This window comes from Lepidochelys kempii, chromosome 8, assembly GCF_965140265.1.
Source record: "Lepidochelys kempii isolate rLepKem1 chromosome 8, rLepKem1.hap2, whole genome shotgun sequence".
In the NCBI taxonomy this organism is placed as follows: Eukaryota; Metazoa; Chordata; order Testudines; family Cheloniidae; genus Lepidochelys; species Lepidochelys kempii.
Genome location: NC_133263.1, coordinates 21819411 through 22104239, shown reverse-complemented (window position 1 = coordinate 22104239; position 284829 = coordinate 21819411). Strand labels below are relative to the sequence as shown.

General features: G+C 51.1%; 5 protein-coding genes and 1 long non-coding RNA gene across 21 annotated transcripts; 1 reads left to right on the top strand and 5 right to left on the bottom strand.

Annotated features, from left to right (window-relative positions):
* Positions 1-7151: 7151 nt before the first annotated feature.
* On the bottom strand, positions 7152-34059 carry LOC140915707 (uncharacterized). Of its 2 annotated transcripts, none has more exons than XR_012160258.1 (3): positions 33884-34059; positions 12725-14085; positions 7152-12066 (listed from the first exon to the last, which is right to left on the bottom strand). It is a non-coding gene; the product is annotated as an uncharacterized lncRNA (long non-coding RNA). The 2 variants fall into 2 exon arrangements; XR_012160259.1 differs by having other exon boundaries at positions 7152-11919.
* An 18750-nt stretch (positions 34060-52809) lies between these two features.
* Positions 52810-56324, top strand: IL17B (interleukin 17B). Its single transcript, XM_073358164.1, has 3 exons — positions 52810-52830; positions 55236-55570; positions 56063-56324. Exons 1-3 carry the CDS (start codon positions 52810-52812, stop codon positions 56322-56324), a joined length of 618 nt encoding a protein of 205 aa, XP_073214265.1.
* A 2016-nt stretch (positions 56325-58340) lies between these two features.
* On the bottom strand, positions 58341-68436 carry PCYOX1L (prenylcysteine oxidase 1 like). The gene is made up of 6 exons (XM_073355834.1): positions 68122-68436; positions 66627-66833; positions 65693-65867; positions 65254-65465; positions 64886-65026; positions 58341-61062 (listed from the first exon to the last, which is right to left on the bottom strand). The coding sequence occupies exons 1-6, from the start codon at positions 68432-68434 to the stop codon at positions 60404-60406; spliced, it is 1707 nt and encodes a 568-aa protein (XP_073211935.1). The 5' UTR covers positions 68435-68436; the 3' UTR covers positions 58341-60403.
* Positions 68437-75487: 7051 nt separating this feature from the next.
* Positions 75488-99397, bottom strand: GRPEL2 (GrpE like 2, mitochondrial). The gene is made up of 4 exons (XM_073355833.1): positions 99260-99397; positions 86766-86922; positions 82806-82887; positions 75488-80511 (listed from the first exon to the last, which is right to left on the bottom strand). The coding sequence occupies exons 1-4, from the start codon at positions 99334-99336 to the stop codon at positions 80156-80158; spliced, it is 672 nt and encodes a 223-aa protein (XP_073211934.1). The 5' UTR covers positions 99337-99397; the 3' UTR covers positions 75488-80155.
* Positions 99398-102281: 2884 nt separating this feature from the next.
* AFAP1L1 (actin filament associated protein 1 like 1) lies at positions 102282-161996 on the bottom strand. Of its 5 annotated transcripts, none has more exons than XM_073355827.1 (19): positions 161807-161991; positions 127472-127600; positions 125644-125727; positions 124907-125004; positions 124372-124498; positions 123017-123115; positions 121927-122138; positions 120939-121118; positions 119319-119414; positions 118782-118866; positions 118107-118259; positions 114354-114565; positions 113127-113272; positions 112322-112400; positions 111961-112072; positions 111063-111227; positions 109435-109613; positions 108180-108308; positions 102282-106871 (listed from the first exon to the last, which is right to left on the bottom strand). In XM_073355827.1, exons 1-19 carry the CDS (start codon positions 161820-161822, stop codon positions 106848-106850), a joined length of 2325 nt encoding a protein of 774 aa, XP_073211928.1. In that variant the 5' UTR covers positions 161823-161991; the 3' UTR covers positions 102282-106847. The 5 variants fall into 5 exon arrangements, with proteins under 5 accessions (XP_073211928.1, XP_073211929.1, XP_073211932.1 ...); XM_073355828.1 differs by having other exon boundaries at positions 124387-124498; positions 161807-161989; XM_073355831.1 differs by lacking the exon at positions 111063-111227 and having other exon boundaries at positions 161807-161996.
* Positions 161997-169765: 7769 nt separating this feature from the next.
* Positions 169766-279931, bottom strand: ABLIM3 (actin binding LIM protein family member 3). 11 transcript variants are annotated; one of them, XM_073355826.1, is made up of 23 exons: positions 279284-279714; positions 223917-224057; positions 218381-218564; positions 213237-213349; positions 207662-207788; positions 202620-202713; positions 196640-196727; positions 193318-193376; positions 191669-191740; positions 191027-191182; positions 187990-188019; positions 186809-186938; positions 185705-185803; positions 183744-183794; positions 181060-181194; positions 180659-180723; positions 179751-179898; positions 176494-176523; positions 174902-174960; positions 174016-174076; positions 172338-172345; positions 170991-171071; positions 169766-170041 (listed from the first exon to the last, which is right to left on the bottom strand). In XM_073355826.1, exons 1-23 carry the CDS (start codon positions 279294-279296, stop codon positions 169928-169930), a joined length of 2058 nt encoding a protein of 685 aa, XP_073211927.1. In that variant the 5' UTR covers positions 279297-279714; the 3' UTR covers positions 169766-169927. The 11 variants fall into 11 exon arrangements, 3 of the variants coding, with proteins under 3 accessions (XP_073211927.1, XP_073211925.1, XP_073211926.1); XR_012160250.1 differs by lacking the exon at positions 169766-170041 and adding an exon at positions 279791-279931 and having other exon boundaries at positions 172004-172345; positions 279284-279388; XR_012160251.1 differs by lacking the exon at positions 169766-170041 and having other exon boundaries at positions 172004-172345; positions 223917-224054; positions 279284-279720.
* Between the last annotated feature and the right edge of the window lie 4898 nt (positions 279932-284829).

Sequence of the window (284829 nt, the reverse complement as noted above, 5' to 3'; positions counted from 1 at the left end):
CACGGAGGCACATGCTGCTCGCCCCCCTCTCAGGGAGGGGCGTGCTAGGGGCGGGCTGGGCTTCAGTCCTGGGGCTGACTCCAGCTCTTTCTGGATGCAATGGGGCAGCCCCACAATTCTCATCAAGGCAGCTTTTCTAGTCTGTACTCCCACTCCCAGCCCTACTTGAAACTTTTCTCCGGGACTGGGAGCCCGCTGGGGTCAGGAGAGCTATGGTAGCAGGGATGGGTCTGGCTGTGACCATGGGGGCTGTGACCATGTCTTTGTGTGTGTCTGGGGCAGCTCTGAGCACACTGATGGCACTTACAGTGACACAGCCAGCGTGTGAGAGGAGCTAACGCTCCGCTCTCCCCGTGGGTGGCTGGCTCCGGTGAGACACAGGCGTCAGTGAGGTGAGACAGAGAATGACACCAGGCTGTGTCTGGTACCTGCAACACAGAGAGGAGCGGGACGGAGAGAGCCAGCAAGGCGGTGGGGGAGGCAGGGCTGGCGACTTCTGCCAAGAAAAGGTGCAGGCTGCAGGAGTTTGTTCCCCTGCCCTGTCCTGTACCCTCCTGGGGTGTGTCCTGCCTGCGCTGGGCAAAGCTGAGTCAGCAGCCAAGAGACTTTGATCTCTGCTAACCTTGGGATGGCTGACGTGTGCGCCTGCCTACTGGAGGTTCAGGGTTGTTCTACTCTGTGTCTGTGTGTGTGTGTGAGACAGAGAGAGAGAGAGAGAGAGAGAAAGAGGAGGCATTAGTGTGAGCATGTGATGTGCGCAGATCCCTTGTGTGTGGTATTGGGAGGGTATCCGTGTGCGGGTTCACGGCTGTGTTGCTGTGAGTGTCTGTGAGGGGCAGCTGCTGTCAGTGGGAGCCTTTGGAAGCCGTGTGAAACGTGACTGGAGCCTTATACTGATGGGAGCTGGGGATTGGTGCCAGTTGGTTGGGGTTTGGGTGGACTCCTGGGAACTGGCCACAGAAGCTGGAGGAAATGCTTTGCCCACCAGCTGTAGCAGGCGGCTATGAGTCAGTGAGAAAGTCCTAGCAGCAAGAGATGGGCCCAGACACTCCCTCACTGCCCCTTGTGACAGGCAAAAACCTGGGAGAGCCAGGCAGTCAGGGCTTGAATGAGCAGGGCAGAAAACAAACCGCTGGGGGGTGGAGAAGGCCTGTCCCTTGGCATAGTGTGTCTGGGCTGAGGTGGGTGTGTGGGGAACAGAGTCTGGGGAAGCCCGAGAGACCACTAGATAACTCCTGCAGAACAAATCCCAGTGTCCTTCCTTCTGCTTTAGGCCTCGTTTAGGCAAAGGCCCCTCTTGACCCCAGCACGTAACCAATATTTGGGGCTTCGAGGGTTGTTTCTGTTAGGAGAAGAAACTGATCATGGAGTCAGGTATCTGTGATGCAGTCCTGTTTATTTTCAAAGAATGCACAATGTCCTGTTTCTGCGAACACAGGAGCAATCAAGCAGCAGGAGGACGTTTCTCTGCTCTCAGTTTCAAGCCTCTTTCAGCCAGCACTCTGCCCAAAAGCTCTCTCGCTCTCATATTTCCTCAGGGCCACACTTGAGTGCTTGTTCTGTCTCCTTGGCTTTCAGCTGCTTCTCTATCAGGTTCTCTGGGTTTCTGCTGCTTCTCCCACACCTCTCCCCTCCCACACACACAGTTGCAATCAAATCAGTCATCCACCCATGTGGGGACTATGTTTTTTATCAGACTCCTAGGAAGCCTCTTGGACTGCATGGTCCAACCACCGCCCAGGCTTGTATGTATTCTGGTCCTTGGCTGGTGGTGTTCCTTTGCTTCAGCTGTCACTCTGCAATGGAGCACTTAATCATTCCCTCTTTCAGTCTGAATGGAAGGCAGTTCTCACACTCACCCTTGACCCCAGAGCCCACACTCAGGCTCCAGTTCATCCCCGGGCCTGAAATGAGCCCAGCACAGGGACTGTGTTTTGCACCATCTTTGTGCCTCCCTTAAGCTGGGGCTGAAGGGAGCCATCTCAGGCCCTGGAGCTGGTTAGAGCAGCCTTTGGGGATGCCCCAACCCATGTCTGGCTGCCCACAGTCTCTGTGGGCCTCTGCAGTAGTTAAGCCCCGGTCTACACTTAAACTTGAGCTTGACCCAGCTATATTGCTCAGGGGTGCGAGCAGTTACATTGACCTAACGCTGGTATAGACATAGCTGGGTTGATGGAAGAGTCCTTCCGTCAACCTAGCTACTGCTCCTCTGGGAGGTGGATTAATTACAGCAACAGAAAAGCCCCTTTCTGTCAATGCTGGTGGTGTCTACACAACAGCTGTAGAGCCTGTCGTGCAGACATGCCCTGTGACAAGCAGGGACGATGTCCTGCTCAGAGCCCTTTATGCAAGGCTGTTCGCCATCATGCGCCCTAAGCAGCAGGCTCCTGAGCCACCGTCGGGGCCATTCCCCAAAGGTCCCTATACTTTATGCCACGGCCTGTGTCAAGTGACCGTGCTCTATTGCTCTCAAACTCCCCCCCCCGCCCCCCAGACACAGCCCCAACAGCCACCCATGCCTCCAGTCCTTGCCCACCCACCCCCAGCCCCTCGCTCTGCAGCTTCCCAGGCAAGCCAGTGGTGCACGGTGGCTGAGATTCAGGGCTATTCTTAGCCTCTCTGTCACTTGTATCCCCTGACAGACAGTAACAGGAACTGAGCTCCTCCCATTCTGCTTCCCTTCAGCTGCCTCCCAGGTCACAACAATGATCAGATCTGCTCTGGCTCCCTGAGCCAGGAAGGGCCATTGAATGGGGAATTTCGCGCTGTGGGGCAGGCAGGTGCTGGGAGCACTGAGAGGCATGGGCACTGGGTTGCGCTGGGCGGGCACACCACGGGGCCTGCACGCACCATGTATTCCTGGGGGTGGAAGTGTGGAGGGGCCCACTGCCACGAGGCAGGAAGCACCGAGGGCTGCTTCCTCAGTGACAGCCCGGCAGGGGTCACCCAGATAGCCCACACTCCTTCTCTGTGCTGTGAGCCCTGCAGAGCTAACTCTTTATGTGCCTCCTAGGACCGGGGCCCGCTGGTGAAGGAAACCTGCCAAGCAGTGCCCAGAGCAGCTGGCAGCGCTCACGGAGAGGGCAGGTTCCCCTCCCCTGAGTGGGGCCGGTGGCTGGCTGGGATCCGCTTGGCAGTGACAGCTGATACGGTTCTCACGGTGCACCCCATCCCAGCCAAACCCCGGCCGGCTCCGGAGCAGTGCAGACCCCCGCTGGTCGCCCTGCAGCAGCCTGGAAGGGGGAGAGGGGAGGCACTGACCACCATTAGGTGGAGCAAATGCGCCATGGGCAAGGCCCGGCAGCCTGGGCCCTGGGAATCAGCGCAGCAGGCAGCTGGCATGGGGCGATGCGATGCGTGGCCCAGAGGGCTGCGCTAAGGAAGCGTTTCCTGGCCATGAATCACCTGGAGATGATCCCTGGGAACGCCCCTCCCCAGTGAGTCAGGCATCAGCCCCCTGGGGCTTGAGGAGATGGGGGAGCCCAGTACAGTCTTGCCGCTGCCCTCTGGTGGGGAAAGGCAGGCAGCATGAGTCACGAGGCCTCCTGCAGCTCCCATGGCCAGCTGGGGTGGATGTGGGTGGCAGGGCTACTTGCTCCAGACAGCACTGGGACCCCCTTCCCACACACTAACCCAGAACCTCTCTGCTCCCCCAGCGTGGGGCCCAGCCAGAGAAACGCAAGGTGGGGGGCCTGGCTGGAGAACTCAGGCACTTGGGGTGCCCCAAAAGTCCTGCCCCCTTAACATCTTCCTGGGGTAATGTCGGTCTGAGCTTCAAGGGGTCATGGCCTGGAGCCAAGACCGTGGGCTAGGCAAGGGCCTGGGTACTGTGGGTAAGAGACATTGTGGGGCTGGTTTTTGACAGCAAACAGGGACATCAAGAGTTTTGTTTTAATAATAGTCAGCTAGTTCCTATCCAATCAGCGCAGCATCCGTTTAGCTATCTACCCACCCTTCGGCATTGCTAGGTTTAGTCCGGCCCAATGTTCTTCTTCCAGGCGGAAAGAGCCAGCTGGCAAGGCCTATGCCTGTGTGGGAGACCCCAGGGCTCAGCTGCCAGTGCTTGTTGCCTGATGCTGGCAGGGAGTCTGGCTCGGCTCGGCTCTGAGAAAGCTGGCAGCAGGGAGCCCTCTGTGACCATTTCCGGTACAACTTGGGGGAAGGGGGAGCTCTCTATGCCCTGCACCCTTCACATCTGGGACTGTCCCAAGGAAATTCCCTTTGTGGCCCCTGGCGCCTCAGTGCTGAGCCATGCAGGCGGAGCTGGGCTGGGCTCCCTGCCTGTTTCACCCATAGCTGGGCGGGAAGGGGTGGCGGCTAGTGACATAGACGTGTTGCTTGCAGCTGCTCTGCGTCAGTGCGATGCCTCACCCCAGCCTGCTCCCGCAAACAGCTCTGGGCTCCACAGCAGCTACTCCACCCCCCACCCTACAATGCGACACAGCCCAGGGCTGAGGGGGAAGAGATTTGCTGTGTGTTACTCCAGTACAGTGCAGAGTCTGCCTCTCCGGCTGCCAGGTAACAGCCGCGCCAGGCCGCAGGGGTCAAGGAGCCAAGGGGAGCTTGAGGCTGGGGGCTCAGGAAGAGCATAGCGAGCTGGATGGGGTGCCAGCCGAGGCTGGCATCACAGAGCTTCAAAAGTGTGGATGGGAAGCCAGGGACCGGGGGATTCAGCCAGCACAAAAGAAGGATCCTTGGGCAGCTATTTGGGGGGGCTCTGGAGTGTTGGGGTGGCAGGAAAGCGAGATCCCAATGGGCTTGGCAGACTGGAACATGGGTCTGCTCCGGTCACTCCTTCACCTGAACTGAAATGGCTCAGATTGACCTTTCCATGCACCCATTCCTGAGAGCTGCTGGTGCCTGAGCCCTTTCCCCTTGGCAGGAACAGGCCTGGGCTGTGTCCCCCTCCTTGTCCCACTCTCCAGCATGCCTCTCCCTCCCTTCCCTTCTCCAGAGCAAGTTCAGCTCAGACCAGTGGCTGCTTTTCACACAGGGTCCTGCCTTCCCCCAGGCTCCCAGATATGCCCGGTGAAGCCGGGTGAGTAGCCCAAAGGACGTGAGGGCCTGGGACCCCCTGGGATCTGACAGAGAGAGAGGGCCTGTGCAGGAGTGGTGGGGAGGGAGATGCTGATGATGATTGGCTCCTCCTCCCAGCGCTGCAAAGCCGGTTGTTGTGCTGACATTCAGGGGGTCATTCGAGCAGCACCTGGTGGCTTTTCCTCATTAGAGGGAGAACATGGGTGCTGGGGGACTGGCTGTTCAAGGGCAACTGGTTTTTTTCAGCTGGAGCTCCCAGTCAGAAAGCACCTTTGGTACGTGTTTCACATGCACCAGCATATTTGCACGCAATGAGGCCCCTCAAGCCGGACCTGCAGCCCACCCCCACCCCAAGGCTAGTCCCATCCTGAGCTCCCCACAAAACTATGCTAATCTCCTAGGCCTGATCCCACATCCCACACCCTGCTATTCCCATCCTGGGTCACCCCACTCTGCTACTGCCCCTCAATCCTGAACCATAGGAAGCCTTGCTTGGCTAATGCTGGGCTATGAGCCTGACTTGCAACGCCATCTGCTGGGCGTGTGTCTGCCTTTACACAGCTCTCCGGAGGTGCCAGGCTCCTGGTGCTCTGCAGAGCAGAGATGAGTGTGGATGCGGGCACCTCCCAATCCATGTCATTTTCTGAGAAGAGCGGGATTTGAACTCACGTCACCTGTCCCTCTCATTGACCTCACCCTCAGCAGCAGGAACCCAATTGCATAGCCTGTGTGGCGATTGCAATCCCACTCTAAAAATGACCGAATGTGGCTTTTGAGTGCAGTAGCCCAAACCCTTCAGGCCTAGACATGCATACAGAGTGTCCCGCTGGGAATCAAGCTAAAGCACCTGTGTCTAGCCCTGGAGGGTTAGTAGGCCTTGAGCCCAACACTGTGGCAGGGCTCTCTATTGCCCATCCTGGGCCTCAGGCCTGGGGAGAGTTTTGTAGGGAAAGCAGGAAACGGTTTCCTCTGGCAGGTGGCAGCTGTTTGAAGAGGCCTGGGCTGTTGGAGTAGCCCCAAGGCAGGCAGCTTAGTAAGCAGACTGCAGAAGAGGCGCATCATAAGTGTGACCGGGCACCCCACAGCCTCACTGTCCCTGCACCACTCCTGACCCCTGCACTGCAGTGAGGTTCACTGAGCATCCATCACTGGCCTAGGCAGAGTCCTGTTACTGCGGGGTGCCTTATGGCCTAGACAGTACCACCTCAAGCCAGAAGGTGGTGCTTGTGGCTCAGTCTTTGCACCACAACGCTGCAGTCGGCAGGTTTGTACTTGCTGTTGCCAGCCGGCTGCAGGTCCAAGGGGGGGGTGTGGGCATGATGGCTAAAGTAGGCCAGAGCACTGGGCCCAGACTGGCAGGGAAGGGAGGGCTTGCAGAGAAATGCCCAGTGCACTTACAGCCTTTGCACTGGAGCAGAAAGTGGGTGCACGCCGGGCTGGCGGTACTGCAGGGGCATGTGCTTGGGGCAGTCACAAGAGCTGGAGGTGGCGTGAGAGACTCACACTCCCAGTGAAGGCCCTAGGGGCGGGCGGGCAGAAGACGAGACCAGCCATCCTACTGCAGGGGTAGGATGGCTTATGGGGCATGTGCCATGGGTGGGCGGAGGAAGAAGTCATTAACAGGCTATCAGAGAGCTCCAGTCACATCAAAGCTGGTGATTCCCTGGCATGTGGAATTACCATCAGTGCCTCCCCCAGGTGTGAAGATGACCAAGGCGTGGTGTGGTGGTGACAGGCAAATGGAGAGGAGTCACGGGGAATGAGGCGAGGCCCCTGCACTGGGGATTCAGGTTCCGGGGCCTATCCCAGGCTCGCTGCACAGCCTTATGGAAGGCACCCTTGTGGGGGCTTCAGTTAGTGTGATTTAACAAGTCTGTTGGGGTAGTACCAGGAACGTAACTAGGCAAGGGCCTTGTGGCACTAGGTGGTGACCAGCCCTAGGTACGGAACCAAAGAGCTAGCTCGCTGAGCTGCTCCTTGCCTAGGAGGGGCAGAGGCTGCAATGGGTGGCGATCTGTGGAGTTGATTGCCCCATGCTGCCCTGTTTGTACTTGCTGATGGTAGGGCATGACTTCCCTTCGCCCCACAAAAAAACCAGCCACAGACAAGTTGCGTGATGAACCCAGATCTTTATTTACACAGCAGCGACCAAGTAACACACCCAGGACCCCGGGGAGGCGTTTACTCATGTGCGACTCACCCCACAGCCCTGATGGCAGCACACCAGGGAGTGGGGTGATTGGGAGATACAAAGGGAAGCGGTGACTCCCAGCTCTGAGCTAATAAAGGAAGAGGCTCCGTTCCTGCAGGATCCCAGCACATAGGGCAGCTTCCGGGCCTGCTGGTGGTCCCCTAGATTGCTTTGCACTGCACTGAGTTATGGTCTTGGGGGGTGCAATAGCTCCTATGCACTTGGCTGAGCTTGGGCCTTGTACCTTGGTCTGGAGGACCTGGGGTGAGTTAAACCAGGGCTCACCCCCCCCCCACACACACACACACACCCAGCATGGCCATGGCATGACAGCGCTGGAGGGCTCCGCCCTCCCATCCTCCCTTCCTCTCAGCCTGGAATTGCCAGAAGCGAATCCCCAGACGTGCTTCCAAACCTTGCTCTCCAGCTCCGCTGACTTCTGGAGGGCTCTGCATCGGAAGGGGGCAGGTCTTCTCCAGCTGCTGAGCCATGGCCTCAAGAACAGTATTTCCAGGAATCCCCGTCATAGTGCCTAAGGGATTCCTGGGAAAACTGGACCCTGAGGACACGGCGGGGAGAGAAAGTGTGGTTTCCGCCGTCCCCAGTACTTGAGCATCCTTTAGCCATCCACAGCGCCAGGTGCCACCCTGAGGGAGTGCTACACAGGTGTCTAAACCCAGCTTGTGACCTCCCTGCACTGACCCCTGTCAGCCCCCCCCCTTCATTCCTTTAGCCAATTTACTCCCACTGTGGAAGATGAATCCCCCTTAACATGCCTTGCATTCCCAGGGGACTTTGGAGGGGGGTGCAGCACAAGCCCACAGGCACTAACCATGAAGTTCCAGCCCACTATTTGGGGTGTGCCACTTCCTTATACCTCCTGCAACCCCATACATGTCTCTCTGCCTTACAGCTCGAGATAAGCACTCTGCGACATAGGATCCTCAAATGGCCAGCCCTGGGGGGCTCTACTGCCATGGAGTCCGTCTCCTGCCCAGGCCTAACAGATCTGAGCTCTTGTAATGGGCGAGGGTCATTCCCCAGAGCTCCTCTCTGCTCCGGGCTCCTTGCCGAGCGTTAGGGAACGTTCCCAAAGTGCAGCTGGGATAGGCAAGCCACACTCTGCCCATGGAAGGGGAGGGAATTAGCATGGCCGGCACATGCATACTCACTGTGCTGACAGATCCACATAGGTGCATTCACACGTGCACACCCAGAGCTCTTTGAAACCCAACCTTAGGGTTCAGCGGGGAGACTGGGACAGAGAGCCAGCAATGAAGGCAACTGCAGGGCAACTAGAGGCTGCCTTGATAACAGGCTTCCTGAAAATCCCTCCTAACCTTCCCACCCCCTGCCTGGAACCAGAAGACCACCCTGTGGCCTGGTTGGTGCGAGAGACCTTCCCCTGTACCTCTGCGCTGAGCCTCAGGTGGCCAGGGGGTTTGTCTCCCCAGTTCACACCCTATGCCACTCCTTCGGTCTGAACCCAAGTGGCGAGTCTTCCCTTCTTGCTGCCCATCAAGAGAAGCTGCTGCCTGGAGCCATAAGTCCTGCTGGCCTGGGCTCCCGTGCGGCCTGTTGAACGGATGCATGTCCCTCTGCTGCACAGTTCCTCCCTTCCCGAGCTACAGTGCTTCATCTCAGACTCACAACTGACCAGAGATGCAGCACTGCACCTTGGGCTGGGAGACATTGATGGAGCTCCATCTGTAGCCATCCAGCGTTGCCTCGCACAGACATGTGGCGGGGGGGAGAGGGAGAGAGAGAGAGAGCTGTGTCTCTGTGAGTGTGTGTGACTGGGTATAGCTGATTTAGGATGGGTGTATATATGTGTGTCTCAGGCACCGTGTGTCTGTCTCCAGCCCCCTCCTGCTGTCACGCGCCCTGATCACAGAGTGTGTCAGCAGTGACATGGCACGGTTCCTGCTGGGATTTCGGGCAGAGCGGGGCGAAGGTGCAGCAGCAGCCATGGGTCAGCGGAAGGAGCTGTACGGCCAAGGGCAGGGAAAGGGCTGTTTGGGGTAGGAGCAGCTAATGAAACATGGGATGAGGCCACCTGCAAAGAGCCAGTCTGGGTTTTATGCGGAGCCCAGAGCAGGCTGGGAGAGGAGCTGGGGAGTTGAGTCAGTGTGGCAGGCACCCATGCATGAGAGACGTGAGCGGTATGGAGTTGGACAGCCAGGGTTTTAAGGAGCTCACAAGAGCCTGGGGTGACCCACAACGATGTACAGATGCTGAGGGTGGGGGGAGAATACATTGCCATTACCCCAGCAAAGGGTGAGGCTGGCATACTCCTCAGGGGGGAGGGCTCCAGGGAAACCCAGGGTTCACAGAGGCCTTGTACCAGCACATTCCAAGCACTTCATGGGGGTTATCCGCTCACTGCTCCAGATGCTGCTCTTCCCAGTGCAAGCTGGCTGGAGGCCTTGACTTGGAATGGCCTTGGCTAGATCTGAGTTCACTTCCCCATGGAACGGCCACCGTGAACGACCTGACTGACCCCTTGTTGGCAGCTGCAGCAGAGAGGCTGAATGGGCCTGACTGCAGTGCCTTCTGCCAGGTCGGGGTGGGCAGCGGACACTTGCTGCGTAGCCGGGCACGTTCTGGGGCTAAGCAGGGACCTTTGGCTCCAGGGCTGTCAATCCGGCCAGTGGAGCTCCTGGGGAAAGGACACGAGCTTCTGTTTGAAAAGCAAAGAACAGACAAAGGCCACAGAGCCATGAGGCCCAGATACTGGGGTGCTGGGTGCAGGGTAAGCCCAGAGATAGCTACATAGACAGACAGTCCCCCATGAAATGGGAGCAGAAGGCGAGGAGAGGAAGTAAACAGGGCCTGACTGAGGTTCCCAGGCCTCTTCAGTCCCCTATATGGCAGTGGAAATCTATCAACTGCATGAAAAAACTTGTTGGCAGTTTCCACGGTATGCATCCGATGAAGTGAGCTGCAGCTCACAAAAGCTCATGCTCAAATAAATTGGTTAGTCTCTAAGGTGCCACAAGTACTCCTTTTCTTTTTGCGAATACAGACTAACACGGCTGTTACTCTGAAACCTGTCATTATGCAAGGCACTGCATTTAGCCGTATGGAGTGGAAATCTATCAACTGCATGAAAAAACTTGTGGCAGTTTCCACGGTATGCATCCGATGAAGTGAGCTGTAGCTCACGAAAGCTCATGCTCAAATAAATTGGTTAGTCTCTAAGGTGCCACAAGTACGCCTTTTCTTTATATGGCAGTGGAGGCTCCTGTCTCTCTGAAGCTGAGCTGGCATGTAATTTATGCCTCCTGCACTAAACACGGCTGCAGATGGCTGGCTGGCCCTGGGAGACCTGCTGAGGGGGAGGGAGGGGCAGGTCAGCAGGGCTATGGAAAGCAGGACTGCGGTTTCCTCCGGAAAGAAGCCCATTAATCAGCCCCTCTGCTGTGGACAAAGAGCAGGACAGGCCCTGAGCTGTGCCTGGGGGCTATTTAGGCAATTGGAAGCGTCTCAGTGTGTTTATGAGGAGAGCTGATCCCAGCATAAACTGTTTGCATTGCATTTCCCAAAGTGCTGCGTGCAGCAGGGGCTGCTTGGGTTAGCCGAGGGCCCGCCCAGCATGCCAGCCGGACTGTCCCTGCTGCTGGGGGACACTGGGAGGAGTCTGCGCCCCTTGGACCGAACAGGAGAGCAGACGGTGGTGGATTTCTGGGTCCCAGGATTTGCAGCAGATGCGGGGAGGGATGGAGGGGTGTTGCTGGAGCTGTTGCCTGGGCAGAGGGCAGAGTGGAGAGATGCCAAGAGCTCAGGGAAGGCGTTACTAGGGCAATACTGATGTCTGTATGGGAGCCCTGGGCTATTGGGCCCTTCCAGCCAGAACTCGCAGTGAGATGTCTGCAAAGTCAGCAGCAGGGAGAATGCCTCTGGCTAGTGGTAGGGCCAGGGCATTGGGTCTCCAATACAATGTTAGCAATTCAACCCCCTCCCTTGCATGTTCCCCATCCCTGGACACGTGCCAGCTGGGAACGGCTCAGGCATAAAGGAGTTAATGGAAGTCAAACCAGCCTCTCTGATCCTCACCCCTGAATGAAGCAACAGCGCATCTTGATTGTGACAGAGGCCACACAGCTGGCCAACACCTGCTTGAAGGCTTAGGAGCCAATGCTGATCCCAGCTGTCGCCCCTGGAGCTGAGACTCTCAACAAAATCTGCTCACTTGTGCGGCTTGACTAGCATGGAGGGGAGGCCTACACTGTGGGCAGAGGTGTTTCAGGAAGGAATCCCATGAGGCTTGCGTGCACAGATCAGAACCATAGATGGTAGCAACAGAGAGCACTGGAGGTGGGGAGAAAAGAGGGGGTGAGAAGGAGGTGGGTGGAGAGAGCAAAAGGACAGTGGGGGAGGGCGAGAGACCAGACCCAGAAATGTCTTTTGCAGACAAGCACTAACATCCTGTGCAATCCTGAGCAGGGATGAAAAGCGGTAAACAGACCATCTGTCATAACAACGTTCTCATGCTGGGATCCAGCAACCTCCGTCAGCAGGCAGCCAGGAACGGATGCGCACAGCAACCTGACAAGAAGCAGATGGCAGCTCTCGAGGCTGGAGTTCCTTCCATCCGGTGCGCTGGCAGCGCCTCTTCTCTCCTCTACGTCCTCTATCCAACCCGTGGATCCTGGCTTGGAGTCCACAGAAACGGAGCTGCCTCCACGGAGCTGAGCAAAGTGCAAGCCAGGTGTCAGTTCTACAGCTAACTCCAACGGGCGGAGCAGGAACCAGGACCGTCCAATGGTACCAAGAGTCCTGGTCCTTCTCCAGCGCCAACCCCCCTGCTCCCAACCAATCCCATGTTTCCAGGTTCACTGAGGGAAAGAAAAGAGCAAAATTAAAGCCAGGCTTGTGCAGAATCGGAAAAACAGCTGGGAAAGTAGCTCTCCCAGCCTTCCCCAGCTATTTGCAGGCAGCCCACCTATAACAGCCCATAGACCAGGTATCAGACGCACAGGCTCAGATCAGCTTTTCCACCTGCGCCACAGGAATCAACACCTTTCCAGACATCACAGAGATCATCACACAAATGGGAGAAACCCTCTTAACACAACACCCTCTCCTGGCCAGGGTACATTTCTCCTATTGCAAGCTGCAAGCTTTGCCCCTGGCTTCTCTGCAGTCACCAGGGCTAGACAGGAGCAGAGCAGACTGGCTTACCACATCAGCTCTTTCAGGTTTCAGCCTTGAAGTGGTTTGAACAAGCCACCTGAAAGCACAGCCCTGAAAGATCAGGGGGTTAGAAATATTTCCAGCTGTGGCGTTATCTCCAGGCCCAGAACTGGTTGGGCAAGCGAGCAGCAAGCTGCAGCCATGTTTGGAAATCAATCTGCTGGCGGTCAGAGAGACAGGAGGCACTCACTAAAGGACTAGCTGAGAGAGATGGCTCAGCACATGAAAGGAAAATGGCACACAGACTCCCAGGAGAACCGAGAGGATGATAACAAGGCAGCCAACTTTCAAAATGCTCACCCAGTATCTCTTTCCTCCTGGCTAGCATGGAGAGGATGCTGACGCAAAGAGATCCCAGGAGTCTCCTACCCACAGGCAATAAGCCAGCCCCAGATGGAGAGACCATCCTCTTCTGGGCTGAGCCACACAGCAAACCTTCGCTCTGTGCTGTGATACAAACCTGGCCTGGCCCGTTGTGAGGGATGCACCCTCCCGATCTGCAGAGAAAGGCATTTTTTACTCAGAACATGAGCAACAGCAGTGAGGGAATGTGTCAACTCACCAGAGCTGCAAACCCGCCAGTGACAATGCAGCCAAACAACATAAGGCAAATAGCAGATGGGGGCAGATCCCAGCTCAGAGTAGGCAGGTCTGAGGCTGGTTTGGGGAGGATGGAGTTTTAGGTGATGAGCTATCACAGCACCAAAGAAAACACACAAATAAGGACCTTAAGCTGAAGCTACCCTCTCCTGTATTCTGTATAGAGAGAGGCCAGCCTTCCCCTTATATAGTGAATAACTAACCGTGCAGACTTACCTGAGTGTGAGAGTACATACAGCCCCAATAACCGCCCCTTCTATACAACATTTACACTAGCTCCATGGGACTGTTAGTACCTAACAATCCTGCACCAAAAACTGGCTTAGGGGGACTATGCCATTCCAGCTAACTGTGTGTATTAGCTAGAATCATCCTACACCACATCCCCAGTTCTTACCTGTGTATAACACTACTACGCTGCAAAACTTGACGCCTCTCCACACGGGTATTTCACATCGCGTATAGACAAGAGCTGGACTGGAACAAAAGCCCAGGGCCCAGAACTGGATAAGCCTTTCCCAGCCTTTGGGCTGTTCTGGTTCAACTGTAAGCTCAGAACCAGGGGGTCAGAGGCGGGATTCTGATTCAGAGCCAGTTCTCGTACGTACCTGTTTAACTGCCTGTAAATACCCCTCTGCAACACAAAGGGACAGGTTATAAAAGTGCAAACAAAAGACCACAGAATCCAGTCTGAGGCAATTTCACAAGCTAAAGATTGTGTCCATTAACTGGTAAATATGTGTGTATTTGTGCATGTGCCTATCTGTGAGTGCTTGTGTGTGTGTGTGTGAAAGAGAGAGAGTGAGAGTACATACATGTCACAAGAAAGTTAGAGTGGTTGGAAGTGGTGGCGCGTGCATTGACAGATGCTGGTGCTTAGTGACCATCAGCTTATGCTAACAGGCCATGTTGACCTGCTGCCAGTTGCTTGGATTTCTGAGGCTGCTCCCCTTAATGGGTCACTCGACAGCCCCTTCAGGCAGCCTTCAGTCATGACTTCGCCAAAGCTGTCAGCTGTGCACTGCTTCCGCTACTCAGCAAGCGTCCTCTGCGTCACATGCCTGTAAGAGACAAAGAGAATGGGAGATCAGCAGGCAGCCAGGAAAGGCCCTGTCACCAGGGCTTGCTAGCCAGGACATCAATGCAAACCCAGCTGAAAGTCACAAGTGTCATGAGTTGAGCTGCTTCTCAGCTCTTTGGCTTTTTGGGACATAGCAGCCCTATGGCCTGGAGAGGCCACAGGCCAAGCTGGTGTGGATGCATGGTGAGAGTGGGGTGTTTCAAGGGACGGGAACTCTGCTGGGATCATGGGCTTTCATGGCCAGGCCCAGCGCCAGCCTTGTCCTGACCGGGAGCGGAGCACAGCCAGGCCAGATCCAGCCGTGTTCACGGACAATTGCCAAGCAAAGCTGAGCTGTGTAAAACAAGGCTAACTAATACTGGCCTAGCTCACCGGGATGAGAGGCTGGAAGAAGGGCAACATGCAGTGTGATTATTAGAGCCAGGCCTGAGCTGCAAAATTCAGAGCTAACTCTGGCTCTCAAAACCCCCCCCTCGACCCCAAAAGCCTGGCTTGGAGGAGTTGGGAGGGGGCTGGTTCTGGTAAATCTATGATCATTGTTATTGTTAGTATCTGTGGGCAGCAGGAGAAGGTCAGTGTAACACAGCAGGAGAAAGAGTGCGAGGCACAAGCTGACAACACTCCTGTGGGGCTCCTCAGCAATCCCACCCAGAATATGGCAGTCTCGCTTCTAAATTACCCCTTAGTACAGTTAGCTACAGTGCCCGATACACACGATCTACCCCACCCCGCAGCATCCTTCCCTCTGCTCTGCACCCCTGACACCTGTCAGGCCTGACTCCTCCAGTGCTGCAAAACACTCCCAGCCCATTGCAGCCACCCCGCTCCTCGCCCAGACAGTGGGAGGTCAGGCCTCCAAACTGAGGCCAGGTCCCCTGCAGTGCCCTGGGGGGCGCTAGCCTTTCTCCCACTGCCCTGTCCTGTAAACTAGTCAAGTGCCCCAGTCCACCTCTAAAGACCCAGCAAGCAGACACCAGAGGGAAGCCTGCAGTGCAAACAGGGACAGCGTCTGTAATGTGAGCTGAGCAACAGACACACTCCAGCCCCAGCTCCACCATTCCTGTGAACCCTTCAGTGACCCCTGCGCTCACACACTGTGCAGTCCCGCTCGCACAATTCTGGGTGCACATTTGTGTGTGTGCAAATGCCCACATGTGCTGGCACATGGGATATGTGTGAGAGTCCATGGCCAGGGAGGCCCCCGGCGACTGGGCCCAGTGCAGCCAGTATCAGCGCATGGCTCCTAGGTGTGCATAAGGCTATATGAGCACTGGGTGACTCAGCAGAAAGCTTCAGCGTATGTGCCAGGCATTCGCAGTGCTGCCCTTCCCCTTGGTGCTGTGGGCAGGTCCCGGCAGTGAGACTAGGCAGAGCTGGAAGGCACTAGAGCAGTGATGAGGTTCTCATCCCCAAGAAGTCACCCTGGGCATTGCACTGGAGATGCCTTGGCTGGTCCCAGCTCCCACCCCACGTCTTGGGGGGCCCTACAGACACTGACGGCCCACCATTGCGATGTGCTGGAAGCTGCTCCAGGTATAGCAATGAAAGGTTGATTTGCGGGCCAATGGATGCTTTCTGCACTACTCCCTGAACGGTTAGAAATGCAGCAGCTGCACAGATGGGAGCCAGCCATTCTGGTCAGAGAAGTCTCTGAACAAGGGACCACACACACTGTAAACACCAGCACGCATGTGCCCAATGTATGCACTCACACACACACACACACACACAGAGGTTCACCCCTCCAGTTTAAAAGAAAAGACAACAGACTCGGCCGGCACAGAGAGCCCAGGACAGAGGAGCAAACAGAAAAGATGAAGAGAGACAAAAAAGGGAGTGGCTGGCCGACCTGAGGGGTATTTGTATCCCTGGTGCTCCCTGGCTGCTCAGCTCAGCCCTTTTCCCACTCTTTCCCCTCCGTGCTTTGGTCTAAAGAGCACAAATCTCACACGCTCTCAGCTCCTGCAACCCCTGGGAATGGGGGATTTAAACTGCTGGCCCTGGCTTGCAGGCTGTGAGTGTGAGCTCTAGGGGTGAAGAGGGCCCAGCTGTCTCCCAAAGCTCCTTGGAGGATGATCCGCTTAATTTTCGCCCGTGCTTTCCCCCCAGAGCAGTTCAGGAGACACTGCTGTGCTTGGCAGACCTCACAGTCGGAGCCCTGCTTCACTCTCGGAGTTGAGTGCAAAGTGCCTGCCACTTCTCACAGGTGGGTGTTGGTCTTCCAGGGAAATGCTTTAATACTGGCTTACCCTTGCCCTTCAAACAGGACTAATAGCACAGTGCTCAGAAGCAACCCTACAATAACAAACCAGGATATGCTCTGTCCCAGTATTTATAACCAGTCCTACAATAACAAATCACCGTTTTTAAGAATCCTTACAATCACAAACCAGTGTCTGAAGCCCCAGCACTCAGAATCAACCACTGCATAACAAACCAAGATGTACATGACCCCAGCACTCATGCACAACCCTACAACAACAAACCAGGGTGCATGCGGCGGAGGGTACTGGCATCTGGGGAGGGAGCCTCCTTTTAGCTCCAGGCCTGCGTGGGTTTACTCCAGTCAAGTGAGTAATGAGCTGTATGTTCCTGCTGCTGCTTCCAAACCAAGAGGCCCAGGGCATGTTCTGCTCTCCAAGATCAGAGCCGTGCTGGCACGTCCCCCACTTCTGGATGGTAATCAAAGCTTCCCGCGGAGAGCGCACAAAGCCCAGCTCGTGGGACAGGCTCCAAGGAGCTGCCCAGCTCCTGGCCCGCTCCCGGCCCCAGCCATCGCCCTGCACCAAACGACTTGGTGGGAAACACCAAAGCACAGAGTTCTCGTCATCCCGAATGCAGGGCTCTGAGGGCTCAGCTGCTGTCCCTAGGGAGGAGACGGCAGCCGAAGAAATGCCATGAAGCACTCTTGGAATGCTCAGGGCTGCGCGTCCTACGGCGCTTGGAAGAGAAACATCTGCTGGGAACTATTCCTCCCTCCAGTGCCAGAGGGAAGATCCTCCCATGCTTAGACCTTTCCAGTCCCTGAAGAGGGGCACAGAGCAAACACTGGGCCTGCCCCTATCACATAAAAACAACGAGGAGTCCGGTGGCACTTTTAAGACAAACAGATTTATTTGGGCATAAGCTGTTGTGGGTAAAAAAACCCCACTTCTTCAGATGCATGGAGTGAAAATTACAGATACAGGTATAAATCAATTGGCACATGAAGAGAAGGGAGTTACCTTACAAGTGGAGAACCAGTGTTGACAAGGCCAATTCAGTCAGGGTGGAGATTTATTTTTCTCCCTAATTTCTTTCTGCAGGGAAGCAGGGCTTAGGCTCCATGTCTAGGGAGCAAGGAGGTTCCTGCTTCTCACCCAATTTCCTAGCTGGATCTGACTCAGGCACAGGAAAATGGAGTGACTTGTCCAAGGTCACCACAGAGTCCGCAGAACATCTAAACTAGTGTCCTCCTGGACCACTTGACCACACAGCCACCCTCTAGTGGAGGGGGTTGCCTTCCTATGGATTGCTATGGTGCCATAGCTATGCTGGCAAAATCCCACAGTGTAGACACAGTCTACATTGAGCGAAGGGTTTTTCCGTCGTTGCAGGAACACCACGTCCGGTGGTAGCAAGGGCGATGGAAGCAGTCTTCCATCGACCTAGCTGCATCTACACTGGGGTTAGGCTGGCATAGCTATGGTGCCCCAGGGTATGGATTTTTCACTCCCCTAAATGCCACAGCTATGTTGATCTAAGTTTGAAGTGTAGCCCTCGGCTCAGAATCCAGGTCTCAGCAGGTGATGCATGCTCTGCCCTGGAGCCATGAGTCCTGGTATCCCACCCTTACATCAATGGATATCAGGGAAGAATTTGGCCCACCGTTTTCTGACCTTCCTGACAAAATGAATGTGTTTCTTCCTGCATTAGTTATAGACATGGATCCAGGTTAGGGAGATCTCCACGCCCAGTGGATCACTGCATCTTTCTGGATTGTGTGCATCCTCCCAGGAACTGAGCCCTGCTACAGACAGATCACAAGGCCGGCTGGATTCCCAAGATAGCCCTCTGGGCCAGAGGGATTGACAGCTGATCACAGTAGATGCTAAAAGTTTCTGTTCAAAACCATTTTTCAATTTTAAAAAATTGATTTTTTTTTTAAAAAGGCCACTTCTACAGGCACTGTCTGTTGTCCCTAAAATTTGTTGTAATTGAACCTCCAAAACCCTATTTTTTTTCAGTTTTCAGCAACCAAAAGCCCCCCCCCCCATTTTGATTTCTTCTCTTTTTTTTTAAAGGAAGCCAAGAAAACGTTGAAACAAATGAAAACTTTCTCATTGTCACAGATGTTTTTCACAGGCCCCAAACTTTTCCCCTGGTGGCTCTGCCCAGCAAGTCTGTGGCAGAGCTATGATTAGACCTCAGGCCTTCCTGGCTCCCCATCCTGGGCCATAATGCAGGACTTTGCAAAGAGGCATTATTACTTTCTCTAGCACCTTTCCTTCCTCCATATGTTTTGCCAGCATTCATACACGGGGGGCTTGATCCAAAGCCCATTGAAAAGCTTCACTGGCCTTCAAACCTGCAGGTCTGTCTGGGGAACTCTAGGTGGATTGTGCTTTGTATTCAGTTTTCCTTGCATATTCCCAGCTGTGGCATCAGCACATTCCTGGATGAACCTGCCTGAGCCATCCTATTTGCCCCTGTGAGATCCCCCCTCAGGGTTTTTCCCCCCAGCATCAGTGGGGGCGTTTGCAGGTTGCAAAACACTAACTAATATTGCAGTCGCTTGCGCCTGGACCTGAGCTCCCCTCTCTGCCGCCCAGTGCCCCACGGCTGTGCAACGCTCATTGGACAATGTGCCAGGCGGCCATGGGGATCTAGGACTAGAATCTCGCCCTCTGCCAAGGCACTTTGGTTGCTCTAACTGCAAGGAGCAGCTTGAGACCCAATGTCATGCTGTGACAGATGGAACAGAGACAAGACAGCTGGAGGGGGAGACCTCCCTGATGTGATCTTAGCTCTTACTCGCACGTCTCAAAGCCAGGCTTAGCTCCGCTCAGGCAGACGTGCCTCTCTCTTTGCCAAGCATTGCACAGTGCACCTCCCTTGTAAACACTCCTCGGGTATATAGCCCAGTGCCTACAGCTCACATACTGCAGTGTTATTTCATACAAAGACTGTCAGCTCCATGGAGCCCCTACCGTGCCTCATGGCAACCCTTTGGGGCCCTGTAGGGTGGTTGGGAAGGGGCAGGGGAGGGGGGCATAGAAGAGTATTTCCCCAAAACCTGCCTCATCACCATGAGGTCAGGTTTTAAATCAAAGGTTTATGAGGAAAAAGGAGAGCGGGAGAGAGATCCCAATCTGGTCCTAGATTGGCAGGCTGATTAACCCCGAGTTCAGGCCCAGGCCCTGATGCTCGCTATAAATAGTACTGCCTTTCCTTTCCCATCCTCCCTCCAGGGGATGAGAAATGCCTGTCCTTTTATGGTCAACGAGGCAGATTCCTGGGGCTGAGCTGGGGGCAAGCCAAGGGGGCCAGGGGATGCAGTCCTGGGCCTTTCATGCTGCTGCTCTTGCTCTGTGGGCTTTACTGGGATCAGTTATAATGCCAGGAACAGAGAGCAGGTTTTAATGGCTTAGAGGAAGGGATGAGTGCAGCGGGGAGATGATGTGAAGACATCTGGAAGTTGTGGCTGGGAAATGCCTCTCATTCTATCCTCTGGGCTCATGGTACCCATGCCCACTGCTGGTCTGAGCAAGCCATGCCAGGGACAGACATCCTATTTTAGTGCCCATGCTTGGGAACTAGGCTCCCTGTGAGAATGATGGGCAAACACACGTGCTCTCTGAGGCTTCCAAACTGCAGGCCACAGCTCTGTCGAAGTGAGCAAGGCCACAGGAAGGTGCCGTGGATGTGCATGGATGCAAGCCTGTATAGTTATGTGCACGATATGTATACCGGCTGTGTGTATATCGTGTGTGTGCGATGTGTATACCGGCTGTGTGTATATCGTGTGTGTGTGTGTGATGTGCACGATGTGTATACCGGCTGTGTGTATATCGTGTGTGTGTGTGTGTGATGTGCACGATGTGTATACCGTCTGTGTGTATATCGTGTGTGTGTTGTGCACGATGTGTATACCAGGTGTGTGTATATCGTGTGTGTGTGTGTGATGTTCGTGATGTGTATACCGGGTGTGTGTGTATCGTGTGTGTGTGTGTGTGTGATGTGTATACCGGGTGTGTGTGTGTGTGTGTGTGTGTGTGTGATGTGTATACCGGGTGTGTGTGTGTGATGTGTATACCGGGTGTGTGTATATCGTGTGTGTGTGTGTGTGATGTGTATACCGGGTGTGTGTGTATCGTGTGTGTGTGTGTGTGATGTGCACAATGTGTATACTGGTTGTGTGTATATCGTGTGTGTGTTGTGCATGATGTGTATACCAGCTGTGTGTATATCGTGTGTGTGTGTGTGATGTGCACAATGTGTATACCGGCTGTGTGTATATTGTGTGTGTGTGTGTGTACTCTGAGTATGACAGGTGGTAAGCCCTGTGGGCAGGAATCCTCTCTTCCCTGGGTCTGTCTCACATTCAGCACAATGGGCCTTTGGGAGTCACTATCAGAGAGAAAATATTTACGCCTAATGATGTGTTTGCATGTGATGTGTTTGGGACTGTGTGTGTGTGCATTTGTTAGGGTGAAAAAAACAGCTGCAGTTTCTTCCCTGACCCACAACTGTGCCCCCACTTTGTAACAGGGCAGTTGGGTTTAGCATTGTGGTTGGGGTGTGTTGCAAAGGGAGTGGGGGGTTCTTGCTGCCCTTCCCTCTGACCCCCCCCAAAGATTCTTATCCTCTTGCTGGGAAGGTGCTGCTCTGTGCTCAGTCTTACGAGGCCTTAGTCTGAGCACTTGTAGACACACCTGCCAACTGAGTCTCCCTGAAATGGCAGGGGGCTTGTCATGGAGACAGGCTCCCCTCACCACACTGCAGCTGGTGAGCTAAGGCTAGGCTTCCATGGGGCCAGCTGGAGTCCAGGATGGGAAGCCAGCGCTGTGGTACATGGGATTCCTGCCCCTTTGAGAGCTCGTTTTGAAAGTTAGCAAAAAGTTCTGATAACAACCAAAGTCCAAGGCCAGTGCCACGCACAGGAAGACCCCAAATTGTGTGTGCCATTGCCCCACCCATGGGATGTTCCTCCCCACCATGGGCCCCATCTTCCCTACCTCGCCATGCTGCAAGTGGAGTCAGGGGACAGCGCACCCTGGTGGCGGGGTGGGGGGGAGGGAGCGGGAAAGAAAGGCACTGGGGGAGATGGTGCACACTATGGGAAGGAGGGAAGGGTACATAGAGGCACACACAGTTTGGGGGGATGGACATAGTGCAGTGTGGGGGGAGGAAGGTTTAATCCATTATTTCTGAGGTGCGAGTTTCTATCTATAGAGAACTTCAGTTACATTCCCTAGCTCTGCCTAGCACCCCTCCGTCCATCAGAACCCAGCATTGTATTTCTCTGCCCACCCACCTGGAGGCTCTTTAACTAGGGCCAGAGATGGGAACAGGCTAGGAGGGGATGGGGCCCAATTGCCACCAGCCCTGGACAGGACTAGGCAAGGGCATTCCTGGTCTAAGTTCAGCATTCAGGGTCTGCTGAGGAAGAGTGGGGATGGCAGCAAATGGGCCTCAGGTCCTCGGCCAACGCAAGGTGGAGCCTCCCCTTCCCCTGAACAGTGCAGGGGTGACTGAGATGCGATGGGACAGCAGCCACCACACCGCTTTCTCCCAGGCCTCTCGCCCAGCCCTTCTCATTTTCTCCCAGCTTCATCCAGTTTCCCCTTGCTCCCAGGCCCCTCCCCACCCAACCAGCCTGCCCACAATCACACCATTCCCCATCCTGCTGCCTTCACTCAGGCCTGCCTTCCTTCCTCCACTCTCCAGTAGCCAGACCTGCACAGCATCAGGGCCTGGCCCGCCTCTCCCCCCTTCCCCTCATGCTCAGGCCTGTCCCTTACCCTTCTCAGAAGCAGGCACGGGGGTGGCGGAGGGGAGGGGGAATGGGCGTGGGAAAGGAGATGCAGAGGAAATTGTGTCTGGAAACAAAAACTGTAGCCTTGATTTTGTGTCAAAAGTCTTGAGATGACCTCCTTCACCCCCCCCCCGCCCCCCAATCCTTACCACTTCGCCAGTGCTCCTGAGGCGTGTAAGCTAGGGGCTCTGGGAGCAACTCTTGCTCTGTTTGCACATCACATTCCTAGCAAAGAGGAAGTAATTTGCAGGGTGAATTCCCAGGGGAGACAGTCACGTCAATGGCCCTGCAGGAGCCAGTTTTCTTTTAGTAGCTAGATCCATGTGATGCGGAGGATGGGGAGGGCGGGGGAACGGAGGGGACGGCGGGAGGAGAGGTGAAGAGGGAAATCTCTGGAGTCCAATTCAAAAGGTTGAAGTAGCCCGGATAAAAATCCCTGGCTGTCAGAATCCTGGATGCACGTGAATGGCTGAGGCATAAGCCATCAGTGCCTCCACCTGGGTTGGAGGGAGACAAGCTGCAGAGGGAGCCGGCAAGAGGGCACAGAATTCAGAACAAAGTACCAAGCTCTACAGCAGAAGAAACCTGGCTAACATTTTAGCTCCTTCTCCTGGGCTTAGCTGGAAAGAGAAAATTCTGCTGTTCCCCCTGCTACAAACACTTCCTGGCCTCCTCTTCCTCCTGCCCAAGCCCATGCCATGAAGTCACAGCGCACCTCAGCCTTGGTGATGTCCCAGGCCATCAAGCCTCCCAGCTGGGATGTCATGGAATGAACCAGGCAGGAGGAGCTGACTGCCTGGACAGGTCTTTGGTAATGCAGAGCCCAGTCCTGATGCAGGCAAAATGCCCACTAATTTGGGAGCTATTCATAGATTCCAAGGCCATAAGGGGCTTTTGTGATCATCTAGTCTGACCTTCTTTGTCACACAGGCCAGAGAACGTGCTCAAAATAGCAAATCTTTTGGACAAACACCCAAGCTTGATTTAAAAATTGCCAGTGTCGGACAATCCACCATGACCCCTTGGTCAATTGTTCCAATGGTTAATTACCCTCACTGTTAAAAAATTGCACCTTATGTCCAGTCTGAAATTGTCTACTTTCAGCTTCCAGCCATTGGATCATTTAATACTTTCTTCTGCTAGCTTGAAATATTTGTTCCTTTCTGTAGATATTTAACCTCTTAATTTGCTCTTAGTTATGCTAAATAGATTGAGCTCCTTGAGTCTAGCACTGTAAGGCATAAAGAAAAGGAGTACTTGTGGCACCTTAGAGACTAACCAATTTATTTGAGCATGAGCTGGAAATGCTGGAAATGGCCCAACTTGATGATCACTTTAGATAAGCTATTACCAGCAGGACAGTGGGGTGGGAGGAAGTATTGTTTCATGGTCTCTGTGTGTATATAATGTCTACTGCAGTTTCCACGGTATGCATCCGATGAAGTGAGCTGTAGCTCACGAAAGCTCATGCTCAGATAAATTGGTTAGTCTCTAAGGTGCCACAAGTACTCCTTTTCTTTTTGCAAAGACAGACTAACACGGCTGTTACTCTGAAAACTGTAAGGCATGTTTTCTAATCCCTTAATTGTTCTTGGGGCTCTTCTCTGAAACCTCTCCAACTGATCAACCTCGTTCTTGTATTGTAGCCACCAGAACTGGGCACAGTATTCTAGCAGCGGCCACAGCACTGCAAATGCAGAAATGATATAACCTCTCTCCTCCTACTCAAGGTTGTTATGCATCCAAGAACATAAGAACGCCCTACTGACCAAAGGTCCATCTAGCCCAGTATCCTGTCTTCAGACAGTGGCCAGTGTCAGGTGCCCCAGAGAGAACAAACAGAACAGGTAATCATCAAGTGTTCCATCCCCTGTCGCTCATTCCCAGCTTCTGGCAAACAGAGGCCAGGGACACCATCCCTGCCCATCCTGGCTAATAGCTATTGACGGACCTATCCTACATGAATTTATCTAGTTCTTTTTTGAGCCCTGTTATGGTCTTGGCCTTCACAACATCCTCTGGCCAGGAGTTCCACAGATTGACTGTGTGTTGTATGAAGAAATACTTCCTTTTGTTTGTTTTAAACCTGCTGCCTATTAATTTCATTTAGTGATCCCTAGTTCTTGTGTTATGAGAAGTAGTAAACAACACTTCCTTATCTACTTTCTCTACACCAGTCATGATTTTACAGACCTCAATCAAATCTCCCCTTAGCTGTCTCTTTTCCAAGCTGAAAAGTCCCAGTCTTATTAATCTCTCCTCATACGGAAGCCGTTCCATACCCCTAATAATTTTTGTTGCCCTTTTCCAATTCCAATATATCTTTTTTGAGAAGGGGCGACCACATCTGCACACAGTATTCAAGATGTGGGTGTACCATGGATTTGCACCAAGGATCTCATTAGCCCCACTGAGAACATATGTTCAGCCTATTGTCCACCCTGAACCCCAAATCCTTTTTAGTCACCATTTACCAGGAGAGAGTCTCCCATCCTGTAAGTGTGGCCTACATTTTTGTTCCTAGATGTATACATTTACATTTAAGTGTATTAAAATGCATTGTATATGCCTGTGCCCAGCTTACCAAGCAATCCAGAGCGCTCTGTATTGGTGACCTGTTTTCTTTATTATTACCACTCCCTCAATTTTTGTGTCATCTGCAAACTTTATCAGTGCTGATTTGATCACTGATAAAAACATTAAATACCACAAGGCCAAGAACAAATCCCTGCAGCCCCCACTAGAAACACGCCCACATGATTTCCTGTTTACAGTTACATTTTGAGACCTATCCGTTCATCAGCTTTTACTCCACTGAAGGTGTGCCATGTTAATTTTATATCGTTCTAGTTTCTTAATCAAAATGGCGGCCGGTACAAAGTCAAAGCCTTACATAAATCTAAGTATAGTACATCAAAACTAGTATTTTCACAAATCAAATTGGTAATCTCATCCAAAAAGGTATCACATCAGCTTGACAGGATCTATTTTTCCATACACCCATGTTGATTGGCATTAATTATATTACTCTCCTTTAATTCTATATTAATAGAGTCCTGTATCCGTTGCTGCAATATCTTGCCGAGGATCAGTCAGACTGACAGAGCTATAATTACTTGGCTCAGCCTGTTTACCCTTCGTCTGAGCAAGGACTGCAGGACTGGGCAGTGAGCAGCAAAATATAATCCTTAAAGTTTCTTTTGTGTGGGGGAGGGATGGAAACCCATGAACTGCCCCTTTAAGAGTCCCAGTCATGGTGGGGCTGGTGCTCATTAAGCTGCCATGCTAGCTAGTGTTTATTAAGTGGCTGTTCCCTTTTTATTGCCTTTACTCAAGCTAGTTCTGGAAACTGTATGGGTCCCATTAGCAAACCACTTCCTTTAATGGGTAGCATCATGACCAACTGAGAGCTTTGCTGTTTGGTGGCTTTCCCAGCATTGCCGCCCTATGCTGATGAGTCTGCTAAGCAGAGAAGGGTAGGGCCCTAATCCCATCCCCCAGTGGAGGTGGGACACGCAGCTATCAGACTCTCGGGCCCTGAATGTCCCTGGTTTGAGTCCTGCCAATAGCTGGATTTGAACCCAAAACCTTCAACTCCCACAAGGGGAGCCTACACTTGAGGAGTAAATCCATTTCCGGGGACTAAATAATAACCTGCCTTTCCCCTGTTCCCTTCCCTCGCAAATAAAAATTTGACCCTAGAATCCACCAGTTCTCCCATCTCCCTGTGCTGAGCCTCTGAGCATACGAAGTCTCCAGCAGCGTGCTGTGGGGCCTAGGGAAGCTCATTAATTTATGTGGCAGGATAATGTGTTAGGAGGAATTCAGTCTGAGCAGGAGTCGGCTCCCCTCTGCATTGCTGTCCAGGGCAGCCAGCGAGTTATTGAGGCTGGAGCAGCTCTTTAATAAAAGCCACTTGGGAGTTGTTGAGCCACTCCAAGGAGCCAACTTCAAGGCCTTAGCTGTTGACCACTCTTCTTCCAATCTGGGAGGGCTTCCCCTCAAAGCTGATTCCCACAGCTGCTCCGTAGGGTAGGAGGCATCACATGAGAACGTGGGGCATGGGAAGGGACACAGTCAAATTCAAGTCTTTTTAACAAACTTGTGGTTAAATATGACTCTCTCTGACAGCGTCTCCTTTAAATAACATGGCCAGATTTTTTTTTGAAATCATTCTTTTTGCAAGAAGGCTTTGTTCTGCTCTGCTCTGCTCTTGCTATACCTCTATAAAAGGATCTTTTCAGCCAGGGAGAAGCTGACGGGTCCCCACTCCTGCCGTGAGCTCTGCGTGGGGCCCATTGCAGTGGATGGGATCTGCACAGGCGCTGCACTCCTTGCAGGACTAGGGTCTGACGGGCTCTCCAGAGCTTGGACAGTGCCAATAACAAAGGGCTGATGAATGCATACCATAAACGGCGACAAAGGGTCTCACTTCCTTCAGTTACTTGGGGGCTACTTGTAACTCTAGTGGGTGCAGCATTGTCAGACAGGTTAGGATTTTCAGATGGATGGGGGTCACCGGGATCTAAGTGCTATGTGTGCTCGCTGGAATTAATTTGAGCCTGTATAAGAAGTAAAAGGAGCCTGTTCTTAGCAGATCACGGCGCACAGCATGCCTCCTACACAGGGCCGTTTGTTAAACCTTCCCCCACAAGACGTGTCTGTATTGTGTGCAGGCACATGGGAGAAGGTGTTCTGATACCCAGGGGTGGCCAACCGTGCTTGGCTCAGAGGAGTTTGGAAAAGAAAGAGAAAGAGGCACAGAAAGGTTTAAGTGACAGAAAGAAATGAGGGTATGAAAGAAGGGAAGTCGAATTCACGAGTGAGTGCGTGAGGAGAAGCAAAGAGCTGCAGCCAGACTAACAAGGTAGCACGTAGCTACACAGGAAAATGTACAGTGAAAAGGTTCAGGCTGAGAACGAGGAAAACTCCTCCTGGCATCCGTGTCACAAAGGCTGAGAACTGGGAACTCAGTACGTTAGTGAGAGGTAGGCTTACCCCTCAATTAGACAGAAAGACATCTCTGCTCCTTCATAGGACAACTTGGGCAGCCAATTGTGTCCATTGGCTCCTGCCGGTTCCAATGACCACATATAAAGGGGGAGCTGCTCACTTCAGTACCTGAGCACCAGACCAGATTGTGGCTTGAGCTGAGATTTACAGTGTGTCTACACTTCCAGGTGGGGATGTGATTTCCAGCGCGAGGAGACATACCCGAGGTAGCTAGCACATTAAAAATAGAAGTGTAGCCAAGGCTACTCACACTGCTGTAGCTACCCTTCTGCTTTTAACGCACAAGCTCAATCAGAACTGCCTTAGCTAGTCTGCTTGAGCTGGAAACCACACCGCCAGCTTGAAGTGTAGACACACCCTTAGTAGCTAGCCTAGCCGGCGGAGAATACGCTCACTCATAGCTTTAAGTACACGTTCTAACTGCAATAAACATCCTTGCCCCTGAGCCTGCAAACCCCCTTATGTGCATGCTTAACTTTACTTGTCTGAGTGGTGCTACTGAACGCCAGTGAAGCTCATGTGTGTGGGCAGGGCTGGGGCCTAAACTTCTGATGCGCATGTCCCGCTGAGACTGCCTCTCGAGTAGTAACAGCAGAAAGCACAAAGAGCCCAAATAACTCTTCTGTAAAGGGGACACTGGCCATTTGCATTTTCTGAAGCTATGTTTTGAAAACGTCCATTTGCTTCAAAACACATGAGCTGACCTGTTTTAACAAAATCCCTTTTACAAGCTGTAAGGGTTTTCCTGCGCCCCTCCTGATGGAGCATTTAACAAGGGAGAAACTGATTACCTCTCTGTAAAGGGGAAGCAGAGATACTAACTCTCCCAAAGTGCTGTCAAATGCACAAAATAAACACACCTACATAACCCTTTGCTGTGGCTCTCCAAGTATTCTATGGGTTGGGTTGATGGTTGTGTGTTTTGTGCTGGCCTGATACTGAGAGTCAGCACTATTAACATATAATCCTTCATTTAATAAATATTGGTTACATTCAGTATCTTCAAAATGAACAGAGCTTATAAAAGGTTGTGTTGCTCACACACAAACATTTATAACTACACACTGTGTGTGCACCCAAACACCACCATACACACACGCCAGCTGACATACATACACCAACACACACGCAAACATACTCACCCATACATAGACACATGCACAAACATACATGTCCACATGTGTGCATGCACCCTACTCAGCTGCATGCATGCGTGCGAGCACACACAATCACAGGCATACATGTTCCTGCATATACACACAAAGTTGGTTGCTGCCTATACATTCACCTGCATAGCATGCACATAAGCACACGTGTCCCTGTGCCCTTACACATCCAAACATATGCATGGTTTCTGGCTGCACAACCCCAAGTGCACATCACCCCATCTTCGCTCTCCCCTCTGTCCTATAGAGAGGGCGTCCAGCATTGTCATTCTGGGAGAGCCCAGGCCCCAGCCCGGTGCTTTTGTAACACACTCCGAGCCAGCCTCTTGAAACAAGACAGCTCTCACCTTCCATTTACCTATAGCCAGAAACTCCCCTTCACCATCTTGTGGCCACAGCTCCTACCATGTGGAGGGGAGGGGAGACCCATCACAAGGTGTTCTGCCCTGCATTGAGGGGGTGGGATGGTTCATTTGGGATTAGACATTCCACCTTAATGGGCAGCCCCACTGACAGCTAGGTAACACCCCCCTGCTCTGATGGCATATTCCACCAGGTGGGAAAGGAACCCACTTGCCAGTCAATCAGGATCCCTGCACCCAGGGACAGGGTAAGAAGCAAATCCTGAGAGGTGCTGAGCACTTGCATTGCCCTCTGGCTTGGCCCAGGACTTCTAGGCAAGGTCAAGCAATGCAGGGTGCTGATTGGCTGGGGGCGAGCAATGGTTTATCCTAGACAGGCAGCGTGGGGGCGGGGAGGGAGAGGGAAGGGACTGGGGGCTGAAGGACCTGGCTGTGTGGAAAGTCACTGGGGTCCTCATGACTGAAACAGCAACTTCAGCCCATCTCTTTGCTGTTGCTTTGTGCAGAGCATTAGCCTGGAACCGCTCCGTTCAGCGCATCTACTGTTCTTTCAGTCTCTTTGTGTGTGTTTTTGGCCAGGGTTTCTAATGATGAAATGGCCCCAGAGCTCAGATTTCCAGCCTCTTGCCTCATCCTTTCCTATCTGGCTTCAAATCACTAGCAAAGGCAGCTTTCTCCCTCTCACGCACGCACACAGGTTAAAACCCTGGGCTGTGTTAGCTGAGGGCATATGCCTCAGCCCATAATGCACACTACTCCCGGCACACACACACACACTCAAACACACACACAAATGCATACACAACTACACAATTACCCTGTAACACACTCTCCACACACATTCTCACCAAAACATGCCCAAACATGCCCAGTCTAGCACACACACAAATGTACACACAACTGCACGCTCATTCTGTAAAACACATTTCACACCACACTAACATAACCACACACAAATATGCATGTTTTAAACAACACACTCTGACACACAGTCTTACACATTAAACACAAATGCACACGTCAACACGCACCCTGACTCACTCACACTAAAACACGCCACTATTAATTGTTGTGATTGGGACAAATCACACAATAGACAATACAACACAATACCCCCACTCCTTTAACCCTTGTAATATCTGGCCCTGCTGAGCAGGACAGAAGGGAGAGGAAGGAATGGAGATGGCAGGTTTTGTCTGGGGTGGGTGGGAAGGGGGGAAGCTTCCCAGCTTCTCAGCCTTGGAACCCAGAACCTATTTTGCAATCTGTGGTTAAAAAATACAAAGCTTAATCATCTCCAGACAACACTCCTGACAAGCAAAGAGGGAAATGCAGCGCTGTCCAGGAGCAGCTCAGAGCTGCAGCCTGTCTAGACACAGCCTTCCCCTGAATGCCTGCTGATAATGCCTTGGGAAAGCTTTGGCAGAGGTGCGTCACGCATGAGTGTGTGCTGGAAATGAACTCCTCACCTAGCAGCACGAAACTACAAAGGCATTAAAGCCTCCTCTCTCTAACTAGGCAGTTCTAGGGCTTATGACTGGGTAAATCATTCGTAACTCTACAGCTGGTCTCTGCGAGAGCAGAATCGGGCCCCTGAATGCTACTAGTATGGTGAGTTGGAAGGGTGGGAGTCCAGGGGGACTACGTCCCTGTAATACTGACATCTGGTCATATGCCTGCTGGTGACCTGGCCAGTTGCCGCTGGAAGTGTAGCAAAGGGATTGAATTCCTCCCTTTAGCCAGAAGATGTAACTTTCTTTTCCAAGCAACTCCAGCTTGTGCTGCAACATGCAGAGAAGGGATCATTAGTCCTTTAAAAGAGGCAGGGTTCATGTGAGGGTCCCCCACAAGAGCCATTACTGGGCAATCTGCTTTAAGGGGTTCTCTGAGTGTAAGCCATTGTATGTCAAGCCTGTCCACATGCCCCAAGCGTGACCCTTCCTGGGGTCAGATTAAGGTGCAAGAGGATGGTTTCCCCATCTCCTCCTCCGTCAGACCAAGGACAGGGAGCCACGACCTTCGGAGTCCAAGCCCAGCTCCAACATTAACATACTGTACAAGTCAGGGTTGCACTCTGTGCCTAGTTTCCCCATCTGGATACTGGGGATAACGAAACTGGTGGCGGGGGGGGAGGGGGTTTGAGAGGGGCTAGTGGGAAGTAGATAGAGCTGTGGTTACAATTTTTTTGACAGAACAGTTTTCCATAGGAAAAGAAAGGTTTCATCAAAACTGAAAAGGTTCACCGGAATGTCTCAATTTTGATTAATTTTTTCCTGGGCAACAGTCTAAACAAATAATTTCAGCTTTCTCATTTCATTTTGATAAGGTAAAAATATTTCCTTCTGACTTTATCATTTCAATTTATTTTGTTTTGCCTTTTATATTAAATACAACATATGAATATACTGTTACACTCTATAGTGTCATATAATATAAAAATAGAAATAAAATGAATTGAAATGATGAGGTCAAAAGGAAGCATTTTCCCAAACTGAAATGACACAAGTGCATTGAATCAAAACAATTTGACATTATTGAAGTGAAAATTCTGCAGAATTTTCATTGTCTGGGAAGTTTCAAAGTAACAGCTTTGTGTTCCAGTTTGGAACAATCTCCTCTCCCCTTCCCCCCAATGTTGGAATTTCCCAAGGAGTGAACAGCTGCAGTGGGAAGCACTGGGGTGGGGTGAGGGTGTGTGTGTCTTGCCAGTCCTTCCCTCCTGTTATTGATTTGGTTACATGGGCCAACCTTTGGCCTGAGATATTGCAATCCTCAATAGGTACCAGTGTTTTTACTTTGGTGCACAGATGTGGGGGCGTGGGGGGGGGGAAGCAGAGGGGTTCTGTTGCCACGGACAGCTCTGAACTGCCCCTGCTGCCTGAGCACGGTACTCGTCCTTCCCACAGCCCTGGGGCTGAACTGTCCATCAGTCTATCCCCTAAGTTGCACAGCTGGCAGCAGGGGAGAGTGACTGGGTATCTCTGGGAGAGAAGAATCCCTTAGATGCAAGCAACCCTCTTAGCAAAGAGCCCTGCTATGACCAGAGATCTGAGCAGCCCTGGGGTTACTCAAGTGCCTGGGGAAGGTCTGGGCTTGGGAGACACTCTGTTCTTTGTGTGCTGGGTGTCAGGGAGAGGGGATGGTAAGGCAGAGATTTAACAGGGGTGTGCCAGTCGTGACCTTATGGAAACGTCAGCCCTAGCAGGGCAATCAGCTGAGCTCTCCTGTTGCAGACCTTTCTGGAGCAGCCGGTGCAGACTTGCCTGCTGGATCTTTGACTAGATCAGAACAAGGAGACATTTTGGGAGCCAGGAGATGGCACCAGCCTAGCAAGCCCCCCAGCAGCCTCCTGAAAGTGCCTTGTGACCCTCCCACCCCGTCACTGAGCTCACCTGCCAACTCCTAAAGGCAGACAGACAGGCAGAGAGGCACAAAGCCCGGTGGCAAGACACGGATCTCACACCCGTGTCGATGCGCCGCAGCTCCACTGAAGTCAGTGGGATTACTCTGGATTTACACAGGAACCAGGCTGCTCCGGCAGCTGCGGATGGGGACAGGCTAAGAAGGCTGGACTCTGATCCCTCGAGGATCTAATAGTTTTCTGTCTAGCCCTCAGGCCCATACAGTGATTTGCTTTCAGGCAGCTGCCTCCCCATTGTGTTCTCTAGGAGTTCACTGCAGCCTAAGTAGGGGGTGCTAAGTGGCTCGGCCACAGGTCCCCTCTTCTCCCACACGCTCTAACCATGCTGAACAGCAGCTGGAGAGAGCAGCAACCTTTTGCCAGGGCCACCAAGCAGGGATCTGCGGAAACTCCTGATTGGGAGGAAGCCAGCGCTGCTCGCTGGAGGAAAAGCAAGCCAAGCCAGCAGCAGCGGGTCCCGTCAGCCTGTGAGCCAGGATCCTGTCAGTCACTGATCCACAAAGAGTTCCTGGGCAAGGAGAGGTGCCTCCCTAAACATCTTCAGAACAGCCCCTCCCCCTTCCTCCAGAGCACTTGCTTTGCCTGCTGCAGGTCTCCGGGGAAAATGGCAGCAACATCTCTGGCCAGATCAGTTGTAACCCAATGCAGCTAACATGGTCTATTGGCATCTTCCATTTGGGGAGCGCAGGGAGCCAGCTTTGGCTGGGATGTCAACTTACTTATTTTTCCCCCCGGAAATATATGTGGAGCAAAATGCAGCCCAGTGTGACTCGCTGTGCCTTGGGGCAAACTATTGGCCCTGGCCGCTGAGAGCTGCCCTGCAGGGCATTGGCCAGCAGCCCTGGGGGTCAGGAGCACCCTGCTCCCCACTCTCACAGGGAGCCAGCTGGGCTGGCCACTCAGCCTTTGGAACTGCAGCTCAGGGCAGTGGGTTCATTCACTGCAGGTTCAAACAGTCTTGGGGGCTGCTTGGAAACCCTCCCCCGATCCCAGGGCTGCAGATGCTCAGAGACACGACTCAAGCAATTTCCCCAACTCACCAGAATCTCTCTAGTGTAACCATCAGGCCTAACACCCCCCTGAGCATTGTTATCCCAGACCCCTACCTCCTCGCAGCACTCTGCATAGCTGCGCGTGGACACCGCTGACTCCAAAACTACAGCTCCCCCCTGCAGAATAGGGGAGAGCAGGATGCAGAGCTCTACCTCCCTACACTGGGGAGAGGGGCTGTCCTGCCCCACTTGGGCAGGCAGCCCCTGATAGTGTGTTCCACTGAAACAGACACCATCTGAAGGCTGGTCGCTACACAGCAATCCCCACCACCCCCAGCCCACATGCCTTGAGCCTTTGGGTGTGATCTGAGTGGGGAGAGACATAGGCTGAGGCCCCATTATTTGCTAGAAGGGGGACCCTGGTAAACCCATTCTTGTTTCCCCCCTGCCATTCCCCTTCCTCCTGTCCATCTGCTTTGCGCTCTCCTTCCTACCCAACCTGGGAGAAACTAAGCTGTTGCACAAACAGAGACTGAAATTTCAGCACAGAATAAAGCAAGCGTAGCAAAGCTGGGCGATCGGGTACATTTACAAGGGGAAGCCGGTGTCTGGTACAGATTGGTATTCCCATTAGCAGAGAATTTCAGCATGGGGACCATTACAGCTATGGATTTCCTATCGCTAGCTCTCTCTCTACCCAGAGCTACGTACATATGATAGATAGACATACAAAGAAATGCAGCTGTGCCAAAATGAATCTCATGCACACACTCAGCTCTGCTTCTCTCGGTCTCGGCGTGTACGTACCTATGTTGCACGGTGATCCGAAGGACTCACTCACACCTGCTGTGCACTAGGCCCCAGCCGGGGAAGAAGGGGGGGGCCTCACCTCCACTCTTCAAAATATAACGTGCTACTGGGATCCGGTGCTGCCAGCCTGGGTTTTTTAAGCAGCTGGCATGGGGGTCTTCGGCGAAAACTCCTTCCACGCTGCTCAGAATCTGGAAAACCTTTTTCTTTTACCTTATATGAGCTGAAAAAGGAGGCCAGGCTGCAGACGGCCACATCTGTCAGGGGCGTCGAGGGGAGCCATTGGCTGCGGCCTGATCACGTGGGCCTGCTGCCTTGACCTGCGACAGTTCAGCTGAGTGTTGGTTTTACCCCCTAAGGAAGGAGCATTTGACAATTTTCATATTTCTTCTAAATTTGGAGATTTCAGACAATGCTGGGAGGCTTGGCTCAGGATGCCAGAGGCCCATGTGGAAGTCATTAAGTCTGAGAGGGAGAGCGAGAGAAGGAGGGGAGGTGGGGAAAGAGGGGGAGGAGAGGGAGAGAGGCCTGTGGCAGTTGCCAGCTACATGCCTGGGAACATAAGTGAACTCACTCAGAGAAAGTTGTTTGTAATAACTGACTTCCTCTCCGGCCTCCTGCCCCATATGGGAAAGCAGAGGAGCCCTGAGAACTGTGCGCGGAAGGAATAACTCCTGCCTCAATGGCAACAGGACCCCCTGCTGCTCTAGGAGGGAGAGGAATGCACTGGGGAGCTAAGGGGAAATACTCAACTTCAGATGCAGCCCCTGCCCGTTCCTCCTGGCTGGCTGCATCCCCGATTGCAGGGCAGTGCGGGGAGTGGAGATTCTCCCCGGCCTGGCTTAGTGTGTCTTGTGATTCCCATTACTTTGAAAAGCTCCACCTGGTCAAGCTTGAAAAGGGCATTTAGGCATGTGAGCATCTGAGCATGTGAGTGAAAGAGCCTGACCTGTGCTGAGTGCGTGCTCGGGGGGACCTACCAGTCTGACAGAAGCTGAGTTGTTCTTCTCTGGAGCAATAGTGGCTTTCTGCCCAGCAGAGGCCCCCGTTGACCCTCCTCAGCCTGTCACCCCTCAGGGAGGTGTAGGACCTTGAGTGCAATGCCATCAGTAATGGGCTGGACACCTCACCCTGCTGCTTCAATACAGACTGCACCACCAACCACTAAGGCAAGTGTTCCTCACGAGGGCCCCATAGTTGCGGGTCAGACCCAAGAGGCTTGGCTCTGGGCTTGCAATCCTGGATGTTCAAGGTGAACTATTTTGAGGGTAACCAACGCCCCAGAGCTGGGGAGACAGGACTGCTGTCTTGAGGGTACAGGGTGGAAAGGGGGTTCTCTTTTGCTTTTGGTGGCCTTCCCTTCAATCTTATCTGCCTGGCCCCACAGATACAGTCCTATGTGTCTTTTTCAGGGGATCTTTGAGGAGCCCCCAACTCCCACATTTGCAAAGAGCACCCTAGAGTCTGAGCATGCCCAGATGTGGAATGCAAGCCCATGTATGGCATGTACCATTCCCAGAGAATGATTTAATTCGCAACTGCTTGGCAACTCCTGAAAACCACTCAGGTTAGACACCCCCCCCATTTCTCTGGTCCCTGCATTTCTCTCCCTCTGGTTCTCCATCACGAGAAACGTTTGCAGGAATCCAAAGTCATTGTCCCTTGTGGGGGGAAGGGGTTCATCTGCTTTTGATGCAAATCCCCCCAACCCAAATTCCTCAAGGCTATAACCCTGTCTGCAGTGTCACAGTCACCTCCACAGCAATTAGCTGTGATGGAGGGTCATAAGGGCCAACTGAGGAATAAGCAGGTAGAGCAGAAGGAGGACTCCAGATAGTAAACTAGCCTTTCGACAGAGCTCATGCCGTGCAAGGCCAGGTTCATTAGCCCATTTCATACACACGGACACTGAGACACAGGCAGTGGAAGTGCCTTGGCCTGGAGCCAGGAACAGAGCCCAAGTCACCTGAATCCCTCTCTAAACAGTAGACCATGCTGCCTTTCCTAAGGGTTCAGAGATCTCACTTTCAAGTATAGGTCCTTGGCAATAGACAATAACAACAAATGGGGAGCTGAGAACCAGAAGTTATCTAACAGCGGACCCGGCTGCTTCTGCCCCATGTTTTCCCAGGAGGTATCAGCACCTATTAAAAGCAAAGGTCTGATCTTCAGGGCTCCGAGCAGCCCCAGGTGCCTCTCAGGGTCAGCCCATGAGTGACCAGCAGAGTTACAAATGCTGCATAGATTCTACGTGCAGAGGAAGCTACTGACATGCCTGGGAACGTCTATGCACTGCACACAGCAGGAGATAACCCATCACGCTGTGTGCAATGGTCTTGATCAGCTAGGATCCATCCAGGGTTATAGTCCAACTAGGGAGACCCTCTCTGTTCCCCCTTGCGGCCCTCTCCTACTTTGCTATCACTACAAACTGCTGCTCCAGGGCTATTTCTCATAAGGGAATGTGAGGCATTAGGAAAGGGTCCTAGTTGGTGTTGCATTTTCCTTGGCAGTTTGGATACACTCCTCTAAGTAAGGCAACAGGCTATAAACAAGTGCCTGATGGCATGGGGAAGGAGAACATATAAAGAAAACAATGAAGGGGATTATTCACACCGTCTCCAGTTCCCTCAGGACCCAGGAGTCCTGTGCAATGCAAGGGACAGATGGAAAGGCAGACCCTGGAAACAAGGCTGGATTCTCCTCCCATCCTACTGTGAAATACAGAGCTTCCCACTACTAGCGTGCCAGTGTTCGAACTCCATCTCAGGGTACCAGACCTGATTTGCCACCTCACTCTCCGGAATCATTACCAGCTCCTGGAATTGATCCTAATGCTACACCCATCTCCTGGGACATTCAAGGAATGAGGTCCCTGTCCTGACATTGGTTACAGGGTTTGATTCAATCCATACACACTGCACACAGCATCGCAAACTGTACGGTTTCAGTGTAATGGGCAGTCATTCCCTTCTGATTCCTCCTTGCTCCTCAAACCAGAACCAGGATTTAAAAAGGTAAAAGCATGGCAATCCCTACAGAGCTTTGCCCATCACAATCCATCGCCACACAAATACAGAGACCATGGCCGCCAATCAACCTCATATGTACCATCACACACAAATAGAGACCAGGGCTTCCAGTGAGTCAACAACATATGTACAATATATGGAATATGTTTAGGGTCAGATTTTCAAGCAATTTTGGCATACAAACAATATGTGTCTAGTTATCACAACTGCATGTGCAAATCAGGCAACTGGGCATGCAAATAACCTGACTACATTAAGCAATCATGTACTTAGTTATTTCAAAGTCTGACCTGTGAGATCTATAAAACAAGCCAAATTCTCCCTTGGTGGTTCTCCCTTCAGCCACTGTTGAATCTTCTGTGTGCAAAATATGGATCAGAATACACAGGAAAGAATGGTCAATGAGTCTGGAAACATTCACCACTGGGCTGAGATAAGCCAGGGAAAAAAACAGTGGAAAAAAGATTATGAAAAAGGAGAGTGGGAGAACTGAGCCTTTTGCTACAGCATGTGCTACCAGCTGAGCTTGCTATACTTCACACTGCAGAGGTAGCACGGTTTGCAAACTCTGGACCTTCATCTCAATAAACACAGGCCTCTAGCTGGTAAGAGTAAGGGGCAACTCCACTATCTGAGTGGGGGAATGGGGGAGGAACAGCTAAGTGAGGAGGTGTCATTCACTAGCAGACAGCAATGGTGCACATAAACCAAGAAACATCAGAGGGCCAAACTGGTATCAGTAGAGTGACACCTGGGATGGACTTGGCCCACAATGCCCAAAATACTTTTGGAAGTTGCCCCAAGAGTCTGAGGTTTGGATTGCACTTGCCCCTGCCGACAGCACTTCACAAAGCAATGTGCATGATGCGAGGGTGGCGTGTCCAAACAGGGAAGTGGACCAACCACCTTGTGCTCCACACTAATTCCTGCCCACGGTGGCACACTAGCAGCTGAGCTGTTGCTGTGGAGGGAGGAAAGTTTGCCAGTGGCTTTAGACATGGGGAAAGTGTCATGAGATCTTCTACTCAACTGGCCAGTCACTAGAGATGTGCAGGCAAGAGGCTGATTGACTTGCTCACCTGAAGGTCAGTGGCTCTGGCTCTGCAGCATCCCAGCAATGAGCATGATTGAGTCTGGAGTATGAACAGAACCTTCCCCGTTCTGCCTTTAAGGAGAGACCACCACCCACTGAGGCATTTAGTTTGAATCCTGAAATATGAAGCCCATCTAGTGAGGCTGCTGCAGACAGGCAGAGCTAATGGGCACTCCCCTCCCTCCCCTGGGGAACCACAGCTGACTCTCTACCCATCCACGGGTGGCCTAAGTCCCTGTAGCAAGATAGCCATCACATCTGCCACTGCCATAGGAGCAATTAGCTCCTATCAGCTCTTGCTTTGTCATTCCCATCACCCGAGCCCCCCGTCTCCCACCACATAGACACATCTTTTCCCTCCTCAGTGTGAAGAGCTGAGCCCATATGAAATTGGAGGACTTGTGGCACCTTAGAGACTCACAAATTTATTAGAGCATAAGCTTTCGTGGGCTACAGCCCACTTCATCGGATGCATAGAATGGAATACATAGTAGGAATATATATATATACACATAGAGAGAAGGTGGAAGTTGACATTCAAACTGTAAGAGGCTAATTAATTAAGATGAGCTATTATCAGCAGGAGAAAAAAAACCTTTTGTCGTGATAATCAAGATGGCCCATTTAGACAGTTGACAAGAAGGTGTGAGGATACTTAGCTTAGGGAAATAGATTCAATATGTGTAATGACCCAGCCACTCCCAGTCTCTATTCAAACCCAAGTTAATGGTATCTAGTTTGCATATTAATTCATGCTCAGCAGTTTCTCGCTGGAGTCTGTTTTTATGAAATTGAAACTGGGTTGGAAAAGGATTTGCAGTCCTGCTTGCTTCTGCTGGCCTGGATCACAGGCCGTGCCCTGCCTCAGGTGCCCATTGCCTGCACTACCAGGCAGCAGGCACTGTGCTGGACCCATTAAAGTGCATTGACAGCCCATTTCCAGGCAAAGTCATACTGCATCAGACTCAAAGCAGAGAAGGCTGGCAGCAGGTAAAGCCAGCTCTGCCCATCAGCCTCAAATGAGCTCATTGCTTTAGCCATCTTTGTTCTAGAGCTTGGGTTCTCAGCCTGAGGTCACGACCTCCAAGGAGGTTGTGAACTAGTGGCAGGGGGTTGCATTAACGTTCCTCTCCTGCCCATATTGCTAAATGACAGGGGACCCGGGTAAGTCCTGGCTAGATGGGACGGGGTCACAGTATTGAAACAGATGGGAAAGACCATCCGAGAGAAATGGTCCCAAGTACCTCAGTAACACAGCTGAAAGCTGTTTGGGGCTCTTCCAAAGACACTTAGGTATGATGGTGATGATAATAGATAGAGAATATGGGGATAGTAGATAGATGCCTCTAGTACTAATTCTGTATGATTTTTTACGCTCTCTACCCCCATTTCCCTAGCCCTGGCTGTTGGTGAACTGCTTCGATCCATTCCTTCTTCCCATGGCTTTCTGAGTCTATCCACCACATAGAAAGCCCCTCCAGCTTGCGAGCAGTTCTCCTTCCCCTCCCTCCCCTCTGGCTCCTGTTCCCACCCACACACAGCCCCCCAGCCATCTCTTTCACTGACGAGCTGGCTCCGACTGAAACACAAATAAACTCTGCCATTAAACAAACCCTATAATTAGAAACCAGGTTTCCTAAATGAAGTGAAAAATGTAACGTTACCCTCTGTTTGTTCGCTGGATGCTCCAGTCTTGTTCCATGACCCAGAGGGGTCATGCCCCGTGGTTTCTAAGAAGCCTTAATAAGGTAATGTTTAGGAGGTTACTATCTTTACAACTCTTGTCTTGTTACAACTCGGTAAGAAAAACATTTGGGGCAAAGCATTCTTCCAAGAGGAGGGTTTGTTCTTTTACTGCTTCACTGAGATGCTGTGGAAGGACTCTTCTTTGCAGAGGGTTCAGTTTCAGTATCTCCACAAAGATGATCCCTGCCTGCCCTTTCTCCACTCCATAACCTCTGTCCCCCTGGCTGGCCATGAAGGCCTGGGTGGTCCCATTTGGCTCTGGACTTCAAGGCCAGCAGTGAGCTGATTCAAAGTAGATTCTTGTACAATTTCCTCCTCCCTCATCTCCAGGACAAAGAGTCCTCTCCGCTAGGAATAGGACTGATCCCCCTGTCCCTCCCCCGCCCCCACCTCTTTCCACAGAGGCGTCGCCATTTGAACTAGGAAATGGGGCATGGCTGACCATTAGAGTTGCCAACACTCCAGGACTGTCCTGGAGTCTCCAGGAATAAAAGATTAAGGGTCAATAAAAGATAATGTTATGTGATGAAACCTCCAGAATTCAGCCAAGCAAAGTTGGCAACCATACTGATTATAGATATATCCATGGAGGTCTATCTGGGGAGTGGATCCATGACAATCCCTCATTTCCCCTGTATTTTATACATCCATCAATTGAGAGCACAGTGTCCCAGCTCTCAGGCGTGTGCCTTGGAACATCTATGCTCTGGCCCTTGGCACATTATGGGGCTGTACAAGTGGGATATGTCCTGGCTCTCTGCAAAGCAGCATGCTACATCCAATAGCCCCCAACCACCTGGTGGAAACATCACTCTCCTCCACGTGGGGCTGCATTACAAGGGAGCTTACAGCACCCCCAGCACCACTATCCCAGTAGGAAGGCTGCCTGCACTAACCAACTGGGAACGATGCATATAGGCCAACATGCACAGCAATTCCACCTAACAGACAGGGATCCCCCGATTGGCTAAGTGGGATCTAGCAGAGGGGACTGTAGTGCTCAGGAGATTGGTCAGGCATTAGGGAGGGTTTCACTTCTAGGTCACCAGCCCATCTCCTTCCCAGCCTGGGAGTGATGGGAAGTCCTTACAATCCAGTGACCCTATGAGAAATGGGTTGGCGGGTCTTGATCCAGTCTCTAGTAGGAAAAGTGCTCATCTCACACAAACGGCCATACCAGTTAGCATTCTGGCTGCAGTCAGAACAGGGAGGCCTGAGGCTCAATGGGCCACTAAGGCCGAGCCATGTGCTCACCTCTAGAGTGTGACTGCTTTCTGGTTGAGGTGTGTTGCCATGGAAGGATGGGGAAAGCTGGCCTTGCCGCACCTCTTCTGTGGCTCAGCAGAGGACTCCAGTCCCCAGTGTTGTCAGCCTGGCACCCTGTCCCAGCCAGGACTACAGTCAATAACAATGTAAAAACAAAAGAAAAGGCCGCCCTGCTCCCAGCACACGGTGAGTTAGCAGACACAAGCCAGATGGCAGCCTTTGTTCAAGGCGCCCAGGCAAGCTTCTCTAGGAGAGGATAAGCAGGCGTAGGACAAGGTGCGTGTGTGCTCTGAACTTTGCTGTACTTCAGACAAAGAGCACAGACACTGATAACAAAACTCCCTCTCCAGTAACTCCAAGTTAATGTAAAAACACGTTACATTTACAGCCTTTTAATCTGCGACATGACATCAGACAGGGACTGTTCAGAGATAGGCTGGGGTTTCTCAGCCCATACATTATTATTAAATGCAACAGAAGGCAGAACCTGGCTTCCTTGTTCCTCAATTGCATGTGCTGTCTAGATTAAACTTGTGAAGGCTGGAATGATTCATGCGCATGCCAGGGTCAGCGCTGCTCTGAAGGGTCACGCTCAGAACATGGCTGGGGTAGGTTTTTAGCCCACTTCACTCTCTGCAGCTCTGATCATGGGTTTTGCAAATAAATGTTCCGGTTTCTCCATGGCCCAGGGGATAGGGAGTGGGGTGGGGGGCCTTTCACCTTGAGGTCTCTTCAAATCCAGTCCAAGCTGGTAAGTGACCAAAAGTTGTCACCAAAGGGTGGCTACTCAAGTTAACACCCTTGGTGATGGTCTCAGTGGAAGACTGGGATCTGCCAGGGTGCCAGTGAGGTAACCTCTGGGGTTTCCATGGCCTCATCCATCCTTGGCCCCTCAGCTGGGGGTGATATCAAAGCTGCTAACTGTGGTAGTGGTTTTCCTCATGTCACCTCCTTTCCACTAAGAATAGGACTGAGCCCCCCACCTCTTTCCACAGAGGCATCACCATTTGACCTAGCTTTGAACTAGTGACTCTAGCTGTGACAGCTTCTTTATGCTACTACCAATCCCTTAGGTCAGCAGCTCTCACCCTGCCATGCCTATCAGGAGGTAAAACATTTACTGCTGCACAGGAAAACACTGCCCAGCAGCCTGAGCAGGTGAGCCTCACACGCAGCTCTCTACAAGGAGGGAAGCTTGACCCTGGGACAACTAGCCACCAAAGAGAGTTGTAAACACTTGGGGGTAGGGGACTGCTTAGCCGCCCACACCCCTCAAATGGGCAATCAGAGCTGTAGCCTTGGTGTTTTCTGCACTAAGAAATTATTTACTTGGGCTTCTGCCCACAAGCAAAAATCCCCACAAGAAACCCCCTAATCACATCTTAAAATGATGCCTTTTATCACCAACCTGAAGGAACTGATGGCCTGGAAGAGACTCCAGCTTCTTCTGGCCCTGTCTCCACCAAGCGGGAGATCAGGCTGTACGGATCAGCTGGCAGCAGGTGCCGAAATGGCAGCGTGTAAATGAACACATACGGGACCCTTAGGACATGGCTGGCAGTCACGAGAGAACGTGCTGTGCCTGGAGGGGAGTGAGGGGGAAATATCCCCAGCACAAAATCAAACTGAGCCAATTCTAATGGCTGCTTTTTGAAGTGGCTAGTGTGCTCTGGCAGAGACTGTAGGTGTGGGCCCCAGAAGACCAGGAATGATCAAAACTGGCCCAGGCATGGTCTAAGAGGGCAGCTGTGAAACAGTGCCCTGTAATACTTTGATGTGGTTGGGCACAGATTAACTCAGGGCCATTAGCTGCAAAGTGCGTGCCAAGGGGCTGTGTGATTTGTTTGGCAGGAGAAGGCTTAAAGAAGAGTTTAACAATCCATCTCAAAAATCCCCATGGGACCACTTAATGGTTTGAAGTGAGAGCCAGGTACTGGCTCAGAAGTAAATGTTAGGATGTCTGCAGCCCATAAAACCCTCCAGCAGCTGGAGCCTTGGCTGGTGTTGCTCAGGGCGCTGCTCCATTCCTCTAGGCAGACACAGGACCAATTAGGGAATGGTTTGGAGTCTTAATTTAGAATGGCATCCTGGCTGGCTGCATGGACAGCGCTGCTGGCGGGTGGTGGAGACACTGGCAGCAGCCAAGCCTAGATGGGAGAGCAATAGAAGGGGGCTGTAGGGAGAAGCAGGTGGAAGTATCTGCCCACCCTATACCTGTCTGTCTGGGGACAGAACTGAAGCAGCAGCCAGTTGTGGGTGCAGCAAGGCAGAGTGACATTGAAGGGAACTGTAGAAGGGCCACGGGTGCTAGTGACCAAGAGTCATTACCATTTGGTAGCTGTCTGTGGCCACCATGTAATGAGCTGGGAGAGGGCGGGGGTCTCACTCCTGCCTTGATGACAGGTGCCAACAGCCAATAGCTGGTGCTAACTGACCTCCATTTGGCAATCTCAGCAAAGACCCAGGATACCAATGAGCCTTGGAAACTGAACGGGACGCTCCTCCTCGGTGCCAGTCTTTCTATAGCAAGAGGGTGGGACACTTGCACCCCTGCTGCCCAGGCTGAGCCTCTTCCAGAGCTACAGAGACGCGTTATCAGCAGGTGCATCTTGTCTGGTGATCTCGAGATGGGGAGGTTTGATGTGCACACGCTGGCCAGAGACATTGAAGACTGCAGAGCATAATCAAGCTTAGCTGCTGTGCCTTCCCAGACTGGGCATGTGTATGGGTGGCTGCCATGGACATGCAGGTGTGTGCGTGGTCGCAGCACAGGTGTATAGTCCAAAGGCATGCCGCACACAGCCAGAGCTGCCAAGCTGCAGTGCATACGGATGCATGGCTAGGAGTTCCTGGCTGCAGAGCTACCCTGCCAATGTGCCCTGTGCTGTTTGGCTTGTTTTAATTTAGCTGACTGTGCTTCGGTCTCTCTGTGAAGCAGGGGGAGGGGCTGCACCTCAGCCATTAGCCTGGCCCAGCTCACTTTCTTTCCCAAGAACAGACACGCGCTTTGCCTCCTTCCCGCCTGCCTTTGGACTCCTGTAAAGGGAAAGTGGCTGTGCAGCTTGGACTGCACCTACCTTGTTCAGCCCGCCGCACCCTAGGCCAGACATGGTTGCAGCGGCAGGGTAGCTGGAGCCTTTGCCTGGGTCTCTCGGGAAGATCAAAAGCAAGGCAGAGCACTCAGGGCCCTGCTGCCCTCCTGCATTTCCACAGCTGCAGCTGATTATTGCTGGGAATCCTGTAACCCGTTACTCCTGGAACACCAAACTTGGGCTTTGAAAGGAAACAAAAACAAGTGGTGGAAAGGCCTGCAGCCCTCCCTGCCCCTATCCAGAGAGAGCGCAGCAGGGAATCAGAGCTGAAAGCCCCAAGCAGCCTGGGTGAAGCTGATTCAAGGGGATCTAACAGAAACCCCAGTCACCTCAGATGAGCAGGTTCCCATGGGCCTGGCCTTTGGGAAGGGGCAGGAGCTTCCTTAGGGGAAATGTGCTGATGGTGCCAGAGCTTGAATAGTCTCTTCGGGTCTCTCCTCAATTCGTGCTCTCTGTGCAAACAGCCTGAGCTGGAAGGGCTGCCAGGCCAGGGATCACCCTTAAGGCAGCCCAGAATCACTTGTCCTGATACGTCTCCCTCGGGGAGGCTGGTTCTCAGATGGGCTCAGGTCAGAGGCCCTCTCTCTCTGGGCCCAATGTCTGTTTGTGCTGGGTTCAGGGGGTCATTTCCTCAGGCCCTTTCTTCCTCCTCCACTTAGCAGACATCCAGCTGTCTGGCCCCCTCCTGGGACGCTCTTGCAGGTCCAGGCCCTGAGCAGCAGCAGCATTCCCAGCTTCGCCTTTCTCTGTGGGTCTATCTACACTGCGGCTGGGAGCGACCCGCCCAGCCTGGGGAAGACAGACTTGCACCAGTGAGACTCCAGCTACTGTGCCAAAAATAGCAGTGTAGACATCAGTGCAGTGATGGGGGCTTGAGCTAGCCACCTGAACTCAGACCACCCGATCCCTGGGTCCCAGCTCGAGTGGCTAGTTGGAGCCTCAGTCACGTCCACACTGCTATGTTTAGCATGCTAGCTTGAGACCTGCTAGTGCAAGTCTGTCTACATGGGCTTGGACATTTGCTCCAAGCTGCAGTGCGGCCTGGGGGCTAGGCTTCTCTTCTGCAGCCACCTTGGCCACCTCCACGTTGGCTTTGAGCTTGAGGGCTTTCCTCTAGGACTGTCCTTCCGATGAGCTCTCCAGGCCTTGCCCCTAGTCCCATGAACTACAGGCTGGTCTTGGGCCAGTAGGACCCACGCATGGGTGTATCAGTCTGACGATGCCCGGGTGCCAAGGCAAAGGACACATTGGTCAGCGAGGGATCCCTACAGGTGACATGTGAGTCGTACGAATTACAGGCACCCAACCTGAGCAATGGGAAGGGTATGAAACCCATGATCCTAACCCCAGGTGAACAGCCTTTGCTTGGCAGCTGCTCACAGCCGGATGGAGGGAGGGCTGTGGGAAGGAGGAAGGAAGCTGCTAGGGTGATCTAGGAACAGGAGTCCAAGCAGGTTTTTTCCACCAGGTGCTCGGTATCAAACCACACCAAGAGGAGGAAACAAAGAGACAGAACAAAGCCAGTGCAGTGGGAAACCTGCGCATCTGGAACTCGTAACAGGCGACGCGCTGTCAACTCTGCCCTGGTGATAAATGCACTGGAGCAGCGGCGGCAGGATGTGCTGGAAGCCCTGGCGCCATTGGCCCTACTCTGCTGACATGCTGTTTATTGACGACGGAGATCATTTTTCTTCCTTGGGTTCTGAGAGCCTCCTCCCCTGGGCCTGTGTGACTGTGTTGCCGGGCGTGTGCTGGAATGGGTCGTGTCAGGGCTGAGCTCGGAGTTGGGCTGGAGGAAGCTTGAAGCAGAATGGAGATGGTGCATTTCAGCTCACCCCATAGGGTGGCTCTCAACTTGGCTGTCATCTAGTGTCTTTTGTCCAAGGATCTCAAGGCAATTTACAAACATTCATAGCATGGGTCAAACCTCACATCTCTCCTGTGAAATAAGCCAAAGTTCCAGCTAGGCAGAAGCAGTAACATCCCAATTGCACAGGGAGGTTTAGTAATTAGGCCAAGATCATACAGCAAGTTAGTGGCACAGCCGGAACTGGAATCCAGGAGTCCTGGCGTCTAAGGCCCCTGCACTAGTTGCTAAGCCACGCTATCTCCTTAAAAAGGCATCACACACCCAACGATAACAGTATGTTTAAAGCTCTGCTACTTAAAGTTTGTGCATTAACTAAACAGCAACAACATTAAAGCCAAAGATAAAGTGATACTAAAATCCAATGGAAATTGCATGGGAAAAGCCTTCCTGTTGTGGGCAGGAACCACTGGGAAATGCAACTGTAGGCAACGGGACTTGAACCCCTACCCCATTGCACTGACAAATGACATGGGGAGGGCACAGAAAGGGCACTGACCTCGACCGAGTGCCAGTAACAAATTCCTGGCTCCCTCTCCAGACAGGACATGTCTCTGTGTTTATGTAACTCAAGGAGTCGGCAGAATTAAGCGCTTTGCCTTTTTCCCTTTTTTGAGAACAGGGAGTTTAAATTCCCACCAAACAATGTTCTTGTCCAACAAGCTTAAAATAAGCTCTTTTGGCCAGGCCTTCTCGCGAGTGCTAGCACGTCAAGCAGCAGTTTGTGCAAATATGGACTTGAGCAAAGAGCCCCAAGGCTACGCGGACTAGACCAGCTAGTACCTGCTGGGGAAGGATAGTCAGGCAATGACTGGGACAGCTGAAAAGTCTCTGCAATGCCCCAGGTCCACCTCCTCCCCACCCAGCCAGCTGCTCCTTTCATGGAGTGGGATTCGCTCTGGTGGATGCTGCTGTTAGATGAAACATATGCGGGTCTGATGGATGGAAAATGTTATTCATGGAGCAGATGCGGGGGCCTCTCAACTACCACCATGCAGACCCCTTGGCTTCAACTGCCTTGCACTGGTACAGGTGAGAGCAGGGCTAGGCACCTTGTCTGTTAGCCCTCTCCCATTTCTCTTCTTGTGCACTGGGAGGTTTGCTCCTTCCCCCAATTTAGTCCTTTAACCTGCAGTTACAAGTTCAAAGCCCAGAGGGGACTGACTGAGCCTTCAGTTTGCTAAAACAGAGGAGACAATTGCAGTTTACTGTCAGAGGGTCTCAAAAAACACAAAGGTCCTGTCTCCTTGCTGTGGGCACGAACAATCCCAGCACAGGCCTCCCAAGGGTGGGGAGGGAGGGTGCGCCCCGATTGCCTGGCTAAAGCTGGTGCACTGGCTGATCACTTCATCCCCAAGAATGAGTAAGAACATAAGAACAGCCATACTGGGTCAGACCAAAGGTCCATCTAGCCCAGTATCCTTTCCAACAGTGGCCAATGCCAGCTGCCCCAGAGGGAATGAACAGAACAGGTCATCATCAAGTGATCCATCCCCTGTCGCCCATTCCCAGCTTCTGGCAAACAGAGGCTAGGGACACCATATGTGTTTCTGTGCACTGGGTGCATAGCACTTTGGGAGGCGGCTGGATTCAGATCCTCTCTGCCCCATGGCCCCCTTCCAAATGACTACCCCACAAGTCTCTCCACCCAATCTATGTCCAGCTGCTCTCTGAATTCTAGTTCTCCTGACACTTCACACCTACAGCTTCCATGCTTTCTCTGGAATACCCTGGCCAGTTCCGTCCCCATCAGCCATCACAATGGTACCTTGCCTTCCTACCGGCGGTGCTAGAACAATTTGTATGGTGGGGGTGCTGAAAGTCATCGAACCAAACTGTAAACCCCGTCTATGAGGAAAACCACTTCAAGCCAGGGGGTGCGGCAGCACCCCAAGCGCCCCTACTTCCAGCACCTATGCTTCTTACTCCCATTTACTGAGATCTCATGTTGGAGTCTTAGAACGGCATGTGTAACTATGATCTCTGCATGCATTAACTGCCCGTGGATTCACAGTTGGTATGTATGTACCACATAACCGCACACGCAAATTACACCCAAGTATTTTTGCCCATGCAGTTCTGAAAATCTGGGCCTTCCTCATTAATACTAATCATCCTGCTGCCTGGTGGTCACTGGCCGGTCTCACCAACTCCATCTGCCTCCTCCTGGGTTGGCCATGGCTCTACTCCTTCACCCCCCCCACTGCATTGGCTACAGCCCCATAAAGGTACCTCTAGTCTGCAGAGGTGTCATCACTTTCTCCTTTGGGTGAACCTGCCCCCCAGCTAGAACAGAGAGTACCCAAAAACCAAAGCCACTGTGACACCAGCTGTTGGTGGAGTCACCAGAGGCACGGTTTCCCTTTCCAAGCAGGGCCAAGGTTTCGGCTATCCTGTGTGGCTGAGCAGAGGAGGCTGGGCCCAGCTCAGGGGATAGGCCTGAGAGGAGATCTGGATCTGCATGTCCCCAGAGTTAGGGGATGTTCAGACCCGGGGGCCGGATTTTGGCCCCTCCGTCGCCTTGAGGGATGGTGACTTTTACCTTTCCATTGTCACATATCCTCTCAGGCTAGGCTGTCTCAGAACTCACTAGGTAGCAAGGGGCAGGGGAAAAGACCATTGTGTTTGGAGTAAGAGCTGGAGTGGAAACCCTAGTGCCCTGGGCAAAGTCCAGCTACCACATTAACGTTCCACCTCCCTAAAATCCTCACCTGCAGTTTCAAGTTATTCCTCACTTCCCCTCCTCAAAATGGCCATTCCTGATGGAAAATGGCTGCTGCATCCTGCATCCTACCCTAGGGACAGCTGCATTGTAGTGGGGGTGAGTGATGCCTATAGACACCATTTGTAAAGTGCTTTGGGCTCCTTCAGGAGAGGGATAGCTCAGTGGTTTGAGCATTGGCCTGCTAAACCCAGGGTTGTGAGCTCAATCCTTGAGGGGGCCATTTAGGGGTCTGGGGCAAAAATTGGGGCTTAGCCCTGCTTTGAGCAGGGGATTGGACTAGATGACCTCCAGAGGTCCCTCCCAACCCTGATATTCTAAGCACAGTGTGTGTGTGAAATTATTAGTTTGTTAATCACAGACCTGAAACATAGAACAAGAACCCAGATGTGGATCTCACCATGGACTGTCACTAAATGAAGCAACAAATGGCACAGGTAGTATGCAAATTGGGTTACAGCATGGGAGATGCACACTTGACTTTCTTTCTTCACCTCTCCTCTATCTTCATTAAAATTCTTGAGCTTGGTTCTTTGTTTTCAGAAGGGTCATTTTAGCTGATTTGCATGGGGACCCCCACTTTATCCGATTTCCCTGGAGACCTCAAAGGCAGCGACAGCTTTTCCGCAGGGTGGGGTGGGAGAGGAACTGCCAGGAGGCTGGTGGCACCTCCGGAATGCTGAGTGGGCAACAGGCAATGGCAGGTCTCAGCAGAACTTTGCAAAGCTGAATGCTCCTGGCCCATGTCCTCTTCGCTCTGGTCGTGGGGCAGTGGCACCGGATGGCAGAAGCGAGTTCCCTCCTAGAACGCAGTGGTGGAGTAGCCCTGTGAGTCCATCCAGTCCATCTCCTTGCTGGGGCTGGGCTCAGCTCTGCTGCACCCTCACCCATGCCTTGTCCCATCCAGTTTTAAACATCACCCTGGGGTTTCCAACACTTTTCCCTGCAGACTCTGGGCCAACTTTGGTCCTGGCATAAGCAGCGATGATTCCACCTCAGTTTCACCTGCTTGCAGCAGGCCTACGCTTGGCCCATTCCTCTACACTGCTGCTCTCGCTCGCTCGGGTGCAGAGAGCAGCAGCCAGCACAACCCAGCAGTGCCAAAGATGAAGCCCTGGCTGGAGAGTGGTCACCAGAGCTTGCCCCTCCCACAGAGCCAGGATTTGGCCACAACCAGGAGAAATGGCCCCTTTTCTTCTTTAAGGAGAGTGGGAGAAACCACCAGCCCAGCTTATCAAATTTGGCCATGTCTGAAAAGCCCTCATTTCCTTTTCACCAAAAAAGATCAAAACCGGGTAATTAGCTCCCAGCGCAGATGCCTCTGAGCCTCTCTCATGTGTAAACAGCATATCCAAGTGTTGATACAATCCAGACTGCTGCCGCTGCAAAAGCATCCCAAGTATTCCCAAGGCGCAGATGACCACAGAGTGGCTGCAGGCTCTGGCATTGCTGTAGGAACATGCCCTGGGCAGTGGGGTGTGGAGCCTATGCCCCGATGTGATCCCAAGGCACCAGCAGTGGGTCCCTCCTGGACTCTGGTGGGGCCCATTCAAACACCTCCTCCTTAAGCGGTCTGGGACAGGGATGGTGGCAGGAGGTCTGGGGTCATATGCTGGACCCTCTAGGGGCTAGTCCCACAAGCATCAGGGTGTTAGAGACAGGATGCACTTGGAGCCAAAACCCTGAGTGCGCTGCAGCCCTGAGGACCGTTTCCCCAGTGACCTTCCTGCAGCATCCCCGATTGGTAGATACCTAGTGCTAACACCTGGAAGTTGACATGTCACCCACTGATGACTAAGAACAGCTGCCAGCCTTTGGGCTAGATAAGGGTTTGAGCCCCAGATTTCGCAGCACTCTAGATTGGGGGTGTTTGGATTCAGGCACCTGGCTCAGCCCATTAGAGGCAGAAGGACCTGCTGCAAAGTCTGGCTCTGATTGGAGTTCAGACTCTAGCGTTTGGGGACATTTGATATGGGACCCAGCTCTGTATTAACAGTCCCCTCTGCTCTTGTGTGCCTTGCAGTAAGAGAGGACTACGCAGCAGGGCCCTGGCTGGCTCTAGCCCTCCGGGGTCTGGAGAAAAGCTTGAACACGTGACCCGACTGCAGCTCAGGAACTGGAAGGCAAAGAAAAAACATGTTGCTTTGATGAAACCTCCTACCTCCTTGAAAGCTTGGGGCTGGGAGAGTCCCTTGTAGCCCAAAGGCCGCAGCCTGTGTTTTGGGAACAGGCTATTTGGGTTCCAGCCCTGCCGTTGTTACAAGGTTCGAAGCAGTTAGGGTCTGCAGCAAAGTGATGGGGGGCCCAGTTCTGTCCCAGTCCACTTGGAGCTGGGAAAGTGCTGGGGTGAAAGGTGCTTGAGGCACCTCAGCTCTTTCTTATCATTAGGGGTGTGGATGAGAAGGGAAGGTAGGAGGAGGGAAACTCCCAGGGACAGAGAAGCAGCTCACCTCTGCTCTCCAGCACCCACACTAGTCTGAGGGAGAGGGCTGTGGATGATCGCCAGGGGGTGTCAAACCATTTGGCTTTAGGACAACACCATCTTGTGGCAAAATGCAGACATGACAACTGCACACAGCAGTAGCTCTGCTGGAAACCAGACCCAGGCTTGTAGAGGGAAAGAGAACCTGCCCCACCCAGGGTACAGATTCAGGCCCTAATTCCTGGCCTGGCGGGAGCCATGGTGGGAGGGACTCCTGGCCACACCACACTGCACAACAGAGCACAACACATAGACTGATACAATTGTCATGAACACACAGCCTGCCAAGCCAGTTCCTCCTGAAAAGGGCTGTGAAGACTTCTCACTGGGTCACGCAGCCAAGGGGGTGCTCCCTCTCCCTGTGGTTAGCATTAGACATTTATCTGTCATCCAGCTCTGGGAAGTTTTAAACTCACCAACGAAGATACAGGGCAGCTTTCCATACTCTCTGGCCTGAGGCCTCTGGGGACCCCACTTCTGTCTTGCTTGTCCCCCTGCAAACAGACTGGCACGACTCTGGAGGGCTCTAGCTCTTATGCACCATGAGCATGTGTGTTTGTGTGCTGTCACAGCCAGGACGGCCCAGAGCACAGCACGGGTGCTGCTTACCGCCAGCTCCAAAGTCAGCTCAGCCCAGCCCCTCTGCCCTGCTGCTGGGTGCACAGGCAAGCTTCTGCTGTGCCCTACAAACACCTGTATTTCCCGCAAAGCCCTGGGGGAAGTGTGGGGAGGCTTTCAGAGAAGCCACTGATATGCGTGGTGGAAATGAATAATAACGCCACCTAGCCACTTCTCTGCCTCAGCGGATCTGAGGTGGCAAGGCTGGAAGGCCTGGAGCCAGCTCTCTGCACCTCTCACCAGTCAGCCCCGTACCTCTCGGCAGGAACACTGGGGCTGCTGCTCTAGGACCTCCACTCGTCAGAGAAGGAAAGCAGCTGGCCAGCCAAGCTCCCGAGCCGTGCCATGCACCAGGAGCCATCTCTCCTTTAGGACATATACTGTGCCATTAGCAGTGCAGCTTCCCATGCAGCAGGGGCTGAGCTGTGACCCCCCCACAATATCTCACACAGGCCACCGAACAGTTTCCAGATGAGACCTTCCACTAGCTACTCATCAGCTGAATCCAAACCCTTGTCCAAGACAGAAGCCTCTACATCCCGGGAAGGGCCATGACCGCAGTGTCCAGAGCCAGGACTTGAACTCAGGGCACCTGCTCCCAGCCCTGTGTTCCTGCCACTGCCCTATGCAGCCTGCACCATGCACACCACAGCCAGTCTGCATGGCATGATCTACCCTTTCCAAAGTGCTCCCAGGGGACTTTGCCTTCAGCCTGCCCCATTGCTTGGGCTGCAGGTATTTAAGCAAACACAGCCCGTGAACTCACGCTGTCAGCAAAGGGCATATGGACCATGGGGAGCCCACATTCCGCCCGCAGCACCAGACAACACCAGCCATTGTCCCTTCTGTCAACACCCGTGCTGGCACCTGGGGGAAGCTCATTGTGCTGCCAGACCCACCCCCAGGCATTGCAGAGATTAGGGGCTGGTGCTTTCCTTTTTAAATCGCCTGGCTCATCCTGTTCCTGTCACACTGCGGCGAGGAGTCTCCGAGTCACCCTCTGCCATGGACTGGGCTCCATCCCTGGTAGGTGCCTGGGCTGCTTTCACTAAACTTGGTGCTTTTTATTTACGCTCTGTTTATTAAGGGCTGGTTGGGTTTGTTTGCTTTGGAAACAGGCGCTCTGCCTGTATGAGTTATTGCTCCCCACGCCTGGCATAGCTGGGACAAAACAGCCACAGAGCCTGTGGGCTGCAGAGATTCCAGTGCAAAGGGGCCAGGGCAAGAGCTCCTGCCTGGAGAACAGCCTGCATTTAGAGAGCTCCTTTCAGCCCCAAGGATCCCAAGCACTCTGCAAGCTAAGACACATGTAGGAATCATGGCACCCAGCAGTGAAATGCAGCCACCTCTGGGGTGGGGCATGGCAGCTGTTTATCTGGACACAATGTCACGCCCCACGAGTTTAGGGCAGGGAGTGAAGAAGACTCCTGTGTCCAGCTGCAACTGGGGACTATATGTAGAAACAGTGGCTTCGTTTGCTGTTGGGAAGCCTGCCCTGCCCTTTAAGGATGGAGCAGGCTCCTGCAGGGAGAAGCGTGAGAGACATTGCCACAGAGCCCTGCACTGTGACTGGGCCGGAGACAGGAAGGGAGGGAGCAGAGGCGAATGGCCAAAGGGCAAAGCACTGGCTCACAACAGGCAGAGGAGACACAACTCAGGTCATGGACTGTGCCTGGAGAATGGAATCTTTACAGGGCACAGGGCAGGTACCTCAGTAGCCCAGTCCCTGGGGGCTCAGGTACTCTGGCAGCCCCCTACCACCCCATGGCCATGTACCACCCCCTACAGCGATGCAGCCACCTCTGGGGTGGGGGGCAAATAGTCCACCCAACAAAGTACAGCAGTAAGCTAGGGAGGGGAAGGGCATTTTAGTCAAGGGGCAGGGGGGAACAGAAATACCTTCTCCTAGCGTGGCTATAACACCCCTACACAACAAGCAGGGACAGGGACTGAGGGGCTAGCACCGAAGACACAGGAAACTGCACACAGCTCACTTTATCTACCTCCGAGAGATGAGGGCTCAGTCAGCCTCCCCTGGGGGTGGGGGCGCTGGCCCTATCAGGGTTTGCACTAGTGGCTCCAGAGGGTCGGAGCATCCCAGGCTAAGCCTCCACTCAGAACGCTGCAGCGACATAGCGCTACAGCGTAGACACGTACTGCAGCGATGGGAGGGGTTCTCCCGGCGTGGCAGCAAATCCACCTCCCCCCCAGGTGGTGGCTAGGTCGACAGAAGACTCATCCGTCGATCTAGCGCTGGCTACACCGGGACTTACATTGGTTTCACGACGTGGCTCGGGGTGTGGATCCTTCACACACGCAAGTCATCTAGCTGAGTTGATCTAATGTTCTGCTGTAGATCCGCCCACCTGCAGATACAACACCCAGAATCCCCCTCCCCACTTTTCATGATGACAGGCGGCCCACTAGAGATGCCATCAGGGTGGGAACTGCAGATGTGCACCAACACACATCCCTGTGGCACGGCCAGCCTTTGGCACAGCAGTGCATTCAGGACTGACTTTCCATGGTGGGTTTATCTTTTTGCATTTCACCAGCGAAGCTAGACTGGCTGCTGTTGCTCTATAATCATTTCCTCCTCCAGGTCTCTGCCATGCCAGCCCTGCAAACAGTGGCTTAGGAAATAAACAGACCAAAGCTCTGTTTGCCTTGGCCTTAGGGGAAAAACACAGAGAAACCCTTTCTATCCCATTAATAAACCAACCTGACATGGGGGCTAGTCCCCTCCCCCGGCCTGTCCAGCTTACTAGGGAGTTTGTCCTGACTTTCTGCAAACGGCCTCCCCCCTACATCATTGCAACACTCAGGACACTTGCAACAAGCAGCTATTCAGCCAGCCTAGCTTTGGAACTGCCACCATGGGGCTCTCCCCACTAGCAAGCTGGGGACGCTGCCAGCTGCTGGTAACTAGAAGCAAGGCTGAGCCAGCCAGCCGCCCCATGTACCCAGCCAGCACAGTGGGCACCTGAGGCTGACACCTTACAGGATGTGCCTACAGGAAACGCCACCCCAGGAGCTTAGATTTCACAGGGCAATCTCCCCACAGACAGATCGTTGCTGGAATCCCCGCCTGCAAGCCTGTTACAAAGGAGAACCTGTCTTATTTGCCCCACTTTACTGAAGCAGAGAGGTTGAGAGCTCACCCAGAGTCACCCAATAAGGCTGTGGCACTCAGGAATGGAACACAGGAGTCCTGCTGCCCTAGTCTGTTTTTACCACTAGACCCCATACTGCCTCCTCGCACTGATGCCCCTCTGGGACTTTCCAGCCCTGGTAGGTTTGGCAATTCCTATGATAGAACATTGTTCCCTTTGAACATAACCTCCAAGGGCCCCAGCCCACCATGAGCTGGGTGGAAGTCCAGTGCTGGCCAGTGCCTGGAGAGTCATGCCCTGTCCTGACTTCCTTCTCAGCTTCTCTTCTGCGCGCTCTCTGTCTCCTTCGCGTGGGCTGCTGCCACCGAACCCAAGCACCAAAGCAAGGGAGCGAAAGGAAAGAGGAAAGGACCAGCTAGGGATGAGGTCCAGCTGCCGGAGGCACAGGTACCTGGCCCCAACCGCGTGCTGAAGGGGAACTCCATGGCCTCAGCGGCAGACAGCCCCTACACCCTGCTGGAGGATTACGAACAGAGCATCCGGGAGATGGTGAGCCAGCTGCAGAACAGCTCGGAGCCAGCTGACAGCAAGTGCCAGGTCAACCTGAGACTCTGGAGGTCCAACAAGAGGAGTCTGTCTCCGTGGGCCTACAGGTGAGACTGCCGGGCAAAGCGCTCCTGGGGACTGGCACTCCCAGGGCAGGGCTCTCGCCAGCACCACAAAGGAACAGGGCAGGGCTCTGCTGTGAAGGAAACCCCACCTAGACACTCACCTGTGAGCCCTAATGGGCACTAAGTGGGGAACCCCTATGGGTGCTGTTCCACTGGGTAGTGATTGCACTGGGTGAGTGATCTGCCTCCCTGAGCATGCATGTGCCCATTGCCCTATACGAACCCATTCCCCCAGGTGTGGGCATTGCAACATGGGTGCCCATTAATCCATGCACAGGCAGAGCCCGGTGCAGGCTCATTTCTCCATGTGTGCGTTAAAGTGGCACGTATTCCCCCTTTCCGCGTGCAGGCGCTGTCCCCTCACCAACACACACTCGTCCAAGGCGCCTCCGTGTGCAAGTGGCCTGCACTCCTGCCCGCATCCCTGCTCTCCCCTATAGGCTCCGTCAGCCTCACGCTCCCCCTCTTCTCTAGTATAAACCACGATCCAACGCGGATCCCAGCAGACATCCCAGAGGCGCAGTGCCTCTGCACCGGCTGCATCAACCCCTTCACCATGCAGGAGGACCGCACCATTGTCAGCATCCCCATCTACAGCAAGCTGCCTGTCCGCCGGCTCCTCTGCCACCCCCCTGAGGGCTCGGGAGCCAAGACCCGCAGGAAGAAGAAGAGGTGCCACAAGGAGTACAAGATGGTCATGGAGACCATTGCTGTGGGCTGCACCTGCATCTTCTGAGGACAAGAGGGACCTCTCACCCTCACTCCATGCTGGCAGCACCAAACCCCCGGCCTCTGTGTATGGACACCAGCTCCCGTCTAACCAGCCTCCTCCACTTGCTGGATCCATTTGGCAAAGGCCCCAGCCACTGCCCACCAAGCCTCTCCCGCAAGGAGAGGTGGTCAAGGCACAAGCACTGTGTGTGTGTGGTGGTGGGGGATCTGAAGCAAGGAGGCAGCTGCTTAGACTAGAGATGGTTTGCTCCTTTGCACCCACATATCCCTATCCGGCCTCCAGCATGAGCAACTGCCACAGGGCCCTGCTCTTTGGGGTGCCCAATGTGCCATGCCAGCTCTACAGCTTGCAGCGGGGCCCTGAAAGGAAGGCCATTCTGCAACCCTCGCCCCAAGCTAGCTCAAGCAGAAGAATGTGGGGGAGGGGGAGATGGAGGTGGCTGCTATCCAGGGCTCCAAGGCTGCCACTCCCCATGCCCCTCAAGACAGCCCCGTCGGCAGCCGCCTGTCACCTACTCCCCTTGCTCAGCAGCCACTCAGTTCTGAGGCTCGCGTCCACGCACTCGCATTGCTGCACAGCCTTTCAGGCTAACTGTCCCACCAAGCCCGAGGGGCCACCCCTTCTCGCGGCCAGGCAGCATGACCAGAAGGGAGGCAACATCTCATGGGCAGGTCCCGAACCACCTCAGGCAAAGAGGCCAGGAGAGGCAGCTGCTCCTGGCCTGATTTCCCCCTGCTGCTAGGATGGGGCGGCCTATTGCTCCCAGCAGCGCCAGCACAGGAGATCCAGTCTGTGGCCAGGCTAGCCCTACAGACGCCCCAGGTCTGCGGGGGGGGGGGGGGGGGGCGCTTGTATTTGATGGTGAGTACAATGCACCCTAACTCCAGCTCACTGCAGCCGATTCCACAACTCTCTGACCTGGTTAGGTATTAGTAAGAGCACAAGCCAGGGCTGCTGTGGGCCACTGCCAGCAGCTGATCATTGGGATGGGGGCACAGCTGCTGAACATAAGCCCCCGGCAGCAGATGCTGCCTTTGAAATTCCAGGCGCCCTGGTCCCTGCCACTCCTGTTGGGCTGCACCCAGCTGTGAGGAACGTGCCTTATCTCAGTGCCACCGGGACCGGTCCTGGCCTCTCTAGAAACACCTGATAGTAGGGTCCGGGTTGGAGCAGGAAGCCTGGCTGGCTGCCAAGGGCCTAAGGGCTTCTACTGCCTTCCAAGGGTAGTGTGTGCTAACAAGTGGGAAGCCCACCATAGAAATCACCCCTTGGGGAGGGGCAGTGCTTTCTAGAGAAGGCTGCCACGTCTACCCATGCATGAAGCATACCAGCTCCCCAGGAGCAGGGCAGGAGAGGTCTTGAGGATGGGGTCAGAAGACAGCTGGGAGTGGAATGGGGGCACAGCATTAGCTTCTCACCCCAGGCAAGCCTGGGTCAGGTACAGAGCCAGGCAGCATAAGGAAGAGGCTGGTTCCTGGCTGGTCTTTGGGCACTAGACCAGGACTGCCCCTCGGCACCCTGGGAGTGTCAATCCCTCCTCCCCTGGCTGATGAGAACCCATCTCCCCTTTGCTAGTCCCTCCAATGCCCTCTGCTGCATCCACCAACAGAACAATGGCACCAGGCCCTGCTACTGCCCCCTCACAGAGCGCAGGGAGGGGACACCGAAAAACAGACTAAATCTGGCTGGGCCTAGCTCGAGAGGCAGTGTCTTCAGGATGAGCCTGAGGGGAGCTGGGCTCACTTTCAGCAGCACCATGGCCCTTCACACACACTGACCAACTCAGCTTCACAGCTGCTATTGTGTTACCCATTGTACACATGGGGAAACTGAGGCAAAGAGAGGTGGGGAGGCTTGGCCAGTGCCCTGGGCCAGGCAGTCCTAGTGCAGACCACTAGCTCCCTCTGTTTCTACTGAGGAAAGTATTTCTCCCCCAAGGAAGGGGTGACGGCCACCACCCCATCCCAGCCTCCGTCACTGTTCCCCTAGAGCCGGCACAGCAAGCAAGTCACCAACCCGAACAGCTTGGGAGCTTTAATGGGGCAGGTCAGAAGGGAGGCAGTGCCCCATGTGCCTTGGCCCTGCTGGAGCTGTGGTTGGCAGGGGGTGGGTTACACGCTCTGCTCTGTAGTTCAGAGATGGCACTGGAGGCTGACAATAAAGGGTATCCCTCACCCCAACCTGCAGGCACTGCTCCTTGGCATTTACTTCTCCTCCAGCGCACTAGCCCCCGCTCATGGGCCCTCCTCCCGCAGTGGGGCCGGCCATTCCTCAAGGAGCCAGAAGGGAGTGCTCATGCTTTTCTTCTAGTCCTAAAAACTGAACTCCCCCCCGACAACTATTCCTCAGCCCCCCACTACTGGGGATGCTGCTGGCCAGTTTCCATCTGTTACCACAGGGCCTATCCAGCCAGCAGAACAGTCTCAACAGCTCAGGGACCACAGGGACGCTGTGGGCTGGAGGTTGAAGCCACATGGCTCTAGGCAAGGAGAGCTTTCACTAGCTCACAAGCGGCTCTCAGCCAGGGGGCGCCCCATGTCAAACTTTCTAAGCAGCATGGCCAGCCTTTCCCCTCATTCATGGGGTCACGACTGGCATTGAAATCTGGCCCAGCCATCCCTGTATGACAGGGGCATCTGGGCCAAATTTCAGTGCGTGTTGTGACGGGGCATACGGGGTCTTCAATGCTGAAGCTGAGAAATACTGCCCTGAACACCGGCTGGATATTAAGGTACGTGCTTTTAAAAGGTTTTCTAGCCTCTGCTCCCTTGGACAGCAGGATCAAAGGACTGATTTATTTCAAGTAGAATCCCCTTTATTGAAATCAATGTATTAATGGCCTCAGTTCCCTCTAGATTACATTGGACAGTCCCATTTTGTAAGGGGGTGGCTTCACGTGGTTTTTTTTAAGATTCAGGGGACATGACTCAAGAAAGGTTGAAAACCCGTCTTAGACTGAGCATCAATCCCTCTGCACCACGGAACCTGCCAAGGGCCGCCAGCTGCTACAGCGCTTTCTGAGTGTGCGTTCAATCTGTCCCCACGCATGGGCTTAGAAAGGCTAGCAAGGCCCAAAGGGGTCAGAGTTTCGCTGGGAAAGAGGTTCGGACATCATGCATGTACAGAGAGGGAGGTGAGTGGGCCTTGTGACTGCTGCAGCATTGGCCCTTCTAGCTGGCAGCTCCCTCTAGTCCTTGCCCTGCCTGCCTGTGTTTAGACGGGAGCTGATGGGCTTGGTTAACAAAGCAAGAGAGCAGCTCTGGGTGAGAAGCTGAGAGGGACCCACTGGCCAAATGGACTCACAGCACAGACATGGAGAACCACATACCTGCCGAGATCTGAGCGCTGGCTCCAGCAGAAGGACTTGCAAGGACTGATGACAACCCCAGCAGCTAGAGCAAGGAGTGTGACTGCACTGCCAGCCAGGGGAGTCCTGCACAGGAAATGCTGGGGCCAGGCAACTGCCTAGACTCAGCCCTAGTCTATAGGATAGCTAGGTCTTGCTAGGTGGGTCATACTAGAAGGTCCATATCCACCTCTGGATCTGTGCCCATGGTACATGGTCCCATAGCGGTCAGGGTCCAAGGCACATGGCCACATATTTTAGGCCCCATATCTGCTCTTGCCATCATCATATCTTACCCCTTGAAAGTCTCATAAGATCCCACACTCGAGCCCCAGAAGGTAAGTGATCAGAGAATGGATTTGCACATCCCACCTCCACCCCATCCACAGCACTGGCCACTGTTAAGGATTCACAGCCCCAGCCCAACTTAGGATCTGAAATGGGTCCTGGCTGGCAGTTCCCTGGTAATGAGCTTAGGTTCCCTTCTCACCCCTCCCTGGTGCTAGCTGGGTAGGGAGGAAGCCTGAGCATTGATGCCTGTAGCAGACACCTGGCATTAGCTCCACAGGGTGGTGCAGGGACGGCGTTACTGAAGGCAACAACATACAAGGACCTCATTGGTCAGACCCTCCCTTCCTCTCGGCCAGAAATCCAGTGGTCTCTCCCCCAACGATAAACCCTCAGCAGGCTAGTAAATGAAAAGGTTCCTGGCCAGCTCCCCAGCAGCCCCCTGGTGTCACAGTTCAGTCTTCATCTTGTGCATCAAGTCCTTCTGGTCAATCTTCTCCAGGTCCTGGTACCACCGGTTGTATGCCAGGAGTGCCACATTCTTGGCTGCCACAGCAGCCATTTCCATGGAGCTGGCCACCCACTCCACACCGTTGAGGTAGAAGAGGTTGTCGTGGAGGATGATGGGCGGGATGCTCTTGGTGGAGTCATAGTGGGGGTAGGCCTGCCATTCTGTCACCTGGACTGAATAGTAGGAGCGGAAGAGGGTCTTCAGCTGTTGCTTGTCCAGGGGCTGCTGGGAAAGGACCCGCCAGATGGCGGCCTCCTGGGGCTGCTTGCGTCGGAAGGTGCCTGAGATGTTGACAGGGCAGATGTTGTCCATGGCGTTGAAGAAGAGGTCAGGGGAGTCAGTGGTGAGGATGCTAGCGAAAGGGAAGAGCTTGGGTTCAGGGAAGCCGAAGTAGGAGGAGTTGAGGTAGCCGTGGATGACGGAGGTGATGGTGGGATGGAAGGAGCCTGGGAAGTCAGTGATGGGGGGGTCAAAGTTCTCAAAGGTGATGTTGCTCTTGCTGGAATGCAGCGGCGTGGCGATGACCACCATGTCGTAAAAGGCCGAGGCTTGGCCTTCGTCATCCTCATAGTGCACCTGGTACAGGGCTTTCCCGTCTGCAAAGGGACAGCACGGAGACTCAGAACAGCCATCAGCCCAGATCATCGTTTGCCAACAGCATCAGGTTCAGCGCTCAGGAAGGTGGGGGCACCGAAAGCACAAACCATAGCCAGGCAAAGCATTGGGCACACTCCCCACCGCCATCCTGACCTGCAGCCCACCTCAGCTCTGCCAACGCACCTCAGTGCTGACCTGCACCTCTCTGCTATTCCAGTCCGGCCCCCCCCGTACTCCCACTGTATCTCACTATTAGACTGCAACATCCCCCCCCCCCCATGTCCCCATTCCAGTCCTGGGGAGTCACCTGGCAGATGGCAGAGCAGTCAGGCAACACGGGATCATGGAGCAAAGGAGACAAACTGTGGCTGATCAATAAACTTTCCCATTCCCATGGCAGCAGACGGGGCTGGGGTAACAGTCTCCATCCCCAGCACAGACTGGAGAAACACCTGCTGCCACAGAGATGCCGGTATCTCAGCGCAGAGCTTTTGAGCCACACTCTAGCCTCATTTCACCCTCTGGTGTGAGAGGTCTGCACTGCAGCCTCCCATTTCGCAGCTCTCCCTCCTCATAGACCTGTCCAGCCACAGCCAGCTTGGTCTGGGTCAACAGAGACAGCCACAGCCAAAAGAAGGGCACCGGTGAAGTAGGAGCCAGTGCCAAAAAGACTAGACCAGCAATCACCAACTCATTCATTTGTAGTAATAGAAATCAAGGGCAGATGCTAAATGTGTTTGCCTGAGTACCTGTGTCCTATTAGAAGTTTGTAACCAATGTAACCAAATTAGTTTGTAGATGCTAATTCCCTTTCATGTCGTCATTGCCTTATATTATGTACAGCGTTCAGTAAACCTTAAGATCAAAGATTTGAGACGCTGCAGGGAACTAATAAGATTACGTATGTTGTCTTCAGCTTATCTGTTTCTGTTATAACGAATGATCGGCTGTTGTCTTATAGTGTAACTAGATTAACTATGTATGCATAGGAAAGAGAAAATTAACTTCAAAGCAGTGGTCCACAAAATACCTGCATTGCCTATTCTTCCTCGGAGGAAAGCCCAGCTGTGACAATTTCTGTGACGAGGCTTGTCAGCTTGCTAGAGAGCTAAAAAGAGAAACCTCTGGCTGATCCTTTCATCTCTAGTCTGCTGAACTTTGAACAGGGAAAGTTTAAGCCGTGGGACTTAGATCTTCCAAATAGTGATTTGGAATACCCTGGAAAATGCATGGAAAGACTATCAGACTTTCCATCTAACCTGCATTTGGATTCTAAACTTTTGGGATGATTCCAGAGAGACTTTTACAAGCCAGCAGATAACACCTCACTCCTATGATTCTGATCTAGGAACACTGAAAATCACTTGTATGTATACAATTTCTTAACCGTTCAATAACTCTCTTCTTTTCTTAATAAATCTTTTGTTAGTTTACTAAGGATTGTCTGACAGCATGATATTTGGGTAAGATCTGATTTATATTTTGACATGAGGGCAAGTGTCTGATCCTTTGGGATTGGTAGAACTTTGCATATGGTGAAATGGGTTTTCAGTAAGCCCTTACTACATTACACTTGGTTGTCTGGCAGGGAGCCAACGTCTGGAATGCCTAAGGGAGATGGTGTTTGGCTTTTGGTTAACCAGCGCGGTGCTACAGAAGCTCTAATCTATGAAGCTCTAATCTAATTATAGAATAAACTAGGGCTGTCGATTAATCGTGGTTAACTCAAAAAAATTAACTGCGATTAAAAAAAATGTATCACGATTAATCACACTGTTAAACAGGATACCAATTGAAATTTATTAAATATTTTAGGATCTTTTCCTATCTTTTCAAATATATTGATTTCTATTATGACACAGAATAGAAAGTGTACAGTGCTCACTTTATAGTATTTTTTTTTACAAATATTTGCACTGTAAAAATGATAAACAAAAGAAATAGCATTTTTCCATTCACCTCATACAAGTAATATAGTGCAACCTCTTTACCGTGAAAGTGCAACTTACAAATGTAGAATTTTTTTTTGTTACATAACTGCACTCAAAAACAAAACAATGTAAAACTTTAGAGCCTACAAGTCCACTCAGTCCTACTTCTTGTTCAGAAAACTGCTAAGACAAACAAGTTTGTTTACATTTACGGGAGAAACTGCTGACTGCTGCTTATTTACAATGTCACCTAAAGGGAGAACAGGCGTTCGCGTGGCACTTTTGTAGCTGGCGTAGCAAGGTATTTACTTGCCAGATGTGCTAAACATTCATATGCCCCTTCATGCTTCGGCCACCATTCCAGAGGACATGCTTCCATGCTGATGATGCTCGTTAAAAAAATGTGTTAATTAAACTTGTGACTGAACTCCTTGGGGGAGAATTTTATGTCTCCTGTTCTGTTTTACCAGCATTCTGCCATACATTTCATGTTATAGCAGTCTTGGATGATGACCAGCACATGTTCGTTTTAAGAACACTTTCACAGCAGATTTGACAAAGCCCAAAGAAGGTTGTGAGATTTCTAAGGATAGATACAGCACCCAACCCAAGGTTTAAGAATCTGAAGTGCTGTCCAAAATTTGAGAGGGAGGAGGTGTGGCGCATGCTTCAGAGGTCTTAAAAGAGCAACACTCTGATGCAGAAACTACAGAACCTGAACCACCAAAAATAAATAAATAAAAAAAAAATCAACCTTCTGCTGATGGCATCTGACTCAGATGATGAAAACGAGCATGTGTCTGTCTGCTCTGCTTTGGCTCATTATCGAGCAGAACCAGTCATCAGCATGGACGCATGTCTTCTGGAACGGTAGTTGAAGCATGAAGGGACATATGAATCTTTAGCGCATCTGGCACATAAATATTTTGCGATGCAGGCTACAACAGTGCCATGCGAATGCCTATTCTCACTTTCAAGTGACATTGTAAACAAAATGTGGGAAGCATTATTTCCTGCAAACTGTAACCAAACTTATTTGTCTGAGCGATTGGCTGAAGTAGGACTGAGTGGACTTGTAGGTTCTAAAGTTTTACATTGTTTTATTTCTGAGTGGAGTTATTTTTTGTACATAATTCTACATTTGTAAGTTCAACTTTCATTATAAAGAGATTGCACTAGAGTACTTATATTAGGTGAATTGAAATATACTATCTTTTGTTTTTTACAGTGCAAATATTTGTAATAAAAAATATAAAGTGAGAACTGTACACTTTGTAGTCTGTGTTATAATTGAAATCAATATATTTGAAAATGTAGAAAACAGCCGAAAATAAATAATAATGGAATATCATTTATTTAAGTAACAGTGTGATTAATCACAATTAATTTTTTTAATCTCTTGACAGCCCTAGAATAAACCACCAGTTTTGGGGAGTGTCTACCCTGTTTCTTGCAGTCTGTCCTGTGTGTGGCACTCTCAGTGTGACCCATCCCAAGCACCCTCACATCGATGCTTTACAGTACCATGACAGCACAGGGAGAAGGCATCCACCCAAACCTAACAGGAACAAATGGGCAGAGCAGGGGGAAATGGCAAAGGCAGAGGGCAGGCAGAGGAGAAGGGAATCTGAGGCCTCTCAGCCTGCCTCATCCTGCCATCAGATCTGCTATTTTCTGCCCTCTGCTTCCCCCATTGTTCTGTTCATGCCCCTCAATCCAGAGGCAGAAGGGAAATGCACTAATCCTAGAGATACCCCTGCCCCACAGGCCCCTAGCCCTACAGACTCAGACCCCACCCCACAGGCTGACAGTGCTCATGACAGACATACAACCCCCAATGTCAACCTCCCCCCCCAGCGAAGGCGGGAGCCAGGAGGCCCAGCTGGCTCACCTGAGCTATGCAGAGAGACACCTGTCACCTTGGCCTGGATCACGTTGGCTTTAGTTAGCTTCAGCAAACCTGAACACACCAGCTTGTTGCCACCTTCCACAGCCCACATATTGCCCTGAGCCCCTGCCAGCGACATGGCCCCTGGGAAAAGAAATAGGGGGGATTAGACTCCATTTGCAGAAGGGACGCATTTCCCCAGGATGCCTGCTCCCAGGGAAGATAAATGCTGGTCTTTGGCTTCATATGTCCCAATGCCAAAGCGTCCCCAGGTCCACGGAGCAGCACCAGCTGCCTGCTCCAAGGAGGCTCCTGGAGACTTCGCAGGGCAGAGCATGAAGACAGCACTGGCATGGCCAGCCAGGCCTCACCTGCAAAGGCGGGCACGAGCACCGACTGGCCGTAGCTGGAGCGCAAGACGGCTGCGATGACATCATCAACGAAGCGCTGCGTGACGCCCACCTCCAGCAGGGACTCGGCCACAGAGCGCTGCGTCATGTTGACAAAGGTCTCGCCGCCCAGCGAGTGCAGGAGCTCCTCCAGGTTGGAGAAGGCATAGCCATGTGCCTGGTACTTGTAGATCCTGCAGGAGGCGAGTAGAAAGGGAGTCAGGAGCGGCGCACACACCCATCCTGGCCCCTGTGCCAAGCCTGGAGGGCTAACGTGCCCTCTCTCAGCTTGGCCACCTGGTGACAGAGTCCCCTGGGGGATCGGGCATAGCACCAGGCCTGGGGCCGAGAGGCGGAAGGCCACACCCACACCCACTCCCTCCCCTCCCAGAAGCACTGGTGCTGCCGAGCCATCCCATACCTCATGAACTTCTCCATCACCTCCTCCACCCACATCTGCAGGCGCAGGAAGCTGATTCCATAGTGCCACCAGAGCCGGAAGAGGTTAAGCAGGTACCAGTCCGTCTCCTCCAGGACAAACTGCTCCCCACTGAAGATGGCGCTCTTCCCTGCCACCTCTCGTCGGTGCTTCAGGCCTGCAGAGGGTGACAGAGAGAGAAGCTATTTCACCCTCCTCTCTGAAGTCAGCCATCCAGAGCACGGGGGCCACAGGACAACAAGCCTTTGCTGTATAGACTGATACTGCTGATGGGCCCGAGTGCTGGCAACCCCACAGCAAAATGCCCCTGTGCGTGGGGCGGGGATGGGGTGAAGTGTCAGGATGTTGATCCTGCCCGCAGCCCGTACTCTTCCAAGCCCAAGTCCCACAGGGCCCCCGTCATGCCCCTCTGCTATCCCAGTCCTGAGACCTGTGATGTCCCTCAGGACGAGGGAGTGATAGGGCTCGAGTGTAACAAACATAGAAGGCAGGTTGTTGGCCACTCTCCGACCCTGCAACTCCCTGGCCCTCTAGCTCAGAATGAGGGGCACAGCTCATGCCAGGGTCTATCTACGCCCTGCCTTGGGTCGAGCGGTCAGGGAGCAGGAGTGCCGACTACACCAGCCCTTTTTGAAGGGGATTCAGCTCATCAAGTTGGGATGTCACATCAACCTGGTGGGTTTGGCGATGCTGAGCCCCCCCATCCTCACCACACTCATGACTGACCCCTAAGCTAGGTGGAGGCCTAGGTGTCTGGAGGGGAGGGGAATTTGTGCTGCAAATACCCCAGCCCTGCAGGCTGGAGCAGAAGGTTTTTCCTGAGGAGCAGAGTCAGCACCGAGAACCTTCTCTTCCCAAACTCCAGGGAAGGGGCAAGCACTCCCCGGGTGCACCAGATGGGAGGGGCAGCACTCACCCAGGAGCTTGACGAAGTCCTGCATGTGTAGGCTGAGCGAGTGGATAGAGGCGCCACCGCACTCGTACTGCTGCTTGTTGACGAAGATGGTGGCCAGTCGGCCCCCCTCGCTGCCCTTCTCGTATACATCCAGCTGCACCTGTGGCCCAAAGTGCTGCTGCAGGAAATAGGCCACTGCTGAGCCACCTATCCCGGCGCCCACCACGGCTGCCAGCAGGGAGGCAAGGGAAACAGGCCTGTTAGACACAAAGCACGTACCCGCAGCTTTCACCACGGCCACAACAGGAGGCTGCTTTCGCAGGGAGACGCAGCGTGTACAGAGGGGACCCCAAAGCGTGGGCCATCCCCACACACCGCACCAGATCAAGAAAGCCTCTGTCATGCGAGACCCTGGGATGGGCTTGAGCAGTGGCTAGGGCTCCCCAGGCAGCAACTCTAAGGTACTCCGCTCCTAGCGAGCCAGCAAGAAGGCTGGGATCAAAATAAAACCGGCCCCAGGCCTGGGAAGGGCCGAGGAACCTGAGTGATGGGGGAAACTCCATGTAAGGGGACAGCAAGGGTCAGAGGTGTCCGTTACCAAACGCCAGACACACTCAGTGCGACAGCAGAGTCAGCGCAAGCATCAGCAGCCCGAGGGTCTTTCCTATCTAGAGGCTAATTCAGCTAAACATCTGACTGGACACATGCCACAAACCAGCCCTGACCTGGGGACGGAGGGGAGCAGACAGACACAGGAGCAGACCACCACCTTCTGGGCATGTGTCGTAGGTCAGCTGTCTGGGGGACACTCAGATCAGTCCCAATCTCCTGGCAGCTCGAGGGCTAGTTTGGCCACAAACACGACCCTTGCGAAGGGCACTAAGCAAACCCGACTCGCCAGGTCCGGGGCACCCTAGCCCCCTGAGAACTGGAATGCTCCGAGTTATTTCTTCTTTTACCCCCCAGGTGAAACGAGTGGATTCAGGAGGAGAGAGAGAGACACGCTGCCAGGAACCTAGCACAGCACAGGCGAGAGCTGGGCAGGTAACACTGCTACCAAAGCTTCACCCACGCACCTCAGTCCCGATGAGCGGCACCCATGGGCGTAGTGCTCCCCAAGTGCAAGCCTCGGGCAGGCGCAGGATTCCCCCACCCCCGCACACATGCAGCCCCACTGGCCCGGCTGGAGGTGCCCCGTCCATACAGAAGTCAAACTACGCCAATGGCTGCACCCCCTCCCCTGACAGGCGAGCACTGAAGGCCCACAGCTCTGCAAAGCTTCACCACCCGGACCACAGCAGCCCTTGTTGGACCTGCTGGTGCCCCAGAATCCTGGCCCTCAGCACCCCGCTGTTCTTCCAAGGCTGGGTTCTCCCCCCACCCCCATTGCCAATGCCTCTTCGGCCCCTGCCACTCCTTGGCCTCTTCTGATCAGCGGCTCCCCCCATTCATCTTTTCTATTGTCCTGATCTCAGTCTCTCTCCTCCATTCTCCAGCGAGGAGGAGCCGCGCCTACCTATTTTGCCAGGCGGGGCATCCCCTGCTGCAGCTGAGGAGGGACCTGCCAGCAGCACCCCCAGAGCGACAGCTGAAAGGAGCCGCACTGCACAGGGCAGCGGCTGCAGCTCAGCCATCATGGACGATGCGGGGGGGAGCAGGAGGCTGCACCAAGCAAAAGAAAGAGAATGCACCAATCCAGCGCGTGCAATCAAATCATCGCCAGCCACGCCGCCCCCGGGCACAGCGGGAGCCGCCACACCCCAGCCGGCTGAGCACGGGGCCCTCGGGCCGTCTCGCGGAGCCCGCCGAAGGCCGCGGACGCCGCTCATTGGCAGCCCCGCCCCGCCCGCTCCGTGCGGCTGACCCCAGGGTGCACCAGCTCCGGAGCCTGCGGAGGGACCTTCTTAAAGGGCCCGCGCCCCGAGAGCGAACGCGCTGCCGTGCCTGCCTCAAGAGAGCGCCCGGGCCGGCTCCCGCGGCAGGTCAGCCACCAATCCCAGCTTGGGTGCCCTGTGTCTCTCTCCAGCTTGCTGCGAGCCCTGCAGAATTCACGGGGATGGAGCCGGCAGGGCCCTATCGCCATGGAACAGGCTGCTGCTAGCTAGACAAATTCACCCATGGCCCTGATCCTGCACTGTGGACACGGGGCCGTTGCAGGGGGGCTCACGGGCGGATAAAGGCCTCTCAGAGAGGGCTTTTTTCCCCTCTTAAAGCCAGATCCTGCAGCTGGGTCCCCGTGGGTGGACCCCTAAGCCCATGTAGAGCCCCGGAGAAGGCAGTGGTGCTCCCAGCTGCAGCTGGCACAGGGCTCTACCCACCCACCCACCCACCCACATCCAGTTGAAAGATCAGGGCCTTCTGTTCCACAGTGAGGTCCCTTTCCCTTGTGTGCATAGTCATCTTCACCCACTGCACCGTTTGGCTTGCAAACATGGCAGGGGAACCTGCAAAATAAATAAATACAAAGTTTCCGTCAAAATTACAAAAAAGAAGAAAGGAAAAGGAAATACAGCACATGTCCGGTTATCTGAATTCCCTTGATCCCAAAATTCTAATTATTCAAATCCACAGTGCGTCCCGCATGTAACCCTCTGTTAGTTAATAGCCCTTCCATTTATCTGACTGTGTGGTTACCCAACGGTTTGGGATGACCCGAGCCCATGCGGAAAAACAGCAGTGTACTGAATGTCTTGGGTTGGGGTCTGTACAGTCTGAACATAGGCCTGTTTCTTTAAAGTAAAAGTGATGCAAAGAAAATGACGTGTTAATAATGCGTTGTGGGGCACTCTGGGAAGTGGCAGCTGGGAGCCACCCCGCATCCTCCTCTGTGAACAGCTCATGACTCCACACGCACTCCCAGCTGCTTCCTGCCTACACTTTCATTTACGCTGTGGCAACCATCCCCTCTCTCTGCAGCTTCAGGTGATGGTCCTGGCAAGTCAAAAGGTAAAGCCAGCATCCACCTTTCCAAAGGGACACTAGGGACAGGCAGTCAGGAATTCAGCATGTGCAGCAGCCCCCTAGCACCAGTCAGGCACTCAGGCAGGAGAGTTGAGAGTAACATGCATCCCTATGGGGCGGGTGCCCTATACAGCCAAGTCAATTGCCTGTGCTCTGCTGCTGCCATTCTGGGCTGGTAGGCAATGCAGTAGGCTACTCCCCCACTTCTGCCTTTGGAGAGCAGCTTTCTAGGCCAGAAGTGAGATGAACTGGGCAGGGTTAGTGAACATTTTATCCTCCGCCTCCACACACAATTGGGGTTTTTTAGCCTGATTACCAAGCTCTGCCCCCCAGTGAGGCTCAGAATCATCGTGACAGGACGAGAGGAAGCATGGCAAGAGGGAATTATTTCTCTCTCTCTTAGAGGCTCCAGTCTCTGTAGCGTCGACACAAAAAATTTAAGGTGTGCTACAACAGACCAGTTCAGATCCTTTTGTCTCTGGGAGCAGGGAGAATGTCTCTGCAGCAAATCCCACCCTTTACTTCGAACGGGCTGAAAGGCTCCAGCTTACTTACAAGCCTCCATGAAGGAGAGATGGCCGTTCCCAGAGCTCTGCCCAGAACAGTTAGCACATGCCTGGCCAGCAGTGACCCCTGGGACTTGCTGTCAGAGCAGCAGCCAGGATCTGACATCACCAGGGGTTAGAACATTCATCTTTCTATCTACTATCATAATACTCCATCCAAAGCACAGAACATCTAGTACTCTGCTGTCCTCTACGACCCTTCTCTGAAAGGACAGCCTTGATTCACTCCATGTCATCAGAAGTCAGACTAGTGGATGACAAACTTGGACATCAACTTTTAATGTTTTTTCCAAGTTGCCACACAAAAGAGCCATGGGTGGAGAGCTCCAGCTTCCCCTATCTGGCTTTACAAGTGTGGCAGGTGGAAGAGAGATGTAATCCTAGCAACAGGACACACAACTCCATACCCTCCAGTCACCTTACCCATCTCTCCCATTCATGAGGCCCACTGCCAGGGCCAGAAGGAACTTAACCCAATACCACACACAGGAAATGGAAATTGAAGTATGTTAGCCTTCCATGTCCTTCCTTCTCTGCCAGGTATGCGACACTGGGGTGTGGCTGTTGGAAGAGGCGAGTCATTGATAGTTATAGGGGGACTTGAAATGTTGAGAGGGTGAGAAAAGAAAGCACTGGCCCAAACCCTCCTCTCCCACCCCCTTGCTACAGAGATCTGGTTCAGGAAAATTGAGGTGGTTCATGGGGTGGAACCCTGGGTATTGGTCCCCACAGTCTCCTAAGGGATGTACAATACTTTTTATCTTCAGAAAGACATGGTGTGAATTCAGCACTTTGTGAAGATGCCAAATGTTCTGTCTCCAGGGCTGCCAAAGTTCAGCTTGAACAGGGGCATCTTCCATCACACTGTCCCCTGCCTCCTTCCCAGCACAGGAATAGACTCCGGGGCTGAAAGGGGAGTCCTGTCTCCATGGCCCATTGACCCTTGGCTTCTTTGCTGAGACTGCCAACAAGAATATCAATCAGTGCCCGTTGCAGTGTGTGAACTAGACCCATGTCCTCTAGCTACTAGACAGACTCCCCTGCTTCACTCAGACATCACCCCAAACTCCTATTACACAGGCCATCAGCCAGCCATCAGATGGGAACAACTTGGTGGGCTGGGCTAGGCAGCCAACCCGACTTTGAATTAGTGACTGAAAGCGAGTGCACCCCCCTTGAATGCCTCTATGTCAGCTTCTCACACAAACATCTCCATGCCTTCATCGGCATGGCGCCTTGCACATGGAATGGCTCCTACCCTCTCCCCCTTTAAAATCCTCCGTGAGATTCACTTCTACTGCTATGCTTCTAAGAAGTCAACCAGGCAATACAGCTATCCTTAACTCTGTAACCCTCTGACTGTTTTCTCATTCATGTCCTCTCTCCCCACTTCTCTATGGTTCGATGCATTCACTAGAGTTATTTTTAATTAGACTGCAAGCTCACTGGGGCAGGGACTGTGAGTCTGTACTGTGTCTGTCATAGTGGGACCCTTCTCCCAATAAGGCCTTTGGCTGCTACCACAACACTAAGAGTGAAGGCCTGTTTTCATGCCTGCAGATCCCAAAGCCCTATGGGATAGAGTGCAAGCTGGATTCTAGAGTGACTCATGCAACAGTGGCATTGCTGACTAAACAACAAGGAGTCCATATGGCACCTTAGAGACTACCGAATGTATTTGGGCATAAGCTTTCGTGGGCTAAAACTCACTTCATCAGATGCATGGAGTGGAAAATACAGTAGAGCAATATAAATACACAGCATATGAAAAGATGGGAGTTGCCTTACCAAGTGTGTGTGTGTGGGGGTCAGTGCTAACGAGCCAATTCAATTAAGGTGGAAGTGGGCTATTCTTAACAGTTGACAAGAAGGGAGGAAAAATCACTTTTGTAGTGCTAATGAGCTCAATGTAATCAACGTGGCCCATTTCAAACAGTTGACAAATTGCTGACTAAGTTTCAGTTGCACACTCTACCCTAGGCAAGTCAATGATCCAGTTTCTATCCCATAGCCCAAGGGTGCGGGTGGGGTTGGCACTAGGAGTTGGAATTTCTAACTGGAGCACACTGGATAGGAGCCAGTGCAACAACCAACCATGACCCTACAGCACCATGTTTATATCATCATTACAGTGCCTAGACAGAGCAGTACACCACACCGGAGGCATGGCATGGCCACCTAGGGATAGCACTTTGCACTGAGAGGCAGGAGTCTCAAGCTCCACTCACAGTCTCTCTCTCAGCCACACAATCTATAGTCTGGGTGTTGCTTTACAGCGAGATGGTTGGTCTCTAGAAGGACAACAGCTACAGGCAAAAGGTTTTGGTTGGAGGAAACAGGCCTGAGAATTACCTCTGCTCAGCCATATCCAACACCAGAAAGGCAAACGTATCAAGCCAGGAACTGCTATCCTAAGAACCACTTAGTGCAAAGCAAAATAGAGAATCACCATTACCTAAAGAGCAGACACCTCTGCAGTCTGCTTTAGAGTTCTCTTAACCAGTGGCTCTCAACCTTTCCAGACTACTGTCCCCCTTTCAGGAGTCTGATTTGTCTTGCATACCCCCAAGTTTCACCTCACTTAAAAGATACTTGCTTACAAAATCAGACATAAAAATACAAAAATGCCATAGCACACAATTACTGAAAAATTAGTTACCTTCTCATTTTTACAATATAAATTGTAAAAAATCAATTTGAATATAAATATTGTACTTACATTTCAGTGTATAGTATATAGAGCAATATAAGTCATTGTATGAACATAAGAATGCCCCTACTGGGTCAGACCAAAGGTCCCTCTAGCCCAGTATCCTGTCCTCCGACAGCAGCCAGTGCCAGGTGCTCCAGAGGGAACGAACAGAACAGGTAATCATCAAGTGATCCATCCCCTGTTGTTCATTCCCAGCTTCCGGCAAACAGAGGCTAGGGACACCATTCCTGTCCATGATGGCTAATAGCCATTGATGGACCTCTCCTCCATGAACTTATCTAGTTCTTTTTTAAACCATTATAGTCTTGGCCTTCACAACATCCTCTGGCAAGGAGTTCCACAGGTTGACTGTGCATTGTGTGAAAAAATACTTTTTGTTTGTTTTAAACCTGCTGCCTATTAATTTCATTTGGTGACCTCTAGTTCTTGTGTTATAAGGAGTCAATAACACTTCCTTATTTACTTTCTCCACACCAGTCACGATTTTATAGACCTCTATCATGCCCCCCCTTAGTCATCTCTTTTCTAAGCTGAAAAGTTCCTCCCCTCAGATGGAAGCCGTTCCGTACCCCAATCATTTTTGTTGCCCTTTTCTGAAACTTTTCCAATTCCAATAGATCTTTTTTGAGATGGGGCAACCACATCTGCACAGTATTCAAGATGTGGGCGTACCATGGATTTATATAGAGGCAATATCATATTTTCTGTCTTATTATCTATCCCTTTCTTAAGGATTCCCAATATTCGGTTTGCTTTTTGACCTGCCACTGCACATCGACTGGATGTTTTCAGAGAACTGTCCACAGTGACTCCAAGGTCTCTTTCTTGTGTTGTAACGGATAATTTAGACCCCATCATTTTATATGTATAGTTGGGATTATGTTTTCCAGTGTGGATTACTTTGCATTTATCAACACAGAATTTCATCTGCCAGTTTGTTGCCCAGTCACCCAGTTTTGTAAGATCCTTTTGTAACTCTTCGCAGTCTGCCTAGGACTTAACTATCTTGAGTAGTTGTGTATCCTCTGCAAATTTTGTCACCTCATTGTTTACTGCTTTCCCAGATCATTTATGAATATGTTGAATAGGACTGGTCCTAATACAGACCCCTTGAATTTTAGTTTGTACTGACTTAGCTAATACTTTTTATGTAGCCTAGTTGAAAAACTAGGTAAATATCTAGATGAGTTGATGCACTTCCTTGAAGACCTCTGCATAACCCTGGTTGAGAACCACTGCTCTACACTGTTTAACTGCCTCATTTTCACCTGAGCTGTATGTGCAAGTGACAGGGAGGCAGCATAAATAAATAGGTGTGCTAATGATAAGGCTGGTAGGTGTTTGATTTGGAGAAACAGCAGCGTACTCTTACCTTCCTTCAGCTATGCCTGTAAAGACTGCCCCAGCCTTGTCTGCAGACATTCTACAACTGGGTATCATTAGTGTACATATGTTTCCTCATATTTACAAGATCTCCAACTGACCTGGTTATACAGGTATAACCATGGTGGGGTGATTCTCATTTAGGAGTTCTTGCTTCTGGCTGTTTGATAGACTAGAAGAGCCATTAGCATGCATTACACAGGGCAGCATACAGCAGTTGCTGGGCTGGTTTTGTCCTTACGCTGGGCCACTCTAAACTAAGCTGCCACACTCTGCCACTCCTAGCGCCACAGCATGGGACAACAGTAGCACATAGAAGTCCCTGCTGTGGCATCCCCAAGGCAGTGGCCTCTGCAAACAGGAGGGGCAAGTTTTATCACTGCTGTCTGGTAGCTAGGCCCCTTTGAGCAGCAGCTGCCTTTCACATAAGAACTGGGAGTTCACCCCATATTGGGCACTTGGAAATAAACTACAGAGGCCCCCCCAGGAATAGGTGCTGTACAGGGATAATCAAAGCTGCCGGCAAAATTAGGAGAGAGGGACCCACCAAAAAAGGGGTATAAGTTCCCTACATTCAGCCAAAACCAGAATGGAGGGCAGACCTTGTACAGTATGAAGGTCTGGGGCGGGGACAGGACAAGGCAATAATAAACAGGCATTTAGTCCTAGGGGAGCAGGAAGCCTGTCCTCCTCAGTAAATCCCAGAGACCATAACCTACCTTCGGATGACAATGAGTTCCAGTTGAAGAGGGTAACACTGTACAATAAAGCTATTTGAAATGAGTCGTCAATAAGGAGTAAACTTGCTCGAGTATATTGCATCCAAAAGGGCAAAATGCGACAGACCGTGAGTCACATAAGTGCAGTGATTTGCAAAGTGAAGTATTGGGAGATGCAGTAGCATCCGATCATTTTGCAGTAAGGCATTTCTCTGTGCAAATGGGCTTAGACTGAGGGCTGTATTTATGGACACGGCAAACAGTCCAGGAAGCATGGGAGAGCAATGATGCCATCACATCACCAGATGGTTTAGTCCAATACAGAGATCCCTGACAGCATACCCGTGGGAGTGTGAAAGAGCCTGTCAGAGACATGAACAATATTTCTGGGAGTCCAGATGAAGGATCACTAAAAAATCCAGATGAATGCATCTGACTCTAAACAGCAGGAACTAGAATAGCTACAAATCTTTAACCCTACAGTACTGCCCACATTTAAACAGCACTTGCAATGCGCAATACATTTCAACAGTCAAAAAATCCTGAAAAAAAAATGTTTATTAGCACACACAGTATCCAGACATCTAGAAGAAATCAGCAAATTCCAACATTAACTCAAATCTCTGTCATCAATCATCAGCACCACTCCCCACACTTCCATATGAATTTCCCTTTCATACAGCTAGAACCTTTGGGTAAATAAGAGCATAGAAACATATGAAAAAAAAACATACAGAAGGTTTCTTATCAACTACAAGGATGTAACTTTTTGGAGATCAGCAATTCTTTGTTCATTTGACTCAGCAAAAGTGATATCAAAATATGTTGTGCTTTAAAATAAAAAAAATACTAAAATATAAAAACTTAAATATTTTTAAAATCAGAGTGCTAATAGCAATTGATTTATCACAGCTGTTTCAACAGAATCTGTTAATGAAATATTGAGAATTTGAGGTCCACATAACATTCACATTTTGCGCTGCATACAGACAGGCTGCCAAACTTATATGATCGTGCCACCGGGAGCCTCATGGAAGAATTGAACCCCAATGTGCCCCACTGGCAAGATCTACAGAGGTCATGAAGTAAGGTGATTGCTAACATAAAGGAGGGTTGTCAGAGTCCAAGAGCAGAGAGCCATTTCTACTGACCAACACCACATAAGAACAGCCATACTGGGCCAGACCAGTGGTCTATCTAGCCCAGTACCCTGTCCTCTGACAGTAGCCAATGCCAGATACTTCAGAGGAAGTGAACAGAACAGGGCAATTTATCAAGTGATCCATCCTCCGTTGTCCAGTTCCAGCTTAGGGCAGTCAGAGGTTTAGGGACACCCAGAGTAGGGGGTTGCCTTCCTGAACATCTTGGCTAATAGCCATTGTTGGACCTATCCTCCAAGAACTTATCTAATTCTTTTGGTCATCACAACATCCCCTGGCAATGAGTTCCACAGATTGACCGTGCAATGTGTGAAGTACTTCCTTATATGTTTTAAACCAGCTGCCTATCAATTTCATTCCGTGTGTTATGTGAAGGGGAAAATAATACTCCCCTGTTCACTTTTGCCACGCCAGTCATGATTTCATAGACCTCTGTCCTCTCCCCCCCCTTAGTCTCTTCTCCAAGATGAACAGTCCCAGTTTTTTTAATCTCTCCTCTTATAGAAGCTGTTCCCTACTTATAAATCACGGTTGTTGCCGTTCTCTGTGCTTTTCCCAACTCTAATGTATCTTTTTTGAAATGGTGCAACCACAACTGCACAAAATATATAAGGTGTGGGTTTACCATGGAGGATATAGTGGCATTAGGATATTTTCTTATCATCTATCCCCTTTCTAGCAGTTCTTAACATTCTGTTAGCTTTTCACATTGAGCAGATGTTTTCAGAGAACTATTCATGATGAGTCCACAATCTCTTTCAAGAATGGTAATAGCTAATTTACACCCCATCATTTTGTATTTATAGTTGGGATTATGTTTTCCAATGTGCATTACTTTGCATTTATCAGCACTGAATTTAATCTGCCATTTTATTGCCCAGTCACCCAGTTTTGTGAGATCTCTTCGTAACTCTTCATAGTCAGCTTTGGACTTAAACTATCTTGAGTAAATTTGTGTTTGCAAACTCTGCCATCTCACTGTTTACCTTTTCCAAATCATTTATGAATATGTTATACAGCACTACTCCTAGTATAGATCCTTGGGGGACCCCATTATTTACCTCTCTCAACTGTGAAAACTGTTTATTTCTACCCTTTGCTTCCTATCTTATCCCATGACTCCAGCTGAACACACATTTGTTATCTAGTCATCTACATTAAGTGCTCAAGTTCCAAGGTTCATGGGTGTATTAAAGTGGAAATGATTAGTGTTTATGTGACATTTTCCCTCCTCCGCCAAACCTTCCCTTCTAATACACTTCTGTGTTCAGGTCAGGCCGTCATAAAGTGACTGGGAAGAAAAAGCCAAAGGGCCCAATTCCTCCATGGTGTAACTCCCTGAAGTGCAAAAGAGTTATGCCAAAGAAAAATCCGGCCCCCTGTGTTTAGCGTGCAAGCTTTACACAAACCATGGAAGACAGCAAGGGGACAGGAATCTCCACAGAAGAAATTCAACTTAGCCATAGACAACCTACACCACACGAGGGGTGTGTGTGTGTGTTTGAAAGGCAACAGGTCCAAAATTAGCCTAAGCTGTGTAACTCCTGCTAGGGAATTTGGGAGATTGGCCCAAAGGTTTGCCTAGTTGCACTTTCATTGTGGGATTCAAAGTGAAGTCGAAAACTAGGATCAACAGCGGCGATACCATACTTCTCTCTAGCACATTTAGTCAAAGGAACTCACAGCACTTTATACACCTTAAATTAATCCTCACAACAGCCCTGTAAGGTACGCCAGTATTGTAGAAGTTACACAGATAAAGAAACTTAAGTGGATGCTTGCTAGAACTTCCCATGAAGTATTGATTTCCAGGGCTGAGATCTCAAGTACCTGCCTCAACGTCCTAAATGGTCAGATGCACATACACACCTTAAGAAGTGTTTTGTAATGAAGAACTGGAACGCTGAATCACCCCCAAGGGAACTTTGGGTACCGCTGTCATTAAGAGGCAGTTTTGCACTAACCATAAGAGACAAGACATGTCTGTCTTTGAATGAAACTCATTCAGATGAATATGTTCTATGTTTATGGAATCTTCCCAGAAAGTCTTAATTTGTAGCTGCCTATTGAGGGAGGTTGTAATCTCGAGAGCCATCACAACAAGACCATGGGTACCTCTCCTGTCTTTTTCAGCATCTCACATCTGCAAAGGAATACCTCCGAGCTAGAGCTGGCGGCCGCACTAGACAAAAGTCTTTGGAAGCAGAGCCCAAACACCTGCCAGACCATAGGTTTGATAGCAAGTGAGAGGGCAAGAACTCCTGAAAGAACCACCTGAAAGTACAACTGTTCACCCTCCTTGCCTTTTATAATGCAGCTGATAGCTTGGGGTCTTCTCTTCCATTATTTCTTCTGCTGTTCATTAAATGAGGGTTAGATTCCCATTTAGCTCAGAGATAGACATTAGCATCTAGTAAGTCAGTAATGCTGGGGATGAGGAGTCTACCCATCCTTTCAGTTTAGCTGAAGGTATCACACAAACAAACTGTTCAGCAACAGAGATACACATGCCCTATGATCTTTCGCCAGGCTGCACCAGCCAGACTGCCTTGAGCTAGAACACTTTAGGCCAGCTCCCACTCTCGACTGGCACTTGGATCCCTGCCTCTCTTCACTTGCTCATAATTGCTGCTGCAACTGATTCAAGGACACTTGGAGCTTTTGCTAAGACTTCTCTCCTTCCATCTAAAAAAAATGAAATAAAGCCTAAATTTGATGTCTATCCACAGCCAGGCAGAAATAGGCTATGAATTAGGGTTGGGAAAGTCATCAGTGTTAATTGTGTATCTGTTAGCTGGTATTTTGTTGACAAAATAAGAGATCATATTTCCCCTTTCAGGGTTAGTAAAGAGTGAACCGTTTCTGGTGCTTGGAAGCTGTAGCACAAATGATCTAGAGATAGATTTCCCTTCTCTTAAAAATACTTCTTGTTTGGAGAACAGGCCTAGATCCTTGCTCAGTGGCTGAGACTTGAGAATAGTTCCTGCTCCCCCTGCCTGGTGTCACTCCCACTGTTTAACTTCAGTGAGAAGCAGACAGGTCTGCAGGGCTGTCCCTAGGGGGGTGTGGGGACCGGGGCGAAAGTGACATCACTTCCGGGACTGACTGCGCCGGAAGCGTCTAGGAGAGGCTGGTAGAGGCGGTGCCTTCCCAAACAGCCAAGTGTGGCTCTCCCTCCCCCAGCCAGCGGTTCACCCACCGCCCATGCGGCGCCAGCCCAAGTGTGGGGCTGGGAGCGGTCACCCTGATTCACTGTCCCCTAGGGACAGCTCTGAAGTCTTAGCTGGAGAGCAAACATTAATCTGATCAAGTTTCAGTTGATAATTTTTTTTTTTTTTTAAAAACCCTCATCCATACTCAAATACAAGATGATTAAGGCTTTGTTAATTCAGAATTGCTTTTTCTGAAGAGAGATGAGAAAAGTCTGGCTGAAAATGGCAGATGCTTTCACAGCTCCTTCTGCGTAAGGGAAATGGGAAAAAAAAAATAAAAGACCACAAAAGAGTCTCATAATAATACTTAGCACTTAGCTAGAGCTCTTCATCTCTACGGTGCATCTCAAATATTATTTAATCCTCACAACGGCCCTGTGAGGTGGTCAGTAAGTATTATTATATCCCTATTTTACATATAGGGAAACTGAGGAAGAGTGGCTAAGTGACTTGCCCAAAGCCAGGGAAAGAGTATGTCAGAGCTGGGATTGGAAGGCATAAATTCCTGGCTCTCAGATTCTCTCTCCCCAACTCCCTCTTCCCCCAGTGTAAGTTTTGAGAGAGACGTGAATCCAACAGAGAAGGGGAGCTAGCAGTGCCACATGCTTCTGATAAATAGCAGGACTTCCAGTATTACACACACTCAGAAAAAGTGACATTAAATAATTGAGCCTCTTGGAATTAAAGCCAAGATTATGCACATGTTGTGAAGAAGCCAATGTACAATACAAACCTAGCTTAATAAATAAAGAAAAGACATGCAGCTGCTATCGCCACTGTGTGGCAGAGTCCTCAGCTCATTAAGGTCCCAGATCCCGGTGGGTGCACCCACCACATTACTCCTGCGACTCTACTGCCACACCAACTTGTGCGTGTCTGATAGTGCGGCCATGGAGTTTATAGCCATCCTGAGTCACTAGGGCCACTGTGCCCGGCTGCATTCCCTCTGCTGGCACATGGCAGACTATTTCATGGTCGTATGGATCATATTTGCCACCGACGGGGTTCATCTTCTGAAGGCCATGCTTGGCAAATACTCTTTGCAACTTGGCCTCTATGAGGGAGAGGCCTTCATAGATCTTCTTGAGGGTTGGTTTTGGGTCACTAGGCTCTGCTTCTCTTGCAGCGCTCTCAGTAGTCTTCTCCAAGATATCAGCTACCTCCACCAGGTCCTTGCAGAAACTCTGGATCCCTGCAGCCACATACACAAATAGGCAGGATGTTAAGCAATGTCAATTCAGTGGCAGACAGTGCAAGGCTACAGCATCACCCTGGGCATATTGCCATGCCACACTAGAAGGGACTGATCCTAAGAGATGACTGCCTTCAATGGTAACTGAGGGCATTCAGCAACTCCTGCGACTGGGACCTCAGTATTGTACAGACAGCACTTAAGAGTGCACTACAGGCTCCCAGAGACCATAGTAAGGGGTGAAGTATATACCTAGGCAGATCAATAGCTATGCAATATATACAGGTTCCATAAAGCAGAGTTATTTCACAAAGAGTCTCAATATTTTGTTTGTCCTGTAACCTGGGACATTACAGTGAGACTTCAGGTGACCCCTGGTAACATAGGCGTGGTCCAGAATCCAAACCTTGTTGCCATTTAGGAAACCCAGCTCAGTTTGTATACATTTTGGGCAGCTGTATATTTCTGGTTGCAGAGAATCTGATATGAAGATTGACCAAAAAAACCCCTCTCTCAGGTGGTAGGCACATGTTCACTGAGGCCTGGTCTACATTGGGGGGTGGGGTGGGGGGAGATCGATCTAAGTTACGCAACTTCAGCTATGTGAATAGCGTAGCTGAAGTCAACGTACTTAGACCTACTCACCGCGGTGTCTTCACTGTGGTGAGTCGACTGCTGCTGCTCCCCCGTCGACTCCGCCTGCGCCTCTCATGGCGCTGGAGTACGGAAGTCAACAGGAGAGCGCTCGGGGGTCGATTTATCTTGTCTAGACTAGAGGTGATAAATTGACCCCCTGGATCGATCGCTGCCTGCTGGGTACTATAGACATACCCTTAGTAACATAACAAAAAGGGATCTGAGATAGATGGGAGAGGAAAGGGGAAGACATTAGCAACAATTAAACACTGCATACTCCTTCATATATAGGTTTGACAGCTATGTAGAGAACCAATATGGAGGAGGAGGAGAAGAAAGAAGAGAAGAGAAGCATCCATAGCAGATCAGATATTGGTCTATGTAGCCTTGCATTCGGGCTTATTCCAATGCCTTACTGAACCCCATGTCTTCCCAGCTGACCAATTCTAATGTAAAGCAAGAATCTTTATTATTTCCTTCAAACCTAAAACATACACTATAAAAACACCCCAGGAAATTCAAGAGCACCAACAATGTAGATGGACCCTGAATGCAATAGCTATTTCCAAGCAGACCAGGCAGGCACAAAGCAAAGGAAATATAGGCACTCTTACCCAGGATAAACTCCAAGAGCCTCCAGATAAGCGTTAACTAATGAGAAAAAAGGAAACTCCTAGGACTGATATGGGCTACAGAGCTTTCTATCCTTAGGTTTCTGGCTTGAATCAAAGTCATACCAGTAGTATCCTAGAGTGCTACCATCTGATGATTACTTGGCAACCTATGTGATATGAGGTGGACGACTCAGCCCAGTTCCAAGCTGACAGGTGCCCACATCACATAAAACCATAACTAGCATTTCTGATGACAGTCTAAGCAAAGGTGCCCAGGACTGGATTCTCCATGGGGACTGAACTATCCTCTCACCCCTAGAGGTAGTCCCTTCACAGAAGGGTTAAAGTACATTGACAGGACAGAGTTTGGAATGCTTGCTCTGCTGTTTCTCACATTGCACCTGCTCTGTGGATAATCAAGGATATCAGTCTCCAGAGCTATCAATCCAGCCCATTTCACCAACACTAAGTTTACTCAACACATTTTAAGAATACATGAATTGAGAAACATTAATTGGCTTCTACCCCAGCATGCACTACATCCATTAATTTCATAGTGGAGGTGAAGGGAAGAACAGGATCTCAGTACTAGAAAGGAGATTGCGGCTTAATGACATTGCACAGAGCCTGGAATAAACTCCAAGTGCCAATTCTCAGCTGGTGTAAATCATCTTCGATGAAGTCAAGGAAGCTACGCTGATTTACACCAGCTCAGCAGCATTTTACAAATACATTCCCCAAATCCAAAAGGATGTATGGTTGATTAGTATAGATCATTCTTACAAAACAGACCTTGGAAAAAAGAAACAAGCCCTAGGGCTATCACCGAGATAAGCCCACAGGATTTGGGTGAACATGCAGATACAACAGCTAGCGAGTCCAGCCACCAGTCACTTCAGGCCAAACACAACAGGCTTTAGAAAGAACAAGAGCAGAAGGACGGGGAGGGGAAGCTGCTTATTTGTACTTTCTGCTCTGTTTCTTAACTTCGCTTAGCCAAGCAAGTCACGCTGCCGCAAACAGTTCCAGCAGCTCTTTGCTTACCGAACAGCTTGGCATCTTCCACAAACTTCTGTGTTCTCCTCCGGACGTTTTCAGAATCTGCCAAGGCTTTCTGGTATCGCTCCTGCACACACACAGCAACGGGCACAGGCATCAGACAAGGGGAGTGATCCATCACAGGGCCACACCTATTGCTGTAGAACCTTGTATCCCCCTACACAGACAATCTATTTAAAGAGATACTCCCCCTGCAAGTTACCAGCTCATGCTGGCTCCCCGACCCCAGTTACAAAGCACACACATGCCCAAAGGCCTCTCCCATTGCTTGAGGCAGCAAAACTAGGAGCAGATTAACAGCACCCAAGTCACTGGTCAGGAGGATTTTGGGCACAGCTGAGCAGACCACTCTGCACGGTCAGGTCAGTCTGCTGTTTTTGGACCATTCAAGGTGCAGCTCTTGATGGATTCTTTCACTTAGCAGCGGACTGGGAGGTCTTAGCAATGAATGTGCAATCAGCTGATGCTTTGCTGGTGCAGAAGATAGCTGCTGTCAGGGAAAATTTCTAGAAAGGCCCTGCACCTTTCCCTCTTCTTTAGCCTTTCCTACTCAAGGGGGTAGCTACAAAAAAAATCTCACTAGTGCAGCTGAACCAGTGTTGGCAGAGGTGGCACCCCTAGGGAAGATCAGCTCTTTTTAGTACCATGGGAATTAACCCTGTTTGGAACAAGTCTAATCACGGTGCTCAAATCGTTGTGACAGTGGTGGCTCCTCAATAGAGGGCTGCCAACATTGCTCACACCACAGTAGCTGAACCAGTTGCTCTCCCCAACTGGACAGTGGTGGCACTGTGATAAAATAGTATTGGTCACCTCTCTCTCTCTCTCTCTCACCCCCCCCCCCCAACCCCGTTTGTTTGAGTGAGGAGTAACATTTCTCAGAAAGTGCCTCAGCTGAAGTGGAGTCTTTTACAATATTTCAAATTCTATGTTCACGTGCCACATTGGTACATTTGCATTGGGATAAGAAGAAAATGAGGGTGGCAAACCTACCAATGTGGCACGTGAAAATAGAATTTGAAATATTGCAAGATGTAGAGACAACAGAGAAGTCCAATAAAATGCATTTGTTTGTAGCACTCTTCATAACGTGATGATGCGCAGGAGGAATCTCAAGAGAGGGCTCTCAACTTTACTGTTTGCCTGCCCTGTTAGTTTGTCAGGCCAGAGTCTGTTGCCCTTAAGGCACAGTGTATCCATGAGGGAGCTTGGAGCCGTCTTGGGGAGGAAGTTCATATAGTTAATACATTAGTGGTGTGCTAATTTACTATTTACTCAGGAACTTATAGCTTGGTGGATAAACCCATTTTATAAATGTAAACAGTACAGAATCATAAAGGGATTCAGAGCATCAGCCAGTAATGATGGCTATGAATTTACCTTAATTGTGAGCTCAACTGTAAGGAGTGAGTGAAAGCTCACAAAATGGCACAATCTATAATAATACAAATTGATGGAAAAAGATGCAAAAGGGAGACAAAGGCTGAATTAATCCAAACAAAAAGTCCTACTGATGTAACTCAAGGACTGGGTTACAATCAAGCCTGATAAACAAGAGAAGCTCTCAACTGGAAATCAATTAACCAAAATCAGGGTGCTGGAAATTAAGCCTACTTGGTGAACATAAGGAGTTGGGATATTTTGCCCATCACTCCCTTTTGGGATCTTTAAAAGACCAGACTTTTGGGAGAAAAAAATATCAAGCAGCAGCAGCAGTTTGCCAGCAACTGCTGAAGCAAGCTTTACCACCATGGCTGCCACCCCCGCTGTCTCCTGGGATCCCACGGTCTATTGTAACACCACTGGGCCGTCCTGATCCTGAGAGATGCCCTGACCAGACTGGACCAGAGAGAGGGACACAGATGACATCACCACCTCCACCTGCTCTCTCTAAATCCCAACCACCACCTGGGATGTGACATTGTCACACACCTCCAGACCCATCCCATGTGTCCTTTTCCTTCCTCACCTTATTTCTTCTCTTTCCTACCCCTCTCCTTTTTCATTCTAATAAGAGTCTGACTTAGTTGGCCAAGACTGGGTATTTTGCAACACCATAGTAAACCAGAGAGGAAGATAAAAGCAATGCCCTAAACAGCCTGATGTGAGTACAAGTTTGCCAGATCTCAGAGTGGCTAATAAGACAGTGCACCATGCCTCTGTTTCTCCAATAGTGAGGTTGCAAGTGAAAGTCAATACCAGAAATGGAAGTTGCATTTTCTGTCTTTGTTGTTCTTTTTTCTCTTTTGTTAGGTTTCAGAGTAACAGCCGTGTTAGTTTGTATTCGCAAAAAGAAAAGGAGGACTTGTGGCACCTTAGAGACTAACCAATTTATTTGAGCATAAGCTTTCGTGAGCTACAGCTCACTTCATCTGACGCATACTGTGGAAAGTATTCTCTTTTGTGTGCATCTTATTTTGTGTTCTTGAAAATGGGACTGGACTTTAACAATAACAGCAGCTCCAGCCCATTTCAATTAACTTTCTCTCTTTTCCCTAAAAAAGGGACAGTTATTAGGATCTTTAATACCATCGAAGAGACTGTCAGCCAGAGAATTTTCCCCACTAAAGACTCTATGGCAAAAAGGAAAGGGAACAAGGCAAGCTGTTACAATGAAAGCCTTACATAATACTTTACCTGTTTTCCTTTCTTTTCTGTATCTTTAACAAAAGATTAAAAATTTTTAATCATGTGTTTGCCATGAAATGAAGCAGGCTGAGATCTGTTTAACGTTGGATTATGACAGGGTCACATTAACATCTTTGACCCCATTAATTCAATTGAAATGAGTACAATGGCGGAAGGGTTACAGAACGGAAGTAACTCATTGCTTTGAGGTAGAAGTATGAGGGTGTTCCAGTTAAGATGATGCAACACAAATGAAACAGCCATCTCTTTCAACTGTGGAGAGTCACAGGGAGAGGACAGGGAGGAGGCGAAGTCTAGAAATGCAGAAGGAGTGCATGAGCTAGGACGTGATTACAAGTTCACAGAGATGGGATGAGTGATTCCATTCTAAAAATGATGAGAGTGATTAACTGATAAGATGAAGGAACTGAGAGGGATAAAGGCAAGGGTAGAGGCCCCCACCCCACCTCTTCCCGCCCCCCCCCTTCTCCCTAGTGCCTCCTGCAAGTCCCTGAACAGCTGATTGCAGTGGGTGGGAGGGGTGCAGGGGAAGGAGCCAATCTACAGAGCACGCACTATTTTTTCCCCTGGAACATCCATGGAGTCGGCGCCTATGGTAGATGGAAGAAACACTGCTCTGCTACCTAAAGCAAGAGTAACTTGGCCACAACCCGACCTTGTACCTAGAGTTTAGAGAGCAGGATTTCAGAACGGATGCTGATTTCCAAATGCATAGGAAACCATCTCCTCAAGTAAGAAAAGTAGCTAAATACATTCCACACATCAGGCCTGCCTGAGCTGGATCATTTTGCACATTTATCTGAACTGTATAAACCCTTCTAAGACCTGGTGATCCTTGAATGCCATAAGGCCAGGCTAATCAGGATCATCATCCTTTGAATTCTCACAAGACACAGGCAAAATTACTGCAGGTCTAAATAGACAACACTCAAAGATTTGAAAAGGGAATCTCTAACACACACAGGATTTCCTAGCCAGGATCAGACTACTTGGTTCATCCAGTCTTGTCTCCTATTTCCAGGAGTAATCAACAGCTGATGTTTTGGAGGAGGACATAAAGCACTTTGCTAACTGGGCATTGCCTCCTAATGTTATGCAAGGGTAGCTGGTTGTCACCCTGCAGCCTGGAGATGGCTGCCTTTCTGTGGTGAAGAGCTTTGGGATGAAAGATGTCATCTATAATGTATTCAGGCAGGTGGCTGAACAGTGAAATGAATGAGCCCTCCCACTTTGAAGGGACTGAACCCTGAAGACATGGGGATACCTTTGCTAAGATGCTGCTAGTGGTAGACTCACAGTTAAATCACGGACTTGTTCTTCCAGTTTGCTGGCTTTGAGCTCTAGAGTTCGCTCAGAAAGGGGATGCCTTGGCTCATCGCGGGGATCCTCTGGTCCACATTCATCTCCCGTGCTCCTCTGCTGGGCCGCAGTGCTGAAGACACACAGGCAATCTCTGAAATACAAGCCCAGGGCAAAGAAGGAAGAGAAACATGATCCAGAGCTCAGAAGGGAAGATGTTGCTTTGTGCCCATCATCAAGGTTAAAAGCACATTCTGTTTGGAGACACCTAGGTAGGATCTTAACTCATGTAAAATAAGCAGATATGAAAGGCAGATATCACGCTTTGGTGCTTAGATAATACAGTGACTGGCGCTAGTCAGACACCAAGGCCTTGCCTACACTACAAAGTTTTGTCAGCAAAAGCTGCCTTTTGCCGACAAAACAGGGGAGGTGTCCACACTACAAAGCTACTTTTGGCAGCAAACCTCTGCTGTTCTGCCGACAAAATAAAACCACCTCAGCGACAAACAAAGTTTTTTGCAGCAAAGTTAAAGCGACAAAGTGTTAGTGTAGACACTGCTGTTTGTTTTGTCCACACAACTGGCTTCCACCAGTATCCCACAATGCCTGCCTGCTCACTGTTTTGATCTCTGCTGCCTCGCAGGCATGTGCCCCATCCCTTTCAAAGCTCTTGGAAGTATCTGACAACTGCGCCCTGCTCCAGTTCGGGGAACAAAGAGCAAATCATTAACATGGAATGCTCCTGTTCTGCCCTGCACTAGGAATACAGCAACAGGCTTGAACAGGGACTGGGAGTGGCTGGCTCATTACAAAAGCAGCTTTGCCTCTCCTGGAATTGACACCTCCTCATCTATATTGGGAGTGGACTACATCCACCCTGATCGAATTGGCCCTGTCAACACTGGTTCTCCACTTGTGAGGTAACTCCCGTCTCTTCATGTGTCAGTACATTTATGTCTGCATCTGTAATTTGCACTCCATGCATCTGAAGAAGTGGGGTTTTTACCCACAAAAGCTTGTGCTCAAATAAATCTGTTAGTCTTTAAGGTGCTACTGGACTCCTTGTTGTTTTGTGGACACAGACTAACACGGCTACACCCTGATACTTAGCAGCAGGCAGACTGCTGCTGCAGGAAGTGGCGTAAGTGTGTGTGGGGTGGGGGGACAGACTACTGTGCTGCTTTGACACTCCTCAGCACAGAGAGCTCACCAGGCTGCTCAGACTGTGGCTCCCAGCAGCTGAAGAGACTGTGGGAGAACTGGGAGGGAATCACAGGACCACAGGCAGGCAGGCAGAGCGGGCTGCCTGGGGAGAGGAGGTTAGTTCCATCATGGAGGATAGGTCCACCAATGGCTGTTAGCCAGGATGGGCAGGGATGGTGTCCCTAGCCTCTGTCTGCCAGAAGCTGGGAATGGGCAACGGGGGACGGATCACTTGATGTTTACTTGTTCTGTTCATTCCCTCTGGGGCACCTGGCATTGGCCACTGTTGGAAGACAGGACCCTGTGCTATACAGACCTTTGGTCTGACCCAGTATGGCCATTCTTATGAGAGACTGCTGTGCCATGCAGAGCCGAGGGCTGACGTGCGGGGTGTCCCCTTCCCCCGCCTCAGAATAGGTCGCTCAGCCTGCTGTTTCCCCCGCCCCAGATATACCACTCTCCTCTCCCTCCCCTCACACAGTTCAGTTGAAAAGCTGACAATCTACTACGAACTGGAAGCTCCAAGAAGGATGGGATTGAGAAACCTCCATCAGGGGATGCTATACCTGCCCCCCCCATGAAGCATTGCAAACCCTTCCCAAAGCACCCTGCAGCAACCTATCCTGAGGCAGGAGGAAGGGGACACCCCCCATGTCAGCCCTCGGCTCTGCTTGGCACATAAGTCTCTCATAAGAATGGCCACACAGGGATAGCTACCACAGTGTTGCACTGCTCTCTGTGTCGATGCAACAGCTGTTAGTGTGGATGCACTCTGCTGACAAAAGAAGCGAGTGTGGACATGCAACAGTGGTTTTAATTAGGGCCGTCGATTAATCGCAGTTAACTCACACGATTCACTCAAAAAATTAATTGTGCTTAATCGCAGTTTTAATCGCACTGTTAAACAATAGAATACAATGGAAATGTATTAAATATTTTTGGATGTTTGTCTACATTTTCATATATATTGATTTCAATTACAACACAGAATACAAAGTGTATAGTGCTCACTTTATATTATTTTTTATTACAAATATCTGCACTGTAAAAATGATAAACAAAAGAAATAGTATTTTTCAATTCACCTCATACAAATACTGTATTGCAGTTTTCAGAGTAGCAGCCGTGTTAATCTGTATCCGCAAAAAGCAAAGGAGTACTTGTGGCACCTTAGAGACTAGCAAATTTATTTGAGCATAAGCTTTAGTGAGCTACAGCTCACTGGGGCCCCCTGGGGGGTTGTGAACAGGTTTCAGGGGAGCCACCTAGTAGGGCCAGCATTAGACTCACTAGGGCCCAGAGTAGAAAGTTGAAGCCCCACCACATGGGGCTGAAGCCCAGGGCCCTGAGTCCTACTACCCAGGACTGAAGCCAAAGCCTGATCGATGTAGCTTCGTGGGGGTCCCTGTGGCATGGGGCCCCTGGCAATTGCCCTGCTTGCTACCCTCTGATGCCAGTCCCGACTTTTATATGCAGAAAAAAAGTTATTGTGGCACAGGTCGGCCATGGAGTTTTCATAGCATGTTGGGGGGGGCCTCAAAAAGAAAGTCTGAGAGCCCCTGAAATAGTATTTTTCAATTCACCTCATACAAGTACTGAAGTGCAATCTCTTCTTTGTGAAAGTGCAACTTAACAAATGTAGATTTTTTTTTGGGTTACATAACTGCACTCAAAAACAAAACATTGTAAAACTTTAGAGCCTACAAGTCCACTCAGTCCTACTTCTTGTTCAGCCAATTGCGAAGACAAACAAGTTTGTTTACATTTACGGGAGCTAATGTTACACACTTTTTATTTACAATGTCACAATAAAGTGAGAACAGGCATTCCCATGAGACTTTTGTAGCTGGCATTGCAAGGTATTTACACGCCAGACATGCTAAATATTTGTATGCCCCTTCATGCTTTGGCCACCATTCCAGAGGACATGCTTCCATGTTGATGACACTTCTTAAAAAAATAATGAGTTACAATATTTAAATTTGTGACTGAACTCACTTTTTCAATTCTGGCTCTCTTTTACCTGCATTCTCCCATATATTTCATGTTATGGTAGACGCAGATGACAACTCAGCACATGTTGTTTTAAGAACACTTTTGCTGCAGATCTGACAAAATGCAAAGAAGGTACCAATGTGAGATTTCTAAAGACAGCTACAGCACTTGACCCAAGATTTAAGAATCTGAAGTACCTTCCAAAATCTGAGAGGGATGAGGTGTGGAGCATGCTTTCAGAGGTCTTAAAAGAACAACACTCTGATGCAGAAACTACTGAACCAACAAAAAAGAAAATCAACCTTCTGCTGGTGGTATCCGATTCAGATGATGAAAATGAACATGTCACACTTCTTTGGATCGTTATCGAGCAGAACCCATCATCAGCATGGATGCATGTCTTCTGGAATGGTGGTTGAAGCATGAAAGGGACACATGAATCTTTAGCGCATCTGGCCCGTGAATATCTTGCGATGCCGGCTACAACAGTGCCATGTGAACCACCTGTTCTCGCTTTCAGGTGATATTGTGAACAAGAAGCAGGCAGCATTATCTCCTGCAAATGTAAACAAACTTGTTTGTGTGAGCAATTGGATGAACAAAAATAGGGCTGAGTGGACCTGCAGGCTATAAAGTTTTACATTGTTTATTTTTGTATGCAGTTATTTTTTTGTACATAATCCTATATCATGAAAGTTGATCCTGCAGATAAAGAGACTGCACTACAGTACTGGTATTAGGGGAATTGAAAAATACTATTTCTTTTGTTTTTTACATTGCAAATACTTGTAATAAAAATACAAAATGAGCATTGTACACTTTGCATTCTGTGTTGTAATTGAAATCAATAGATTTGAAAATGCAGAAACATCTCAAAATATTTAAACAAACGGCATTCTATTATTGTTTAACAGCGCGATTAATTGCGCGATTGATCAGGATTCATTTTTTTAATCGCTTGACAGCCCTCGCTTTAATTAAAGCGGCATACCTTTTGCCGACAAAACTTTGTAGTTTAGACAAGGCCTAAAGAAGTGAGCTGTAGCTCACGAAAGCTCGTGCTCAAATAAACTGGTTAGTCTCTAAGGTGCCACAAGTCCTCCTTTTCTTTTTGCGAATACAGACTAACACGGCTGTTACTCTGGAACTTGGAATGTGTAAACAGAGTTCAAATGCAGAGAGCTGCATCTGCTCTTTGGGGAAAGAAGCAGCAATAGCCCAGGTGGACAATAAAACTTATAACCCTACAACTTGGCACGTTCGTATCTAGTTCAGAACCCTTGCTTTCAGGTTGCTTCACCTGCTGAAAAGCGTGTGCGCCTAAAAGCCTGGAGACTAAGCTACCGTGGTTCATGGTGCGACAGCCAGGTCACTCACCCCGGAGAGGTTTCGGAGCAGCAGCCGTGTTCGTCTGTATTCGCGAAAAGAACAGGAGGACTTGTGGCACCTTAGAGACGAACCGATTTGAGCATAAGCTTTCGTGAGCTACAGCTCACTTCATCGGATTGATCCTAGAACAAGCCGGCTCCTACATTGGCAGCTGAAATTACAGAACCACGAGAGTCAGGAAATTGGACTAAGCTGTATAAACACTAAGTACTATCCAGGTTCATAGGAATTAGTCCCAACACAACTTGGTGACTCTCTCAGAAACTAGTTAACTCTAAATAGAAAAAACATCAATCAGCGTGTGAGACAGTTCAGGCAACTTGCAAAACAGGCAGCAGGTTGCACAGCCTGCAAAATAATTAGAACATTTAGCACTTACGTGGAACTTCAAAGCCTTTGGCGAACACTAACCATAATGCCACCCTGAGAGCAGAGTCACTATTTAACGCCCCTAATCTACAGATGGGACACTGAGGCAGAGAAGCAATATCTTTCAGAAAGTCACAGAAAGAGTTTATGTCAGAACCAGGACTGCCACTCAGGAATTCGCTGGCTCCAAGTCCTGTGCTCACCCCAAGCCTGCCTATCATCCTCTCAAACTTCACACCAGATTAGGATTACATTCATAGTTTGGGGAAGTGTTCCTCCAAGAAGGCTCCATTCAGAAAGCACATTGGCATCTGCTGAACAAGAGTTTCTAAATTCTTGGGAGTGCCTGTTGAGCTCTCCCCGAAACCAAGATTTTCAATATCTTCTCTAAAAAAGGCTTGTTGACATGGTAACCAAAAGCTTTACACCAACCTATGACCATCAAGCCTAACTATTAGTTAACAGCAAATAGTGTTACAATTCCTCACTCAGCAGGCCACCTTCTCCGCTCTTTTGTCTTTGAAAGGAGGTTGTCCCATGTCCCACAAGACCAACAACCGATATCCAGAAACTTCCTTATCCCTTCCAAACTACATCTGCATATAAATATCTGCTAATTAGGTGCTTAGTGCACCATCTGCATGGCAAACTGTCCCTTTTAGTGTGCGGCAAGCCAGGGTGCGAATCTACAGCACACTAGTTTGCTGCACACTAACTTGCCCTGTGAACCCTGCTACCATGAGGTGGCTGTCCTTGCACTAGGCAATCCTTACGTAATAACCCAAGAACTATTCTAGGGCCTGTCTACACTAAGCTGTTTTCCAAAAAAATTACTCATTATTCCAGCTCTATCTGTGAGAGTACCAGCATAGACAAGGAGCTGATGGCTGCTAGCATTTTAACCACCACAGCATGGAGATCTGTCTTGGACAGAGGGATGTGATTTGGAGCACTTTTAAGGTGCCTACTGCTGTGATGTCTAACTGCCAGCCAAATCTATCTTGGTGACGGTTTCCCCCTCAAATCTATTATAATGGCTGAAGACTGAGCAAGCTTTTGCACTACAGAATAGACTTCACAATGCAACATTAAAGAGATAGATTGAGGATATCTCAGTGTACAAACTAACAGTGGTGTCCCATTTACTTTATTAAACTTAACCACTATTGAACAGGGTATCAACGCTGGTTTAAAATTGAACCAAAAGCTGAGAACAAGCATGGTTTGCGTTCCTTATGTAAAGCCATAAACAACTTTTGACAAATTTGTGTCAAACTTTTGACAATTTTTATTTCTTTCCAACTTACTCCAGCTAAATGGATTCAAGAAGGATGCTGATAAATTGGAAATGGTTTAGAGAAGAGCCACAAGACAACATGCCATATTGTAACTGAGTTCCTTGAATCTATCTATTTTGTTTAACAAAAGGGAAAGTGAAGCAGTGATGTGATTACAGTCTATAAGTACCTACATGGGGAACACATATTTGATAACAGGCTTGTCAGTCTAGCAGAGAAAAGTAAAACATGATTCAATGCTGGAAGCTGAAGCAAAACAAACTCAAACTGAAAATACATTTTTAACAGTGAGGGTGGCAATTAACCATGGGAACAATTTACCAAGGATGGTGGTGGATTCTCCATCACTGGCAATGTTTTTTTCTCAAAGATATGTTCTAGGAATTATTTTGGGGGAAGTTCTATGACCTGTGTTATACAGGAGGTCAGACTAGATCAGTGGTTTTCAAACTGTTGGTCGCGGAATGTAAGGCACTGGGTCGCAGCGGCTCTGGTCAGCATCGCCAATTGGGCTGTTAAAAGTCCTGTCAGTGGTGCTGCCCGGCTAAGGCAGGCTAGTCCCTATCTGTTCTCACACCGCGCTGCGCCCCAGAAGTGGCCAGCAGCAGGTCTGGCTCCTAAGCCGGCGGATGGTGGGGGTGGGGCCACGGGGCTCCATGCGCTGCCCCCCTCCCTGAACACCACCTCCACACTCCCATTGGCTGGTTCCCAGCCAATGGGAGCTGGGGTGTGTGAGGGGTGCCTGCGGGTGAGAGCCTTGTGGAACTGCTTGCACGCCTAGGAGCCGGACCTGCTGCTGGCCGCTTCCGGGGCGCAGCGCGGTCCACGGTGCCAGAACAGGCAGGAAGCCTGCCTTAGCACCCACACTGCGCAGCTGACTGGGAGCCACCTGAGGTAAGCCCATGCCCCAATCCTCTGCCTCAGCCCTGAGCCCCTTCCTCCACCCCAAACCCCTCATCCCAGCCCCACCCTGGAGCCTGCACCCCCAGCCCAGAGCCCTGACCCCCTCCCACACCCTGAATCTCTCATTCCCAGCCCCACCCTGCAGCCCTCACCCTCGAACTCCAACCCTCTGCCCCAGCCCCCTCATCCCCAGCTCCATTGGTTCACAGGCATCAACAATTTTCTCCAACTGGGTCACCAGAAAAAAATTTGAAACCACTGGACTAGATGATCACAATGGTCCCTTCTGGCCTTGGAATCTGTGAATGAGATCCTGTGTCTCAGTGGAGAGAGACTATCCCACTAAAAGATAGATAAAAAGATAGGATGCAACTGTCTAGCCAGTCATGCCACAAAAATGCAGTTCACTATCACAAGACAGAGAGAGGCAGAGACTTAAAAATAACTAGGGTGTGTTATTTTAGAATTAAAAGCTGCAAATGGCAAGCAGTTAATTAAAAGTTGCTCTTTAAAAAGAAGGTAACAATATTAACAGGTCACTATTTCCCATAATTAAAAGGAGACACACGTAGGGGGAAAAATTAGCTTAGATTTCAAAACAGATCAGTGCAAGTTTGGAAAATTTTAAGATTTGTAGAGGGAAAAGTGTATATGGGTTGAGTATACGAATTGTAATTATGACTTCTGACCCATAAACTTTTTACATTTCATTTACATAAACTTCAGTCACTGAAGTTAACAAACATGCAGCAGATGAACCATTCAGCCAAAATAGCCTTGAAATGTAACTGGCAGCTCAATCACCTACAGTTTTATAATCCACAGATCCAGACAAATTTTGCTTTAAAACCCTATATAGATATTTCAAGGTGTTGCTGCTCATTCACTTCCCAGGAACAGAAGTTTAGTGAGCTGATTGCATGTGACTTGTGGTGGGTGGGTGTGTATGCACGCAAGAGCGAGAGAGGAATAAACGAGCTAGAGTTTCAGCCAGAGAAACCTGCCTACGTGAAGCAGAGAGCTGCCTGCATGGACTCCCTTTCCAAGCTACTGAAACCAAATCCAAGTCTCAAAACACACCCTCATCCTACAGAAAGTCCCAACTCCCACATGCTGTTTGGATTAGCCTGCCTCATGTGGCAGAGGAGGAACAAGAGCTCTCTCACAGAGCAATGTTTAAAAGGGGTTTGCTCAGAACTGCCATATGGAATGGAACACAGGAAAAAGCTGCACAGTTTGCTTCTTCCTAAGAGATATGAGGCGCATACTACACTAAGGAAACAAACAAGTGTTTATCTGCAGCTACTGTAATACTGTCCCGCCTTCCAGACACAGTGTTAACCCCAGTTTTCCTAGGAATAGAGAGACAAGGTGGGTGAGGTATCATCTTTTATTGGACCAACTTCTTTGAAGATGAGCTCTGTGTAGCTCAAAAGTTTGTCTCTTTCACTAACAGAAGTTGATCCAATAAGACATTACCTCACCCACCTTGCATCTCTAATATCCTGTGACCAACATAGCCACATCAACACTGAAAACAACTATGAATAGAGAGTAATTATACGAGAGGAAGTTAGGAAATTCTGACATGACAGTGACAGCACTGGGGAAATCTCTGAAGGAGTGAGCTGGGTGTGAAAGACTCTGAAACCAGTGCCAGAGATGGGCAGATCAGTGGGGGTAGAAGAGGATTTAGGGGACAACACCCAAATCTATCCATATAGTTTAATCCAGTTATCCTTAAACCTCAAACTTTAAATGATGAGACGGGTAGGTGTGTGATAAGATACATAGCACCATCTCTCCTTCCACCATACAGGATGTCATACAACAGTCTGAAGTTCCCTGATCCACTTTCAACACCCACCTGTCTCATTATCTCTTCTCCCAATTCAAGCTTCTCTCCATGTTCCCTTTTTGGATGTGAGGAAGCCTGCTTCTCTAATGATAATCAGTTACACATCCCAGGCACACATGTCAAAGACCCAGGACAGACAATCCAATCTGAATGTCACTTTCTGCAATGCAATCATCCACTTAACAGTCACTTTATTAGCATGACAGTGTGCAATTGGAGGATACATTTAACATTTTGCATCTATGGACTGGTTTCACACTACTGATGCGGCTTGACTGTCTGTCATGAACAATCCCAATGACACCATCTACAGATCAGAGGCCACACCTATTTCAAGCTGACAGCACATTTACAAGGATAATTACCCAGTACACAAGAGTGCATGAAGGGGAGGATTTCTGGACATAACATGCTTTTACTACAAACCCCAAGCCCAGCAGTTCCCAAAGCACATATGGGAACTCTCCATTTTATTTTGCTTAAATTTTCTTCTTATTTCCCTTTAGAGGAATAAACCTGTGAGCCCTTTGTCTTTCCCCTTCTCTGCTGTCTGCATTTCAACCAAGGAACCAACTAGTAGACATCAGTTGTGCTTTAACACAAGGTCTGAAGTGGGACTCACGTAGAATGGACACTCCAAGTTAAGCCTCCAGGTTAAATCACCCAAAACAGAAGTCAACTACCCCAATCAGATACACAGTACAACTGTATTCAAATCTTGCTAGAAACTAAGCCCAAGAAACACTTTAAGAATATAAAATATTAGGTTATATATGTAATGGACAAAGCAGCAACACTACACTAATTGACAAATTTAAAAGCCTTTTGCAAGGTGTTTATAGAGGCACAGAACTGTATTCATAAGGCCACTTGTCTGCTTTTCTAACACTGAGATAAAGTCAGTGGGAGGCGAGGGCAGAACTTGTCCCACTGCATTTACTATACAACCACTTCCTTTTAGAGGCAAGCTGAACTGTTCAAAGAATGTGCTTTTCAAAATACATCTTGCTTTCACGATTATTGTTTGCAGTGTTGCTATAGCCATGTTGATGCCAGGATATTAGCGATGTAAGGTGGGTGAGGTAATATCTTTTACTGGACCAGCTTCTTTTGGTGAAAGAGAAAGAAGAAAAGCACTAGGCATCTGCCTGAAGAGCTCTGTGGAAGCTTGAAAGCTTTCTGTTTCACCAGCAGAAGTTGGCCCAATAAAAGATATTACGTCTCCACTTTGTGTCTCTTATTTCTGATTAGTTATCTGAAAATCCATGTAATACACATTCAGATTCCATTAAGATAGCTATGTCTATACCCAGGATGTTTCACCAAATTTTTCCAAAGGTTCATTGCACCAGTGGGATCCCCTGCGTAAGCAAGTTTCCTGCAGCCGAGACCCACTTCTAAAACTATTTTAGTTAAACCTTCTGTAAGCTCATGTATTTAGAAGAGTTTTTACAACAGGTTCAGCCACAGGGAGCCTGTCCACACTATGCTCTCCATCAGTGCAGCAGAAGCAATGGGAACTTGTGTGCCATTTGCCCTTGTGTAGCCAAGACTGGTTTTTATGTTTTTTGTTTTTTTTTTAATTCTAGACAACAATTTGCTTTCTATATACACACTGCAACAATTCCATACCTAGAGCTTTGTCAGCATATACTAATTTCCCCACACATATGCCCCAATATGATTATTTATTTGTATTATTGCAGTCTCTAGATGACTTGGTCATGGACCAGCTGCAGCTACATTTGTTTCTGGCCTCAGAAAGAAACAGGGGCCACCCACGTTCTCATTAAAAGCCTTAAAAATGACTGCAGTGAACACACCTCCAGCAAGGTCTATGGTTGGAGCTTTCCTGAAATACATAGACTGAATTACTAGCCCTTGTGCCCCAGAAGTGATTAACACCTGTTCCTCCTTACTTTCAGTTACCTTCTCCTCCTCTCAGTACCAGCACCCAGCAATTTTTCTTCCTTTTATTGCTAGAGATTAAATTAAATATAGTACCTATTTACACCTGATTTAGGAACAGGAAGGACAAGCTGAAAACAGAAGTGCAAGTCAAGGGGGGGGGGTCGGCTCATTGCTGGGAGGGGCCCCCTCCCCTCTGCGGGCCAGGCCAGCACTCAGCAGCGGCCCTGGCCCGGGGAGCAGCTTGAGGCTGCTGGCCCTGCTCCCCCGCGGGTGGGAGGCGCACAGCCCCAGGTGAAAACCATGCCCGAGGACCTCAAGGTGGCCTCCCAAAACGGAGGAGCTCGGACCACGGGCCGCGTTTTAAGGTTTTAACCTGGCTGCACTCCGACGTCTTCCCCCTCCTCCACAGTAGCGCACACTGGCGCCCCCCCCCAGTCCAGCCCCGTCTGCCTGGGCAGGGCACCGGACCCCAACCGCGCCGCGCCCCCCCTCCAGCCCCGTCTGCCTGGGCAGGGCACCGGACCCCAACCACGCCGCGCCCCCCCCCCCAGCCCCGTCTGCCTGGGCAGGGCACCGGACCCCAACCGCGCCGCGCCCCCCCTCCAGCCCCGTCTGCCTGGGCAGGGCACCGGACCCCAACCGCGCCGCCCCCCCCCAGCCCCGTCTGCCTGGGCAGGGCACCGGACCCCAACCGCGCCGCGCCCCCCCCCTCCAGCCCCGTCTGCCTGGGCAGGGCACCGGACCCCAACCGCGCCGCCCCCCCCCTCCAGCCCCGTCTGCCTGGGCAGGGCACCGGACCCCAACCGCGCCGCGCCCCCCCCCCCCAGCCCCGTCTGCCTGGGCAGGGCACCGGACCCCAACCGCGCCGCGCCCCCCCCCCCCCAGCCCCGTCTGCCTGGGCAGGGCACCGGACCCCAACCGCGCCGCGCCCCCCCCCCCCCAGCCCCGTCTGCCTGGGCAGGGCACCGGACCCCAACCGCGCCGCGCCCCCCCCCCCCCCAGCCCCGTCTGCCTGGGCAGGGCACCGGACCCCAACCGCGCCGCGCCCCCCCCCCCAGCCCCGTCTGCCTGGGCAGGGCACCGGACCCCGGCCGCGCCGCGCCCCCTCCCCCTCCAGCCCCGTCTGCCTGGGCAGGGCACCGGACCCCAACCGCGCCGCGCCCCCCCCCCAGCCCCGTCTGCCTGGGCAGGGCACCGGACCCCAACCGCGCCGCGCCCCCCCCCTCCAGCCCCGTCTGCCTGGGCAGGGCACCGGACCCCGGCCGCGCCGCGCCCCCTCCAGCCCCGTCTGCCTGGGCAGGGCACCGGAGCAGCAGCCAGGCAGTACTCAGCAGTGGCACACAGCTCACCCGAGAGTGCAGCCGCCCGGGCTCCCTTGCTAGCCCGCAGTGGATCAGCGGCCAAGCCCCCCACGCCCGCCTCGCTGCACAGCGCGGACAGCCCAAGCACCACGGTGAGGGGCACACAGAGAGCACGGGGGGCAGGGGAGCGATCGGGGCCAGGAAACGCTGTGGACGGGGCCCCTGTGTGATAGGATGAGTAGCCGGCTCCCCCCGCCTTACCTGCTGGGCCGCCGAGCGCCCAACGAGAGCAGCGAGACGAGGTAGTGCCGGGCCGTCCGCAGGGACCTGCCAGCCATGCTCCCGCCTCCTCCCTTGGTCCGCTGGCGTGTGACTGAGCGCCTCCCGCCGGGCAATGCGCCCGCCCCCGGCAGAACTACAGGCCCCGTCGGCCCCCGCGCCGTGGCGTCATGGACTCCAACTCCCATTAGCCCCCGCGACAGCGGGCACAGGCCTATGTACATGCTGCCGGCAGCACAGGGCGGTGGGGACTATAACTCCCATTAGCCACTGCACACGCGGCGGCGCTCCCCATCCCGGCAGGCACCGCGCGGAGCTGCCCTTTAAGCCAGGGCTTGGGCGCCTGTCGCTGGAGCTTGGCGTTGGCAGGAGGATCATCCTTGCTCTCACCCCCCGGGTCCTAGTGCCGCCCGTAGCGGTGCCTGGCGTCTAGACCAGGGGTTGGCAACTGTTCAGAAGTGGTGTACCGAGTCTTCCTTTATTCACTCCAGTTTAAGGTCTCGCGTGCCAGTAATACATACAGAGGGTCTCTTTCTATAAGTCTATAATAGATAACTAAACTGTTGTTAGATGTAAAGTAAATAAGGTTTTTAAAATGTTTAAGAAGCTTCATTTAAAATTAAATGAAAATGCAGATGGCCAGGATCCAGGCAGGATGAGTGCCACTGAAAATCGGCTTCTGTGCTGCCTTTGGCATGTGTGCCATAGGTTGCCTATCCCCGGTCTCGACTCTAGAGGTCCCTTGGGCTGCCCTGCCCAGGCTCTGGTGCAGGTTGGGGGAGGTAGCCTGTCCCAAGCTGCCCCCTCTGTGAGATATGGGTTGCCTGTCTTGCATAGTCTGATGGCTCTGCCCTCCCCCATCTTCTGGAGGCAGGTAGGGTTGCTAATTTTCTAATCGCACAGAAATGAATACCCTAGCCCCACCCCTGAACCCAGCCCCACTGACTACATTCCCATTTCCCTTTCCCTTAGTGGCTTGCTCTCCCGCACCCTCACTCGCTTTCACTGGGCTGGAGCAGGGGTTGGGATGTGGGAGGGTGTGATGGCTCCAGAGTGGGGCCAGAAATGAGGGGTTAAGGGTGTGGGAGGGGGCTTTGGGCTGGGGCAGGGGGGTGAGGGCTCTGGCAGGGGGTGCAGGCTCTGGGGTGAGGTCAGGGATGAGGGATTTGGACTGCAGGAGGGGGCTTAAGTTTGGGGGGGCTCAGGGCTGGGACAGGGGGTTGGGGTGCAGGCTTACCTCCGACCACTCTCAGTCAGCAGCGCAGCGGGACAAAAGCAGGCTCCCTGCCTGTCCTGGCTCTGCACTGCGCCCTGGAAGCAGGAATCAGCAGGTCCAGCCCCAGTTCCCATTTTCCAGAAACCACGGCCAATGAGAGTGCGGAGCCAGTGTTCAGGGCAGGGACAGCGCCCGGAGCCCTGTGGCCCCTCCACCTAGGAGCAGGACCTGCTGGCCGCTTCCAGGGCACAGCATGGTGCCAGGACAGGTAAGGACTAGCCTGCCTTAGCCGTGCAGCACCACCGACCAGAGTTTTAACGGCCTGATTGGTGGTACTGATCAGAGTTGCCAGCGTCAAAAACTGGACACCTGGCAACCCTATGGGTGGCATGTGCCCATCACACTGAACTAGATGATCTATCGAGGTCCCTTCCAGTCCTACACCTCTGATATTTAGAGTGCTCCATTACTTCACTCCTCTTTGGACTTGAAAAATCACCTGGACTGTACCACATTTTAAAAATGTTCAAGACAGGTCAAAGGTCTGATGATTAATAGCTGTTAGGGAAGGACTCCTGCAATCTGTGCTTGTCCTGACTGACATTCTCAAAAACAAGACCACTTTATTTCTGAATTTAAGTATTCGCGCAGGGGTTTAAGGTGCTGTAATTTATGTGCATCAACTCCACAGCTGTGTCACACCATCTGCAGGCCCTTATAAGGGAAAAGGATAAAGGAAATTGAAGGGGGAAATGCTGCTGTTAATTCCTTTAATTTAAAATGCTTTAATTGGTTTTCCATGACACCCACACAATGGCAGGCTGCAGACACAAACACCTCTGGTGGTGAAGGAGCAGTGTTAGCCACAATCCATCTGAGACTTGTCAGGCTCTGAATAATAATTTAACACCTGAGTCAACATTATAGGCACTTAACACTGAGAACAGAAATGTGTGCTTTTATCATGGGGTAACTTATGCATTAGCTATCCCCCTGTAAAAACATAGTGGATACAAGGTACATTGGTTTCTCCAAAAGGCAGCCAATGCAAAGGAGTAACAGGCTAATTCATCTTAAAAAATTGATTTTGGCAGTGAAAATCATAAAGAATATCACTGAAATGGATCATAACAAATCTGTAGCATACATAAAAGGCATTAATAGAAAAATCAACATTTATGTATGCAACAAATGAAGTAATAGAAGGGGCAAGTGTGCAAGTCAGTGTTTGCAGGACAGGGAATTACATACAGAAACAAAAAGAAAAGGAGTACAAGTGGCACCTTAGAGACTAACCAATTTATCGGAGTATAAGCTTTTGTGAGCTACAGTTCACTTCATCGGATGCATCCCATACAAAAACTTTTTGTGCGGGATGCATCCGATGAAGTGAGCTGTAGCTCACAAAAGCTCATGCTCAAATAAATTGGTTAGTCTCTAAGGTGCCACTAGTACTCCTTTTCTTTTTGCGAATACAGACTAACATGGCTGCTACTCTGAAACCATACAGAAACAAGGATTTTTAATAATTTTTCAATAAAAAAGGGGGGGGGGGAATCACATATTACTGGAAATCCAAAGGTTTCAGAGTAACAGCCATGTTAGTCTGTATTCGCAAAAAGAAAAGGAGTACTTGTGGCACCTTAGAGATTAACCAATTTAGAATGTTATACGAGTGTACAACGATTTTAGGTATATGGATTCTTTGGGAAAGGTAACAGCAAAGTATGAAGCTAATGTGCCCTAAAGGCTCAGAAACAAAAAGACAAATTAAGAGGACTCTAAATGTATTTATTTATTTTAATTTAATGACTTTTTGGTGTAGAACATGGTTTTTGAATACTTATGGTTGTCAGTTTCTCTCAAGGTTGTAAATGTATATTTACTAAACATCACAGTAGAAGTTTGCCTTTGAAAAGGATTACATACAAGGTAGTACAGTATAATGCCCTTAGGGTCAGATTTTTAAAAGAATTTAGGCAACTAATGGGATTTTCAGAAGCATCTAGGTGCTTTCACCCTTTAAAAGTCTGGCCTGTGGTGAATATTTGGGAACCAAGTTCCAGACACAAGTGATGACATGAAAAAGCACTAGGGTGTTAGATAAAGATGCAAAATAACTGTTGACAAAAGCAATCCCCATTGGCGGCTCAAAGGCATCTGAAAAGCTCTGATGTCAAACCAGGAAATGTCAGCCTTGATGTCATATAATCCCAAAAAATAAACTTGTGCATAAAAAATGAAAACAAACAACACAAAACTTTAGAAATAAAAACTAACGTTGCAATACCAACCAGAAGTGGTCTACTAGAAACTCTGTGAGACGTTGTTGCTGAAGCTACGAGTAATTATTACTATTTTCAATGATTATTTGCTATTAAAATATCACTTAATAGCACAATGACATCCATCTGCACAATGCTGATGAAGCTAAATGACGAAGTGCTACGAGTAATTAAAATAGCATTTTAAAAAGGAAATAATTTAAAGGAGTGACACTCCATTTACAATGGAGTACAAGAAACAGGCAGTCCAATTCAGGCAGTGCGAACAGCAGAAGAGACAAATTTGTCTATGAGCTATGAGGCTTTATACAGTCTCTAAAAACTGTCTGACAATTACCATTTCTGGAAGGGGATGTATGTGAAATATTTCACTGACTCAAGCCTCCTTCGGCAGCTCAAGACATTATTTCAGACGGAAGAGCTGCCTTGCCTAGGCATTGGGACACATGGTGCTTTTAAGAACACAGCTCTGGGAAGCAAGTGCTGAGCTGTACTGTCCTCTGGCCCCCTCTCCCTGCCCCCAACACCCTATTTTTGCAGCCACTGCAGGTGGCTCACTCCATCTGGGGTAACTTTTATCTTCTCTGCCCCTGCTGATGTTGGGTTTGTCCCCCTCTGTCACTGTCTGGCAGCATCTCAAGCTAGTTCTTAACTCCAGCTCCTATCTTCTACCCCTGATTTTCCCCCCTCTTTCCCCTGCCTCCAGCTGTTTGACGTTCCTGTGCATTCAGTCCCTCCCCCCACCTCCGACTCAGCCCATCCCTCCCCTCCAATTTGCCCCCTCTTATCCTATTGAGCAGCAGGGAGTGGATTGTCATCACAAGGGAGGGCAGCGGCTTCAGCAGATGTTACGGAGCAGCCCCACTTCACGCCATGTGTCAGCAAAGCCACAGATTCTGAGGGGCAGCAGTTTGTAATCTTACACCTGCCCAGCCAGGGATCAGGCTGTGGGGCCTGCCCCTGCCAAGGTCCCAGTGTGCACACCACCAGCTCTGCTCTGGCAACCCCAGGGCATGAGCAGCAAGCCCGGCCTGTGCAGCATCATGGTGTTGGGTTGCTGCACCAGGCCCCCAGTGGGAGTGAGCAGCTAACCCCTCCCCTTGCCTAAATCCAGCCCAGGCCCACCCCTGGCTGAGCTCAGTAAATGCGCACCGCCTGGGTTCTGAACAGCAGTCTCTTTATTAGGGGAAAGGACACAGCTCCATGAAGTGCAGATGGTTCTTACAGAGGAAGCATGGGGCACAATGTGCTGAGCCAGGCGCCTTCCACCCCCACATCCAAAAGCAGGTGGCACAAGGCTACCCGGGCAGCAGGGAGGCCCACCAGGTGTGGCCATTCCCACGTTTCTGTCTCCCCGTTCCTGCTTGTTTCCCTCCCCCTCCCAGCTTCTGTTTAGGCGGCAGGGCTGAGAGACGCAGAAACCGAGCCCCCATCCTGTAATCATAGGGCACTGGGCAGGCACTGTCCGGTGAAAGCCTTAGTTTCTTTGTGGGAGGTAGCAGCATATGTCTGGCTCATTAGTGAGCGAGCACACCTGTGCCCCTGCTGGGCTGAGTTATAGGAGAAAAGGATGGCTGCCTATCCTGAAGTGACACCTGCCTTCAGCCAGGAAGACCAAACAGAACTGCAGGAGACAGAGGGAGCAGTATGCCACGGCAGGGACATGCTGAGAGATGCTCTAGCATATGGCAGGAGCAGCTGTGGTTGCTCGCAGGGGGACAGTGTTTCAAGGAACAGAAGCATCCAGTTCCCCTTCTTCCCACATCTTTGGAGACAAGGCCCAGCCTTCAACCAAACTATCAATTAGCACCAATCACAGCGTAGCCTTGGGCATGGCCAGGGCAGTGAGACCAGCAATGTTCTTTAGCAGCCTCAGCCATAGCATCCCACCACGGCTTGGAGACTATCTAGGGGGCCAGGCCAAGGTTACTGGTGGGGGTAGGGAATGGGGAATCTCCCCAAAACTGCACTTTTAGGAAGGAGCATAGGGTTATCTAAGTGCGCCATTCACTTCTGTTCACTCATGCTGACTGCATCCAAGGCAGGGAAAAATCCCACTCAGGCACCTACTGGTGCAATACTCTGGTTTGACACTAAGACAACTGAGGCTAGCAAGAGGGAGAGTGAATCAATATTAACACTGCTGCAGCATAATCTACTCTGAACCGTACTTTGACTGACTGTAAACCAGCTTGAGCTCTTGTGTATGTGGATGCAGGGTGCATTCAAATTGGATGAAGAACAAGTGATGCTGCTTCCCCTCCTCCCCCTATGTATTTCTTTAGTGAGGACACTAGCTGGGGGTGGGGGATTTACAACTACCAAACAGCTCACGGGCTGCAGCTACAGGAAGGAACACACAGATGGTTTTGAGCCCAGCAGCTTACCAGCAGTTGCTATTTTTATTAATGGTTGCTTAGCTAGTTATCATACGAACACCCTGCGGCAGTGAGTTCCACAGGTTCTGCTGTACTGAAAGCTTACTGGCACAGTGTTCCTGTACTGCACCAAAGGGTAAAGAGGAGTGCATTGGGCTTTCCCTCTAGTCCCCAGGCTTCCTGGTTCTGCTTACTCTTCTCCATACTACGCTGGCTGAAATGGTTTCCCTTCTCTATTCTTGCCCCCTTCTCTGGCCCTTCTCATCTTCCGCAGGCTGTCGCTGAAATGAAGGTGCCCTGCCCTGCATGCAGTGTTGAGAATGTGCCATTATTTCAGGCAATACCCTCATCTTCTCCCCCCCCACGCCCCTCGCCCATCCCCTTCTCCACACAGCTCACCGTCTGACAGTGCTGTGAGGAAGCAGCTCCATATGGCCCCGCCAAGATGCTGAGCAAGGCCCAATGGGGGTGCTTTCAAGTGTTGGCAGCAGAGCTTCCCCAGAGTTTGTTCTCCAAAGGCAGTCAGCCCTTGCCCTGCAAGGGGCAGCATTGCCCTGCACCACAGCCGTTTCCAGCAGGAAGGAGACAAGAAATAGATAAAACAGTTGAGCAAGAAGTTACGAACTTGAGACAAGCTGACCCCGCACTGCTTAGAGGTGCTGAGCGCACAAGCTCCATGTGCAGTCAGGAGAAACTGGGGGGGAGCAGAGAATTAAGCCCAGGGTGGCTCATGAACCCCAACACAAACATCCAAAATCAGTGGCCACTAAAGTTTTAGCCTCATTGCTGTAGTAGCTTCATAGCCTTCCTCTTCCCCCGTTGTGCTGAATTTACCTGACGTATAAAAAATATGAAAGGACACCTGCAATGAGACAGAAGAGACTGCAAAAGGGCAGAAGCACACCAACTAAGTCAGAAGCTCTAAGTGTCGGAGATCTAACAAACAATGCACAAGAAAGCCCCATGGTGACATGGTCACCTTCTTCTAGGGCCTCTGGGCTTGGCCGCTGCAGAGGGAGGAGACTAGGCTAGCTCCACACAATCTCTGCTCTGGTTTGGGAGAGAGGACTAACTGCGCCAGTAGCCCAATCCAGTAAAAATCACACGTAAATAGCACCACTTCCATGTAATGCTTATAACGAAAGCTCACCCCACCCCTTGCTGGAGGATAGATCATACTGACCCACATTTGAGAGAGGGGGGAAACTGAGCACCAGAAGGTAAAGCACAATCTAAAGTCACAGACCACCTGTGGCACAATCGAGACTAGAACCCAGGCGCTTGGATTCTGAGTTACCTGCACTCTCCCCTAGCTCACGCTCCCCCATGTTTCTGTTAGTTTGTTACCAAGAGCAAAACACATCAATGGGGACGGCTGACGTTCCAGTCCCAGTGGGGTGCTCCTCCCCAGAGCTGGGCATTCCAGCTGCATGGGAGCCTTACTCTTGAAAGATTCCCCCCGCCCCATTCCCAAATATCCCTCCCCTCTCCCTCACACCCAATCTTGTCTGCTTGCCAAAATGTCCCCACCCTTGGAAAGTGGGTGCTTTCCCCATGCCCCCATCCCCCTGCTGGAGATCCAGGCTCGCTAGAATCCTCTTCCACTCTCCCTGGGGAAAAGGGGCTCGTGGCTCTTCAGTGTGTCCCAGGGCCCGAGTCTGTTTGCTGCAGGCAAGGCCTGGCTGTCCCAGTTAGGTTTGCTTCATCTCCCACTCCTGCAATGTAAGGAAAAGAAAAAAGTTTCCAGGCGTGTCGGCATGAAGAAAGAATCAGGCCCAACAGCTACAGCTACTGAGCCCCATGCTGTAGACCCTCAGGAGCCAGCAGGGGTATGTCTACTCTGCAATTGAACTCCCGCAGCCAGCCCACAGCAGCTGACTCAGGCTCGCGGGACTGGGGCTGTACAATTGCTGTGTAGACGTTCGGACTCAGGCTGGAGCCTGGGCTCTGGGACCCTGGGAGGGCAGAAAGGTCCCAGTGCCTAGGCTCCAGCCTGAGCCCAAAATGTCTACATGGCAGTTTTATAGCCCCGCAGCCTGAGCCCCACGAGCCCAATTCAGCTGATACGGGCCAGCCGCGGGCGTTCAATTGCAGCACAGACGTACCCTGGTGGGCCAGGGTACAGCTCTGAGTAGCTTCTTTAGCTTGTGAGAGACCGTGTGGAAATTAGAGATGGGGAAAGCCTGAGGAGGCCCGATCTAGCTCCGCCATTCAGGGACCAAGCCAGGCCAGCTCCCTGCGCTACTGCCTGCTACAGGGCTTTGGCCACTCTAGATTCCACAGTCTTCAGTGACTGAGCCACCACCATTGCCCTGGAAGTCGGGTCATAAGTTGGCACTTCCATGAGCTCCCCCAGCCAGCCTGGTTCCTCCCAAGTCCCAAGGCTTCCCACCCCCTCAGCAGCCATAGGGCAGGCGGCTCTGCAGAACCTGGCAGAGCGACTGATGCATTAGAGCAGGGGTGGCCAGAATTTAACCAATGTACGTTGCCAAAGAGCCACAGTAATACGTCAGCATCTCTCCCCCCCCCACCCCGCCCCATCAGCTCCAGCGCCTCCCACCCACCGGCAGCCCCGCCAATCAGCGCCTTTCCCTGCCCACCCCCGATCAGCTGTTTTGTGGCATGCAGGAGGCTCGGGGGCAGGGGGGAGCGAGGGCACGGCAGGCTCAGGGGAGGGGGCGGGAAGGGGTGGAGTGGGGGCAGGGCCTGTGGCAGAGCCAGGGGTGGAGCAGTGAGCACCCCGCGGCACACTGGAAAGTTGGCACCTGTAGCTCCAGCCCCGGAGTTGGTGCCTAGACAAAGAGCCGCATAGTAACTTTGGAAGAGCTGCATGTGACTGCAGGGGTAGCCACAGGTTGGCCACCCCTGCAGTAGAGAGTGTGGTGTTGGGGGAAGCCAGGAATGGAAGGGGGAGAGGTGACCAGCTGATTCCCCGGCCTCAGGGTCTAGGGATGGTGCAGTGCCCAAACACCGGCTGGTGAGGCAGAGGAGGATGCTGCTGGGCTGGGAGAGCACAGCTGTACCTTGGCCTTCTGCAGCACTTTCCCCTTGTTGGCAGGGAGGATGGAGGGGCTCCTCTTCCTCATTTCTGCTGCACAGTTCACTGGGACCAAGTGCTCTGTGGGGTTCCCATTCGGCTTATTGCCAGTCTCCTGGGGGTGAGAATAACCCTTTAGAGACCCAGAAAGCAGTGACAGCAGGAGACAGGGAGACAGCTAGGGAACCCAGATTAAAGCACACTCCACAGCTTCCGAATGTGGCAAGGAACATTTACCATCCACTAATGGACTGCTGGGATAGGCTGAACATTGAAGGGCACTGGCAGAGCTGGTGGAAGCCCAGGCCTGGAATAGTAGAGGGGTTGAGGCGTCACCACACAGCTGGAGAAGATCCTAGGACTGGAATGGCCAAATAGCAAGACAGCCACAGGCTGCAGGGCAGGGCTGCCTTGAGTGGGATGGGGTGAGCATAGCAGAGGGAAGGTTGCGGGTCTCAAGACTGAGGTGCATTGGCCCTCCGCTTGTATCCCTATGTCTCCCACCTGAAGCAGGCACAAGCCAATAGAAAGAAAAAAAAAAAAAAAAAAAAAAAAGAGTCCCACCCTTCTGCATTAGTAGGAGCATTGCCAGCAATTTGAGGGAAGTGATTATTCCCTTCTATTCAGCACTGGTGAGGCCACATCTGGAGTATCACATCCAGTTTTGGGCCCCCCCACTACAGAAAGGATGTGGACAAAAATCGGAGAGAGAGTCCAGCGGAGGGCAACGAAAATTATTAGGGGGCTGGGACACATGACTTACGAGGAAAGGTGGAGGGAACTGGGCTTATTTATTCTGCAGAAGAGAAGAGTGAGGGGGGATTTGATAGCTGCTTTCAACTACTTGAAGGGGGGTTCCAAAGAGGATGGAGCTAGGCTGTTCTCAGTGGTGGCAGATGACAGAACAAGGAACAATGGTCTCAAGTTGCAGTGGGGGACATCTAGGTTGGATATTAGGAAAAACTATTTCACTAGGAGGGTGGTGAAGCACTGGAATTGGTTACCTAGGGAGGTGGTGGAATCCCCATCCTTAAGAGGTTTTTAAGGCCTGGCTTGACAAAGCCCTGGCTGGGATGATTTAGTTGGGGATTGGTCCTGCTTTGAGCAGGGGGTTGGACTAGATGACCTCCTGAGGTCCCTTCCAACCCGGATATTCTATGAACCCTAGTCTTTTATGATTCTGCAGGGGAGCAGGAACCCTCTGGGAGACCAGGGTTGTGGAAAGGAAGGCGACTCCGTACCCCATTTTCAGCTTTGCTGGTCATGATGAGCCCCAGAGCCGGCCCTCCTGCTAGCGACTGTTTCAGCCGGTCCTTCACCTCCGTCAGCTTGAGCTCCAGGTCCACGCGCTGCTCCTCCTTCCCTTTGCACTGCTCCTCCAGGGCCGCCACCCGCTCCTCCAGCTCCTTCAGCTTCCTCCCTGATTGAATGAGACAAGGAACAAGACCAATCAGGTCCCATCGGCTCAGCACAGAGCCAGGGAGAGAGAGAGTTTGTAGAGTGAAGGAGACTCCAGAGCCCAAATTTACCACCCTCTCCAGTGAGTGTGGTTTGCTGGGGGCAGCAGTGATGTGCCAGCAGCTAGGAGATCGCAGATCAGCTGTTCTGGTGAGGGCCTGTTTCTAGTGTCAGATACCTGTTAACTATGCCCTGCTGCAGCCTCACTCCTTTGCTAGGATTTATTAGTACGGTAGAACCTCAGAGTTACAAGCACCAGACTTACAAACTGACCCGTCAATCACACCATCAGGCAGCAGCAGAGACGAAAACTCCCAGTACAGTACAGTACAGTGTTAAATGTAAACTAACAACAAGTAAAGGGAAAGCAGCATATTTCTTCTGCATAGTAAAGTTTCAAAGCTGTACGAAGTCAACGTTCAGTTGTAAACTTTTGAAAGAACCAGAATGTTTTGTTCAGAGTTATGAACAACCTCCATTCCCGAGGTGTTTGTAACTCTTGAGGTTCTCCTGTGTAGTACTAGTACGTTTCCTGCTCTGGCTTTTCAACCTCAGAAGCTGAAAAGGAAACAATACAATGACCTGCCTCTTTTACTGGAGGGGGACACACCTGTTCGGCCACTAGGTGATGCTGTTAGGCACAGTTTGAAGTGGCCACAGCAGCAGGTGGTCAGATCCCCGCTGACTCAGCACGACAGCTGGGCCCCAGTGTTCTGCCCAGCGGAGTGGAAAGCACTAGCCAGCCTGGCAGAGGGCTGAAGGCACCGCCCCTGCTCTGAAAGGGGTGCCAGGAACAAGGAGTACGAGGAACAAAGGAACACAGCAGCTCCAGCAGAGAGCTTTCTACTGCATCTATGCTGGTGCTGGGCCAGCAGGGAGCCAGCAGCACCAGGGCTGGGAAAGAAGATGGTACAGTCATGTGCAACCCCTATGGGGGAGCAGGGGTAGGAGTGGGAGTTTGCTGCTGACTAATAGTTGGCAACTACACTACTGGCTAGCAAAGAAGGGAGGTGGGCCTGTCTGTTCAGTTGGGAGGGGAGAGAGGAAGGGGCTTTCTCGGGTTCAGGGTGTGGCCAAGGAGATGACAGGACTGTCATGCTCATGAGAAGCCTGGAGGACCAGCAGGGAGCCTTACCGGTGGGTGGCCAGAGCTGGGACCAGAACAGGTCAGCAGCAGTAGGTCAGGCTAGGGGGCATTGGCAGAGCTGGATGGAGGAAACTTGCACCATTTTGCTGGGTTCTATTCACCCTGACTCATCCCTGCTTTGTTGGGCATTAAAAATCCACCAGCCTCATTGCTGAGATGTTCTCTGGTCTAGTGACTGTTGCCATGATCCCCTATTGCGGGGCTCGGGTCAGATCAGCCAGGGGGGTATTTCCTCTCCTTCCCAGGCCGCAGCAGGCTCCATACCTGTGCTGCTTTTTATGGCCTCCCGGAGCTCCCTCTTTTCCTTCCGCAGGGTCACCAGCTCATTCCGGATAGAAGCTCTCTCCTTCTCCAGCTTCTCTTTCTCCGTCAGGAACATCCTGGCATCCTCCTCAGCCCGGTTCTTCCCATACTTGTATTGGTTGGCATCTACCGAACAAGGACACAGCTGGTCAAGCAGGGAGTTTGCACACTGGCCTCTGCCTCGATCGAGGAGAGCGCAAATGCAGGCTCAGCGAGACGAGTTCAGGACTTGCAGCCTTGATGCCTCAGTTTCCATGATGGGAGTGTCACAGATGAGCCGGTCACTCCCAAGGCTCCACTAGGCCATGGTGGGGAGAAGGGGCTGCTTTTGGGAACAGGGGCATCACATCAGTCTTCCCAGGAGGCACAGGAGAACGCACTGAAGCCCATGCAGGATCAGCCTGAAACTGGCACCTCCTTCCCCACTGCCTGTGGAGGGGTCGCTTTTCGTTAGTGAATTCAGGGCAGGTGAAAGGTGCCAGAGGAGCAACTGAGTCCCCACTCTGTCCTTAGCAGGGGCAGTTCACACTTCCCACTCACCACAGCAGGCCAACATACCAGAGCCCCAGCTGGTAAGGAGAAGCTGCAGGCCCCTCAGATCATGCAACCAGTTACTCCAGTTCCTAAAGGACACATGGCCACCTGTGACCATCACTAGCCCACGTGGGACTAAGACCCCACCAGCTCATCTCATGGAACAGCCAGGGCTGGGAAGGGCTCCTGCCATTAGTGACCTAGGGCTCGATAGGAAATGGTGGCCAGAAATGGGAAGTCCCAATTCCTGAGCCAACTAGCCCCCTCCTGTGTGGCTGAGGTTTGGTCCCAAAGCACATTGGCCAGCAGGCGAATCTCAACCTACTTGATGCATGTCTCTTGACTTTGACTTGCGGGTCCACACGGCGTGATGACTCACTGCAGGACGAGGCATGGCGCTTCACCTGGGCCCCGGACGGCCGTGGTGGCTCCTCTACCTGCATGGATGAATGCGATGAAAAACAGATCCCAGCAGAGACGCTGCATGGCATCACTACGAGGCAGGAGCAGAAATCCGCACTAAGGGCAGGGTGGCTGCTGAGAAACCATGGCCCCAAGTGCCACTGAGAGGAAGGGGGCGCCTGTCTCCCCAGCATTCAGTTACTTGGGGGTTGCAAGAGGTTGGGTGGGAGAAGGACCATGGCCTTTCCGGGGGGAGCGTGATAGGAAGCAAGCCACATTCGTACCTGCACCTTCTCGTAGGGGACGTCATCATACACCACCCGGGAGGAGTCAGCCTGGCTCTCGTGGGAGGCGCTGGCCCACCTGGGGAGGAAGGGACGGGGAGATAAGAGTATGTCAGCCCTGACCCACACAGCGGCAACATGCCATCCTTCTCTAGCTCCTTCCACCCAAAGATCTCAAAGCAAACTTTGCAAACTTTCACGAGTTAGCCCTGCCTCCCCTCCCCCATGCAGTCCCCAAACCACTGTGAGCCAAGTCCTGCTTCAGGGAAATGAAGCCAGTCAGGCACTGCCTCCCCACCTCTCAGAGGCAGGTGCCCCACACTTTTGGAAATGTGGTAGTAGATATCCCATTCCAGGGGCAAACGAGGCACAGAGATGCGGTGACTTGACCAAATCCACTCAGCACAGCCAGAGCTGCCAGGTCCCAGTCCTGAGCACCAGTCCCTAGACAGCTTTTATAAGGCACGCATGGCTCAGGGCCCCAAAAATCATAACCCACCGCTGCTTTCCCCGCTGCATGTCCCTACCCCACAATGCTACTCATGCGGCAGGTGGTTTATTCTGGCTCTGAGGCTGCATTCAATGACTTGGGGCTTTGTTGCCACCAGGGTTTGAAGACACAAGATGCATCCATGGTGGAAGTGCTGGCTGGGTTGGCCTCACAGGGAGTTTTGCTCTCCCAGGTCCAGGCAGAGAGGGAGTGGGCACCAGGTGAGCCTCATGCCGGAGCTGGATCACACCCCCCCATCCACCCCCCCCATTGCCTTAACAAAAGCTCTCAAGCAATGGGAGGAGAGCCCCTTACAGATAGGAGTGTCGCACAGCAGTGACTATGTTGGCTATTGTCTCTACATCCACGTAATCATAGTGCAAGGCCTCCGGGGTTTTCTGGGAGCCAGTCTCAACCAGCAGGATGCCAAGCCAGCGGCCCAGATCTTCAGAGCAGTTTGCCTAGTGGGTGAGAAAGCCATCATCGTGAGCATCTGGCCCCTGGATACGCATCTCCCCTTCACATCTCTCCAGGTAGATGACCCATATCCTGCAGAGCATGGGCACGGAGTTACAGCAATATTTCCCCTCACCCCCCAAAGCCTCCTTGCTTTGGGTCTCCCCACACCAGCCCAACCCACCCATGCCACACAAGAAAGCACAGGCCTCTGCTCATATGCAACACACGTGCTGAGATGCAGTACGTCTTCAACCCTGTGTAGCGAAGGGGTTCCCAGGGGAAATGGGAAGACGTTACCCTCCCTAGAGAATGAGGTTGCTCTCTCCACACGGTACCGAGCTGGATTCCATCAGCCCAAGCACCTGCTAAGCTCCGCTCCTGTGTGGAGGAGCTGTTGGGTTGAAGCTAAGAGTCAAATGAGTTCATTCACCTGCCGTGATTTGCCTGGTTCAACCAATCCAGCAGCTTCTCTGTGCAGATACTATCAGCATCTGGGCTGCCCTTATACAGTCATTCAGACCCAAGTGAAATTACTTTGTATATTACATTCACTTGTCTGAAACACATTAACAGGGTGCCCCACGCATGTCTGCTTTAATCAATTATGGAATAAAAACTTCACATAGCCTAAGGGATCTTGCCAAGATAAAGATTAGATTTAAAAGACCCCAAATCCCTTGCTTGTGTAACGAGGTGCACCACAGATGATTAATGAAAGAATTTCAGAGGCTGCTCAGCATGGTTTATGTGATCGCATGCATTCGGCTGGGCTCAGCAGTGAAACAGGACTTTGCTTTTTGGTTCTAGTCAATTTCACTTGCCCAGGCCATGCACCAGCCCACCTGGCTGAGTTTGGGGTCTCAAAGCACAGCCAGGGAAGGGGTAAGTTAAATTGTCCCTGGAGGTTTCCCATTAGACTCTATTCTGTGTCTCTGTTCAGTTCTGGGTTTCGTTAAACCCTTAAGGAAACAAACAGCCCAGGATTTGGACCCAAACTGCCCGTCCATACCTTCCAGAGGGAGACAGGAAAAGCCTCCACAGCCTGCGTGCCTCACTTGGAGCCGCTGAGAATGAAACACTCACCTCCAAGGCAGAGACCTCCTGCCCACTGCGAAGGATGCGGAAAGCAAGCGGGTGTTTAGGGCCTAGGCCTGGCACCACCTCGCAGCCACGCAGGACGATGGCATTCACGTGCGTCCGCAGGTCGGAGCGGTCCTTGTGGAAATAGAGCGTGTTGCCTTTCAAGCAACACCAACGCTCCTTCCAGCACTGGTTAACCAGGACATTCAGGTAACCTGCAGGGAGAGCCAGTTCCCCAAGGGAAGAGAGTCTCAGTGCATTTCAGCTGGACCTAATGAACCAACAAGCATGATGCTAAGGGGAAGGTGAAAAGCGAGAGCCAATAGGGGCAGTGCGGGAGGCTCCAAAATGTTGTCTTGTCTCGCTGTACTTCTGTCAGAGGGTCTGTCTACACTGTAATTAGACACCCACGGCTGGCCTGTGCCAACAGACTCAGATTCATAGGGCTCGGGCTAAGGGGCTGTTTAATTTCAGTGTAGACGTTCAGGCTCAGGCTGCAGCTGGGACCTTCCCACCTCACAGGGTCCTAGAGCTGGGGCTCCAGCCCAAGCCCAAACATGTAGACCACAGTTAAACAGCCCTGCAACCCAAGCCCCAGAAGCGCAAGTCAGCTGGCACAGGCCAGCCATGGGTGTCTAACTGCAGTGTAGACAAACACAGAGTCTGAAATGCTGCTCTGCAATATCCTACCAAGATACGTCCAGGCCTGTCAGTGAATCACTGCCCATCTCCCTACCTTTGGGTAGGCCTTGTTCCCCCACATTGTTCCGGCAGTGGAAGCACTCCACAAAGCACTGCACTGGGGCAGGACCCTCTCTCTGGGCACCCAGAGATCTGCCCCTTAAAACTGCAGAACTCAAACATCAAAGGCCCAAGTGCAGCTTGGTCTTTAGTAAGTTCATACTCTGCAAAATCTCTGCCGAAGTCAACGGGATGTTTACCCAAGTAAGGACAGTAGGATTTGTCCACAGAAACTATAGATGCAGAAGCCCTATGCGGTCACCATGCTCATCCCCTCCCTTCTGGGGGCAGAATTTGTGAGGTAAATGGTCCAGTGGTTAGGGCACTAGCCTGGGACTCAGGAGACCGTTTCCAGCTCCACAGCAGATAGTCTGTGTGATTGATCACTTGGTCTCTGTGCCTCAGTTCCCCATGGAATAACAGCACATCCCTATCTCCCAGGGGTGTAGTAAGGATAGCTACATCCCAGATTGTGATGCACTTGGGTGTTATGGGAATGGGGGCCAGTATGAGTATCTCAGATAGACAGACAGACAGACATGGAGCTTCATTTATTTTCTTTAGCAGCATCTTATCTCAGAGGATGCTTATCTTCTGAGCAACTTACTAACTCAAAAAAAACAGGGTGGATGTGGCCCATTTCCAACAGTTGATAAGAAGGGGTGAATATCAATAGAGGGGGAAATTACTTTTTGTAGTGAAATGGGCCACATCCACCCTGATTGAATTGGGCTCATTAGCACTGACCCCCCACTTGGTAAGGCAACTCTCATCTTTTCATGTTCTGTATATTTATACCTGCCTACGGTATTTTCCACTCCATGCATCTGATGAAGTGGGTTTTAGCCCACAAAAGCTTATGCCCAAATAAATTTGTTAGTCTCTAAGGGGCCACAAGGACCCTAGTTTTTTTTTGCTGATATAGACTACCACGGCTACCACTATGAAACCTGTTACTAACTCATAGAATCATAGGGCTCGAAAGCACCTTGGGAAGTCATGAAGTCCAGCCCCCCGCACAGAGGCAGGGTCACGTAAACCTCGATCATCCCTGACAGGTGTGTCCAACCTGTTCTTAAAAGCCTCCAATGATGGGGATTCCACAACCTCCCCTGGAAGGCTATTCCAGGGCTTAACAGTTAGAAAGTTTTTCCTAATATGTAACCTAAATATTCCTTGCTGCAAATAAAACAATTACTTCTTGTCCTACCTTCAGTGGATATGAGGAGCAACCGATTCCCACCCTGTTTATAACAGCCATTAACATATTTGGAGACTGTTATCAGGTCCTTCCTTAGTTCTCTTTTCTCAAGACTAAACATGCTAGTATTTTTAATCTTTCCTCGTAAAAGATTTAGAAAACCTGACCTATCATTTTTGTTATTCTCCTCTGAACTTTCTCCACTGTTAATAAACCCCAGAATAATTATAGCCTTTTTCGCAACTGCATTACATTGTCAACTCATTCAATTTGTGGTCCACTATGTGGTCCCAGATCTGCAGTACTACCATCTAGCCAGTTATTCCCCCTTTTGTAGCTGTGCATTTGATTTTTCCTTCCTAAGTGAAGTAGGTTGCACTTGTCTTTATTCAATTTCATCTTGTTGATTTCAGACTAATTCTTCAATTTGTCAAGGTTGCCTTGAATTCTAATCCTGTCCTCCAAAATGCTTGCAACCTCACCCAGCTTGGTGTTATCTACACATTTTATAAGCATACTCCCCACTCCATTATCCAGGTCATTAATGAAAATATTGACTAGTACTAAACGCAGGACTGAGCCCTGTGGAACCCCACTAGATACACCCTCCCAGTTGGACAGCAAGCCACTGACAACTACTCTAAGTGACTATTGTCTTTCAACCAGTTGTGCTCCCACCTTATAGAAATTTCAGTTAGACCACATTTCCCTAGTTTGCTTATTAGAATGTCGTGTGGACTGTGCCAAAAGCTTTACTCAATCAAGACATATCACATCTACTGCTTCTCCCCACACACTAAGCCAGTAACCCTGTCAAAGAAGGAAATTAAGTTAGTCTGGCATGATTTGTTCTTGACAAATCCATGCTGGCTATTCCTTATAACTCTCCTTTTCTCTGGGTATTTACAAACTGATTGTTTAATACAGGGATCGGCAACCTTTGGCACACGGCCTGCCAAGGTAAGCCCCCGGTGGGCCGGGCCGGTTTGTTTACCTGCCACATCCGCAGGTTCGGCCGATCGCAGCTCCCAGTGGCTGCGGTTCACCACTCCAGGCCAATGGGGGCTGCGGGAAGCGGCGGCCAGCATAACCCTTGGCCCACGCGGCTTCCCACAGCCCCATTGGCTTGGAGCGGCAAACCACGACCAGTGGGAGCTGCGATCTGCCGAACCTGTGGATGTGGCAGTTAAACAAACCAGCCTGGTCCGCCAGGGGGCTTACCCTAGCAGGCCACGTGCCAAAGGTTGGCGAACCCTGTTTAATAACTTGCTCCAATTGTTTATGTAACTTGCAGGCTTTAGCTCTAGTGCTCTAGCTTGGAAGAGAGAAAACCAAATCACCCTGTTCAAATGGCACTTAACATAGAGAGCACCTAACAGCTGTGTAGTCCCCAGCACCTCCACAGATGTGTACCCGGAGTGCTCTGCCCTGGGTGAAACAGTCTGGTCCTGCGATCATGGACTAGGGACACTGAGCTAGAAAAGGTGTGTGTGTCTGGGTGTATATACATAAGGGATGGAGGAGGTCAATCCCAGGCTACATGCTTGTAGCAAGAAATCCCCTTCCATGTCATGGCAGAGTCCCCGATGCTGTCACAGGGCTCGTGAGCGATGGGTGGAATTCAGAGGAAATAGTGAAATTCCCTGTGTCTTGGATAGCATCCCCATCCCTCTTCTGGGTGGTCTGGCCCGTGGGCAAGAGAAAGGCATTGTGGCACAACTTACACCTGGCACCAAGTCCCCTAGGAACAACATCCACCTAGACCCAGAATACCCCTTTCTTGCTCCCATCTCCCCAGAGCCCTAGGTACGAACCACAGCAGGGGAGGTCTTCCTCGGTGGAGGACGTCTGCGTGTCCTCAGGGGACGGCTTCTTTTTGGAGAAGCTGATGATCCTGGTGATTTTCCTCCCTGCTGCCCGGCTCACTGAGCCCTTCAGTTCAGCCAAGCCGCTCTTCTTGCCTTTCCCTGGGAACAGGGAGGAGAGCTCAGCTCAGGAGTAAACAGCAAGTCCCCCCACCAAGGCTGGCCAAAGCGGAGAGGTCACTATGGTGCTGTCCTTCAGGCTGGGATTTGCAATGAGAGCAGGAAGGGGTTTTGGGTGTCAGACAGTGGCAGGGAGGGGAGGGCAGAGTGGGAAGAGATACACTGACTGGGAAAGAGCAGGACATCCCCACCCCCAGCAACTGTTGCACTTCAGAGGACTGGCGCATGGAGCCAGGGGCAGATTAGGCAGAGGATGTAAATATTCCTCCGTGGTAGGGGCTTTAGCAACTCCACCACATGCAGCAGGGCCGCATGGCAGTGCAGGGAAGCTGTGCCAGCAGGCGTGCCCCCTTCCTACCTCCCTGCAGCAGGCGGCTTTTTGAGACAACTGCAGAGAGGTGATGAGGTGGGAGGATGCTTTCTACAGTGGGGTGGACCCTCCCCTCCCCACAGCAGGGCCAGCTCATGGGCCCACAATGGTCAGAGCAGGGCTGGGGCTCTCACCGTGCTCCCTTCGGCTCATGGGGGTGCAGTTCTCTCCTGCTGCCACGCTGTCAGAGTCAGATGCCTGTTTGTCTTGTGATAACCTCTGTGAGGAGGAGGGCAGGCATCCATTTCAGTGCAGTTCCTCTCCCAATCCCTTCCTCCCGCACGAGTCCCCATGGCTTTTAACCACTTCAATGCCGCACTGAGTGACCATCCCTGACCAGAGTTCTGCGAGTCTGGCAAAGGTCGGTGTCCAGCCTAGCTCCTGATAGTCCCACCCTAGGCAGGGGGACAGGAAAGGGCATATGCCCCACCCCCATCTCCATTCCAGGGCGGGCTGGGGAGGTGGTCTTGGCTCTTTGTCACCAATTGGAGGGGGTCCCCTTCTGCTACCATAGGGGGTTCCACAGAAGGGCCATGCAAACATTGGGAGCAAGGCTGATCTTGTAGAACCCAGAAACCCAGCCTTCAGCTGCCTGATTCCTGTGAGTTTAGTCACTGTTCCCTTCTGCTGTGTATCACTAACCCCCAGGGGAGAGACAGAGAACAGGACACCTTGTCAAGGTCCATCTTGCAATGTAGCACAGGGGATGTAGGGGCTTCAGTCCCACCTGTTCCTTCTCCACTGGCACGGCTCCCTTCCTTTATCACCTGTGGAGACAGACCACTCAGCACCGGCCTCTCAGGACCCATTGGGAGCGCCTGAGCCCCGAGTCGTTACCCCAGTAACCGGGGAGCTCTGACCACACAGCTTGACCCAACCACAACAAACTGCATTTTGCTGTAGCTGTTTATGAATTATCCCTTCCTGGAATGATTGATCCCGTTCCCTGCTGCCTTCCAGAGGGGACAAAGCAGCAAGTGGCACCCTGCAAAGCTCCCTTTGGAGCAGGGTCTTCTTAAAACTCCCTCCACAAAGTCCTGTTTGAGATAATAAACGGTTTGGCCGTTAAAAAGGTTTAGGGGCATTTAACGAGGACTCAGATGACAGTCACAAAGGCCCCTTGGGTTCCAGCTAGCTGATCTGGGAGGCTTTGTCCATCTCCTACAGGGGTTCTGCCCAAGGTACCTATACAACCCCATCACCATAGATGGCGTCTGAGCACCTCACAATCTTATGTACTGATCCCCAGGAAGGCTGTAGCAGAGCAGGGAATTGAGCCTGCATCTCGTAAGTCCCAGACTAGGGCCTTGACCATCCTTCCTGTGAGGTTGTGGTGAACCTAGGCTCTCTGGGTAGATGGACACGGCATGAGGACAGCTCACCCTACTTCAGCCTTCCCACGTCCCATCCCTGCCAGCCAGGGAAAGGAGAGGGGTGACGAAAAGCTGCTACAGTCATAATGTGGGCAATAAGGGTGACCAGAACTTCTTGCTAATCTCCACACAGGTTCAGCCTGGGAGAAGTTCTCCCATCCCTCTCCCTCCCCTACATGGCCCTTCACCAAAGCACACGCAGTAGCCAGGCTGGGTAGGGCAGATCTGACAGCACCAGGAGCCCTGGAGTGCAGTGTAATGGGGCAGGGGGGGCAGAAATGGGGCAGGCTGGCGTCCCAATCTCTCAGCGGTGAAATGCCCCACATCGGCAGATTTGGGATGGGCAGGGGCTCATACTCCCCAAGGGCAAGATGGTGCTATTTAAACACACTCCTGTTTCAGGCCTTTACACACTGCCAGCTCAGAGGCAGATCTGGTGACTTCACCAAACAGCTTCCAAGCTACACAGCCTCCCACTGGCAGAACAAAGGCAGGAAAAAGGAGGGGGAGGGTAAACAAACAGCTCCCCCCTCCCTTTGCCCATGGGACTCCAGCCTATCACACAGGGAGCGGAAAGGGGCCAAGGCTCCCTGGGCCTGGTAGCTCACCCCACAGCTGGTGTCCCAGTCTGGCAGGAATGATAAAAGAAGGGTGGAAAATCCCCTTCCCTTCAGAGATAAGGCAGCCCTGGAAGCCAGGCCTTTCCCAGGAAGGCAGCTATCCTGCCTACCCACTTATGTCAGACAGGGATCACAGGAGCTAGGCCATGTACTGAGACAGCACCATACCACGGAGGAGGTTCCACCAGAAGGACAAAGGCTGGTCAAATGGGGAAAGGCTGGATTTTGTGGGGGGAGGAAGCCTGTGTGGCCAGTGGCGTGGGCTAGGGAGAAAGGCATAAGCTGCAGTAAGAGGTACCTTCAGCCACTCCTCAGCCTGCTCTTTGCTCTGCACTGCCAGCACCAGGGCCTCGGCCCCTGGCAGAGAGAAACGCAGCTCATGCTTCTTGCGGCGCCCATCCTTGGGCACATAGATGACGCTGCAGGCGCTCAGGGGCACCTCCAGGTGTGGCTGCCGGTCCTTGGAGCTTTTGTAGCACTAAAAGAAGTGGAGACAATTGTTTCCCACAGAGTCGAGGCCTGACTGCATCTCCTGCCAGGCAGTGGAGCGTGAGCATGCTAGCACAAAGGGGGAATATCCCTGCTGAAGCTCTGTCTGCCCTTACACAGGGCTTCATCTAGCGACCTCGTAGTAATTCACAGAGGTGGCACAGTATCATTAGCCTCATTTTACAGAGGAGGAAGCTACAGGGGAGTGAATCAGCCAAAGTCACAGAAGGGGCCAGGACCAGAACCCAGGAGTCCCTGCTCGCACCACCAGACAACACTCCCTTCCCAGAACCAGGAACAGAACCTGGATAGTCCTGTACCTACCCTCTGGGCCACACGGTCTCCCAGCTAACTGACCTGCATGATGACTTTACTCATGACATTTTGCATTAATTTTTCCAGTGACAAATATACAGGGTGAACCCAGATGGCTTCTGGGTAGAGATCTGGACTGTGGGCCTCGCGGTATAAATGCTTCCAGGGGTGCTGTTATCCTGCACGGCAGGTATGGATTAGATATGCAACATTGCCATGAAAGGCAGTCTTGGCCCCACTCACATCCCCATGGAAGACACACCCTTTCATTTACTCAAGCAATTCACTGAACATACATGGTTAGGCCACTTGAAAGCAGCAGCTTTGCCAATCCCTGTCTGTCCTTTGGTGCACTTGGCTCACTTGCACCCTATACACAGGAGGCTCCCCGTTTCTCCAGCCCAGGATCTCTCAGACTCTGGATCGCTCCAAAGATTTCCTGTATCCTGGGTCCCCCTGCACTCCAGAAGCTGAAGTCTCACCAGAAGTTTGTTGTCCTTGATGACCGTCAGCTGCTTGGCCCACTGCCCAAAGCGCTTCTTACGCAACAGGAAGGCACAAATCCTGCAGTCCTTCACCAAGTTCATAGAAGCTTCCTCTGATGGCCATTGGTGTGTCAGCCGCTGGCCCTTCCCATCCTCCTCCTCTTCATCGTATGACTCATAGGAGCTGCTCATCGCATCAGAGTCATTGTCTGGAAGGAAGCAGAGACCCTCCCAGTCACCCCAGGATGCTATCGACAACGGAGCTCCAATGCCCTGCACACGGAGTGGGACTTCAGCCTGGAGGATCACCTTCTCCTAGCAGTGTCTTGGGAGAGAAAGCCTTTGTGCGCGGGGAGGGGGCAAGGGGGAATGGAGGATCAAACTCTGGATCAGCAGCAGTTCAACGCTAACGATTTCCATTTTCCTCCAGCTCCTATCCAACTTGCACTAGCATTTCTCTTTATGAAATATGCAAAACATGGAGGGTTCTAAGTGACCTCTTACATGTGACAAACCTCTTTAGATGGAGAGATTCTCTTGGATCAAATCAATGGCTAGGACATGCAAGAGGCCTGACTGTTTGTTGAGCAGCCTGTGTAAGAGCAGCGTACATGTCTGAATTGCTCAGGGACTACTGACCTCCAGGAGATACTCCAGGATGCAGCTCTTTGCCCAGGCAGCTGAAGAGACTGGACAAGGAAAGTCCCACCTCTTGAGTTGTGCTGGAGCTTTTCTCAGGTTGCTTGCTACTGTCTTTGTTTTCATTGCACTGGTACTTTAACTCAAGTCAAGGGCTCCCAGAGCAGCAGGTGGGTGCCTCTTATACATGGTTATAAACTGCCAGAAATAAATAAACCCTGGCTCTCTTCCTCGCTCTCTTTGCGACACCTAGAGCGATTCCTGCCTTGAAGGCCACAGAACTACCACTGATGGTTACCACAGGGCTGTGGTCCAAGCAGACGCTTAGGTACTCTTTGGCTCTGTGTAGGATTCCCCACCCCCATCCATCAGGCTGATGGCTCATCCCCTTTGGCTCTTTCCCCCTGGTTAGGCACCTGTCTTGAAGAGTCTTTGCCCTGGTACCTACAGGAGTTTTTCTGCTCCCCATTCATCCTGGTAACAGGGTAGTTGCTGTCGGCATCCTCATAGTAGCCATCCTCGATTGAGTTGGGGGGACTGGAGCTATCTGCAATGAGAGCAAAGGGGGTGAAATTTGTGATGGAGACCCCTGCATAGGGGCTAGGATATTAATGCGGCACATGCATGGCACAGACACTGGTGACAGGACCCATCAGAAGGCTGCGCTGAAGCAAGTCATGCCACTGCTTGGAGCTCTCACGGTTGCCAACATGAGCTGCGCAGCAAGGCCAAGTGTAATGGATTAGACATGGGTGCAGTTATAGCTGGATAGAAGCACGAAGTGGTGGCATAAGGGGAGGGACTTTGTCCACAGGCTAAGCTGAAAAAGCCTCAGCAGCAGAAAGCCTCCCTCCCTTCCTCTGCCAGCTCTCCAGGAGCCACCGGAAAGCTCCACCCACAGGAGGAAGGAGACCAGCTGCCAAGTGACATGGTTTGGGAAAAGCACCCCACTCCTTTCCTGACATTCCTCCAAGGTCGCAGCCACTCCCGGGGAGGCTCAGCACTCACTCCCCCTTCACATACAGGGTCTGGGAGCGCTCTGTCCCCTTCCCCTCAGGCTGCCCTTCACACAGGCATGGAGCTCAGCAGCCAGGAGATGAGGGAGCGTTTGAGGGGCTATATCCTACAGCTGAGAAGACCAAGCAAAACCTCCCACTTTGGGGAAACCTCTTGGTTTCTTCCTTCCCTTGGGGAGTGTTGCGCTCCGGCCCAAGGGAGCTCAGGGCAGCTGCCCCATATCAGGCCCTGGACAGTACCTCCTTGCGAGCCCAGTAACATCACCCCCGAAGGGCCTGGCAGGTGTTGCTACTGGGTGGAAGATCCCCTTCACTCTCTCTGCACACAGCAGGAGCCAGGACTGGGGCTTTGTTAATTCCAAAAGCCTCAGAGAGATCAGGACTTGACGCAGATCAAAGCCAGCTCCCACTGAACCCTCTGCGCCTTAGCCACCCCCTCTCCCTGCCCTAAGCCAGCTGTGGGAGAGACTGTCTTGCCTCAGGATCTCAACGTTCCTGGTCACTCAGCCCTGACTGAGGCGTTTCCAGAGGGGTGGGTGCAAACAGCCCCTGGTACCACCACCACATGAGGATTGGAAGGCAGCAGGGACAGGAGTGCCATTGCCCCCACCCCAGGTCATTGCCTTCCCCAAGACAAGCCAGTGAGGGCTGCCCCCTGTGGGACTCTGGCGAGGGCCCCTTGTTTTGATAGGCTGGCATGGGAGCTGCAGAGCCACTGTACAGACATGCCAGGGGCCAGCCCGCTGGGTGTTCTCCAGTCCCCTCCCCACAGGTGCTTCCTGTTTACCAGGGTTGGACTCACTGCGGGAGGTGATGTACTCGGGGGCCTTGCCTGGACCCAGAGGTAGGGCCTCCTCGTAGTAATCTTCAGGTGGGGGGGTTGTGGGAAGCGGTGGAGGAGGGTCCCTAGGAGCCTACAAAGGAGACAGAGAGAGACCAGTGTCAATTAGAGTGAAGGAGCGGGACGGGGCTGAGTTACAGGATGTCCAAGGGGCCATCAATAAGAGCTGTTCCCAAAATGGCAAGAGAAGGGTAACAAATCTCCTCCCCATCCTCCTGGATCTGTGGGTGCCTCTCCCTGTCCAAGAGGTTATCAAACCCAGAGCCCAGCCCCTCCCCCTTTTGCTGTCTGCTTCCACCCACTCAGAGCAGAGAGGGACTGTGGCTTGAGAAGCCCCAGCCCAGCCACCCAGGAGCCCAGATCCACTGCCATAGTCACGTTCCAATCCAATTGCTTCCAATTCTTGTCCTTTCACTACCACATGACTGTGACAGGGCCCAATGACCTGTGGGGATGGAGATTTTGGGGCTGCTGGACTCACATTTTTAGATGGATGGCTCCTTGTGAGCTCCAAGCCAATGCCCTCGCTGGTGTCCCCATCGTCCTCCTGCATATCCTGGAGATCCCGCAGGTCACAGTCTGGAGGGGGGTTAGAGAAGGGATGCTAAGCCAAGCTATGATGCCAGGGACAGGGCTCCCCAGACAGACCTTCAAGGAAGGCCTTTCTCTTCCTCAGTGCTACATACACTGACCACCTCTAGCCCACACCAGAATTAGCTTGTTGTCACAAGAATGTCATTTATAGTCCACTTCACACCACATCATCATCTTACCAAGCGGAACAAGCTTTGGGGTTTCTATAGGCGAGTTCGTATTTGGGTGCCCCAAAGTGAGCTAGATATTGGGGAGAGGGGTGAAGGAACTGCCTAGACCAGTGTGACAGCAATGGGGTCACACCCCGCTTTGGGCAGCGGATCTGATTTTATTGGTGCTGTGAATGTTCCCACTACACCAAGGTTACATCCTGCTCTTTCCATCCCTGCCCTGGGAGTGATCACCTGGGCAGCCAACAAAGAGGGGCTAGAGCCCTTGAGTAAAGGATGGGGCTTCACTCCCAGTGCTGAGGGAGTCAGCCCTCTGCCTGGGGTTGTGGGAGTTGAGCTCTCAGCCTTGTAGGCTGGAGCGATAGCTAGAAAGTCACAGCAGTTCAGCTACATGGCCAGCGAGGTGTGGAAGGGGGTCTCCAGACCAGTGATGAGCTGGCTGAGCTGTACGTACCAAACTCTTCAAAGAGGGATTCCACGAAGCTGGTGCTGTTCTGCAGGGCTGCTGTGTTGGCGTACATGTAGTCCAGAGCCTTCCCTGGGAAGGAGAAAAGACATTACCGCTGTTGGGGAGGAGCAAAGTCAACTTCTGACTGCAGGGGCAGGGCAGGATGGCATGGCCAGCACAGAGATCTCTTTGTTGGACCCCACTCATCAAATGGGCACATGCCCAGCTCCCCAGGAGTTGTAACCCAAGAGACCACCGCAGCCATAGGGGCACCCAGCCAGGCTAATCAGACTGTGCATGCTCATGTGAGGCACCCCTCACGAGGGCACCTGGTTCCCAAGGACAGCAGCCCGAGGGAGGGGAGAGCAGCAGGGAGGTGGCTGGCAGAGGATTGGGAGTGCACAGAACGACACAGAGCAAGGATAAGGAAGCAGAGGGGGAAAAATCTAGAACTCCCCATCCCACTGAAGATCATTTCAGAGGGTCCCACAGGGATAATTTTCACTCTGCCATGGGGAGGAGGCGGCCCTCCAGGTGTGAGGCCTGTTGGGATTTCCATGGAAATCCCCCCTCAGCAGAAACTGCCGGCAGGAAGGCTGGTGGGAATGAGCGTTTCCACAGGAAATGCAGAGCAATTCCAGCCCAGTCACAACAATTCCCTTCCCTGGGCTGGGCCTGTTTGCACAGGAGCTGCCGGTGTCAGCGTGCAGCGGCGTGCCAGGCGGCCTGACGTACACCTGCTGTGTAACTCGGGTGCCCGACAGCTGGGGAAAGGGGAAAAGAGGTCTCATGGGGGCCCTGCTGCGGCAGGGATCTGCCAGGGTTTGCGAAGGCCAAAGGCGCCAAAGGCCGACATGAGCAAGCGCTTCAGCCGAGGATACGGAGACCCGTCGCACCGAAACCAGAGAACTTTCCGTCCCAGAGCACCTACAGCTCCCATCGCACGGCAGGTGAAGTCATAATAAATACAGAGAGCTCGTCGGTACCCAGAAGGCATGAATAAGTCAAAAGGGTAGAGCAGCAGGATCTTGCCAGCTATTGTTTAAGGCCGGTATCTCTGCTACTCAAGGTCAACTGGAGGACTCTTTCTTTGCACAAAAAAACCACCAGAGGGAGTCATGCGCCTCATCAATAAAGGGGCCTGATATGCAGCCAAGCAATAAATGACTCTCTAGGGAGAGATCCAAGGGCTGGGCGCTCCACCTTCCTGGCTGGATGCTCTGCCTGATGAGCTAGAGGAGAGCCAATGCTAGTTCATTCATGCCTCACCTCAGTCTTCTGCATCCCCATTTTGTATTCACTGCACTGGGTGAAGGAAAAGGCAGTTTCTACGGCTGCTCCAAATTACCTCGCTGCTGCAGAGGAGTCTAGTCCTGAACTACAACCTCCCTCTGTCCCCAGCCAGGAGATCGCAATGTCTGTTTGCCATGGACAGTCCTTGGCTGAGACAAGCTTTTCTCCTCCCCAGCTCCACGGACAGATCTGTGAATCCCCCAGGACGGAGATAGGCTGCAGGAGCGAGGGCCTGGGAGCTGCCTACAGGCAGGCTTTACCCCAAAGCACCAAGAGGGGTTCTGACATCTAGTCTAATTTAGAACCAGGCTTTTCCATCCAGGGCATCCTCCAAAACGTAATGCTGTAACAGCAAGTGCACTGCATAGAGCAGGCCTGCGCTGAGGCTGTGCAGGCTGGAGGTATGACACTGCCCCCCGGCTCTGAGTCAGGGGCAGAGCCTCCTTTGTAAAGCCAGTTAAACCTCAGGGCAGTCCTGGAGAGAAGTGGGGGGAGAAGAAGCTGAGGGTGGGTAGAGTAGGGGCAAGGAGCGCTTACTGACCTGCAGGGGGCTGCAGCTTCTGCAGGATAGTAGAGACGGCCAGTTTCTTCTCCATGGTGGTAGCGCTCAGGTATTCATGATCCAGCAACTTGAGCAGCAAGCTGAGCTCCGGGAGGAGCTGGTCCAGCACTGGGAAAGCAGCAGAGAGAACAGGAGTCAGGGAGCCAGTTGGGGGAGGAGAGAACAAGATGATCCAGGCTGAGGGGTTTGGGCTACTACAGAGGCTGGAGGGGAAAAAGCAGCTTGGGGCAGGGACTCTGTGTTTTGAGTTTGTACAGTGCCTAGCACCATGGGGCCCTGGTCCGTGATTGGGGCTCCTAGGTGCTACGGTGATACAAATAACAAAACACACACCACCACCTACTGAGTGTTTGGACAGAGCTACAGCAGAGCCTACGAGGGAGCTGGAGACTCAATAACTCCATTTCCGGCTGGTCCCACAGGAGGGCACCCACACTGTCAGGTCATCTGATCCTCGCCTGCAGGCAGGGGACCCTGCTCCCTGCTTTTGGATGCCCTCTATAAAAAAAAACCCCTCTCGGGGGTCATTTACATATTGATTTGAAGCCAGGGTCCATTTTTCAGACTCCCTGAGGTTTGGGGCCAAAGGGGACGTCAGATAAATAGTCTCTGGTAAACTAAATGCACTTAACCCAGAACTAAAAACATATTGCGCATGTACAAGCAGAGGCAACTGCAGGTGAAGAGCAAAGGGGAAGATGGGCGAGCAGAGACTCTAAGAGTACGTCTACACTACGAAATTAGGTCAAATTTATAGAAGTTGATTTTTTAGAAAGCGATTTTATACAGTCAGTCAATTGTGTGCCCCCCCCACACTAATGCACTAAGTGCGTTAAGTCGGCGGTGTGCGTCCACAGTACTGAGGCTAGCTTCGACTTTTGGAACGTTGCACTGTGGGTAGCTATCCCACAGTTCCCGCAGTCTCTGCTGCCAATTGGAATTCTGGGTTAAGCTCCCGATGCCTGATGGGGCAAAAACATTGTCACGGGTGGTTTTGGGTACATGGTCATCAATCGCCTCTCCCTCCACAAAAGCAATGGCAGACAATCGTTTCGCGCCTTTTTACTGTGCGGCCGCCATACTGCTTTCAGCAGATGGTGCAGTAGGACTGCTAAGCGTAGTCATCGAACCACTGCTTCCATTGCCACTCTGCTCTCCTGGTGGTCTTGCAGGGCCACTTCTGCTGCAACTCTGCTTGGCTGCTCTTGTCTCGTCATAACACAGCAAGCGTGCAGTCCGCTCAGCTGTTGTGTCCTGGCAGCAGATGATGCAGTAGGTCTGCAAACCATCGTCACTGAACAACTGCTTCCGCTGCCACTCTGCTCTCCTGCAGATGCCATACCACGGCAAGCATGGAGCCCGCTCAGGTCACTGCAGCAATTATGAGCCTTGTAAACACCTCGCGCATTATCATGCGGTATATGCGGAACCAGAACCTGCAAAAGCAGGTGAGGAGGTGATGGCAGCATGGTGACGAAAGCGATGAGGACATGGACACAGACTTCTCTCAAAGCACAGGCCCCGACAATTTGGTCATCCTGGTGGCAATGGGGCAGGCTCATCCCATGGAACGCTGATACTTGGCCCGTGAAACAAGCACAGACTGGTGAGACCGGATAGTGTTGCGGGTCTGGGATGATTCCCAGTGGTTGCAAAACTTTTGCATGCGTAAGGGCACTTTTATGGAACTTTGTGACTTGCTTTCCCCTGCCCTGAAGCGCAAGAATACCAAGATGAGAGCAGCCCTCACAGTTCACAAGTGAGTGGCGATAGCCCTCTGGAAGCTTGCAACGCCAGACAGCTACCGGTCAGTCGGGAATCAATGTAGAGTGGGCAAATCTACTGTGGGGGCTGCTGTGATCCAAGTAGCCAACGCAATCACTGAGCTGCTGCTATCAAGGTTAGTGACTCTGGGAAATGTGCGGGTCATAGTGGATGGCTTTGCTGCAATGGGATTCCCTAACTGTGGTGGGGCAACAGACGGAACGCATATCTCTATCTTGGGACCAGACTACTAAGGCAGCCAGTACATAAACCGAAAGGGGTACTTTTTAATGGTGCTGCAAGCACTGGTGGATCACGAGGGACGTTTCACCAACATCAACGTGGGATGGCTGGGAAAGGTACATGATGCTCTCATCTTCAGGAACTCTGGTCTGTATGAACAGCTGCAGCAAGGGACTTACTTTCCAGACCAGAAAATAACCTTTGGGGATGTTGAAATGCCTGTAGTTATCCTTGGAGACACAGCCTACCCCTTAATGCCATGGCTCATGAAGCCATACACAGACACCCTGGACAGTAGTCAGGAGCTGTTCAACTATAGGCTGAGCAAGTGCAGAATGGTGGTAGAATGTGCATTTGGACGTTTAAAAGTGCGCTGGTGCAGTTTACTGACTCGGTTAGACCTCCGTGAAACCAATATTCCCATTGTTATTACTGCTTGCTGTGTGCTCCACAATATCTGTGAGAGTAAGGGGGAGATGTTTATGGCGGGGTGGGAAGTTGAGGCAAATCACCTGGCCGCTGATTACACGCAGCCAGACACCAGGGTGGTTAGAAGAGCACAGCAGGGCACGCTGCGCATCAGAGAAGCTTTGAAAACCAGTTTCATGGCTGACCAGGCTACGGTGTGACAGTTCTGTTGGTTTCTTCTTGATGAAAACCTGCCCCCTTGGTTCACTCTACTTTCCTGTAAGCCAACTGCCCTCCCCTCCCCGCTTCGATCACCACTTGCAGAGGCAATAGAGTCATTGTTATTGCAAATTTATGCATTCTTTATTAATTCGTCATACAAATGGGGGATAATTGCCAAAGTAGCATGGGAGGGGTGGGAGAGGAGGGAAGGACAAGGCCACACTGCACTTCAAAACTTGTTGAATGCCAGCCTCCTGTTGCTTGGGCAGTCCTCTGGGGTGGAGTGGTTGGGTGCCTGGAGGGCCCCCCTAATGTTCTTGGGTGTCTGGGTGAGGAGGCTATGGAACTTGGGGAGGAGGGCGGTTGGTTACACAGGCGCTTCAGTAGCCATCCATGCCTTTCCTGAATCTCAACCATACGCCAGAGCATATCAGTTTGATCCCCCAGTAGCCTCAGCATTGCATCTCGCCACCTTTCCTCTTGATCCTGCCACCCTCCTGTAGCTCCCACCACCTGTCCTCGTGTTCACTTTGTGCTTTCCTGGACTCTGCCATTGTCTGCCTCCACGCATTCTGCTGGGCTTTCAGTTTGGGTGGACTGCATGAGCTCAGAGAACATTTCATCGCGAGTGCATATTTTTCGCCTTCTTATCTGTGCTAGCCTCTGGGACGGAGATGCTAGTGGCAGCGTTGAAACATTTGCAGCTGCGTGAGGAAAAAAAGGGGATGGTAAAATTGAAAAAGACACATTGGCCATTTAAAAAGGAGGGGCTGATGTTTTCGGGTTAACATGCAGCACAAACCCAACGAACCTCCACACACACCCAATTCTCTGGGATGATCGCTTCACCCCTCCCACCACCACATGGCTAACAGCAGGGATGATTTCTTTTCAGCCGCAGGCAAACAGCCCAGCAGGAACGGCCACCTCTGAATGTCCCCTTAATAAAATTCCCCTATTTCAACCAGGTGACCATGAATGATATCACTCTCCTGAGGATAACACAGAGAGATAAAGAATGGATGTTGCTTGAATGCCAGCAAACACCGGGACCACATGCTGCCATGCTTTCTTATGCAATGATTCCAGACTATGTGCTACTGGCCTACCATGGTAAAGTGTCCTACCATGGAGGATGCAATAAGGCTGCCCTCCCCAGAAATCTTTTGCAAAGACTTTGGGAGTAGATCCAGGACAGCTTCATTGAGATGTCCCTGGAGGATTTCCGCTCCATCCCCAGACATGTTAACAGACTTTTCCAGTAGCTGTACTGGCTGCAAATGCATTCCAAGTCTTCAGGGCAAATCATTAAACATGCTTGCTTTTAAACCGTGTATTATATTTACAAAGGTACACTCACAGAGGTGCCTTCTTTGCCTTGAAGGTCCAGGAGCCCAGGTTGGAAGGGTACTGGCTCCAGGGTGATAAACAGTTCCTGGCTGTCCGGGAGAACGGTTTCTCCGCTTCTCTGGTGTGCGCTATCATATTTCTTGTCCCCAAAATCCTCATCCCTGTTGCCCGAGACTCCCTTGCAGGAGTCCACGTACAGGTGTGGGGTAGTTGTAGGGGCACCCCCTAGAATTGCATGCAGCTCATCATAGAAGCGGCGTGTCTAGGGCTCTGACCCCGAGTGGGCGTTTGCCTCTTGGGTTTTTTGGTAGGCTTGCCTGAGCTCCTTAAGTTTCACACGGCACTGCTGCGGGTCCCTGTGATAGCCTCTGTCCTTCATGCCCTTGGAGATTTTTTAAAAATATTTTGGACTTCCGTCTTTTGGAATGGAGTTCTGATAGCACGGATTCGTCTCCCCATACAGCGATCAGATCCAGTACCTTCCATTCGGTCCACGCTAGAGCTCTTTTGCGATTCTGGGTCTCCATGGTCACCTCTGCTGATGAGATCTGCACGGTCACCTGTGCTGATGAGCTCACCTGGCCAAACAGGAAATGAGATTCAAAAGTTCCTGGGGCTTTTCCTGTCTACCTGGCCAGTGCCTCTGAATTGAGAGCACTGTCCAGAGCGGTCACAATAGAGCACTGTGGGATTGTTCCCGGAAGCCAACACCGTCTAATTGCGTCCACACTAAGCCAAATTCGACCCGGCAATGTCGATTTCAGTGCTAATCCCCTCGTTGGGGAGGAGTACAGAAACAGATTTTAAGAGCTCATTAAGTCGACAAAAATGGCTTTGTTGTGTGGACGGGTACAGGGTTAAATCGATCTAATGCTGCTAAAGTTGACCTAAACTTGTAGTGTAGGCCAGGGCTAAGGGAGTGTCTACACTGCCCATATCATGTGTGCAGTGTAGTCACGCTTTATCGCCGGGGGAGAGCTCTCCTGGGTATAAAAAGATAGCCACCCCGAGGGAGGGGTGGTAGCTTTCTCGCCGGCAGCGCAGCTCCTGGCAATAAAACGTTGTCTATAATGGTGCTTCTCAGCGCTAAAACTTTTGCTGCTCAGGGGGGTGTTTTATCACACCCCTGAATGACTAAAGTTTTCGCGCTGAAAGTGGCAGTGTAGACACCGCCCAAGCCTTGAGACTGAGCAGGTCTTAACCTGACACCCAGCTGCCAATAAGGATGGTGTCAAAAACGTTATTTCCCCCTATTCCTTGACCTGAACTTCAATTCCTATCAGGGTTTTTTAAATAATCCCCCTCCCTGAAAATTTGGGAATTACGTTCCTTATATTTTTTTTTTCCCCCCCGTGAGGCATGGACACATCACTGGTATTTTAGGGTAGCTCTTGGGTGCTGGAAGCCAGTTTCAGAGGAAGAGCATGGGAACATGGGATGTTTTGAAATCAGAGCTTCCTGAGGACCTTGCAGGCCTAGCATTCTGAGCCTTCTGACTTCAATGCAGAGAGGGGCTGCTTCAAAGAGTTACACATGATTGATGTCGTTTTAAACTGGTTTAGGAGCCCCTTTTGCTTTGTGGCTTCTGCTTCAACAAGGCCAGCTGGCCAGAGACCCCTCAAGCCGCCTCTGGGCTCCTGCAGCTTTTCACACCCCTGCGTGGAATGCAGCAAAAGCCAGCTGGTATCGTCAGAGGTGCTAAAAATCAAGCTGCTGCTACAGAGCAGGGAGGGAGAGAGATAAGAGGGGCTGAAGGGTGGGGTTGACGTTGTGCAGAGCACCCTTTGTCATCCAGAGAGCGGCTGCTCTCCTGTCCAGACACCTCTTGGACAGTGTTTACTGTGCAAACACACACACATACAGACTCTTCAGACCTTGTGTCACAGGCAGGAGACAGCTGGCCACCTGCAGAGCTCACTCGGGAACACTGGCCTATCAGATCACTATTCAAATGGCTCAGCAGGGCATTCCTCAACTTCTGATTGGCATATAATACAGTGCCCTTGTCTATTATTTATCACCCATATTACCATAGAGCAGAGGTGGGCAAACTATGGCCCCCGGGCCTGGCCTGCAGGACCATCCTGCCCGGCCCCTGAGCTCCTGGCCTGGGATGCTGTCCCCTGCTGTCCCCCCCTCCCCTGCAGCTACGCAGTCACGCAGGCAGCGCTCTGGGCGGCGGGGCTGTGCACTCATGCAGGGCATGCTGCTCTGAGTGTCATGGTAAGGAGGCTGGGGGGGCAGTCAGGGGACAGTTGGATAGGGGCGGGGCAGTCAGGGGACAGGGAGCAGAGGGGGTCTGGATAGGTGGTGGGGTCCCGGGGGGCGGTTGGATGGGTCAGGGGTTCTGAGGGGGGTAGTCAGGGGGCAGGAAGTGGGAGGGGTGGATAGGGGGCTGGGGCACAGCCTTCCCTACCTGGCCCTCCATACAGTTTTGCACCCCAATGTGGCCCTTGGGCCAAAAAGTTTGCCCACCCCTGCCATAGAGCCTAATGGTCCCAGCCAGTGTGGAGCCCCATTGCGTCACCTACCGTACAGGCAGACAACCCCTGCCCCAAAGGGCTCACAGTATTCTTGAATACCTACAGGAGGCCTCCAGGAGAGCTGACAATGCAGCATAGACTCAAGTGCCATCAGCACACAGAAGACTCTCAGCTCTATAGTCTGTGTGTCAAATGGGAACTACACCATGGCCTAGTTTTCTCCATGCCTGGCCCAAGTCAGCAGCTGGGTGAAGAACAGCTGGCTAAAGTGGATCCTAGGCAATATTGGAGGGCGTGGGGAGGATACTAGCTAGATCAAAACACAAACTGAAACTGCTCCACAGAACTTGCCTCCACTCTAGGTTTGTCTTGGCTAGGTTTTAAAGGCGACGCTGTTAGTAACATGGTCTAGTGGAGACAGAGGACGACTCTGCCCTGTCTCCATCAGGCGTTTGGGTCTGTCAGCCCAGCAAACGAAGGCGCGACTAGCGCTGACAGGCATAGCCCTCAATCTAGCTAACACCGATAGCAATAGCGGGGAAAATGCAGCAGCACAGGACAGCAAGTAGGAGTACAGGCTCGCCGGGGACCTGAGGTAAATACTCAGGTTGTGAGCCCATGCTGAAGCCTGTACCACCACATCTACACTACTCCTGTCGGTTGTACTAGCTAGATGCCCATGCTGGTGTCAATGCCTACCTGTGCTACAATCACACTTTCACTGGTGGTGTAGAAGTACCCGTCGAATGTGTGAAAAAGTGCCAGCTAACCCTGCACCTTTAAATCTTACTGATAGCAAGCCTACAACATCCCCTTCTTTTGAGGGCATCTGCCCTCAGCCTGGCAAATCACTACATTGCCCAGTGCTACTGGATACCCAAATAACCATGTGGTGAAACGGGCCCACTTCTGTCTGTACCTGATGAGAAGATTGCAACCCCTCCTAGAAGACACAGGCCTGGCTACCTTGATCTATGCACTCATGACTTCTGCTTGATTATTGAAATTCATAGCTAGGAACAAAGCACTGGGTCCCAAAAGAGATTCCAGCTGGAACAAAACATGGCAGCCTGTCTGCTTCGCAATACAGACTGGCATGAACTTGCTCCCGGCACTGGCTCCCCATCGAATACAGAGCCCAATTCCAGGTCTCTGTTCTGTTATCCAAAGCTCTCCATGGAATTGGCCCAACTACCCAAGAGATTGCCTCTCTGCCCATGGCCTCGGCCTCCAATGGCAGTAATGGTCCGCTGGAACCGTGAACCTGTTGACCCTCAGATTAGTCCAGGAGGCAGACTGCACTTGGACTATGGCCACAAACTATAAGAATGACCACAGAACTAACCACTTCCACAACTGAATGCAAGAGTCATTTCTTCAACTTAGCTTTCCCGCTCTTTCCTACATTGTTATTTCTGGTTGGAGAGACTTGGAGGGGCTCAGACAATGTGCTGAGTTATGTGGGGGTGGAGGTGGGGAAAGTGGATCTAGGAATCTATATAGCGAGCTACATTCCAATAAGCAGGTGTCCACCACATACCTGTTAACCCAATTCCTTATGCAAGTTCCCATCTCCGTGCACCCCACGGCAGACAATACCCTAACCAACCATATATACTACAAAAACACACTCTGCAGCTTTCATAGCGCTTCTCCGAGTATCCCTGAGGCTGAGCGGACTGGCTTCTCCTCCCCAGCACAGAGCTACCATCCAGGGGTTTGGCCTGCATAGGGAGTGCAGGTTTAGGCTTGTCGGATTAGGGACGTGAGAGCTGGGGCGGATAAGATCCAGACAGGCCACAAACATCACACAGCCTGAACGAAGCTGCTGAGAGTTAACGTTTGCCCCTTTACTTTGTTTCGTTATTTTTCATTTTCACGCTGTCCCAGGTCCTAGCGGGACCAAGTCCAAAAGTGCTGCGTGACTGGGCCGTCCTTGTGGTACTGCTGGTCCAAATGGAAGCAGCATCTCGCTGGATCTCTCATGTGCAAGCCTCACACAAGATCTCCAGCCCAATTTTGCAGACTCAGGGGATTCTGAGGAGGTCTGGAAATGCACCTGAACTTCTGGGGGCTAGCTTCGATCTAAAACTAACCTTTAAGGTTTGCCCATCGCTAGTTATGGCACAGCAGAGACTTCAACACTTTAAAAACAAAAAAAACAAAAAAAGGCAGCTCTTTGAGAGCAGAAGGCAAGTCAGATGCAGAGAACACCAGGGACAGGAAGAACCTGCCATTATAGAACAGCAAAGGGAAGAAACATCAGAAGCCAGAGATAGAGTCTTTCTTTAGGCATGTCTGAGCAATCACCTGTTGCCAGCAAATCTGGGAGGACAGGAAAGTGTGGGCTAGGGAGGGAAAGGCTGAGGACCCAGTGGGAGAATTGCAGTTGAGCCAGCCACTCATCTCTGTGTTGATGTTAGTGTAAGTCATAGGACCTCCTTGCACCACAGTTACCCAGATGGTAAAGAATAGGCCGTGAAAAGAAACCAATGAACCAGGCCCAGCATGAGCCAAGATCCCCTGGGGGAAAGCACGGAGGAGGAGGAGGAGGAGGAGGAGGAGGGGGAGGGGAGAAAGGACTTGCATGCCCCAGTCACTGCAGCTTGCTCAGAGGTAGAAAGCAGCATTCCCAAGTCAACAAGAGCTCTCTGCTGATTTCATACAGCTCAGCAAGCCCTCCACCTGGGACCCTGCCCCGTTGTGGGAACCTTCTCTCTCTCCAAACTACCTTCAGCCCAGCCCTTCCCCCACTGCCTCCAGGGAATCAGTGTGTGTCATCAGCACAGCAACAAGATACCCCTGAACTAATCTGCCACTGGTGGGATGAGTTTGTCAGCTGCTGTTATCCTCCCCGGCACACCCAGTTCTTGTCTTGCTTGTGGGAGGTCGGAAGAGGGAATAGGACAAGAACAAAACTATACCCAAGCCCAAGTTCTCCTTTGATTTCATCATGGGTCCTGGAGACCCAATAATAATCCCTGCCAGCTGGTCACCATATGAGGCAAGAGTGTATTGAGTGCACCAGTGGTGGGTGCCAACCTGAAGTCAGGCTCTGAAGGGATCCAGGACGTCCCTCCCCTCATTCCAGGGCTACCAGTAAATTTGGAAGGCAGAGATTAGTGAATCCCAGTTCAGGGGGCCAGAGGAATGCGCAGTGAACCCCATTGCTGCAGGGGTTGCCAAGACGATCCTGTACCAGTACAAACATCAGCCAGACCCTGTTCTGAGATGTGCACGAACTGCGGGTCAGCAAAATCAGAGCCCATTGCGGTTCACAGCAGGCTCCAGGTCTCCGCAGCCAGAGTGGTGGGAGGCAAGTTCCTGGGGCTGACCACAGGAGGATTCTAATGTGCTGACGAATGGAGCGGGGCGGACGGTCGAGATATGCAGCATGTGCATGCAACAGCCCCCCAGAACAAAGAGCTTCAGTTCCACGGCGTGTGGGAGGTGAGCAATCTGGCACTCGAGGGGAGGGTGCCACCCCCTAGATTGGGATGCCTGCACAGCAATCCCCAAACCACACAGGCCTCTCGTTGCCATTCGAAATGGAAGCCTGGTGAGCCACCTGGCCTGGGGGGATTTGGTGTTGTTTTTAAACAGGACTGGCAGTGAGACCTGCCGCAACATCTTGCCATCTGTGTTAAGGAGGTCCTGAAAGGAGCAAGCAGCTCCAAGAGGAGCTCAGTGGGGGTGCTCCGCCTCCTACGGGGTGAGTATCAAGGCAATGCTCCCGCATGGTGCTAGGGGGTGCTGTGCTGCATAAGGCATTGGAAAAGACGGGTCCCCGATTGCTAATGTTCATTAAAGACCGTGTGGGCATCTTGCAATAGTTGGGGGAAAAGCCCACGTCCTGTCCAAATGCCAATTCAGACAGCGGTCTATGGTCCCTAAATTCTCCCTGCAGCTTCTATGGGAAAACGGCTTTGCTATGCAGCTTCAAGACAAGATTCTCCTTCACTTGGTGTGGTGTTGCTTTATGGCTGATGGCACCTGCCACCTTCCATCCCAGAGGCAGCTGCATTTCAACGGAGCTCAAAGGGATGCCAGTGTCTAAGCGCTTGTGGACAGAGTCCAGGCTGGTTTCTCAGGAGTTCAGCTGAGGCAAGGTAGGGCGAAGCTGGCTTTAAGCCACCCCGAGCAGCTCAGGCTCCAGGCTGAACTGGGGGCCACAGCACAGCTCTCCCTTATGGCCGCCGTACACGGTGGGCTCTAGGTGCTCTGGCCACTCGCACGCCTGCCCCCAGCACACCCCTCTGCCATTTCCAGCGCTGGAGGGAGATGGCGCAGGATCAGATGGAGCAGCTCTGCATGGGTGGGGGGGAATTCCACCAGGGGTTGTTCCAACCCCTTTGTGCCCCAGGAGATGTAGATGGGGCCTTGTGAGCTCGTCATTGTTCAGCTGCTGGGCGGGGGTGTCTCCAGCTCAGCTCAGGCAGGTTATGTCTCCCTCCGGGCGAGGCTCTGCTACGGAGGAAGGATGGAGAACTGAGCAGTAAGCAGGGGGCAGTGCTGGCCCAGCTCAAGAGGGAGGGACCCTGTAGAAGTACCCATCCGGCTGCTACTCCCAGACCTGGCGAGAGACACTGGCTTCTTCCAGATTTATTTCCAAAGATGCTCTGGTCTCAGATGGAGTCTCTGTCCGTGACTGATGGGTTCACCAGCCTTGAAACACGGCTGCTTTGATAAATGGACTGAGAGCCAGAAGCTGTCTAGTTCCATGATCATGCTTGTGGCTTCTGCAGAAGCGGGAGCTTGTAGTTGCATGCGGCAGCCCCCTGGGAGCTGGCACTAAGCTAGGCTGGTCCATGGCTGTGGGGAGCAGCAATGCTAAGCAGGCAGTCCTGGCCAAGCTGGAGAGAATACAGCTGAGGTCCAGCTTTGCCAACTCTTCCGATTGTCTCTCAATGTTTGGGGGGTTTCTCAGAGCCCCAGCTCATGGTGCCAGAGGACTGTGAGAATCTTGGCTTTCTTTTTAAAAGTGAGCCCATGTCTAGCCCTCAAGATTGCAGAGAGCAGCCGGAAAACAGGAACTCTAAAGGCTACGAACCAAAGACAAGAACCCAACATTTTCAACGTCTGTTTTTGGGGGGCCGGACTTGAGTTTTGTTCACTTTGGGGTGGTGATTCTGCAGGCCTAGAGCTGATGTGGACTCTGAATCTGGTAGAGATGGGCCCAGCCACACTCAGGTTCCCCCTACTCTCTCCCCACCTCTCCTCTGGCTGAAGGTGACCAGACAGCAAAATGTGAAAAATCAGGACGGGGGTGGGGGTGGGGTAATAGAAGCCTATATAAGAAAAAGACCCAAAAATCGGGACTGTCCCTATAAAATTGGGACATCTGGTCACCCTACTCTGGCTGGACCTGAAGCCCTGACAGCTCTGGTTTCTGCGGGCAGGTTTCTAATCCAGGTCACTGCCTGTCCAGGATGCAGGCAGGATACGGCCCTCACAAGCCTCTTCCTGCCTCCTCAGCTGATGCACTTCTATCTCCACAAACCTTCTGTTTCCTTCTCCCTCACCAGAGCCAAGCTAGACATTAACCCCTTAGCACCTTGGTGGAGATGGATTTGTCAGTGCCTCTCTCTCCACCAATCTCCATGCAGGGGGTTTGCAGACGCCCTGCTCTATCGCTGGGCTCCAGACCATGAGGGGCTAGGAATCAGATCTCCACCCCTCTCCGGAAAGCTTAAGCAAGGCTTGGGAGCAGGCCCCACCCAGGTGGTCTGTGGTGGGAGAAGGTGGTGTGTAACACTTGGTTGAGAGAGACCAGGGCTCCTGTGGACTATAAACACAGCTGAACTCTTGAGTGGGAAAGAACAGAGACACGGGACCAGCCTGCTTAAAGAGTGTCAAGCTACTGCAGGAAACCCCCTCCCCTGCTAACGGCTCCAGAGCCACATGGCCCAGTGTGCTTGAGGTTAGGGTTGCCCATTTTGGTTGGACGTATTCCTGGAGGTTTCATCATATGACATTAATCTTTAATGAAAGGTCAATCTTTAATCCTGGAGGGTTGGCAACCCAGGCTCCAGACACCACCAACAAAATAAATGGATTTCTTCAAGCGCAGAAGCTGGGGGAGGGGTGAATGAGGTCAGATAGTTTAACGGGCTGGGACAGTGCTCAGCTGCCACCTAATCAACCTTTCATTGTCCTCATTCTCCAGGAACCTGTGGTGCGGGGTGGGGGTGGGGTGCCTCCCAGTGGGACAATCTCTCTTCACAACCCCTTGAGGTCTACACTGGAATATCCCCTCAGGACACTGGACCAACAAACCGCAGCAAAAACCACCACCACCACCACCACCCAGAAACACAAGGATGCTCCACGGGCCAAGAAAGCAAATCACCCCTTTGGGGTGTGGGGGGGTGTCATTCCTCCATAGCTCAGGAGGGGTGACAAGCTGGTGGGGCACAAGGGTTGAATGAAGTCTCTGGGATCCTCCGTCTATTGTGCCTACTTGTCTTTTGGCACATAGCTGACCCAGGAGCCTTGTTGATAGGCTCTGGCAGCAGACAGGGAAATTCAGTCCAGCCAGCATAGGGAGCGTGTCATCCACACACACCCTCCCACTCCCCCACATGGATGGGAAGTTTGCTGTCAAGACCCCACCTACCTGGCAGCCTCCACTATAGTTCTCTCCCCTTCCACTTCTCAATCCCTCCTCCCAGTCACTGACCCAGTCATTCGCTCTGTACGTTAACAGGGTTTCTGAAATAAAAGGGACACTCAGTTGCCCAATACCTCTACCCTCAGCCACCTTTAGTTATTAGCGGTTCACTCAGCTAAAGTGACATTGACGAGCGAAGTTAAAAATCACCCAAACGAGCCCACGTCATCTCCACATTCCACCACCGGCTGGGGCAAAACCAGGCTTAGGGAAAGGGAACAATGCAGTCCAGGAGCATCAACTCCTCTGGGCTGCCCTACTGCAGAACAACCCGTATGTCCCCTATAGCCATACTTCTAAAGCCGACCTTGGCCTTGGCGGTTAAGAAAAAAGCAATGCCCGAGGGCACTAAGAAACGCCCTCCTCCCATGCAAACAGGGCTATTCTAACAAGTGGGACCTTTGTCCTAAACCTTGCACACCCCTCCCTGCCGTGCCCAGACTAGCCACCCATACCGGGCACTAGACCTCAGTCTGTGGTGCAGGCTAGGCCCTGGCCTCTTGCCAGCCTGAGTCACAGCCACCAGCTCCTGCCCGAGGGGGTCAGACTGGCAGAGGGTGAATGGGACTATTAATAGACCAGCCGCTTGCCCAAAGCAGGCGCAATGTGGTATGAGGGGGTGACGGGGAAGGGTCAGGAGACCCCAGTGTGCACACAAACTCCAAGCAGCGTCTGCAGAAGAGGCGAGAGCCCTGATAAGGGAGGCTTGTAACGCAGCATTGCAAGCTGGTGAGCTCATCCAGTACTGCCTTGACGGATGGCTCTGGAGTTGGGGTGCATGAAGCTAGGATCCGGACCGGCACTGAGGGCTCCTTTGTTTTCCCCTTGGCTGTCCCCGCCTGTCTCCCTTGTTAAACGCACACCAAAATACAAATTGAAGGGGGGAAAAGCCAATCAAAGAGGCCTGTGATCCCAGCTGGGGGCATGCGAGTCGCTGAGCTGAGTCTGCCCTGGGGGAGGGGAGGAGGGGAAGGAATTAATTTCCGAGCTCGTTAGGCTCCCAGCCCAGATAAGGTTAATGTGGTGGCTGCAGGAAATGAGAGAGGAGACTGTCTGAGGCTTGGTTCTCAAGGGGCTCTCCCCCACCCCCATTTTGCCAGCAGCTTTTGCTAGAGTTTGGGGTGCTAGGCAGGTAACCAACCTCCACTGACAGTGGGGAGTCCCATCTTCACCCTCACCTTCTCATTTACAATGGGGTGGTGCATGGTAGCAGGGAAATGTCAGGACCTTCCTACTCTTCAAGAGGGTACAGCCACGATACAGGGGGCTGGGGGCAATGGGGTAGTATATGGCACCCTGCTAAAGGGAAGATGCATCAAGGAAAGTCCCAGTTAAGGCAGGGAAATCTGAGACATTAGGTGTGCCTTGCATCTCCCCTCCCAACAATGCAGGATTGCTCCCTGTACTGTGTTCTCCCATCTAAAATAGCTCAAGAAATGAGGCTTCTATCATTTTGTGAATTTTGTGTCTGCTGGCCAGGCCCCGTGGAAAGCACTCAAACCCTTTCCCTCCCCCGTTTCTGGAAGACACCAGCACTGACCCACACAGCTCTATTAATGCTGAGGAAACCCAGGCAGCCATTCACTTCACCCCACACACACCTCCAAACCCTGTTCCCTTTAATGGGTTCCCTTCTGCTCTCATAGTTGCTCATCAGTTTGTATCTGAGCATAGTATAAACCCTAGGTAGGCTCCCACAATATTGCTCTGCTTCACTCAGCACTGTACAAGTGCTCTGTTCAGCCATGGACAAGTCCTCTCCAGCCGGTAAGACTTGGAGCACTGGAAGGAGTAGAGGGAAGAAGAAACTATGCCGGGTCAGGAGAAATGGACTTTCCATTAGCATAGTTCAGAGTCCCACCTCCCAGCACTGAAGCCCAAGTGACTAGATTGTCACCCGGAGGCAAATGACTCAATGGCAGGATGGAAACAACTTCCAAGACAAATACAACCAGTTAGCAGAGATCTACCTTCGTAAAATAGATTGTAATAGTTTGCCCTTCTTTAGCACCATCCATCATAGGAGCCAAAGCTCTGTACAGACATTAATTAATCCTTCTACAACCCTGTCAAAGCAGGCAAGTATTTTTACACTGATTTTGCAGATGGGGCAACCGAGGCATAGATCAATCACATGAGTTTCTCACGGTCACACAGCAGACCAGTGATAGACCAGGAAAAGGAATCCAGGAATCTTTCTGATTAGTAGATCACAGTCAGAAGTGGTCTTAGCTGTTTTGCCAGCAGGGCAGAAGAGATTTTCACCCCCCTTCCTCCCCCCCCCCCAAAAAAAAACCCCCCAAAAAACCAGCAGAGCAAGCAAAAGAGCTGGACAATCGAGAGCAGAGCAATATATATATATATAGCCAAGTGGCAAGCAGTTCAGTGCCCCCTGGAGGTCGGTACCCCAGTCCTGATTGCACTCCCTCATGGATATTAAAGAAGTGACATAAGCAAATCTACTTCTCTGAGATTTCTCTTTGCCCAAGAAATTGAAGACTCAGAGCAGAGGCCCCCCCAGGAACCAGAGCACCGAGGCAGGGGCTGTGCAAGGCCTTCCAAATGGCCTGGTGTTTTGGGGGGTTTAATGTTCCGAGTGGCTGGGCGTCTCGTGTTCTCCCTCGAAAGCATTTGTGTCAAACAAACAATTCTGGCCTCAGGGGCTCGATCAGCCGCAACCGTGAAACCACAGAGCCCTGGAACAGAAACAGCAACTGAGACATCAAAAGGGCCTTCCTGCTCCCCAGAGGGGAAACTGAACTCCACATCAAAGCTGGCCAGAGGGTCTGAGCAGGTGAATGCAACCAACAGGAGACCCCACGCCCTCACCACAGAGAAGTAGCCTAGCTGATGAGGCATCTCTAGGGGGCTTCCTGCCCTTATCTGGCTTTAATGAATGGCTCTCACCTGTTTGTTTCTTCAGGGACTTCACTAACTCGCAACTGCTTGTTTTTAACCCCAGACTTAGTTACCTGGAGCCCTGCGGGGCTGAGAGGCCCCTGGAAGTAGGTGAGTCTAGGATGGAATAGTGACAGAGGCCTTTCTAGGGCAGGGGCAGCCTGGTCCCTCCCTTGGTATCCTGGACCTTCCCCAAGAGGGAGCTGGTTTCCAGCCACTGCTTTTGGGATTTGGAAAAGGGAGGGAGGGATTTTTAGTTTGTTGGAGATAGGGAGTTGTGGAAGCAGCTGGTTTGGTGCTGGCACTGACTGCCATAGTGGGGAAGCGGAAGTGACTCAGCTGAGCTGTTGTGGGAAGCCCAAGCCTGGAGTAGCAGAGGTCAGGACTGAGATGCATTGGCAGAGCCAGTGAGGTGGGACAGCACTGGTCTGCCCACACCATGCCTGGCTCTGGCCAGTGCTATCAGCCCTTCGCTTTCTTGAATGCCAAAAATACCCCACCAGAAAGCAGATGCGCTGGCTTCCCTGCTGGCTGTGCAGTCAGCCCAACCCCTTCGGGGGGCGGGGGGGAGGGTTGTTTCTATCCTCCTGTGCAGAAGGGAGAGACTTGACCAGTCCTGCCATCGTGGGTGTACCTCCTCTTCTGTTTTGTTTCTTCAGTGCAGAGAGCTCTATCTTTGGAGCACCGCTATTTCCTCAGGGGGACGGGGGACATTCCCACATTGCTGTGCCATAAAGGCATTGTTTGGTAGCAGTTAGCAGCTGCTGGCCCTCCTCCGCGGTGCTGCTGCTAGGCGCACTCCCATCCAACCTGCAAAGAGCAGGGCACAGAAGAGCTTTTGCAGCAGTTTCCCAACCAGCGGAGCCTCAGGGAGGTTTGTTTCACTTGGAAAGGGCAGTGGCTGGACTCGTGGCATTGATCCATACACACGGGCTGGTGAAACTACTATGCGATAAGGCCCAGCCACTTACAAGGACAGGTCCAAGCCGGTGGCTAGGAGTCTCACTGGGTTAATGCACTGGCCTTTCACCTTGGTTCTAATCCTGCCCGGAGGTCACAAGCAGGATATAGAGGCCCTCGCCTGCCCCCATGTAGGACAGGTGGGCATGGTGCCCCCTCCCAAGCCTGATTGGCCAGGGAAGAGCTGTAATGAAAGTTGATGAGAAAGCATCTCTGGAACCCCCTGTATCTTCTCTGTGCTTGGACTCCCATCCCCAGGTCTGCAGCACTAGAATCACTGAGCTGCTGAAGCCCTGACGTCCTGTCCCTTCCTTCCTCTGGCTGGACATTTACAAGCATTTCCTTCCGATCACAGGTGAAGGCCAGGAGTGGGAGAGTGAATGGGGGAAAATGATGACCATTGTTTGTAGCTAAAATAAAATACACACTTCCCGTTGCTGTAGGCAGGGCCCCAAGACAATGCAGCTGCCAGTGGAGGGCTGTTTAGAGCAGCAAACAAACCAGCAATAAACAGAAACATTTATAGTGCTACTGACCCTTGGAAAGCCATAAATAGCCAGGGAGCCCAGGGACAGCCATGGAAGGGAGTGAAAATTGGGGAAGACCAGGGGAAAGGGAATTAGCCTGCTACATTTCACTTTTACAAAGGTGAAAACTCACCCCTGCTGGAATTGCTCAGCTGCCTGGATAGAGTAATGCACAGAGAGCAGCTCTGATAATGCAAGATTCATTTGCTTATCATTTATTCAGTGAAATGTGGCCAGCTTCATCAGATAAATTATTCCCATCCACTTTGCATCAAGGCTAGTCCTAAACAGACAGCCTGCGGGCCCATAGGGGATTCTTCACACTAGAAGCCGGTTCTCCTAACTCCCAGACCCCCGCCTGTCACACCATGCCTGGGTTTGGCTGTTCTGGCCACTTCAACTGTAGCTCACATCAAACTCGTGAGCCTGGTTTATTACAGCCAGGAAGGTAGGTCAGGACACCATGGTTCTTCCCTACTGGTTTGGGAAGTGCCCTTAGATCTTTAGTGTGCACCTGGACAGCTCCCCAGAGAAGAGTCATGTGAAGTGAGCTGTAGCTCACGAAAGCTTACGCTCAAATAAATTTGTTAGTCTCTAAGGTGCCACAAGTCCTCCTTTTCTTTATGTTTGTGACCATGCAGGCCCCTGCAACATGCTCTCAGAGGCACTCCCCCAGTTCTGCTGCCTGCCTCCCTCCCAACCCATCCACAAGCCAGCATTCAAGGTCTTGTTTATTCACTGTAAAAAGCTGCGATTGCTGGAGCAATTTGCTCAGGGTCCCTGCTCGTTCCCCACACCTCTTCCATTCACAAGCTGCATTCTTTTCAGTGGGGAAGGAGGTGGAAGGGGTGGAAAGCACAGGCCCCAACAGGCAAGGAAGTTCCCTGGTGTTGGAAAGCTCGGCTCTCCCACCATTGTTCCTTTGTGTTGGCTGTATTATTCTGAACTTCCAGAAAAATCGTTATGAAGCTGGGAACCTGCAAAGTTTGCTCTCCATTGGGCCTCTCCCAACGCCTCAAGAGAGGTCCACTGGCACATGCTGTAGTGGGGATGGGTGTCCTAGGAGGACTAGGTGTACGCAGCTGGGGCAGCAAGAAACATGGCAGCAAAGAGGCTGAGAAACACAATGGGGAGTAGGAAGGACTTTCAGAATCCCCCACCACACCAAAGTCCCCCGCAGAGCGTGGGAATGGCAGGGCTCCCTGTGGTGCCTGCTCCCCACGAGATAGCGCTCATGCTGTTGGCCCCCCTCCCGACGTGGCTGCGTTTCAGTGGTGATGCGTGCATGCAGATGAAGCACCTTGGGGACTCACTCTTCGCTAGAGTGCTTCGGTCATTAAGAAGCCCACTTAGGTCTTACAAGACGTTTCCAGAACTGAAGGCCTTGGGGATTCATGCAAGCCTAGTACCCATACTCAGGCTCATCTGGATTGTCTGGCTAGAGAACACCCAACCCTCATCCCCTTCTATTATTCAAGTGCTGAATACTCTGAGGACTGGGTTACTAGAGGCAGTTTGCCCTGGAAGAGCCTCTGCTAGGCTGAGGTGCTCCTTGCGTAGCCCCTGACCCCGACACTGTTGTTGCATTCTAGCGCCCCATTGCTGAGCAGGAGCCAATGCTAAGCTCTCCTTAAAAACCATCTCCACTCATCCCCCCCCCCCATGTGTGGGTTTGCAAGCCTTCTGACCTCATTGGACCGCCCCGGAAGGGAATTTACCCACCCCACACATACAGCAATCCTCCCTGCAGCCTCCCCAAACAGGGGACTCTAGGATCAGAGACTGGCCGGCTTTGCCTTTCAGAACAGGTTAAAAATCTCCACCATAAGCCAACATTGTGTGAGTCAAGAGAGGGATGTGTGTCTCCCTGTCCCCGTGTGGTGATTAATAGCCTTACCTGATAACGCTAGAAAAATCAGCCTTGAAGGATTAACATGAGAGCCACTCAAAGGCAGGGGGAAAAAGGGGGCGGTGTGGTCTCAGTTCACAATGTAATTGCTAGCTGGCTTCGCTTTTTACACAGGATGAAGGAGCCTGCAGGTTTCAGAAGAGGCCCACCGGCTCCCTTGTCCTGTCCCAGTGCTGGGGGAGAAGACATGGGAGAGCCAGAGATTAGATAGTAAGAAGGCTGCAATAGCACTGACCTTCTTCACCCTTGGCTCCACCGGGGACCATGACTCACTGCTGAGAACAGCTGGCAGCAATGGGCTCCCCTCTGGGCCAGGCTGAAATGCTAATGTAGATAGGCCCAGACCATTTTCAGTAGCGTTACAGCTGCCAACGTTGCTAGCTGCACTGCATTCAAGTTCAATTTGGCTCCTGACCTGAGGAGACCAGGAGTCCCCCTGTTGATAAACAATTGCCTGGAATGGACCATTTTCCTGGCATAAATAGGGCTTTTGCTAGGGAGCGCTTATCACTTATTAAGTGTCAAGTCTCTCAATTACACAGGAAGACGCAGAGATCCTGGTCCTAATTCTCAGTTATGAACTTGTGGCAGGAGCAAGGAGTGCAGGGGGGCGGGGGGGGGGGAGGACAGTGCAAGTCCAAAGTGAAGATGGGCCCTGGGAAGCCCACGATAGCTGTTGTTCAACGCGTCCTACATGGCCTACACCCTTCCTCCTCCTGCCCCATTTTCTACGCCAGGGAACAGTGCTGGTTTAGAGCTCTTCCATCAGCTCAGCCCCTTCACCAGCCAGAGAGGCCCACAGAACAAACGGTATTCTCAGGGAGTTCATTCTACCCCCTTTAAGAAGCCAGAGCAGCAAAAAGGGGCCTTAGTGTAACAGGACGGGGCCTGCTACCTTCAGTTCATAAAACCGAGTGCACGTACCAACAGTCCAAGACCCAAGGAAGGGGCTGGAGGGAGAAGGAACCCACAGTTCTCCATTACAGTAAGGGATTCCAGCTCTGTTCAAGCTTATGCGGCATTTTGCTTTTAAGGTTGCCAACTGGCCCTTAGGAAGCAACATACATATATCTCTACCATGTTCTCTAGTTTGGTAGGGGTCAAACCCCAAATGGAGAGAGCTGGAGTTACAAACGATAAACTGATTTAGCACAAAAAGCCCTCCTCCTTTTGGACTCTCCAAGAGCCAGAACACACTGGATTTAGGGTAAAATCAGGCAATGTGATTGCAGCATGTGTAGACATACCTGAGCTAGCTTTGATCTAGATAGCTCTAACAACAGCAGTAAAGCCACGGCAGCACAGGCTAGCCACTTGAGTATATAAACCAGGGTCCCAGGTGGGCTTGTACTCAGGCAGAAAGCCTGAGTTGACACCCACATTGCTGCGGCATCCCTGCTATTTGAGTTAGTGAAGGTACGTCTACACATGCTGCAGTCACACCTCTGACTGCAGTGTAGACGTACCCTAGAGACGGGGGTAGCTCCACTGATTCCAGTGGAGTCCCTCCTGACTTGCCCTTTCATGCATGAAAGGGCACCTGTTGGGGCCTGATTGTCTGCTGAACCAGGGGTTTTACCAGCTGGCTCTTTAGCTCACACACACAGTGGGGTTCACTACCTGGCATTTAAATACTGTTTGCGTATACAGATAGTGAGGGAACAACAATTAAAAAAAAACCCCATTATGCTTCTTTCCTGTTCCCCATGGGTGCCATTGGGAAAGTCCTGTAGGATGCGGGAGCATCAGGACACTGCTGTTGGGCAGTTTGGAAGCATTTGCACCCCTCTGCTCCCCACTTTGGTGCCACTCAAAGCTAAGGATCTGCAGATTATTGCAAGAAGCATAAAGGGGCTTGTGTGATCCTTTAGCTAATCACTTATGTATCTTCATCATTAAATGGATGGAAGTAGCCTGTGCATGAACCTCAAATCCACATCTAGTGACAGTAGGCAAAAACTCCAATTGACTTCAGAGCAACTCTACTCACTTAGACCAGGGCTGGATGAGGGCCAGCCCATTCTCCTCCAGACTGACTTCTGTCAACTCTTTGCACCTCCAGAGGTAAATCTTCAGCTCTGCGGAGTTTCGGTTTACCATCCCTTGCCCCACACATGAGCCCCTTCAGTTCAGTAGTCAGACTGATTTCTCATTTGTGGCACGGTAGCTCCAATTAAGTCTGGAGTCATGCCAGGGATGCACTTGGCTGAAGGAGTGGGGTGTTGACTAGCTTTCAATAATCCAGCTACTGGGATCATTTTCAAACAAATGAAAACTCCAGGCCTAGGGCACCTGGGGGGAGAAAAGTGTTGCTCTTCACAACAGCATAACCAAACAATGGCTCAGACCCAAGAGATTCAGAACTATACCCTGGCATTTCTAGTGCCTTTCTCTGAACTTGCTGAAAGAGGAAGGTCTTCCACTAGGTCACGTCCTTGTGGTTGTCTGCTTCTTATAGCATCAATAGAAACAGGGGTGAGGGAGTGGGTTATGGTCACTGTATACTGAACAAACACAGGTCAGCAGTTTGTACATGCAGCTAGTTTGCAGTTCCACATTCTGTCTGGGGAGTTGCAGAGTTTGTGCATGTAATTACGTGGCTTAAAGAAATACAAAGAGCTGGTATTTATTGTCACCTGTAGGGTTCAGAATTAACATTATATTAAGGCGAAATGGGACACTTTGTGCTGCTCCAGACAGACATTCTGAGAAACCCCAGGCACTCACACTGGGAAACTTCTTCACAAGCACAAGGCCTATATATATATTTTTTTTAAAAGTAAAATTTTGCAGAATCAGAATCTGCCAAGGAGGCCGGATAATACCTAGATGGGAGTGGCCAGGAGTAGGACACCCCAACCTAGTCCAAAAAGCACTTGTGCCTTTTACCCACACAAAGCTTCAGCCCTAGAAAAGCCAGACTGAAGGCTCCAGCATCGGATTTGGATGGGCAACATACCTTTCCTCATATGAGTAGCCATGCTGAAGTCAATGGAACAGCCCACATGCCTAGAGACTAACTGCATAAGCAAGGGTCTGCTCTTGCAGACCCCAATTGCAGTTTGGTTGCAGAGTCAGTTGCTGTCATATTTAGACGTGAACTTGGAGACACTTTTAAGACATTTTAGTGACTCAAGTCATTTTTCAACTAGTGAAACTCCAAACTAGCAATTAGAGCAGGGGACTGGGAGTCAGACTTCCTAGATTCTACACTGACTTCTGCCATTGGCTCAGTGAGAGATCTTGGGTAAGTCACCTCCCCCTGACCCTGCTCAGTGCCTCAGTTTCCCCATTGCTAAAAAAAAGGATTTGTTGTGAAGCTTAATACTTTTAAAATGCTTGGGGGGTGTGTAGATGAAAGATCCAAGAGAAGGGCTAATTATGTATTTTCTAGAGTTCCCAAATTAGGTTGTTTTTACTGGCATGAGCATCACACATGTGGACATTAGGGATGCGCATTAACACATACTTTAAAGAAAGTGCGTGTGTAAGATTTAATGGATGTTAACAAGAATAGCTAATAGAAATGTATGCAGTGGTGTAGTCCTATCGGTCCAAGGATATTGAAGGGACAAGGTGGATGAGGTAATATCTTTTACTGGACCAACTTGTGCTGGTGAGAGAGACAAGCTTTCCAGTTTACACAGAGCTCTTCTCTTCCGGTCTGGGAAAGGTACTCCGAGTGTCACAGCTAAATACAAGGGGGAACAGATTGTTGAGCTTAAGCAGTTAACACATGTCAAGGGACCACTTAAGGTCAAGTGGCCTGTTGACACCCCTCCAGTCAAAGAGGGAAAAAGATGGGGGGGAGGCAGCTGGGGGTCATTGTTAGTGGGTTACAGGTTGTTGTAACAAGCCATAATTCCAGTGTGTCTATTCAGTCCCTGATTTTTAGAGTCTAGCTAAATTATGAATTCAAGCTCCTGAACTCATCTGTTGAAGGTGTTGTGGAGGTGTCTTCTGAGGATGAGGGGAGAGGGAGAATGATAGTTTTGTAAAAAGTGTTCACCCACAAGTGACAGGGTGTTTTTCTCTTATCATTATCCCCATGTTAATCACTGCACTCTGGAATGAACTGTCTGAGGTAAACATCTTTAACGGTCCCTTGAAAGAGATGTTAACTACTCATGCTAAACTCTTTTCAGCCCTGTATTTAGTCCACCCTGTATCTGTTTACACTATGGACCTTACAGCAGCACTGCTGCACTGGTGTAACTGCATGATCTCCCGTGTAGCCGCATGATCTCAACGTAGAGAGAGAGCTCTCCCACGGACATAATTAAACCACCCCCAACAAGCAGCGGTAGCTATGGCAGCGGGAAAGCATCTCCCACCCACATAGCGCTGTCCACACCGGCACTTTTGTTGGTGTAACTTATGTCACTCAGGAGGGGTGTTTTCCACACGTAAATTACACTGACAAAAATGCTAGTGTAGACACAGCCTCACCTACCTTGTCTCTCTAATAGAGATAGAAGAATACAGCTGCCTTCACACTGATTCATAGAAATGGAAAAGCCCCATTAGGTTACCTAATCCATCTCCTGCCATTGGAGAATTGTTCTCTTCGGTATATTCTCCAGTGTGTAATAGAGAATAGCTGCACAAATTCAAAACGTGAGCTATCCAGATAATTATTAACAGATCATTTAAACTCACACAAAACATCCCCAGTAATTGAATTGGATATAAAAAATAAATTAAATTCACACAGCTAGATACACAAGGGTTTGATGGTTTCTTTAGAGACCTTGAAGTCTGAGGATGGGGAGGTGCCTGAGAAAGAGATTATTAGCAGACTCTCTGAAAGGTTTTTGTGGTTTGTTACAGCTAACCAAGGAGAAAAAGCAAACTGAACTCTCCTGAAATGGACAAGTTGCAGCTGTCGGTCCACTGGTCAGAAGGGGGCTATTGTTTTGGATTTTCTTTGGCTGAGTAAAACAAAACAAAGAAAATACACTACTGTATATATTCACAAACAGCGATGCCATGCCTGACTGCCCCTTGTGCAATGTAGAACAGGTCTGCTCACCTGCTATGGAGACCCCTGCAGCTCAAAGCCATAGTGTGGCAAGTGGCTCCATCAGTGATGAATTGCCCAACTTTGATCAGTTCCTATACCAGCCTTTGCCCCCCCCCTTACCTCATCTGCTCTACAGCTATATACAAACACACACAAACCCGCATTGTTTCCCAACCTGGTTACAAACATGGTTCCAATCTGTAGTATTGACTGGATTGTAACCATAGCCCATAGCTTTATAGGTACTTGAGACAGATTTTGCCCAGGTAAGGATTACAGGTTTGGGTCATTTGATTAAAGGCCAAATTATAATCTCATGTACAGTGTAAATCTGGAGTAGCCCCATTGAAGTCAATGGAGTCACACCAGTGTAAATCTGTTGCAATAGAGATCAGAATGTGGGTGTATATTTACAACCACTCGCTTGAGAGCACTTCATGATGTCTTAAACAATGAATGAAGAGAGAGGGCTGAAATGCCCTTTTAAAGGAATAGCCAGCCAGGGTGCAGACCTGCTGAGTAATGTATAAAAACAAACAAGACCAAAGGAGCGAGTGTTCAGATTACTCAGAACCCAGAGTAAACTCTCTTTTTCAAGCCAAATGCTGGCATCGGTCTCTTCAAAACAAACCCTGTGGAGTGCAGAAAGCAGCAGGTTTGCCTGGCCTCCGTGCATGGCCCTCCCCTTAGATAGGGGACAAGGGCCCAGGAGACCACAGAGACTGGAGCAGGGAGCTGCTCAGTGGCACAGTTCTGGAGGGCAAGCCAACACAGAGAGCCAGACCCCCTGTCAGGAGGGAAATGTCTCCCCCCACCCGGTAGTCTCTTTAAGCCCCCAATTAAAGCTGCCCCAAGGGACATGCATTTCCGGTACTGGGGTTTTCTTTCCTGGATTGGTGTTGATTTTGGGAAACGAAAGGATGCAAATAGCTCATGAATAAAACCCACAGACAAGGGGGCTTCAAAGAGCCTCCGGGAAGCTGCAGCCAAACAGACAAGGACAGAGGTTTCCATCACCTCCTCTGGGAGGCAGAGAACAAACACGCAAACAGGAAGGGCCCCGTAGTATGGTAACACAGCTATTTATGCCTTCAAAGCACTCAGTGACCAGCTCTCTAGTGAGCTGTCCCAACCCCCAGCGAAGGAAAGGTCCATATCCTTAGCCCTATTTTGAAGATGGGGAAATTGAGGCAGACAGCCACGTGTGATACTTATACAAAGGGGGGACTGCCATCTAACTAGCGATGCCCTCACAGAGGTGACCTTAACAGAAACGTTCTGGGCTCATCAGAAGATTTCTCAGTGGAGTTAAAACGAAGGGATACCCACTGGGCAGTTGGATCTCAGGAGCTACCGATAGCTTTTTGTCCTCAGCAGCCTATCTCTACAGGCATTACGAGAACCTGGAGGCAACATCAGGAAACCCTCCCAGGCCGAAGCTTCCTCACTGCCAGAGCCATTAGCTCATGGTGCTGGGAGAGGATCCAAAATATTGGGTTTGTCTTTGCTTACCCACCTCTCTCTCAGAAACCCTTCGGCTCCACCGTGCCTCCCCCATCAACCTCAAGCTCCAGGACAGCTAAGATCACCGCTAATTGTGTTCACTGCGGTGGAAATTCTGCACACTCAGCACTCCAGGGCTCAGTTACTCCAGCCATCATTACAGCTGGCCCCCTGGCATCACTTACTGCTGAACGCTGCAGAGACAAGGGCATGGCCTCGATGGTTAGCAAGGCACAAAGGTGGATCTCTAGAGATCCTGTAGGGATATAAAGCCTGCTGCAGTTTCCACGATATGCATCTGAAGAAGTGAGCTGTAGCTCACGAAAGCTTATGCTCTAATAAATTGGTTAGTCTCTAAGGTGCCACAAGTCCTCCTTTTCTTTTTGCGAATACAGACTAACACGGCTGTTACTCTGAAACCTGTAGGGCTTGAGTATCCTCTGGAAGGGGGTGGGGACCCTCCACTCCTATTAAAGTCAATGGGAGCTGAAACCACTCACAACCCTGCAGTATTAGGCTCATATAGATGTCACACAATATCCCAATATGCTTAGGGTTAAATAATCCATCTTCAGGAGAGAACAGCTGAGGAAGGGGGAAAATAAGACACAGAAAAAATATGTTTAGATTTGGCAGAATCAGTGAGGGGACATGGGGAGACTGGTCCAGACTTCCATGAGCTGCAGAGCAGAAGGCTCTTTCGCCAGCTGTGGCCAGAATGGATGAACAGAAAACATGAAGCTGTCGCTAGAGCAGCAGAGGATGGAGCAGAGTGAGATCCAGCCCATGAGGTCAGCAAACCCACGGAGAGTTTAAAACCCCCTCACCCTGGGCAGTTTTGACCTAGAACCTGAGAATGAGCAGGGAGCCAAAGGGGCCGTGTATACAAGACACACAGTGTAAATGACTGAGCACCACAGGAGAGCAGCACAGAGTCTGTCGATGGCTCAGCCACCCTCAATAGCCCAGAGTGGGAGCTCCTTTTCGGAATTCTTTGCCAACCTTAGATTTTTTTCCTGAAGCGAGGAGTTCCCGCTATACAGAGTCTCAGTTTAAAATAATAAATTTTTAAAAAAAGCACAAGAAGAATTTGGAGGCACAGAGTTACATGAAAAAGTTCCCCAAAGCACCACTTTCTATGCCTGGCAAAGGCTGGCATGTGCAGCAGGCATGACTGCCACTGCACCCAACTAAACAGTGTTAGCAAGTGACCAGGAGCCCAAGGGCTACTCTTAGTTTACACAACCTGGATCTAATTGCAGCACAGCCACCACAGCACCCTACACCTTGAGCTAAGCAGCTACTGAAGAGCAGGATGCCATGGCGAATGTGTGCAGGTAGCACTTTGCTCACTATCAATACACAGCATTGGTGTTTCGCAGGGAAAGTTGCCACAGAGAAAGCAAAGCTGCATGCTTGGGACAGCAGTGTGGTAGAAGGAGATTCTCCCATGAATGACTGTGCACACTGAAGGGATATTGTGCTCTGTGATTTGTGTTCCCCAATAGGTTCCTTCGAGCCCAGCTGAGAGCAGGATAAGGGTATTTTCTCAGCCGAGACCAGCCCTTCCCTTTCCGCTCATTGCGGAATGCCATCAGAAGAATCAGGTGCAGCATCAAGGTCGTGGATTTCCTATCAGCTTAACCCTTCCTGTGCTGGAGAGGACAAGCCAGCTTATAAACTTAACCAGGAAAAAACCCCCAAACAAAACCAAGACACCACATAGTCTTGGACGCATGCGGAGATTTCCGATTGGCGGTCATTGATGTCACGCAGGTTTATAGACAACAGATCTGGGCATTTCCAAGTCTGCATTCAATTTCAGGACAGTGCCTGCTCAGGGGACAGGAATTGGGGTTGGTGGGGTGTGTGGTAGCTTCTATTCCTGACTCGAGCAAGTCCTAAGCAGGTTTCTATCCCATGCTGTGCCTCAGTTTCCCCGCTCTGTAAAATGATACTAGGTTGCTACAAAGTACCAGTAATGAAAGTCAAGCCCCTTGAAATGAGATGTCACATTTTGGTTTATTTCATTGAAATTTTACCAAAAACTTGCAAAGTTCCAGGATTTTAAAAGTTCAAAAATCCAGAAGCACCCCCCACCACACACACACACTAGTCGAACCTTCCTTCCTAATGAATTACCAGGATGTCTCCCTGCTGTTCTGACTCTTGATTAGCAAAAGACATTTGGTGTCACCCAGCAGTTGGGTTTACTGCGGTTCTGCTTTCAGGACCGAGTGTGTGAAAACAATGCTGTTGGAGGAAGAAAACCCATGGCATTTGTAAAATTTCTAATTGCAAAATTCATTACAGCAAAGATTAATTTTCACATCAGACTATATGAAACATCAATAGTCTCACTTATTTCCAGCAGAAGCCTGCCTTTTTTTTTTTTTTTTTGCAACAAATGTTATGAAAAGCAAAATGTTGGGGCAACAGAGTTACTCAGAACTAAACTGCAAATACAGGGGAGTGAGAGGGTTGGGTTGGTGAACCTTCTTAAATAATACACTTATTTATTTTCACACAGTGCTGGGCAAGCCTTTCCTAGTGCCTAGAGGGAAGGATAAGGTTTAAATGAAAAGTGCTTTGAGCTCCTTGGCTGGAAGATGCTACAGAAGGGCAAAAAGATTTTAGTACTGTAAGTGGATGAAAGCCAATGCAGTCTCTTTGGCCTCATGTGGGTATCCACCAGTCCCAGGTGGCCTGGATGAGCTCTGCTCATCAGACTTTTTGCAAGCTTGATGGGGTAGTGCATGGAGCGGTTTATTCATGCCATGTTCCAGCGCGGCTGGGCTTGCGTCATCTACTGCAGCTGAACAACAGAGTCAGAGGGCCTTGACGCGAACAGAGTGATCATTCTGGAGAGCAGCATTTCCAGGTTACAGTGAGCTCTGGAAACTGGGCACCGTTTCCACACCACACTTTATGCAGGACAGCCCTCTGAGTGATAAGTGGCCTGCCCTGCAATAGCCTGAGGAGTGTGGAACAAAACAGATATCCATTGCCAGCAAATAGTAAAGTGCACAGGCCTGCTCATGGCTTTTCTCCAACCCAAGTAGTCACCCTCTACTGATATGAGGAGGCTGGCAACGTGCAGGATGGTATCACTCCAGATATCCAGACTGAGGTGCTGGGGAGGGAACCCAGTCACTGGAGTCACAGCTGTTCCTCTTTTCCCAGGATGGTCCTTTCTGAAATTTATTTGAAACTCGTGCTCTAGCAAAAGGCACTCAGGACAGAAAACTTTGCCCTAATTAGAGATAAGCCTGAACCAGAACCCGAGATCTAAATACCGCCACACTTGGGGCTCCAATCACATCTCTAGTTACAACCTCCTCTGATCCAGTAGATGCAAAGTAAGGAGCAGATTAGGACTTAGGGATCTGGAGCCAGAGGAGCTTGAACTCAGCACTGAGCAGAAGCTGAGCAGCAGGGCATGGCTAGTTGCTGCTGGCCACTCCTAGGGGTGGTATGTGCTGCCTTGTATGAGAGGATGATCAAGGATTCAGGAGTGTGAGGAAACCTGGTGGGGCACTGGAAGGTGGAGTCCCTCCACGGAGGTGCAAGCCTAGCAGGAAGCAGGGCCAGCCTCATGGGTGGGCAATGCCGGCAACAGCTCAGAGCACTGTGACCAGGGGCACTATAGTCAAGAGCTGTGTTTCTCAAACTGGTGGGGTCCCAACCCAAAAGGGGGTCACAAGGCTATCGTAGGGGGTCAGTCGGGAGAGTGGCAGCTGGGCACCCAGCTCTGAAGGCAGCACTGCTGCCAGCAGCAGCGCAGAAATAAGGGTGGCATGATATTGTAAAGATGGCACCAAAATATAAGCTTGCCCAGGGTGCCGTTTCCCCTAAAGCTAGGCCTGGAAGGAAGTCTTGTTTACAGAATGAGCTGCTGAAGTTATTGGAGATCCTGATGTCTGAGTGACGGTGGGCTCCTTGTTGCCTGCAGTTCCATTCACAGTGCCTGCCCAATTACCTTCATCTTCCCCTGGAATTGCTGCACTCCAGGCTGATGTTCTGTGGGTAGAGTAGTGGGGGGAAGGAGCATATGCAGCAATGGAAACCCATCCAAAAGGACGGGCTTCCATTGCTCTTCTCTGGTTTGCACTGAACTATAAAAAGCGGCTGCCTTTTAGTCCGGTTAGAATTGCAGTGGCTTAGTTTCCAGAGGAAGGAATGGCTGCAATGTGGGGGAGAGCTCTCCACTTGCCTTGGAAACCAACAGCTGGGCTGATACAATATTTCTCACCCCTTCACCCTCTCCACACGCCCTTCTGCAGGGCTGCATTTTAGTAGAGGCTGGGATTCCTGCAGTAGAATTTTAGGCAGCAGATCAAGTATGATCCAGGGTCCCTCCCACCAAGCCAGTGCCTCCTTGTTCCTGTGGTGAGATGAAGTCAACTTTAGCCCTGGTGCATCTCTATTGGCATCAATGGATTTACACCAGGAGGAATTTGGCCCGAGAGCTGGAATTTTAGAGAAGTCAGGAAAGAGCAAGTAATGGCAAGAAGCAATGGGTCCACGAGGGCTGTATCCATAGCTGTCTAACACAATGCTCAGATTAGTTGCTTGTGCTGGCCTGTCTCTTGTTAAACTAAATGGCCCCCTCCCTACACCACTCATGGCTTGTTGCTAAAGGCTCAAAAACAGGAACTCGTCAACAAGGGAGATCAGTGCAAACACATGCGTGCACACTCAGAGCATTATTACACAAATCACAAGAGTTTTCAAGTTCCACTGCTCAGGAGCTTACAGGAGGGAGCAGGAAAGCTGGACCTTTCCCTGGGGACAAGAGTTTTCCCACACACCCTCACTTGCAAAGCATTTGGTTCACCTGGAGCATGAAATCCAGTAAGGCTAAGGGCCAGAGAAGCACTAAGCAGGGACAAGGGGCAGAGCATGTGTGACATGGAAGCAGCACTGGATGTGGCTAGAGGGCAGAACATAGGCAATGCAGGGGGGACATGTCTTTTCTATCCAGGGTGAAGGACCCAGCAGTTAGGAAAGGGGAGCCCCAGGACACATCTGAAGTTTCTCTCCAGTCACTGATGCTCCTTCCAGAAACCACACAAAGCATGGAGGGCTCCCAGAGCCTGCAGCTGATAAACAGAAGGGCAGCAGGACGTTTAGATTAGCACAGAGCAGCCCGGGTGCCAATGGCAATTTATTGTAAACATGAAAGGAGAGTGCAATTGCTGCTGAAGTTACCATAGAAGGCACCTAGGAGAGAGAAGCAGCAAAGCAGAGCTCAGCACAGGCAGACCTCAGCCCCTACTTGGAGAGTCACAGCTGGTATACACTGAAGAGTTACATCGGCATAGCTATGTCTCGCAGTTAAACAGCCCTTAGCACAAGCCCCATGATAAGTCTGAGTCGGCTGGCCTGTGCCAGCCATGGCTGTCTAATTGCAGTGTAGACAGACCCTCAGAGTGCCCAACTGGAAACTCATCTTACTAGGGAACCCCCTTAGTAGGGAAATGCTGGCATTTCACAGACATATTCAGCCACATTTTTAAGGGGCCACTGATTTCGAATGTCTGTTTGGAGATGCCTGAGAATCAGGCCTTGGGTGTCTCAAGTTGCACACTCAGGATCAGTGGCCTCTTTTGGAGGCTGTGTGTATCAGCCCTTTAATTCCTTCAGTCCATTAGTTTGTTAATCTGCTGGTCACAGGAGTGCAAATGTTAACACCCAGCAAAGGGGATACAGTGGACTCCACTGAAATCCTCTGAAGTGAGGATGGGGAAAATTAACTCCTTTTTTTTAAATTCAAGCTGTGGCTTCACAAGCCCAAATAAAATGGCCACATACAAGGGGTTACAAGCACAGTACTGTGTCAGCTGCATACACCTCAACCCCTTCCTTTCCCGTGAGGTTAGGATTAGCCCCATTGCACAGGTGGGGAAACTGAGGCACGGAGAGGCAACATGACTCTTCCCCCAATTCCCAGAGGAAGTCAGTGGCAGAGCTTTCTGTAGTCTGATTCCCAATTCCCTGATCTGACTCCCTAGACAGACACATGGTCCAAGTGGCCAAGGAATGACCCTTGAGCACCATTCTCAGTACTGTCCTGAGCACCACACACCCAGCAAGGCTACCTCACCTGAGAGAGCACCCTGCCCCAGCTGTGAGAAGTAGTCCCAGCTCCTTTGCTGACTAGGACAGGTCCCTATGCCAGATGGCTGTGCAGCAGATAGGGTGACCTGAGTTAGTTAATGAAGGAGAGGGCTGTCAGCCTTCCCCCCAAGCCCCATCCTTCACGGTGGATAGGCAGTCAGCTCTGAACACTGAGCAACCTTGCAATGAAAAATAATAATAAATCCCAACACAAGTTTCCTCTAGGAGACACCACCCATCCTTTTACATAAAGGGAAGGGAAACACTTGACTCTCAGAAGATTTGTCTGCTGCTAATGCAGGGCTCAATCGAGCTCAGAGCATTCCCACTTTTCACAGCAGAAGTGACCCCTTTGGGAGGCTCATTCTCCTAGTCTCTCCTTCATCCCACTGGCCCTGTACCAATGCTCTACAAAATGCTAACAGTGCTTACATTGGAGTCATCTTGCCTTTCTGGTCCAGGGATGCTCCTCCCAGATCTGAAAGTTGGGATCTTCATCACAAGTTGCTGGGTCAAGCAGGTTTATTTATAACTACAAATCAAAGCCATGTAGCTAAATGAGATTGGCTCCAGAGACAGATGCAGGAATGCATATACATAGAGGAGGTATGTATAGCACTTCCAGAAAGGAGCAACAACACTCCCATCTGAGAGCTACCCCTGCGGGTATCCTGGGTTAGGAAGCACCTTCCACAGATGGTCTCAGATGGCACTTCCCTCCTGGGCTGATTCACTCAATGCAGAAACACAATCCTATATTACACTTGAATGCAATTATTTTTCTTACTGTTCTTATTCATCCCTTAAATTCTTAAAACATTTAAAAACAAAACAAAAAAAGCTAGGCTACTTTCCATCATTAATTTCTCCCAGTTTGGACAGTGAAACATGGACTCTATAGTCACTAACTTTTGTTTCTAGTCAAGGTTGCTCTCAGCTTCTCCAGCACTAGAAGGATACTGTGATATTTGTGTTGCTGACACTAAAGGGGAAGGGTTATTAGTTAGAGCTGCTGGCTCTGTAATTTCCAAAAAGTTTCAAGGAAACATCTCTATTGATCTTAGGTTTTTGTTAAAAATACATACAGAGCTTGGGCCAAATCTTGAAGTCCTGCTCAGGCAAGAAATCCCTATTGACTGCAATGAAGATATTGTCTGAGTAACGCCTGATTTAAATCAGTTTAAAGAGCCTGAGGATTTGGCCCCGTTAGTCTGGGGATACATTGGGCCCCAACAGCCTCCCTGCAAATGGCTAAGCCGAGAAGGGGAGCTGGTTTACAACCCACCGCGCAGTGAGAATGTAGGGCCCAATCCTCCAACACGGTCACGCAGCTCTTGATCCGCGAGCAGCCCCCCCGACCCCAGCGGGGCCACCCCCGACCCCAGCGAACGCCAACGCCCCGAGCCCAACGCGCGTCGGCGCGGCGCCCCAGCCAGCCCTGGGCCCAACAGCCCATCGCGGAAGGATCCGCCGCTGGGATGAGCGGGGCAGCACAAAGCACGTGTCTAGGAGCGCAAGGCCATTGGGTGCCCAGGTGCCAGGCAGCGCCACCTGGCCGCAAGGACACTGCTCGGGTTTCCCAGCCGTGCCTGGGTCCCTCGGAAGCGCCTTAGCGACGGGAGACAAAGACACCGGGGCGGCTGCCGTGCCGAGCGCTCCAGCCCCCCTGCGGGAACAGCCTCCCCCACAGCGCTCTGGCTGCAGCCCCTGCGGCCAGCCCGGGCGGGCGCTTGCTGCTGCCCCAAACACGCACGAGGTCCCCTGGGACGGGACCCAGCCTCTCGGCAGACCCTGGCGAGTCCCGCAAGCCGGGTGCTCCCGCACACAATGGGCGGCCGCCCCCCGCGGAGAGCAGCGGTGGGTGTGGCAAGGCCCTTTCGGGCCAGGGGGTGGCAGGGGATCGGACCCTGTGCTGGGTGGTTATGTCCTGGGCCTGCCCCTAAGTCCCGGGGGTTCTGCCCGGGCTGGGCAGCCCCGGGGCCGCAGGAGCGGTGCCGGGCGCACGCCGCGCTCAAAGCGAGGAGCGGGCAGCAGTCCCCAGCGCCGCGATCCCGCCGGCGGCTGGGCGCTAGGGACCGGAGCTGTTCCCGGGAGAACCCACCGCAGCGCCCAGACGGGGCACCTGCTCCCCGGCCCGGCCTGACAGAGCCAGTGCCCGCAGCCCCCCGGCCCGGGCTAACGCACCCAGCCCGTGCGGGGCAGCACGGCCCCAGCCCCGAGCGAGCCGCGCTTACCACTCAGCCTGTCCATGCTGCCGGCGGGTGCACGGGCGCGAGGCGGCAGCGAGGGGTGCAGGGTCCCGACCTGGAGCGCCCGGTGTCCGGCCAGAGGATGCGCCTGTCTCGCCTGGCACAGAGACGTCAACCTTTAAACCAGCTGCCCCGCCCGCCCTGCGCTTCCCCGGCTGGGTGCGGGGTCTTAGCGCCCGCCCAGCCCGGCCGCCGCACCAGCGGCACGGCCCTGCGCTAGGCGCAGCGGGGAGGACACCTCTGCCGCCTCCTGCCCCTCCTCCCCGCCACATCTCCCCAGCCAGCCCCCGCCCAGCCACCTCTCCGGCCCCCATATTCCCCCAGCCAGACCCCACCCCACCCACTGCTCCTGCCCCCCCAGCCAACTCCCCCACCCCAGCCACCTCTCTGGCCCCCACATTCCCCCACCCCACCAACTGCTCCTGCCCCCCAGCCACCTCTCCAGCCCCCACATTCTCCCCATCCAGCCCCCACTCCAGCCACCTCTCCTGCCCTCCCCATCCAGCCCTCACCTCTCCACTGCTCCTGCCCACCTCTCTTGCCCCCCACAGCCAGCCCCACACCCTCCCATACTTCTGCCTCCCAAGGTCCACCCCACAGCCACACCTTCCACCCACACACCTCTCCTGCTCCCCCACAGCCAGCGCCTCACTCCACCCACACACTCCCCAAGCGCTTCCACCCCCCTGCAGTAACAGCCTCCCCACAGCACTCTGGCTGCAACCCCTGCTGCCAGCCCAGGCGGGCACTTGCTGCTGCCCCAAACACCGAGCCCCTCACCCCAGCCACCCAGCTCTCCTGTTCCCCTCTCTGAGCCAGCAGCACCTCACCCACCCCAATCCCTCAGCCTCTCACCGAGATCCCTAGGCACCGTGCTGCAACAGCCTGTTCCACCATACACACACCAGCTTTTCTCTCCCTCCCCAATACCTGTCCACCGGCAAAGCTCAAATATGGTGGGGCACTGAGCAAGCCAAGAGGAACACAAGCAAGCCGCAGATCACGCAGAGCTGAACAACGGGGGATACTTTTAACAAAAATACAACTCTTGTTTCCTGAGTCAGCACTTTTACTGTACATAGCCTGCCTTATTGGAAATCCTGGGGTGAGTGCAAGTCTGTGTGGGGTGGAGGAAAGCTGAGTCTAAAATGAGGGGCAGTGATCAGGATGTTCTCCCCCTGCCCTTACACTAACCCCTCCCCATACTCCCCCTTACCCATTTCCATAATGATAGGAGCAAGGCTCTCCTAGCCTGAGAAATAGGCCAGCTTTCAGTTTCCTCCCAGGTGAAACCCTAATCACTCTCCTTTCCCGCTGCTGTGCTTCTGTAACTCCCAAGCTGCTCTTCCTTTCAGGGTTCTGGGGTGTTTCCCTTGTACTCTGGATCTTGCATCACAGCTGGGGTGACAAGCGACACCTCACATGGCAGGCAGCATCTGGAGTAGCAGAATTCCCATAAGTACACAGTCTGTGTGGGAGTGAAGCCCGAGAAGTTCATCCTGATCTGGGCTGGGAATTCGTCACCTGCTTATCTTCTGCTGGCTTTACAGGATGGATCAGCGTAGGGCATGTTGTTGATAATCACTGGGACTGAACAGACACACCTGGCAGTGCTCCTAGAATGCTTTTGTGAGGTTCAAGGGTGCAAGGGGTAGAGGTCAGCCACCAGCCAGTAACATTGACGCTTCTGGGCTCCAACCTGCGCAGACAAAGGGACTGGCATGTTGTGAGTCCACCACACTCAGGTGTGTGTTTGGGAAAGATGGATTTGCACTGTTGTCTACCCAGAATAGATGAACATGGACAGTGTCAGTGGAAACTCCCCCCACAACACTGCCTTCCCTATGTTTCAAAGTCGTTCTGGAAATACCAGCTCTATCCAGAGAAGTTCAGACTCTCAGGTCTGCTGGTATCTCAGCCCCTCTGCTGAGATTGTAAACATGGGGGCCAGTTAGTGTTTCTCCTGGCAGTCATTTCCATGATGTGCACATTTGTCTGCAGAGAACTCCCAGACTCGTGTCACGGGACCTTTCAGATCCTTGTGACTTTTAGGCACTACCACTCCCAGACCAGAGCTGAATGAGTGATACAGAGGCAAATAGCTCCATAGCCCATTAGCACCCCCAAGAGCCAACTATTCCCCAGAGGAGCCAGCTGCCTTCCCAGACACGCTCCCTCCTCAACCCCATCCGGGAACCCAGATTACTTTCTTTTCTCAGAGCACATTGGGTTTGCTGCAGCTAAACTGCAAATAGATCTTTTCCTCCAATTCAAATTCTGGTTAGTGGTGGAGGGCACACTCAGGCCACAGCTTTCAAAGCAACTATAGAAATGGCCAGCTGGGCCCAGACAAGCTTGTGGTTGTGGCCTGCAAAGCACTAAAATTAGCAGATTAGAACCAGCCAGAACAATGGTCTTCATGGAAAGGTTTTAATGCCCCCACCTCACCCTTCTCCTTGTGGTGAGCTCCTGGGGGAGCAGAGCATAAGGCAAACACTGCTCGCTGCAGGGATTGGCTCCTTCTTAGAATTCAGTAGGCTGCCTCGCTGGAGAATAGATCTGGTGGGATGGGAATACAGCCTGTACTACAGACATGGTGGACACCAAACACAAAGGTGACAAGGAGACAGCCCTGTCTGCTGCCCCCTTAAGGCATATACAGGAACAGCACATGTCTGCTAGTAGCATATTCCGCCAGCCAAGGAAATTGCTCCCAGTGCTGTTTGGTAAATCATCTTGCAGCCCTGCCAGGCCTTTTGCACCTTCCTTGCTTTTTGAGAGCAGCTGCCTCCATTTGTCCTTTGTACTTTCATTATGTTTTGACCTTTCCTGTCAACCTCTCATGGGCCCAACAGGAATTTTGCCTTTGATTTCAGTGGGAGCTGGTTTGGCTCACCAGTATTCACACATAGTTTGCTGCTGGGGTTAGGTAAGTGAAGGAAGGTGTTTTGCCTCCATCATTGTGGGCCCTTTGGCATGCTGGCTAAAATCTGTGTCTCCCCCGCTGAGGCTTCTGTTCCCAACTTACCCTAAAGACAAAGGCCTGTGTGGGAGAATAGGGCCCTTTGTCTCCCCTGCCACAGAGTGAGGAGCAGGAATACCAAGGCCAGAGGGCTCATGCTGTATGCACTACAATGACAATGCAGTGGGACAAACTACACGAACAGGGTGGCAGGGTGCTGGGCTTCAGCTTTTCCCTTTTGCCCCTCCTCCTGAAGGGCCACGCAGGGGCACCCCACAGGGCAGCTGCCCCAGGGCACACTACATAGGTACAATATTAATAAATGGAAACATCCAACCCCAGCACCTAACAGATGGCAGTCCTGCATCTTTCCTAAAAGATCCTGCACTTCAACTGAGTCTGAAACGAAACTCAGCAATCACAGCTGCAAACATCTTCCTTTTTGACAGGTTCATGGGGAGGATGTTTCCTGGTAGGTTCCCCCTGGAAGATCACAAACTTGGAGGGAAAGCCCTGCCTCCCCACATAAAACAGTTTACTACTGTGCCCCCAAAATATATATCAAAACTACCTGCCAGGAGCAGGGATCAGCAATTATATTCTGCCAGCGTGAACTAGTGGACTGATCACAGGGCTGGGAGCCAGGGATTTCTAAAACTGGCTCTGTCTGATACACTGCAATAAGTCACTTAACCACTCTGTGCCTCAGTTTCTCCACCTGCACCACAGAGATAAACACACCTCTCCCACCAGGGGGATGTGAAGAATATTTAGTTAATACTTACAAAGTGTTTTGAAAATGAAAAGTGCTTTGTGAGTGCTAAGCATCGTTATGATTTGAAGCTCTGAATCCTCTAGGGATTATCACGGGAGTTGCTGCTGGAGACTGAGGTTTCTCATAGCCCCAAATAGCTGAGCTTGATTTAGGGAGATGCAGTTTTATGTGGGTGAAATCATTATAAATACAATTGGCTGCACTTACTGCTGTGCTAAAGTAGACAGAAGCAATTACCAGCACAATATTACACTCTTCACTTCATTCCACAGCCCATTCCATGCTGAGGTAAAGCTTAAAGACCCATTGCTGCTTGCTGAAGACATATTTTCTTCCTGCTACTCCAGTCTCATGGTGCCAGCCAGGGGGATATGCAATGGTGCCATGTACCAGCACAGCAGGGCAATGGGCCAGAGTGGGTAGTTCCCCTATCGCACATTGGGAATCTGATGCCAGTTCTTTGTGTATTGAGTTTGGTGGCCTCAACCTAGAAAGTAACATGAGGCAAATGCAGCACAATCAGCAGCAAGAGGCTGGTTCTCTCTGGGGAGAATTCAGCATTCACCTGAGGATGGCCTCAGTGATGGTGCTCATCTGATGAAGGGGATGAAACCCAGCAGATGACAGAAACCAGCATGGAAAATTCCCAATACAGGTTTTAAAGATAATCACTGATAATCAAAGAGCTGGAACAGGCCCATTAGGCCATGGAGTCCTTTCCCTTTGCAAGAGCAGAACATTAGCCTCCACTCCCATAACAGAGAACATAACAACTGATACGACACTGGAGTGTGAGCTTGCTTTGCTGGGCATGGACTGGAGAGCATGGGGTGGGCACTCCTGGGACCTGCCTGAACATTCACTCAAGAGACCAAACAGGAAATCAGAGAAACATACAAGACAACAGGCAAATGGATTTCTGTTGAAATAGCATATTAGTAAAAACACCAAACAAGCAACAAAACTCTACAATTTCCCCCAGAGTTATAGAGAGTCCTTGCAAATGTCTTTATTACCTCCCTCCAAGAGGCTGCTCTAGCAATTTGATCTGGGACAGGGGACGTTACTAATGGCTGAGAATCAGGAAAACTCCAGCAGATAAAATAAAAAGGGGAGATGCAGCTGATTCAGTTTCTAACAACAGTCTAACATGCCTCCTTCCCCCTTTTCCTACAGCTCTCAACCAGCTACTTACACACCCGCTTAAAATCTCATGAGTAGACAGACTCCAAACAGACCCCAAACCAGCTGCTGCTACTTCAGGACAATTCCTAACCAGAGAGATGGGGCCTAAGCTACAGAGTTCAAAGAGTAGCATCCCAACTCCCCCAAAGTCCAGGCCTGGATGGATCTGGGATCTTGATTCAGGCCCACTTCAAATCCTTACAGCCACAAAACCCCTCAGCAGAGGTGCTGTTAGGGACATATCCACCCCCGATCTTGGGCTTTATGCATTACACTTTGTAAACGGCTTGGATCTGTTACTCTGATGTAAAATTACTAACAGTGGCTTTGGATGTGGGGGGTGGGGGGCTCTGATGAGGACAAACCACCGTTCTGTTACTTGCAGGAGAAGAAATTTGCAGGTATGGGTGGAAGGAGCCTGGAGCAGCTGGAAAGGAGTAGACTAACACGGCTGCTACTCTGGAGCAGCTGGGACACTGTGGTTTGGAAATATGAAGGTTGGGAAACCTATTTCATAGCACAGTACTGACAGAATGACTCCTGTGATCAATGTCAAATCACTCTGCCATGGCCTATTATTAAAGAACCACCACCAGTACCAGGGAAACTAGTGACAAATACTCCACCCAGAACAGTTCTGCTTCTACTGCCTATATTTCCTTTCCCCTGTGCTTTAATTCCCAGGGACTGTTTTCAGGCCGTGGGGGAACATGTCTCTTGGAAGCCTCTGTTGCTGCTTATTTACTATTCCTCCCTCTGAAGTCATAATCATCTGCTTGTGACATCCCAGCTGGCTCTGTGGAGAGACATGTGATCTCACAAGCAGATAAGTACTTTTGTGGAGGGGAAAGGAATAAGCCACAGAGGAATGTAAGACCCTGATGGGATGAGATCCTGTTTGCAAATGTCCCCAGTAATTAAACAAAGAACAGGGGAAGGGAGATGCTGGGAAGACAGGGTCTCTCAAGAGGATTGTCCCCCTGAAGAAGGCTTTGCAGAGTTTACCATGTCAGGCTGGTGGCCCTTTAGATAGGACAGGGGGATGGTAGGCTCATCAGTGAGCCCTCTGGAGCGAGAGGTAGCACATGTTCCAGTCTCTCAGCTCTGGGCCCTGGAAGTGTTGCAGATGACACAGATCTGACACATCTTGTAATGTTAGGTTTCAGAGTAGCAGCCATGTTAGTCTGTATCCGTAAAAAGAAAAGGAGTACTTGTGGCACCTTAGGGACTAACAAATTTATTTGAACATAAGCTTTCGTGAGGTACAGCTCACTTCATCGGATGCATTCAGTGGAAAATACAGTGGGGAGATTTTATATACACAGAGAACATGAAACAATGGGTGTTACCATAAAGACTGTAACCAGAGTGATCAGGTAAGGTGAGCTATTACCAGCAGGAGAGCGGGGGGGATCTTTTGTAGACAGCCCCCCAACCTGAAGCAAATATTCACCAGCAACCACACACCACACAACAAAAACACTAACCCAGGAACCTATCCTTGCAACAAAGCCTGTTGCCAACTGTGTCCACATATCTATTCAGGGGACACCATCATAGGGCCTAATCACATCAGCCACACTATCAGAGGCTCGTTCACCTGCACATCTACCAATGTGATATATGCCATCATGTGCCAGCAATGCCCCTCTGCCATGTACATTGGCCAAACTGGACAGTCTCTACATAAAAGAATAAATGGACACAAATCAGTCGTCAAGAATTATAACATTCAAAAACCAGTTGGAGAACACTTCCATCTCTTTGGTCACTCAATTACAGACCTAACCCTTCAAAAACAGACTCCAACGAGAGACTGCTGAATTGGAATTAATTTGCAAACTGGATACAATTAACTTAGGCTTGAATAAAACTATTTCCCCATGTTTATTTCCACACACACCCCCACTCTTCCTCAGACGTTCTTGTCAACTGCTGGAAATGGCCCACCTTGATTATCACTACAAAAAGTTCCCTCCACCCCGCTCTCCTGCTGGTAATAGCTCACCTTACCTGATCACTGTCCTTACAGTCTTCAGAGTAACAGCCATGTTAGTCTGTATTCGCAAAAAGAAAAGGAGTACTTGTGGCACCTTAGAGACTAACCAATTTATTTGAGCATAAGCTTTCGTGAGCTACAGCTCACTTCACCCATTGTTTCATGTTCTCTGTGAATATAAAATCTCCCCACTGTGTTTTCCACTGCATGCATCCGATGAAGTGAGCTGTAGCTCAAGAAAGCTTATGCTCAGATAAATTTGTTAGTCTCTAAGGTGCCACAAGTCCTCCTGTTCTTTTTACATCTTGTAATGATTCCCTATGATTTGCATCAGCAATGCCCTGCAGGGTTTGGCTGCCCCTGAGCTCCAGTGCAGGGGTATTCTCCCCTGGCAGCTGGGGATGGGAGAGCAGGAGAGGGAGAGAACAAAATTGAGGCGCTGCCAAATTGGGGTGAGGGGCCATGTCACTTCTACCAGGTGCCAACACAGATGGCATCTAGGGAGGGAGTCTATGTTAGCAAGCGGTGGGGTGGGCCAGGCCAACTCCATTCACTTTCCTCTTTCAGTTCAAGCCCAGCGGGTAGGACTGATGAAGGGGGAGGGAGACTGCAGCCCCCTCCCCCAAGCACTGAGAAGAGGGGCAGTTTAAGTATACCAGGAACCATCCTACTATCAATGGCTGAATCAGATGGCAGGGCCCCGCCTGCTGGGAACCCTGGTGTGAGGGAGGGAACCGCTTCCTCTGGCTCCTGAAGGCGCCTGGCCAGGCTGTGCAGCGTGAGTGATACCAGGCCAGGAGCCCAGGGTGTGAAGGGGCAAGGGAGGGAAAAGGGCCAGTCTTTTACTGAACATGTGTTGCAGATACCCCCTCCTCCACTGGCCTGGGATTTCCAGCCACTGCAGGTGAAGGTGGGTGTCTGAGATGGCCTGAAACTCCAGAAGGTTCAATACACAAACATTCTCACACCCCGCCCCCAATCGTATTAGAATAAAAAAAGAACATAAAGGAAACAAAGAGCATAAAAATATCTGAGAGACTTCAATTTGCTCTACGGTGTTCCAAAGAGAGTGGCCGTTCCTCCTATTGTACAATAGAGAGAGTTATACAGAGCTTCAATATAGAGATCTTTCTATACATATATATATATATTTATAGGTATGTATATATTTATAGTGCATTGCGTTTAAAACAGCCGTGCCTGCTTCTTCAGCTCGTTCCTCTTCCACAGGGCCAGGCGGTCGAACTCCGCAATGGTCATGCTGAAGATCTGATAGAACTCGTCCTGTGACAGGTGGCGCTGTGGGGACAGCAGAGAGGGGCATGAGGCTGGGTGTATGGGCCTGTGACAACACGAGGGAGTGCGGCTGCCATGGCTCATAACTGAGAGAGCCTGTGCAGATGCCATTGTGACTCTGCGGGAGCATACGCAAGCGACTGCCTCTGTATATGTGTGCCTATCTGTGTGTGCACGCATGTCATTGTGACTATCCAAGTGTTATTGTGTGCAGCTGTGTGTGTATCTGTGTATGTGCAATTGTAAGTGTGACCAGATGCAATTGTGGCATGAGCACACACAAATGCCTGTGAGTGTGCGATTGTGGCTGTGCAGAGCTGAGTGTGTGCGATTGCGGCTGTGTGTGTGCCTGATGTGTGTGAGCATGTGTCTGAGTGTGATTGTGTGTGAGTATCTGTGACTGTGGCTGGGTGTGAGCATGACCGCATGCCAGCGTGTGCATAAGTGACCCCCTTCCTCAGCCTGCGGCTGGGACACAGATTTGCACTGCCAGTGCTGAACCCCGAACACCGCGCTGGTGACCTCTGACCCTCACCCAGCACTGGGGCTTTTGTTGGCTTCCGGCAGCCAGCCCTCCACAATGGGTCAGTGACCTTCTAACCTGAGCTTTTCAAAGGAGGGAAGCTTGGGAAAGAGCCGGCAGGGGGAATCCCCTCTGAATTGTCCCAGAACTCGATGGGGTGGGGAGGAGTGATAGCATTGGTCTGATGCTGCGCTCAACAGGTGATGTCCATGCAGACAGCATTAACCCCTGCTCTATCTGCAGGGACCTTAGTTCTGAAACACCTCAGGTCTCCATGCTGGGAGATGACATCTAACAGGCAGGAGGGCAGCTACCCTTGCTCCATTCGGACCTCCTGCCCCAGCCCTAGCTGCACTGGGGGAGGAGGGAGACAGTGTCAGAAGGGAGTGTCCCAGTGATATTCTCCCCAGCAGGGAAGGCTTTGCTTACCTCTAACCGAGTCCTGTCCACATCCTTGGGCAGCTGGTTCCTCCCCCTGGTGGTCACCATGAGCAGCTCATAGGGGTATATCTGCAGAGATAGATGAAGAAACGTGGGTAGGCTCTCTGAGCTGAGGGAACCCACAGCAACAACCCAGCGTCTAGTCCTTGGGTCTGTTCTGTTTGGCTCAGGGGTGGTGATTCTCAGGGGCCCAACTCTCATGGCAGAATGGAGCTCAAGCTGACACTGCAAGGCAGGGGAGCTGCTCTGATGGAGAGGCTGCCCTGAGGGGCGACACTAACCCAGCTCCCTGTCTGCCCATCTCCAGGCTGACGGCGAAGACCGCTTGGCTTGTCACAGAATGGTTCCAAAACTTTTTACTCAGGCAACTCACCAACTGCATTTTGTCTTTTTTTGCAACCCACCATTACGTACGTGCATCCTCTGCCCTGGCACCTCAACCCTAACCCTGGCCAAGTGTAGAGGAATGGCCAGGGAATGAGCCTGCCCCGCATTCCCCCTGCAGCAGTGGCTCCTGTCCCATGAGGCTAGAACCGGCTCCCTGCTCTGGGTGTTGTGACCTGGCATGCAGGGTTGTAGCACTCGGGTTTGGTCCAGTTGGTGGTGCTACAATCCCATGGGCCAGGTTGCAACACCTGGAGCGGGGAACCAGGCCCAGCCCTGCGGGACTGGAGCCAACAATGTGGGGCGACTGCGGAACAGGCTCACAATTCATCTCCCCAACCCATCCAGGGTCTCCCCTCTGAACCAGGCTGGGAGAAATGTATGTTTGCCTAGGCCAGCGCCCAGTGATGCATTAACCTGGTTCTGGACATAGTGACCCAGCTAGAACCTTCTTGGGACTCACTGGTGGGTCAGGACCCACCGTTTGGGAAACACTGGTGTAGGCGATGACCTAACATCCTACCTAGCATCCCCTCTCCCCATCTAATAGGTTCAGCATCCACAGCTGGGTGGGAGCTGCTGCTGCTGAGCCCAGCACGACAGCTGTGGTCACCCACCTCATCAGTTCTTCCCCCAGCATGCAACTTTGCTGGGCAAAGCATTTGGAGACACCCGCAACGTAAACCATGCTCAATTGCAGCCCATTCTGTTGGAGCTGATAATAGCAGGAGGGACAGGGTGGCTGGAATTGAGGGAAAGTGAAGCCAGGGCATGTCTGAGGGAAGGGAAGGTATCTGGAAAGGCCTCAGTTCAAACATGGGCTCCGGAGACCAGCCCAGGACACAGGAGATGGAGGGACAATCCCCAAGGACCCTGCCCTGGTGGCATTCGGACATTAGATGGCATCACTGACTGGATGGCAGCTGTTCCCCTCTCCACGGAGAGTTTTACCTTGTATTCTGTAGGGAGAGAAAGAGAAGGAAAGAGACAAGAAACGAGTCAGTCAGCAGCCTCTGAGCCTTCCCTTTGCCATCAGGCGAGAGCCCCGACTCCCCACAGGAGACATGGCCCCAGGTGTGTTCTCCCCTTGTCTGTCTTGCCTCTGGCAGCTGCTCCCAGGGGGCTGGCCTGAGGGTGGGGTTACAGTGTGCAGGCTGCTCTCTCTCACTCCCACAGCTCCTGCCTTCCCCACTGCCACTCTACACCTGGCATCTCACTCATGGTTTCTAACGCAGCTCAGGAGGAACGGAGGCACCAGCAACACTGCGGACAGTTCAGCCCAGCTCCATTGAGAGTGCTGGTGAAGTCAGGGCCTGATCCTGCAGGGTGCTCAGGGCCCTTCTGCAGCATTGACTTCATGGGAGTAGAAGGTGCACAGCTGCCTGCAGCATGGTGGGGCCTATGAGAGATGCTACCAAGTGTTTTAGGCCCTAAAGGTACTTGTTGCTTTTCAGAGGTTTTTAAAAGGCTTTTCATAATATGAGCCCGAGTCATCCCTGCTCTGGGGCTGCACTCAGCACTAGGCAGAGGAAAGGGGGGGCAGTGGTGGGTCTCCAACAACTAACCTGACCCTGCTGCTAATGGCCCCTAAGGAATAACCAGGGGGCAGTATTGTTCAATGAAGGGGATATGAAATGCCCCTCATATGCTCTATGTGCTGGGGGTGGCTCTCTGCCAGCCAGAGGGAAACTCGCTGTCATGAGAATTCCCTGGATGATAGGTCAACCACCATTGCAGCCCCTTGATGCAGAGATGAACTGGGCCCAATATTCATAGGAATAGTTTCATTACAGTACTTTTACATTGCAAAGGAAACAGTGCTATGGTTTAACTTTAACCGTTCCCCTGCTGGGTTTGTAACCCCAACACTGCAGGAATTTGCTAGGGAACGAGAACTGGAAAGAAAAACTAACTGGACAGTGACAAAGCAAGAAACTGATTAGCCTATTTTCATTCCCCAAGCTGGCAGAAATGCAAAAAGCAATAGCAGGAACAGTGACAAATCCACGGATTGTTCTTTCAGTTTTACAGTGTCAGGGACCATCGGTAACACAGCTTTGAAATGCATCATTAGCAATGTTTCAGAGTAACAGCCGTGTTAGTCTGTATTCGCAAAAAGAAAAGGAGTACTTGTGGCACCTTAGAGACTAACCAATTTATTTGAGCATAAGCTTTCGTGAGCTACAGCTCACTTCATCAGATGCATATTGTGGAAACTGCAGCAGACTTTATATATACACAGAGAATATGAAACAATACCTCCTCCCACCCCACTGTCCTGCTGGTAATAGCTTATCTAAAGTGATCATCAGGTGGGCCATTTCCAGCACAAATCCAGGTTTGTGAGGGTGTCCCTGATCTGCTGCCACAGGGCCAGCTGGGGGCTCTAGGCAAGAGCACAAAACAGTGTCTCTTGTGCAGGACCTGCAGGCTGTCGTGTTCAGAGCTCACAGCTGACTCTGCTGCGCAGGATCTGGAGGAGACTATCTAGCAAGCGCTCACTCCCATAAGAGGGGCCATTCTAGGGCCTCAGCAGGATGGTGGTGTCCCTTTTAAGCACATTGCCACAGGCTCTAGCAGCACATACTGTAGGACTGCTCAGGCTTCCCAAGCACTGTGCCCTGCTTACCTCGCATCCCCCAGTTGACAGCGTTTGTGCTGTCATAGTGGAAGAGTTCAGCGCTGGGGGGCTGCAGGAGAAATGAGCACACAGAGGGGTCAGCACAAGGGGAGTCTAGATAAATACTCAGCCCTTCTATCGCACCTTCCATCTGGGGATCCCAAACCATTTTACAAATGTTCTAATTAATCCATCCCGAAGTAAGTGTCATTCCCCTCATTTTACAGATGGGGAAACGGAGGCACAGTGAGGTGAAATGAATTGCCCAAGATCACATAGTGAGTTAGTGGCAGAGTCAGGAATACCACCCAGCACTCCTGACTCCCAGACTGGGCATACAATCATAGGACCATTTCTAAAGTCCTTGTTGCCCAAAGTTACACAGCAAAGACATCACTCTGGAAAACAAACACCTCCCGACACTCTGAAGCAGAGGTTCTGTTCCCCTGCATCTGAACTCTAGGAATCTGGAAGAGATTTTACTTTCAGGGTAGGGCACTTGCCACTCCTAGATTCCCAGAACTGGGTGAGGCTTTTCTGATCTCTAGTTTCTACTTGGATTCCACACAAAATACACCTGGGAATCTCTGGATGTGTCTTAGCAGAGGTTGCAGCGCCTGGAGGCAGGTGCTATGGCCAGGGTGCCTCTGTTCCAGGAATGCATGTACCTCCAGAAAGAACTCCCCCAGTTCTGAGGATCCTGAACCCCAGACTGAGGATTCTGAACCCAGGCACAAAGAGGTTTCAATAGCCATGAGGATACTGCCCTAGAACTGCTCCCCCTCCCCATTTCACAGGAGGAATAGGTACCCCACCTGTGCAGCCACTCGCCCATGAGAAACACTCTGAAACACCGCCACCTAGTGGCAGGTCAGGGGTAGCCAGAGACACTCACCCTGTGCAGCCCGTTCCTTCTGTAGGCAGGGAGGGATGCAGATTTCGAAATGAGGGGATCTGAAAAGAGAAACAACAAACTGCATAATCCCAAGAGCAGGGACTTGTGCCTTAGAAACCCTCAGCTACTGAGCCAAGGCCAAGGCATCTGGTCCCCAAACACAGCTCAGGTTTAACTATGAAGAGGAAGGAGGACACCTGCAGGGTCTAGCCCAGGTGACGACACTCCCTCATAGCCACAGCATTGGCAGGTGCATCAGAGAAAGGAGAGATGCAGTGCTGCAGCTGGTCCCTTCTGCAGGCGAATGCAGGAGCCCATTGGATACCTTGCCTGGGGGGTGGGTTCCTCTGCACTTTATATTCCTGGGTCTACCCTGGCAGGCCCCTGTCCCAGTCACTTCCCTCCCAGCTGAGGGCTGGATACCCCTTGGGGTCCTTGGATTCTGCTCCCAGTGGCTGAGTGGGCTGTTTCCCTGGGGAGTGAGACACCAGGACAGAAACTCAGAGCGCTGAGTCACCTTGGGCCCAAGTGGCAGGCTGGGAGGGGCCTCTCAGGACCTAGAAGACTTTGCTATATGCACTCTGCCCCTCCACCTGAGGTGACAGACACTAATGCAAGAGGCCTCCCATCCCCACTAGGAGCTGGGTACACAGGAATATCACCATGTTCCATGGGGGAAACAGACTCAGGACGCCTACAATTTTAAGTCGACCTATTTTAGGCCAACGTAGGGCAATGCCCACCAACTCTCCTTCTGTTGGTGGTGCACGTCCTCACCAGGAGCACTTCCACTGACTGAAGAGGGGAAGTGTAGTGGGCAGACAGCCAGACTCTCAGCTCTGCACAGCTCCCCGCCAGGAGCCTAGTTGCCCCCTGGGGCTTCTCACCTTCCTACTCCCAGCTGGGAGCAGTGGGGAAGCCGCCCGGGGCTTCTTGCTTCCGGCGGGGAGATCCACATCCAGAGTCCAGTCAGCTGCCATGCTGCCAGTAGGGAGGGAGAAGCTGGGACCCTAGTGGGCAGCAGGGTTCCCAATAGGGACCTGTGTGGAGCTGAGAGCCCGGGGTCTCAGCCCACTACGCTTCCACTCTGCAATTGATGAAAGTGCTCCTGGTGAGGATATGCACGACCAGCAGAAGCTTGGAGAGGAGGCCTGGCAGCAGGTCCAGCAAAGCCATGAAATTGACAAGACAGCCAACAGCCCATGTAAGGAACTCAGCATCTGCACAGACCCTGTGTCACCCTAACTACACCGACATAAGCCCTATGCCTCTCGTGGAGGTGGAGTTATGATGTTGATGTAGTAGGGCACTTACATCAACTGTCTTATGTTGAACTAACTCTGTAGAGTAGAGCAAGTCTGAGAGAGAAGGGACTTACCCAAGATGACAGCAAATCAGCTGCAAAATAGAGACTGGAATCCCGGAGTTCTGACTTCCACTCCCATGCTCTTATGACCAGACCACACTCCTTTCTAAAGGAAAAGCCACCCTGGCCTCTCTGCCTGCAGTGGAAAACCCCCTCCCCACCCCACTTTCACAAGGCCTGCAGATGGAGGATCACAGAGTGGAAGGGAGGGGGAAGATATACATACCACTGTCAGCTAGGTAATGTGTCCGGGGAGCTGCAATGAGAGACAAAGCAGAAAGTCAGCACATCAGAGGCAGAAAGGCATTTACTGTGATAAAAAGCCCTACCAGGCAAGAGGATCTGGGTTTTCAGAGACCGGGATCCCTCACCTTGCTTCCATGGCCAAGGAAAACCTCACTTCACAGCATTCTCTGCTTCTCCCAGCACTACCCCACCCTCCCTCCCACCGCTTTCATCTCCACAGCATTTACCCTTTCTCTTCACAGCACCTTCCAAGTGAGCATCTCAAAGTGCTTTATGAATATGGGTGAGCTGAGCCTTCCTGCCTGTTGTGGTAACTGGGCCTGCAGACTTACTCTATGAGCTCAGCTATAACAAGTGAGTGGAAGTTTATAAAAGGTCACAATGAGCTGTAACAACAGATCTTGATGGGAACAGGTATGCCAAGGAGACAGAAAGACTGAACAAGTCCACACACAAAGGCCTATTGATCTAACGCAAGGGCTGGGTTAAGCTCATGCGTGATAAACAAGAAAAGTGTGGAACTAGAAATCAGTGAACCAAAATTGGTGTGTCAGAAACTAGGCCTAATTGGTGGACAAAATGAAGGGATGGGCTATTCCACCCATCACTCCCTTTTGGGGTCCTTAATGAAAGAGACACTGGGGGAAAATTAACTGCTGGAGAGAGCTTCACCATCATGGCTGCCAACCCCACCATATCCTGGACCTTCTTTGTCCTAATTCTGACAGATGTCCTGATCAGACTGGGCCAGAGACAGGGACCTAAATGACACCGCAACTTCCACCAGTTCCAGCCTAATTCCAAATATCACCTGGGATGTGAGATTTTCTCTCTCTTTCCTCCCTGGCATATGTCCTCTTCCTTGCCCATCTAATTTCCTTTCTTTCCTAACTCTCTCCTTTTTAGCTTCTGTCAGGCTTAGCTGGCCAAGACTATGGATTTTGCAACAATGCTGTAAGTCTGTGACCAGAAAGAGGCAGCTAAAAGCAATGCTCTAAACAGCGCAATGCTGGTACGAGTTTTCCAGGTCTCCGATTGGCTGATAAAACCATGTGATGGGCCTGTGTGTCTCCAGCAGAGAGGTTGCAAGTGAAAGTCAGAACCAGAGACAGAAGCTGCATTTTCCATCGTTGCTGTTCTTTTCTCTCCCCTTTTTGTGTTTATCTTGTTTTCTCTTCTCAGGAAATGGGACTGGACTTTAACAACAGCTCCAGCCCATCTCAACTAACTTCTTCTCTTTTACCTAAAAAGGACAGTTATTACCATCTCTCATACCACCTAAGAAACTGTCAAACAACGTTTTTTTTTTAAAGGGAAGGAGGGACGTTGTTAAAATGAAAGCCCAATTTAATATTTGACATTTCAAATGCTTTAACTAGTTTTCCATCTTTTTCTGTATCTTTAATAATGGGTTACTAAGGATTTTTAACAGGGTGTTTGCCATGGTACTAAACAGACTGACTGAAGTCTCTATATACTAAACACCGAACCTTGTTTAACACTGTTTAATGTTGGACAGAGACCGGGTCATGTTAATACCTTTAACTCTCTGTGCCCCTTTATTCCATCTAAATTAATACAAACCTTCCCACCCACATTCCCAGAAGGATTTGCCCTCATTTTACAGATGTGGAAACTGAGGCACAGAGCGAGAAAGGACCACACAGTAAGTTAGTGGCAGAGTGGGGATTAGAACCCAGAGCTCCTGATGCCTAGATTGCTACTCTAACCACTAGACATGCTCCCTCTCTACAAAGGCCTGAGAGCACGGATGCAGTGGGCCCATCCTCCATATCACTATTCGCAGCTCCTGCAGCATCTTGCGAGCTTGGCCACTGGGGCTGAGGGAGGTGGCTCTGCCCATCTGCAGAGGGGAGACTGCATCTGAAGCCTTGACGAGACTGCAGCCTTGGGAAGCTCAGAGCTGCCTTTTAAGGCCACAATTACTCTGGCCATATGGAGAACTGCTAACGGGTCTGTTAACAGTGGCAGCAGGTTCTGCCTCTACTGCTCCCTCCCTCTGAGAGCTGATGCGATTATGGGACCTCAGCCAGAGCAGCAGGGCTTGTGCATGGGCAGGAACCTCCCCCTACTCCATGCCTTATATCCCCTGGCGGACCCGCCTCCAAGCAGCACTGAAATATCCCTGTTTTCAGAGAGTGGCACTACTGAGACCCCATAGCGGGCAGGAGCATCACCACCAGAGCAGCCAGCGAACTCCTCCATAGGAACTCAGTCCAACTAAGAGGCCAAATGGAGGATGAGCTGGCAAGTTGGCTACGGTGCCATCTAGTGACCAGACAGGTGTGTTATTTCTTTGTAGGCCTGAATTTCCCAGTCCACAGAAAATGAAGGTGGGACTGACTGCGTGGCAGCCCTACGAACGGGCACCCCTAACTCACAATGACAAGGGGCTCCCAGAGAAACTCAGCTAAGCCCAATGATCTCGGGAGCTGTATTTGTCTTTGTGTTTGTCATTTCTTTGCCTCATGGATATAGCTATGGGACCAAACTAACACAAGCTCTGGTCTCCTCAAGGCTTCTCCACCATCTAGGCGCTCAAATACCCTAACAGACGGATCTGATGTTATTCTGGCTCCCTGAGGCATTCAAAAAACCAAACACAAGCACCAAATACCTGAAGCATAGACCCAAACACTTGGCCTTGTACACATGCCTAGGGGAGTGTGTGTAAAGGACAGATGGTTCCCTGATGCAGCCAGCAGGGGAAAGAATTGTCCAAGACTAATTTCTTGGGGCAAACTATGTCCCTTACAAACATCCAACCTCTCCAGCCGTGTTGAAAGGCTCTGGTTCAGGTGTTCTTTCTTCCCCACCATGCCAACACCTCATGCCAGGTCGTGCCCTTGTAATGGAAGTAGAAGTGGGAACACAGTATGTGGTGGGAAGAAGAGATAGCAAAGCCAATGGCTGATTTTTGTGATGTGGCCACATAGTCTGAGACCCACCAACTCATTTCTACCCCCCCTCCCCCGGCCACAGAACAGCCCCCTGCTGGGAGAGATTGCTGGCCAGCCCCATGGATCCTTTCACGCTCACATGGCTGGATCCGATCCAGCCTGTGTACATCTGGGCATTGGGGGTGAAAGACTGTTTATCTCATTCACAACCCCAAACGTCAGCCAGCTCCCAACCAATTAGAAACCACAAGCTCTTCATCTTGTGTGATCCGAGAAGCCTGCCCGCTGCTGCTATGGTGCTCTTCGCATTCCTTACAGCCGTTCAGTGAGCTCTCGTAGCCAGCTGTGTGCAGGGCCTCTCTGCTACCGGCTGAGCTGCGGGGCGGCGTCCAGGGGTCAGCGTAAGAATTGGATCGTGCCTTCATCTCTTCCTTCAGGATCAACCTGCCGATGCCGCTCTGGATCTAGGCACCGCGAGGGGAGACGGAAAGGAAAACGCTTCAGACACGGACGGGAAGTTCTCTGCCAACCAACAGCGGCAGCACAGCTGCTGACATTACCACGGCAGCATCACCCCATCACGGTGTCAGCACACAATGCCACTAATGCTGGAGTTTGCTGGTCCTGCACTCAGAGCAGGTAAGGCCAGCCCTCCCTATGGTTCTCACATCCAACCCAGCACCCAGCCAGCAAAGAGGGCTTGGTGCCCCTTGGTGAACACATTGGCTCCTTCCCCTCCCCAAGCAACACCTGCCCCATATGGCAGCTCCACCCTCCCCCTGGTCACATTTCATAGGAGAGGGTTCTTAGCCAAAGTCATTAGGTCTGTGGGTGTCTGTGCAAGGAAGGAGAAAGTCCATGAAGGGAAGGAAGGCACCAAGGAACAAGTGGGCCTGGGCGACCTAGTGCACCGGCTTCCCCTGGAAAGGCCTGAGCCTGGAATGGAGGGGCCCACAGCATGTAGACGGCACAAGACCCACTCCTGGGGCAGAAGCATCTGGAAAAAGCAGATGTCACAGATTTACCCCAGCTGTGATCTCCGAACAAGGAGATTGGGCCAAGGCAGTCTTTCCTGGCTCTCTGCCATGATCCCTGCCAGGGCGTGTGGCCTCCAACCTCGCCACCAGCTCTCCTCTTGTTTCCTCTGTTGCATTTCTCTCTCAGGGGAGGAGTTGAGAGGAGATACCAGTGGGTCAGTGGGGAAGGGATGAGACAGCCACTTACCTTGTGCATCCCCTGGTCAAACCCGTCCTCTTCTCCCCCTGATGAGAATCTGCGGGCTCGCGGTGCTGCAAGGAGACAGGGGGCAGGCCCAGTCAAATGCACAACATGGACAAATACAAACAGCAGGCAGACACCCAGGCGGGATTGCTAGCGCTGGGACCCAAGGTGAATGTGCATGGCAAATAATCCAAAGGCTGAGGGGACTGCAGGTCCTAGATGAGTCATCATCTTCCATTGGTGCCTACCCTTGATTTAACTTACATGCCCTCAGCACTGGGCCTTGCCTGGGGAATAAGGGCTCAAAGTCAACTCCCTCCCAGAAAATGACACATGCAAAGGTTGTTATTGGGCTTCCTGTGGCCTTGGTCGCACCCAGGGCAGGTCTGGGCTCCCTGCATTACCTTTGGGCGAACCTTGGAAAAGCCAGTACTCGGACTCTGAGTGGTAGTATGGGTCCGGGGAATAGGCTGGGCTGTATTTGGAGGACTGTGCAATGTCTTCGCTGGTTTTGCTTTTGGTGGCTGCAGGTGGATTGTCTGCAAAAGCAACAGATCGTGAGATTTAGGAAGGAAACCCAAGTTCTGGAGGAGATGCTGTCAGCATCACCATGGCTGTCCCACACAGACAACCAAGTGCCTCCCAACTCCAGTAAGTGGAGCCCCCTCAGCTGGCTTCAGTTTGGAGAGAACAGTTTGGAGAGAACAGCTTCTCCCCAAAGCCTGAGGGGCCAGGTATGTCCCCCAAGTAAAGGGCAGCCAATGGAGGTAGTGATCTGGCTGAGGCTGTTGGGTCACCCAATGGACCTGGAGATTCAGCGGGGGGTGTGGCACATCCCCCTGCTCCACTCTCCCCAGTGGCTTGAGGTCTCCTGTCCTGATTGGTAATAGTCCATGGTCAAAGTGCTGGACAAACATTAACTGATCACACCTCGCACTGCCGGGAGGTCAGTAGCATCACCCACATTCTACAGATGGTGAAGCGGGGGCACAGAGAGGGGAAGTTAAGGTCATGCAGTAGGACAGTGGTAGAACTGGGAACAGAACCCTGTAACTCCCAGCACCCAGCCCCAGGCTCAGTTGCACACAGCAGCTCTGTAGAGAATCGGTCGGAATAGGTTGCCAAGCACTCGGATTGTCAGGGCTCTGTCCCCTGCACTCCACGCCAGCCTTGCATCTTGCTCTGAGTCCACGGCGCTGAGGTGCAAATGCCATGACATCATGATGCAGAGCCTTTGGCTGCCAGGCTGAGTTACAAGGTAGCCACCATTGGTGCCGATCCAGAGCCCACTGTGATGCTGGCTGGTACTAATTTCTTACTCTTCCTCTTCAACCTACAATTTTCCTACTGCACCAACCAAGGAAGCAGGAAAACACTAGTGCTACTGAGACCAGCTTCTCCTCCCTCCCTAGGTAACCTCACCCCAGGAATTCAATGTCATCACCAGAAAAGGGCAGTAAAAGTGCCCTGGGGACTTTTTGAGCCTGAGCAGAGATCCAGAGGCAAGGGGCACAGCCCCGGGACAGGGCAGAGGGAAGGCGTGAGCTTCCCAAAGGGCGTGTTTGAAGGGATGGGGGAGGTGACGTGGTGGGTTTTGTGTGTGTGTGTGTGTGTGTGTAAGGGGAGCCCCATGCACAATGTTGTTGGCTCTAGTTACAGCCATGAATTCAGGCCCACAGCTCCTGTGCTGAAGAGCTACAGCCCGCAGCAGCAGTGGGATGGGGTCACCCCTCCGTGCACAAAAGGACTCTAGGTTGGCTTCAGGCCAGACGGCCAAACGTTGGAGGCTCCTGCTCATATGGTTAAGAAAACAAAATGGCTGCCTCTTCAGAACTAATCTCTTCCTCAGCAAGCACACGAGGGGCAGAGAGCATCCCGGCAGGATTGCTGCCACCTGGGCTTATGGTGAGCTCAGAGAGACGGTGCCAAACTCAACCTCAAGGCCTGGCCAGCTAAAAGTGCTCAGAGCCCCCCAGTAACATGCCAGGGGTCAGTCCAGAGAACATGGCAAAGGCAGCTACTTACAGCGCAGAGGGGTGCAGACAGTCAGCAGGGGGCGTTAAGGGTGTTAGGCAGACAGGACAGGAGAGACGCACGGAGGGAGAAAGGAGAGACAGAGTTACGGTTTCACAGGAAAAGCTGGTACACGAAGCAAGTTGGTGAGCACACAACAAGTCCTCCTCAGCAAGGGCCTGGCTGGTGCCAGGCGCCCTTGTGCCACCTCCCCAGACATCTCCCACTCCCACAACCCCAGCCCTCACCGGGGTTCACTCTCTCCAGGTTACCAACACTCTCTTTCAATCTGTAATGTCCGCCTGGGACGGTCAGGGGTTTTCAGGAAGTTGGGATTCCCTTTTTAGTTTTTTCCAGGTAATTTATATTATGGCTAGTGTAAAAAAAGCACTTTCTGCTCACTCCTCTCTCCTCACAGTTCTGACAGTGCACCCTGACCCGCAGCACACCTCTTATTCCAGCCCTACACTCTGCTGTTAATGCCCTTCAGGCTCTTGACCTGCAGCACCCTCTCATCCCCTGCCATTCCAGTCCCTGTCCCCCCCATACTCTGACACTGTCCCTCAGTCCTGACCTTCATCACCTGCTTTCCCAGCTTTGGCAACTGCTGAGCACTGGAGACAAATATCCAACCTGGTGTTATATTTGAGGAGGGGATTGAACCTCCAAATAACAGGTAAGCAGATAGATCTCCTGTGCCACTCAACTTCTCACTCCTACCTCCTGGGCTTTTTGCTGAAGGCAATGTGAAATGTCACAGCTTTGTGCCTGCACTAAATCCCACGCCCGAGCAAATGCCGCCACCACCTTTGCCAGCACCTCCAGCCTTTCTCGCCACCTCCTCCTGCGCCTGCCAGGGCATCCCCACAACCTAACCCTCTGCCTAACAATGCCATTCCCCTCTGTCCTAGATTAATCTTATCTCGGTCTCACACCGGTGAGAATCTGGAGTAACCCTGTCCTAGTCCAAGAAGTTACTCAGCAGCGTAACTGGTCCCTAATCTCTGTCTGGCCCTTCCAATGTCAGGACTATTAAGTAATTGGCAATCACCCCAAAGCAACACTCAGACTATACCGTGTCGTTTATAGATGGGGGGTTTCCGGTAGATGTTACTCTCTCCGGCAGCTGGAGAAAAGAAAAGAAAAGAAAAGAAAAGAAAAGACATGGAAGTCAGTGTGTGTTTGCTGGGAACAGTGGATATGGAGAGGGCCTGGAAGAGGAGGTGCAAACCCCCAGTCACTCATCTGTTACGTTCAACGTTTTTCACCTCCATGGACTTTAAGCAAAAAAATGCAACCTAATTCCAAGGCATTTCATCAAAGATGGATCAGTGTCTGGTTTGACTTCTGAGGTGGGGGAGAAAGAGGGTTAAACCTGTTTTGGAAGCTAAGCACCCGTATACTATGGTGATGGGTGCTACAGAAAACCCTAGGGTAGAGAGGTCGTGTGTGTGCTAGAGGACATGCAGTGAACATGCTGAGTGTTAACACCATGCACTGACAGAATGGCAGATGCTTCTTCTTCCTGTCCCCACTGTTGGCTCTTCTCAGACAAAGGTGTCTTGGAGGGGAAGAGGGAGAGGGGACACCTAGAGACCCAGGATCTGGGGATACGTCTCTGTCAGTCAGCCCCATGGAGTAGTTACTGATGGATTTTTAGGAGGGAGATCATTTCTTGGGGGTGCAGGCATCTAGAAGAACTATCCATGATCCACCTGAGAGCAAACCAACATCATCAGCCAAAGCCTCTTTCAGCAAGGGAAATAGAGCTAGCTGGGAAGAGGAAGCAACCTGGAGACTGTGCCTATAGCTACCCTACCAGCGCTAGGGCCTATCAGCTGAGCTGGCGGAGCAGGGATGGGGCCATCCATAAAAGACATCAGCAAACGGGCAGGGGACCACATATAGCTGTGGTGGTGGGGTGGCCAGACAGGGAGAGGGTGGAGATAGGGCCATTGCAAGGAGCATGGGACCCTGCAGGTGTGTGTAGAGCTGGTCACCATGGTGGTGGCTGCTGCCATGGATTGGTTACATGGGCAAGCATGAGGAGAAGGCTGTGAGGCTGCAGCTCCAGTCCAGGCCCTTGGTATCTTCCTTGAGAGATGCTAATTCTGCACTGTGTATGTGCATACTAAAGGTGGCCTGGATTTTTTAAACACCTCCCGCAAAATCTGGGTGCCTTTGGTCCCAGGTCACCAGCTCGGCCCACTCTAGAGACAGGGGCTAACTGCAACATAAAGAATCTAGGTCTGCAGTCAGCACCCCACCACCCAAGTCTGTGGGTTTGGTTCAGGCCCATCTTGAAGGTGAACTTGAGAGCCAGTTAAATGGCTTTAGAAGGGGGCACAGGTCAAGGTCCCTTGAACTTATTAGGGTGGGTTTGCTTTACGTGGACTGAGTGGATAGTTTTGGATTTGACGAATGGTCCAGTCTGTCCCTGTGACTGCAGCTGGGAGGGGGAGTGAGTACCTTCTTGCTGCCCTAATGCGTATCCTGAAGAAGTGGGACAGGTGCTTGTTTCCCTCCCAACCCCTCCGAAGATCTGTGGATGGATTGAGGGGGCAGTGGGCCTTACCTGGTGGCCCCCTGGAGTCCCTGCTGGAGGGGAGCAGCCATCTGGCAAGCCCAGAAGACTCTGGGGGAAGGGTGCACCGGGCCCTAGGGGGAGTAGGAGGAGTATAAAATAAATCATCTGTAAAGAATGGGTATAGAAAAGGTTCTAATCAGAAAAGCTTTGCCTTGTGATCTGCTAGGGAAGGGAGGGCAGGGTCCTTGCAGGGAATTTCACTTTGTGGGGGGCAGGAGGCAGTGGGAAATGGCAGGGGAAGGTATAGCAGACTCTGGACGATGGGAAGTTTAGGTGGGGTTAAAGCTGCAGGTCTTGTTTATGGATGGCCTTTACCGTAGGACGTGTCCTGCTGCTGCTAGCTGACTGTAGGCAGGCAGTGGTGCTACTCATGCGATACACACATACAGCACATACATGCATGCAATAGACACAGTGCTCCCCACAGGCCGGAGGTCTCCAGAGCCTACCTGGAATGTGGAAATGCTTGGGAGCTTGGTATGAGGTTGGAGTAGAAGACCTCACATCTAACTGGCTATAGTAGGGGGAGCTGCGCCCACTCTCTGTGCCTGGAAAGTGCGGATCAGAGGGAGTGACAGTGATTGAGAGAGAACAAGAAGCAGAAGAAAACTGGTGTTAAATGCAGCCATGTTAGAAGAGCAGCAAGCCACGTGTGAGTCAATGGCTGGGGAGGAAGGAAGGGATGGATGGATGGGGGTGGGGTTTCCTACACACGTCGTGAGGGAGGAACTCAGGGTTTATAGACAGGGGTAGACGGGAACCAGAGGGAAATCCACGGGTGCATGCCATTCAGGGGCCTAGCCCAGAACCCATTGCAGGGGCCCCAGACTCCTGTCCAGGATTCCCCTGTCATTCTCACTGGTAGGGCAGTCTTTGATGGCGACTGTGCTAAGAGCTTTATCTACAAGGGTTGGAGCCTTACTGAACAACACGGCGGGGAAACCAGTCTGCCAGACTCATCTCTCTCTGGGTTTTCCTGCCCATCGCCTCTCCCCTCAGATTTCAAGGTACAGCTGTGCCCTGCTTCCTCACCCGAAGATGGGCTAGCCGGGGTGTGTGTGAGGAGTCACCCCCCACGTTGACAGGTACATGCATTCTGATGCATCCCTCGCTTCCCATGATAAGCAAGTCGAGCATCAGCTGCACCTCTAGTTCCAGTGCCGGCATGGAGCCACCATCTCGGATTTTCTGTAGTGATGGGGCGACGCTGTGACTGAGTTGGTTATGAGACAGGAGGAAGGCCTCAGGGAGCAGAATCGGCTGAACTGGATTGTGCATGAGGCAGCCAAAGGCAGGTCACTCCACTCTCTCCGGCACACACACCTCAGAGAGGAAATCCCCCTTCCCAGCATCCTACAGGCACTGTCGAATTTAACTCCTCCTTGTTCGGAGTTGGGATTTCCCCAACATGACTTGTGCTGCTGCCAAAGGGATGGCCGAGGCCTCCGGGAGAGGCGTGCGTGTCCTTGTGATCCCAGCACGCTGCTCTGCTGCTCTCCACTGGCTGTTTTAACCTGGGCCAGGCCTGGTGGGGGGTGGGCCAGTGTCCTTACCTGAGCGGTAGTAATGATGTGGGGAGCGTGGGATGGTGGGAGACATGCCCTGGCGGCTGTAGGTGGGGGAGTCGATGTAGCCCGGGCTGGAGGCCCGTCTCTGTCGTATGTCAATACTTTCATAGATATCCTGGATGGGTGAAAGGAGATGTGAATAAAGGGCATGGGTCGGAGAAGGTACATGCGCCTCAGGCTGTGGGGCATGGAGATAGCTGAAACAAGGCCTCATAAAGGAGTCATAGAGTGGGGGAAGGAGGTGTTTGTATAGGCAGAGTCACAGCTTTTCAGGAAGGCAGGGTCTTCTCTTTCCTTCAGGGAAACTTCTCCCCTCCCCCCATGGCAGCCAGGGTCACTGACTCTTCTCAGCTTGGACAGGGTAAAGCCTCTGTGATGTAAAGGTGCAGTGGGTGTGGTGAGCTGGGTGGTGCACAGGCCTGTGTGTGGCTGTGGAATGAGTGTACAGTGCAAAGCAACCATCTGGCACTTAGAGACAACAAGTCATGCATCTCCCATGTGAGCTCTGCTCCTCTCAGCATGCATGGGGCTTAACAGAAATAGCTATCTGGAGTCGTGTGTGTCCCCTGCAATGGATCTTTGCAAGCAGAGCCGCTGAGAAATACCACATTCCCATTATTTGGTGGTTTGACTTTCTTGGTGCCTGGAGAATTCCCTGTTTGTTCCCCTCACAATGTCCCCAAAAGCGTGATGCTTCCTCCTCCACCCACTGCTTTGGCCAAGGAGGGCTGGATGCAGCTCTCTCCAGAAACTGTCAACATTGGTCCAAGATGCAACTGATGGGCCCACCTTTGTGTAACAAAGATCTCCCCCCTCTTACATCAGGGCTGAGCACCCGGGCCCTGTTCCCTGTTCCACAGCAATCTCAGGAAAGCATGGCAGGACTGTCGGGCTGGCACTGCAGTCCTAACTTGAAGAAAGCAACTTCCAGTAGAATTACTGCTTTAGCATCACAAGCCAAATTCACTCTCGGAGTAATTCCACTGACTTCAATAGAGTTACAGCAAGAAGGGATTCAGCCCAACAACTGCCTCCATTCAGAAACTGCATTGTCAGGCCTGAGGGGTCCCCTTGGTCCAGCCAAATCCTTCAGTTATAATTCCATGCAGGTCCCACCCACCTCCAGCCTTGTGGTCCCAGAGGTCTCCAGAACACAGTGTGCTTACCTGAGAATATGGAGACAGCGTTCCAAGGGACTGGAGGGGGCAGGAGGACCAGAGACAGCGCAGGAGGGAGAGAAGAGAGAGGGACATGATGAATGGTCAATGTGACTGACCCGGACCTCATAGCACTTCATCTGCCCAAAATTACAGCCCTCTTAGTAAAACCACAACCTCATTAAAATGGCCAGGCACTGAGGGAAGCCTGTGGAAGAGAAGGCTCCATCACTGGGAAATACATAGCACCCTGTCCCTCCACCTCAGCCACTCTGAGTCCAGGCTGGAGTGCAGCGGGGCTGCTTTGATCCCATCCAGCCACTGCTCCAGGAGAAATGCCTGGTGGAGGAACTCATGGGAGCAACTCATTTCTCCCCCATCTCCTGGGGAAGGGAAGAAAGACTTTGGGGGAATTCTTCAGCTTCTTTCATTTGATGCAGAATATCCCCCTTCCCCTTCACTGGAGCTGGCAGGCAGGTGCTCCCATGGCCACGCTGGTATTTGCCTCATGCTGGGATATACAGTGTATGGGAGAGTGAAGCCATCCAAGTTTGGCTTTCCCAGTTTGGAAACAACTGAAACAACCAGCCCTTGGAGCCCGTAAATCAACTCCTTGCCTGCTCGTGTCTACGGAGTCTGACCTGTTCACAAAGTGCCCAGCTCTGCATGCTTGTAGCAAGACTCCAGATATAATGCTAAGTCCAAGAGGGTCCTGCTCTTGCCAACCCAGACCCTAGCGTTCAGAGGGGATTTCTCCTCTCTCCTGACTGTCTGAGTTTCACATACAAATGGTGACATTACAGCAGCTGCACAGATGAGGAAGGTGAGGAGAAATGCCCTCAGAGGATGAGAAGGGACAGGCTGAACCTGGGAAGCTCCAGATGCGAATGTCTGGCTGTGAAAGCTCCTCACTGAGGCGTCCCTTGGAGCTCGTGAAACAGCCACAACTAACTCAATGGGGAGGATAAAAACAGATGGGAGCTAAGCGAGGTCAGCTGGGTTCACAGGAGACACCATCCCACTATGAAACACAGCCTCGTGACCTACCATGCACATACAGGGGTCAGAAGATGCCACCAAGAGCAGCACTGGGCTGTCTGTACAACACACTGAAATTGCATCAATCCAGGGGTTTATACTAGACAGCAGCAAATACAGCAAGACCCACCCACAGCAAAAGGTTCCAAACCCCACCTCACAGCGTTGTGAGCCCTCGGTAACAGCATGTTGCTGAGCCATCTGACGGACAGTAGCTTCCCATGCTACCTCTCTGTTGCCCTCTCAGTTGCACTATCCCCTGGTGTTGGAGGTCTGTGCCACTGCATGCCATCTCTGTCTGTGTCATAGGCCATGTCGCTGTCCACAAGAGGCCCTGACATGGCAACCTACATTCTCTGCTTTATCCAGAGATCATTTGTAGGCGCAGCTCATATAGATGAAAGGCTGCAGAGCCCCCAATGTACAGTGCTGTAGAGCGCCTCGGGGCAGTTGCCTTAGCCAACTCACAAGCCAACCACCCTTAGACCTGGGACTAAGACACAACTGAGAAAAAGCAGAGGTGCAAGGAATCCAGAAGCCAGCAGGGGTGTTTTCTTAGCTTCCCCTGTATGGTGCTTTCCAGAATCCAGGGACCCATTCTCCTCTTGCCTACACCAGTTTTACACTGTGGAATGTCAGCGACCTCCATGGACTAAATCTCAATTTACACAGGTGTAAGGGAGAGAAGAACCAGGCCCTCAGTGCCCCAAGGCCCTGATCTGAGGCCATTAGGAAAATCAACACAACACAGTGAGCCTGTGTCCTGAGCTATGCTTCACGGGCAGGTGAGAGCCCCATACAGCTCTAGAACACTGCACACAAAGGACAGCGTCACTGCTCCCACCTTGGTGCAGAGGGCACAGACAGCGGAGTGCTCTGGATGGATGGCTCATGATGAACCCTGGCACCTGCTTCACACTGGAGATTTCAGAGAAGTTGTTGCCGGTTATTACAAAGGCCTCTTCTGTGACTATTTTAAAGGGCCCAGTTTTGCCCTCAGCTTCTGCAGGCCTCAGTGGGAGCTGGATCAGGCAGGACCTGGCTTCCTTTCAGGTCAAATCCATGCACTCATCTCCTTCCCATTTAAGTGGGTGAAATTGTCCAGCAGTCCCAGTCCTACCTCCAGGAGTAGAGCAGAGGACGTGCCATGCCAAGGGCTGTGTTGGTTTCATTCCACACAGCTCTTTCTAATATCCCCGTGGACATGGACAACACCATTCAGCTCCCTGCCCCCTTCCCCTTCCCATCCAGTGGAGGCAGCGTTAGATAAGGGCTGTCCTGCCTAGGCCCTTGCTCTGCGGACACTGGTGAGGCTTCCCTGCAGCAGGCCATCTGGTGACACTGTCCTACACCCCATGTAAGCAAGGGAGCGTGCCCTTTGGAAAAGGGACTGCTGGGCAAATAGCTGCAGTTAAGGATCAGATTTTCAACAGCACCATTTGGTGCGTGAGCAGTTCAGGTGCCCATAGAGTGATCCTGCTGCATATCTGTCCTTATAGTCTATGCTGGGGCTGAGGGTTATGCGGCGACACCCTTTCCCCCTCATTCATTTCCTGGGCTCAGATGGACTAGGGGACATTCCCCAGAGGAGCCATTCCTTGGGGCTGCCTTTCTCCCCAAAACACTCCCTTCAGATTACGTGATGTGGCCATCGCTAATGGCCTCCATCAGCATGGGCAGCCTCGTAGATTGTGGCTAACTGATGCTGTAGCAGTTTTCTGGCTCTCAATCTTGTGGCCCACAGTGGAGGAGGCTGGAGCCAACGCTCCTGTCCCGGTCCATCCTGGATTTCCAGACGACAGACAAGAATCCTCCTTGGAGATGTTCTAGGCCAGATTCTGTTCTTGGTTCCCCCACTGTAAATCTGAAGTAACCCCACTAATGCCAATGGAGTTATTCAGGATTTACACCCACCGAACTGTAATAAGAATCTGTGTCATCCCACCCACCACCCCATAACCCTCATCAGATCCTGAGGTCCCTGTCTGCAAATGCTAAGACTCAGTACCTCCCCATAGCTATATCTCTCCAGCGTCTCGTCTGATGTGTATCTGTGATAGGGCTCGTAGGAAATGAGGTCGGGACGCTGCACCTCGTAGATGGCTTTAATCTTGGGAAGAGCTGCCAGGTCTTTGTAATTAAGGATCTCATTATCCACTTTAGCCTAGGAGAGGGAGAGACAGAGGCAGAGAGATGGAAACAGAGAGAAAGATGAGGAAAAAGGGAAAGGGAGGGTGGAATATACAGTGTGAAGCTCTCATCAGAGCAAACTGATGTGTCACCACAGGAAAGGGAAAAATGTAAGGAGATGTCCTCATGAGAGGCACAACATTCTCCCAGGATGAGAAGAGGCTGCAGTGGGGAAAGGGCTGGGTGGATTATGGTGTTCAACTGCCTTGGCAATACTCTTCCGAGATCTCCCGTTCATCACAGAGGGCCTGCTGAAGTCAAGGCAGACAGACACTAAGGGTAGACTTACCCCCCAAGACCCCTTCCCCATCCCCATCACTTGCATTGCAGATTGGAACTGAGAACCCGCTGCTCCCAACCTGATCTGTGCAGGGAGATCTCCTCCTCCTGTCCCCGCTGGAACACATGGAGCCACCCTTTCCCCATCACATTGGAGACTGTGCGGCAGAGCTGTACTTACACAGATGACTCGGTTGGGGGAACCAATACTGGAACCAGGGGGTGAGATGGAGGTTTCTGATGTTCTTCTGTGCTGTGTGCATAGAAAACCACAAACTGGTTCAGAACTGAAGCTGACCATCATTCAAATCATGGAGACTGAGGGACCAAATCCAGCCTTGGCACAAGGCAGGCATAACGCCATTGAAGTCAATGGAATTTCACTTGCTTATATGAGGGCTGAATTTTCCCCCACTGTATAACTCCAGGACAAGGACAGCACCCCCAAAGTCCCCCACACCCCCAGCAGCAGGCTATAAACCTGTGAAACTGCCCAGCAATGCCCTCTGTACTCCCTCCTAACCACTAAGAGTGTTGTATATCGGCATTCTGTCTGGGTTCGCATAGTCCAAATGTGCAGTTCTCTTTAATGGCCAGATTCAGATCCAGCGAGACAGGCCCTGCCCATTAAAATCGAATGATTCTGAAAGACATGTAGCATGTTGTCTGCTGGTTGCAGACACACATGCCACTGTTAATCATACCTAATGGTAACTGAACAGAGCAGCAGTGAGTAAGTGCAATACAGGCTAGAGAACACTAGAGGGAACCTGGGGCAGGGCTTGGAAGGGAGAAGAGGCAAGAGGGGGAAGGACTGTTACAATCTTTGGGTTTGCTTCCATAAAAAGTTTGTTTCTAGTGAGGACTTCAGTCCTTCAGACCAACCCCCACAACGGCCTGTCAGTGAATTGGCAGGCATGGTTTATTCCAGCATTGCTCTGGCATCTTGCACCACAACTGACAATGCATGTTCAATGTGCACCTGAGGACTGTGAGCATGGTCAGCAGCCTTGCCATGGACAAAGGCCTCCCAGTGCTTCTTCTGAACGGCGCACAAAGAAGAGGTTTGAGCAGGCCAAGTCATCAAACTTTCCAGCAGGATGGAAAGGCGCTTTACAGCAGCTTGCATCCTGCAGTATGGCTGTCAAGCTGTCACTGAGACAGCAGGGAAGCAAGGGACTGATCTGGCTTATCCTGATGTTATGAAGGGTGCAGAGGCAGGCAGCTTTGATGGGCCATATGGTGACTGCTCTCCTGGCCTGGAACATTCCTGGGTTTGTGTCTACCTACAATTTAACAATCGGAACAAACAAACACCCACTAAAGCACAGAGAGGCTGGCCGGTCTCTGACTCTGTGGGCTGGGCCTGGAAGCATCTCTCCGCAGGGGAGGAGGAAATGACATATGGAGTATGGGGGAATGATGCCTCCTCACACTGCTCAACAGCACTCCCTGCAGACATTTACAGAGCTGCAGCTGCTCTTCAAATGGAGTCCTGCCCATGACTCACCATGGCTAGAAGGATGATGGCTGCAATGCAAAACCTCTGAGGCGGGAGGGGGATCCTCAAAGTTCTGGGTTGCAGAGGACCCTTTGGAAAGCAGGAGGCTGAATGTGCTAACCCTTGGGCCAGGGTCTTGCAGTGTTTTTGGTATGGCAGGTCCCCCTCAGTTTGGGTCTTCCCCCCATAACTCATTTCCAGCCAGGGACCAGAGCTCTCAGGGGCACTTTCAGAGATGTCTGGTTGTCTTGGAGGCACACTGGAAAGTGCTTCTGGCCCAGCCACCTGTCACAGAAACTCCATCATGAACATCTGATGCTCCAGCTTACCTTCAGTTTCTTCTCTGCCCTCGCTGCCTGTTTGCAGATCGGGTGCCACACTTCAGAACCTGAAAGCCAGGAGAACAGCAGAAGATCAGAGCCTTTCAACTCTCCACTGGAGAGACAAACTTTCCACTCACAGTCAGAACCAGATGTAATAGTACCCCTTCATCCTGACTGTCAGCACACCCAGCTAGCTTAGTCCTGGACCTGCAAGCAGCTCTGCAGATGCACTTCAATCCTGCCTTACAACTGCCCTCACTATTATAGTGCTGGATCCTACAGCTCCGCTGAGAATTCCCAAACCTGGCCTGCAGCATCTCCTGCTGTTCCAGTACTGGGGTTCTTGGGAGCAAAGTCTGGAAGTCATATGCATCTTTTAGATCAGGGGCTCTCAACCAGGGGTACGCATAGCCCTGGGGTACACAGAGGTCTTCCAGCATCAACTCAGCTAGATATTTTCCTTGTATTACAACAGGCTACATAAAAAGCACTAGCAAAGTCAGTACAAACTAAAATTTCATACGATGACTTGTTTATGCTGCTTTATATACTATACACTGAAATGTAAGTACAATATTTATATTCCAATTGATTTATTTTATAATTATATGGCATAAATAAGAAAGTTAGCAATTTTTCATTCATAGCATGGTATGACACTTATATTTTATGTCTGAATTTGTAAGCAAGTTGTTTTTAAGTGAGGTGAAACTTGGGGTACACAAGAGCAATCAAACTCTTGAAAGGGGCCCAGTAGTCTGGAAAGATTGAGAGCCACTGTTTTAGATTGTCAGCTCTTTGGGGCAGGGGCTGTTTTGAGATCTGAATCTTGTACAGCACCAAGCACATTGTAAAACAATGAACAGGGATGATAATGTTCCTTCAGAATTAGGAGGAGACCAGCAAATTCCTTTCACTTGTGATGTAAACTTGAACTTGAATCCAGGTCTCCACAGATAACAAGCCAGTGCAACATCCCCCTCCTACACGTATGCGTCTGTCAATGGGAGACCCTGTGAGCCTGTAAATGGTGCGAGTCTACATCAAATCACCAAGACATTCCAATGGAGCCCTCACTGATGGAATACTGAGTGAGACTTAGACAACATAGCTGCACAGCTGCTCCCGGATGGGAGGAAAGCGACAGGCACCCAGGCCCAGCAATGTCTTTGTTAGTCTTTGATTTGTCAGGTTTATTGACTTTCCTGGGCACCTTCTATATTATAGTGTGGCCACAGGAATGTCCTTGGACTGGGGCTGATGGATAGGAGGGCAAGGCAGAGGCACTGGACCAGTGCTGTAATATGATCTTTTGTGCCTCAAAACAATGCATAAGTCTTCCTTTCCAATCCATTGCAGCCTCTCTAGCTCCTAAAGCCCGAGATTACTGGCTGGTAAAGGTCAGTGTAAGCTCACAGATCCTCGGTTCTCTTGGCTACATAAGTCATTCACTGTTGAATCTGATTGTGCGGATGGGTCGATAGAAGACTAAAACACCACCAGCCAAATAGCTCACCTCAGAGGTGAAGGAACAGATTATTTAAAAATAAACTTTCAAACAGAAGAAAGGGAACTTGCAGGTAGAAAACTGACAGAAACAACAAACCTCGACTGGAAAGTCCATTCCCCATTTACCTACCTACCAGGACCTGTGTTCAGGATTCCGTGCTTTTCCTGGAAACAGCGGAGCAGTGTCCTGCCCCATCCCTGCTTTACGTGGCCATATTGGAATCAGCTGTTCCTGGGGCAACACAGAATCTTGAACTCAGGTCTTGGCTGGTAACGTTAGACGTTCACCTGTGAGATCAGGAACCAGCCCCCAAGGGAATTCAGGATCAGAGTCAAGGTGAGAACGTGGCTGTAGCAGCCCCAGACTGGGCATGTACCCAACACAATCGATCCGATAGTCCTGGTTCATAAATTATCAATGCCAGAAAACCAGACCCCTTCTCTTCCTTCACCCATTTGTTGGTGTCACATTTTGGGCCCCTGGATGCCATGATAGCACCGGTCTGTCACAGGCCATGCATTAGGGATGACAGCCAGGTGCAGAGCTTTCATAAAACATCCCTCCCTCTCCACCAAACAAGGGGCACTCTTCTGGGAGCATGCTGGCTGACATTCCAGCGTGACACTAACAGCATGGCCACTCCCCTGTATTCGTGCCAACACGATTAGCATCTCACGGAGGAGTCAGTCAGCCCCGGGCAGAGGGCTCCTGCCACAAATCCTGCAGTGTGAGAGCGGGAGGGACCCAGCCCTGCAATTACCCCTCAGACCTACAGGGGTAATTAATGACTCAGGGCGACAGGCAGCTGCAGGTTACCTAAGGGAAAACACATCCTCCCTCAGAGCTGGAAATAGCCCCAAAGGCAGCTTCAGCGGGGGATGAACAACTCCAGAGACCCGATTATTTATTTCCTTCTTGCTGAAACCAGTCAAGCACACTACCTGTGCTGCATGGCTTAACCCCTTCAGAGCTGCACTCAGCAGAACGTGGAAACAGAGGAGGGTTGGTTTTGTGGTTAAGGCACTGGCGTGGGACCTGAGAGATCTTGGTTCAATTCCCAGGCTCACTGTGAGAGCTCAGACACCATGTTCCTTAAACCAACAGTGGCCCGTGATAGTGTGTGTCTGTTTCTCAAGTTGGGCACCCAAAACTTGTGGCCATTTATGAAAACACTGGTCCTGTTCTCTCTGTGCTTCAGCCTTCCCACTGCAAAATGGGAACAAGGAGGCAGCTCCTTACCTCACAGGGGATGGCGAGGGCTAACCTCTGAACAGTGTGAAATGCTCTAGACACTACAGTGCTGGAGGCCAAAGAAGTTCCTAGATCGGTGGCTCTTTAGCCATGGCTGGGAATCCCCCACCTGGCTCAATGATCCCCAAAGGGATCCAGTGGGAGATTCTCTGACACCATTGGAACACAGCTAACTTGCATTAACCACAAGTTAGCAACAGCTCTGGAGATATGATTGCATGAGCCAGCCAGGACTGAGCCTAATGTGATAACCACTCCAGAGGGCTCTTCTGGGGCAAGTCACCACAGGGATTTCGACTCCTAGTTCGCCTGCCAATTTCCATCTGCTTGCTGTGATTGGGGTAACCCCACTCCCAGTTCAGTTCACTGCATTGCTGGTTTAGCACGCGACACTAGTGACCATCGGCTGGGGGAGATTTGTACAAGGCCACACTCCTGACATTGCTGGGCTCAACAAATTATGTTACAGGCAGAGTTCAGTGACAACAGATCTGTGGGGCACAGAGGAGGTGTTAATCTGCCCATCCCACAGCCTGAGCTTTCTCCCTGTGGCGAGGGTGTCCATACCTGTGAGGTACATCTCCTCCCCTTCCGTGAACATCTGGTGGCAGCGGACGCATCTGGCACAGGTTGGGTGGTAGTGCTTCCCTCCTGCCTACAAACAAGCAGAGGAAAATGGCTCCTAAGCAAGCAGAAGATGCAGATACACTTTTGTCTCCATTCCTCTGAGTGTGAGCTGCCCAGTCCCCTCCACACTCCTTTGGCTTGCAGTGCAAAACACAAAGCAAGATGAAAGAGCCTAGCAAAGGAGAGCTAGGGCCCCAACAAGGAAGCACAGATGGCAGACCAGCCCTAGACTCACTAGGAGACTAATATCTTTGCCATAATGTATGAAGAGAACCCATGTCCAGGGTCCCATTTCCTGCAAGCAAACTGAGCGCAAGGTGGATGTACAATGCTACAAGCTCTACCTTTCACACTCACCTGGCAGTGGGGTAAATGACTATCCAAAGTGCAGGGCAGCAGAGAATTAGGCCCAGGCAGCCCCAAACCAGCAAACTGGGGACCAAATCCTGCAAACTTTGACTCCCACAAGCACACCTCAAAGTCAACAGTATTACTTATGTGAGCAAGGGCTTACAGGATCAATTTCTGCATTTGCTTTTGGAAGGATTCTGTAGCTGTAGCTCAAAAATGTCCTATTGTTCAGCTATGGAGCCATATTTTTCACCAGTTCCCACCCCAAACATTTCCACTGGAGTTGGACAGAATACGCACTTTGGCCCAGGGGCGTCACAGCTGTGAAATGTCACAGCTGTGAAATATCATAGCAGTGCCATAGTCTTCTGTTTGGCAAACTGTCACTGGGATTTTTACCATCTTGGGAGCGGGAGAGACACACCCACAACAGTACAAGGGGCTCACTAGGTTTCATTTTGCAGCCCACTCCAATGGAGCAAAAGCCAAAATGATTCCTGCTTTATTATTTTTTTCCCAGCCCTGATTTCTTGGGACTCTCTAGAAACTTTTCTGCTGCCTTCAGTGCAAATGATGCCCAAACTTTAGAAATAGCAACCTGCTATTTTTCCAGTTGTGATGTAGCTGGTCTGTTCTCCCTGAACTCTGACAAGGATAATAGGTTTAATTAGTAGCTTGTTTCCACTCAGAATGTCTGCAAGAATTTCAGTTATAGACTCGTTTGCTGGGCTTCCAAGCTCAGAGGCAGCAGTTGGCTCTGGGCTGTACTGAGACCTGGTCTGTGCTGTATACAGCGTAACCCCCAAGGGACATTTTACGATAATGTCAGAAGGGGGAAAGACTATTAAGGCTGGTAAAGGAATGAAAGAAGAAGGAAGGGCTGTTGTAATTTACTGTATCTAACTTAACTGTTTCTCTTGTATCAGGAAACAATGAGGAGAATGGGATAATTTGCTAAGAGGGGATCACTGACTCCATCATGAGAAAGATTCTTACTCGATTATCTATGGGGCACTGATAATTGTATACAGAGCTTTTCACCATCCTAGTCTTGTTTCAGTTTGACCCAGATTGGTTTAGATGGAAATGTTACTGTCCAGTGGCTCTTCTGCAGCTTGTGTATGACATGAGTGGATGGGTCTCAGCAGCAGATGTCAACAGCATGCAATGCACCCACGCGACTGGTATTAACTGTCTGTTTCTGGTTGGCAGCTTCATCAGACAGGCCCAGGACCAAATGGACCACGGAGACTGAACTCCCCTCACCAGGTATGTTGGCAGGGTCACTGTGTGAGGGAAGCTCACTCTGCTGCCCATGCAGTCCATGTTTTGTACACAAGCAGAGGAGCTCAGGGGCTCGGGCTGCGAACCCAGCATCCATACTTCACGAGTGCCAAATTTCACTTCCAAAAGAAAGGACGAAAGTCAGAAAAGCCACTTGTGGCACTAGCTGTGGAGAAGGATCTGACACTAGTGCAGAAGAACGAAGGGCCCAATCCAGTTCTCACTGAAGTCCAGAGGACTTTCCATTGCCTTCACTGGGGGCTGGATCGGTCTCTAAATGAACAAGGACAAGTGGAGCAGTCTCCACTGTCCAGAATGCTTTTGGACCACATCTTTCTTTTAAATATATTGTATATTTTAAATAACCTGTTCAATTGTTTCAAGATTATGCAAATCCTAACCCTGCCCTGCCTCTAAAAATCTAAAACACGCCCCCCTTGGATTTGTCAGGAGTCTGCTCTGTATTTCCCATTGTTCAGAAAGGCTTTGGCTATTTTTATTCCAGACACTTTGGGGAGGTGTACCCTGTGACTGGAATAGCAAGGGTTATTACAGGTCAGGTCAATACTGAGCTGTATTGGCTGAGCTGTGTGGAGACACAGGCTTTAAATAGGATGGGACACTGCCGGTCAGCACTGAGATACACTAGCTTGGCTGTGCAGAGCAGAGTACACCACAGTTCAGGCTTATCTTTCCCTTTAATCACAAGCTCTGAAACAAACATCCACAATTTAAAACTCAACAGTCCCTCTGCAAGGAGAAGTGATTACACTTCAAAGCAGAATGCAACAATCTTGTTTATTTTGTATTGATTACAATTACAGCCATTGTAAAAGCCTGATGGAAGCTGTGAGTGAAGAGAGCTACTCATTATTACGTGGGGTCCCTTAAAGATTCATTAATCATTCAAGGCTGACTGCACAACTCACAGTCATTTGGAACACCCAGAGGGTCATGGGATAGCGCAAGAAAGCTCATTAAGGCCTAAAATTATTTAAAGGAGCCTCTTCTATTTTGAGCTCTGCCAGACAAGACAATGAAAGCCTGTTGCTTTAAGGAAAATAATTCAGCATCCCACCCTAGCCTAGTGACTGGTTTGTGATTGGCACTCGCTGGCCAGAGGTGCAGAAGGAGCCCTCTTCAGAGCAATGCAGGAGCAGAAGAGACATGGGAGAAAGGTGAGGGGTCACTCACATTCCAGGCCATGACTGAGGAGGGACACTGCACTGGCTTTCTAGAAAGATAGGTCAAGTAGTGCCCCAAGAGCTCTCTGCGTCTCCATCTCTCTGCAGCCTTCACTGCACAGCACATCCGCTCCCCATGCCCTGTTTCCCTCAGCTCCATTCCAATAGCTGGATGAAAGTCAGTAACAGAGTCTGCCCAGAGGTACCCCAGAGCCCAGCTGATTTATTTCCAGCCCACTTGGTCACTATTGCACAGTTCCCTTGCCTGGGCACAGGGAATCCCACCTGCCTGTTGCAGCAGAGATCTCAACTAACGGGGCATGGCTAATGTTCAGAACGCTGCACAGACATGAATCAATTCCTCCCCACAGCAGGCCATGAAAGGATCATTATCCCCCCATCGCAGATGGGGAGGCTGAAGCAGGAACCAATGATGGAGGTGGGTGTGAACGGTGGTGTCAGTTACAAGCTGGTGAGGTGGCGTAACGTGGACACAGAGGAGGCAGAAGAGCAGTGTGGCAGCATGAAGAACAGCCCCAGGACGGGGCAAGAAGGTGGAAGGCAAGGCAGCTCCTCTCACTCTATATTTCCCCCTGGTGGTCACTTTTCTGGTACAACTCTGCCCTTTTGCTCTCCAAGCACGTGCACATTGACCTCTGATGGAATGGATCCAAAGAGGTGAGGTGATTTGGCTGAGGTCACAAAGGGAGTCAGTGTCAGAGCCAGGATGAGAGCTCAAGAGTGCACAGCACCCAGGTCTCAGCTTCAGCCACTTGTTAGCGATAGTCCCCTGAACGGGATGGGGAAAGGGTTGGATGGCCCAGGGGGCTTGGTACCAGCATCCAGAGATTTTCGCCTCAAAGTCACTGCTTTGGAGCCAGCCCAGTTCAGTAGGGGACCAAAAGCAACTACCATCTCCCGGCTCTTTGGTGGCTCCTGCACAGAATGAGTGAGAGAGGCCTCAGCCCAGCTACCACCACAGTTGCCGGCTGGCTCAGCAGGGAAGCCACAGAGACAGTACCCCACTCCCTCCAGGGCAGCGACGAGGCACACTCCCCTGCAGCTGCCCATACAGTGCCCATCATGGTGGTACACACAGGACCCCTCTCCAGGGCACTAAATTCACTTGAAAAATTTCTTTCAAAAAACAGCCAAGTTGAGTGAGAGCAGTGGCCAGCAGGATCACTCTGCTGGCACCTCTGGATTTCAGGCCCCCTTCGTGTCCCTGAGGGTGTCGGAGTTAGAAAAGCCCTCCATGCCTTCTGCCTAGGACTAACCTGGCGTGGGAACCATGAGGAGCCCAAGACACCTCCTTTGCAGTGCCCTCCCTGACAAACAGCACTTGGAATGAGCTCCATTAAAGGGACGGAGTTCCTCAGACGTTCTTGTTAACTCCTGGAAATGTGCTGGAAATGGCCCACCTTGATTATCACTTCAAAAGGTTTTCTCTTCCCCCACCCCACTCTCCTGCTGGTAATAGCTCATCTTAAGTGATCACTCTCCTTACAATGTGTATTTTTTCATGGTCTGTGTGTATATAAAATCTCCTCACTGTACTTTCCACTTTATGCATCCGATGAAGTGAGCTGTAGCTCACGAAAGCTTATGCTCAAATAAATTGGTTAGTCTCTAAGGTGCCACAAGTACTCCTTTTCTTTCTACTAAAGAATCACACCTAAAGCCCTGCTGGGATGTAGAAACTAGCCAGGTCCTCTGTGCTGCATCCTTGCTAAAAGAACAATACAATGCTGCTTGGACTCGCTAATACCATTCACATGAACTCCCGCTTCTCCTCTTGACTGGCCTGTCTCTCTTGGATGCTTGCTCTTCACCGCTGGCTCATTCTACCAGCCTAAAGGGCGTGGCTAGTGGGCTTGGCTCGGGCCTGCTGCTTCCCCTTGCAGACAGCTCTGCACCTCTGCCAAGCCTTTCCCCTGCTAGTACACAGCCACATGACTAGCAGCCCTGTTGGATGTGTTGCCATGGCAACTGGTAGGGGGAGTGGAGTCTGGCTACAATCACGCTCCTAGGTGACTGTATTGAGAGAAGCATCTGAAAAATATGCCAGTGTCACCAGGAGAGCAGGGGCAGTAACTGATGGTTATCATGGGTGCTCAGCAATGCCCATGCTGCACCTGGGAGATCAGACATGGGCTGGCAAAGTCCCTGGCCTCCAATAACGGGGGAACGTGGCTAGGATTGCGGAAGGGGCAGGGGGTCCCTTTGGAGAGGCACTGAATTCCAGCTCAGGTGCTGGGGCAAGGCTCTCTGTGGACAAATACCACACTGCCTCTGCCCATCCATCCATCCGTCCCCGGTGCTCAGATATTATAGTGTGGGACATGGTGCCATATTAGAACCCACGCAGATCTCTAGGAAAACACCTATTAGACACCCACACTACATACACATGCTGACACCTGCCATCTGGGAGGACTGAACCAGGGGATCCTCCTTCACCCTGCCACTTGTGCGAAAGGAATAACTTGCTCAGCTTCGAGTAAGTAGCTGGCTCTTGTATGTACCCATCACCTGGGCCACATCAGCCAGCCATTTCTATTACCACAGTCACCTGTACCACCTCGCCACTGCCCTGCAAAGCAGTGCTGCTGCTTCTGTGGCTATGACTCCAACGCCAGAGGCCAGTGCTGCTCTGTCCCACCCCAATCCCTGGGAGCCAGCCCCTTGTGCATTCAGGATACCGAGGTCAGTCAGCGTCCATACCTCCATATTATAGAGGAGGAAACTGCGGCCCAGCGACAGCAAAGGGCTCACCCCTAGGTGCACAGGGAATCAGTGGCAGAACCAGGAATGGAAGTGAGGACCTGCAGTGCCCTGCTCTAGCCCATAGATCCCACTACCTTTCAGTCGTTTGCATCACCCAAGTGTGACCGGAGGAGCTGTGGGTTGCAGAGAGTGTGATTTAGGAAACACCCAGTTAAAATGGCTCACGACAGTGCTTAGGTCAATGACAAAACTCTCAGGGGGTCCCTTCTGCAAAGGGCTGGCTAGATGGTTCCTCTGCACCGTGGGTGGGATTCACTCGCCCAGCCCTCTCCTGCTGGAAGGAAGCTAGCAGTTCTCTGCCTGCCCCAACTCACCTCCAGGACCCTGCCACTGATGTACCGGTCACAGGTCTCACACTTAATGCCGAACTGGGCATGGTAGTCAGATTCGCAGTATGGAACACCGTCCCTTTGGAGGAGAGAGGGAGACAGGAAGTGAGAGGAGTGGGAGGGCACGCAGCAACTGAGAGACCCACCCCACACACACACAGATGATAAGTGGCTTTCACTGCATCAAATGGCTCAGCTGACACGTGGCCTGTATTAGAACGACCTCCCCAGAGGGGTGTTTGCTGGGAGGCTCTTCTGCTATCAAGGGAGCAAGCAAGTGACCATTGGAAGGTTGGTGGTGAAGCAAGAGGGCAGCTTCTTCAGTTGTCACCCCTCCCACCAGAGGCTCTCCTCACCTACCCCATCCCTGCCCATTCCCACCCTCTCCCCCCACCCCCAGGCTCTCCTCACCTATCCCATCCCCGCACCTCCCCACCCCGAGGTTCTCCTCACCTACCCCAGCCCCGCCCCTCCCCACTCTCTCCCACCACAGACTCTTCTCACCTACCCCTGCCCTGCCTGTACGCACCAGCTCTTCTCACCTTCCTGGCCCCTTCCTACCCTCTCCCGACCACAGGCTCTCCTCATCTACCCCAGCCCTGCCCCTCCCACCTCTCCCCTCATCTACCCCATCCCTGCCCCTCCCACCCTCTCCCCCCACAGACTCTCCTCATCCTTCCCTCCCCACCCACTCCCCTGCAGGCTGCCTTTCCTCTATCAGCTTGTTTCCCCTGCAGGCTCCAGCTCATTGCTCACTCCACACAGGGGCAGGGCGAGGATTTTATTACAGGCTTCACCTTCACGCTTCAGTGCTTTTCTCAGAGAGCAGCAGGAGAGCAGTTCCAAGTGCAAGGGGACATCTTCCTGCAGGCCAGGTGCCTGATCCCCCCACACCCAAGCCAGGCCAGGCTCATGCAGCCCCTCCGCCCCCAGAAGGGGATGCAGGGCTCCCGGGCTGCCTGTCAAGAGGGCCCCATGCTACCCTTGGTGTCTCAGACCCACCGCATCTGCACAGACCACAGCAATTGTATGTAAGAGAGCACTATGTCTCTCTTACAATTGCATTGTATGTAAGAGAGCAGTGTGACTGTTCAGAGCTCCGGTATGAAACTGCAGAAAAACCTGAGTGTCTCTGTATTAAGTTTAGAAGTGTGAGCAACAAGGGTGATGTTGTGGTGGGAGTCTGCTATAGACCACCGGACCAGAGGGATGAGGTGGACGAGGCTTTCTTCTGACAACTAATGGAAGTTACTAGATCGCAGGCCCTGGTTCTTATGGGAGACTTCAATCACCCTGATATCTGCTGGGAGAGCAATACAGCGGTGCACAGACAATCCAGGAAGTTTTTGGGAAGTGTAGGGGACAATTTCCTGGTGCAAGTGCTGGAAGAACCAACTAGGCGCAGAGCTCTTCTTGACCTTGCTCACAAACCGGGAAGAATTAGCAGGGGAAGCAAAAGTGGATGGGAATCTGGGAGGCAGTGACCATGAGATGGTCAAGTTCAGGATCATGACACAGGGAAGAAAGGAGAGCAGCAGAATACGGACCCTGGACTTCAGAAAAGCAGATTCTGACTCCCTCAGGGAACTGATGGGCAGGATCCCCTGGGAGAATAACATGAGGGGGAAAGAAAAGGAGTACTTGTGGCACCTTAGAGACTAACCAATTTATTTGAGCATGAGCTTTCGTGAGCTTGATTATCATGCACATTGTGTAGAGAGTTGTCACTTTGGATGGGCTATTACCAGCAGGAGAGTGAGTTTGTGTGGGGGGGGGTGGAGGGTGAGAAAACCTGGATTTGTGCTGGAAATGGCCCAACTTGATGATCACTTTAGATAAGCTATTACCAGCAGGACAGTGGGGTGGGAGGAGGTATTGTTTCATGATCTCTGTGTGTATATAAAGTCTGCTGCAGTTTCCACGGTATGCATCCGATGAAGTGAGCTGTAGCTCACGAAAGCTCATGCTCAAATAAATTGGTTAGTCTCTAAGGTGCCACAAATACTCCTTTTCTTTTTGCGAATACAGACTAACACGGCTCTTACTCTGAAACCTGTCATTATGAGGGGGAAAGGAGTCCAGGAGAGCTGGCTGTATTTTAAAGAATCCTTATTGAGGTTACAGGGACAAACCATCCCGATGTGTAGAAAGAACAGTAAATATGGCAGACGACCAGCTTGGCTTAACAGTGAAATCCTTGCTGATCTTAAACACAAAAAAGAAGCTTACAAGAAGTGGAAGATTGAACAAATGACCAGGGAAGAGAATAAAAATATTGCTCGGGCATGCAGGAGTGAAATCAGGAAGGCCAAATCACACCTGGAGTTGCAGCTAGCAAGAGATGTTAAGAGTAACAAGAAGGGTTTCTTCAGGTATGTTAGCAACAAGAAGAAAGTCAAGGAAAGTGTGGGTCCCTTACTGAATGAGGGAGGCAACCTAGTGACAGAGGATGTGGAAAAAGCTAATGTACTCAATGCTTTTTTTGCCTCTGTCTTCACGAACAAGGTCAGCTCCCAGACTGCTGCACTGGGCAGCACAGCATGGGGAGGAGGTGACCATCCCTCTGTGAAGAAAGTGGTTTGGGACTATTTAGAAAAGCTGGATGAGCACAAGTCCATGGGGCCGGATGTGCTGCATCCGAGAGTGCTAAAGGAGTTGGAGGATGTGATAGCAGAGCCATTGGCCATTATCTTTGAAAACTCATGGCGATCGGGGGAGGTCCCAGAAGACTGGAAAAAGGCTAATGTAGTGCCCATCTTTAAAAAAGGGAAGAAGGAGGATCCGGGGAACTACAGGCCAGTCAGCCTCACCTCAGTCCCTGGAAAAATCATGGAGCAGGTCCTCAATGAAGGACTTAGAGGAGAGGAAAGTGATCATGAACAGTCAGCATGGATTCACTAAGGGCAAGTCATGCCTGACTAATCTAATTGCTTTCTATGACAAGATAACTGGCTCTGTGGATGAGGGGAAAGCAGTGGACGTGTTGTTCCTTGACTTTAGCAAAACTTTTGACACGGTCTCCCACAGTATTCTTGCCAGTAAGTTAAAGAAGTATGGGCTGGATGAATAACTATAAGGTGGCTAGAAAGCTGGCTAGATTGTCGGGCTCAATGGGTAGCGATCAGTGGCTCCATGTCTAGTTGGCAGCAGGTATCAAGTGGAGTGCCCCAAGGGTCGGTCCTCGGGCCGGTTTTGTTCAATATCTTCATAAATGATCTGGAGGATGGTGTGGATTGCACCCTCAGCAAGTTTGCAGATGACACTGTACTGGGAGGAGAGGTAGATACGCTGGAGGGTAGGAATAAGATACAGAGGGACCAAGACAAATTAGAGGATTGGGCCAAAAGAAATCTGATGAGGTTCAACAAGGACAAGTGCAGTGTCCTGCATTTAGGATGGAAGAATCCCATGCACCGCTACAGACTAGGGACCGAAAGGCTAGGCAGCAGTTCTGCAGAAAAGGACCTAGGGGTTACAGTGGACGAGAAGCTGGATATAATTCAACAGTGTGCCCTTGTTGCCAAGAAGGCCAATGGCATTTTGGGATGTATAAGTAGGGGCATTGCCAGCAGATCGAGGGACATGATCGTTCCCCTCTATTCGACATTGGTGAGGCCTCATCTGGAGTACTGTGTCCAGTTTTGGGCCCCACGCTACAAGAAGGATGTGGAAAAACTGAAAAGAGTCCAGCGGAGGGCAACAAAAATTATTAGGGGACTGGAACACATGACTTATGAGGAGAGGCTGAGGGAACTGAGATTGTTTAGTCTGCGGAAGAGAAGAATGAGGGGGGATTTGATAGTTGCTTTCAACTACCTGAAAGGGGGTTCCAAAGAGGATGGAGCTCGGCTGTTCTCAGTGGTAGCAGATGACAGAACGAGGAGTAATGGTCTCAAGTTGCAGTGGGGGAGGTTTAGGTTGGATATTAGGAAAAACTTTTTCACTAGGAGGGTGGTGAAACACTGCAATGCGTTACCACGGGAGGTGGTGGAATCTCCTTCCTTAGAAGTTTTTAAGGTCAGGCTTGACAAAGCCCTGGCTGGGATGATTTAGTTGAGGATTGGTCCTGCTCTGAGCAGGGGGTTGGACTAGATGACCTCCTGAGGTCCCTTCCAACCCTGATATTCTATGATTCTATGATAATTGTTTGGAACTGCTGGCCCTTGACCAGCTTCTGAGGAGGGGATGGAGTGGGACTCCTGGGGCAGCTAAGCTGTGCTCTGGAGTCTGAGGAGGAGGAGAGGAGTGGTACGAGGGTACAATAGAGTTGCTCTTGCCTGCTAATGTTACTGAATTTGCCTGAAGCCTCCTAGGGGCCATCTAGCCTGGACTGTAAAAGCCTGACAGTGGGCATGCTTCATGAGCCAAGGCTGTGCCAGAAACCCTGCAGCTGGCCAGCATGCAGAGCAAGAAACCCTTTCCCTGCTGCCTGCTCTCAGCCTCAGACAGTCACAAATACACACGGAGACCCATAGCCCTCGATGCCGCTGCTGTGCCCAACACCACAGCCACCAAGGGGTGAGGAAGAGTGACAGCCTGCCTGGGCCAAAAGCACAGGCCACTCGAGCTAATGGAGACTCTGCCCCGGGGGACCAGCACTACGGCCTCTGACAGGTACTTGAGCAGATGCGCTGTTCCATTCGGAAGAGGGCATGCGTGCCACATACTCACCAGCCGGCCCTTTCCCTGTGCAGTAGCATGTCTTGGAGGGATTCCAATGATCCCCCTCCCCATCATGGTGAGCCCCTTCCCCAAGTTTCCTCAGAGACGTGTCTAGCACTTCCAGGATGCATCCTTCCCACCCAGCTGTGGGGGTGTGTGTGGAGACAGGTGATCAGCTGGCTCCCCACCCAAAATCCATTTTTGTGATATGATCTTCTGAAGCCCCTGCAGCCTGAAGGACGAGGGAAGTCGTGAGCCTGCAGCAATCCCAGGGGCGTACACTAGCCCTCGGCCTCCTTGCTCCCTCCCCAGTGAGTGGCCATGGTGCAGTGAAGGATGCCGGGAAGGGATGAGGAGACACTCACTTGCTGATGTACTCGCCGGTCAGGATGATCCCGCAGGTTTGGCATTTGAAGCAGCTGACATGCCACTGCTTCTCCAGGGCCAGGAGCGACTGGCCGTGCTTGATCTCCTCCTTGCAGCCCGCACAGTCTGGGGAGACAAGGGATGGGGCAGAGCATGAAACCACCACAGCTTCCTGCCCCAGGGGGCTCTGCAGCCTGGCGAAGGCGCAGCTGGCAAACCCTCTGGGAAATCGCAAGAGTTGGCAACACTGAAGCCCTGCTCTCATCTTGCTGTCACCTAGAGCAAGGCACTGTGACTCGCATATTTCAAACTCTGCCCAAGCTAGAGGGGACATATTGAGACACTTTGTTGACTTGTGCCGTCATTCCCTAAAGTCTTGGGAGCCGGGACAGGATCCTGTGCACACCGAGAGAATCAAACGCACAGCCCCACACTTACAGCAATGCACACAGATACACACACAGACTCACACTGAGGGTAGGTCTGCACGGCATTCGGCAGTGTGATTGCAGCTCAGATGGGCATACTTGCACTGGCTTTATTCTAGCTAGCGCAGCTGAAAATAGCAGTGAAGACCCAGCAGCATGGACCCTGGCACTGGATTGTACAAGCTTGCCCAGAATCCGGAGTACATACTTGCATTGATAGTCCACACTGCGGTCCATGCCACTTTATCTTCACTGCTATTTTTAGCCAGGCTTGCTAGAGTCAAGCTTGCAGTGTGAACATACCCACAGGTACACACAAATTTCCATGCACAGAATCAGAGAGAAGTGCGTGCACACACACACACATGTAGAATCAAACCACTCTCTCCCTGAATCAGACACCTTTTCATCCTCCGATATGGGTGCTGGGAGAGAGGCCTCCGATGAGAGCTATCCCAACACACATTGCATTTTTCTTCTAATGGGAATATGCATCTTCAGTACGTTCCCTAATGAGTTCCAGCACTTTGCGTATTGCGTAGCAAGCTTCCACAGTTGGTGCTAAGAAAGAGCTGGGCTCCTCAGAGGAAAACTGGGTGGGATGGCCAGGACCACAGACAGCACATGGGCAAAATGCACCGGGAACATGCCATGATCCTACTGAGCAACTGGCACCCCCATCCTTGCCCAAAGCAGATGGCCTCACTTGGTGGGCATCGGGGCGCAGCCAACCTGCTTGGTTTGTCCTGGTTTTCGATCTGCTTTTCTGAGATTCTTAGAGCGAAAGTTGGCAGGAAGTCATGTTTGGAAGGGGAATAAATACCAGTGACAGCCACTTCCCAGCTTGGGTGGATGGGGATGCAGCAGTCTGGTGTAGCCAGGGACTCTTTGCCAAAAATTTCCCAATGTTGCTAGCAGCAGTTCAGCTCCACCAGTGGGAGCCCTGGTGCTGAGCAAGATTTACCCATTCGGTCATGAGCTAGGTGACCCTGGGGTTAAAATACTGGCAGGCCTTGAATCCTATCTGTATTACTGCTCCTAGCATAGCTCCCCCCTCGGGTAGCAATGGTGGGAAGTGTCTGGCAGCAAGCCGAGCATAGGAAGGGCTGTTCTCTAAGCTGTGTCTACATCAGTCCACTGCAGTATTTACCAGCCTTCCTTCCTTTCCCATTTCCCTGGGCTCCCATCAAGGCTGGAAGCAGGAAGCATATGGGCCTTAGAGCCCCGGCTTTGACTCTTCTCTGCCCTTCTCTCTCTCTCTCTCTCTCTCTCTCACACATCAGGGACTCTCTAGGATTTCAGGAGTCTGTGTGATACATGGACAAGGTGTTCCTTTTTAACCTCTTTGCTGCTGGTCTCCAGGGAGATTTCAGTCCCCTGTGCTACACGAATGCAACAAATAAGGTGCATTGCAAGCCAACTGAGTGGTAATCTTGACAGCACCAAAGGTGTGTTTTACCCAGCACACTTCAGGGCAGCCTTGCAGCTGCATTTTACCCCCATGCATCTGCCTCATTGGCCAGCACTGGAGGGACATTTTGACCCTATATACCTGGCACAAAGAGCAGCAGCTCAATTAACCTCTTCTCAACGTTAGTCATTCTCTGCTGTGCTCTGGCACGTGCCCCTACATGGCACAACTCCCCCGGGTTTGCTGCTCACGCGCCTTTCAGATTTGCTCCTGTTATGTTGGCAGTCAGGAGGCTTTGGAGGAGACTTGCAGAAGCAGCCTGCAACCTTCTTTGGGGATGTCCTCATCTGAGAACTTACTCTTGCTTTTGCTACTAGACCACAGTGGCACTTCCCTCACCTCCCCTAGGGGTCCGAAGCTCTGCAGTCCCCAGCTGGCTGCAGTGCCATGGAGGTGTTAAGGGTGCAGGCCAGGAGCAGTGAGAGAAACTGTCTTGGCTCATGCACATCCTGGATGCCGCCTGCAGCTAGTTATGAATAATCCATGCTGCCCTCGGGTAACCTCAGCTCTGCAGCCTAGCCGAGGAGCGTCTGAGAGCGGATTTCAGAAGCTGTGGTCTCCAGGGCACCTGACCGGGAAAGGAGATGGAAGTAGTTGGGAGGAAACAGATGACACACGTGGCTCCTCTTCCCTTCCTCTCTGCCAAGAGCCTCCTAATGGACACGGGGCGGGGGGTAGTGGTGGGGGAAAAAAAAAAAAGCAACCTTGTGCTGACTCAGCGCTAGTCTGCTCTAGCTCGGATAAAACGGGCCTTGCTGCTTTCATCACCACCATCTGGGGTCTGTCATGTCCAGCTCTGCCAGGAGTGTCCCCACTGGGGCAATGGGTTCACTGGCCTCTCATGCCTGGGGCCGACAAGAGCACACTGTAACACGATGCCAAGGCCAGACCCCTGAGCTAGGTTCACACCAGGTCAAACAAGTGGCCTCTCCAGTCCGGTTCCCCATGTCTGCCAGTGGTCAGTACCAAATGCCTCAGAGGAAGCACTGTAACAGACAGTGATGGGATAACCTGCCTGGAGGGGATGTTTCTTCTTGACCCCATCAGTTAGTGGCTGGCTCATGCCTTGAAGCAAGAAGGGTTATAGCCTAGATACATTTTAAAATTCTGTCCAGCGTAACTGTAGCCTCAGCTCAGGGGGGGGTCATGGGATGGAGTGGACACACGAGAGAGAAGTGGGGGACTTACTGTTTATGGGTTCCCAAGTTCGGAGCAAACCAGACCCCCTTAAATCAAATTGAAATTAAAATGAACTAGATTTAAATAATAAATTGGGATTTCCCCCCTCTGCTTTCCCCCACACCTCCAATGCAAGAGCTCCCTGAATCCGAGAGCTATGGCGGGAACGCGAATCAAGCCCACGATGGGAAACTCCACAGTTCAGGGGCCCACACCTTGGCCTTAGGCCTCGAGTGGGAAAGCAAAAAGTCACCACTTCCCCTGCCCAGTGGCGTGAGGGCAGATCAGCCAGCGCCGTGGGGTCTGTCTGGGTTCACTGGGTCAGTGCTGTGACTTTCACATTCTGATCCACAGACTTCTTTGCATTAAAATCCCATTGAAAACAAAGAGAAACAGAAGGAAGAAGTCTTCCATGGCAGTTTCTAAAAATGGACATTGTTCTTCTGAGAGGCTGAATCTCCCTCCATTTGAGCTGTCACCTGCTACCCTCTATGGCAAACACATATGAAAACTTCTCCACAAATGTAGGGCTGGCTGCCCAACACACCCTGTCTCCCACCCACCAGCTGACACTGGTGTGCTCTCTTGGGCACCTGCTGAACAGTGCAACATTTGCAGGACTCCTGCCAGACTGGCCTGGCAGAGCAGTGAGTGACTCCTGCTGGTCTCAGGGGTGTCCCTTACTGGTGCTGCAGTGAGGGCTTGTGCTCCTGCCACTCAGCAGTGTGGTACAGCTGATATGACAGAGTTTGGTCACCAGGGGATGGCATGGCTCCCATTTATCTCAGTCTTCTGCCATCTGCGCAAGAATTATGCTGATGCAGTACTCCCATGACTTCTCCCATACACTGTATATGTGGGTACCAGCAAAGGATAGACCAGTTATTAACTCATTGCAACCCCCTTCCTTGGACAAGGGCCTCAGCCTGCTCCCTCTGTGAATGGCTCATCAGTGGCATAAAGTCCCATACCCCCTAGCCATATATTGGGCATTCAGCCACCTTTGGTTGAGGGCAAAGCCAGATGCCCCCTAGCCAGCCCACAGAGCAGCAAGGAAAGTCTTTGCAGTCACACAGGCTGCTAAGCTGAGTAGACAGAGACACAAAGGGAGGGAGGAGGTAAGAGGTGAGAGCTCTAAAAGCCAAAGTGCAATGTAACTGGGGAGAACCAAGACAGAAAGAAAGAACGAGAAAGAGAGAGAGAGGAAAAAAAGAAAGATACTGTAAATATAAAAGAAACAACAAGACAATCCTAGGCCTAATCCAAAGTCCATCAAAGCCAATGGAGGCTTTCCACTGCCCCCAATGGGCTTTGGATCAGGCCCTGTGTGTGAGGGTTTGGGAGGTGGCTGTTCAAACCCAGCTACCATAGCAGGGTGAAGTGAGTAAATAAAACCCTAGCTAAAACCAGTGCCTGTTTCCCCTGGGTGGTGCTGCTCATGTACAGAGAGAGAACCCCTGGAGCTCAGTACATTTCTGAGGAAGAACACAAGTGAGCAAGCAAGACCCTGCTTTTCCAGAGCAGCTGCTGGCAGCCCCAGCTTCTACATTGCTCAGTTACCTGTGATCGTAACAAGTGCGCTGAATCTTGCTCTCAGGTGTCACAGAGTGCCTGGCTTGTACCTCCTGGGAGCAAGGGCAGGAGGAATGACTTGTCCTCCTACTCCTTGCCTTCCCTTAACAGGGCAATCCCACCTCAGACTTACACAGGCGAGGTGAAACACAGCATCCGCATGAGGATCACAGCACCTTGTCCTTCCTCCCCTCCCTGCAGATTTTGGGTTTGGGTATTGTCCCAACAATCTAGTGCTGTCTTCAGAAACGCCGCTTCAGACTGCCTCAGGCTGCAAAGGGCTCGCTAGCAAAGCCCTGCCAGGTCATGAATACAAAATGGGATTTCCAGACACCAGTGGGCCATAAGGAAAGCCCAGGTGGAACTGGGAGATGCCCTGTCTGAGATGCCTCCCCCATCAGCTCTACAAATGAACCCTAACCACACCCGCTTCACCAGTGCTCCACTACACTGCAATACTGGGGCCCTTCCCGTTATTTCCAGCACCGGGGAGAAATCCAGCATTGGGCATGTGCACCACAAGAGAAGTCCTCTGCCCTGGCTGAGTGTCTGTGTTCTAATAGCATCTCTGATTGCTTGTGGGGATGGGAAAGCGTGGGTCTGTAACTGTGGTAGGAAACATTGTACAACTCTTCTCATAGCCTCTGAGTACATTTAAGGAAACACCAGGGAGCAAACAGATCACATTGCCGGCCCCGCATATGGATCCAGCTGCTTCTCTTCCTGGTACCTGCTATTGCTGGGTCTCTTAAAGACACAGGCTACCGCAGCCATAATGACCTAGCATGGAGCAATTGCTCCAAGATGGGCTTTCTCTGCCAGGTCACATGATAGCACCAGGGATCAGAACCTGCAGGATCACCTGTAATTAACCCTTTACAGACAGCACACATGAGAGAGCAAGATCAAATCTATCCAACTTACGGCTCGGCCCGTGAATCTTGATAGGCTTGGTGCTGATCAGCGAATGGGAACAGGCTTGGCAGACGCAGTCTTTCCCACTGAATGTCACTTTGTCTCCAATGGGGAACGGCTTCCTGCAGCCACAGAGAAGGCAGGAAAGCATAAGAAACACACCTCCCCTGCTTAGAGCTCCAGCTAGGCTTCATGGCTGCTCCCTGGCTTAGTCTGTCCTTCTAATCCCATCCATGGGCCTCCGCTTATTCCCTCATGGGGCAGTCATTCAGGGCAGGGGCACCAGCTGCAGCAGTCTTGGTCCCACTCAGGAGTGGTTGCAAAGAGCTGAGCTGCACCTGTCTCTTTCCTAGTTTCTCCCCTGGTGAGATCAGGCTGTCCAAGGGAAGGATGAAGCAGGTGTGGGGAAGATCTTGGGAGAAGAAGAAAGGGTCTAAGGGGCAGAGCAAGCAGGGTGTCAGCTTGTCAGGGGGAGGATTGAGGCAAGACAAAGGATTGCTTTCTTCCCCTGATGAAAAATGGTGATATAGGAAATGTACACATGCACCTAGATGAATGCACACACCTACAATCAACCACACAGTGAGACATACACCAGCAGAAGTGTACACCCCTACATCCAACCACAGCTACACACATAGAGATACCTCTCCCTGGAGAACGCACACAACCACACACAGAGGCATGCACCCACCCCCAGAGATATGGGTGCAAAACATGGAGAGAGACATGCACAAACATTAATGGATTCCAAAGGCACAAGGGACCACAATGATTATCTAGTTTGACCTCATATAGAACACAGGCCAGAGAACTCCCAAAAGTAATTCCTAGAGCAGATCTTTTAGAAAAACATCCAATCTCCATTTAAAAATGGTCAGTCATGGAGACTCCACCACAATGCTTGGTAAGTTGTTCCAGTAACTAATTACGCTCACTATTAAAAATGTGTGCCTTATTTCCAGTCTGAATTTGTCTGGACTGTGTTATACCTTTCTCTGTTAGATTGAAGAGCCCACTATCAAATATTTGTTCCCCATGTAGGTACATATAGACTGTAATCAAGAAACTCCTTAACCGTCTCTTTGGTAAACTCAATAGATTGAGCTCCTTGAGTCTATCACTATCAGGCATGGTTTTTAATCCTTTAATCATTTTTGTGGCTCCTCCCTGGATCCTCTCCAATTTATCAACATCCTTCTTCAATGGTGGACACCAGAACTGGACGCAGCATTGCAGCAGCGGTCGCAGCAGTGCCAAGTATAGAGGAATGCATCAAAAACATTCAGGAATACAGCCACACAAAGGCGCAGACGTCCACAGGGACAACACCCGCACAGAGACACGGACACGCACACAGTCACACAGGCAAAACACAAATGGTTATCTCTGCACTGCTGCTCTGCTCAGGTGGCAGGGCACACAGAGTAAGGCGCTGTTGGTGGGGAGGGTGAGTTTCAGTACCTGGGTGTCAGAGTACAGAGCCAGATAGGAATAGCATAGTGGGCTACGGATTAGCATTGAGAGGCTGCACCTGAGCTGGGTTGGGGGTCCTAGGACTGGAGTAGCAGGGGTGATGTGAGTCAGGAATGAGGTGCCCTGAAAGGGCAGTTTGAGGGGAGCCTGTCCAGTGCCTGGTTCCAACCCGCTTCCTTTAATGGTCCCTTGATTCACTCACAGTGTTAAAGTAATAGAATCATAGAATCATAGAATATCAGGGTTGGAAGGGACCCCAGAAGGTCATCTAGTCCAACCCCCTGCTCAAAGCAGGACCAATTCCCAGTTAAATCATCCCAGCCAGGGCTTTGTCAAGCCTGACCTTAAAAACCTCTAAGGAAGGAGATTCTACCACCTCCCTAGGTAACGCATTCCAGTGTTTCACCACCCTCTTAGTGAAAAAGTTTTTCCTAATATCCAATCTAAACCTCCCCCACTGCAACTTGAGACCATTACTCCTCGTTCTGTCATCTGCTACCATTGAGAACAGTCTAGAGCCATCCTCTTTGGAACCCCCTTTCAGGTAGTTGAAAGCAGCTATCAAATCCCCCCTCATTCTTCTCTTCTGCAGGCTAAACAATCCCAGCTCCCTCAGCCTCTCCTCATAACTCATGTGTTCCAGTCCCCTAATCATTTTTGTTGCCCTTCGCTGGACTCTCTCCAATTTATCCACATCCTTCTTGAAGTGTGGGGCCCAAAACTGGACACAGTACTCCAGATGAGGCCTCACCAATGTCGAATAGAGGGGAACGATCACGTCCCTCGATCTGCTCGCTATGCCCCTACTTATACATCCCAAAATGCCATTGGCCTTCTTGGCAACAAGGGCACACTGCTGACTCATATCCAGCTTCTCGTCCACTGTCACCCCTAGGTCCTTTTCCGCAGAACTGCTGCCTAGCCATTCGGTCCCTAGTCTGTAGCTGTGCATTGGGTTCTTCCGTCCTAAGTGCAGGACCCTGCACTTATCCTTATTGAACCTCATCAGATTCCTTTTGGCCCAATCTTCCAATTGGTCTAGGTCCTTCTGTATCCTATCCCTCCCCTCCAGCGTATCTACCACTCCTCCCAGTTTAGTATCATCCGCAATAGACCCAACCCTCTCCAGCACTGCTCAGAGCTGCCCTAGAGGAACAGTGTCTAGCCCTCTCCAGACAGATTTACAGTTCCCCGTGGACATTAATAGCTCCCTGTGACACACAGCTGGTGGTTCACTGCTCCGTGTCAGCAACTCTTCTCAGGACTGACAGACTCACTACACCCAACACACTGTTGTCATGAGATATACCCAAAACGTGGCATGCAATATATCACTGGAAAACTAATAACTCACTGATAATTAATATTCCTGCCTGATCTGTATACAGTAAACCCACAAATAGATAGATGCTGGAAATATGTGACTGAAATGTGTTTAAACCAGGCATGTCAGGGGGAGCTTAAAAATTGGTTTTCTCCAGACAAAGAAAAGAGGCCAACACCTCATAACAGGTGTAGCCAAATTCAATGGGCTATTCATTGGTATGAGCGGTTGCAGGAAGAGATAATTTGCATTGTGAAAATCACCAGCAGGAGAGAAGACAGCCTGGTGTCTACACCAGAAAGCCTGGCGTCTACACCAGAAAGCCTGGCATTCACACCCAGCAGGGAAAGGAACTTTATCTGGGGATACATTTCCGAAGAACACATTTCAAAGGTTCATTGGACTATAAAGACAGGGGGAGCGAACCCCTAAGTTATCCTTCACCTGAGAAGACAAGGAAAATCAGTGCCTGGGAGTCTGTGGGGAGCCTGATTAAGAGCTACCCAGCCATTGCTGGAGGAGGAAGATTGCTGAGGAAACTACCTTGAACAAAGACTGTAGCTTGTTAAGTTAGGCCTTAGCCATTAGAAGGGATATTTTTACTTTGGGGAGGGTTGTTTGTAACTCTTTCTACCTTTATCCCTTAGATCTGAGCTTGCTTAAAATCTCTCTCTTTTTGATTAAATAAACTTGTTTCACTTCTGCCTAAAACAACCCAGTGCTTTAATTGAACTGAAGTGATTATTAGCTCCAGTCCAGATAATACACTGCTGTTTCTCTTCTGTGAGCGTTTCAGCAGAGGACTGGGCACGGCAGGGAGACAGGTTTGGAGATATTTGGGACAGAGTGTTGATGTCACCCTGCAGCAAACAGTAACTGGAAGGGAGATGTAACCTGCATGTGTGTATGCTGGCTATTGGTCTCCGGGCTGAGAGCAACAGCAACATAGCATGCATTTAAGACACCCAGAGCTGCAAGGGAGGTGGTGACACAACCCCTTACAGATCTGGGTTGAACCCCAAAATGTCAGACCCCTTCAGTGTCTGCAGTAACGTTTATTCACCTTGTACTAACATTTAACATGTCAGATCCTGACATGCTCTCAGTCCAGCTCATGCACCTTGGCAGTAATTACCAGCAGTGTGAAAAGGAAAAGCCACAGCAAGTCAGCTCATTCCTTTGCACACGCTGGCTCAGGGAGACATATGGCCATGAAGACCTTAGCAACACCTCTGCTGAGGAACAAGCTCTCCTGCTAGTTAGTTAGTTGGTTTAGTTCATTCTTTCAAAAACACAGTTCTGTGCAGTGTCTCTGAACGGCAAGGCCATTGTAAGCTTCTCCCACATGATGCTGCTACCACACCTCACCCCTGCCCTTAGCACCTGCTATTCTAGTCCTGCACCCCCACAGCTCCCTCAATGCACCTCAGCCCTGCCCGTAGCACCCTGCTATTCCAGTCCTGCACCCCTGCAGCTCCATCAATGCATCTCAGCCATGCCCTTAGCACCCTGCTATTCCAGTCCTGCACCCCCACAGCTCCATCAATGTACCTCAGCCCTGCCCGTAGCACCCTGCTATTCCAGTCCTGCACCCCCGCAGCTCCGTCAATGCACCTCAGCCCTGCCCTTAGCACCCTGCCATTCCAGTCCTGCACCCCCGCAGCTCCGTCAATGCACCTCAGCCCTGCCCTTAGCACCCTGCCATTCCAGTCCTGCACCCCCGCAGCTCCGTCAATGCACCTCAGCCCTGCCCTTAGCACCCTGCCATTCCAGTCCTGCACCCCCGCAGCTCCGTCAATGCACCTCAGCCCTGCCCTTAGCACCAGGCTATTTCAGTCCTGTGTGATGAACAGATTATCTCCATTCAGCCAAGGTGGGGATTGTGCAAAGCCAGAGGGTCTGGTTAGGAATTCACCAAAGCTACTTTCAGTAGTAAACTCATCCAGGATTGGAACTCAGTTCCCCAGGGGTGAAAGGTGAGGGTTCTGACTTGCTTTGCTGCTTCCCTGTGGCTTTCACTGAGGCAGGAAATGGAAGACTTGCTTATTGGGATGCCAGACTTTGGGCAAAGTGGAGTAAGGAGAGAAAATCCAAAGAATTGATGTATGTCGTTGTCGTCGTCGCCGCCCCCGCCCCCCGGCACCACCCACTGCAATGTCCCTGGTGGGAATAGCATGTTTGCTATGTCTTAGGGCACCCATTACACCAAGCTACAAAATACATTCAGGGCATTGCTGAGACGGGTCCTTTGCCCCAGCACTGGCCTGAAAACCAGCAGTGCCTTCCGAGCTTCAGGCATTGGCCTGCCCCTGGGGAGGGGGTGTGGTACCCTGCAGCTGCATGTCCAACTCACCTGCACATGCTGCAGACAAAGCACTTGGGGTGGTATGTCCTGCCCAGGGCAGAGATGACCTCTCCAGTGATGAAGTCGCGGCAGCTGTCGCAGCGGGTCCCATAGAGCTGCTGGTAGTCATGGGTGCAGATGTATTCTCCATTCTTAAAGAAGAAGCCTGACTGGGCCAGGTCACAGCCGCACACTAGAGAGGGAGAAAACAACCCCAAGGGGAGAACAGTCAGCTCAGCAGCGAGCACCTTCACAAGCTGGGCATGTTTCCTCCAAGGGCTTCCGAGAGGTGCCACGCGGTGGGACTTTCCTGAGTCAAAGTGAAGTCACAGGGGGGGTCGGCCTGGGCTGGCATGGTCACAGCATCTCAGCAAAGCACTTGGAATGCTCCAGGGCATGCTGCACCCAATCCCATAGGAACAGCAGCTGAGGGCACGCAGGGAGTGAGGCCATGTGCTCCCCCAGTCATCTTTACAGAGGTCCCCTCGGGGCCCCTGTATCTTCACTCCTGGTTTTCACATTCCTCCCTTTCCTACAGCCCCACCTTTTTTTTTTTTAAATGGTTGCAACGTGGCCTACGCACATGGGAGCTTTGAATTAAGCCTCAGAGAATAAGCATTAAGGTGAAGCACTAACTCCGTTGACCAACATAGCCCACTGGGCTGGACTTCTCTATAGAAGTCACTAGCCACATCCCAGTGCACACCGAGAGGGTCTCCGGGAAAACCTAGCATGAATTCTTCAGCCGTAGTCTCCCAAATGTGATTGTTCCAAAAACTTGATCAGGAGCCTTGGGGGCGGGGATCTGGCCTGGGAACTGCAGACATCTCAGTAGGTTCCTCCCTTTCCACAGTTGGCCAGCTCTGAAATGCTGAGGGGCCGGTGGGCACCTCCTTCAGCCCCACAAGATGTCACTGTTGGGCTGCGGGCCCAGTCCAGGATGAAGCCTCCTGGTTTTGGAAAGGGATGGGCCCTGCTGAGAGGAAACTGTAGGCCGCACGCAATGGTCAAAGGAACTCGCCAGCAAGATGATTCCAGTGCAGAGCAGCCTGGCACGACCGGACATGGATTAGGCTAATCCAAGAGCTGCATTATTCCCTCGCCCTGCCCACCACACCTGATGGCACCTACACAGGGTCAGGCACATCCCTCTTCCCTCTACATTGTGCCTTTACAAATGTAAAAGGTTTTTTAAATGTTAATTGCTTTAGTGCTCATGAAAGTGATCTCCGGGTAGTATTAGCTAGCGCCAGGCATGCTGGGGACAGGAGCCATGCAAACTTCCTCCACCCAGCCCCAGCCCTAGGGCTTACGCACTGGCAAGCTCTTCCTGCAGGCTTGGCTAGGAAAGAGGCCACGTAGCTGCAGTAGCTGTCCAGTGGCTCTAATGGATAAGCCTGGCCCCAAGGCTGCTGTGCCAGGTTTGGAAAGGCAGCCACCACCCCCTCCTTCACCTGCTGTGGCATCAGATTACAGTGGCACCAGCATGAGGTGAGTGTCATGATTACGAGTCTGACTTTTACCTTGACTCTCTTTCAATACCAATAAAGCACCACACGCTCCAGGGATTGTCCTTTGAGCAGGGGTACAGAACTGAGGGTTTTCCAGTGAAATCCCCCCTTCAGCCTGGGAGATCTGCTGCAAGGAGGTGCAACTGCAGAGAGTAGCAGAGCAGGCAACCGAGCATTCAGTGGCACAATCCATCCGGCCTGGATGGTGCATCTTCTGCTCCCTTAGTTTTGCCCATGACTTGGGACTGTTACCAGGAGCTTTTAAACCACCCCAGGAAGCTCCCATGGGTGACAGGTGCCTCTTCAGTTTGTTTCTTTTAAAAGAAATCAAGAATCAGCAGGATTCAGCTGCTGCTCCTGCTGCTTTGTCATGGCAAAGGCATTCACAGCCCTGGAAAATAGCAATGGGAGTAGGAGCACAGAGCTGCTGATGCTGGAGACAGGAACAGGACTAATCTCAGCCCATTAACTTCTCCAGGAGAAAGAGGCTGCCGTTAGAACTGCCATGCAGGTGGCATGGCTGAATGATGCATGAAAATGCCTGTCGGGGGCTGAGTGGCCAAGGGGTGCTGCTTGCTTGATGGGGCAGACAAAGAGCTAATTCTGGTCTGCGAATGGATGGGGCCCAAAGCCCTGGCAGGGTGTGTGTGTGATTTAACATCACTGCATCAACTCAGGAGTGCAAACTCATGCTTCAGGCTCTCTTATATGCCCTCTCATTCCACAAGCTCAGCAGAGAGATCCGGGCACCCAGGAATGAGGCAGGGGAAAGTGCCAAGATTATCTCAAAGCACTTTATTGACATTAATGCCCCACAGTCCCTCTGTGCCATTGGGCAGTATCACCATCCCTATTTTACAAGTGGGGAAACTGAGTCAGGGGAAGGGTAGTGACTTGGTGCTCCAAGGTCACACAGGAAGTCTGTGGCACCTGCCACAACACGGATTAATCTGGTTCCATGCTCTAATACCCCAGGCTCCCTCCCCTAGCACCAAGTTGTAGAACAGAACAGCTAAGCTGTGTGGGGAGTCCAGCTTACAGTCAGGGGGGCTGGGTCTGCACTTGGAGGGGCGGACCGGACTTGCATGGTGCTTGGAGAGACTTGAACACTCAACGGAAGTCCAGCAACCCCTTGGGGTATTTAATGCTAAGCTGCCAGCCATGCTCTGTGCAGCTCTCCTGTGTGCTTGTCCAAGGCATTGCAGGCCTGGGAGCAGATATCTGTCCAGCCCTCTGAGCCTTATGCCCTGCCAGGGACACTTATCTGCAAGAGGAGCTTCTCAGAACAACCCTTCTTCTCACTGCCTCCACTGATACCTCCAGCTTCCCCTCTCCTGCTCAACCATCAGTGCCTGCCCCCACCTCCATTCAGAAAGCAGCTGGAATGCCCAGACCTGCAGAAGCAGCACGCAGCCCCCCAAAGTCTGCAACAGCTCTGTGTAGTGCTGTGTTTCTCCCACCTTTGCACAGATGTGCATCCACTCCCCACCTCCCCGCTGGGGACAGTGCCACCTGTGGGGTAACGCTCAGCTCCCCGGGCCTCTCGGAGCAGACAGTGCTGTTGCTTCACTCGGCAAGCAGCCCTGGGGCAGAACAATAGCAGGTGCCTCCTCATTCCTCCTTCTGCATCCTCCAGGTGCCGCAGGGATGACGATGGACAGAAGGACGGACCAGCTCTGTCAGACTCAGCGCAGGCCCAGACACAGAGGCAAGAGCTGCAGAGGCAGATTTTGGCCCCATCTGCCCCAGGGCCAGAAGCACGTTGGCGCTAACCGTTGGGCAATCGCTATCGAGCGCTCTGGGCTGAGGGCAGGCAGGGGAGATATGGGAAGCCTGGCGGGGGAGCAGGGCTGCAAGCAAGGAGGCCAGCACAGGGGTTGGGGAAAGGTGAGGCTGGGTGGGGAAGAAGCTGGGAGGGGCAGGTGTGGGAGAAGGGTTTCCTCTCATAATTTATTCCCTTTCACTTTGAAATCAGATGGCAGCCGCTGCCAAGCTCTCCCCGGTGGCTCCTCGTCCCCTTTGAAGCTGGAGCCAGTCTGAGCTCTTTGTCTGGTGGAAGACTTTGCTGTTTCGCACAGATAACGCAGTGGGGGAGGGGTTTCTGCAGCAGAGCGCCATGCACCTGCAGGCCAGCCCCGAGAGCGGCCTGGGCCCGGCGGTGGGGGTGTCTGGGAATCTGGGAATCTAAGGCTGGCTGTAACCTGGGGGGGGGCGGGTCCCTGTGTACACACAGGGCGGTGTGTGCATGCAAAGGAGATGTACGTATATATATATCTACAGAGAGAGAGATAGTGTGTACGTGGGGTGGGCTCTGACTGTGCGAGAGACCAAAACTACCCTGGAAAGAGACACCCTCCTCCCTTCCTGTGCATGAAGGAGTCACTAAGTGCAGGTGATTTGTGCCCAGGTTAGCGTGAGGGAACTAGGAGGGGTAGAGGTTTGTAAGAAAGAAACCCTAGTAATTCTGTACTTTACAATTTATAGATCCCGTTATTGGCCTCATAAGAGCGGCTCTTTTAATAAACGGACTAAGGAGCCCGTTAGCATCTGTTCAGGGCCATTGGCTTTAACGGCCTCTCAGCTCTGCTCCCCTTAAAGCCATCCTCAGGACCGGGGAAGGAGCCCAACTGGCCCACGTTGCTCTCAGCAGTCACGGCAAATGGCCCAGAAAGAGCACAGGGAACTGGTGTGTTTGGGCAATGCACAACGGTGGGCAGGGGGAGCTTTACGGCTCCAGGAGGCAGACTGCAATGCTGCTCAGGGCACTTTGCCAGGAAGGCCTTGCCAGCTGTTGGGAATGTGATGGCCCCTGCGTGAAGTGAGTTGGTGGCTCTCTGTGAAGTTCCTAGTGGCCAGGTGTCCACAACACACAAACCATCGTCACAACCCTACGCCCCATCCTCCACCCCCCGTTGGCTCATTCCCAGAGTGAGGCAAGTCCCAGGATCCGGCTGAAATTAGAAAGTAAGAAGCCCACACTTCTCCTACACAGGTTGGTGGGCCTTGTCAAATGAATTAACTGCTATTAACCTTTCATTTATCCGGTGCAGCAAACGTATGTGGGGCTTTGCGGATACAGATGGGGTCAGGTGTATTTCCCATCCCAGCTGCTGCAGGAGATGCACTGGGGCCAGGCTTAACATCTCTACTTGGCATCTTCACTGATCTGCCTTATTAAGCGTGAGAGTGTCTTTGAAGCCTTGCAGCAGCACATGGCCAATGGGGAAGTTGGGGGTGTGCAGGGCGTTTCTCCTTTGATCAGCCTGTGTGAAAGCACCTCTGGAGCAAATGCGCTGTCCCCCAGGAGTCCCCTGAGGGAGTTTAGCCCTAGCTGCAGTACATGGCGTCCTGGAGCACATTGATTTCATCTTCATTTCATATCAGTCGACTTCATTATTGTGGATTAGTCAGTTACCAGTTGAGGACCCTGCCAGGAGCAGCTCTTGGTTTCTGCCCCCTTTCCTCCAGGTTTTATCTCAGCTGGGGCCAGCTCGCTGTCAAGGAAGCCTGGGGGCAGCAGCAAGGCTCAGAACAGCTACTCTCTTCTCCCCTCTCCCTGGGGCAGGAGGACTACTAGGATACTGGCTGAGGCAGACAGCAAGGCCATGCATGCAGATCAGGATCATGGTACATGAGCTGAGCTGTGCAAAGGTCCAAGACTAGAAAAGGAAAGGGGGGCTGTAGGGCAGGATTACGGTGCCCTGGAAGACCCATGTGGGATGCCAGGACTAGACTAGCAGAGAGGTTTGCAAATGTGGAATTGAGGTGCATACACAGAGCTATTGGGGTAGGAGAGAAGGGGGCGGAGTTTGCGCAGCACTCCCCCAAGCCTGGCTCTAGCCAGCTCTCTGTCTCTCCTGTGCACAAGCACTAAATCCCCACCCAGGGAATCAGAACTCCTTGTGAGAACCACGTAGGTTTCACCACGACTCAGTGGGGCTGGATTAGTCAGACAGAGGCCTTTCAGCTTCCAGCACAGATACCAGGTAGGTGGGGCAGCACGACCAGAAATCCTTAAAGCTGTAGCCTCCTACCTTGGCAGGTGAAGCACCTGATGTGGAAGTGATTGCTCTGGACGCGCACCACCTCTCCCTTACATGTGTCTCCGCAGCGGTAGCACTGGATGACGGTGGAGCTGCCCCGGGAGCTATACGGGTTTTGTTGATAGGGAACTGCTGGTGAAAAGGAGAGAGTGACAAAGACAGCGTGTGTTATCACGAGGGAAGCAGTGTGTCCCAACGGGGCACTGCCCAGCTGGCTGCAAGTCATCAGTCCAACACAACTTAAACTGTGAACTTAAACCATCTTTTTGTTGAGTGTTTGTAAAGCACCTAGCACAATGGGGCCCAGATCCATGACTGGGGCTCCTAGGTGCGACTGCAATACGAATAATAAACACTAGTCATAATAGTGATGGAGAAGAGCTACGTAGTGAAAACTGTCAGCAATTCGTCACCTCTGTGAAAACCGTACATGCCCCAGATGGGCTGTCAGTGAGAGGTAGCTCTACTGAGCAGAGTAAGGGACTGGGAGTCAAGAAACCTGGTGTTCTGCTCCTTGCTCTGCCCCAGATTCACGGCAGGCCACGGCCCCATCTGTGTTTCCCCATCTGCACACTGAGGATAATGAGACTGACCCAGCTTTATAAGCTCTGCAAGGTCTTGAGACAACAGGTTTTAAAAAGGGCAAAACATCATTCCTTCTCCTCATTCTAGGTGAGCAGGCTTGGAATAAACCACCAACTGCCCCCCCACAAAAAAAGATGGGGCAGTTCTGCATTATGGACCACATGCAAGCCATGTACCCGCTTCTCAGAGGCTCGTCAGTTGGCTGCACAGAAATGGAGGCCAAAAATGGAAATTGGGATTGGCCACTGGGCCCTGTCTCCCAAGGTGCAGCCCAGGACTCACCTGGCCCCAGATTCTTACTGGCTTTTACCAAGCAAATGATGCCAAGAACCTGCCGCCTGGAAACGTGAGAGCCCAGGAGCAGGAGGATCCGTGGGGACACGCACTGTTCTCCCAAACTCAAAGAGCCTCAGGTCTTGCACTGGCAGGTGGAGGTCCCTGAGTCCCTGCTATCCCAGGGGGCCAGGTGGGGCAGGGCACTGGTTTTCTGAGGTTCCTTTCAGGACTGGTGTAACCATGTAAAAAAAACCCCAAAACGTAGCTGGGAGGATGAGAATTGAAAGCACATGCATCCTGCAACCGTGCTGAGAAGTACAGCCCCGAAGGAGCCTGTCCCTCCCACACCTGCCCCCGCCCCATTGTCTCCCCTTCCCTCCCATTTGGGTTGTATATTTACTGCTGCAGCCAGACAGCGTCTCTGCAGTTCCCAAACATCTGTTCCCCAGCCCTCGGAAGAGGAGCTGCTGCCTGAGTAAACACATCCTAGTCCAAACACTAACCCCACTCTCCAGCAGATGCTTCCCAGCCGCAGAGTCAGCAGGGAGCCTGGCGAACAGCAAGCCCTCCCAGAAACTGCATCTCCTCCCTTCCGAGACCAGCACAGCAACTTCCCTCCCCACCCAGACAGTTGCCCCTTGCTCCTTTTGCATGATCAGCATGCAGCCACCTTGCTTTCCTTTTCTAAGGTGAGTCTGGGACTGGGGAAAGGCCCCATCAGGCATCCCCAGGGAGGGACGTCCCTTCTTTCTCCACAAACCAGAGGTAGTAGGGACAGTGGCTGGACAAGCTTCCTACCCTCTGCCAGGCTGGTGCATCACAACAAACCTGGAGGGAGAGCATTAGTCATGTTCTGTAGCCCATTCAGTCCTGGGCATCTGCTGAGAGAGACAACAAACTGACAATGCCAAACTTCGTGTGTGTGTGTGGGGGGGGGGGGGCGGGGGAGATGGGATTTTAGCGATGCTGACACCTATTTCATTAGGAACTGGAGTGACACCCACTAATTTATTTCATCCAGGCCGCCAAACAGCTGTCAAGAGATAACAACTTTCATTCTGTACGGACCTAGGTTGGGATCAAATCTGCCCCCGGGTGGAGAAAGGCTCCACTTTTCATCATCAACCCCCAGAACTGGTTCTCATCACCAGTCTGTCTGGGGGATGGGACAGCTCTCTTGTGGGAAGTGTTCTGCTGGGAGCTAGAGAAACACTGGATGGGAGCAGCCTCTCCAGAAATCTCCTTGGGATCCCTCAGGGCAGACACTGGAAGGGCAGTTAGACTGTGGAGTGCTCTGTTTGTCCAGGTAAACGGTGGAAGCTCCACTACTTGAGCCATTAAACTGGAGAAAACCCTGGAGAATAGACTGTAGGGCAGGAGCCCACCAACTTCCTCAGTCTGACGAACATGGAAAAGATCCTCTGGGGGATTCACCTCCAGCTCCGCTCCCCAAACCCATGTCCCTCCCTGCTTGCTCAGCGGAACATTTCACTCTGCAGACCTCCAGGAAGGGCTGTGTACACCTCAGTGTGAGAAGGACGGCTGAGCAGAACAGAACCCTGCTCTTGGCTCTAGGGGAAGAGGGAGGAACTATACAACCGAAGGAGTCCTTCCCCCCTCAGATTTCGATAAGCAGGCTCTCCCTCAGAACACAGACATCACAGAGGGATAAAGGGCACGTCCTGTCCATTACAATTTCATAGTCCTTTGTTCTAGGCGCGTCTCCCCCATGCAGTGTGTAGGAGCTTTTGGACACGGTACTGGGGTTTTTAGGCCTGAGCAGCAAAGTATTTGTTCCTGCTGCCACTACTGTAAGAATGCAAAGAGAGCGTGAGGCTCGGAGGAGATGAGTGGAAAAAAGGCAGTAGGGTGAAGCCCCTGAGCAGGAATTTAAGTGGTTGGCGAGTCTGAGCCAATGGGCTGGAGGCTTGGTAACCCCAGGATGAACTGTTTATATGGGGAAAAAAGGAAACCGAGGTCACTGAAAGCCTGGTACATGAACAAAGGCCCAGAGCTTGAGTGAAGGGACATCAAACAGCAGAGATCTCTCCGCAGAAAGACACATCATTCACTGTAGCGATGGGGCTATATTCAGCAGATTTGGTGACAAAGAGAATCAGCCCACTGTGGGTTCTTATGCTAAAAACCCAAAACAAATTAAAGAGTATCTTGTGCCCAAATTCCATCTGATATGCCAAACCCTTAGCCAGTGATCATCTGAGCTCTTTTACCGGTCACTGAGACCAGCTCTTTGGGTGCAGAACAGCGTCCACAATTAGTGACTTCTAGGGTGTGGCCCCTAGTCCTGCCCAGACAGGCAATCCATCTCACGATATTTTTGAGCCTGCTATTCTCCATCTCCCCTTCGCAGTGTGGAAAGCTGCTGCCTAGGCAGGGCATGGGAAAAGCACACTATCCCTGATGCATTTGATATAGGTCACATCCAGAGACAGACTCAAGCTCAGGCCTAGATCTGGAGCTGAACTTCCAAGGTTTGCTCGACTTTTCATCCTGCAAATGTTTTGCATACACAGAACTCCCAGTGATGCCAACACAGATTCTGCAGGTGGAGGTTTGCAGGATTGAAACCTAGAGCTGTGGTTTGGCCTATCACAGAGATAGCAACTAGCTGCAATGTGTGGCTCTGGACCTGAGCTTCTCCAAGGTCCCAAATGTTGGTTCTGACTCGCTTCTAGTTCCAAGAGATGAAATTATTCCCAAATGGGCTGATTTTCCTGATGTTTGAAATGAGCTGGGCTGCCCAGTTGGCGAATCCAGCAGTGACAGCATAGGAATCTCCGAGTTCTGCCAATAGAGCTCATCATGGCAAACTAATAAAACCCAGCAACAAATTCATGTGCTTGCTCAGACATCGCCCATATGGAAATAAATAACAGGACATGCCTCTGGGTCCTCGATCAAACCACAGAACAAGGCACTAAAAACAGTCTAGCATGGACTGTTACAATAGACAGCTTCTTAATAGGGAGCATTTATAGTACAATTGCATGCCTATGTACAGGCGATGTCTAGGGCCGTAGAGAACTCTTCTCTCAGGAAATGCTTGATGAGAGAGGACTGTATATGTGGAGGAAGGAAAAGAGCCTAAATGCTACACTGGCTAGGCTCTCTCCCTTAGTATGCTCAAACACTGACCAGGAAGAAACCTACATTGGCCTCTAGAGGATGGGGCCTAATAGTCCTTTTCCAGCTCTCATTTCTGAGAGTCCATGAAATCCAAGACTGTTCTGCAAGCCTGAAGCACAACTGTTAACAGCACATAGTCTAGGAGGGACCCTGGATCAAGTGGTCGGGGTCCCCCAGGGATATACATGATACTAATAGGTGGTATATTGCAATAGCTTGTGAATACCGATATCTTCCATATGGGATGCCAACAGAGAAAGGGTTATAGCGGTGCAAACTGCCTCTGCCAGCCCATGGGATAGAGCCACGTCACTCCAGAGGCCTCGGCCAGAGAAGCTGGGGATGTGAGTCGAGGAATTAATCAACATTTGAATAAACATTAATAAAAATCTGTGTCGGAAAATTCATCCATCAATTATGGGCTTCTTGTCTCTAGGGGGAACTTCCTGGTGACCATAGCAACATGTCACCAAGCCCTGATCTGATAATCTGACAGAAGAGAGGAAGGCAGAGAGAGCGCGAGAGAATAGGAAAGAGTAGGAGAGTGATGGAGGAGACTATAATGGTTATGGAAGCCAGAGATTCAGCTTCTGAACGCAATTACACCAGTGGAGTCACTCCAGATTTACACCAGCATATGTGGGATCAGGATCTGGCCCAGGGAATCATCACCTTCTTGCATGCTCGCTTTGCTCAGCATGAAGTGGAAAGCTCCCCCAAACTGAGATTAGCCTCAGGCTGGCTCCGGAATTTCTCCCTCTAAACATCAGTGCTTCGTTTTGCTCTGCGGCCTTTTGTTTTCGAGAAGCTGGCTGCTCCCTCTTGGCCCTGCACAGGAAGTATTACACATTGCTACACGCCCTAGCAGAGGGACAGCCGATCAGGGCAAAGCTCATTATGCCAAAATAATCCAGTAATAATGTAAGTGGCATTAGGCGACTCACAGGCTGAGATGCAGGAGTCCAGGGCAGGGGATGGGGATCTGAGCTGCGCTGCCGCTGGAATGCCTTAATCTCACACTGGTTCACTCCTGCCCGAGATGGACATGCTTGTTTAGCAAGAAAATTAAGCCAAGTTCACCTAATTGTTAATGCGCTAACTCCTAACGGCAGCACTAAAGGTTCCGTAGCGCTAGATTCCTCCCTGGTGTAATTCCAGCCTCTTCCAGCAGGGGTGATTTGGCCTATAGAATCCGATGTGGCCCCCTGGCCGTTGTTTACCTATTTTTACCCTATGCAATGGTGGGGGTGAGGAAGGGAAGCCATCTGGACCTCACGGCTACCCAGGCTTGGGCCGTATCTCTTTCCAATGTCTTTCCGGCTGCATTTGTCATCTCCAGTCAGTGATCAGGACCCCACTGTGCTAGACACTTTCAGAAGCCTGGGACCCGTGGCCACATCACCAAGGGCTGTGATCTTGTCAGATCTTACAAGCTGGGTGGGGCTGGGCCTGGATAGGAGACCACTACGGGAAAACCAGATGCTGTAGGGGTAGATGCAGCTGCTAGTCCCTGGAAGTCAATCCTGAAGCAAAACCCTAGCAGAGCACCAGGCGTGCTGTGCTGCTGGGACACCAGCTGAGATGCCACATACGACTATTCACTAAAGAGCGTCTGGGGCACTTCCCCTTCAAGTAATTTGATCCAGTATTCGTCGGTTATCGCTTCCTCCTAAGGCCCCTCTGCAGTCTCAGTTCGGTAAACTGTTTTTCTTCCCTTCCTGTCCTGTCCACATGCTGTCTGTGTCCTAAATCGCTATGTCCTGCCAAACAGCTGCTGCGTTCCTCCCCAGAGGAGTGGCCTGGGGAGCAATCCCCGGATAGTCTGGGATCCTTCGGGATGAAAGAAATTATCTTCATCAAAAGGATAGGGGAGTGAAGCTGACACAAATAACAGGCAGAAGCCATCTGCCAGGTGGCAAAAGAACCTGCTGTCACCAACCATGCCCCCTATGGACATTGCACTCATCGGCCAGGGCTAGTGTCCCCACCTGCTGCTGCAGTGAGAGTGACTGGTGCCTAGATACTAGCTGCTTAAGAAATGCTGCTGATAGATGTCCCGGGGACTGTGGAATCCGACCTAACAGGGACTCAGAGCAGCATGCCTAGGTGCTGAGAAAGTGTGAAGCATCTCATGTGGCTTTGCAGTGCCCCCTGCTGGCTGTCCCAAGAGCTATTGGCTGGCTTAAAATGGTCATTAACAGCTTCTGGAAGGGTCTTGAGTGCCAGATATAAAGAGAGTGTACAGACCAGCTTGGTGCTGTGATGGAAGCAGTTCAGACAGGGTGATATAAACACAGAATCAGCTGGCTTGTGGGTGTGATGTAAGCAGCACAGGACTGCCTTACAGATGAGACGTGATCAGCAAATCACCTGATTGAGAGGTGTGACATAAACAGAGCGTAAGACCGTTAAAGGTGTGACATAAACAGAGCATAAGCTGCCTCAGCAATGAGATATAATCAGGGAGTCAACTGACTTGGAAGTGTAGAAAGCAGGCTGGATCAGCTAGCCAGAATCCCTGTGTCCAAGTGCCCTGTTAAACCCTGCGTGCACTGAGCGGACTGGACGAGTGTTTTGGTACAAGCTGGATTGAATCCATGTACTCAACAGGAGGAGAGTGTCCAGATGCACAAGCTGGACATAACGGAGGCATGGGGCTGTAAGGGGAGCAGGGGCCGTAGCAGACATTTTGTAGCAGCTGGAATATAAGCTGTGGGGAACAGGAGACCAACGGGTATTTCTAAAATCTCCCGCCACTGTCCTGTTTTTTAATCCTTGCTCACCTGATATAACCCCGTCCCGTCTTGTATGCCATTAGTGCTCCAGGACATGTCTGATGTGTGTAAACCGTGACTCCAATTTTCATAGTCAGGAGCACGCAACTGCAAGCTGTCACACCTCGCTTGGAGATCCTGACTTTGTTTGATACGAGTGTATTTGAGAGACACCTTCCCCCACAGTAGCATGGTGAGTCTGATATAATTAACTACTGGTAATTAATGTTTGCACAATGCTTGGAAAGCCACAGGTGAAGGGTACTGCAGAAATGCAAAGTATTCATTATTAACCAGAACCAGTATTGTGCGTTGTTGTGTGAAGTGTATTCTGGTGTACCGATGTGTATGATATGGGTGTGTAGGTGTAGAAGAGCTGAGTGTGATGTGGGTGCGCAGAAGTGCATGCACATATATGATGTGGATGTGCTGGTATGCATTGGTGTGCAGATGTGTGCATGGACGTATGTGTAGATGGTTGATGTGGGTGTGTTGGTATGGATGTACGTGTAGATGTGTGATGCTGGTGTGTCAGGGTGTGTGTTGCTATGGATGGATGTGTAGACGTGTGATGCGGGTGTGTTGGTATGGATGTGTGCTGCAGGTGTGTATTGGAATGGATGTATGTGTAGATGTGTGATGTGTGTGTGTCGGGGTGTTGGTATGGATGTGCGTGTCGATGAGTGATGTAGGTGTGTTGGGGTGTGTGTTGGTATGGATGGATGTGTAGATGGGTGATATGGGTGTGTCAGGGTTTGTGTTGGTACAGATATATGTGTAGATGAGTGATGCGGGTGTGTCGGGGTGTGTGTTGGTCTGGATGTATGTGTAGATGTGTAATGTGGGTGTGTGTTGGTCTGGATGTATGTGTAGATGTGTGATGTGGGTGTGTGTTGGTCTGGATGCATGTGTAGATGTGTGATGTGGGTGTGTCGGGGTGTGTGTTGGTCTGGATGTATGTGTAGATGTGTGATGTGGGTGTGTGTTGGTCTGGATGCATGTGTAGATGTGTGATGTGGGTGTGTGTTGGTCTGGATGCATGTGTAGATGTGTGATGTGGGTGTGTCGGGGTGTGTGTTGGTCTGGATGCATGTGTAGATGTGTGATGTGGGTGTGTGTTGGTCTGGATGCATGTGTAGATGTGTGATGTGGGTGTGTGTTGGTCTGGATGCATGTGTAGATGTGTGATGTGGGTGTGTGTTGGTCTGGATGCATGTGTAGATGTGTGATGTGGGTGTGTGTTGGTCTGGATGCATGTGTAGATGTGTGATGTGGGTGTGTCGGGGTGTGTGTTGGTCTGGATGCATGTGTAGATGTGTGATGTGGGTGTGTGTTGGTCTGGATGCATGTGTAGATGTGTGATGTGGGTGTGTCAGGGTATGTGTTGGTATATGGCTATGCAATGGAAGTGCTGGTGTGTGAGGTGCTAGGTGTGGAAGGGAGTGGCTGGCCAGGAACACATGCCATTATGAAGGAGGCATGTGCAGTCTCTGTAACTCTACAGAATGGGGTTCTTGGGTCGGCCGTCCCCATGCAGGTCAGCGCCCTATGGACGCTTGTCCTGCTCCCTTCCTGCGTGGGAAGGAGCTAGTGAATGATTAATAATATTAATCTGCTGCACATTTCCTGCAGTAATTGGCCCGTAAATCATCCTCTCAGAAAAATCCACACTGTGCAGAGCTTGCCAAGCGCAGGGAATGAGAGCGTGGTAGGTTTTACAGGAGAGTGGCTCCTGCAGGCTGTTCGCATTGCTGCCAGGTGTGGCATGGTGTGACGAAGGACTGAGGGGCAGCAGCACGGGAGGAGCAGGGAGGACATGACTTGATAGAGGTGCAAAGGGGAAACCTTCACAATGAAATGAACCCCAGGCTGAAAAAGGCACTAGGGCCCCAATCCAGCAAGCGCCTACACACATTCTCAGCGATAGGCTGGGGGGCAGTCCCACTGAGAACATCTTGGAGTAAAGCACGTGCTTGAGTGCTTTGCTGGATCAGGGACTAAAAAAGAAAAAAGGAGACTTGAGAATAGCCCATAGCCAAGTAGTGGATTATTGTCGTTAGCAGCTGGGCCTCAGGATCCTGGGGTAGGGCATGGGGAGGTAAAAAGCTGAGTCTGCTGCTCTTAATCCCCTCAATGCCCTGCAGTGGGCTACCCTGGCCTTCTCCCTGCTTACCAACTACCCTGCAGATAATGCCCTGCATGGGCGTAGTGTCTGTGTGTCCTGCCAGGCATTGTTGGAGACGCTACTGTCACGGGGGAACTGGATTAGAGATTGATTCTCGAAGTGGGTACGCCCAGGGCGGGTCTCAACATCCATCCATTCAAAGCTGCCCCACACAAACTGTAGCTGCTACAGTTGTTAGCTACCTGTAATTAGCTGCAGCCCTCGTAGTGGCAGGCAAGGGGTTAACTGGGCATGGCCTGCCCAGGACAGGATTCCCAACTGCAGACAAACCCAAACAAAAAGGAACTACAACCCTGCCCCTTTATTTACATAAGAAAGAGGACTATGAGCATGGGTGAGGTGACCAGGAAGGTCCCTTCCACATGAAGTGCTCCTCAGGAGCTTTCGAACACCCCGAGATGCCATGTCCTGTGGCTGCTGCAATCTGTTACCCAGGGTGCTGCGTTATGGTGCCAGGGCACTGGATCTGGACCAAAGGGAGCTGCCAGATGTGGGCCCATATGGAAAACAAGCTGCTAAAGGCAGCTGATGGGCTTCTGAGCTGAAGGATTAGCTATGAGCCTTTGCCTGTACTGACTGTGGCTTAGCAAGAGGAAGGGAGAACATCAACAATCATCATTGTTCCCCTGACAAAGCTGGTACCTGCCTACCTCGCTCCAAGACCTGAGCCCAACAGGCTGGTGGACACTGGAAGGTCAAGGGACGTCCCTCAGTGAGTGGCCAGGAAAATTTTTTGCTTCAAGTTCTTTTACGGAAGGAGGCTGGGGCAAAATGCCAGATTGTCAGCCATGGAAAGGAGCTGGGTAGAGGTCAGCGCCAGAGGGAGACCCCTGCTCTGATAACTGGAGGGGAAGCCCATGTCTTGGTGCCCCAAGGGAGACAGAATCCGCTGAGGAATCTGTGGAGATGAAATGGTGAGGAGAAGGGGACCCAGCCCCCAGATGAGGGTGTGGGCAGGGTGGGGCCTGGGCCCTGAGCTGGGCTAGAAACTTAGAGCCAGGGCTCTGTTATCCAGCTGGGAAAGCTCACAAGCAGATACCACTTGGGACTCTTTCACTGAAGAACAGAGCTGGCTGTAATCTCTTCTCCCAAACTCAGAAGTAAACAGTTGCTAAAGTCCTGAGCCAAATTCTGCCTGGGGTAAGGCCTTGGAGTTGCACCAGCCAGACTGTGTACAAACAGCCACTTTCCAATGAGGTGACCCCACAAATGCAGTTACTTCTGGGCAGTCTGGGGAAAGCCAACATTAAATCCATTGAAACAGGGAACCCCCAAATACCTGTCTGGCTCTGCGGTTCTAGCATCCCAGGCCCCACACTGACCACAGGGCTATTTACTCCACCTGCAATTAATTTATCTAGCAAAGAAAAGAGCAGGGGCAGCAAATGTCTCCTTTTAGTTCCTGAAAGCATTCTAGGCTTGCCCTGGTCACTGCTCATCCCCACATCTCAGACTACCCTCAGTCAGGATGGAATTCAGGCCTGTTTCTCATCCAGGGGACAAGCCAGCAGTATGGGAGGAAGGGAAATACCCCAGCATGTGGAGATTTAGTTAACCCTTTCCCCACAACCTCAATGTCTCCCCCGAGCCTCTTATCATCCAATAAGCAGAAACCGGGATTAGGGATGTATAGTCTGGTGGTTAAAGCAGCAGACTGTGGCTCAGGACTCCTGAATTCTGTTCCTTGCTCAGCCATAGGCTTCTTGTGAGCCACTTCAATCATTCTGTGCCTTGGTTTCCCCATCTATAAAATGTGGATAATGATTCCTCCCTACTCCATATCGCTGCGTTGTGTGGACAGAGCCATACTATGGTGGAGACGTCGAAATTCCTCAATAGATAGAGGGAGAAAAGAAAACCACAGTAGTTTTACTGCAGGACAGAGAAGCACCTTCCCTGAGGAACTTCAGGCCAAATCCATTCATCCAGTGAGACCAGGAGAAGGAAAGCTCCCAACGCCAGTTCCCAGTAATACAAGCACCTTCCTCTAAGATCCAACAAGCCCATCATTTCAATGTTGACTAAAAGAAGTGGATGATCTTGTTAATTAACTGTATGGCCAGCTCTGTGCAAGTCACAGATTGCAGAGCATGTGGTCAGGTGCCTCCTGCCAGTAACAGCATCTGAGGACACAGCTCTAGGCTGTCACTGTTCTATTATCATGGATCTTTCTGGCCTCCCCTTTGCTTGTGTCTCATTTCAGAATTCTTGGAACAGCCAATTCTCTAACCATCAGAGCGGGGTTTGATGTTTGCGTGTGTGTGGGTGTGTGTGTGTGGGTGTAATACAGATTAGAGTTTGGAAACTGGTCTGGGGTGGGAGGTGTAGGATCTTGACCATTTCTGGCACCTTGATATCCTGTTGATGGGCCCCGCTCGGGAGATAGTTGGTAGGACTATAATCTAATGAGCACTGACAGCAGCTTTTGCCTTTCTCCCTTAGCAGGTGAGGGGGGAGAATGCAGAGATCTCTCTCTCTTCTCTTCCCACAGTCGTCACTGTACACTGTTTGATAGAGATGAAGTTCACAAATCAGTAAGTGTGTCCCACCAAAAGAAGGCACGAACAGATAAACAATGAGCGAGAGAATTTTGCTGCCACCTGAATGCAGCAGACAGCTTTTTGGTCAATGTTTTCAGCCGGGGCGGTGATTTTATACACCCAGCATCATGTACCTTGGCCCTGATTTTCACCCACACTGATCATTCCCAGCTCCAGTTGAAGTCAACAGGACCTGAGGGTACTTGGTGCTTCTGAGAATCAGGCCGAAGGGGTCTCAAGTTGGACACCCAAGAACTGGAGCACCCAAAATTGGAGGCCCTATCTGAGAAACAGTGTCATTTATAAATAGCTGGAAGAGAGGTGAACTAAGCAAAGGGGCAGAGAGTAGTGGCTGAGGGGATGAGCAGCTGCTGGGGCAGGGATAGTGGAGTGATGCTGAAGCACTGGGTGCAGAAAGCTGGAGACGGTGATGCCCACTGGATTCTGCCCAAGACGGCTACATAAATCAGGGCTATCATACCAGTCGATTGGAAGGGGATATGGTGATCCAGTCAGTGAGAGGAAAGCTGGTAAGTTGGCAGGGTCTGTGCTCACACATAGGCTAAATACACTGTATCCATTCTGAAACACATTGTGTTAAGGGGTCCAGAGCCCTAGTCTACTGTACAAGGCACACAATGGTGTGCAAGGCACTTTGCAAACTTGGAAGAAAGTTAAAAGTCCCATCCTGCCTCAAGAAGCTGACGATTTAATTCATATGCTTGGGAGGGGGGAGGGGAATCAGTTAGTTAGAGGGTAAAATATTCAGTTTAGCACCTGAAATTCATTCTGCAGGCATTGCAATGCCAACAAAATTTTGTACATGGAAATTGTGCCCGCAGGTAAAGAGACCAGCCTCAGCCTTGCTAAAACTTGCCCCGTATGGATCTGTTCTGTCCACAGATGCACAGGTACAACTGTCACTGGGATTTGCACAGGTGTGTTTGAGAGCCAAGTTGGGCCCATGTGACGCACAGCGTAACATCCTGACAGATATGCAGATACAAAGAGAAACGCTCTATGGGAAGTACTGAGCATAGATCTACTGCCGGGGTGGCCAACCTGTAGCTCCGGAGCCACATGTGGCTCCTTGTCTAGGCACCGACTCTGGGGCTTGAGCTACAGGTGCTGACCTTCCAGTGTGCCGCGGGGTGCTCACTGCTCCACCCCTGGCTCTGCCACAGGCCCTGCCCCCGCTCCGCCCCTTCCCGCCCCCTCCCCTGAGCCTGCCGTGCCCTCGCTCCTGCCCCCTCCCGCCCCAGAGCCTCCTGCACCCCACGAAACAGCTGATCGGGAGGTGCGGGGCGGTAGGGGGAGGTACTGATTGGTGGGGTTGCCAGTGGCTGAGAGGCACTGGGAGGGGATGGGGGAGCTGCTGAAGTATTACTGGCAATGTACATTGGTAAATTCTGGCTCCTTCTCAGGCTCAGGTTGGCCACCCCTGATCTACTGACTTCAGTGCAAGTCCCACACACAGAGGGCTTGCAGGGTCAGCCTATTTAGTTTGCATGAACCTATCATGCAACAAGCAGGTTGAATGCCAAGCCCAACCCCTTTGATCAGGTGCACTGTCTCTTTAAGTTTGCCTTTTCTGATGCTGCCTGACTCCCATTTGCCAGCCTCAGTGAAGGCAGCAGTGTGTTGTCCCTGGTGGTCCGAAGTGATCTCCAATCCAAGAGGCTGCCCTGATGTTTGGGAAGGAGCATGCCTCAGCTGAAGCTGCATGCTTTACTCACACTACAAGCTGCTGCTGGGCAGACGAAGGTGGGGAAGAGCAACAGGAGCTGGCACAAGGCCGTTCGCCGGCTGACAGCCTGGCCCAACGGCTAGCATAAACACAAGGGAAAGGACTAACTCAGAGCCATGGTAGCCAGCTGAGAAACTCTGACTGCAACCCACAACAGCCTGATCTGAAGTACTGGCTGGCTCTAGCTGTGTAAAAATGGCAGTAGTTCCTGGTGGAAGATCAGGACTGCTGGTTCGTGCCCAGTTCTCAGCTGCACAGGAATCACTCCAGGCTCCCAAATACAAGAGACACAGGTGCAGGAACTGTTTTCTGGGTTGGAAGCCCATCAGGACAAACGCAGCCGTGGGCTAGGAAATGATGCTGCACTGATCCCCCGCTTTGCCCTGCCCTCCCCTCCCCTCTCGCTCCCTTTTCCACACACATGCATCCCCTGCCCTTATCATCCCTTGGCATCGGAGCTGCTCGTTACAACCACAAAGGGTCAAACGCTTATATCTGTACGTTTAAAATGTACCAAGATAACTAGTCTGAGGGCCAGGGTGATTTACTGATGCTCTGTAGTGAGAGAAGATGCCCAAGGAAATTGCATCCACCAGGGACCGCTAGGCTTGGGAATTGGGTCTGGGTCTCTAGAACCGTGGTGGAAAACTAGTGTGCTGGCAGGGCCCAGTTTGGCACCGGCGGGTTCAGTTACCAGGCTGTTGCTGGCCAGCTCTACTGAATATGGGAAAACTGATTCTTCATCAAAACCTTCTTTGAGCGACAGACGACATTTGGACTGAAGAGAGAATTTTCACAGAAAATTTTCATTTGGGACAAAATTTTCCTCACTGAAGCCCCAGAATTTTTTCAGTTAACGTTTTCAGGTGTTGGTAAAAAGGTTCAGATTTTGTTTGTTGAAAACAAGACATCCTTACCCAACCCCAATTTTGTTTTACAAAAAGTGGTTTTAAAAAACGGAACATTTCTTCTGGGTTCTGAGGACACGTTGGAAGCACTGCAGATTTGTTTAATTTCACATGGAAGATAATTGGTGGATTTTCTGATCAGCTCTAATATAAATTCCTGAATGGTTTGGGTCCTGGCTGCCTGGATGACTTCATAGTTCCACCAGGGAAAGGGGGTCAAGCTAGCAGCCCCCTGGTTTAAAATGGAGACGACATTCTCCAGGAAGGGCCTGGACTCTGCAGTCACCCCCGTCCACAGCCAGGAGTTGTTAACCTTCCAAGCTGGCTGTTTGCCGCGCCCCCCCCCCGCCGCATCTCCTGCACTTTCCTCTGGGGGCAGCTTGCAGGCAGGTGTCACTAGTATATTACTATTCTAGTTGAGAATTTCTAGTCCAGATGAGCCTGGTTGGGATGTTGGTTTGCATTTTTCATTTTATTCCAATAGTTGCATGTTTTTGAATGATTGTCACTGCACCCAGAGCCAGGGATACGCACTTCTAACAAATCACAAATAATAAAGGATGAAAACAGCAGAGGGGCTGCGGGTCAGGAGTGAGGTGCACTGGCAGGGCGGGTCTGAAGGCTGGGAATTTGGTAGGCAGGGCAGGACTGTTTAGGGGCCCCTCTGCCTTTGGTAGGCAGGTCAGGACTGAGGTATTTCCACCCTCTCAGCGAGTGCTGGAGTTAGCTAGTGCGGTGTGTCGTTCAGGCAGGATTAAAAACCTTAGGCAAAACCAGGCTGGCTCCTTCTCTCGCCTCTTCCATCAGAGCCATCTACAGTTTACAGCTACAGGTCTAAACTGTGCTACTGCTCCTAATCTGGCCTCAGGCTCCCCTAATTAGATCACAACCAATTATTGCTTCCACCTGCCTTGCGCTTTCACCCTCCGTAGCCATCACCGGCAAGTGGTGTCACCAAATAAACAAGATGTGGATGCTCAGGAGGAGAGCAGTGAGCAGAACCGAAGTGGCAGATGCCGACTCAGATGACATCACGTCTCTGCTGGCTGCAGGACAGCACTGTTAAAGGCTGCCAGACACATCACACTCAGCAGGGGCTGGCATTCACAGGGGGTTGTGCTTATTTGGGGTTTTAAAGGGAGGAATTTAATGCAGTTTAATGTTCATGAATATACAGGATAATGCTAGCCAGACCAGCTGTGGCTAAGCGCTGTGCAATCCATCTTTGCATAGCTCTATCAATGATCCTCAGTCCTGACTGGTAGCTGCCCCACTGTTCCAGTCCAAGCACCCCACACTGCTCTGCTATTACACTCCTACCTCACAGCACCCCCTGCTCTTCTAGGCCTGAGTCTCTCTTGACTGGCAACTGCTCAGCTGTCCCCGAGCGGAGTGAGGATACAGAAGGGGCATGAAGGGTGAAAGAATGTAGGCTCTGTGAGAAGTTGCTTGCATCCACTAACGGCAGGGAAATGTCAGAGTCAAACACACACAAGTCTTTGAAGCAACAGCTGCTGGACGATGATGTGGGAAGACACGTTAGCGGTGCCAGAGCTCCACGCTACCAGCAAGGACATGTCAACACCACGTGGTGAAGCGTGCTTGGGAAGGAGTCGGACATGCTGTAGGGAAACACTGCCGTGGCTCCAAAAAAGAAGCAGCAAAAAAAAAAATAGAAAAGGGGAGAAAAAAAGAGGGAAAAGAATAAAAGGAAAGACAAACAGAAAGGGGCTGGGGAAAGAAAGAAAGAAACGCAGAAGAGAAAAAAGGAAAAACCTAGAACAAGGCAAGAAGAAAACAAGCATAAAGAGGAGAACAAAGAAAGAGGGAGAGGAAAATAGGAGGTAGGGAATAAAGACAGGGCTCAGAGCATGGTTAGTTTCTGGCTGGGCTTATGGAAATTATACTCTAAACTCAAGTGTGGCAGGAAACTGGTGATTGTCTCTGTGCGCTGAGTAACCCAGCTACCTTGCAATGCAGCTAGCGGCTTTCATAGCATGTTTGCTGCTTGCAGGATGTTTACTTCCGGAGGATCTGGCAGGCTGTATAGAACCCTAATATACAGGAGGAAAACCAAAGGCCCGAAAGGCATGTCTACACTGCTGTTGAGAGTGAGCCTCCCAACCTGGTTCGACAGACTCATGAAAGTGGGGCTCGAGCTAGCATGCTAAAAATAGCAACATGGCCACTCTGCAGGTTGGAGCTCTGCCTCTCAAGCCTCGGGGGTCGGCTGAACCTGAGAGCTCGAGCTCCAGCCTATGTTTAACACCCTAGTTTATGCCTTACTAGCATGAGTCTTTCTACCCGGGCTGGGAGGCTCGTTCCCAGCAGCAGTATAGGCATGCCCTTCGGGTCTTTGGTTTGCCTCCTGTATATTATGGTTCTAATGGAACCTCTTGACCCCTCAGACTGTGCCAAGCCATGCAGCTAAGCCTGGCACCTTTCATTTGCTACCCTGCAAGCTACAAGCAGCCCATCCCGTTGGTAGGGCGTCATGATGTCGCACCACACCGCTGCAGCCTCTTCCATCCCCACAGCAGAGTTTGGATTCTTCTCACCCCCTTGAAATCGTTTTGTGGGACACGAGGTGCAATGTGATCAACTCTCGACATTTGATGATTTTCTTGACACTCCTCTAGCTGCTGGAGTCACGTTATTACATGAGAATATCAGCTTTCGTTAAAAAAAAAAAGGGTGGGAGGGGCTTTTCTAGCTCTGATGGCTGTTGAGAAAAGCTTGAAAACCTGACCTCTAAGTGCTCCGAAAGCAGAAGGCAAGTGAAAATAGCCCAGTATTTAATGTTTTTAAAATAGCCTGATTTTTGAACACTCAGAGCCGGCAATATAGGGACAGACTTTCCCAGTTATGGCCCCCTTGCAAAATTCAAGCTACGGAGCAACACAACCATCCATCAGAAGGTTAATATGCTTAATAGTAGTTGCCAGGTAACCCTGCCTGGTCCGCAAGGAACACTCATCAGCCAATGAAAGTGTGTTCTGAGGCTATAATGCTCCTCTTTGTGTTTCACTGGCTGAGTGTGCTGCCACTCCAGGGACCATATCCTGCTGGGGGAGCTGTGTGGGTGGAGTTTCTGGGGAAACCAGCAAAGTGCATTTGGTGGAGGGCTGGTTTCATTCTCTGCTGTGATCAGTCCCCTTCATACTGCACCCAGAATCCTGCAGAAGTGACAGGTCCATAAAGGAGTTTATCAGGTGGTACAGAGCTTCTGTAATTGCTGTGCTCTGTGCCCATAACAGATCCCAATGCAGGGCATGCTAGGAACATGTTGAGGAGATGGCAGGACTACTGGATAATTGGCTGTGGAATGGCCCTGCAGCCTTGAGGCTGCTCTAACTTTTACCATGGGCTGGGCCCAGAGTACAGGAGGTGCAAAGGTGCCTTAAAACAAAACTTGGGAGGAACAGAGATTCTGTCCCCATCTCCCTGCTTGCGTGTGCAGGTGACCTTAGCTCTTAATCAAAAGTAGCTAATACATTCCAATGGGCTTCTTCAGGGTGACTGCTATACATGTAACAGTCAAGCCCCAGCTATGACCAAGGCAGGCTTGGAACAGTGTGGGGCAGGTGACCCTCTCGCTGCCAGAGCAGCCCACAAAGCTGTACTGCACTCTCAGCCCAAGGGAAGAGGGGGTGCTGGCTGAATTCTCAGCTCCCCTGTAGCAACGTTCCAGGCTCTGATACATTTGGGGGTGTTCTTGGGGACACCCCTGGGAGTCTGGCTGCATTCCAGGGGGTCTCCCGCAAGTGTCTCAGCTCCAGCATTTTCCCTGAGGTTCCCCCCAACACAGCAGTGGGAGAACGAGGAGCCTGGATGTTAAAGGGACAGGAGACATTGTGCAGAGTCTCAGCTCTGAGCCGCTGGATGTAAGTAAGGGGATTAACCACCCTGCCGTGCTGAGAGGGGACGGTGGGGGTGATATGGCTGGAAGGTAAAGCAGGTTCAGCAGCACCAAATGGGCCTGAAAATCCTCCAAGTCCTTTCCATTAAAGCAGCCCTTTTAACGAGCAAAGCCGCCGGGATATTCTCCCTGTTGGGGCAGAGTGAGCCCCAGGGAGGCGGCTGGCCCAAGCAGATGTCACAGGGCTTGTGGTAGCGGGGGAGGCCCCCTGTGCAGGGGTAAGCAGCCTGGGCAGCAGGCAGGTTCAGCCACCACTCAACTAAAGCTTGCCCAGGGCCTGTGCAGCCCCCAGCAAAGCTGCTTAATCCCCAGGATCCATGGAGACAAGCCAGTGTGCAGCACCGCATTAGTGCCCTCCTGGCACATGGGAGCCTGCCACGTGTCTGTACACAGAGGGATGAATTGGGGGGTGGCGAGGAGAGGGTGCTCTGAGCCAGCTTGCTGGGGAGCGGGCACACAGAGATGAGGCCTGTGGGTGTTGCTGTGTTCCATCTGAGGTGGCAGCCCCCCAGCATTCCCACAAGGTGACACCCCCCACACCCAGACACAGTGTACCACCTTGAGGGGACTGGCGGGGAGTGTGTGTGTGGGGGGAGCTCCCCGGCTTTCCACCCAGCAGGATGCCTGCCTCCACTGCTTCCAGCAGGGAAGGACCTCCCTTGGGGAGCTCCGAGCACAGCCATCAGCTCTGACTGTGCGCAGCGGCTTTCCACCCAGCAGGATGCCTGCCTCCACTGCTTCCAGCAGGGAAGGACCTCCCTTGTGGAGCTCTGAGCCCAGCCGTCAGCTCTGACTGCGCAAGACTCAGGTTTCTCTTCCGTAGCTTCCGGCCCACTCTCCCTTTTCTATAGCACAGGTGGGGGGCCATATCTCCACAGATGGTTTTTCTAGCTCTCAGGATCTGCAAACACAGCCTGCACCCGTGGGGGTGGTACCACTGGGTTCATTCCCTCTCCCACATCAGCACCAGGGTAAAGATTCCACTGGGGTAGATTCTGCTGCCAGTGTCCCACGTGTAACCCCACTGACAGCAGCCAGGCTGTACAGGGGACCATGTTATCAGAGCCGGCTTGGGCCCTGCCATTGGAAGCGAGGCAGCAGCTCTGGAGCTGAACACAACTCCCTCTCCTCCAGTGCTACAGGGTATTAAGGAACTTGCTAGTCCCCCTCGGCAGCGACTCTGACTCTGAGCTATGCAGTGAGCAGCCTGGCAAGGTGCGAAGGGGCCATTTTTACAGAGTCCCTTTCCAGCACAAAGCCACATTTTAAAGTTGAATCAAATAGCATGGCACTCTCTAACCAAAACAACTCAATAAATGAAAAGGCAAATGGTCTAAAGAGAGCGTAATGGTGGCACAGAATTTCCTGCCACCTGGCAGACTCTGTATTTCAGGACCAACTTTGAGGCAAAAGCTTCTCTCGGGGGACACTGTCAATATCTTCAGCTTCCAGTAGGAGGGCTGTGCCAGGAACACTCTACTTCTGCCTGGAACAGAGAGGGAGAGTGGAAGGGATTGGGGGGGCGGGGCGTGAACAGCAGAGAATACACGGAGGAGACAGTGGGGGTGTGCAGGGTAGAGTGTTTGTACTAGAATGTAGGTCCCATGTGTCAGTGTGTTACAGTATATGCTAGATTGCATTCTAACATCATAATGCAGTCTAACCCATGCAAACAGATAAATGAACACACATGCTAAAGCAGGCTGCCTGTGTTAGCAGGCAGGTTTTATTGCACGCAGGTGTATTAGCATGTGAACATCACAATGTGTAACCCTATCGTGGATGGATCTTCCCTACCTCTGACTGATACCAGAGGGGCTTGTCTTTAAAGAAAAATAAAACACACACAACACACACAAAACCACCACCTTGGTTGCACCGGCGTGACAAGCTGTACAGATAACATCTCACTGAACTGAAATTGTTTCTGTTTGCTCATGAGTGTGAGCACACCTGTATTAGTGCTGTATCTGTGTTATGTGCTACACCGTGAGTAAGGCTGCAAGTCTTTCACGGAGGTGATGGAAGTCATGGACTCCGTGACTTTCCGGGACCTCTGGGACTTCTGCAGCTGCAGTGGCTGGTGTGGCTGACCCAAGCATTGCTCAGGCAGCCCCAGTTAGCTGGTCCGATAGCATGTATATGTTAGCAAGTGTGTTCCAAGAAAACTGAAGAATCAGTAAGCAGCTCCCTGGGACCTGCAATGATGTGTGGTGGGTGGCAGGCGAGGGGTTGGGAGGGAGAGGAGGACTACAACAGCTGGTTGCAATTTCTCTAGGAAACTATTGCTTTTCCCTCCAAGCCAGGCCCAAGCTGTGTCTGGAGCTGGACGCTAGCTGGGTGGGGTTTGGCTTTAAGTTAAAGATCAACAAACAACTCCTGAAAGTTTCTTGCATCTGCAAGCTGAGCTCATTCACTTGTCCCGGGGAAGGGTCTGTGGCAAATTCAGCCATCCTACCTAGGCCAGCCTCCGAGGTATGTCCACACTACAATTAAATGCCTCGGGCTTGCCAGGCTCAGGGCCGTAAAAATGTGGTATAGACATTCGGCCTTGGGCTGGAGCCCGAGCTCTGGTACCGCATGAGGTCTACACAGCAATTTTACAGCCCCTCACCCTGAGCACGAGTCAGCTGACATGGGCCAGCCGCGGGTATCTAATTGCAGAGTAGATGTACCCCTAGAGGCTTCCTGGCCTGCCTCTCCCCATCTATGATGCTGGAACTAGGGGCGCTGCTGCACTTCCTGGCTTGAAGTAGTAAAAACAACCCAAATGCATGGTTTCCTCCTCTAGCACCCCCCACTCGAAAAATTGTTCCACCCACTGCCTGCAAAAGACAGGAAACACACACCTTTTTTCAGGGAGGAAATGAATAACTGGACAGGCTGTTGTAATAGGGGCCACACATCTGAGCAGCAGGATAGACAGCATCACCTTTGTAGCTAGCACAAGGTAGCTTGGGATTTGGAGTCTGCTGCCCTTGCTCCTGGTCAAAGAAAGCCAGTGTAAAACACTGAGAACTGCAAGCAAAAATCACTGCACAATCTTCTGATCCTCGGGTTGCTGTTCCCAGTCATGGAATAGACGGGGCTAACTTCCCTCCAGGATCAGTTTGGCTCCCCAAGGAGAAAGAATGGAGCAACTCATCAGAAAACTACTTTTATGACTCTGACTTTCCTAACATCATCCGGCTAGGAGCAGTTCATGTGATGGTGATGCTTTCATAAAAGTCAGTCTGCGTGAACACAGTACGGAAGCATACAGGTTAGAGATGGGAAAGGCCTATTAGATCTCTCAACACATCTCCCAGCCAGTGTAGGACGGTTTCCCACCATGCACAGCCTAGTGTATAATAAGTCTGCACTTGTGTATTTCCACATATCACACAACTGTGCACCATACGTCTGTAAGGGTGATACATGTATGGTCTACATTAGGGTGACCAGATAGCAACTGTGAAAAAAACAGGGGGTAATAGGAGCCTATATAAGAAAAAGTCCCAAAAACCAGGACTGTCCCTATAAAAATGGGACATCTGGTTACCCTAGGCTACATGTACCATGGATAGGTAGCCACTGCATCTATGCAGCACAGGTCTCAATGTGAAGCAACTGACAGGTTCCACTAACCTGTATTAAATACATTAATTTATTTTTACACTCTGACAGCACCTATCAGTCCCTAAGGGCAGGAAAAACTACCCTAATATACAGAAATCAAGTTCCACAGTAACTTTTAATTCCCTGGCCTATTATACCAGAGAATATTTCAGCAGCTCCCAGTGCTTCTGGGAGAGGGACAGAAAGGACAGATGTGTTTTAATTAATACTGGTGAAAATGTATGGCCTCTGTGGGGTGGGGAGTGATGGCGAGCCAGGGGCAGTGAGCACAGGGGACGATTCAGTGCAGCCGCTGTCTCTCTAGGCATTTACAATGCTCTTGGCACTGGCCTCCCAGTGAGCTCTTAGTGAATGTGTGAGAACAGCTGGGCAGCACCTGCTTCTCTCTCCAACGCCAGCTGGAAGGGAGGGTGCTCAGCACCTCCCAGAGTCGGAGTAGAGCTTCCAGGGCTCCTTTCATCTCCACAGTGTCGTGCGGACATTAGCTAATTAATGCCCTGAACCCACGCCCCGTTCTGACATGGAATCAGACTGACGAATGAGTCCCAAAATAGCTCCACTTCCAGAGGGATCCACCCTAAGCATGAATCCAGGGTGCAGCTGACATCTGAAAGGTGGCAGAGGGCCCAGCAACAGCTGCTATGTCGAGAGACAGCGGCAGCTTCAGAGCAGTCAAGCAGGATGGAACTCCAGCCACCAAGTCCCAGTCTGTGGCTAGCGGCACGTGGTGTCCAATTGTGGAAGAGACAAGACAGCACTTGGTTATGAGATGTGCTCAGTGGAGCTGCTCAGATCGCAGAGTCCCCGGTAACTGGCGATGCTCCGCTCTCCTTCAGAGACAGCCCCTCTCAGGCTGTTTGGGGCAATAGTGTTTTAAGAGTCTCCCGAGGGAAGGTAGGAAACACCCGAGCAGCACAGCCTGGAGAGAAACTTCTGTAGACTCCATGGAACTGCAGCTCCCCAGCCCAGCATAGCAAGTGGCAGCATTCTCAGCCAAGGAGACAGCCGTGTGGAAGCACTCTGGAACAAGCTCTCGCTGAGGTTATTAAGCTGCCTCCTTTTCCAACATAACCATTTCATGGGTGTCACAGACACTACGTTGCCTGCTCACAAAGCCAAGGAGTGAATGCTCTCCTGCCCCCCACTCACAGCTGGAGTGATCGAGGGCAGGACATGTGCTGCAATCACAGCATCAGTGATGGGGGTGCAGACTAGTGGGGCTGAGGGCACCTGCAGAATGATGGGGATTATTGTAACTTCACCTTCCTTGTGGCTACAACATGCCTGATCCTCTGAGTGCTGGATGGTATACCAAGGCATCCTGCACTACAGCCAGCATAGCCAGCTGTGGCCAGGATGTTATGAAAGGCCCTAGCTTGTTCTGGTTTCACAGCTCTCTGCCATTATCAGCTGCAACTGTAAACTCATCTGGAAACACAGGGGACAAAGAAGGAGAAAGAGAGGAAGAAAGGTAACGGAGCTGCTCTGTGGACTTGAACACACTGCTCTGATGACTGAGGAGGTGGAGAAGTTGTATTTTGGACTGGGGCTTTGGACTGTCCAGAGTTCTGTGTAGGCCTCTGGCCTGGCTGGCTGAGTTCTATAAAGCTGGGCAGGAATCATTCTAGGCTTTCATCAGCCTAAGCCACCACAGGCCTCTTGGCTCCAAGCTAGGGCAGCAAGATTTCTCCTTAAACCTGAATTTCCAACAGGTTAAAGCCTTGAGGATGGGTCTAGGAGGAAGCAGGGTACGGCAGGCCAGTCCCTGATCACATACAGCAGGGAGGCCAAGGAGCTGCCAGTGGAGATGCAGAAGGAATAGTCAGCAAGGCAAGAGAGCAGAGTGGCCGGAGCCCAGAGGAGAGAGAGCGAACAGCAGTATCAGAGATAGCCATTGCAGAGAAACGCAGAGCCAGGCAGCTTTACCTAGTCCAGAGACAGTGCAGCAGGTCTCTGGGAGAAGTCGTCTCTGGGGAAGGAGAATGTCTGGGCACTGAGTACATGCCACACTTCACACAGACCTTGAGGCCATCACAGAGCTGAGAAGTTTAACTGTCAGCTCCAAATTCTGCAGCCAGCAGTCTGAGCCTTCCCTGGCCAAGTGCCTGCTCCAATCAGGGAGCAGACATAAACTGCAGGGGCCACAAAGCCTCTGCTCCTTAGAGTGGCCTCGGCGTGATCCTGAGCAGTTCAGAGAGGCTGGCCTCACTTTCTGCAGCCCTTCTGCACACTCGTCACAGGAAGGATCCCAGAAGCAGGTGGGATGTCAGTGTTACCAGCAGTCATTCCATCCTCCCCCTTGTCAAGTCACTCCTTGAAGGCTGGAGACTGAAATCTGTCTCCTGAAAGATGTTTCTCCCCCCCAGAGCCATCCGAATAGCATAAAAACCCACTTGCTCACAGGTCACTGAATTAGAAACCGGTTTTCAGTGCAGCCTGTTCAGGTCCCTTTGCTAGTCGCTGTTTACATGCTGTCACCAGACCACAGTTTTGCTCCTACGAATGGTGCGCACAGTGGTTCCCTGGCCCGTTGACCAAGAGTCACTTACTGAGAAACATCCATTTTGGGATGAAGGAAGGGCTCTGTTTGCAATGTTAGGACGAGACTTCATGGGAGGGACATTAACCCATGTGCCTATCACGGGATTTTTGCACCTTCCTCTGAAGCAGCTGGTACATGCCACTGGCAGAGATAGGACACTGACCTAGATGGAACTCAGGTCTGATCCCATCTGGCAATTCTATATTCTTAATTCATCAGCTACCTAGTTCAGCTAGCTCTGCTCTTCACTTACTGGTGTGTTTCTTCTTCTTCCCCTTATCCCATCAACTGGAGTTGAGTCATTATGCAAGCATTCGCCAGCTTCATCTGTCCGAGGTGGCACAGAGGTCCACTTGCTTGCCTTCTTCTTTGATGCAATCCATCCATCGTTTCCTCGGCATCTCTTTCCTACCACCCTCTCCTGCCACGCTATCTTTCGCAGGTCCCCTCCACTCATCATCTGCCCATGTCTGAGCCAGCAAAGTCACGTTTCCTGGATTTTGTCAGCTGCCTCATGGACTTTGACTTCCACCACCTAATGCTTTCATTTAGCAATCTGTCCATCCAGGTAACTCCTCTATGACACACATCTCATCTCAAACATCTGTTGGCGTTGAACCTGCCCGCCCTTTGTCACCCACACTTCTGCACCACACAGCACTGTGGGGCGCACCACTGTTCTACACAGCTGGTCTTTTAGACTCAGTGGCATACACTTGTCACACGTAACCCCTGAGATGTTTTTCCCCACTCTTCCAGCACTCCCCATCCTGGACTGCATGTCATGTCAAGCTTGCCATCTTCCGTGACCCAATCGCCAAAGCCCTTGAACTGGTCAGTCCAGTTTAGTCTCACTCCATTAATCTCTATGTCCAATTTCTGTGTGGTAGCACTGTTGACCCACATAGCCTCAGCCTTAGTGGTGCTCATTTTCATCCCATACTAGTTTAGCTGGTCTTACCATTTTCTCTATGCCTTCTTTTGAGGATGCCCTTATTGCTATGTCATCTGTATACAGCAGCTTCTAACCCTTTCCCATTGGGATCTGGTTTATTATGGTAGGGTGGCTCCGGAGAGCTGGGGCTGGCAATCAGGCAATAGCCTTACTGTTGTCAGGAGCACATGGCTAGGCACACTGGTCTGCTGTCGCAGAGTTCCTGGAGTGCTAGGCACACCCTGGTTAGTGGTGGTAGGGTGGTTCCTGCATGCCGGGATATGCCTGTTTGCATGTTATTGTAGGGTTGGCTCACAGGCACTGAGATGTGTCCCCTGGTGTGCTGCTAGAGAACTATTTGTGGGGGCTGGGCTGTCTACGCTACTTTGCTGTCTTAGGACTTCTCCTGAGTGCTGAGCTGCTGGTATTGATTTTCTTTCCTTTCCGGAGAATGGAACAGGGAAGCTTTTTTGTGGGAGGGGAGGGGTACGTGGAGGAGCATAAGGAGAAAATGACATGGACTGTGGAAAGGCACTACCAGGAAATCAAATTCCAGCCCTTCCCAGCCGGCGGGGGGTGGTGGTGGTGTGTGTGTGTCCTGGAAGGAGGGATTTGTCTCCTCACCCTCACACAAGATGACAGAGGTACTTCCCCTCTCTGGAGGAAGCACATGCTCAGACACTCCACCCTTGCTTATGTGCATGCACATGAATCCCCTTCCTAGTCCAGGAGGCTGCAAATGACAAATAACAGAATTCTGGATTAGGCCCCTGTGAGCTAGAGCAGGGTTATCTTTGGGGATTACAGCGCATGTCCGAAGGGTCACCCAAAGGTTAGTAGGTCTAACCAAGCCAAAGTCACCGAAGGAGATATGTGGTCTCCTGTTGGAGACCCCATTCTGGATCATAAGCCTACTCTATTATGGAATTGTATCCTGCACAGCCTGAATCACCCCCTAAAGATCCAGAAAGATCTCAGCTCCTGCTAAGTGATCACCCCAGCTGATCCCACACAGGGGCTATGGCATTAATGAAATCCCTGCATCGCAGCTGGGCGACCTGCCAACAGCAAAGCTAGTGTGCTGGGCTTTTAGCCATCACATGGTCTGCCTGCCCCAGAACAGCGTGGGCAGGAAGCAGGCATGGCATGACATGCACACATGGGAACCCGCAAAGAGCTGTGAGGGGCCACTTTACGTCAATGGTCTCACTCAGAGTCTTCAGTGTGGTTCTACTCAGAAAAGCGACTCTCTGAAGTAGCACCTTCTGACTCTACAGACCTGCTGCTGCCCATGTGCATGGGCAGTCAGAGCTCCTAGTGTTTGGGATGATACATTTCTGGTTGGCTCTGGATTCCAACCAGTGTCACCGGAGCAAACCGACTGAAAACAATGGGGTTACACAGGCATCAATGAAGGAGACATATGTCCTGCAGAACCTTTATTACAGTGATGATCTTTGAGAAGGAAAGAAACCAGCTTGACTCTCAGAGCCGAGGGCAAGCTGGCTGAAGTGGCATTTAGAGCTACTGTTTGACTTGCAAAGAAACTAAAATTTGAGCTGGAAATAATTGAGCACTGGCAAACATCACTGCCCCAAATGCTGTTGTATCAGTCACTTTTCAGAGCTGCCCTGCTCCATAAGAATTTCCTGACCTTCCTGTATGGCACCATGATTATATTACTGCCTGTCCCATCAGTTTCTTCACATAGTTCCTGCCAATCCCTCCCTGCCCTCCAATCCTTACCCCGGCACATGTGCGACATGTTCTGAGATCAGCATTTTAGGAGGTAAAAGGGTTCATTTGAGGAGAGTCCCCACTGAGAAGCTGAAGATGGAATTTCATTGTTACATCTGTTTTGACTTAAAAATCTTGTCCAAACAGTTAGAGATATAAATAAATTGTGGATGATATTAAGGGAGTGAGAGGGAGTGGAGAATTGCATCCTTAGTTTCCCTTCTCTGTAACTTCCAGTGTTTTGAACTTTTGATGGTTCACAGGCCAGGGGACAGGAGTTGGAGATACCCCAGGAAAGAGTCCTAGGTTAAAAACAAACAAGGGAAGAGTTCAGAGAGAGATATGTCTCCAATCCGTGGCCATTTTCTGAACCCAAGCCACAGTGGTATTGGCCATCAATTACATCCTTTAATGGACATGATGCCCTGCACGACTCAGCCAGAATAACTACACTAGCATCTTCCACCCACTGCTTATCCCAATTTTTAGGAAAGGCGAAATGGAAGCAGACTGAGATGAAATGAAAGCCCAGGCCTGTAAGGTGCCAGCCACCCTCAACTCCCACTGATCTCAATGGAGACGGGCCATTCAGCACCTTGTAGGAAGATGTCCTCAGGACCTCACAGGATCAGCTCCTTAGATCATCAGGTACAGCTCTCAAGCTGGAGTCTGCATCGGTGTGCACCTTCCGTAGTCATGCCCACCAGAGAAAAACAGGTATAAAAAAGCTACCACGTCATTACAGTGGAATTTACCTGCCTCTGAGCCAGTGGTGCCTCAAGTTACCAAGCCAGATCCTATAGTGCAAGGCTCACAAGCAGTCCTTTACCAAACTAAAACCAGTTACTTCTCCCCAGGAATCCAACCTGCCCAGCCCTTTCACAAACTCCCTCCCTAGCACCATCTCAGCTAGGAGGGAGATGGAGGTAAGGTACTTATAGTCTTACCCGCTTTCCCAGCATGCCTCACTGCCAGGGTATACTGTGTCCGTGTTCTGTGGGAACTACAATTCCCAGAATGCTTCTTTCCTAGGCTGACGACAATTGCAAGACAAAACTGGACTATGAACCCCTGTTAAAGGGTCAGCTCACCCAATGGCAGCTGAATTCCCCAAGAATTGCCCTCAGGGTATTCACAAGACACCTTAGTGGCAACTCCAAGGAGGCTCTTCCTCAGGGAACTGGGCAAGTCAATGAATGTTAAAATGAAAGGAGTCCCATTCTTGACTTTGGGGTAGGAGGTAAGACATGGTTAGGGCTGGGAAGGTGGAAAAGATCCAAAGTGTGCTGGGTTGTCACCTGAAAAGCAGTGCTGATTTCCATACCTGGTTTGAGTCAGGGTGAAAATTACGTGCGTCAGGCAGAGGGAAGGAGCAACTTTGAGGCGGGCTGCGAACTGGTGAGTGTGCCAGCTGGCTCAGCAGTGAGACACAGTTCCGAACACATCTCCTCCTCCAGCTTTTATTCATGAGGTGTTTCAAGTGGGTTGGTTATAACAAGAGAAACAGCAGGCAAAGTGGCTTCACAGAACCACAAAGCTAAGGGGGAAACCCCAGTCTGGGACTCCAGCCCAGCACTGTGCCAATTCATAGAATCATAGAAGATTAGGGTTGGAAGAGACCTCAGGAGGTCATCTAGTCCAACCCCCTGCTCAAAGCAGGACCAACCCCAACTAAATCATCCCAGCCAAGGCTTTGTCAAGCCGAGCCTTAAACACCCTCTAAGGGGATGGAGTTCCCTCTTCTTAGGGGATTTGCCCCAAACGCCCACCACGGGGCTGCCCCATATTTCCTATATAGAGTCTGATTGGGACTTCCTGCTCCATCCCTTAACCCTGTACAACTGCAGGGGGACTAGGCAGGGAGCAATTTCAGCTCTTATGTCCTCATTTTTCTTTCTTTCTTTTTTTTTTTTTAAACATACATTTATGGCTCATTATCCAAAGCTCTTTGCCTAAAGAAATCCTGCATTTGTGCTCAAAATGGCAGCCGCATGCTAACTGGGCCCAGCGAGCAGGGCAAACTTGTCCCGAGGACATTGGTACCTTGTGGGCACAGCTGAGTATACTTCCCTGGACTCAGTTTCACTGCCTGCCTTCTGTCCCCTGGGAACGAGTGCTGGGGATGCTGCACCCAGAAGCTTTACTGGGAGAGCGCTGAATGTCAGTCAGTCAGCACTGAATGAGAAAGGCTGACAGATCACTGAGGAAGGGGAAGGGCGAATGAGCTCTTACACACACATACAAGTGCTCTGTGACACAGTGGCATCTCATGCTGGGCCCAGGAGGAGGCTGCGGAAATGGTGCCATGGACAAGAGCTGACACAACGGAAACATTTAGGCTGGTTCCTTGCACACGCATGCACCAGAAACATCCAGGACAGAAACAAGTGCATTTCTGGCTCTCTTGCTGCGGTGTTTCATATTTGCAGTTTCCTGTATGGAAATACTCTGTCCCCGTAGCCCTTCCCCCTCCACCCACAAAGCTCATGGATGTGTTCCATTTGCTGAAACATATGGTATATACATCAAAGAGAAAAAGAGGATGCTCTATTTAAAATATTACAAAGCTAGCTGAGAGCCAGAATGTTTAAAGTAGGACACTATCTGAGTCGTGAGAGAAATGTGAGGATTTAGGGTTTGCTGCTCTGGATCAGAAAAATGGTCTATCTAGACTAAAGCGATAGATACAATCTGGTGTCCTGCCTCCTGCCACTCTGCATCAGATCAGTGGGCCATCTATTCTGGTCTCCCACTTCCTGCCATACCAGATGAGATGATTAGTCCATTTAGTCTGGTAACCTGGAATAGCAGGGTGCAGCTGAGACTCAGATACATATACACAGCAATTAAACAACGGCAGCTGGCCCAGATCAGCTGACTCGGGCTTGTGGGGCTCAGGCTGTGGGGCCGTAAAATTGCTGTATAGATGTTAGGGCTTGGACTGGAGCCCAAGCCCCATCCTTGGCTCCAGCCCAAGCCTGAATCTGTCTACACAGCAATTTTTAGCCCCACAAGCCTAAGTCAGCTGACCCACACCAGCCTTGGCTGTGCCATGGGTCTTTTAGTCATTGTAGACATACCCTGGTCCTCCTAGGCCAGTATGCCATCTCCTGCCACATGGGGATCTCACTGTTCAGCATCTTGCCTCCTAATTGGTCTACACCTGATGCTTCAGAAAAGTAGTCAAACCCCCAGGATGCTCTGAGTCCATTTCTTCCTGATCCCTATTGTGATCAGCTGATTCCTTAAAGCATCAGAGTAGATTAGCCAATTCTCTATTGTGTCATATATTTTGAATAGTGGCACTGTTAATATATGTGTAACGCATTTACTCAAACAAATATGACCAATGTATGGAAGAGAATTTTTTGTCTCTTTTAGGCACAGACTAGCAGACTGGAGATTCTTTTACCTTCTAAACCTCAACTTCTTTCCGGCTGGGGTTGGTTCTCCCATACTCCAGAGCAAATGGAGTGCACTCCCTGGTGTTATTTTAAATCTCATTCACTCCGACACTGAGCTTCCAATCTGGAAAGCTGCCTAATAGCCAAGGAATGAGGAGCCCAATATTTGCTAATTTTAACTCTTTCTACTCCAGGAAGAATTGAAATGAAATCTCTATCCAGGGACACTCTATAGCTCTCAACGCAATGAAATGGGAATTTAGACTGGACATGACAGCTGGCACACAGAGCTCTGGAGTCTTCCAGGGGGCAACTCTCTCATAAATAGACCACAACCATGGGGGGAGGGTGTACATTTACAGGGTCAACATGGAATACCTTCACTGGGTTGGGAGGCAGAAGGTCCAGAACCAGAAGACAACAAACAGCCAATCCAATTTCAGCTGATTAGTTACTGGTTACAGTTGTAGTCTAAAAGGGTATAGGCGCTTTACTGAGTGGATTCCAAGTTCCATTATTTCTATCACAGTTTGAATACAGGTTACCAAAATCTGGAATGTAATTAGTTTTCCTGCATATACTTCATGTGTGTGTTGTCTGCACATTTGTGTAACTTAGTTCCTATTCCTGCAACTGATAGCGTATGGCTGGACTGCTGCATCCACACAAAGCCCCATGCAAGTCAACGGGGTTCTGCCTGTGAGCAGCAACGTGCCTGCAGGCTAACCAACTGGAGGCTCGGAGCTAATAAATAATAATAAAAATGAGCGTGGAAGTGAGCAGATTCATGCTGCTGGAACCTGCCCATGCAACGCCATTGAAGGCAATGGGGTTGGGTGGGTGTAAATGTAGGGCAGAACTCTCCTGAGTCCCAGTCCAGTGCTCTATCTGCTAGGTCACGCTACCTCCCCGTGTAAGATCCAAAATGCTAAAGGAAAGGGCTTCCTAGAGAGTATTCATTCAAAAATGAACAAATGCATCACGTTGCCTAAGCCTTTCACAGTGACAGGTCTTTGTGCGAGGACGTTTATGGTACGAGCATGTGCGCTTGCGTGCCTGGTCTGTCTACGCGTGTGTACAGTAGCTAATGTGCCACATAATGGAAAATACAGTGCATGCTTATTTTTCTTCATCTGTCATAATTTCTCCTGTGAGTAAGTTAAAGATAGGAACTGGAGCCTTTAATTGGTCACAGAAAGATCATATCGTCCTGTGAAGCTTAAATTAGACACTGGAACATGCGCTCAGGTTGTGGAGAGGGAATGTTAACTGGGTGCTGATGCTCCCCTGGTAGCCTGGGGAGAAGGGTATTGAGGCAGCATGGCAGGGAGATCACACTGACCAGAAATCATTTAATGGCACAGTAAATACTGAAGGGCTCAGGCAGAATTGCTAGCTCCCTGCCCCTTGGCAGCAGCAAACAGATAGCCTACAGGGTATATCGACTCTGCAATCAGAGGTGTGACTGTACAGCATGTGTAGACATACCCAAGCTAGCTCTGATCTAGCTAGCTCCAATAGTAATGGCAAGGAGGCTACGGCAGCACAGCCAGCAGCTTCGGCTGTACTAACCCCCATGGGACCCTGATCAGGTACTTGAATGGCTCCCCCTCTTGTTTGTTTGTTTCATCTGCCTGTTGAGCACAGCAACAGAGCATGGCACTTGTTGTCTTAGGCCTGGTCTACATGTAGCCACGATGCTCAGGGCAATGACAAATCCACACCCCTGAGTGCCATAGTTAAACCAGCTAAGCCCTGGTGTAGACATGGCTAGGCCAAAGGAAGAATGCTTCTGCCGACTTAGCTACCACTGCTCAGGGAGGTAGATTAACTGCAACAATGGGAAAAGCCCTTCCGTGGCTGTAGGAAGTGCTACAGGGGCATAGTACTATGGCTGTACCACTGTAGCTTCCATAGCGTAGACGTGGCCTTACACTAGGTTATAAACCCTCAGGGGCAGCCTGTCTCCGCTGGGTGTTTGTGCAGCACCAGCACCATGGGGGCTGCCAGCACTACTGACATACACATCATGAATAAACCAGTCCCATGGATACTAGTGGGGGCTTCTCTGTCTTTTACTCGCCCAGCGGCTCAACGCTCCACAGCATGCAGCTGTTGGAGCCCCTTTAGCATCCATGGTACTGGTGTGACAGCACACAGCTACGTCACTGCAGCTGTGCTGCTGGAGATGCTTCCCACAGCGATGGAAGGGGTGTCTCCATCACTGTCGTTAATCCACCCCTCCAAGAGGTGGTAGCTCGGTTGATGGAAGAATTCCATCTACGCTAGCAGCATCTTCACTAGGGCTAGGTTGACCTAGCTATGTTGCTCAGTCATGTGAACTTTGCCCTAGGCCTAGCTGGACCTAAATCTTAAGTGTAGACCTGGCTTATGTTGTCCTCCATACTGTACCTATTGTTCTCCTCTCTATTCCCTGCTTCCTGGACCCAGCCTCCCGGGGAGGATTGCTGTGCACCATATAGACAACTTGCCACCCGCACTGTTTCCCCAGATGCCACAGTGGTGGGCATCTCTCCCCAAATCCCAGAACTTTTCCATGAGCAAACATCCCATCATCCCCCTTGCAGCCCACATGCCAAGTTCATGGAGGTTGGAGATACAGACACTGTAATAAACCGGTGCATGTTGTCAGAGTCACCAGCCTCCCCTCGCTGGAAAAGGCTGCACCTGGTCAAGTGTTTACTGGTTGCCTCTGCTCTGGAGCCATAGCTTTAGCTGGAGGCCTGGTTGGAAGAGTCAGAGGTTGCGAGTTCCAGCCTCAGCCCTGCACTCATTTAGTTAGCTGCCAGTCATGTGTGGGGCGATTGATGATTAAAGCCCAGCCTCCCAGCTCCATGCATAGGCTGCTGCCATGGAAACACGAGTGCCTGCTCACTTACACAGAGATAAGCAAAGGGCCTCCGTGGCCTCAGCTTCCTTTGCCTGGACTTAGAGGACTTCCAAGCAGCCTGGGGAAATGCTCTAGTCTAGTCCAAAGCTGTTGCCATTCATTTTCCATCACATGTCAGTTTCACTTGGCCAGAAACAAGGCTTTCACTATCAAATGACAGCCGTTTTTGTTCTTCTTGCCATCTGCATGTTTGTGTATTTCCCTTCCCAAAGAAATTAGCAGGCTGGGCCCCCGCCAGGCTGAGCACTTAGTAAACATCTTCACATCCGTCTGGACAGCTTTGCCATTTCTTTATGGATCCACAGACATAGGCCCAGTTCTGAGGCTTGTCATACAAGTTCTAGCTGCCATCTCTATTACTTCTACAGACAGAGGAGGGCAGCATGAACCTGTGCTCCCAAATCCAAACAGCCACCTAGGCATGCAGAAATGAGAAGGTTGCAGGCACATCAGCAGATCTCTGGGGGGCTTGTGTCAGCAGTCTGATCTGGTCTAGGGAACCAGAGCACAGGTGACCACATGCTCTGTGGCATGGGGGACACGGAAGCAGGGAGGGAAACGCTGGCCCCATTGAAGTCAATGGGAGTTTTGCCACCGACTTCAGCATGGCCAGGGTTTCACACAGAGACTGGAGCAGCTCTCTCCAGAGCCATTGTCTGTCTGCCTGGGTCTGAGCATGGCTCCAGCATGCCTATTCCAAGGGGGAATGAATCCATGCCAACTATGCCTAGGAAGTGCTGTCACTCTCTCATCTACGAGCAGCATGCCCCATGCTCTGACTGGCACTTTGACACACAGAGGGCACCAAACTCTCCTTCTCTCCCTTCAGGGCATTTGCCATCACATTCCATGGCGTATTTTCGTGTTTTAAAAATATACTACTTGCAATCAATCAAGTCCCACCTCACCCTTGGAATCATCCTCCAGCTCGAATGGAATCTGGCAAAACTTGTCTTGCTAACACAGGGCCATGCAGCATTCTCTGCGTAGGGCACCCCACTCCTGCGTCCCACCCTGACCTGCACAGCTGCTTTTGGTCTTAATAGCTGCTTCAGGTTAGTACAGCATCAGCATGGGACTATCTGAAGCCCATTAAGATGTTTGGGCTAAAAACTGTGTCAAGGCCTTGTGGGCACATCCATTGCATAAGGACGGGGCACTGTCCTGTGGTCAGAGCACAGCACTGGGAGTCAGGAATTGGATTCCCAGCTCTGCCTCTGACACGACTGTGCGATCTTGAGCAAAGCCACCCCAGGGAGTTAAGCGCATAACTCCCATTGGATTTGATTGGGATTTGGGCAGGCAGCTCACTGAAGTGCTTTGAAAACCCCAACTTTGGCCTCTTTGCTCCTGTTTCATGATCTGCAAAATGGGGATAATGAGATCCAGCTGACAGGGGAAAGAGGCTACGGGCAATCAGGTTGCAGTGAGCTGAGGGGGAACAGAAACACGCAGTGTTATTGTGCTCTTCAAGGGGACTATTTCGATTATTATAGCTACTCTGCCTTGGCAAACTGCAGCTTGGTTTAGGGTTGTCTGGTAAACAGACTTGAGTTAGCACATACACAGACATCTGCCTAAAGCAAACAGCAGCTCAGAAAAATACAAGAGAATTTGGCAGCACTTTTTGTGAAATAAATGTGTATTTAATTGGGATTTATTAGCATGGTTTTGCAATAGCAATTGATTATCAAAAACAAATTCTTTATGGGGGTTTAGCAACTATGCGGGAGATTAATGTCACTTCCAGAGCTAATCCTCTGCAAATACATTTTTTTCCCCAGTAGTCAGCTATTAACATGTCATCCTCATTATCTCATTAAAGGCACACAGCACCTCTGACAACTGTTTAAAAAAATATATTATTGGCCTTAAAACATCACTAAACAATCATGAGTCAAGCTGTGCCATCAAATATATACCCACAGTGCATAACTGGGCCAGATCCTCGGCTGGTATAAATTTAGCTCCATTGACACCACCAATTCACACTAACTGAGGATCTGGTCCACTGACTTTAATGTGAGTAGTGTGTGTGTATCCAGCTACAGAATATAGCCCTCTGTACATGCTGTTCTGTGGCTGCTGATCAATTAAGCTTTTCTCATTCGTGTCCTGCCTGGATTCATTCATTGATGTCACAATCAGAGACTGGATCTGACGGTAAAGGTTGGCTCTGGCTATCAACTTTCCCAAAGAGTCAAGGCTGGTTAGATCCTAGGTTTTGCTTCAGGCCTAATGCAGAGTTTATGACATCACAACTCCTTGTGCGTGATGGATCGTGATATCATCAGTGGCAGATGATGACCTGGCTGCCTAGGTCGGGTTAGATAGGAAAGGGATGTTCTGATGGAGATTCCTTGATGAGTCAACACACTTAGTGCTGAGGGAGAGGAAAGGCAGGAGAAGGCTGCAAGAGTGAAAAGGGGTTTCAGAAGGTGTTATATGGCTTTAAATGAGCATCTGCCAGCATGTGGCTGTGGCCTGTTAAGTCTACAGAGACAGCTTTCACTGCTGTAGTTACTTTATGTTGCTCAAATACCATTTGCTCATTAAAAACATATTTATTGCAGATTAACCACCACAATGGGCAGAGGGCAGCAAAGCCTTGCTATGAAATTAAACGCGTGGCACGGATGCCAGGTCCTTCCCCAGTCCCATTGCATCAAGGTGTTGCTACAACATCCATCTGGGCTGGGCTGTGGTGGGGCTGCCATGGGACCTAGGCACTATACCCCCCTTTCATTTAAAGACTGCAGTTGAGCTGGCCGTGAGGTGAGGGGCCGGAGCCACACAGGGTATCGAGAGGCATTACAGGTGCAGGGTGCTCTGGAGTAAGAGGACAAACAATGCAGGAGCTTTAGAAATCTGGCTTCACTTGTCACCCTCCAGGGCCGTCTCCATCGTGTCTGTGATCTGAGCAGCGGCTGTCCCAGAGATAAACCTGTTTGCTCCACTGAGTCGGTGAGATCTTGCCTCTCTTCCCTGTCCCAGCCCCGTCCCTTCTGCCTCTTCCAACCTGCACAGCAAGCACATGGCCCTGGAGTGGAGCATCCCAGGGACAACACGCACTGCGAGCTGCAGCAGAATCGCCATGGCAACCCCTAGATGCAGCTGGGGTGAACAAAGCTGACAGGATAAGAAAGGGAAACAGCTCCTCACCCAAAGACCTGGAGTAAAAGTCAGAGGCAGGCACACGAAGCCAGGTTGAGATGGGACCTCATGTAACACATGCCTCTCTCTAGTTTCCAAAGCCTTCCGAACAATCCCAGCTGCCTCTCTGATCCTCACCTTGGTATGACCTTCAGGGAGGGGACTTGGCTGTGAGCAGCTCATGAGGATGCCATAGTTTCAATTTACTTTTAAAATTACTTAGTCTATGAAATCTTTGCATCATGGACTGTCTTGTTCTGTTTGTACAGTGCCTAGCACCGGGGGAAGGGGGCGGAGTGTGTCCTGGTCCATGATGGGGTCCTAGATGCGACAGCAATATAAATAATCACTAACCAACAGTGTGGTAGAAGATGACAGAAATATCTTAGGCCAGGTCTTAGAGCCTGAGACAGTGCTGGGAAGCTCCCTTGAGAAGCTCCCTGTGCATTACCATGAGGATGCTCCTGGATAACTAGGAGTTTCTGGTGTGAGGCGAGAACACCATGCCCATGTATCTAAAGCCCTTAAGATCTCTCTACAGGCAGAGCAACGAAGAAGAGGCACAAAGAAGAAGTTGGGTGCTCTTAGCTGTGTGCCACAGACTAATTTGCAGCTCTCTCTAGAGAGAGGATTGAATCAAACCTTAATCTACCCTGCCCCCATAGGTTCAGATCTAAATTGGTCCAGCACCCCAATAACAGGATGAACCAAAATCTCAGATCCAAATACCCCTGAATTATGGCAAAATTTGGATGCAGCAGCTTTGCATTCGATGCCCATTGCTATTTGAGCTGGGCCTGGCTGTTTGACCTGTTGGTTCCCAAAGCAGTGCAGGGCTGACTGCATGCCCTGCTGCAGGGGACGGCCCTGGCTGCTGTACATGCTGGCAAGCTGTGTGCAATGCTCACAGTGAAAACCCCCAAGTCATACAAAGCTTGAGGAGTTTCAGGTATGGGGACACAAGCCGTGTACCAGCCAGGTTTGCTGGAAGGTTCAGTGGAGACCAACGTTGGGCCCATCTGGAATCTTGCTTGCCAGTACTGTGCAGGGGCGTGATGGGAATGGCTTTGGGATTTGGCTATGGTTTCACTGTGTGGCTTGGGGGTTATTCGAACCATAAATCTGAAGTGCAAGTGAGTTCCAGGGATGCACTCAGGAAAATGTTGGCACAAGCCCCTGTGAAGCAAACGTAGCACAGCTTTTCCTTTTCCAAAAGGAATGCTGCCCCCGCCCCTTCCTCCCTGAAGATTATAAATGGAGTGAAAGGCAAAGAGAATTAAAGACAGAGGTTAGGGATAGGGCTGGAAACAGTAGCTACAACGTCTCTTCACTGGAATGGAAAGTAACAGCCCACTTGGCCATTTATTTTAACGAAGTACGTCCCACAGGGGAAGTTCCCCTTGTGCTGAGTTGTCCTTGCAGTAGCTGAATACTAAAACAGGAAAACAGCCTCTTGTCCTGAGCGAGACAGCAACTGCCTAGCTAGCGAAGCCTCCAGCCCTGCTGCATGTCTGCAGCTGAGGGAATCACAATTCAGAAGGCAGAGCATGGTCAGGGGCTGGTTGCTGGGAGAAAGCCCAGGAGAGCCCTCGGAGTAGTCGAGCATCAGCGCTGAAGAACTGTGTGGGAAAGGGCTGCTGAGTGAAATCTCTCAGCCATTTTAATGAACAAAAATGGGAGAGGAGAGAGAAAGTGTCAATAGCAAGAGTCATTAGTGTGCATTCCTGATTACCAGCCTGGGAATGGTCAGGAGCGATAGGTGACAGAGCACAAGGAGAACATCTGCAAGGGAACTGGGCACTCCTGTAACTCACAAGTGGGCCAGGCTGCCACAAGGAGTTAGCGCATTTAGCCTCTCCTACTGGAGGCCTGGGTTCAAATCCTGCACAGCTCAGGCGGTGTTGTCTAGGTAGTTAGCGCAGGGCACCGGGAGTCAGGAGTCTTGGGCTCCATTCCCAGCCCTGCCACTGTTTCGCTGTGTGGTCTTGGGCAAATCCATCCATCTAGTTACTTATATGGTCCTCAGTACTGTAGTATCTGAGCGTCCCACAACCATCAGTCAAGTGACTGACCCCAGGGGCATGCAGGACTCAAACCCAGGTCTCCTGAGGCCCAGCCCACTGTACAAATACACAAAACCTTCTTTCTACTTTGCTTCCTTCTCTGCCCCTCAGTCCCCTGGGGAGACCGATACCTGCCCTTCTTTGCAGAGCCCTTAAGTGATATATTTATTCTAGTCATTTCCTCACAAGCAGAATGAATTTGGTGCCCTTAGCCTCATCTGCATCTATCCACACCACACTGTTCAGAGTGATTGGCAGGCAGGGCTGATAGGCTGGATGAATTGAGGTGCATTGACAGAGAGGGGCGGGTATCCCAGGTCCAGAATGGCTAGGAGTGCTGCATGTCAGAGGAGTGTTGATGGAGTAGGGTGGGGACCACAGTACAGCACATCAGAATTCAGGTGCATTGACAAAGCAGGGTGGGGATTCCCAGACTTAGAATGACTAGGAGGGTAGCTGGGTGGGTGTACACTGACAGAGTGGGGTGGCAAGGGCAGTGGGCTGGGGGTGCACTGGCAGAGCAGGGTGGGAACATTAGCGGAATGGGGAGCACTGGCAGATGGGGGTGGTGAGGGCAACGGGATAGGGGTGCACTCACCACGCTGCATGAGGGAATCTCGCACAGCACTTGCCTTCTTTATTCACCACAATTTAAAAGCAACCACTTAGACTCCTTTCAACCGGGACAGAAATAAAAGGAGAAGAAAAAGCACTTGGATCATGTTGGGTGTTGCGACACAACCTGGGAAAAGCAAACAGCAGAGCCTGCCTAGCACAGCGAACTCCCACCGAGTTTACGCAGGGTTTTCAGGCAAAGATGTAATTCTCTCTCCCCTTCCTTCCCATACTTGCTCTCTCTTAGGCAGAAGCCCAACTTCAAAAGGAGAGGGGTTGTCAGTGTGGGAAGCAGCAAGCAGACAGACCGTTCTGTCTCTTGTTAAATGCCCTCCATGCCTTTCATCAGCATTGGGGGGGAGGGGGAGGAGGAATATTAACTGATTGTGCCCTTGGGTGGAATGCCAAGTACTGGGGCCAAGTTCTACTGTCACGCAGCAGCAGCCTCGTGCTCCTGACTGTGGGGACCAGCGACAGAGCTATGTGAAATACAGGGGTTTTATCCCCCCCCATGCAGAATCAGCCCCCCCCATCTTGCTGGAATATATGTATAATAAATCCATCTGTGTACAGTAAGCACTGGAGATCCTCTTAACACTCCCGCTCTCTGCGCTGGAGTCGGAATTAAGCCCAGGCTCAGAGTACAGTAGGTACGAGAATAGAGGCAGTCTCCGATAACAAATCCATTCATGTGGCTAAACTAGGCCGCTCTGAGGTCAGAGCTCCCTCCCCCACCCACCCGACACAATCCACTGAGGAGCATTCTTCCACTGTGGAAGTGACATTCCATCTGCCGGGGATTCTGGGAGCACAGTCTTCCATCCCCTCATTAGCAGCAATTAACGTGTGGTCAGCAGGCCAGGCCAAGTTGGCCATTTCCAAAGAACAAGTCCCTTTTCAAGGAATAGAATGGGGAAAATATCAGTCCGTGGTTTGTTGTTGTTAGTTTTGGTTTAAATTGGATTTGCAGGATGTAAAATGATTTCATTAATCATACTCTCTAGTGCCACCTAATCAACTATGGTGCAGGGTGAGAACACCCAGTGCAGAATTCTGGGGAAACGGCATTAACCAAGGTTGGTTAACCATTTCTTGTGTTAGCTTTCTAAACATATAGTTGATTTTCTGATGTATACAGGGGAAACCACTGGCTGGAGATTGCATTTACTTTATCCTTGTAAAGGCAGCAGCATCACACAGGGTAAGGCAGAGAAACTCTGGCTCAGCATATTGTGGGGATCATGGGCAGGGCTCTCCCTTCACCTTGTTGCCTTAGCAAAGCAATGCTATCTCTCTGCCCAATGGCACTGCTTCCTACCCATGGACAACGTGAGCTAAACAAATGAAAACAGATCCAAGAGACGTGCTTTCCTGAGTAAGAGAGCAGAAGAAGTCAGGAGAAATGGGTGAAACAAGGAAAGGAGGGAAGAAAATGAGGAAGGGCTGTGTTGCACACCTGAAATACGACCAGTGCAATTTACCCTTAATAGTGGATATTGGTTCAGTGTTCCTCTTGGCCCTAGCTTTATTAATGATCAAGGCCTTGAGCAAAAGCTGGAGCTGTTAACCCAACTTCTCTCTCCAAATCCTTCTCCCAGGCCAATGGGGGCTGCAGGAAGGGCAGCCAGTACATCCCTCGGCCCACGCCACTTCCCACGGCCCTCATTGGCCTGGGATGGCGAACCACAGCCAGTGGAAGCTGCAATCAGCCGAACCTGCAGATGCTGCAGGTAAACAAACCAGCCCGGCCCACGAGCAGCTTTCCCTGGTGGGCCGCAGGTTGCCGATCCCTGAGCTAGATGCAGGTAGTAATGGACTCTACTCCCTTTACAAGGGTATAGAGGGTAATGGAAAGGGAGCATGCTCTTTGGCAAAGAGCTCAATAGAAAAGACCTCAGGCACACTCCAAGCTAGCTCTGGTTTGTTCTCAGACCCCAGCCCAAGCTGTCAGCTGTCAGAGCATACTGGGAAATGGTATGCAAATGAACACCATCCTTTTAGAAGAGAGGCTAATACATGCATTATTCCTGACACCTGTGTTTTACTGAAGTCGGTTGGGTAACATTAGCTCTTTTCCAGTTCAGCCTCCATGTCTCCCAATTATTTGGGAAACTGATGCGGAAAGAAATACAAAGCGAGCCAAAGACAGCGTGGGAACAATGACCTGCACTTGACAGGCTGGCAAGTTTGACAGAGGAATCCTGTTAGCAATGACCTCTCTGCTGTTCCCAGCATTGGGAAGAGGATGAAAGTGCTTCCCAACAACCTGTACAGAACGTGGCTCGGCCAGCCTGGCTTCTGGCAGGCAGCTCTGCAAAGTTTTAATTGTTGGTGGCTCAAGCAGGGACCTGGGAAGGATGAATTTGGAAAACACACCAATACAGACCCCTACCACTACAACACATTGTGCTATATAGCAGCCTTGCCAAATCCTTCTCACCTAGGAGGAGCACAAATTTTTGAACTGGGCAAATGTAATATCTTCCCATTTTTCATTATCAACCTTGGCACAAGGCTGGCAAGTGGATTTTGTGCCAGGGCTGGTAAGTTCCCATGATAATTTTGGAGGCCTGCTGTGGTCTATGTATTTCTTCTAATGGTTCATAAAATACACAGTAGCCAGCATCAAAATCACGTAATTGGGTGGTGCTATAAATGTGTGTTAACAGTCATTAGCTCTGGCACCTGCACCTGCTGCAATGCGGGCTGACACAGAGCTCTTGGCAGAAGTCACCCAAGATCCCTGCCTCTCCTCCCCATAAACTCGCATGGTAATTCACACATGTCCCTACTGCACTGCATGGAAGTGTGAAATATCACACAGATTAAAAAAAAACAACAACAAAAAAAACTTGACAAGTGTTTCAGTGGTGACTTCATCATATTTCAAATATAGAGAGGGGGGCCTGTGGCTTGAAATAGATTGTGGCAATGCCACACCTTGTGTGATACTGTATGACGGGTGCCGCCGTGTTCAGATCTGGATTCCAGCTTACACAGAGTCTGGAGGGGTTGTGACTGGGGAGGTTTGGTTTGGGAGCAGGTTTTAGACGTTTGAAATTAACAAAGAGAAAGGGGAATAAACCAAACCAAACCAAACGAAAATGTAGAACACACAACACAGGCTTGGACTTTCCTAGTTGCCTACAGGACTTGGAGAGTCTCCAAGTCACCTGAGGGATTTGAATGCCCAATTCCCAAAAATCTCAGCCTAAGTCATCTCAGCCATAGCAGGTGTTTGGAGACAGGTGCACTCCGTTATCTTCCACCAGTGAGGGGGAGATTGCCTAAACCACAGATCATCAGGGCAAGGTGGCAAAACTGGCTCTGGAACTTTTCTCTTGGATACCAGGAAGGAATATTCTGTTTAAAAATACACAAGAGAAAGTGGAAATTGCCAGGCAAATGGATAGGAAACTCTCCTCTGTTGGGCTGCAGGACTTTGCTGCTCTGCCATGTTCCTCTGAACATCCACGTGAGGCTGTTACGTGGAGGAGCGCACGGAGCAGTTGACAAAACCCCCAGAACAGCTGAGTCCTGCAGCTCTGCCAATGCAAACTGGCAGAAAGTGGAAACCCAACAGCCCCTAAACTGCAAAGAATTACTGCACAAGACCCAGATTCTATATGGGTCACTTTGTGGATGTTTTTGCTGTTAGCCCTTATTCTTCCTGTAAGAGCAGCTGAGTTCCATGTGGGAACGGTCACGTCTGTGGAGGGGTTGCTTCCCCCTGCACCTGTGTGCTGAGAACTTGCCTCATCAGCTCACCGGTAAGTATATGGAGTCAGAGAGGGGTCTCCATCCTGGGATTTGTGGGTGAGAAATGAAAACCGTTTATCTCACACTAGCCTAATGATTTCCCCTGCAGCTCAGGGAGTGACAATCGCAGAGGGCACCAGGGGAAGCAAGACCAAGCAAGGCTCAGATATTTTTAAAATGACAACTTGTCTCGCAGGAGCAGTGAGAGTACTTTTAACAGAAGCTGTTTGGGCTGGTGGTGACCTGACGCCTCTCCTGAGCAATGTCAGCTAGCCCATATCAGAGCCAGACTTTTGATAGGGTCCCAGTCACCCAGGGGCACATGGCTCAGCAGCACTATGTGACAGCATTCCCCCAGTGTAATCACTCAAATGCCTTTCCCTGAAGTCTTTCCATTACCCCCCAGCCCAGTTTCCTCTTCTTTCCTTATTAGGGATCCACCCACCCACCCCTTTCTTTTACCACTATTGGCTATTTGAAAAATGCCATAAAAGCTTTTGAGTGGTAACATCCTCAGGGATCTGGGGTTTGGTATATATAGCCCAGCACAAACAGACCTCACTATATACCTAATCGTATAGGCAGGTCACCTGCCTGTTATAGCGAGTTCATTTACAGGGAGAGGTGGGACTCGGCTTGCCATTCAAGCCATTCCCCATAGCATCTTTGCTGGAGTTCATACATCTTACCTGGTCCTTACAGGGATTCACAGTAGCTGCTTATCTGTGGCCAGTTGTTTGCACACACCCCTGGGCCAGACTGAAGAGCTGACCAGTCCCAAGCTGCAATCTCCCTCTCATCATCCCTCCCCAGAGCACATGACGGGTCTTGGCAACGTACGCAAGTCACATGCAATAGGCGAGGGTGTGATGTCTGGAAGCAGAGTCCCCATAAACACGGGCTATTTGATGAGACCACAAGAAACAGTCCAAAAATCTTGTCCTGTTAATCTACAGAGCCAAGGAAGGAAGGAACAAAGGAAGCCGGCAGCACTTAGCTTTGGGTCTAGTTTCCACAGAATACATTCTGCACCTAAGCGAAGGCAACAGCTCTGTCTGTCATGACAGACAGTTAGTTAATTTCAAAGAGAAAGGGGAATAAACCAAACCAAACGAAAATGCAGAACACACAACACAGGCTTGGACTTTCCTAGCTGCCTACAGGATCTGGAGAGTCTCCAAGTCACCTGAGGGATTTGAATGCCCAATTCCCAAAAATCTCAGCCTAAGTCATCTCAGCCATAGCAGCTGTTTGGAGACAGGTGCACTCCGTTATCTTCCACCAGTGAGGGAGAGATTGCCTAAACCACAGATCATGTCATGGTCCCAGTAAATCCTTTGGTTAGCCACTTGCTGGTCTTTGGGGTGTAACACACAAGTGCGCCCATGCTACAGAGACATTCTATCAGGCTTCACTGAGAAGTTATGTTGCATTTGTTATGTCTACACATCCATAACCTATGCAATGGTCTGTATTGCCACAGGGACACAACTCAAGGGGTGGACAAGGAGGTTGTCCTACTACATTGAACAAACTCCTATCTCCTCCATGAACAAAGCAAAGACCTCCAGAAGCTCCTGCCAATAGAATGGAGATGCCCTGGGGTTTTTTTTTGTTTTTTTTTTAACTGGACCACTAGTCTAGGGATACCATCTGTGGGAGGAACAGAACTTTAGGAAGGTCTGAGTTCAAGGATGCCGTACTAAGGCTGAGTGAAGATAGCCCAATGCATATAATGAAAGAGAAGAGTCAGATTTCTTCGGATGAAGCATGGATTCTGAGTGTCATTGAGGAATGAGTATTTTGAACAGCTTATGGCTAAAGCCGACCAAAACAAACTGGAGATAGGAGGAGACGGACCTTGAAGGCATCTCACCAGCTTCAGAGAAATCACCACTCCCTGTTTCTCACTCTTTCCTCAAACTGTTATTCCAAAGTAAACTGGCCATCTTCCCAATAATAAAGCTACTCAATGACTGACCAGGAAAAGGATCCAGCAGGACAACTGAAGTGCATGACAAAGCAACCTCTGTGCCTGGATTGCACGGGCCCCTCCAGATAATAACCTTCTAGGCCATTGATTGGTTAAAGCTAGTGAACGTTGATAAATCTTTGTTACGGTGGCAGAAGGCTCCCTGTTGCAATCCATCTGTCTCCCTTTGCCAGCTATGTGTTTGCAAGCTGACCTAGCCACAGGAAGGCTGCCTCAGATGTTGCTGCTGGTTGGGATTACACCATGCATAATCTGATAGATGTCCTGCAGCGTGCTAATGTGATGACACAGTGTCACTGTCAGGATGTGCAGGAGTTCTTTTGCCACCTATCACATTATCAAAAGCTGGGCGAGTCTGGAAGCCAGCTCACTGTTCTAGAAGAGCCCCAGCCAGATCACATCACTTTCAGAGGACACTTTGGTGACCTGAATATTTATAGCATGTAAGAGACTAAAAAGAACTCATCTCACCTTGCCCTACCTTCTTCATTCTCTAAGGACACTAAGGCTGATAGCTAGTAATGAAATATGAAAGGACAACCCTACACTCCCTCCCGCTCCCAAAGTGGAGATACTAGAAGGAGAGAAAGAGGCGCAGTCTGGAATTCTAGGGGTGTTGTCATATTGTTAGAGACTGAAGAGGGGGAGAGAGGCCATATAGAATCCATGGGAGACACTAAGGAAGCCTGCGCTCTTTCCCACTCGAGGGGCTGCTTTGATACGAGGAGAGAGAAAATATAGAGCAGACAACAGCTGCTGTGAGGGGAGGGAGAGATTACACTGTTACCTGGAGCACTGCCTGGCAGAGAGTTCCTGTGGCAGAAGCAGTGTTGAGAGCAGTTGGAGTCTAACTGTTTATTATTATTATTATTTAAAAAAAAAACAAAAAAGTGAGGGTGATTAGCTATTGGAACAAACTAGAAATAGAAGTGGTGGATTCCCATCTCCTGAGGTCTTCAAATCAAGACAGGATGCTCTTCACCAACTATAATGCAGGGGTAACTGTCCTTAAGATTGATGGCCTGTGTTATGAAGGAAGTTAGGCTAAATGATCAAATGGTCCCTTCTGTCTTTAAACTCTGTAAATCTATGAGCTCAGTGATCCTCCCGTGAAAGAACTGCAGTGTGATGGTCTAAGCCCAGACAAGAGACCTCCTCTCCAACTAAACTACACACCAGGTCTATCCCCCTGGACATGATCTGAATGCAGGAGGCTTTGGGATGACAAATGCTTCCTGTTCTGTATATGAGGTGGCTGCTAGGTCTTCCAGCCATCTTCTCACTGCACCAGGCAGAAAGATTCAAGCCCCCAACAGCAGCGGGGAGCAGGCGCAGGACTCAGAGACATGCTCTTCTGCTTTTGGGGAAGGAGAGGATTAATTGGTCAGAGACTCACCTAGGGGAGGCGGGGGGGAAAAACAGTGACCCAGAGCAGCCCAGCTCTAGAGAATACCAAACAGCTTTTCACTAAAGCTCGGTCACATCACCCAGTGGCTCAATGGAGGCTCAGCAGCTGCTGAAGAACAGCTCAGTCTGCCCACAGAATTCTTCCGCAGGATCACCTCCTGATCACAGCGCCCTGGGGGAGAGCAGTGCGTCAGACATTCCCTTCTAACAGGCTTTACCTGGGGGCTCCAACGGATCAGGACATACTCTGAGAGTCTGGTAAGAACAGAGATGGGCGATTGGTTCTTCTTTTTGGCAAACAGTAAATTCGCTGAAAAAGGCATTTTGACGTGTTTCAGCTGGAACGCCCCCCCGCCCCCATACAAACATTTCCAAAATGTCAAAGGGAACTTTTATAAAAAGGTCAAACCGGAATGACGTTTCCTCAAGGAAAGTGTGACTCAATCTGCCATTTCATTTCACAGTGTGGTTTCGAGTCAACATTTAGTTCCAACTCAAAGTGACAATTTTTCTTCAGTTGTTTGTTTCGTCAAGAAAATGCAACTGTGTTTTTTCAACTGATTTTTTTTGGTTTGGGGGTCTTTTCCAAGCACTTGGTCAAAAGGGAGTGACTGAGCTCCATCAGTGAAATAGGCTGAATGACGGTGCCTGCTGGTGACTCGCCATTTAGCATCTCTCCGTCTATACCCTAACACGAGGCCTCTGCTCGAGCCATTTCCCCCACTCTCCCAGGCAGTGCCGCTGGAACCATGCTGCAGCCGATCTCAGCTCTCCACACTCTTACCTCATCATTCCTTGGTTAAGCTCTGAATAATGCAGGATGACGACGACAATCTGCTTATTACTTCGTGGCCCACCGCAGAGACAAGGAAAAACTACTAGCCCTTCAGAAATATTCCATCGTTAGCCACAGTGATGGCTACTTAGGCTGGGCGATTATTATGGTGGGGATGTACACTCTCTCATTTAGAATAGACTGGGGCACTGAGAACAGACGGGTGGCTCATGATCCACCCACCTGTTTGGAAGGCAGAGTTCTAATCACATGGGGAAGGGGGAAATGAAATTGCGTCCTTAGCAAACTTGCCCTCCCCACCCTAACCTTTGCTCTAGGCATATGACGAAGCCTGCATTGCAATGCTCCTCTTGCAATCAGAGTTGGACAAGCACCTCCTAACTGACAGGTAACTGGCTGGAAACAAGTGTCGTGATCCCCTTCCCATCCTCCTCTTGCCCTCCTGGTTAAAAGTTTCAGTATAGGAAAGTCCTTGACCAGGGCTTGAAACTCAGTCCCACTCCTCCTCCCAGCCTGTACCCTCCCCTCTTCTCAGAATCCATATTTCACTGCAAACAGCTGCGTCCAGGAGATTCCAGCAGTGAAAACTGACATGTGCCAACAAGTGCCTCTGAACAAAGAAGAAGCCACCAACCCCAATTGGTTCCTAAACCTCTTTGAACATCCTCCCAGCCCTGAAGTCTGTCCTGAGACCCTAGATCAAAAGGGCCAAAAGGTTTCCTAGCCCTACCCCAAGTGAAGGAGTCAGAAGAACTGCAAACGCACATAGTAGGAGTGATGCACAGGGCACCGCTAATGTGCTTTTCCCAGTCAGGGATTCTGCCAGCATGTTTATAATGGTGCGTTCTTTGGTACAGAGTTCAGAGGACCATACTCTCTGGAAAAGCTTGCCCTGGGTCTTGTCCAGTGTAAGCTCTTCATGGCAGGATGTGTGTGTGTAAGTTAGATAAAGGGGGCTCTCCAATGATAACGGTCCAAACTAAAGCTCTTTCTCAGGCAAGTCTCCCACTTGCCTAAGTAAGGACAACAGGATGTAGCCTAGTAATAATAAGGCTGGCCTGGCAGCCCATTGCCCCTCGGCAGCACTTCATGGAGCCCGATTTCTTGTCCTGGGCTGAGAAATTAGCAGGGAACCACAGAGCTCTATAGGGTGATTCAAAAGCCTTCCACAGCATCTAATTTCCTATGCAATAGGAAATAATAGCTTCTAATAGCTTCTAATAGACTCTAATAGCTTCTTAGAGTCACTACTACAGAATTCTATTCATTTAATCCCTATTATCTCTGGTGGGCCTGCTCCAGAAAGTCCTGGATTCATTTCTATAAGGGCCCATATTCAGTTCTACTGTGGGACTTTTCCATACGAGCCCATAGGATGTCCTGTCCAGTTCTCCCCAACCAAAAGAATGGGCCTGGCCAAGTGAGAGAAGGGTAAAATAGGGATAACAGAAAGATGAGGGCAGTTTATGGCTCAGAGGGGAGCCGAGGTGGATGGAGGAGAGGGAAAGGACACACCAGACAAAGCAACAGCTACAGTTAGCTCTTGTTCATTTCCAATCATATGTCCTGCCTCTTCTTGTCACTTCCCAACCCATGACAAATGGCAGGATGGATGCTACTGAGAAAGCTTTTAAGCGAGCAAGACCAGTCAGGGAAAATGCCTGCATGAACTAGGCCCTGTCAAACACCCGAAACACCAGCAAGTGTAATGGCCTCCAGTGCCTGAGGTCCCAGAGAAGTTTGATTAGTTCTGTACTGTTATTCTTCAGATAACCCTTCTCCAGAGAGCAATGTGCAGGCAGTGGGGCTGTGTATCACAGCCCTTACAAGCTTTCCAAAATTTCCAGAGATTTATGGTGCAACAGTGAACACAAAAGGCAGAGAGGGTGGTAGCAGATAGGCTAGCTTTTGTTCACCATGTCATCATCGCTGTAAGAAGCAAAGATCACCTCCTTTGCTGCAGCATCCGCCGCCCTGGCCATGCCTTCAACTTGCCCGGGAGCGGCTCGCACACTGCCTGGGTGGGAATGGGTTCACAGCGGCCAGAATTCCAGCAGGACATGGGGCTGGCAATGTCACTCTCTGCACCTGTTTATGTAGCAATCCCTCCCACCCCCCCCCCGCATCTTGCCTTGTTCACTGCCCTGCCAGCAGCACTCTCCCCTTCTCTCGTGAGGTGCTGCAACGCTCTCAATAGAGAGGTGCTGATTTAGTTAGTCTAAAAATACCTAATTAGAAGTTCCAAGCACTTCATTAGGGGTCCGTCATGATAGGACTGCAGGCTCTAGCAGGAACTTGGTGGGCTTGTTGCCACTCCCTCGCTAGATCAAAATAGCAGGCACCATGCTGCCGACTCATTGATAAGAGGACAGTCTATCATTAGCCCAGCCTGCTGGCATCACAAATATAATTATCTGGCTAAACTGATCTCAGCTCTAGCATTCGCAAACTCGCTATTTATTTTGTGAGATCCTGTCAGGCACTCAGAATAATTCAGTTGCTACAATTGACTTTACCGCTTACTTTTCACGGGCCTTCCTTCAAGGCTGGTGAACATGGCTTACATTTTCCCTGCCCTCTGAGGCGCACCCTGCCATGCAAGATGGAAGGAAGCTCGAGAAGAGCAGTGAAACCTGACGGGACGGAAATTTGCACTTGACCACGAGGGTAGACAGTAGCTGACTGGGATCAAAATCCCCTGGGCTGGCACCATGTGCAAAAAATTAATAAAGACACCTCTTTTGGAATGTGCACTAGCAGGAGCTAGAGTGCTGCTTGTTGCCAGGGAGATTGTGAGGAAGGAATCTAGGCTGCGTATTAACTAATGGGAGATAGAGGTGGGCGGAGGCTTTGGTGACACTACAGACTAGGTCTACGTTTGAGCTGGGAGGTGCGATTCCCAGCTCACATGGATGTACCCATGCTAGCTCTGCTCAAACCAGTGCCCAAAGACAGCAGTGTGGCTGGGTAGCACAAGGCAGCTGCCCAGCCTTCCCTCCCCCCGCCCCGATACACACGCGGGCAGCCCAAGCTGCCACCTTGTGCTGCCGCACTTACCTCGTTATTTGTAGGTGCTAGCTGGAGCGGAGCTAGGGCGGGTGCATCCGTGGGAGCTGGGAATCACTCCTCCCGGCTCCAGTGTAGACTGCCCGTAGTTTCAATACCCCTACACCATGGAACTCATTGCTGGAAGGTCTCTGGATGCTAGACACCAGAGGTAGTTCTTTACTTCCAAGGCCTAGATAGATCTGCCTACATCTCTGCTCTCCCATTGCTACGGTCACCTCTTGCTGCCTGGACTGTAGCAATGGCAAAGCAGAGCAGAGATGTAGGCACTCAAGCTGCTCTCCTTAATGCCCTCTTTTGCAGCTTTCCCCCAGGCCACCCCTCTCTTGCAATTTCCTCTCTCCTGGTGCATCACTAGATCTCCTGCACATTCATCCACCTGGTCAACGGACTTTGAAAGACTGTCCCTATGGCACCTGAGGTTTCCTGAGATGCTGCCTTGTGTGACAGAACTAAGTCCTGGTGGGTTTGGGGAAGAAGGGACAGCAATTTTGTTCCTCTGGATTAGCTTGGCTCAGAGGCAGAACCTGGGTGTCAGTGAGGTTCCCGACTCTTAACTATTCTTTCTCAGTGTGGCTGGCTGAGGCAAAAAGGAGGTTGAAGGATTTGCTCAAGGTCATGCCGAGAGTCAGTGGCTCAGCCTGCATAGACCCTCCTAGATCTTTACTCTGACCCCTAAACCACACAGAGTTCCGTATTTGATGCGATCCAGGTTCAGAGCAGGACAAGCTGGGTTCAATACGCACTAATACGCACTAGCTTGGGTTTAATCTCCTCTAGGAGGATTTTCACTTGGGTCTTTGATCAAAATAGAGAAAGGCCACAATGATGCTTTGTCATGAATTAACTGCTCAAGTCAGAGCAGCCACAGGTGGAACAAACACTCATATTAGGAAGCCGTGGCTTGACACTGCAATGTTTTCATCTCCATGTCATATGATGCTGAGTTCTCTCACCACCAGAGTGCCACCACTCACTGGGCTGAAATACATTTGAGGCTCAGTAACCAGGGTACAGAGATGGTTGGGGACTGAGCTGAAGACACCTTCACTGCTGTTTAGTTGTGAACCCCAGAAAGGATTGAAGGTGTGTTTCCCATTGGTGCTACTGCATTCAACTGCAAGGGTCAAACCCTGGTTCCACTCAAGTCAGTAATAGAACTCACAATGATCTCCCTGGGACCAGGATCTGTTCTCTTGGCCTGAAAGGCAAGCTGTAAGAATTTCAGCTCAAGTGTATTCTACCTGGAATGGCCAAGGTGCTACTGGCTTTGGAGACCAAGCCCACACCACAGACCTGAGACACTGAAAGCTGCCTGAGATTTTCAAAGCTGCCTAAGGGATTTAGACACATGTGCAATTAATTTCAATGGGAATGGGGTGTCTAAACCCCCTGGACAGTTGGGCAATATTAGACTTAGGGCCTTCAGTCAGCAGAAAGACGAGGCCTTTCCAGCATGGCTGCACACAGGAACGGGTGGTTGTCTTCTCCTGCTGACATCCCTCCACCCACATTGTCCTGGGAGCAAGCATAGCCTGTCTGTAAACTAGGAACGCATTTATGGCCAGTAACCTGTAGAGATTTTGGAAGCTGCACAGAGCAAGCCCTTTTTGGCAACAGTTTGCATCAAGCGATCCAGCTTCGATAGAAGTGCTCAGAGGCATTGATGTTCCTATTTATAACCCTATGAATCCATTTGTAACCAATTAGTGGTGCTGGCTGGAGCAAGAGGTATAAATAGCTGAACAAATGTAAATATTAACACCGCAGTCTTTGATCCAGCCCTCTGAACTGTCACTGTGTGTCCTGTGAATCCAGCCCACTTAGGAAAGAACAAAGACCCTTTCCCCACATTACAGCAATCTCTGACCTTCTCTCTCTGCCCTTCAGCGTCAGGACACATTTGTAACTGAGCTCTGGGTCCTTCATATCAGGGCAGCTTTTCCATGCCAGGCTGTTTCCCCTTGGAGGTGGGAATGGGGAGGCAGAGAAGTGTGTACAGTGCCTCTAAAATCAGGTTCTATTTCAAGCAAAACTCCTCCATCCCCACCCCTGTCACTGACTGGCACTTCAAGAAGGCTGTGTACAATTCCATGCGGTTTGTGCACCTGTGTGGCCGAGGTCAGACGAATGGACGGAGCACGGAATATCCCATGCTGAACTCTCTGGAGACCCCCACAACAGGATGAGTTAAGGAGAGTGCAGCTGTCCTCAGCTCTGAATTTCCTGCCTCTTGGTGGTTTCAGGCAGGATCTTAATGTTATCAGAATGCACGGTTTAGAAATGAAGGAAGGAGTCGTAGGAAATCATGGGCCACTTCCTGAGTGGGTGTAAATTGCTGTAGTTTCACTTAAGTCAATGGAGCAATGCTGATTTTCACCAGCTGAGGTTCTGGCCCCAGGTGTTTGGACGGCATGAGTGATCTATTATTATTTGTATTCTCTGTAGCACCTAAGAGCCCGTCATGGACCAGGCCCCACCGTGCTAGGTGCTGTACAAACACAGAACAAAGACAGTCCCTACCCAAACAGTTTCCAATCTAAGACAATAGATAGATACCAACAGCCAGGGGAGTACAAGGAAAGGTGAGACAATTTGGTCAGCATGGTAGGCAGTGGTCTGAGCACACCAGCAACGTGACCGTTGTCCAGTTTTTTGTAGGCCTCCTGGCAAAGGAGAGTTCTGAGGACAGTTTTAAAGGAGCACAATGAGTTAGAGATATTTCAGTGTCCTGCCTCATCAGAGACACCCCATTTGGCTCCAGATCCTGCTCCGATTCCCTCAGCTAGGAGTGCGCTGCACCGCCCTGTGCAAGACTTCGGTTCCCTGCCCATGCACGGCTCTGGGAGTGACCCAGCTCTGACTCCAAATCCTGGCTCTTCCCTTCAGGCCAACAGGCACTGGAAACTCTTTGGGGGTGCTTCTATCTGATCAGATTGCATACCCATTTCCCGCACTGGGGCAGCTGCTCGGAGCGGGGTGCCAAGGACGTGCCTGAACCCAACACTAACACGTACACCACTGAGAATACTGGTGCTGGAAAATGTATGCAAAAAGCTGCAGTGTCCCTGGAGCCAGCACACTCAACCGCTGGGAGAGACTCCCCTCCTATCACTCATCTCTCCAGTTAACAAGTGGCACCGGGAGTCACTAAATGGACAGCCTCTCCTGAATGGAGTCCCTTCCAGTGCTCTTGGCCAGAAGAACTGTGGGTCACAACGAGATGGCATCTTAAGGACTAAGCTGAGAAGGGAGGGAAGACACCAGGACCAGGTTCCTGTTTCTCCCCTGCAGCATTGCGGAAATTTGATGGAATCTCAAGTGCCTGGCACAGCCTAGCAGGGGCCTGATCCTGGTGGGGGCCCCTCGGTGCTACCATAAGAAGCAGCAGCACTATGGCAATGGATGCACTAAATAGATAGCCAAGTAGAACTCCCTTTTGTGCCCAGTTCGGGCTCAGAATCCTTTGGTGAGGATAGAAATGAATTACATTTCCAGGCTTTCATTAACCATAATAATTATATCACATTAACAGCCATATAATAACACCACCACATAAGCCCCTTTCATCCAATGATCACAAAGCACTTTACAAAGAGAGTCATTATCCCAGCTTCACCCTTCAAATGGGGAAGTTGACGCATGGCAGGATGATGTGCCCAAGGTCGCACAGAAGGTCAGTGGCAGAATCAGGAATACTCCTGGGCTCCTGCGTCCTGGTCCCCTGCTCTAGTCACTTGATCATGTGGCCTCTCATATGGCACATTTCTCTCACCCACAAGCGAGGGGCTAATTCTGCTATTTGGGTTTGACTGGCCCCTCTGCACGTGTGGAAGCTTAGTGTTGCAATTGGATCATTAAGAAACACTGGTTCCACAAACAGTGATTATCAGCACCCAAGCTGGTGGCTAAAAGCTGGAAGCAAATAACCAGGAGGAATTGTTATGCATTTGTCAACATTCTTTTGAGGGCAAAATCCCTTCCCAGTCTCTCCCGCTTGAATCCAGCTCCTTTGTATTCTCAGCTGATCACCCTAATCCCTGAAATCCAGCAAGCGAAGAAGTACAATCCCGATCCCTCCAGGCCATTTATTCATCAGCCGTGGAGTTTATCAACTAGCAAGACACAGAGGGTGGGTTCATCCACCTGGTGTCTGAGGAAGGATTTGATCTCTATTGTCTCCTCTGTGAGCATCTCCCTAAACACCCGCCCAATAACATGTAGGCAGCCCATGTTCCAGGTGTGGCTCCCGCAGAGAGCACCTGGAAAGTTTACTTGTCTATGACACAGTCCAACAAATCTGGGATCACCTGTTCTGTCGGCTGGAGCTTGCCAAAGAATTTTTCCTCGCACTTTGCCTTGAAGCTACTCCACCCCCATGGTGTTGAGAAACCCAGGACTGGCAGGCCCAGGACTGTGATGGTGCATAGAAGTCACTGGGCTGCCGTTCTTGGTCAGTGGGAGTTCAGTTCTTCACGCACATAACCTTTAGAACTAAAAAGCAACCTGGGGGAGACCAGCGTTACCATAGGAGACCAACTCTCAGATGGTATTTTGCATTGATTGATTTGGGTACTGTCTGATTTGGGTACATTTTTAAGGATATGGGCCAAAGTTCTGCTAACAAGCTAGATAATAACAACAATAAAAGAGAAGAGAAATAGATAACTTGCAAGCACCAATTAATCAATCCCTCAAGACTCTAAAATCTAAGTTGCAAAATAGGGAGCCATCCAGACTGGCAGTAAATGCCTGTACTGATCTCATGCAGCACATTAGCTAGCTGTGCTCTGCTTATTTAGCAATTCATACGTAGCGTGTGTCTGTCTCTCCCACACATACAATAGATACCCACTAACCTGGATAAGGGAGGGGACATCATTCCTGGATCTCTCTTCATTCTGATCAAACTCTGCCCACCTATCAGATCATGTCTATTTATACAAAGGTGGTGGTACAAGCGATTCTCTTGCACATCAGTGTGTGTGTGTGTGTGTGTGATTGCACAGATCCTTCAAACCATGTTGCGCGTTGACACTATATTCCATGCACTGCTGTCCAAAAAGTCTTTAAAGGAGGTGGACATGGGGCTTGAGCAATTAGTCATAACAAAGAAAGCCTAAGCAAATAATTCCTTGTCGTGAAGCAAAAAGGGGGGAAAAAACCCCAACCCATTGGGCTAGTCCACCCTGATGTGACATTTTCCTTCCTCTTCCTCTCAGCCAGACCCCATGCAAAATAAGCCCCTGTTCCCATAGCAAAGGAAGAGCTGTACTTACTGCTAGTGCTCATGCTGCTGATCCTGCTCTGTCCTTCTCATTCAGCAAAGCTGCTCTTTCAATCCTCTTTCTTTTTTACGGGTCCGGGTTTTCCCCCTTTTCTTCCTAGGAAAAATATTTCCGTGCGATTGCCATCTAATTCATGCCCAGGTGTCTCCTTGCGTCCCACGCTATTAGCTCCCCAGGCTCCTGCCTTTGCTCTTAATTTTGAGCAGGCAGATAATAAAGTCAGGGGTGGGGACAAAAAGAAGCAGGGAGCCTGAGAATAAACCAGGGCAGGGTGTTCCTCCGCCTCTCTCTCCTCCCAGCACCCGATCCGCCGTGCGAAGCCGCACACAGAGGCGGCTGACTGACTCCTGCTCAGGGCTGAGTTCTATGGAGGGTGCTGTCATGCACTGCAGACCAATTCCCGCTACAGCGCTTCTTATAGCTCAAGGGGGGGGGGGTGGACCACAGAAAGGGGAGGGGGGCCTGCACAGAGCTTGCTCATCGGAAGAAGCTGCTCACCCCAGTTGTCACATAGCTATTGAATGGAGCCGCGGGGAACCCCACCTAGCGCTCCCCTCCTCTGGGGCAAGTTGGTCAGCAGAAGGCTCGTTCCAGAGGAGTTCCGCTCAGGCGGGGCTGGGCTTGAGACAGAGCATTTGTGATGAGAAGGAAGAGAGGAGGGAGAGAGAAACTGAGCTACACTGGGCAGGGTTTGCTTGGCTTGAGCCAGTTGGTGGCGAAGGGGCTGTTCGGGCTGCCCTCTGCTGGCTGAAATGCGCCGGCGCTTGTTGCATGCGATGATGTTTGCAAAGTGAAGGAAACAGGCAAGCAAGCAGGTGTATCCATTTGCAATATTGCAAATTCCTTCCCACCCCCCCCCCCCGCCCCCTCACTCCTCCGATGGGTTCTCCAACTTTCACCTTTCCCTATCATCACGGTCCCGACCATATTTACAGCCAGGGAGGGCTGCCTGGGAGACCCTCCAAGTTTCTTCTTCAGTCAGTTTGGCAGAATAGGATTTGCATTTGTTTACAATTTCCAGGGAGAATATCAGTGTTTATTTTTAAGCATTTTTTCCCCATTTTGATTGATTTACATCGTCATCGTTGTGCAAACTGATGGGCTTTCGGCATTTTTTTCTTTTGATCCGTTTAATTTTTCACAGAGTGGGAAATTATGGGGAGTCAGACGTGGCTTATTTAATAACAGGAGACGATTTCAAAACATTCAAGCTTTATAATTGTTAAAAAACAAATTGTCAACACTACATATCAAACTATACAATGTAAGTGTCCCTAAATCAGACTCTAAGTTCTCAAGCAGCATTTTTCTTACTTTGCCTATTTCAGTTATAATTGCTGGAAATATTTTTTCCTGGGTTTGGTGTGTGTAGGGCGAAATCGAGCTTTACTGACATTTACCGATAAAAATCGAATCCTTCCAAGCCTAAACTTAAGTGGCCAAAGGAGTCACTACTGGCCCTCTTCATCCGTACGTGAGCATCCGACCTTTAGCTCCTGTATCTCCCACCTGTCATTCCGTAGGAAGGAGGCTCCTCCATTTTGGCGCCTATAAAAACACCTGGTATTCTCTCTCTTGCACCATAGTAAGTGATCCATCCCAGAAATGCTGCTTAGTGAACTGAGGCTATAGAAAATACTATTTTATGCTAAAGAAAAGCCTCTCTTGTGTTAAGATTCTCACTCAAGGTTTCTTGGTGTCCTGGTCCCTCTGGCTTCAGTGGAAGGTTTGCTGGCTTAAGGGCCACAAGATTTGACCTTTGGTTGCAGGTCTTTTCCCCGCACCGTGTCCCACATTTGGAACTTGGGAGCTCTGCTGACATCAGGATGGCAGGGAATGATTTGGACGAGCGCTGTACGGGAACTGGAGGAGGGTGTATATCACACCTGGCTGTCTAGATGGAAGGAATGCTCTTCTCTGGGAATCAGTGAGGAGCTGTCTTTGCAGGCGTCAGATCAGGGTTCCGGAAAGGACTTCAAAGTCACTCACTCTTTGTTTTGTTAGTAACGCTGAACTCACCAGAGCTGCTCATGGAGTTCAGTCAGCGGCAAAGAGACTCTGAGGAGCTCAGACAAGGCTCAAAGAAGCAAGCAATGATCTCATGTCCAATGAAAGGGGTTTCTTTATACAGCGTGACAAGCTTTGCATCTCTCGCAGCTCCTTTGCCTGCACTGCCTGCCATGCAGGCAGGGCCATTTTTCTGTTTGATTGGAGAAAGCAGATGTTTCAGGGGACGTGTAGCAGGTCGTGTGAATTACACGTGCACCTTTGGTTGCACTGCAAACCAACTGACTAAACCCTCTATGTGTCTATTTCATTTGTATATCATAGGAGCAATCTGCTCATTTCCACAGGGGGGGGGGTCAGGACACTGGAAGGGCGTTTGGAAATTGACATGGGGAGAGAGGGGTATAATTTAAAACAAGAAAGCAATGCAGTTAGTAAGCCAGGAGTCTACCACCACTCTGATCACTTTGCCTATGTGTTGTATACCTGTCCCCTGCCCTTTGTCAGTCTTTGAACTGGTAATAATGCCTGTAGTTAATGTTTTTTTATAGGAGTCTGTTTTCAGTTGCTTATAACTTTGCTAAACAAGGTTGAAATTTTCAATGCCCAGTGTCCGGCTTGGACTGATTTTTTGAGGAGATGGGAGGGAGAAGTTTCAGCAAAAATGGCTCACCTGTTTATGAGAATGAGGTTAGGGGAAAATACATTGCTTGAAACTTGGCAAGCGAGTCACCCTTGGGCCAGAGAAGTCTGTGTTGTTGTCCTTATGTAAGCAGTGTCAGGATGAGCTCCACCCTGACATCTGGTAGTGAGGTGTGGCAAGTTGTGGAAAAGAACTTCAGGGGCCGATCTCATTTGCATAGGCACACCCACCATGCCTAGAATGAGACCATAGCTGCCCAAATGGTCACTTTGGCTGCTGTGGGATCCCCAGTGTCTCTGTTATTGGGGCAGGAAGAATAAATTGTTATTACCCTGATTATGGGAACTGTGCTTGGAACTGTATGTGGCCTTTTGTTATGATGGAGGGATTCACCATCAACTAAGTAGCACTCGCTAGGCAAGGGTCATGGGTTCCAAAACTCTGTGAATTGAGAGAGACTTGAGATAGGTATTAGTACCTGGTGGTGTGGGCCCCTTTGTGAGGGCCTTACATGCTAATTGCACTTCCTCCTCTCTCCACTGTGGAATATCAGAGCTAATTTTGATTTCATTAGAAGTCTAGTTATAGGCTGCTGAGCTCACTTTGGGCTGACAGTGCACCAGCACTGGGGCTCCCCTACTACAAGCTGAATTCACCTAAGAGCTGAAATCACTGAGTGTTGTTAAGTAGTGGGGGAGCTTGAAGATATATTGTGGAGTAGTTTGCGGGATGGCTGGTGAAGCAGTTCCACGCGGAGCAGTGTGTGGATGGCAGGAGCTGCTTGTGGGCCGTGGAGCTGAGTGAAGGAGTTTGTGGGGCGGCTGGCAGAGCGGAGCTGAGTGAAGGAGTTCGTGGGGCGGCTGGCGGAGCGGAGCGCAGCTGAGTGAAGGAGTTTGTGGGGCGGCTGGCGGAGCGGAGCGCCGCTATGGGGCGGTCAGCTTCAGATCATGTAAGGTGCCTCTTATCCCCCTGTCCCATTTCCACCCAGGTTGGGAGGTAAAGCTCTGCAGATAAACTTTCGAACTCTGGGGCTGCCCTGACCAGGGACAGAGACTTTTGGGGCATTGGACTTTTGGGACTTTGGTTCTTGAGTCCAGCAACCCCAAATCACCCAAAGGGAAAAAGGCAAAAATTGGGGCGGGTTTTTTTTGCTCATGGGTTGTGTTATGAATCCTGTTGGTGGTGTTTCCCCAACATAATGCCACCTTGCTTTTCTCTGTTATTAAAAGGCTTTTGCTACACACAGACTATGTGCTTGCAAGAGGGGAAGTATTGCCACTTGGAGGCACCCAGCGGGGGTGGTATATATTTGTCCCAGGTCACTGGGTGGGGGCTCGAGCCGGTTTGCATTGTGTTATTGGAATGGAACCCCTAGATATTGAACCCGGCCCTTGTTGCTGCCAACTCTGACGGGCAGAAGGGTTACACTTATAAAAATCCACCGTGACATATCTGAGTGACACACCTCTGAAAATCACCATTTGCACATGCATATTTTGAGGTTTGTTAGAGGCTGGCAACTAAATTCTCCAAATGTTCCATCTGTACTGAGCATGCTCCACCAGGGCAGAGGGGCTGAGTAGGACTTTTCCTGCAGTTGCTTCTCCCACCAACCAGAGGCTGTTGTGTCAGAGAGGGGAGACTGTCCTCTCCTGTGCTCTCAGTGGAACCAGGAAAAGGAGGATATAATAGAATATATTCTGGTGTTTTAGGTTTAGCCAGTAGGTGGTACCCTCTGTAACATATCTGGACTTTGCAACAGCCATTCCTGGCAACGCAATGACAGTGAGCATATCTGGTGTGTATCTCTGGGAAGGCAGCTCGGTAGCCAGTCCATATTGAGTACAGAAGCCTGCCCAGTTAGTAGCAGTCCTGCAACCTGTATAAGGTGTATGTGACAGAGGAAGTCAGCAGCCTGAATCAAAGGTAGAGGGAGGGAGGGGAAAGGGTGGTGGAATAGGAGCAGTCTGGTTAGGAATGGGGCACAATAGCCCATAACCCCTAGAGAGCACTGCTTTCCACAACCTGGAAGAGAGTCCAGGTTTCCTGAGTCCTAGCTTTCCTCGGCTAACAGCAAATATTTGGGAAACCCATTAGCAAAGGGGGTGTCTTATCTCCCTTTAGTGACTGATCCATATAGAGGATAACTGCTACCACTGACTCTGTTACCTCAAGTGGTAGATGGCTGTGCTACGGAGCTAAAGGTCCTGCTGCTGCTGACCTAAGAGAAGCACCAATATAGTTCCCCATAATGGAATTGCTGCTTTTCCAGTTTGCTTTTTTAAAAATACTGGTTTTTATCTGTAATTTCCTATATTAAAGGAACATTACTGTTGCAAAGCTAAGCACTGACACATTAGGAAATGCCAGGAATTAGATTGCCTGTGCCACCTTAATATGGCTCTCTTGTGCCTAAACATTGCACCATAACACTTAATTATACAATCAAACACATTTTTTTTCCCACAAGACTCCTGCCTCATTCAGTGCGCAGCATGGATGGTGCTAAGTGATGAATCAGGGTTGTGTAGTAAATGAAGCTGCCTGTCCTGGCTTCATTTGGTGCAGAAGTTGGAAGCTGTGTAGCGAATGAGGCAGAGGACTGCAGGAAAGGACAGGGTGGTCGAGTGGTTTAGGCTGTTGAATGCGCCCTGGAGAACTGAATTCTACTCCTACCTCTGCCACAGCGTTCAGGCGTGATGCTGGGCAAGTCTTTTAAACCCAACTTCTCACAAGTGGCCATTGCTTGTGTTCCTCATTTTTTTTGGCGCCTGACTTGAGACCTCATGGTCTGATTTGCAGAAGTCCTGAGCAATCAGCGGTAAGTGAAGTAAATGTGAGCTGTGCTCTGAACATGCAATGTGCTATGAAAATACTACAGACGCTG

Bases quoted from the DNA above. Each gene is read 5' to 3' on its own strand.
- AFAP1L1 (XM_073355827.1), bottom strand. The intron at 122,139-123,016 runs GTAGGTACCAGG...GCTTCCTTCCAG, and splicing joins TGGGGAGCAGAAAAACTCCT to ACAATGACTCTGATGCGATG. The intron at 108,309-109,434 runs GTACGGAGTCGC...TCTCACCCCCAG, and splicing joins CCAGCAAAGCTGAAAATGGG to GAGACTGGCAATAAGCCGAA.
- ABLIM3 (XM_073355826.1), bottom strand. The intron at 180,724-181,059 runs GTAATGCAGGGA...GTCTCCTTGCAG, and splicing joins TTTCCAAGGTTCGCCCAAAG to CACCGCGAGCCCGCAGATTC. The intron at 174,077-174,901 runs GTGAGTGTCTCT...TTTCTCCTGCAG, and splicing joins GAAGGAACGGGCTGCACAGG to CCCCCCAGCGCTGAACTCTT.
- PCYOX1L (XM_073355834.1), bottom strand. From the start codon at position 68,434: ATGAGCGGCGTCCGCGGCCTTCGGCGGGCTCCGCGAGACGGCCCGAGG. The intron at 65,466-65,692 runs GTATGGGATGGC...CGCCTCCTGCAG, and splicing joins GTGATGGAGAAGTTCATGAG to GATCTACAAGTACCAGGCAC. The intron at 65,027-65,253 runs GTGAGGCCTGGC...TTCTTTTCCCAG, and splicing joins GCTCGTGCCCGCCTTTGCAG to GGGCCATGTCGCTGGCAGGG.
- GRPEL2 (XM_073355833.1), bottom strand. From the start codon at position 99,336: ATGGCTGGCAGGTCCCTGCGGACGGCCCGGCACTACCTCGTCTCGCTG. The intron at 86,923-99,259 runs GTAAGGCGGGGG...CTTGTATTTCAG, and splicing joins GGCGCTCGGCGGCCCAGCAG to AGATTGCCTGTGTGTCTTCA. The intron at 80,512-82,805 runs GTAAGCAAAGAG...ATGTGGCTGCAG, and splicing joins GGAAGATGCCAAGCTGTTCG to GGATCCAGAGTTTCTGCAAG.
- IL17B (XM_073358164.1), top strand. From the start codon at position 52,810: ATGGACTGGGCTCCATCCCTG. The intron at 52,831-55,235 runs GTAGGTGCCTGG...CTTCCTTCTCAG, and splicing joins TGGACTGGGCTCCATCCCTG to CTTCTCTTCTGCGCGCTCTC. The intron at 55,571-56,062 runs GTGAGACTGCCG...CCTCTTCTCTAG, and splicing joins CTGTCTCCGTGGGCCTACAG to TATAAACCACGATCCAACGC.